General features: G+C 54.2%; 7 protein-coding genes and 2 long non-coding RNA genes across 22 annotated transcripts; 4 read left to right on the forward strand and 5 right to left on the reverse strand.

Annotated features, from left to right (window-relative positions):
- Positions 1 to 33585: 33585 nt before the first annotated feature.
- Positions 33586 to 55047, reverse strand: LOC125752593 (basic proline-rich protein-like). Its single transcript, XM_049094548.1, has 9 exons — positions 54891 to 55047; positions 51390 to 51518; positions 51016 to 51120; positions 44952 to 45021; positions 43647 to 43796; positions 39577 to 39729; positions 35162 to 35310; positions 34436 to 35016; positions 33586 to 34185 (listed from the first exon to the last, which is right to left on the reverse strand). The coding sequence occupies exons 1-9, from the start codon at positions 55045 to 55047 to the stop codon at positions 33586 to 33588; spliced, it is 2094 nt and encodes a 697-aa protein (XP_048950505.1).
- Positions 34782 to 96494, forward strand: DLGAP3 (DLG associated protein 3). 2 transcript variants are annotated; one of them, XM_025419985.3, is made up of 12 exons: positions 34782 to 34915; positions 55879 to 55961; positions 57205 to 58362; positions 62576 to 62781; positions 63079 to 63151; positions 76207 to 76420; positions 77342 to 77655; positions 77968 to 78053; positions 92888 to 93372; positions 94215 to 94306; positions 94513 to 94656; positions 95645 to 96494. In XM_025419985.3, exons 3-12 carry the CDS (start codon positions 57256 to 57258, stop codon positions 95861 to 95863), a joined length of 2940 nt encoding a protein of 979 aa, XP_025275770.1. In that variant the 5' UTR covers positions 34782 to 34915; positions 55879 to 55961; positions 57205 to 57255; the 3' UTR covers positions 95864 to 96494. The 2 variants fall into 2 exon arrangements, with proteins under 2 accessions (XP_025275770.1, XP_025275769.1); XM_025419984.3 differs by lacking the exon at positions 34782 to 34915 and adding an exon at positions 38520 to 38973.
- A 4323-nt stretch (positions 96495 to 100817) lies between these two features.
- On the forward strand, positions 100818 to 105746 carry SMIM12 (small integral membrane protein 12). Of its 4 annotated transcripts, none has more exons than XM_025419988.3 (2): positions 100818 to 100911; positions 104844 to 105746. In XM_025419988.3, the coding sequence occupies exon 2, from the start codon at positions 104849 to 104851 to the stop codon at positions 105125 to 105127; it is 279 nt and encodes a 92-aa protein (XP_025275773.1). In that variant the 5' UTR covers positions 100818 to 100911; positions 104844 to 104848; the 3' UTR covers positions 105128 to 105746. The 4 variants fall into 4 exon arrangements, with proteins under 4 accessions (XP_025275773.1, XP_025275774.1, XP_025275772.1 ...); XM_025419989.3 differs by having other exon boundaries at positions 100910 to 101044; XM_025419987.3 differs by lacking the exon at positions 100818 to 100911 and adding an exon at positions 102917 to 103070.
- Positions 105747 to 123849: 18103 nt separating this feature from the next.
- On the forward strand, positions 123850 to 145439 carry LOC112642427 (uncharacterized). Of its 2 annotated transcripts, XR_004805259.2 has the most exons (3): positions 123918 to 124111; positions 131486 to 131651; positions 144414 to 145439. It is a non-coding gene; the product is annotated as an uncharacterized LOC112642427 (long non-coding RNA). The 2 variants fall into 2 exon arrangements; XR_003125244.1 differs by lacking the exon at positions 144414 to 145439 and having other exon boundaries at positions 123850 to 124111; positions 131486 to 132593.
- Positions 145440 to 146775: 1336 nt separating this feature from the next.
- GJA4 (gap junction protein alpha 4) lies at positions 146776 to 149407 on the reverse strand. The gene is given in 3 exon segments (XM_049094230.1): positions 146776 to 147565; positions 147568 to 148323; positions 149228 to 149407. Coding segments are annotated over 2 exon segments (999 nt in total). The 5' UTR covers positions 148307 to 148323; positions 149228 to 149407; the 3' UTR covers positions 146776 to 147305.
- Positions 149408 to 154121: 4714 nt separating this feature from the next.
- Positions 154122 to 159579, reverse strand: GJB3 (gap junction protein beta 3). Of its 4 annotated transcripts, none has more exons than XM_025419992.3 (2): positions 159318 to 159579; positions 154122 to 155682 (listed from the first exon to the last, which is right to left on the reverse strand). In XM_025419992.3, exon 2 carries the CDS (start codon positions 155646 to 155648, stop codon positions 154836 to 154838), a length of 813 nt encoding a protein of 270 aa, XP_025275777.1. In that variant the 5' UTR covers positions 155649 to 155682; positions 159318 to 159579; the 3' UTR covers positions 154122 to 154835. The 4 variants fall into 4 exon arrangements, with proteins under 4 accessions (XP_025275777.1, XP_035555119.1, XP_025275778.1 ...); XM_035699226.2 differs by lacking the exon at positions 159318 to 159579 and adding an exon at positions 158930 to 159049; XM_025419993.3 differs by lacking the exon at positions 159318 to 159579 and adding an exon at positions 158764 to 158918.
- A 13861-nt stretch (positions 159580 to 173440) lies between these two features.
- On the reverse strand, positions 173441 to 176020 carry GJB4 (gap junction protein beta 4). Of its 3 annotated transcripts, XM_025419996.3 has the most exons (3): positions 175637 to 176020; positions 175173 to 175375; positions 173441 to 174539 (listed from the first exon to the last, which is right to left on the reverse strand). In XM_025419996.3, the coding sequence occupies exon 3, from the start codon at positions 174469 to 174471 to the stop codon at positions 173671 to 173673; it is 801 nt and encodes a 266-aa protein (XP_025275781.1). In that variant the 5' UTR covers positions 174472 to 174539; positions 175173 to 175375; positions 175637 to 176020; the 3' UTR covers positions 173441 to 173670. The 3 variants fall into 3 exon arrangements, with proteins under 3 accessions (XP_025275781.1, XP_025275779.1, XP_048950349.1); XM_025419994.3 differs by lacking the exon at positions 175173 to 175375 and having other exon boundaries at positions 175637 to 176014; XM_049094392.1 differs by lacking the exon at positions 175637 to 176020 and having other exon boundaries at positions 175173 to 175630.
- A 957-nt stretch (positions 176021 to 176977) lies between these two features.
- On the reverse strand, positions 176978 to 179908 carry GJB5 (gap junction protein beta 5). 4 transcript variants are annotated; one of them, XM_025419998.2, is made up of 2 exons: positions 179808 to 179908; positions 176978 to 178066 (listed from the first exon to the last, which is right to left on the reverse strand). In XM_025419998.2, exon 2 carries the CDS (start codon positions 178040 to 178042, stop codon positions 177221 to 177223), a length of 822 nt encoding a protein of 273 aa, XP_025275783.1. In that variant the 5' UTR covers positions 178043 to 178066; positions 179808 to 179908; the 3' UTR covers positions 176978 to 177220. The 4 variants fall into 4 exon arrangements, with proteins under 4 accessions (XP_025275783.1, XP_025275784.1, XP_025275785.1 ...); XM_025419999.2 differs by having other exon boundaries at positions 176978 to 178069; positions 179808 to 179900; XM_025420000.3 differs by lacking the exon at positions 179808 to 179908 and adding an exon at positions 179246 to 179632.
- On the forward strand, positions 179814 to 197220 carry LOC118350759 (uncharacterized). The gene is made up of 3 exons (XR_004805171.2): positions 179814 to 180405; positions 192379 to 192502; positions 196766 to 197220. It is a non-coding gene; the product is annotated as an uncharacterized LOC118350759 (long non-coding RNA).
- Positions 197221 to 279860: the final 82640 nt, after the last annotated feature.

Genomic DNA, 279860 nt, shown 5'->3' on the forward strand with positions numbered 1-279860 from the left:
TCTTTCAGCTTTTTGGATCAATGATTTTATACTGTTCTTCATATTGAGGCAAGTTTTAGTCATTGTTTCTTAAAATAATTATGTGTCTTTTTTCTTTTTTTCTGGGATTCCAATTACAGGTATACTGAATCACTTGAAATTGTGCCATTGAGTCTGTTCATTTTCCCCCATCTCTTTTCTCCCTCTTTGTTCTTTGTTTTGAATAGTTTTTATTGTGTGTCTTCGAGTTCACTGATCTTTTTTCTCCAGTGTTTAACTTGCTACTAATCCCATCCAGTGACTTTTTCACATTGTGTTTTTCATGTCTAGAAATTCCATTTAAGGGGCAGCAGGGTGACTCAGGTCATGATCTCCAGGTCCTGGGATTAAGCCCCACATCAGGCCTCCTGCTCAGTGTGGAGTCTGCTTGTACCTCTCCCTCTGCCCCTCCCCCTGCTTATGTGTGCATGCACTCTCTCTCACTCTCTCAAACGAATAAATAAAATAGTTTTAAAAAATTCCATTTAGTTATTTTTAAATCTTTTAATTCTTTTTTCATTATGTCCATATTTTCCTCCTAACTACTGAGTATATTTAACATAAGTATGATAGCTATTTAAAGTCCTTGCTTGCTAATCCTATCATCTTTCTTATTTCTGACCTTTGTTTCTATTTACTAATTTTTTTCTTTTGATTATAGGTCACATTTTTCTGCATCTTGGTATTTCTGTTATTTTTGGATTGGATGTTGGGGATTGTGATAGTTCTGCTATTGAGTTTTGGTGTCCTCCTCTAAAAACTTTGGATTTGGTTTTATAAGGCAGTCAAGTTACTTTCAGTTTATATTGATCCTTTTGAGTCAAATATTGAAGTTTTATCTGGGCTAGTTTGGAAGCCTTTATTCTAGAGATAATTTAGCCATACTACCAATGCATGATCCGCTTGAGCTCTTAATAATAATATGAGTGTTCAATGAGGACTCTCCATTCTGGTTTGTCAGAGCTCAAATATTCTCTCATTCTTGTGGAGCTCTGATGATATTTCAACTTGCAATTATATGTTTTTTGTGTTCTGTCTTCTGATGTTCACCTTTGTATGCATGGTTGGGTGTCAGCATAAACTGAAGGAGATGCTTAAGCAGATTTCTAGAGCTCTTTTCCTGCAGATTTCCTCTTATTTGTAACTTTGCTCTGCTACTTGCAGTTTTACCTCAAGCTCCATGAATCCCAGTTTCTGTTTTCCTCAACTAAACAGTACTTGCACACTCTACTTGGGATCTTCTACTCTGCTCTATGGTCTGGGGTGTATCTCTAGGCAGATAGCTGATGAATTTGTAGGGCTCACTATGCTTGTTTTCCTCCTTTCAGATTCACAGTTCTGCACAATTTGCTAATGTATGAAAACAATTGTTTTGTGTGTATCGTCATGTTTCTTAGTTATTTTGGTAGAAAGGTAAGCATAGTCCCTATTACTCCATCATTTCCAGAAGCATAAGTCAAGACAGACACTGCTTTGAGACAGTATGTAATTGGTCCAAGAACAGACCAATAGTTTGGTGGGATAGGATAGAGTGGAAGAAACATGTCCAGACATACACAGTTCCTGATTAATACCTAAAATGCTACTGTGATTCAGTAGAGGTAAAGGGAGATCTTCTAAATAGATGATATAGGAGAAAATTAATGTTGAGTCCTACCTCACATCATACCTAAAAATTAATTGGAGACGAAGCACAGATCTATATATGAAAGGCACAATGATAAAGCTTCTAAAAGAAATAGGGTGAGAATATCTTCCTAGTCTTCAGGTAGGCAAAGATTTCTTAAATAGGGTATAATAATAACTATAAAAGAAAGACTGTTAATTCATTTTTTAAAAGATTTATTTATTTCAGGGAGAGGGAGAGTATGAGTGGGCAGAGGGGCAGCAGGAGAGGGAGAGAATCTCAAGGAGACTCCCCAATGAGCATGGAGCCCTATGTGGGACTCAGTCCTAGGACTCTGAGATCATGATCTGAGCCAAAGCCAAGAGTACCATGCTCAGCTGACTGAGCCACACAGGGATCTCAGTAATTTGTGTGTGTGTGTGTTTTATTTTTATTTGAGTTGACATACAACATCACATTAGTTTCAGGTGTACAACATAGTGATTCAACAAGTCTATATGTTATACTCTGCTCACAACAAGTGTCTACCATCTGTTACTGTAGAACCCTATTATAGCATCATTGACTATATTCCCTATGCTGTGCCTCTTTTTCCCATGACCTATCTATTCCAAAACAGGAAGCTTGTATCTTCCTCTCCCCTTCACCCACTTTTCTCATCCCCCAACCCCCTTACCTCTGGTAACCATCAGTTTGTTCTCTGTATTTGTAGGTATGATTGTGCTTTTTATTTGTTTATTCATTTTTTTTAGAACCCACATATGTGTGAAATCATATGGTATTTGTCTTTCTCACTCTGACTTATTTCACTTAGCATAATACCCCAAGGTTCACCCATGTTGTTGCAAATGGCATGATCTCATCCTTTTTCATGGCTGCATGAAAGGATGGTAATTTGACTTCATTATAATTACAAACTTCTCTTCAACAAATGACAAAATTAAGAAAGTGTGAAGACAAACCACAGACTTGTAGAGAATATTTGCAATACATCATTTGGAAAAAGCACTCTTAAAGAACATATAATGAATCCCTTCAAATCAATAATTAAAAAAAAAGACTGACAACTCAAGTTTTAAAAAGACAAAAATCTTGAACAGACTGTTCACAAAAGAGGATATCCAAATGGCTAATAAATATTTGTAAAAGTGTTTGACATCATTTTATTTCAGGTGAAGTCAAATTAAGACTACAATGAGATACCATCTCATACTTGCACAATTTTAGAATGGCTAAAATTTTTTAAAAACTGACAAGTTCAAGTTTTTGAAGATATAGAGAAACTAGAAGTCTTGTACATTGCTCATTGGGAATATAACTTTATATAAACATTTAGAAAACTGGCAGCGTAGACTAAAGCTAAACAAACATGTGCTGCATGACTGTACAACTCAGCTCTAGGTATATGCTGGAGAGAAATGAATGCGTATGTCCACTAAGATATACATGTAGCGTATTCACAGCAGCATCTTCCATTATAGCCCTAAATTGGAAGCAAACCAAGTGTTAATCAACAATAGAATAAATTATGATCTATTCATATCTGGGGTATTAAATAGCAATGAAAAAGATTGAACTACATGCAATAACATGGATGACTCTTAGTTATAAAGTTGAGCAAGGGATCCCTGGGTGGCGCAGCGGTTTAGCGCCTGCCTTTGGCCCAGGGCGCGATCCTGGAGACCCGGGATCGAATCCCATGTCGGGCTCCCGGTGCATGGAGCCTGCTTCTCCCTCTGCCTATGTCTGTGTGTGTGTGTGTGTGTGTGTGTGTGTGTGTGACTATCATAAATAAATAAAAATTTAAAAAAATTACAAAACAATAAAGTTGAGCAAAAGAGTCAGACACAAAAAATTACACTCCGTATGATTCTATTTTTATATAAAGTACAGGAAAAACTACTCCATGGTGATAGAATTTCAAAGCAGTGGTTATCCCTTGGAATATATTAAGTGGCATAGTGCATAAGAGAGTCTTTCTGGGGTGTTAGAAATGTCTGTATCTTCATCTGAATGGGAAGTACATATGGAACAATTCACGGATATGTACACTTAAGATTTGTGCAATTTATTGCATATAAAATATATATCCCAATAAAAAGGGAGAAAAATCTTACACTTCTAAGAAAGGTATAGAACTAATGATGTGATAATTATTTAAATTTTTAAAAAGTTTTATTAAAAACTAAAGTTTTTCACTTTAAACATATTTTTAAAAAATTTTAATTTCAGCGTATTTAACATACAGTGTTATATTAGTTTCAGGTGTATAATATAGTGATTCAACAATTCTGTACATTATTCAGTGCTCGTCATGATAAGTATACTCTTAAGTCCTTCACCTATTTCACCCATCCCCTCAACTATTTCCCTTGTGGTAACCATCACTTTGTTTTCTATTTCTGAGAGTCTGTTTTTTGTTTGCTTCTTTTTTCTTTGTTCACTTGTTTCGTTTCTTAAATTCCACATGTATGTAAAATCATATCCTACTTATCTTTCTCTGACTTGCTTATTACACTTAGCATTATACCCTCTAGATCCATTCATGTTGTTGCAAATGACAGGATTTCATTTTTTGTGTGGCTAAGTAATATTCCATTGTGTGTGTGTGTGTGTGTGTGTGTATACACACACACACACACACACACACACACACCACATTTCCTGTATCCGTTTATCTAACACTTGGGTTGCTTCCAAAACTAGGTATTGTAAATAATGCTACAATAAACATAAGGGTTAATATAGATTTTCAAATTAGGGTTTTCATATTCTTTGGGTAAAGTCTTAGTAGTGGAATTACTGGATCATATCATACCCTTACTGGGTAACAACCCAGTAGTGGAAGCACTGGATCATAGTGGAATTACTGGATCATTACTGGATCAATTTTATTTTTTTGAGAAACCTCCACACTGTTTTCCACAGTGGCTGGCCTGATTTGCATTCCCACCAACAGAGTATAAGGGTTCCTTTTTCCCCACATCCATGCCAACACTTGGTGTTTTTAGTGTTTCTGATTTTAGCCATTCTGACAAATGTGAGGTGATACCTCATTGTGGTTTTGATTCGCTTTTCCCTGATGATGAGGGATGTTGAGCATCCTTCCATGTGTCTGTTGACCATCTGGATGTCTTCTTTGAAAAAGTGTCTATTCATGTCCTCTGCCTATTTTTAAAGAGATTATTTGGGTTTTTTTGGTGTTGAGTTGTGTAAGTTCTTTGTATATTTTGGATACTAACCCCTTATCAGATATGTCATTTGCAAATACCTACTCCCGTTCAGTAGGTTGTCTTTCTGGTTTGTTGATTGTTTCCTTTGTTGTGCAGTAGCTTTTTATTTTGTGATAATTATTTTTGACTTCTATCTTCTGGTAGTTGCAATATATATAATACAAGCTTGAGGATTCTGAGAAGATGGCAGAGGAAGAATCACCAGGAATCTGTCTCCCCTCTGGGAGGACAGTTGCATTGGCGGAATCAGTGTGATGTAACTGTTTTGGAAGTCTGGAGTCTATTGAAGGCTTGCAATTTTCAGGGAAAACTTAGGATGGTAAATTATGGTTAATTTTGGTCACTTTCAGCTCTTAGTATGATAGCACCATCCCCAGCCCTCAGCTGTAGGGCAGACAGCTGTGCACATGTTCCTGGAGCAACCTGCATGCAGTACATGGGAGATAGGGTGGGCAACAATGATCCAGTCACCCAAGTATGTGGGATCCATGCTTTGATCCGTTGCTTCTGATCAAAGAGGTGCAGACAAAGAGATGGACAGCTATTGTTGTTGCACCTCCCCACCCCTTTTGCCCTACACTTGTTGGAACACATCTCCTCTGCTGAAGTGTGATCTGCAGGGGGATTTAAAAGGCCAGAGTCCCTTTTTACTCCTTCATTTTTTGCTTTTCTCCTTTTAGGAGCCAGACATTAAAGATAAGCGCATTCAAAAGTAACTGCATGTACAGAGAAAATTAGAAAGTGACCACACTTTCCCAGAGAAAGGCTCAGAAAAAAACCCTAAGAAGACATTAAGCTTGCACCTCATTCTGATCCTCAGCACAGAGACAGCCTAAAACAAACAAACACAACCCACAGTATACAAAAATAATAATAAAACCCAGAAAACCCTGGGGAAGATGGAGAATCTGGTTTCCTGAATTACTACAATATTAGATTCAAATTTCCTGTGTTCAACAAAAAGTCCCAAAGCATACAAGGAAACAGCAAAGTGTAGCCCATTCAAAGGAAGAAAAATAAGCCACCACAAATTGTCCCTGAAAAAGACCTAATGGCAGATCTACTAGACAAAGACTTTAAAACAACTGTCTTAAAGATGCTCAAAGAACTAAAGAAATACGTGGAGAAAGTAAATGATGTGTGAACAAATGAAATCTCAATAAAGAGATAGAAGACCTAAAAGAAGCCCAAAAGATAGATATTCTGGAGATGAAAAGTACACTAGCTGAAATGAAAAATTCACTAGAGAAATTCAAAGGAAGATCTGAGTAGGCAGAAAAAAAGAATTTAAAAACTTGAAGATAGGACAATGGAAATGATTGAGGCTAAGAACGAGAAAAAAGAGATGAAAGAAAAATGAACAGAATTTCAGGGATCTGTGAGATATAATCATGTGGACCAACATATGCATCTTGGGAGTCCCAGAAGTAGAGAGAGGAAGGGGCAGAGAGAGTATTTGGAGAAATAAGGGCTGAAAAATCCCCAAATTTCCTGAAAGACATGAACCTAAACATCCAGGAAGCTTAATGAATCCAAGTAAGATGAATCCATGTAAAATGACTTCAGGGAGACCCACACCAGCCACCCCCACCAAGGCACATTATAATCAAAATTTGAAAGAGAATCTTGAAAGCAGCAAGAGAGATGTGCACTATTATATACAAAGAATTGTCAATAAGATTATCAGCAGATTTTGCAGAAAATTTGGAGGCTGGAGAGAATAGTCAATATATTCAAAGGGCTAAAAGAAAAACCCTGTCAAGAATCCTATCTTGGCAAAGCTGTCCTTCAATAGTGAGGAAGAAATTAAGAGATTCTCAGATAAACAAAAGCTGAGGCTGTTGGTGGCCGCCAGACCTGTCTTGCATGACAGGTAGGGTCCTGCAAGGTGAAATGAAAAGACACAGCAGACAATAATTTATTTAAAGTTGTATGAAGAAATAAAAATCCCAGTAAATGTAGATACATAGGCAATTATAAGCTCTAGTATTATTATTACAATGGTTTGTAGTTGTACGTTTTATTAGTTTTCCACATGGTTTAAAACACTAATATGTTATTTTTTAAAAGCATTTTTATTTATTTATTTGAGAGAGAGAGGGAGAGAGAGAGCAGAGGGAGGGGCAGAGGGAGAGAGAGAATCTCAAACAGACTCCATCCCGGTGGAGCCCTATGTGGGGCTCAATCCCAAGTCCTTGAGATCATGACCTGAGCCAAAAACGAGAGTCAGATGCTCAACTGACTGAGCCACCTGGGTGCCCCCAAACACTAATACATTTAAAGAAAAGAATTTTTAATGTAAATCTTGTATTACTGTAACTTTAGTTTGTGGTTCCAAACCTTGTTTTTACATAATTTAGGGTACTAATGCATTTATTAGTTTATGTTTTGGGGACATATAATGTATAAAAATGTAATTTTGTGACATCAGCAACCAAGAGGGGTGGGGACAGAGCTGTAAAGGAGCAGTTTTTGTATGTTATTGAAATTAAGCTGGTATAAACACAAATTAGAGTGTTATAACTTTAGGATGTTAAATGTAATCCCCATGGTAACTACAAAGAAAATAGCTCTAGAATATACACAAAAGGAAATGAAAAAGAAATCTAAATGTTTTACTAAAAAAAATCATCTAACGCAAAAGAACATAGCAATGCAGGAAATGAGGGACCAAAAAGCTAAAGGCATGTAGAAAACAAATAGCACAATGACATAAGTAAGTCTCATTAGCTGTCATTACTTTAAATGTAAAGAGATGAGACTCTCCAATCAAAAGACAGAGCTTGGTAGAATGGATAAAAACACATGACTCAATGATACGATGTCTACAAGAGACTCAGTTGAGATCCAAAGGCACAAGCAGTTTGAAAGTGAAAGGATGAGGCATGCCTGAGTGGCTCAGTGGTTGAGTGTTGCCTTTGGCTCAGTTTGTGATCTTGGGGTCCTGGGATCAAGTCCTGTACCTCTCATGAATAAATAAAATCTTTTTAAAAAAGTGAAAGGATGGGAAACAATTCTATGCAATGACAACCAAAATAGAGCAGGAGTGGCTATACTAATATCAGATAACATAGTACTTAAATAAAATAAGTTTGTAGGAGGCAAAGAAGGACGTTATATGTTAGCAAATGATTTAATATGGTAAGAAGATAAAATGATTACATTTTAGTGCACTTTGCTTAATTGTACTTCACAGATACTGTGTTTTTAGAGATTGAAGACTTATGATAACCCTGCATTGAGCAAGTCTATCAGTGATATATTTTTCCAAGGCCAGATGATAGCAGTTTTTTAGTAATAAAGTATTTTTAAAAAGATTTATTTATTTATTTTAGAGAGAGAGTGAGTGAGCATGAGCAGGAGGGAGAGAGGGAGAAGGAGAGGGAGAGAGAATATTAAGCAGATTCCACAGTGAGCACAGAGCCTGATATGGGGCTCAATCTCTTGACCCTGAGATCATGATCTTAGCAGAAATCAAGAGCCCAACACTTAACTGACTGAATCACCCAAATGCCCCTAAATATAACTTTTATATGCGCTGAGAAACCAAAAAATTCATTTGACTCACTTTATTGTGATGTTTGCTGTATTGTGGTGGTCTGGATATCTCTGAGGTGTGCCTGTTAAAACTTTCCACACATAGTGACAGATGATCAAAATATATGAACCAAAAGTGGACAGAATTAAAGGGAGAAATAGTTCTATAATGATAAGTGGAGACTTCAGAACCCCACTCTGAATAATGGATAGAACAACCAGACAGGAGATAAATAAGGAAATAGTCTAAACAGCACAACACAGATCCATCAGATGTATACAGAACATTCTACCCATCAACAGCATACATATTCTTCTCAAGTGCATGTGGAACATTTTCCAAGTAGACCATATGTTAGGAGACACATTGAATCTCAATAGACTTTTTTTTTATTTGAGAGAGAGAGTGAGTGAGAGTGAGAAAGCACAAGTGGGGAGAGGAGCTGGGGGAGAGGGAGAAACAGACTCCCCGCTGAGCAGGGAGCCCGATGCAGGACTTGGTACCAGGACTGTGGGATCATGACTTGAACTAAAGGCAGACACTTAACAGACAGAGCCAAGCAGGCACCCTAGACTTTATTTTTTTTTTTTAATTTTTATTTACTTATGATAGGCACACAGTGAGAGAGAGAGGCAGAGACACAGGCAGAGGGAGAAGCAGGCTCCATGCACTGGGAGCCCGACGTGGGATTCGATCCTGAATCTTCAGGATCGCGCCCTGGGCCAAAGGCAGGCGCCAAACCGCTGCGCCACCCAGGGATCCCCACCCTAGACTTTAAAAGATAGATATCAACAGTCTCTCTTTGACCACCATGAGATAAGGTGAAAATTAAGAAAAAATGAAAACAAAAATTCTCAATATTATGAAAATTAAACAATACATTTTCCAAACAACCAATGACTTGAAGAAATCATAGGGGAAATTAGAAAATACTCAAAGTTGAGTGAAAATAAAAATACAACATATTGAACCTTATGAATCATAGCAAAAGCTGTACTAAGGGGAAATTTATATAATTATAAATGCTTATATTAAAAACAAGAAGGATGGGGCAGCTGGCCCCTCTCTGCCACTTCCCCTGCTTGTGCTCCCTCACTCCCACTCTCTCTCAAATAAATAAATAAATAAAAATTTTTACAAGTTAAAAAACCCAGGAAGGATCTTGGGGTGTCTGAAAGGCTCAGTTGGTTAAGTGTCTGACTCTTGGTTTCAGCTCAGGTCATGATCTCATGGGTTGTGGCATTGAGCCTTGGGTCAGGCTCCTCATTCAGTGAGGAGTCTGTTTGAAAGAGTCTCTCCCCCTGCCCCTCTCCGTGCTCACGCTCTCTTTCTCTCTAAAAATAAATTTTAAAAATCCTTTTAAAAAGATTAAAAAAACCAGGAAGGATCGCAAATCAATAACATAACTTTACAACTTAAGGAACTAGAAAATGAAGAGTGCACTAAATGCAAAGCAAGCAGAAGTAAAGAAAACCATAAAGATTAAAGCAGAGATAAATGAAATAGAGAATAGAAAACAATAGAGAATATCAGTGAAACCAAAAGTTGGTTCTTTGGAAAGATCAACAAAAATCTTTAGCTATATGAACTAAGGAAACAAGAGAAAAACTCAGATTACTTAAATCAGAAATAAAGTGGGGACACCACTACCGATTCTACGGAGATAAAAAAAGATTATAGGAAAGTACTATGAACAATTGCATGTCAAAAAATTGGGTAGCCTAGATGAAATGGACAAATTCCTAAAAACTCAAAACCTACCAAGACTACATCATGAAGAAATAGAAAAATCTGGAGGTATCTATTATAGTAAGGAGATTGAATCAATAATCAAAAATCTTGGGATCTCTGGGTTGCTCAGTGGTTTGGCACTTGCCTTGGGCCCAGGTCATGATCCTGGAGTCCCAGGATCGAGTCCCACATTGGGTTCCTTGCATGGAGCCTGCTTCTCCCTCTGCCTGTGTCTCTGCCTCTCTCTGTGTCTCTCATGAATAAATAAATAAAATCTTAAAAAAAAATCTCCCAATGAAGAAAAGTCCTGGACCTGGTGGGTTCATTGAGGAATTCCACCAGGAATTACAGAATCAACATTATTCCTGCTCACACCCTTCAAAAAATGTAAGAGAGAACACTTCTTGACTCATTTTATGAGGCTAGAGTAACCCTGATACCAACCCAAAGACACTACAAGACAAGAAAACTACAGATCAATATCTCTACTGCAAAAATTTTCTTTTTTTTATTTTTTTAAGATTTATTTTTTATTGGTGTTCAATTTATCAACATACAGAATGACCCCCAGTGCCCGTCACCCATTCACTCCCACCCCCCGCCCTCCTCCCCTTCCACCACCCCTAGTTCGTTTCCCAGAGTTAGGAGTCTTTACGTTCTGTCTCCCTTTCTGATATTTCCCACACATTTCTTCTCCCTTCCCTTTTATTCCCTTTCACTATTATTTATATTCCCCAAATGAATGAGAACATATAATGTTTGTCCTTCTCCGACTGACTTACTTCACTCAGCTACTGCAAAAATTTTCAACAAAATACTAGCAAACAGAATTCAGCACCATATTAAAAGATTATACACCATGACCAAGTGGGATTTATCCCTGAATTGCAAGGATGGTTCAACATGTGAAAATTGATCAATGCAATACTCAACATCAACACAGTGAAGGGAAAAATCCATATAATTATCTCAATTGATGCATTTGACAAAATGCAACACCTTTTCATGATAAAAACACTCACTACACTAGGAATAGAAGGGAACAACTCCAATGTAATAAAAGCCATGTATGAAAAAAAGCCACAGCAAACATCATGCTCAATGATGGAATACTAAAAGCTTTTCCTCTAAGACCAGGAATGAGGCAAGGATGCCTACTTTCACCAGGTCTATTCAATATAGTACTGGAAATCTTAGAGCAATTAGGCAAGAAAAAGATATAAAAAGACAACTCACAGAATGGAAGAAGATATTTGCAAATCATATATCTATTGGATATATTGGATCATATATCTAAGGAATTAATATTCAGAATATAAATAGAACTCCTAAAACACAACAACCACAAAAAACAAGCTGATTCAAAAGTTAGGGAAGGGAGGGTGCCTGGCTGTTTCAGTTGGAAGAGCATGCGACTCTTGATCTCATGATCGAGAGTTCAAGCCCCATGTTGGGTGTAGAGATTATTTCAATAAATAAGTCAAAATTTTCAAAAAAGTTAGGAAAGGCCTTGAATAAACATTTTCCCAGAGAACATATATGAACGCCTAGTAAGGACATGAAAAGATGCTCCATATCACTAATTACTAGAGAAATGCAAATCAAAACGACAATGAGATGCCACCTCACACCCAGTAGGATGGCTAGTGTCAAAAAACAATAACAGCAACAAGAAATAAGTGTTGTCAAGGATGTGGTGAAATAGGAACCCTTGTACATTGTTGATGGGGATATAAGATGATACAGCTGTGAAAGACGGCATGGAGGTTCTCAAAAAATTAAAAGTAGATTACCATATGATCCAGCTGTTCTACTCCTGGGTATATACTCAAAAGAACTGAAAGCAGGGTTTTGAAGAGATAGTTGTACACTCATGTTCATGGCATCATTATTCATAATAGCTAAAATGTGGGAGTGACCCATGTGTCCATCAGCAGATGAAAGGATAAGAAAATGTGATATATACGCATATTATCCATATATAATAATGAAGTATCATGCAACCTTGAAAAGTAAGGAAGTTCTGCAATATGCCGTAACATGAATAAAACTTGAGAATATTATACTAAGTGAAAGAAACCCGTCACAAGAAGGTGACGAGAGAGATTCTACTTCCATGAGGTACAAAGAGGAGTCAAAATCCTAGAGACAGAAAGTGTAATGGTGGTTTCCAGGGGCCTTCCAGAAAGGAGAAGAAGGACTTACTGTTTAATGGGTATAGAGTTTCAATTTTATAAGATGAGAAGAGTTATGGGGATGGATAGTGGTGAAGGCTGCCCAGCAGGGTCGGTGTACTTAATATCCCTGAAATGTACTCTAAAAAATGGTTAAGATTTTAGAATTTATATTATGTGTATTTTCCTGTAAAAAAGGAAAAAAAGTTTGTTGTTCAATTGACTCTTGTAGTTGAACGAAGTAGTATTTACTTTTTGAAATTTTATATGTAATTTCTTCTCTCATGATATTGGCTGTTACATTATTAATCTCACTTTGAACTCTATCTCAGAAGTGATTATTGACTTTGTTCATCACTTTTGTTTATCCATCATACATATTTGTCCATTCTATAATCAAATTTCCAAATCATCTTTACTATACCCAGAAAATATCTATTAACTTCGGCAACTATTGTGCTTTTGTTAGTAGTATATCAAGATGTCATATTATTCTTTTAAGAATACTATGCCAACATTCTTTATCAAAGTTCTTATTTGCTTTTTTAAAATGGTTTTATTTATTTATTTGAGAGACTGAGTGAGAGAGAGAGAGAGAGAGAAGGAGCAAGGGGAGGGGGAGAGGGAGAAGCAGACTCCCCACTGAGCAGGGATCCCGATGCAAGCCTCCATCCCAGGACCCTGGGATCGCGACCTGGGCTGAAGGCAGAACCTTAACCAACTGGGCCACCCAGTTACCCCAAAGTTCATATTTGTTTAGTGCTATCAATTGTTCCTTTTTTTAGCTTTTTCCCTAGACATTTTGTTAGATGTAATTTCAACAGTACTAGGGGCATCCATGTGTTCTTTAATAAATTGTGGTGTGTGTGTGTGTGTGTGTGTGTGTGTGAGATGTGCCTGACTCTCCAAAACACAGGGACCAGAGATGGACCTCTTCCTTCAATTTAAGGAGGATACTGTCTGGACCCATCTGTTTCTTTCCTAACATTTGATCTGTAGTAGGAAATTTTAAGTGTCCCAATGTTCAGAACACTCTTCTTTTCAAATATTTAGACCTATTGTCCCCATAAATGGGGATAGCCAACATTTACTGAGGGTTTCCTACATCTCAGGCACTGTTCCACCCATTTTATACTTATTTTCTAATGAAATTAGTAAAGTCAAGTCTTTCCTCACAGGAGCTCTATAAAGTAGATACCACTATTATCCCTATTTTATAGATGAGGAAACTAAGGCTAGAGAGGCTAAGCAGATTGCCTAAAACATGAAGATATCCCAGAATGTCAATATTTTGGTATCAAAATTTTCTCTCTTGAATCTTGGAGGAGCACAAAAATTCATAGCATGGTTCCCATTTCTTGTTTCAGAAAATAAATCAGAAGGCGCCTGGGTGGCTCAGTGGCTGAGCATCTGCCTTCGGCTTAGGGCGTGATCCCGTGTTTCTGGGGTTGGGTCCCCCATCGGGCTCCCTGCATGGAGCCTGCTTTTCCCTCTGCCTGGGTCTCTGCCTCTCTCTCTGTGTCTCTCATGAATAAATAAATAAAATCTTAAAAAAGAAAAAAGAAAGAAAAAATCAAATATATCTAATCTACCTATCTCCTACCTTTTCCTGGAGTTCTCATGCCGTAGGTCCACCTGAGTACTAGAGATAGTCTCCTGGGAGTCCCACGGGCATTTCCAACTCAGTATGTTTAAAATCATATGAATATCTTTCTCTTCCAGTCCTGCTTTTCCTCCTGTGATTTCTATTTCAGTGAATGGGCACTGCTCAGTCATTGAGCCAGACCCTGGCATGATCTCAGGCTCTTCCTTTCTTTTCCTACCAAGTCCTCCTTATTTGGACATATGCTTTCGTGCTGATAATGTGCTGTTTCTTGATTAGGACTGGCTATAGGAATGTTTACTCTGTGACATATTCATCAAGTGATACCCTTATAATTTATGCAGTATATATGTATGTGTGCATATTATATACAATCCAGTTGCGATCAATAGAATCATTTTATAGATTTAAAAATGTAATCTATTTAACATTTTAATTGATTTTTAAAAAGAAAATTTTACTTCATCTCTTTTTTTTTTTAGAGAGGGAGGGGCAGAGGGAGAGGGAGAAAGAGAGGATCCTAAACAGGTTCCATGCCAAGTGTGGAGCCAGACACAGGTCTCGCCCCCACAACCTTGAGATCATGATCTGAGCTGAAACCAAGAGTCAGGTGCCTAACCGACTGAATCACCCAGATGCCCCAAGAAAAATTTACTTTTAAAAAGTATTTTTATTTTTCAGAAGATTTTATTTATTTGACAGAGAGAGTGTAAGAGCACAAGCAAGGGGAGCAGCAGGCAGAGGCAGAGGGAGGAGCAGCTCCCCCCCGCCGCCCCCCGAGCAGGGAGCCTGATATAGAATCATGACCTGAGCTTGAAGACCAACGCTTAACTGACTGAGCCACTTGGCCACCCCTCAAAAGTATTTTAAAAACTTTTAAAATGATATAAATGTCACAGAATGTCATGGTTGGGTGTGACCTGGGCTCAGGTGTTTCTGAGGAATGTTGGGCAAATCCTCCTCTCTTTGTACCCATTCACATCAAGTGATTTGCACAAGGCCCGAGGAAGCCCCGGAGAGAGACCCTGAACTCTTCAGAATAGACAGATATGGCTGATGGACGGGTGACCCTACCAGAAGCCAGGTATAGGGAAGGAGACTGGAAGTCACCGAGGGAAAACCGCCTCGATAAATGGGAAGAGTTGTCGAGTGCCTCAACCAGCTCTCATGCTAGGTCACAAGTAAGGGAGAAGAGCGGTTCCAGTCCAACTGCTCTAGTGGCAGGTGTGCATCCTGGGAGACGTGGATTAAGACTTTGAATCGGAAGAGTTAGGTCATCGATCTCGAAGACACCACGGGGCTCCATCTGCCTTGCTGGGCTCCTCTCCTTTTCCCCTGAGCGTTTCTCAGCAGAGTCTCTTGCTTGCTTCCAAGGAGCAAAGACATGGGCTTTCTGCCTCGACTGCAGTGCAGTGTCTCAGTTTCACGGCCTTCAGGCCATAGCTGCATTCTAGCTCTGCCAGCACGTGGCCCAGCTGAGCGAGTTGGGGCTTCGCGGGCTCCCAGGGCTGGTGGTGGGGGTAAGGTCCGTAGGAATGGACTGTTAACAGGCGTGTGACTCTTGTGCGGAGACATTAGGTCCTTTGGAAGTTATATACTCTCTTTCTGTTCTTTTATTGATTACTCCACCAATTTTAACATATTTATTTATCAGAATCTGAAGTTAATCTCCTTATCCTCCTTCCCCCAAATACAAGGGCCTTAGACACTTACTTGAACTCTACTTTTTCCTTCCCAAAGATACAGGCTTCTGTCACCTGTTTTAATTCTACCTTTGAGGGCAGCCTGGGTGGCTCAGCGGTTGAGTGTCTGCCTCTGGCCCGGGGCCTGATCCTGGAGACCTGGGATTGAGTCCCGCATCAGGCTCCCTGCATGGAGCCTGCTTCTCCCTCTGCCTGTGTCTCTGCCTCTCTCTGTGTGTCTCTCATGAATAAATAAATAGATAAAAATCTTTTAAAAAAATAATTCTACCTTTGAAAAACTCACCAGAGCTTATTATTACTATTTTATACAGTCATGGTTTATTTATATGTATTCACATGTTCACCATTTTCTTTGTTCTTTATTACTTCTTGCATCCTAGACCTTCCATCTGAGATCACTTCTTACACGAGATCATATTTTGTCTGAAGAACTTCCTTTATAATTTTCTTTAGTGAGGGCGGGCTAATGGCAGGCAGTCTTTCGATTTCTTTCTTTTCCGCAAGGTCTTTATTTCACCATGATTCCCAAGAAGTCTTTTTAACTGTGCGTAAATCTCTAGGTTGACTGTTTTGTTCCCTCAGCACATTGGACAGACCATTCCACTGTCCTCAGGGTGTCTGTGGCTGCTTTGTGAAGTCACTTGTCAGCTTATCTATTGTTTGTTTGAAAGCAAACTTTCTTTTCTCTGGCTGCTTTTAAATTCTTCTTTGTATCCTTGATTTTGCAGTTTTTAAAAAAGATTTTATTTATTTGAGAGAGAGAGAGAGAAAGCACTAGTGGGGTGACGGGCAGAGGGAGAGGGAGAAGCAGACTCCCGGCTGAGCAGGGAGCCCGATGTGGGACTCGACCCCAGGACCCTGGGATCATGACCTGAACCAAAGGTAGAAGCTTGCCCGACTGAGCCACCCAGGTGCCCCTTGATTTTGCAGTTTTAACATGATGTTGTAGATTTATTTCGATTTATTCTATTTGAAATTTGTTGGGCATCTGTAATTTGATATCTTTATCAGTTCTGGAAAATCATCACCCACTCTCTCTCCACGTATTGCCTCTGTCCCATTGTGTCCCTCTTTTTGGGGGGGCTTCTGATTCCGTGTGTGCTTGGTCATCTCACATTACCCTTCATATTTCGTGACCTCTCTCTCAGAGCTTTCTCTCTCTATGATGCCTTCCACATATATTCAGCTCTTTCTGTTCACTGATTCTATTAGGACCTGCATCTAGTTGGCTGTTAAACCCATTTATTGAGTCTCTAATTATAGTTATTATATTTTTCATTTCTGGAAGTTATATATAGTTTCTTTTCTTATCTACTTGATCATTCTTTAAAATTCCAGTTCTTTGCTCATATTTCAAAATTGTCTTTTATTTTTTAATGAATCTGAGACACACAGAATTAGATAAATCTTAATCCTTGGTTCATGGTCACTCACTGTCATCATTGGACAGAGACATCTTATTTTAAAAAAAAATTTTTTTAGACATTTTATTTTGTATATGAATGTATGCATGTATGTGTGTGTGTGTATTTATAAAAGACTATAATGAATACCTGTAATCCCACCATCCAACCCAAGAGCTAGAAAAGCTATCTATTTGCTTCTTGGCATCCTATAATTCTGCTTCCCCCTCCTAAAGTTTGTGATTATCAGACACTTTTTTTTCTTTTTATAGTTAGACCAAATATATTTGTGACCTAAGTATATTCAGTTTGAATAGTTTCTGAAATTTTTAAAAAAATTTTTAAATTTATTTATGATAGTCACAGAGAGAGAGAGAGAGAGAGGCAGAGACACAGGCAGAGGGAGAAGCAGGCTCCATGCACTGGGAGCCCGACGTGGGATTCGATCCCGGGTCTCCAGGATCGCGCCCTGGGCCAAAGGCAGGCGCCAAACCGCTGCGCCACCCAGGGATCCCTAGTTTCTGAATTTTAAGAAAAGAGTATTATGGCATACATAATCTTCTGGGACTTTATTTATTTTTAAAATAGTTTATTTATTCATGAGAGACACACAGAGAGAGAGACAGAGAAGCAGACACACAGGCAGAGGGAGAAGCAGGCTCCCGGGGGGAGTCTGATGTGGGACTCGATCCCAGGATCCCGGGATCACAACCTGAGCCTAAGGTAGACGCTCAACCACTGAGCCACCCAGGGGCCCCTCTTCTAGGACATTAAAAAATATCTACATTATATTAACTAAGACTTTTCCATATTTTTGCACATTCTATATAATTTCCATTGTGTGACTATTCCATGATTATTTCATCCATTCTTCTGTTAATGAACATTTTCTATTGTTTCTATTTTTTGTTACTATTTTTTGCTACTACCAAGAGTCATGCTGTGAATATTCCTGTATCTGTTTCTTGATAAACACGAGACATTTCTACTGGCACATAACTAGACGTGGAATGCTAGGTGGTAGTGTACATAAGGTAAGTAGCCGGTACACACCAGTAGAGCTACTGGCTAGCATCCAATCTGATGGGCCAGGCATCTGTTCTGATTGGTCAGGATCCATGTGGTATTGGTTATTAATACTCTGAATATTATCCTTAAGGGTCAATGAATGGCAAACATAATCTAATGCCAAATTATTTTAAACGATTGGTCTAATTTATGCTTCTACTAGAAATCTATGAGATCCCATTGATCCATATTGTTTCCAACATTTGGAATCATCAGGCATCTTAATTGTTGCCAGTCAGTTGGGTATGAATTGGTATCTCATTTTGGTCTTGACTTGCATTTCCTGTTCAAGCATCTCTTCAAATGTATTGGCCATATGCATTTCCTCTGAGAATTCCCTGCTCATATATCTTGTTCATGTACCATGTGCTTTTATATTTGATTGTCTTTTTCTTATTTATTTGAAGGAGTTTATTTAAAGACATTTAAAAATACTTGATGCCAGTTCTTGGTCAGTTATGTGTTATGGATATCTCTGCCCCGTTTGTACCTTTTCACTTTCATTGTAAGATGATTATGAAATAAAAAAATAATCAAAAAATGAACAAAAGATTATGTATGAATAGAAGTTCTTCACTTTAATATAGTCAAATGTATCAATTTTTTCTTTCCTAGATAGTGCTTTCTGCATGCCTTGTTTAAGAAAGTCTTCCTACAGGTGCTGGGTGACTCAGTTGGTTAGGCAACCAACTCTTGATTACAGCTCAGATAATGATCTCAGGGTTGTGAGATTGAGCCTGCATTGGGCTCCACACTGAGCATGAAGCCTGCTTGGGATTCTCTCTCTCTCTCTCTCTCTCTTCCCCCCCACCTCCCCCCACCTTGTGCATGCTTGCACGCACAGGCACACACTCTTTCTCTCTCTCTCTCTCAAAAAAGAAAATCTGAGTGGCTCAGTGGTCTGCCTTCAGCCCAGGGCGTGATCCTGGAGTCCCAGGGTGTGATCCTGGAGTCCCAGGATCGAGTCCCGCATCAGGCTCCCTGCATGGGGCCTGCTTCTCCCTCTGCCTGTGTCTCTACCTCTCAATCTGTGTCTCTCATGAATAAATAAATAAAATCTTAAAAAAAAAAGACAATCTTCTTAATCCATGTTCAGAAAGATATTTACCTATACTTCTGTGAGGTGTCACATTAATTTTATCTGTCAACATGATTGGGTCATGTGGTACTCAGATATTTGGTTAAATATTAGTTCTGAATGTGTCTGCGAAGATGTTTCTGGATGAGATTAACATTTCAGTAAAGCAGATTGCCTTTCTCCAAGTGAGTGGGCCTCATCCAATACATTGCAGCCTGAACAGAATTAAAAGGCTGAGTAAGAAAGATTTGTCTGTGTCTGCTTGTCTTCAAGCTAGGACATGAGTCTTTTGCCTTCGAACTTGGACTCCAATTGGAACTTATGCCATCTGCTCTCTTGGTTTTCAAGCCTTTGAACTTGGACTAGAACTATACCATTAGTTCTCTTGGGTCTCCAGTTTGTCTACAGCAGATCTTGGGACCTCTCAGCCTCAATAATTGCATGAGCCCATGCCTTATAATAAATATATATGTATATGTTTAATAAATATGTAAATCATGTAATTATATATCCATACCCATATATTTCTATAACTCATAAACAATATATTTATATAAATATATAATATTGAAATATATTTTAACATAGTAAATATGTACTTAAATATTTATTTATTTATTAAAGATTTTATTTATTCATTCATGAGACACAGAGACAGACAGAGAGGCAGAGACATAGGCAGAGGGAGAAGCAGGCTCCATGCAGGGAGCCCGATGTGGGACTCGATCCCAAGTCTCCAGGATCAGGCCCTGGGCTGAAGGTGGTGCTAAACCGCTGGGCCACCCGGGCTGCCCAATATATATTTATTTAGATTTTTTATTTTTAAGTAATCTCTACATCCAGTGTGGGGCTTGAACTCACAACCCCGAGATCAAAGTCTCATGCTCTACTAACTATGCCAGCCAAGTGCCCCATATACTTATATATCTTTAATAAATTGAGTAAATGTATATTTACATGTATGTATATATATTTATCTCCTATTGGTTTTGTTTCTTTTTTTATATAGATTTATTTTTATTGGTGTTCAATTTGCCAACATATAGAATAACACCCAGTGCTCATCCCATCAAGTGCCCCCCTCAGTGCCCGTCACCCAGTCACCCCCACCCCCGCCCACCTCCCTTCCACCACCCCTAGTTCGTTTCCCAGAGTTAGGAGTCTCTCATGTTCTGTGGCTTTGTTTCATTGGAGAACCCTGACTAATACAGTTTCTATTACGGCATTTGAATTAATTTGACATTTAAGTCTTTAACCCAACTGGAGTTGACTTTTGTATGTTATATAAAATAGGGATCCAATTAATTAGTTTTCTCAATAGATCATCAGTTCCCCTCATTTTTCCACTTACCTGCTATGCCACCTCTGTTATACATCTAAGTTCCGTATATAAATCTGTTTTAAACAACTTAGTCTATCGTACTGATTATTTTGTCTCTCTGAGCCAGTACCACTTGGTCTTGATTTTATACCTTCTTAATAAGTCTTGGTATCTATAGAGCAAATCACATCTCTTTATTCTCTTCTGTAGAAGTGTTTAAAGTAATTAATTAGATCTCTTAGTACCCAGTTTGGAGCTTTTAATATGATTTAATTTAAAAATGACCCTGGATTCTTGGAAAAAATGACTATTTTCATATTTGGACAGAAAATGTACAAAATGAGTTGAAACAGTTTCTAATATTAAAAAATGAGGAGATTACAAATATTTCTGGGATTACAAATGACTCAGTAGCCAACCTGAACCCTGTTAAAGATGAGAAAAATAAAACATAAATAGAATAATTTCAATGGATTAAAATATATAAAATACATTTAAATCTATGAGTTTGTAATGATCCTAAAAAACCTTCACTGGTTACCTTTGGAATATGCTAGTGAACCATTACTTTTATTTGATCATCTTAATTTTGTATTGGGTTAAAAAAGACACAGTAAAACGCATCTTAAATATATAGATCTTAATATGTACAACCTAAATGTACAACCTTAATGTGTAAATTGATGAAATTTTACATTTATATATGTCTATGTAACTATCACTTGAAAGAAGGTATAAAGTTCTCAAGTCATTTTTTAAAAGATTTTATTTATTTATTCATGAGAGAAAGAAAGAGAGAGAGAGAGAGAGGCAGAGACACAGGCAGAGGGAGAAGCAGGCTCCATGCTGGAAGCCTGATGTGGGACTCGATTCCCGGACTCCAGGATCATGACCTGAGCCAAAGGCAGACGCTCAACCGCAGAGCCACACAGATGTCCCAAGTTCTCAACTCTTAATGTGCATATGCATCAACTGGTGGTTTTCAAGTTCTGATTCAGTAGAACTGTTGTGAGCCCTCAGGTCCTGCATTTTTAAAAAATTTTATTTTTGTTTATTCATGAGAGACACAGAGACAGAGGCAGAGGAAGAAGCAGGCCCCTGTGGGGAGCCCCATGCGGGACTCGATCCTAGGACCGCAGGATCACAACCTGGGCCGAAGGCAGGTGCTCAACCACTGAGCCACCTGGGCGTCCCAGGTGATGCATTTTTAGCAAGCACCTGGGTGATGCTGCTCCTGCTCGTCTCTGGACCACACTTGAGAAGCAAGGCTATGAATTCTCCTATGTTGTAGTTTATAGTAATAGTTTGTTTGGTGCTGAATGATTTTCATCTGTTAAAGGAATGAATATTCGTACCCATATGGATGACGGACATTTGTGTTTCCAGTTTTAGGCCCTTATGGATTAGATAGCTGTGAACATCCTCGTACATGGCTAGGTGCACTCGGTTGGTGGGGAGGATAGACCTAGGAGTAGAATTGCTGGGTTATAAGGTCTCCATATAGCTATCTCTAGTAGATAGATGCTGTCAAACGGTTTTCCAAAATGGTTGTAACATTTCACTCTTACCAGTAAGGCATCAGGTTCCGGTTGGCCCACATTTCACCAACACTTGGTCTCGTTCTTGTTAAAATATAGCCATCCTGTTGAGTGTACGGCGGTATCCAGTTGAAGTTTTTGGCTAGTGAAAGATCCTCTTTGCAGAAATGCCCACTCGAGTCCCCCCCCCCCCCATTAAAATTTGGGCTTGTTGTTTTTTGTTGTTGTTGTTTCCTTTTGTATTTATTTTTTGTTTGTTTGTTTTTTGTTTCCTATTGATTTGTAGAGATTCTCCATATATTCTGTATTTGAGTTTTTTTTTATTAGATTACAAATATCTTACAAATATCTTTCCCCAGTCTGGTTTAATGATCTTTTAATGAACATAAAGTTAATTTTAACAAAATTCAATTTGTATTTTTTCTTCAATGTTTGAAAGTTGTGGTAAAATACACATCACGTCAAATGTGCCATCTACACCATTTTTAAGGTCACAGTCAGTGGCATTAAGTACATTCATACTGTGGTGCAACCATCACTACCATCCGTTTCCAGGACTCTTTCCCCTTGCAAAACTGAGATCTCATACCCATTAAACAACTACTCCCCATTCTTTTCTCCCCTCAGTCACTGGTGATCACCTTTCTACTTTCTGTCTCTCTGATTTTGACTCCTGTTAGTACTTCATGTAAGTGGAATCAGACACTGACACTTAGGGGACAATAACAGTATTTGTCTTCCTATGACGGGCTTATTCACTTAGCATAATATCTTTCTTTGTCTCTTGTAATGTTTTTTGATTTAATGTTTTTGATATTAGCATGGCCCCTCCTGCTCTTACACCGACTGTCCTCTCTTGTGTTTAGTTGCTTTTTGTAGTGAAATGCTTGCCATTCTTTTCTCATTTCCTGTTGTGTATATTTTAGAGCTCTTTTCTTTTCGGTTATTATGGGGATTTCATTTACAAATTTAAAGGGACAGCACTCTAATTTGAATTTATACCAACTTAACTTTAATGATATACAAAAAGCTCTGTCACCGCTGATTTAGGTTGTTGATATCACAGAATTATATCTTTACATACGGTGTATCCCCAAACAGGAACTAATAATTATTTTAAATGCATTAGTCTCCTAAATTACATGGAAAACAAGATTTGAAGTCACAAACTAAAGTTCTAGTAATACTAGCTTTTACACTAATACTTTTTTCTTTAAATGTATTGGTTTCTGAAATCATGTAGAAACAAACAAAAAATGCAGTTACAAACCGTTGTTACAATAATACCAGCTTTGAGTTCCTTTCATTTCAACCTGCAGGACTCCCTTGAGCATGTTTTTTTGTTTGTTTGTTTGTTTGTTTGTTTGTTTTTTCAGAGAAGGTCTAATGGTGACAAACTTCCTCAGCTTTTGTTTATCTGGGACTGTTGTAATTTCCTCTTCACTTTTATTTTATTTATTTTTTTAAAAAATCTTTTATTTATTTGAGAGAGAGAGAGAGAGGGAGAAAGAGAAAGAGTGAGCACAGGGTGAGGGCCAGGGACAAGCAGAGTCTGTGCTTGAGCGCAGAGCCTGAAGTGGGGCTTAATCTCATGACCCTGAGATCATGACCTGAGCCCAAACCAAGAGTCGGATGCTTAACCAGCTGAGCCACCCGGATGCCCTCACCTCCTCACTTTTTTTTTTTTTTTAAAGATTTTATTTATTCATGATAGACATAGAGAGAGAGAGAGGCAGAGAAACAGGCAGAGGGAGAAGCAGGCTCCATGCAGGGAGCCCGATGTGGGACTCGATCCTGGGTCTCTAGGATCAGGCCCTGGGCTGAAGGTGGTGCTAAACCACTGAGCCACCAGGGCTGCCCCTCCTCACTTTTTAAAGATAGTTTTGCCAAATATAAGATTTTTTTATTGACAGGTTTTTTTTTTTTTTTTTTTCTTTTAACACTTCTGATATATTGACCACTCTATTCTGGTCTCTAGAGTTTCTGATAAGAAATTTGCTTAGGGGACGCGTGGGTGGCTCAACAGTTGAGCACCTGCCTTCGGCTCAGGGCATGATCCCGGGGTCCTGGGATCGAGTCCCGTGTCAGGCTCCCTGCATGGAGCCTGCTTCTCCCTCTGCCTGTGTCTCTGCCTCTCTGTGTCTCTCATGAATAAATAAATAAGACTTTTTTTTTTAAAGAAGAAATTTGCTTAGGAGTATATTGAGGACCCCTTGTAATGTGACAGGTCACCTCTCTCTTGTGCCTTCACAATTCTTAGTCTTTATCTACGGGCAGTGTGACTATAACGTGTCTCAGTATGGGCCTCTTTGAGCTCATTGTAGATTGGTTGAACCTCTCAGATATTTATATGCGTGTCTTTTACCAGATTTGGGGAGTTTTCAGCCAATATTTATTCCAATATTTTCAATATTTCAAACGACTTTCTCTTCTTTCTCTCCTTCTGGACTCCCCCCGCCCCAATATATATGTTGGTTCCTTTGATAGCATCCCACGGGTCCCTCAGGCTCTGTTCGTTTTTCTTCCATCTTTTCCCTTAGCCTCAATCCCTTCCATGTCTTACTTCCAAGCTCACTCTTATTTCTTCTGCTTGCTCAAATTTGTATTTGATTGACTCTAGTGAAATTTTCATTTCAGTTAGTGTATTTTTTATCTCCAGATTATCTTTTTAGGTTTTCTCTCTATTGACATTTCCATTTTGTTCATATATCATTTTCTTCACTTTCTCCACATCTCTCTTTAGTTTTTTGAGCATCTTTAAAACCGTTGTTTTAAAGTCTTTGTTTAGGGGATCCCTGGGTGGCTCAGCAGTTTGGTGCCTGCCTTTGGCACAGGGCGCGATCCTGGAGTCCTGGGATCGAGTCCCGCATCGGGCTCCCGGCATGGAGCCTGCTTCTCTCTCCTCCTGTGTCTCTGCCTCTCTCTCTCTCTCTATGTCTATCATAAATAAATAAATAAATCTTTAAAAGAAAATAAAGTCTTTGTTTAGGGGCGCCCGGGGAGCTCAGGGGGTAAGCATCTGTCTTCAGGCCAGGGCGTGCCCCCGGGGTCCTGGGATCGAGTCCCACATCAGGCTCCCTGCATGGAGCCTGCTTCTCCCTCTGCCTGTGACTCTGCCTCTCTCTCTCTCTCTCTCTCCATGTCTCTCATGAATAAATAAATAAAATCTTTAAAAAAAGTCTTTGTCCAGGTAGATCTACCATTAGATCTTATTCAGGGAGTTTCTGTTGACTTATAATTTTTTTTTACTTATAATTTTTCTTTGAATGGATCATATTTTTCTGTTTCTTTGTATGCTTTGTGATATATTGCTGAAAACTTGACATTTGTGTCTAATAATGTGGTAACTCTGGAAATCAGAGTTTTCCCCTAACCCTAGAGTTTGCTCCTTCTTCCTTCCTTTCTTTCTTTCTTTCTTTCTTTCTTTCTTTCTTTCATTCTTTCATTCTTCCTCCTTTCCTTTCCCCTTTCCTTTCCCCTTTCCTTTCCCCTTTCCTTTCCTTTCCTTTCCTTTCCTTTCCTTCCTTTCCTTTCCTTTCCTTTCCTTTCCTTTCCTTTCCTTTCTTCCTTCCTCTCTCTCTTCCTTCCTTTTTTTCTTTCGAGAGTGCAAATGGGGAGGGGGAGGGGGTGAAGGGGAGAGGAACAGGGAGAGAATCTTAAGCGGACTCCATGCTGAGCACAGACCCCAGCAGAGCTCAGTCTCACTGCCCTGAGATCATGACCTGAGCCAAAATCAAGTCAGATGCCCAACAGACTGAACCACCCAGGCACACGCTCCCCCCTTTATTAAAAAATAAATCCTTATAAGCTGTTTCTGTATCAAGGATCGACCTGAGAAGTAAACTTAAGGTCTTCTCAGCCATTTTCTGAGCCTGTGTCTTTTTTGGAACATGCACAGTGACTATCTAGTTTCTCCTGTATATGTAGTTGCTTTTGAACATCTTAGACTTTAATGTCTGGTTCCCAAAGAGGGAAAAGAGGAAAATGAAGGGGAGAAAGGCCCCTTAAAATCCCTAGAAGTCACTTTCACTAGGGTATGGGGGTACGTGTCTTGCAACAATGGGGGGAGGTCCGACAACAACGGCTACCTCCCCTTTGTCTACATCCTGTTATTAGAAGGAACTTTCAGTGGTCAGAGCACAGATTGCTGATATTTGGAGGAAAGGGTCCTTTTGGCACCCTGGCGCCTTCAGGCTGCTTTAAGAACATATGCACTGCTGCCCATCAGGTCGCTGGAGATAGGAGATAGGCACATGCCACTGGGCTAAAATTGCTGAAATTGATAGCAATTTACTGTCTACATTTTTCCTGGAAGTTGCAAGCCTTTCAATAAACTGCAGAATTCCAAAAATTGTTAAATCAGACAGATTCACCAATGCAATTGTTGCCTGGTTGAGGAGATAGGTTTTTGGTGCTTACTATTCTGTCATCTTCCCAGAATCCTTCTGTCAATATTTTATTATATGGTTATTATCTTTTGCATTCTGCTTAAGAAAGATTTGCCCACTTCAAAGTCATAAAGATATTCACCTATATCTTCACCCAGAAGCTTTAATATTTTACCATTCATATTTAGGTCTGCAATCCCTTTTGAATTTTTTTTTTTGTAGTCAGGTTTTTTGTTTTTTTTCTTTTTCATATTTTTTTAAGGTCAAGGTTCATTTTTAACCAACTCATTGTTTTTCTTTCTTTTTTTTAAATTTATTTATGATAGTCACACAGAGAGAGAGAGGGAGGCAGAGACACAGGCAGAGGGAGAAGCAGGCTCCATGCACCGGGAGCCTGACGTGGGATTCGATCTCGGGTCTCCAGGATCACGCCCTGGGCCAAAGGCAGGCGCCAAACCGCTGCGCCACCCAGGGATCCCTCATTGTTTTTCGACCTTAAAACTAAAGGAAACAAGTCAAGCGTTTTCTTGCTTTTCCTATATGAACTATACATTAGAGTAATAAAATAATTGAGAAGTTTCTCTTCATAGAAGTGTTCAAGCTAATAATTGAGGAGGGAATTAAATAATTGGCATGCCACCATTTTGCAACCTTTAATGCATAAGAGAGCCATCATGAAAGGAAAGATTACCAGACACAATATATCTGCTGATGGAAACAGACAACACTATATAATTTGCCCTCAAATTGAAGTTGCATCTGATCAGACCTCTAGATCTACTTGCCAATTAATAAAAAAAAAGGAGGGATAGAGAAATGTGATAAATAATTTTGTAAGCAGAACCCACAAACTATAGGAAATTCTCAAGACAAACTTCTTTCTGCCACAAATACATTTGCTGAAAAAAAAAAGTGGAGAGAGGGAATCTATATATTAAAAAGACTTAAGTGACATCACTCAATTACAATATATGAGAAAAATCAGAAATTTGACCGCATATTTTAATAGATTTTTGATGATATTTGATGATATCGAGGGATTATTGTTAAATTTTTAGATGTGATTATCACATTGTAATTATATTTAACAAAAATGCTTGTATTTTAGAGATACATACTAAAATGTTTATTAACAAGATATGTCTGGGACTTGCTTCAAAATAATACAAAGAGAGAGGGGAGTGAAAGATATGTATTAAACAAGATTGGCTTGGAATTTCTAATAATTGAATTATTATAAATAATAATTATATTATTCTCTCTTCTACATTTTTGGTGTGTGTATGTGTGTGTGTTTGAAATTTATCATGGTAAAAAGTTTAAAAACTATGCCTTAATCATTCTTGATTGTTTACTTTTCCATATTGATTTTAGAACCAGCTTATCAAATTACATGGTTTTTTAATTGAAATTGCATTGAATCTGAGGATCAATATGAAAAGAATCAATATCATTATAAAGTTATAATTTTTTCATGAATGTGAATTATCTTTCCATTGATTAGGTCTTTTAAAATGACTTTCAGTAACTATCTATACTTTTCTGTATCTTAGATTTATTTCTAAATATATAACATCATTGTAGATATTGTAAATGATGTACATTTGCAAATGACATATTTTGCTAATGTGCTAATGTAAAAACATGCAAATAACTTTTGTGTATTGATCTTCTATTCAGGCACCTTGCTAAATATAGTTTATTTTTTTAAAAAATTTTTATTTATTTATTCATGAGAGACAGAGAGAGAGAGAGACAGACAGACAGACAGAGAGGGGCAGAGACACAAGCAGAGGGAGAAGCAGGCTCCATGCAGGGAGCCCAATGTGGGACTCAATCCCGGGTCTCCAGGATCATGCCCTGGGCCGAAGGCAGCGCTAAACCGCTGAGCCACCTGGGCTGCCCTAAATACAATTTCATCTAACAATTTTTTAGATTCTTTTGTATTTTCCAAGTAAACAATATGTCATCTGAAAATAATGTTGGTTTTATTTTCCCTCTTTAATCCTAACATGCATGTGCCTGATGAAGTGTCTTAAAATACTTAAAGAAAATTTTATTGGGCTACAATAGATATGAAAAAAAACAAATCCACCACCATAGTGGGAGATTGCAATACTTTTCCTTAAATCACTGATAAGTCAAGCAGATAAAAATCCACAAATGATGTTGAAGATGTGAACAACAAAATTGAACAGCAGAGACTTGACGTATACATAATTCTGCTTCCTACAATTAGAGAGTACAAAACATTCTCCAGAACTGTCTTAATTATCTATTGTTGCATGAACTCAGTAGTGTTAAAAAAAAAAAAGGCATTTAAAAAACATCTCAATGTCTATGGGTGAGGAATTCAGGAGAGATTGACTGGATGGTTTTAGGTCAATATTTCTCATGAGATTCACAGAGATGTTGTTAGTGATTACAGTTATCTGATGGCTTGACTGAAGCAAGAATATCTGCTTTCAAACTGATTTATCCACATAATTAGTAAGTTGTTGCTAGTGGTTGGAAAGAAGCCTCAGTTCCTCCTCATGTAGGTCTTTTCACAGGTCTACTGGAATATCTTCATGACATGGCAGCTGGTTTCCCTTAGGGTGAGCAACTTCAGACAGCAAAGTGGAAGCTGCAAGGTGTTTTATGGCTTAGCCTCAGAAGCCACATGCTATCATTTCTGCAACATCCTATTGCTTGTCCATATCAGCCTTATTATTCAATGTGGGAGGGGACTACCCAAGACCATTAATGCCTCGAGATGAGAATAATTGAGGGCCACCTTAAAGACTGATAACCACAAGCACATGTGTTATATTTACAAACACTGATTATATACTAGTCACAGAGCAAGTTTCAATAAATTTCAAAGAATAATGATCATACAGGCAAGGTTCTTTGATCACAGTGCAATTAAATTAGAAGTTAGTAACAAAAATATACACTAAATACTATTTGTAAGTGAAAAACACTTTCAAATAACTCATGTGTCAAAGAAGAAATCATAATGGATATTTTAAAGTACTCAGAACTGAATGATAGTAAAACATGTGAGATACAGTGAAGATAGTTCTTCAAGGGTAATTTATAGCATTACATATTTACATTAAAAAAGAAGAAAAGCTGAAAATTAAGAATCTAAGTTTCCAATTTAAGTGGTAAGTTGAAGAATGAGTAAACCCAAAGAAAGTAAAAGAAAGTAGGTGATAAAAATAAGAGCAGAAATTAAGCAATTAGAAAAGCTATAGTAGAGAAGATCAGCAAAACTAACAAACTGACTCTTTACAACTATTAAAATATGGATGAATCTCTGTCAGTGGGAATCACAAAAATAGAGAATACACATAAATATTACAAGGTGGGCACGATTACAGGGGAAGCAGAGATTCAGATGATAATGAGAGAATTTTGTCAACAACTTTATGGAAACACATTTGAAAACTTAGACAAAACAGACATAGTATTAGAGAACTATAACTTATTAGAACTGACTCACAAAGAAATAGAACACCTGAAATAGTCCTTTAAATAGTCCTGTTAAAGAAACAAGCAATAGTGAAACAAAACAAAAAAACTTCTGTAAACATCAGTTCCAGATGGTTTTACCAATGTGTTTCACCAAACTTAGAAATATCAGATCCTTCCAACCTTAAATAAACATTTTTTCAGAGGAAAAAAAAATAAGATAGTACTCTCCCAACTCATTCTATAAAAGTAGAATCATTTAAATATCAAATTCTAATAACAAAAAATGAAAACATCAGGCTTGTTTTATTCATTAATATAGATGCAACAATCTATATGATATGTGTACAATAAATCATAAAGTTCCTTGATTAAGTTGATTTTACTTCAAGAAAGCAAATTTAAATATCAGGAAAATCTCTAAATGTAATTGATCACAACAGATTACAGGAGAAAAATCATATGTATGGTCCCTTAAAAGATGCAGAAAAAGCTCTTGATAAAATTCAATGTACATTTAGTTAAAATTTTAGTAAATTGGAACCAAAATTGAACTTCCTTTACTTGATCAAGAGAGGTTTCCAAAAACTAGAATAAATACCATCCTAGAGAAGAAATGTCAGAGCATTAAAATTACAAATAAGACAAACATACTCACCATCACCCCCTTCTTTCTAACGTTGTCCTTTAGGACCTGGCCAGAGCAATAAGAAAAGGAAAATATGCCAAAGGCAACAGTTTTATTTTATTTCTCTAAATATATTAAACATAATTATTTTATATTCTGTGTCTCACAGTTTTGAGTTATTTGCAGATGTCTTTCTGCTATTTGTTGTTTTAGCTGGTTCTTGTTCTTGATGCCATGTTTCCTTGTGTGTTTGGTGATATTTGATTGTGTTAGCTTATTTCCTTTGGAACTTTATCTGTGGAATTTACTTGAAGCCTGGGATTTATATTGGCTTCTGCAAGGCACTGAGGGCACTAGCAGTTTGGGGCCATTTTATACTAAATTCTTGGTTTGAGGTTTTCTGGATCTCCTAGATCTGATCACCTATGGTGTGAAGTCTAAGTTGTAGGTTTGGAATCTTAGGAGGTGATCCTTCTTTCCTACATTCATCACTATTGCTATGGTTTAAAACAGTAGTTTTCTGGGGCACCTGGGTGGTTCAGTGGCTTAAATGTAGGACTCTTTATTTCGTCTAAGGTCATGATTTCAGGGTCATGAGATAGAGCCCTGCATCAAGCTCCCTGCTGTGGGGAGTCTGCTTAAGATTCTCTCTCTCCCTCTGCCCCTTCCCCTGCTCTCTCTCATAAATAAATGAACAAACAAACAAATAAATAAAATCTTTAAAAAAAAACCCCAACAAAACCCAATAGTAATTTTCTTGCAATTTCCTGGGTGTAGGTTGGGGCAAGTTTTTTCTAGTTCACCTGTACCTTAGAGTAGAAGGAGCTCTTTGGGAGCGCGCTCTTTGGGATTCTAAGTAAATGCAGGGGAGTGTTTGCCCAACTTGGGCAGACCCTTTGCTTCATCTTCTTTCCCATATGCCCTGAGAGATCATGAGAACTGAAGTTCAATTTCATCTGTTAACAAGTACCCTTATATCAGTTATTTATTGCCACAATATTATGGTATAACATAGCATTAAAAGATTCAGTGGCTTAAATTAATAATGCAAGAGCCATCAAATCCATGGAACGGTTCTTCTTATTCAGCTGATCTCACTTAGATGTCAGTCAGGTATCTACCCCTCTTGCTCCTGGCTGGGCCCTCTTGTGTTTGGGGGTCAGCTGGCTATACCTGACCATGAGATGATTGCTCCGATGGTCTTGGCTTGGAAAGCCTGGCTCTCTTGCACCTTGTCTCTTGTCTCCAGCAGATTATTCTAGGCTTATACTCCTAGCGGAAGCAAGAATTAAAGAGAAAGAGTAGAAGTATGCAAACGCTGAAGCTTAGGCTTAGAACTGGTCCACTAGGATTTCCTCCTTGTTCTGTCGGTCATAGCAAGTCACAAGTCAGACAGGTTGAAGGTGTGGGAAAACAGACTATCTCTTGGTGCAGGGAGTTCCAAAGTCTTATGGCAAAGGACCTGGATTCAGGGAGGGGTGAACTGGTGCCATTTTTACAATCAATGGATCTCAGGCCCCAAGACTAAGGTCGGCTTCAGTGTTCTGCATACTTCTCTGATTATGCCTTCGCTTAGATTTTGGCTGGGGTGTTTATTTTCTTGCCAGCTCATTGATGCATTTAAGAAAATTAAAACAATTTTTTATCTATCATTGTTTAACACTTACCACGTTTTCGGTGGAAGGATCAATAAGCACCAGCCCGTCATATTGCTAGAATGACCGTTTGAGGAGTTCTGGTCCCTGCATGTGTGGGGTTCTCGGCCCTAATTCTCTCTCCGGGCTTGGAAGTCTCCAGTGCCTCCTTTATGTTTCCTTACTTCTCTGCCTGCCCCTCTTCACTGAGGCAGGGCTCACTGTTGCCTCTAGACTCAGAGTATCTTGTGCCCATCTCTGTGGAGGCGTGGAATTCCTAACATAGCAATCATAATTTGTGAAGTGCAGGGCCCCTTGTTAAGAAATCATTAAGAATTTCGAGACGGTGACAGGAGAGCATTAAACCAAGAGTGGGGCCTTTTTAAGTGTGGGGCTCTGTGTGACTGCACAGCTCACACTCGTTCGAAGCTGGCCCTGGAAGTAATTATTGGTTTACATCTCTGTCTCCCTTACACATCACCGGACGGCTGTGAAAGCACACTGCCCAGGGTAAACCTGTCTGATTAATCTTAATCAGTAAATGGTTGTTGAATTAACAGATGAAAACTACATCATGTTCTCAATTCTAAAACACGTCAACCCTTGGATAACAGCCTTCAGAGAAAAGCAGAAAACCGTATTGAAGGTCCCTATCGGTTGCAGGATGCGTTCCAATTTCAGAATAGCTAACAAAACGTTCATCTTAGGACTCAGAAACCACGGTGGTGCCCTGGGTGTCCTAGTGATGGCTGGTCTTATCCTCCACGGAAAGCAAAGTGGTTCTTTCAGTTCTAAGGTGGGTTCCTGGGACCAACTTTCCACTTTCTTTTCTGTTGTATCTGGTTTTGCCTGGTCCCTGGGCTGGAAATGAGCTGCAACCTTAGCTTAGATTGAAAATTCCTGATGGAAACGCTCTCGTGGGCTGCAGCGCAGGGCAAGGTAACCGTCCTGCCCGGCCCCCATCCCAGAGTCTAGATTTCCTTGGGCAAGGGCTTTCCACACTCCTTCTTTTTTTTTTTTTTTAATTTTTATTTATTTATGATAGTCACAGAGAGAGAGAGGGGGGGCAGAGACACAGGCAGAGGGAGAAGCAGGCTCCATGCACCGGGAGCCCGACGTGGGATTCAATCCCGGGTCTCCAGGATCGCGCCCTGGGCCAAAGGCAGGCGCCAAACCGCTGCGCCACCCAGGGATCCCTCCACACTCCTTTTTGTCATTTATGTCATGTGGGATCTTTAAGCAGTTCTCTGCAGGAAGGGGAAAGGGCTTACTCCCAGTTTTAACTTTTCTGGAGCCTGTGACTCCTACTTTCCCCGCCTCAGTTTCTCCCTTTATACAAGGAAGAGAGCCGGCAACCCCAGAGGGGAACCGGGCAAAGGGGGTAGTTGGGTGAACGTGGAGTCACAATAACTTGAATGTGTGTCCCTGGAGAGGAGGACAGCTAGGACAGCTGGTCTCCGAGGCTCCCGAGCCCTGGCTGGGGACCAGAACCGGCGGAGGCAGGCAGGGCGGAGGGGGGCTCCAAGCAGCACAGGCTCCCCCTTCCCGGCGCCCGCCGCACCCCGCGGAATCCGAACCCAGGACCAGCTCCTCCCCCGCCTTCCAGCCCCTCCCCCTGCGGCTTCCCCAGGCCCCCCTCTCCCCGCCTCGCCCAGCGTCTCCCGGGCGCTGGGACCGACTCCAGCCGGGAAGTGCTGCAGTCAGCTCTCCGCCTCCGGGCTGGACTGTCCCCTGCCCTCCCCGCAGCGCCCCGCACGGCCCAGGGCCCCGAGGTGGGCGGGCACAGGGGCTGGGGGGCCGCCGGCCGGCAGGTGGCCTGGGCCGCGCCGGTGTCAGGCTGGGGGGCCCCCGGGCACAGCGCCCCTCCCCGGCCGCGGCTGGGGGGCGGCCCGCGGGGACCCCAAGAGCCTCCCGAGGGGATGCAGGGGGGGGGATACGGGGGACCCGAAGAGCCGCCCGAGGGGATGGGGGGGATGCGGGGGGACCCGAGGAGGCTCCCGAGAGGATGGGGGAGATGCAGGGGGGGATGCAGGGGGCGGACCTGAGGAGCCTCCCGAGGGGATGGGGGGACCCGAAGAGCCTCCCGAGGGTATGGGGGGGGATGGGGGGAGACCCGAGGAGCCTCCCGAGGGGATGAGGGGGGATGCGGGGGGGTGACCCGAGGAGCCTCCCGAGGGGATTGGGGGGATACGGGGGGACCCGAGGGGCCTCCCGAGGGGATGCGGGGGGCGATACGGGGGGGCCAGAGGAGCCGCCCGAGGGGATGCGGGGGGGGATACGGGGGGGGATACGGGGGGGCCCGAGGAGCCTCCCGAGGGGATGCGGGGGGGCTCCCGGGTGACACCCAGGCTGTGACCTGCCTCGGGGGGCGCGAGCCCTGTGCCCGGGGCTGCCCGACCGTGTCCCCGGCTGCGCGTGGTGGCGACGCGGTGGCTGCCCGGGCCCGCGGCGCGGGTGGTCCCGGGGGAGGGGCTGGCGGGGAGCCCGGGCCGCTGCGGGGGCAGGAGCGCGGCCGCCTCGGGCCGGGCAGGCGCGCGGGGGCGGGGGCGGGGGCGGGGGCGGAGCGCGCGGGCGGGATCCCCCCGCCTCCCCGTCCCGGTCCCCGGGAAATCCAGCCTCCGTGGCTTGGCCGCCTCCCGCTCCCGCGCCCGCAGCCGCCCGGCGCTCGCTCGGGGCTCCGCAGCCGGCGCGGCCCCTCCGCCGGGGGCTCCGCAGTGCCGCCCCCCCGCCGCCCGCACCATGGCCCCCGGCCGGAGCCCCAGCCGGGCCAGGTAAGCGCGGGGGGCCGGGGCCGCGCCCTCGGCAGCGCCCCCCAGCCTCGGCCTGGCTGCGGCCCCGGCGCCGCCCACGCCCCGGGCGCCCGCGGCCTCGGCTCCGGGCCCGGGGAGGGGGGAGGGGGCGGGGGGAGGGGAGAGGGGGGAGGGACGGGGTTGGGGTGGAGGGGAGGGGTGGAGGGAAGGAGGGAGCCCTGGGCCGCCCCCCCCCGCCCCCGCCCCTGCAGGCGGCCGCGGCCTGACCCCGAGCAGGGGGGCGGCGGGAGGGCCGCGCGGGGCCGAGGGGGCTGCGGGCCGGCGCGGGGGGCGCGGGGGGCTCGGGCCGCGGGGGGGGCAGCCCGCCGGCCGCGGGGGCAGCGGTGGTGTCGGGGAGACCCGGAGAGAAGTTTCCCCTGCAGGTGCGCGAGTGTGCGTGCGTGTCACGGTGCCCGCGGTGAGTGTGCGAGTGTCCCCGCGTGGGTCTGCGGGCGGCCGTGTGCGCGGCGCGAGCGTGTCCGCGGGTGTGTGCGGTGTGAGCGTGGAGTGTGTCGCTGTGTGTGTCTGTAGACATGTGTGTGAATGAGCGTGTGCGCGGCCGCCACGCGTGCCTGTGTATGTCCCTGCGAACAGGATGTGTGTGTGCCCGTGTGCCTGTGTCTCCGTGAGTGGTCCGGGCATCCGTGGCCTGTGTGTGTGTGTGTGTGTGTGTGTGTGTGTGTGTGTGTCAGGCTGTATGTGAGCGGGGCTCACTCTGAATCACAGCACCCGGGCTTTGTCCCTCCTTCCCCGGGGACGGGGACGGGACGGGGACGGGACGGGGACACCGCGGGCGCTGGGAGGCCTGGCGCTGGGAGATGAGACTTGGCCCAGGTCGGGTCATCCCTCCGCGCCTGCGACTCCTGCCCCTGACTCAGGCAAGGGCTGCGCTGCGTTCCCCACCTTGAGGTTCACCTTCACCTCCCCAGGGGCCACCCCCCACGATGCCACAGGCTGGGTCCTTGCTGCCTGTGGGGCCCCGGTGGTCGGGGGCCCGGGGGGCGCGGGAGTGTGTGTGCTGCTAAGAATCTTGGGGCCTAGGAACTTGTGTCACCCCCGTGACGCTCACCAAGGGCCCCTTAGTGCCAGGAGCTGAGGAGGCCAGGTGGAAGCTGCTGTCCTGTTGTTAGTCATCAGAGCAGGTGGCTGTCTCCCAGACTTCCAAGTCCTAAATTTCCAAGTTCTGGGTCATTTGTTCAGGCCCTTGGCTCCAGGTGGGTCTGTGCTAAAGCTTTTGAAGTAAGAATAGTAAGAAAACAGTGCCTTTGTATCAGTGCAGGGCTTTTGAAAAACTAACCCCCCCTCACCTCCTTCCTCTTATCCCCCCAACAGCCTCAGGAAGCAGGCAGGCCCGGTTAAGGCTCTGAAAGGGCCAGGATTCAGCTGTTTTTGTTTTTTGCCTACAAGAGCAGCAATTTCACGTAGTTTGGCTTAGTATGATGCCAGTTGACAGATGAGGGTGTTGAGGCTTCAGAGGTGAATGGCGGTTCTCCGGATTGCCCCCTGCTAACCAGCGGGGCAGAAGAACTCCAACCCAGGTCTTGGGGTGACTCGCAGAGTTGGGCTGGGCCAAGGCGAAAGAGTGGCGCTTCCCGGCAGTCTTCTCTCAGACCCTGGGCCGCCGTGTCTCCCCCCACCCAGCGTTCCCTGAGTGCCGGGGCTACTTCTGCACCCAGCTGCCAAGGCCTAAAAGAGAGATTGGGGGAGAAGAGAGGAGGGAGGGAAGGGAGAGGCTTCGTGAGTTGGCAGTGAATCAGGGTCTAAAAAGGGAGCTGGGAGGGCTAGGGTGGCAGGTGTTTCTAAAAGGAACATGAGCATAGGATGAACAGCCTCAGACGCAAGCCCTGCAGCCCCCACCCTCAATGCCCCCACTGATCCTGCACGTGGTGCCCACTGCATTTTATGCCAGGGGGCTCCCGTCCAAGGGGTGCGCTTGCATGGAGCTGTGGAACGGCGGCCGGGAGAGGAACCTTGGGACTGACTTGCTCTAACCTCTTGATTCTAAAGTGAGGGCACCGAAGCCCAGAGAAGGGCGCGGACTTGCCCAAGGTCACACAGCAAACTTGCGTGTTCCTGGCGAGTCTCAGCCCGGAAACTTTCCAACCCTGCGCGTTGCTTTCCATTCCTGGACCCCCTGCCCGCCCCAGTCTATGCCCGTCAGAGCCGAGCAGAGGGGGTTTCAAAGACCCAATAAGCCCGAGGCTGTAGATCCTTTAGCCTGGGACCCTTTATAAAAGAGAGGGCCAGGGGTTGGGGGTGGCTTCGCGGCCATGCCCACCGCGGAGTAGGCCACGGGCTTGTCCGGATTCCTGCATGTGAGGGGCCGGATCTGCTGAAGACCAGACTCCTAGACTCTCCGTGGCGGTGCCTGCTTTCAGCTGCCGCCTGGCACCTCACATCATCTCTCTCCAGCTGATGTTGGGGCTCGAGCTGGCCGGGCTCCATCTTCCTTCATCCCACCCAGTTTCTGATGCATTCCGCCTCTAGCTGGCCTGACAGTCCTTATTTCATGGGTTCCTGTTGGGTAGAGAAACTTCTGGGGCTTTTCTGGTTTGGGGAGGGTCTATAGTTACCCTTAAACCCTTTCGAATCACACTTTCCAGAAACCTAGGGTAAACGCTAAGATAATTGTCCCCATTTGCCAGATGGGAAGACTGGAATTCAGAGAGGGGCCTTCTATTTGGTGTTTTTTTTTTTTTTTTTTTTTTTAATTTTTTCTCTTAATCTGCTAAGATCAGTGGAAGAGTTTCTTGGAGTGAGGGGACGAGGCGGCAAATGACAGCCGAATCTTTTGCCTAGAGGGGCTCCTACAGACCCCTTCCAGGGTCTTGCCGTCTCCGCCGTCAGGAAGCCTTCCCAGAGTCTGATTTGATTCCCACTTGGTGGAGTCAACTGTTGTCTCAGTGGGAGTTGGAGGACCAGCTGCGTGCCCTCCGCTGTACAAGCATCGTGTCTTGCTGCCTTCTTTGCCCGCCTGCCCCCCCACCCCAGCCCCAGTCTGAAGACTGCTGGCTCAGCGGGCCTCCTGCCGCCTGGGGAGTCTGGGTTTGAGCTGGGGCGAGGCAGCGGCACCATCGTTATGGTAACGAGCTGCTAGCTCATTGTTGCTAATAACTCGTCAAGTCCCTGGGCTCCGAGGCAGCCTGCCTCCCCACCAGCCCTTGTCCCCAAGTCACAGAAAGGAAAAGTGAGGCTGCGAGGGAAGGGCCGATGAGTAAGGGTGTCTGGGGGGAGAGGATGGCCTTGCCCTTGGGTCACTTGGGGGCCGATTTACGCGTGGGATTACATAAGTTTGTGTAGGATCGCCTGGGCTGTGACATGGGAATCCACCCAGAACATACTTGCACCGACCTGCACATGCTAGCTGATGTGTTCATGTGCTTGCCCAGCAGCCCACATGCAAAACATGCTTCCGAGCATCAGAACATGCTTGCGCCTGAATACTTGCTTCTACCATCTGCACATAAGGCACCCAAGAAATCTGGGTTTGTGGGGGTGTCCAGGTATGTGGGTGGGGATCTGATCCTTTTTTCTGATGCGGCTTCAAAGTGTCTTGTTAACAAAGGGCCAGAATGGTCCCGGGGTCCCTTCTTCCTCCCAGCCAAGAGCTCAGAATGGGAGCGGGCCAGGAAGGAGGCGGGGGGCTCAAGCTCCCAGCTCCTGCAGGCTCCTGCCTCTGTGTCCTTTGAGCTCAGGTACCCCCTGCCCCCCTCACTCTCTGTTCTTTCCCATCCTCTCCTCTTCCTATGTGTAAATATTAAAGAGCTGAGCCTGCAGGGCTGATGTAGACATGGAGAGAGAATGAAATTAAAAAGGATTCCCTTGCCCCCATCCCGACACCCCCACCCTGCAGTCCCCCGCTCTTGCCTCCTCCCCTTTTTCTTCTCCCCTCCCCTCAATCAGTGCTTCCACATGTCTCTCCTCCCCCCAGTCCAGATGGGAGCTGGCTCCTTCAGAAAGGGGGCTCCGATCGGGGTGTGGGGAGCTACCTCTCTCGGCCTCCCCCCACCACATCTGCCTACAGGGCTGGGAGCCCCCACGTGAGTATTTCTCTTATCTTCGGGGTGGTGGTTAAGAAGGAAAAAGTGGTTTTTAGAGCCAGCTGTGAGTGGCGTTGAGAGGCTCTGGGCTGAAAAGGAGGTGGGTGGGGTCCTCTCCCTGGGCTCCCTCAGGGAAGCCTCGTGGCTGGGTTTCCTTTCTCTCTTTGGACACAGAGGCGAGGGAGCGACAGCAGGTGCTCCCGGTGGCCAGGAGCCGAGCGTGGGGTGGGCAGGGGCTCGGGGGCTCGGCGGGCGCGGTGGGGGTGTCAGGTGGGCGCCCCGGGGCGCAGGCTCTCTGGGAGCTGTCCCGAGTGCTGAACGGGCTCAGTGGGGACTGGCTCCTTCCTGGCCTCGGCCTCAGGGCTGAGCCGCGCTGCGCTGGGGCCCGTGTCGGGAAGGGGACCGAAGGGGACCCGGCCGCGCTCGGGGCTCACTAGCAGAATTCTCCTGGATGACCCACTTTCCAAGGACGGAGCCTGTGCATGGGGAGATAGATTTTGGGGTCCTCCCTGGGGCTTTAGGCCTCAGGGTTAGTTATTAGCCGTATTTTGGGGGGGAGGCCTCCTCTCTTCCTGTTCCAGTCCCCTCACCCCTCTCCCAGACCACTTTTCCGTGAGTGTGGGGGTGGCCATGGAGGGGGGTACCGTGGCGGCGAGCTCACTCTTCTTCTGCATAGTTTTTAGTGCCATGAGCTTGGGGTTACGGACACTGGCTTTTTCTCCTCCCGGGCCCCCGAAGTTCAGGCTCAAGGCAGCTCTGGACTGGGAGAGCTTAGGTTTTGCAAGTTAGGCCTGGGGGTACACAGAGCCCAGGAGTTCGGGACAATTTGCTCCACTGCGTGGCACCCCTTTGCCCAGCATACTTGGAATCGAGACAGGGGACAGCGAAATATTCTGCAAGCCTGCCTCCTGTTCTCTGCCCACCCTAACCACAGCTCGGAGCAGCATTTGGGAGAGACTTTTGTTGGGGAGGAAGATTTCCAAGCAGAGGATTCAAGGAGTGGGTGGGGTTGTTCAGTGCCATGGAGCAGAGGAGGAGGCTACTGGAGACAGGGCAATGGGGAAAGAGGAAGATCTAGAGGAAGAAAAACCCCTTCAAATTAGGGGGTAGGGTCCAGGTTTCGATCCTCAGCTTCCTTGGAAATCTTTTCCCCACTAACCTAGCGTCTCAATTTTCTTGTGCTTTGTCTTTGTAACTCTGAAGGGAATAGAGCAAGGAGTTATTTCTCCAGGTCCCTTCCCTTGTCATCCCAGGGGGATGAGAGCCAAATGTCAGGACATGCAGATGAGACTGTGGGGAACAACAGGCAGGAAGGGTTGATGGCAGCTTCACCTCCCAGCCCCAAGAGCACAATCAAATATTCAAATGGGATCCTTCTTGAGGGGAGAGCAGAGAAGGTTTCCAGATGATGCTGGGCAGAAACTGGGTGTGGCAGGGAGTTCAAGGAAAGGGGGGACGTATCCAGGGACCCCAAACCAAGCCAGTTTGTTCTTTCCCAGATGTGACTTGTAGTTAATAAGGAGCCCATCACCCATCATGTTTTTGATGTAACTCATCAGGATGATTCTTCCCTTCTCGCTGCTTGGGAGGAGCCGAGTTTTCCTATGCTGTGGGTGCTGGGAGGTGGTGGGTGTGGGTGTGGGTGCCTGTTTGGGGAGGGGAGGTGTTTGTGCTCCACTCAGCTCCCTCCGTTACATAACAGCTTTGATAAGACTTTACTTTGGAGCTGCTGCTACTGCCTGAAGCAGTCACCCCTCCACCCCCACATGCAATGCTGGATGTCCACCCCCCTCTCCCTGGCCCCTTGGAGAGTCCTGCTATCCATGATCTAATGTTCCAGCAGCCACTTTCCTGCTAGGAGGTGTCTTCAGTTCCCCTCCCTGCTCCCTACCCAGCTCATGGTTTGTTTTATTTTTGTTTTTTGTTTTTGTTTTTTGTTTTTCTAAATACTTGCTTCTTTTGTTATCTTGAGCCAAGGTCACCATCTTTACATTTTTAAGCCTTAAGGTCTGGCCTCTTTTTGGCAGGGTCCTTGGGCTGGGATGGAAGGGGTTCGCTGGACATCATGAAGTTGCCCTCTAGGGAGGAAGAGAGGGATCCCAGGAGGTTTTAGAGCCCAGAGATAATTTTCTGACTGTTCCTTCCTGCGCCCCAATAACTGTTTTGGAGTCTGGGAGTGGTGGGCCATACCCAGAGGTATGGGGAGGAAAAACTCGGGTCTCGATATTTTCTTCTTATGTCCCCCTTTTGCATTAAAGAGTTGTATGTGTATATGGGGGCGAGGTGGGGGTGGCCTCTTAGGTGGAGGAAAAAGTGCACCTTGGGATGGGTGCACCTGCTTCGTTGGTACCGATTCCCGAGGTTGTCTGAGGAAATATTGGTTACTACCGGCATGGGACAAGGGGATAACAGCCCATTTTTAGAATGACTTTTTTTTTTGTTTTGTTTTTCCTGAGCGTGGGTGGGAATGGGGTGTGTCCAGGAGTGGGGCATATCCTATTGATAGTAGGAACAACTTTCCAAATGGAGAAGTGGGAGACTGGCAAGAAAGAGAGCAAGTGCAAACTTGTGATGTCCCTTGGAGAGGATATGGACTCCTGGCTTTGTGCGTGGGATAGAAGCCAGGGGAGGGGCTGGATAGCTCTGCTGTTCCGGCGCACGTGCCTGTGAGGGGGTATGTGACTGTGCATAGGTACACACATACGTGTGAGCATGCCGTATAAATGTGTACAAACACTTATGATTTCGTGTAGAAGCGTGGACACGTGTATACGTAGGTGTATGTGTGCACGACTCTAGTGTGCATCCTTATATATATGTGACTTTGAAGGCAATGACTTAATTAAACCTGCACATGAGAGAGTGTGTGTGTGTGCTGGGGTGCTCACCCAACAATGCATATATGGGAGTGGAAGTTTGCATGTGGGCATACATGTGGGGACACACATGTGCATACGTGAATTAGTAGCACGTGAATTATGTACGTAAGCTGGGTCATGTGAATAAATGTGACACAGAGAGAGAGGGAGGGAGGGAGAGAGAGAGGCTCTGAACACTGGAGCTGCCCAGAAGCTGTTTTCCCACATGCTTAAATTTGATCCACCCTGATGCCTGTGGCTCTTCTCCAGAAAGCAGCCTCCTTGAGGTATCTCCAATTCTCAGGTCACAGGGACCCAACTGTTCCTCACTACCATCCACATGGTGGGGGTTTGCAGAGGAGAAGCCTACACAGGCCTTGGACACAGCTGAGTGGGGGAGCCCAACCCAAGGCTATCGGAGGCTGGGGTGCTCAGAAGCGTGTGTGGGGAAAGAGTATGGGAGCTTAAACCTCGACATGACTCGAGACATTTTGAGAATCGAGGGGAACGAGTGGGGCTTGGTGGGTGAAGGGGGCAAGGATAATAGAGAGGCCCAAGCGTGTGCATGAGCCTCACACTCGCGGGGCAGGTGGCGGTATGTGTGTACGTGTGCATGTGCATACCACCTGTCCGAGCTTTCATACGCCGCTCTTGGCATAATTGCACTAAGGTGTACGCGCATGAACGGATTGGCAGGAATGTGTGCACCAACACGGGGATTTGTCCGCACGTACCCGCCTGCTAACACACGTACACATGACCAGAGCGTGCAGAAGTATGTGGGCATGTGCTAACAGCGGCCTGATTGCAACCCGTGAGCGCATCCGTGTGCACCTACCTCACTCACCCACTCGCACACTAGCAGCGGCCTGCACGTGGTTTCCCTGCCACCCCCCCGGTGCCCCCCACAGTACCTCCATTCATTCAGCCAACGTTTATTCCATGCCCATGATCTGCCACGTTCTGTGCTGAACACCGGGGAGGGTCCTCGACCTCAGGGAACTTATAATCTAGAGAAGGTAAGAGACCCGCACCAAGTAAGGAGAGCGTTAGGGAAGGTTGTGTGACGCAAGTGTTCACGGGGGTGGTGGGGGCGTGGAGACCTAGACAGGGCTCGGTCAGTCCTGGGGCGGGGACAGGAGGGGTTGGTGAAGCGTCCACAGGAGAGGAGGCCTCCGAGCTGCTGCGCAACGTGAGAACGGGTGGTCCCCAGGTGGGCAACGGTAGGAAAAGGGGTTGCAGTAAATGTCCCGACTGGTCTCCCTACTTCCACCGTTGCCAGCCCCTCCTCCGCAGATCCTCCCCTGCAAAAGCAGTGAGATGAGGTCATGCCTCTCCCATGGCTTCTCGGCTCGGGGTGAGGTCCATATGCTCAGTGGGGCCTGGGTGGCACTGACTGCCGTATGTAAAATAGCTCCAGTCACCTCCCCGATCCGAGGTGCCACCCCATGCCAGGGCTTCCTTTCGGTGCCACCAAGACGGTAAGCACAGTCCCACCTCAAGGCCGTCGTGCTAATTTTTCCCTCAGCTTGAGCTGTTCTTCCCCCAGATATCCATGTGATTTGCTCTCAAGTCTTTGCTCAAAAGTCACTTTTTTTGGAGAGGCCTCACCCACCGTTTACCTTAGACGTCCGCTTGCCTTTCTGTCCCCTCCCCGCACTCCGTTATCCAATCTATTTCTTATCATCTCTCTCTCTCTGAGGCAGGGAGCCGAGGCCAGGGCCCGTGCGACGCTGGGGGGCTTGGGCGCCCCGAGGGGACAGGCATCCTCTCCATCTTAATACGCGTCCTGTACCAGAAAGCGAACTTCCTGACAGTGGGAGCTTCCTGAGTCGTGTTCGCGGCCGCCCCTGCGGCGTCCAGAGGAGCATGTGGCCCTGTAGGTCCCCGGCCCGCGGGTCCCCGGCCCGCAGTTGGCAGATCACGCAGGCGGCCAGTGAGGGGAACGGCTGGGGTCGGGCCAGGCTGTGGGGCAGGGGCCCAGCTGGGAGCCCCTGCAGTGGCTTCCGAGAGAACCCAGGGCGAGGGCCGCCCCGATGGAAGTGGAGGAAAGGAGATGGGACGCGTGCGCCCCCGTGCACAGGCGAGCACACGCGAGCACACACAGGCACACGGAGGTATTTTGGGCAGCCCGGTCATTGCCTTGGCCGGAGGAGCCTAAGGGGGGTGAAGAGGTCTGTGCGTCCGCAGAGTGTGGGTCGGGGACAGCCCGCCGCCAGCTGGACTCCCTCCGGTTGACCTTGGCTGACCCTTCTCCCTTCCTCTGGGATCCCGTCACCACCGCACCATGCACCCACCCCTGTGGCCGGTGCGCGGGGGGGCTCAGTGATACGGGGCTCCCGCCTTGGGGAGCAGCATGGGCAACCCTGGGAGAGCCTCAGGGAGTCAGAGCCACGGACGCTTGGACACCCAGGGACCCAGGGCCCACCCTGGAGCGGACCGGAGGCCTGAGAACCTTCAGCTCAGGCCCGGCCCAGGGGCCCAGGCCTGGGTGGGCGGGCCCGGTGTGCCCGGTGGGGCCGTCCTGGGTCCTCCCTGCGCCATCCTGGGTCCTGGGCCCACACCCCTGGTCGCACTGGGCCATGTGTGGGCTCAGGAGCACTGGGCCTCCCCAGGCTGTGACGTGAATTTAGTCGTGTGGGGACACCCTGGGGAAAGGGACGGCGCTCCAGAGGACCAGCCGGGCTAGGGGGCAGGGAGGGGGCTCTGGGGCGGCTCCACTTTGGGCCATCCGGCCTCTCCCCAGAGGCCTGGGGTCGCGCTGGGGTCGCTCGGGAAGGACGGGCTTGGATGTCAGCCGGGTGGGGACCGCGGTGGTGGGAGGACTGGCCCCACAGCCGCAGCCCGTGCCCGCCGGGTGCCCGCCGGGTGCCCACTGGGTGCCCTAGGCCCGGGCGCGGGGCCTTCGGCCAGGCTCGCTGCATCCGGCTGGGGCGGGGGCGCCGCTCCCCCCACCTGGGCTCGGGGCTGGGGGCTGGGCTCAAGCTGCCGCCAGAGCCGCCCACCTGCCCGCGGTGTCATGGCAACGACTCTGCCCACGTGGACGCAGAGGAAGGGAGAAGAGAGGAGGTATCACGACAGCCGGGAGGATGGGAGGAGGCTCCCGGCCTGGGCGCTCACCCGCCGGGCAGGGGGCAGGAGCCGCTGCGGAGCACAGTCCTGGGGCCTGGGGGCTGCTGACGGCCTCGGCCTGTGGAGGGGGGGGAGCGTGCCCTGGGGGAGCTGGGCTGTGGTTGTGCAGGTGTCGCCTCTCCTGCCCTGCAAGTCCTCCCCGCCCTGCAAGTCAGGCCGGCGCCTGGGGCTGAGGGGATGAGAGCCCGACCTACTTCTCCATTTTCTCACTATTTTTCAAAAGGAAAATGACCCACTTTTCAGCCAATGGTACTGGGGCCTGCTCCCAGGCCGATCCCGAGCCCCCCTGCCCAGGCCTCTGCCCCGGCCTCAGCCTGCCGGCCACGTGCTGGACCCGCCCCCAGAGGGAAGCAGGTGCATCTGTGCGGAGGGTCCTTCCCTGCTGACCCCACCTCGGCTCCACCTGGGCGGACCCCAGGGGCAGCCGCAGCCCCAGGCAGCCTGAGCGTCCTGCCTGCCACCCCCAGACCCGCGCGGGACGCATCCGTGGTGGGACAGGAAGGCCCTGGGGAGCTGGGGGAGGCCCGCCCTGTATGAGTGGGTGGTGCTGTGCTTCTTCTTAAGCGTGGAAAGGGACAGCCTGTGGCCCTTGAGGACTGTGTCTGTCTGTCTGTCTGCCTGCCTGCTGGAGCTCCTCCCAGAGAAACTCCTAGAGGGTTCTGTTCTATGCCTCCCCTCCCAAGCCCTTCCCTCTCTCTACGATATTGGTCTGGGCCTCAGAGCCCCCTCCCTCCCTCGGCTATATTGGCCTGGGCCGGCTTGGGGGGTGATTAGGGATTTAATTATTTAGTTTCTCCAGCTCAATAGATTAATTCCATCCATCACAGGCAGGCTGAGCCTTCTTCCCCTTTCAGGGCCTCCTGGCCAACCCCAGAGGGAGGGAGCATCATTGCTCACCTGGGCCTAGTACAGGGTCTGGGAACAATGGACACAGTCTTGTTGGGGAGGATCTGGTGCATGACATTGAGCAGATGTGGGTGCCTGCGTGATGTGGGGCGCACAGGTGTATTTGTTGTGTGGGGTAAGCACGTGAGTGAGCGGGTATGTGAGGTCTGTACCTGTGCAGCCTCCATGTGGACAAGCATCACTGTCCGTTGGGTAAAAGTGCAGAAGTATGTGACCCCTTGTGGGAACAAGTTAGCGTGTATCTGTGCACATTATGTGCTGGTGACTATGTACACGACGAGTGCCATGCGAGTGCCATGTGATCTGCATGGCTTTGTAATCTGACTTTGGATGAGCACATATGTTAAGCTGTGAATAAGCGGCCTCGGCAACATGTGCCTGTGTGCGAGGGAGGGATGGCGGGGATGGAGGCTTTCTCAGGCCGAGTGATGAGTCAGGGCACACTGGGGGTCCCCCTGGGGGCCTTGTCAAACCGCTTCGGTCAGAGAGCCGGGCTCCTTGGGGCCTGCTTGGCCTTGGTCTCTCAGTGGTGGAGAATGTTGGGTGCGGACTCAGACCAGATGCCAGTCCCTCTTCCGCCACCTCTGTGACCTTGGCCGCTTTTCGTCATGTTTCTAAGCCTCACTTCCCCATCTGTAAAACGGAAGTAAAAATGCTAGCTTCCGCAGAGGCCAGTTCGCGAGGGCTGCGTGGAGAAGTGCGTCCGAAGCGCCGGACACGATGGCTTTTTAGTTGCGGGCATTCCGAGCGCCGGACCATGGACTCCAGAGTTGCAGGGCACCAGAGGTGGTGTGTGTGACACGTGTCAAGCGCTTGAATCCACTCTATAGCGTCTCCCAGAGCAGCCCTGCAACCTCCGCCTCCGTGCCTCGCCGGGTCCTCAGGGAACCCCCCACCCTGGAGCAGCTGCGGCTGCTGGGCCCTTCTGGCGCAGCCACCGGCAGGCATTTCCCTCCTGCCTTCTTCTTGTCTCCTCTACAACCTGTGCCCCAGCTGAGGGGTACGAGCTCTCGATGGCTCAGTCACTGATCCTGAGCGTATTGAGCACCTACTGTATGCCGGGTCTGTCCATACTGAGACAGATCAGATGCATCTGGTTTTCCTGGAGCTTACGGCCTGCAAGCAAACGTTCGCTCTACTGTGCTGAAGCGTGGGGCCTAAGAGGAGGTCGCAATGGCTGGGGCTGATGGGGAGGGCGCTCATGGGGAAGTTTTCTTGGGAGGACGGAGGCCTGCACTGCATCAGAGGTGAAGCTGGGAGGATAGGCCTTCCCTCTGGAAGGATCTCCTCTCCCCATGCTGTCTGCCCCTGTGGCCGTGGCTCCTGCTAAGCCCAGAAATCCAGAGAGGAGAGCAGAGGCTGAGGTAACCCAGAGGCTGGGAAGGGTGGGAGGTGTTACCCCCTAAACCTGGCACCCTGCCCACCAGCCAGGCTCCATGGGGCCCCGTGGACTAGCCCTGTGCATGACCTCCCTGCAGGAGAGGCCCAGAGGAGGAGACGGGCCCCAATGTGGACAGCTCCCGTCTACAAGTTCACACAGGTTGCTTACAGGACAGGGTGCTAACCCGGGGGGCCGACCTAAATTCTGGACTCCATCGGACATCTGGGCCACAGGGCCTGGGCTGGCTGAGAAGCTGCTGCCCAGTGGACCCTCGCCACGGGCTTGGGATCCTCCCTGTTGTTCTCTCATGTCTCTAGCAGGATGAAGTCTGGAGGCCAGAGCCCCAGCGGCCCAAATGTCCTCAAACACATACAAGTGAAGGGCGCTGAAGTCAGGAGAAGCCAGTGTATGCAGGGAGACCTGTGTGTCAGTTGCCTTGGATAGATCAACTTCTTTTGTCGTTGCGATGGCCTTAGGAGGTTTATTCTCCCCATTTTACAGATGAGCAAATTGAGAATCAGACAGATGGAGCGGTTTTCCAGGGTCATCGGGTGGGCTGTGATATAATAGTTGGAAGCAGATGCCTGTCTTCTCAATACCCAGCAGTAAGGTCCCCGGGCCTTCCCTTCCAGATCCCGACCGAAGAGAGGCACCATCCCTGGCTGGAGGGACTGGTGGGGCCTGCAAATCAAGGCCTCTGGTTGTCTCAGATGCCACCATCTTTGGCCACCAGGGCTGCTCTGCTAGTTTTAGCAGCTCGAGGTGCAGGAGGCCTCCAGAAGCAGCTCGGGCACACCAAGTCCTGGGTGAAACGTGAAACAAATGAATTTTCAGAGCACCTGTTTCTGATCCCAGTCCAAATGAGGCATGGCTCAGCCTCTGCCCAAGGCCCTTGGAGAGACCCTCTTGGAGGCCCTGCTTCCAGGCCTCACACATTCTAGTGGTCCCTCCACCCATTCTCAGTGGCATTGATGGACCTTTTCCCTGCTTAATTCTTAATCCTTATGACGTCATGATGAGAAAGGAACTATTCTTGAGAAAGGAACTATTTGGAAGTTGAGGAAACTGAACTCAAGAGAGACTACGAAGGGCCTTCCTTCGGCCCCGTGTCCAGTAAATGGTGGGCCTGGGATATGAACCCAAATAGTTTAACTCCAGACCCACAGTCTCTCTTATCAGCGCCCTTGACCAGGGTCCCTGAGAGTCTGGTCTTGGGAATCCTGCCCCGTGGCGAGTGGGCAGGGATGGCTTCCCCATGAGGCTTCTGTGAGGCCTTCGGGAGGGGGGACACGTCGAGGCAGGAGAGCCTGAGAATGGGTTCGCTCGGCAGGCCAGGAAGAGCAGGCCGAAGCCGGCGGCGGCCGCAGTTAAGAGGCGCGGGGGGCGGGGGGTGATGGCTGAGCTGAGCCTCACGGGGCCTTCGGCAGCCCTGGAGGAGGAGGAGGAGGCCTGACTTCTGCTCCCGGGGCCTCTCGGCTGATGGTGCCAGCCGGGGAGAGGAGCTGGGCCCAGGGAGCAGGAGTGAAGAGACCTGCGTGGGGCTGGTGGCGGACTCCGAACCCTGAGAGTCCCTCCTCAGAGCCTCAGTCCTCCCTGCAGTGTGGGGAGGCCATCTCCCCGCTCTTTCTTCTTCTGTTCCCCTGAACACCTTCCTCGAACCGTGCCAAGGGGGCGCATCTGGAGGGACCCACATGCCGCTGGCAAAGAGCCGTCCAGACCTGCCCAGTTGAGACGGGCTAGAGGAGTATGAGAGCAGGGCTGGGCTTGGAGGCTGGATGTCTAATACCAAATCCTTCAAGGGCTCGCTAAAGCCTGTAGAGGGAAAGGACTAGAGGTCCCTTCTATGCCCTGCTGGGCACAAGAGAAGAGTGGGTGAAGGTGGCAAGTGAGGACTTTCATTCTTATAAATAGATACATATTTTTTAAGATTTATTTACATATTTACTTTAAAGAGGGGGGCATGCATAGGGGGGCAGAGGCAGAGGCAGAGGGAGAACATCCCCCAAGCAGACTCCCCACTGAGTGCAGAGCCTGACATGGGCCTCGAGCCCATGACCCTAAGATCATGACCTGAGCTGAAATTGAGAGTCGCCCACTTAACTGGCCGAGCCCCCCAGGGGCCCCCAGATGGGTATCGTTTTGAGCGCCTGTAATACCAGGCGTTGTTTGCGACACTCAGAATCCCGCAGCACCTGAGACAGACACGGTCCGCGTCCTGCTGGGGCTTATGTCCTCCTATGGGGAGACATACTATAAACATGTAATAGAGAAAGAAAATAATTTCAAAGGGCAATAAGTGCGGGGAAGACAATGAAGCAGGGTGATGGAGAGCATGCCTGGGGGGTGGGGCTCAACTCCAGCTGGTGAGTGGTCAGGGAAGGCCTCTCTGAGCCGAGACCTGCAAGATGAGGCAGAGGAAGCCATGGGAATATCTGGGGCAGAGCGTTCCAGCAGAGAGAACATCAAGTGCAAAGCCCCCTGAGGTGGGATTTTCAAAGAGATTATAGGTAGTGTGGGTTATTCACAGACTGAGCACTGTCCAACGGGTCAGGAGATGGATTTAGACTTGGCTCTGTCTAAATGTCTCGAGTATTTTGGAGCAGTAAGCCCATTTTCTGTAAAATTCCTACCCTAACCGTCCCCCCCACCCCCAAGAAGAGCTGATTAAATTAAGTAATAAAGGCTAACGAGAAAGACCCCGCGCCTCCCTCCTTCTATTCTGTTTTCTTGGGGCAGTGAGGGTAGGAGGAGGTTTTTCTCTGGGGTCCTGAGGGGCCGGGGCTGGGCACGAGGCACACGGAGTCGTCCGCGACAGGGCTGGTGGTGAGGTAGAGAGAAGCAAGGGACAAGGACGCCAGCCCAGCCCCTAGGATCCTACAAAGGCAGCATGGCCAAGCCGGTGGGATGGGCCCGGGGCCCGGGTAAGCCCTGGATGCGGGGTCCCTGGGTGCAGGGTCAGGCCGGGGAAGAGCGCCCATCCCTGAGCAGAGCAATGTGGGCTGCAGGCCGTGGGCCCCGGGAAGGCACCCTGCGCTGACCCGTTTACACGAGTGGACACACCCCCCGCCCCCGTGCACAGGCTGCTGTCAGGATGGGGGGCGTGGAGGCCAGGGCGAGACCCCGAGGCAGGGTCTTGGCTCCTCTGGTGGTCCTGGGGAAACAGGCAGGCTGGGTGGGCAACGCCCGAGCTCTGGGGGCCCGGGAGCAGGCCCGGCTCACCCGCAGGACGAGATCCAGGCCTCACTCGCGGCAAGTTGCGCCGTGTTGGACCTGGCGTGGGGGCGATCTCAGAGGTTCCAGGGTGTGGGGCGAGATGGGGCCGATCCCCGGCAAGGGGGCAACCGTACCCCTGGGCTGCCACCTGGACCACTGTGGCCAGCCCGCCGCTCTCCCAGCCAGCTTCATGAGGAAGGCATGACTCGGTTTGTATTTGCTTTTTGAAATCTCTGTCTTTGCTTTGCCCAGGGTCGCTCTGCGCCAGCCTCTGACATGGAGGCCTTTGCTGTCAAGCGCACCTGGCCCCCTGGTGCCCGGGTGTGGACGGTCTAGACGAAGGCCTGCTTTTGTCCGCAGCAGAATAGCTTCTGTCCGCAGCAGAATAGCTTCTGTCCATGGGCTCGGAGAGATTAAGGGACCCAGCCGAGGTCGCGCTGTAAACCATTGGAGGAAGTCAAGAGAAGAGAAAGGAAGAGCGTGCAGATGACGAGGGCTACTTTAAGTGCTCCCAAGTGCCGGCTGTGCCACCGAGGGCTTTGTGGCCTGCACCTTGCGGGCGGCACACGTCGATCCCTTTCTGGCGACCCCGATAGCTCTGCCGTCTCGCAGGCGGGAGCGTGGGCGCGGAGGGCGAGGCAGGGCCCGGGCCACAGCCTGGGCGCGGGCAGGCCCGGGGAGAGCCAAGGAGGCGCGGCTCTGGCCTCCGCAGCCCTGCCCCCTGCCTCCACGGTCCATCCTTTTTCTGGAAGGTAATTGCTTGGGGCAGGGACAGCCTCCCGGCAGAGCGCACAGCTGCACTCCCAGTGAGCTTTGTAGCGACAACCCCGCCAGGCTGGCGGCCCCCGGCAAGTTCCGGTTTAAGGGACTAATTGCCGGATTGTGTAGTTGGTGCTAAATCGGGTAATTTCTTGGTGACGGCATGCGTGCCAGTTCCTCCATCCCCAGGTGGGCTGGAGCCGCATCGGGGGACCTGTCACTGCGGCGCCCCTGGGCCCTCCAGCCCCACGCGTGGGCCAGCACAGGCCGCTGCGAGGGCGGCCACTCTCGGGGCCCTGGGGGCAGACGGGTGACGGGGGTGGTGGTGGGGCGGTGATGGGGTGCAGTGGGCGGGCGGTGGCACCGGTGCCTGGGGTTGCCGCGGGGCTTCCCGGAGCTTCCTCTCTTCTGCACTCCTGTGACCTTGGACCTGGGCGACCGGGGCGCTCGCTGCTGGGAAGGCGCAGCCTCTTGGCTCTGGCGATGGGTGGCTGTGAGCGGGCTGCTGTCTGTCTGTCTTTTCCTCTTTGGCCCACTGCACTTTCATCCCTGTGTTGGCCTCCGCACGGCGTGGGGGGAAAGGCGGCCTCTGTGGGCTGGCGGCGGGGGCCGCAGGGAAGCCAAGGCTGCGGGCTTGACAAGGTCCGGCTTGGCCGCCCGATCTGTGACCTGGCGTGGGTCAATTGGCCTCTCTCAGCCTCAGTTTCTCTTTCTGTGAAATGGAAGCGGGGGCCCACGTCTGTCCCTTGGGATCGTTGAGGGAGGTACGTAAGGTGTGTAAGCGGAAGGCTCCCGTTCACCCCACAAACGCCTGCTGAGCACCGGGCGTCGACCTGGGGCTGCGAAGGTGACCTAGGGCCATGGGAAGGTGACCTGGGGCCGTGGGAAGGCGACCTGGGGCCGCGGGAAGGCAACCTGGGGCTGCGGGAAGGCGACCTGGGGCTGCAGGAAGGTGACCTGGGGCTGCGGGAAGGCGACCTGGGGCTGCAGGAAGGCACCCCCAAGGTGCACGAAACCCCTGCACCTGCCCGGAGCCCAGGTCCCAGTGGGGCCGCGGCCTGTCTCCTGCTCACAACCTGAAAACGGCAGCGGCTGAGGGCGGCGCAGGTCCTGGCGCCTCGAGAGCAAACAGCAGGGAGATCTGACCTAGTCGGGAGGCCAGGGAAGGCCGCCGAGGAAGCAGCAGCGAGGCTGAGATCTGAAGGGTGTGTGGGAGTTGACAAGGCAGAGGAGGACGAGGGAAGGCTTTCTGGACGACCAGGGGGATCGGCCCCGACGGGAGGGATCCCGGGGCTGCGGGAGGACTGGCCTGGTCGGAGCCGAGGGAGTGCGGAGGAGCGTGCATGAGGGGTCGCTTGGAAATGTTGGCGGGCTGGGCCCTGCAGGCCGTGGGGGACATGGGGGCCGCGGGGCCATGGGGGCCGCGGGAGACGTGGGGACGGTCATGGCGTTTCATCTGAACAACGGCAGTAAAACCAGTGAGGAGTTTTAAGCAGAGAGGTGACCCGATCAGATGTCCGTCTCCACTTGACCATTTGGATTGGAAGGGAAGGGGCAGGAGAGGAAGCCGGGGGACTAGTTAGGAGCTGGCAGGACAGGGGTGCTGAGTTAGTTGGACTAGTTCGCAGTGCTCTCTGCCTGCAAATCCGGCCAATCTGGCTGACCATGGTTTCAAGGCAGAGATGTTGATTCCTTACCAACAGTTAGGCCTGGAGGAAGGCAGCCGCTCCTGTTGGTTCCTTGGATTCCAGGACTTGAGTTTCTGGGATTCTCTAGGCCTTTCTGTCATGCTAACAAGACCCCGGCCTTCGCTCTGGGCATCATGACTGCGTTCAGGCCCAGAAGAAAGGGGGGGAAGGATGGTACCAGCAGGCCCCACCCCTTTTATCACAAAGGCAAAGGATTTCCCAGAAACTATCGGATGTTTGGGTATCATTAGCCAGGAGTGAATCGTGTGGCCTCCGGTTGCAGGGGCTGCTGGGACAGGGAAAGGACACGGAGGCCGAGGCTGAGCTGGTCAGCCGGCAATGATTTGGTGGCTGTGGAAGTAAGCGGGCAGGTCTATGCCGAGGAAGCAAAATCCACAGGACCTGGTGATGGATGGAGTTATGAGTCCCCTCCCTGCTTGTGTTGCCTCCCTGTTGATTAGTGATGGGGCAACGGCGGGAGACCGTGATGGTAAAACACACCGTACGGGGCGGGGGGGGGGGGGGGGAGCCTGGATGATCCAATCTACATCAAGGAAGTCTTTTCTTTAGGAAACCCGTAAACTGCGTTGTTGCCTCCCCTCCGTGCTCTGTATTTTAGTTTCACCGTGGTTTAGTATTTGGACGTCGGGGATTTTGGAAATCCAAAATAAGGCTTCATATGAGGGGATTATATTGTGTGATCTTGGAGAGTCTGTGAAATGGCTCCATATGCGTTTTATCATTTGATATTCAGATCCTGGGAGATGGAGGAGCAGCAGGCATCAGGTCACTTGCCTGGTGTCACACACCTTCTGGTCTCAGAAGCTGTGCTTTTCCCACTAGACGATGCTGCCCCATAGGACGCGGGCAAGGGAGGCGAGGATAGCTTGTCTGGAGAGCATCAGTCACAGAGGCCTGGCTCCCCTGAGACTGGCTCTGGGAGAACATGGATTGATGCTAAAGAGACTGAAGTTGGAGGATTCCCCGGGTGGCTCAGCGGTTGAGCATCTGCCTTCAGCTCAGGGCGTGACCCCCGGGTCCCAGGATCGAGTCCCAGGTCGGGCTCCCTGCATGGAGCCTGCTTCTCCCTCTGCCTGGGTCTCTGCCTCTCTCTCTCTCTGTGTCTCTCATGAATAAATAAGTAAAATCTTAAAAGAGACAGAGATTGAAGTTTGATAAGATCTCGATGGAGGCTCAGAGGCTTGGCAGCAGCCCCCGGTGTCAGGCAGGGCTGAGGGTGGGGGGAGCTGGGGAATGAATATCCACCCTTGGGAAGCTCGGCGTGATGGGACCACAAACAAAGCCAATGAGACGGGCTGGGCTTCTGCCGAAGTGGACTGTTGTGCTGCGAGTCCTGATCATGGTCCTGCCTGGGGCGAGGAGACGAGGACTGTGATGAGGATGAAGGCCCGGGCTATCAAAAGTTCTCTCCAGAGCAGTGAGGTGCTTCCAAGAGCTTTTCCAGCAACTGCTTGTGAGGCCATGTGGGTCTGAAGTACCCCCTGGTGCCCCAGAGAAGGGCAGTGGAGGAGAAGACTTGTTGCCCAAAGCCAAGCAGTTGAGATCCATGAGGTCACCCCAGGCTCCCTTCAGGCAAGATAAGCAGCCGCGTCTTCCGTCCGGGCCACCAGGTGGGCCGGGGGCTGGACATGTCTCCGTCTCCTCTATGGAAGGTTTCCAGGAGACTCCACAGCTCTCTTCATCGTCTCGCGTAGCTCAGGGCCAGGAAGTTCTTCCTGAGGTCTGACCGTGTCTCTTGCGCCGCTATCAATCATGCTGGCCAAGCTGGCTCTTCTCTGGACGTCGCTGTGTCCAATAATGGCTTCATCAGTCTCCCAGTCACGGCTGCTGCAAACTTCAGAGTCGTCTTCCTTCCTGACTCTCTCTCCCCCACCTCGTCCCAGAATCGGCCAAGCCCTGCGTGTCTGCCGGAACTTTCACAGCCCCCCTCCCGCCCCCCCGAATTCCTTCCTTGCCCACCTCTTGTGCCTTTATGTTTCCCGTTTCCTGCCCTCTGGGAATTTGGTCTCCCCACCACCTCGTCTCGGGACACGCAGCCCTCGTTCTCTGTCCCCAGCACAGTCTTCCCCGGGAAGTCCTCCTCAGCTCCCTCTATTGGATCCGGTCTGGTCTTCATCCGAACCAGCGTGGCATTGAGTCCAGTCATTTATTCATCTACCTGGTGAAACTTGAAGGAGGACCTGCTCGGCACAAAGCCCCGAGTTAGGTGTTGGGAGATCCAGGGACACGTAGGATACGGTTCCTTCTTGCGCTGTAGCTGGGGAGACACGGACTGAACCTATTTCAGTGCCGCATTATGGTTTCTTTCACCGGGGAACCAAGGCTGCGGGGAAACCCCGATAGGGAGGCATAACCCGGAATAAGAGTCCGGAAAGTCACGGAGGGAAGGTGAGGCTCCATGAGAGTAAGTGGTGGTCGAGGGAAAGAGCTGAGGGCAGTGGATGGAAGGAGATTCTAGGAGGAGGTACAACTTGTGCAAAAATACAGGGACCTGAAATGACCCTGCCACGTAGGATTGTCCCCTTGTTGGACTGGAAGCCTCTCGACGACAGAGGCCATACTCGGATCACTTCTATACACGTCTTGCTCAGTCTGGCTTATGGTAGCTGCTCAACAAATTCTGTGGAGTGGATTCGTATTTGAGGGCGATGGGGCGGGGGAACCCAAACGCGATGGGAGGGGAAAAAACCCAAACACGCAGTGGCTCAGCACCATGGACAGATCACAGAGACACCTGCGCTTGGAGGTAGTCCAACCCGTCAGCTCATTTGCATGTATTTGCATAATGAAGCCAACTTCATTTCCCTGGGCGTCCAAAGGCTGCGCATCATGGGGGACCCAATCAGTCCTGGCGCGGGGGTCGACTGGGAAGGGAAGCTGTCCAGGCCTGAGGCTGGGCCTCCGAGGACTCAGACCACTGCTCACCACGCTTTTCTCTTCCATGTAGGAGCCAGTGATCCTGAGCCTTCTGGAGCTTCCGTTCTGTCTGGTGGTGGGGATCCTGACACCAAGGATGGGAAACCCTGGATGGTGAGTGGTAGGAGTCTGGGACATGGGGCGCGGCTCGAGGTTCTGAAACATCAGCCTGGACGCGGCGTGAAGCAGTGGGTATGGAGAGGTGGTGCTGGGGAGCGAGGGAGGACAGGTGTCCGAGGTGCTGCTGTCTGGAGTCTTCGAGGCTGTCATCCCCTCCTGGTCAGCAGATGGCTCCAGAGCCTGGTCTGGGATGAGGGAGGGCGCCGTCTGCCAGTTCCTCAGTCCCTGTCCCCCCTGCTGACACCCCCTCCTGCTGTAGCTCCTGTCCTGGCAGCTCTGCAGTCCTGATCGGAGGCAGTTCTTGCTGAGAGCTGACCTCTCTGTCCTGTAGCCTTGGCAAGCCTGGGATGGGGGCCAGGGACACCGGTTCCAGCGCTCGCTCTCCATTACCTCCCTGCCCAGCCCGCCCTCTGTCCCTGGGAGGAGGAACTCCTGCATTCCCATCTCAGTTTAGGATTTAGACGCTGCCTTTTGCAGCCAGCGTCCCTCCTCTGCATGGTTTCTCCTCCCTGTGTGACTCCTCAACAGTGGGATGAGGGTGCGGTGGGGATAAAAGGCAAAAGGGGAACACTTGGAAGCCAGAAGAGGAAGTGGCAGTCATCTCGGGTTATTCCTTCCTGTCTCAGCCCTGGAGTGGGTGGGCGGGGGGGATGGTGGGCGGGAGGAGAGTGAGCCTGCTGCCAGATGGAAGGAACTGGGTGCGGAAAGCAGGGGAGGGGGCGGCTATGTCCGTGTGGGTCCAGCGCTCTGTTTGGTTACCGCTCCCGGAGGCCGTGACCCTGAGGCCTGCCCCACACAGCGGTGGATGTGGGTAGGACCGGGGCACAGGTGTGGCCTTGGGTCAGTGCGCCTAAAGCCAGCTTGTTAAAAGGTAGTTCACCGAATGACCGGTTTCTCTGAATATCTATTTTTGTGTCTGCTCGGGTATCCTTTTATTTTCGGTGACCTAAGGATTCTTCCAAATCCGCTCGGCTGAGGGCATTTAGTCTCGTGAACAAGTGTTTATGAAAACGTGCAGCATTTGACGGGCGATGGCATTATCTTGCACCCTTGTGAGTGCCGTCACCTAGTATGACCGTTGTAAGGGATTTCAAGCTCATTCGGGGGAAAGATAGTACAATCAATCACAATAAGTCGATGTGCGTCACCTGCAGGGACACGAGAATGCCTGATAATTGAGAGTTTTGGGTGAAGTGGCCTGTTCCACCTGAATCCTTTTTTCTCCTTCTTTTCCCAGGAGGTTCCTGGGGCCTGGCCCCCAGCACCATGAAGTACCCTTGCTGAGGCCATGAGGGGTTACCATGGCGACCGCGGTAGCCATCCCCGCCCAGCCCGCTTTGCCGACCAGCAGCATATGGACGTGGGCCCAGCTGCCAGGGCCCCGTACCTGCTGGGCTCTGGGGAGGCCTTCTCCACCGAGCCCCGCTTCTGTGCCCCAAGAGCTGGCCTGGGACACCTTTCTCCTGAAGGGCCCCTGAGCCTGAGTGAGGGGCCATCAGTAGGCCCCGAGGGAGGGCCAGGGGGGGCCGGGGTTGGGGGAGGCAGCAGCACCTTCCCCAGGATGTACCCTGGCCAGGGCCCCTTCGACACCTGTGAAGACTGTGTGGGCCACCCCCAGGGCAAGGGTGCCCCCCGCCTGCCGTCCACACTCCTGGACCAGTTCGAAAAGCAGTTGCCGGTTCAACAGGATGGCTTCCACACGCTTCCATACCAGCGAGGTCCGGCGGGGGCCGGGCCAGGGTCAGGGCCCGCGTCTGGCGCCACCCCGGAGGCCCGCAGCGAGAGCCCCAGCCGCATCCGGCACCTGGTTCACTCCGTGCAGAAGCTCTTCGCCAAGTCCCACTCTTTGGAGGCCCCAGGGAAGCGGGACTACAACGGGCCCAAGGCCGAGGGAAGAGGTGGCTCCGCGGGAGACAGCTACCCTGGCCTGGGCTCCGGAGGCCCGCACGCCTCCCACCACCACCATCACCACCACCACCACCACCACCACCAGTCCAGGCACGGCAAGAGGAGCAAGAGCAAGGACCGCAAGGGGGACGGGCGGCACCAGTCCAAGGCCGCTGGCTGGTGGAGCTCCGATGACAACTTGGACAGCGATAGTGGCTTCCTGGCGGGTGGGCGGCCCCCTGGGGAGCCTGGTGGTCCCTTCTGCCTGGAGGCTCCAGACGGGTCCTACCGGGACTTGAGCTTCAAGGGGCGCTCGGGCGGGTCAGAAGGCCGCTGCCTTGCCTGCACTGGCATGTCCATGTCACTGGATGGACAATCGGTCAAGCGAAGTGCCTGGCACACCATGATGGTCAGCCAGGGCCGGGACGGATACCCCGGGGCCGGGCCGGGCAAGGGGCTCCTGGGTCCGGAGGCCAAGGCCAAAGCCAGGACTTATCACTATCTGCAGGTGAGGCTTTGGTGGGCCCGGGGAGCGGGGTCCTTGACCCTCATCGGTGCTGTCGCCCAGGGAGCTCTCAGAAGGGCTGGCTGGGAGTCACTTGTCCCTGCAATGGAGACCTGGAGGCAGGGAGGTCGTGCCCTGCCTCCCTGCCTCCCTGCGAGCCCCTTCGGGGATCTCAGTTTCCCCATTTCTGACATTGGTGTCAGTGCGGAGAAGACTTCCCTTCGACCTGTTTGGACAAGCTGTGCTGAGCCTCTGTCTTAGGGGCTTGGAGGCAGAATGAGGTCGAGGGTGGGCCGCGGGCAGGACGGCGCGGCCCTCGGGATTGGAGGTCACAGTCGGAAAGCAGTTCTCTCGCCCCCAGGCCTTCTCCAGGCCTCTTTTCTGCTCAGATCTGGGTGGTCCAGATACTGAGTAGAAGGTCAGTTATTTCCAGAATGTGCCTCTGCTGGGTCTGTCGTCCCGGGGTGCCTGCGGCAGAGGACTCCACGAGGCCGAGGCCGTGGGAGAGCCCGGGGAGCCTGTCCTGGGGGTTTTCCTGGGTTGGGGACACGCTGACGTCTGAGCCCCAGATACGACCCAAGGGCAGGGTGTCTTGGGAGCGGATGGTGCAGGTGACGGCTGGCATGATGTCCCCGTCCTGTCTTGCCACTTGCATGGTCTCTGCAGCTGAGGCGAAGGGCTCTGATCCATTCTGCTTGTGGGGTCCTTATCCATCCCGCACCGTCCCCTCTCTGTCTTCCTCCCGAGGTGAGGTCAGGGCTCTTCCCATTGTCAACCTTCCTCTTCTCTGTTCAGGCCCCTCTCCTGTACTCCTTGGCTGGCTTCATTTTTTTTTCTTTTTTAAGTTTTATTTATTTAGGTCATGTCTACACCCAATATGGGCTCCAACTCATGACCCTGAGACCAAGAGTCTCACGCTCTTCTGACTGAGCCAGCCAGTTGCCCCCACCACGACCCCCCACCCCATCCCGCTTGCTCTCTTAAGGCCTCGCATAGGTTTAGGAGGAAAAGTCAATACAAGTTCTGGAAGTCCAGCAGACTTGGAGTTTCCCCCCAAACCCACATTCCACATATTTCATCCGTGGTCGTTCACTGGGGGCACATTTCCGGGGGGAGCCCCGGATACAAAGGTAGAGACACAGGTGCGGCTTGCGAAGCGATTAGACTGGGAAGCAAGTAGGATAGAGCGGCGAGGCCGGGCTGGAGAAGGCCAGGCACCTCGGGAGCATGGAAGAGGCACGTCACCCCCTGGGGTGGTGGCTGGGGGCTGCTCAGGGCCAGGCTCAGGGCCGGGGACTCCTGAGCTGAATTCCCTCCCACGGAGCTGGAGTCGGTCGCGTGCAGCAGCCGATTAAGGGTCCCCCAGGAAGAGGCCGCAGCCGTTCGGGGTACAGAGCATTGACCTTGAGCCGTTCGGGGTACAGAGCGTGGTTTGAGGGTCCCTGGCCTTGCCGGTAAGTTCTTCACGCAGCGGGGCTCTCCTGGGTGGAGAACTTGCGAGAGCCCAAGGGAGAAAAAAATCGGGCCGCGTGAGAGCTGGAAGGGGTGGCCGGGGGGCTAGGGAAGGTTGGAGACTCTGGGCTGGCCTCGGGTGTGCCCCCTTGCTGGGGAGGCAGAGGTTCTCGGCGCCGGGAGCTGAGGGTCCCGCAGGAAGGGCCGAGGGGGGATGGCGGACCCCGCTGGGGCCTGGCTGTCCCTGGGGCCTCGCTGCCAGCCGCTGCTCCAGGCCGCCCTGACCTCTCTGGGGGCTCCCTTTTTAACATGCGCCTCACAGTGTCCTGCAGAGGAGCGAGGAGCCGCAGTGGCTGTGGAGGGGGAGCCCTGCAGTGGCGGAGCCGCCTGGCTGTCCCTGTCCCATGTGCGCTCTGCGCCTGGGGCTCCTCTCCTCGGGCGGCGGCAAGGGAGGGAGGATCCCTTGGGGCCTGGGGCTCCGGGTGTCCTAGGACGGCGGAGTGGGAGCCCATGGGGGCAGGGACCAGCACACCGCAGGGACCTTGCACGAACACAGAGGCAGCCGGCCCCTTCAGACCAGGTGCCTCCGTGGGCTCCTTAACCCTTTTGCTGGACCCCAGTGCTCCCTCCACCCTCTTCTGAACCCCTCCTGTCCGCTGGAGTCCTTGTTCCTTTGCAGACTCTAGTCCGTCCCCGTGTTTCCATCCTGTGGCTGAGCTCCGGCTCCCTCCCTGAGCCCTGCCCCTCCCTGCGGGTTCCTTCCGTCCTGGGACCCCATCCCATGCCTGGGACTTTGTTAGGATCCTGACATCCGTCCCCTCTGCTAGCCTCACCCCCAGAGTCCGTGTCCCTCCCTGAACCCTGTGCTCCCCCCGAGTCCCGACCCCTGTCACCGCCGCACCCCATTCCACGTGTTCCTTACGACGGCTGTTTGCAGTCTTCCCTGCCGCCCCGGCCCTCTCCCCCATGCCTCCGTTTATACCTCATGCCTCCTAGTGGAGTCAGCGGCTCCCTCGCCTTCCTGTCAGCCCACCCACAGACTCCTCTGGGTCTCCCCCCCCCCCAACCCCCGGGCCCTCCCTTCTTGGCTCAGAGGAAAGGCCGAGGCCACTCATCCCGGGCTGACTCCTGCAGCAGGGCTTGAGCCAACCTCCCCAGGGCCCCCTCCACCCCGGGACTGACTGTCCCCCATCACCGCCCCCTCCCCATTTAAACACTATCTTTGTCTACTGGCTCTTTCTCTTACCCTGGAAACCTGCCCGGATCTCTCATCCTGAGAAATCCTTCTTTAACTCTACACCCCCTGCCATCCCCTGTCTTCCCTTCACACCCAGGGTCTTCGAGCACCACCTCTGCGTCCTCACCTCCTTTCCCTGCACTATAGGCTGCCTTGACGGACGCCCTCCAGTGCTTATGCCCGGCCCAGCCAACAGTCCGGAGGCCTTGCTTGGGCCCCGCACGCTGTGTCCGCCTGTTTATCCTTCGCCCCCCACCCCTCCCCGGGATGTGGGCCTCCTCGTCCCCACCAGTCCCAGACGAGGAACTGGACAGAGTCGTGGGTTCCACTCAGGTCCTCCTGTAGCCAAGTGATGGGGCGAGAACTTAACACGGATCCGCGTCCCGCGCCCGAATCACTAACCTCGGAGCGCACTGTGGCATTTGACATTATCAACTCCTTTTATTCTGGAAATGTCTCCTGTTTCCATGACACGGCATTCTCCTGACTTCCCTCCCACCCCCTCGGCCCACTCCTTCTCAGGTGACTTCATAGGCTTTTCTTCCTTTCTTTGCAGTCCCCTTTTTAAATGTCACTGGATCCCTCCCCAGCTCTCCTTCTCCCCCCTGGGCTGTTTCGCTCACCCCTGGGGATTCAGCTGCCGCCCATGACTCCCACGTGTCTGCCTGGAGCCCGGATCCCTCCGCCGAACTCTAGCACCCAGCACCCAGCACCCAGCACCCAACCACCTGCTCGGCATTTCCCTGCCAAACTTAAGATACTCAACCCTAACCTATCACCTCTCCCCCAAACCCGTTCCTCTGGGATTCTGCGGCTCTGAGCGACAGCACCCTCCCCCGGGGCCTCAGCCAGCAGCCTCCCAGGCATCTGCGGCTCCTCCCCGCCCCTCGCCCCCTCGCCCCCTACGTCTAATCAGGCTCACTGGTGCTCTTTAACACCTCATTTCCATCTCCCGTCCCCCTCATTGTCACGGTCTTAATTTAGGCTCATCATCTCTTGCCTGGCTAACAGCACCAGCCTCCTAATTGGTCTCCCTCCTGCCCCTCGAGCCCCTGCCCCCTCCCAGCCCCACCCGGTGCATCCCCCACTTTGGACTGTGGGGCGCGCTTTTGGAACCCAATGCTTGGAGTCCTCTGCTCCAAGGCTCCTCAGAGAGGGAAGGATGGGAGGCTTGGAGGGTTTGGGGTGTCAGCAGGTTGAGAGGGGGAAGGAGAAGGAGGGGTGATAGGTGGGGATGGGTGGTACTCCAGTGCAGGGGGTGGGTCATCACAGGTCGCAGGTCACTGGCCTCTGATCCTCATCCTCTTGGCTCCTGACCAGTCACCTCAATTGAGCAGCGACAGGTCCACGGAGGATGATGAAGCCCCCCCCCGCCCCCCCCCCCCCCCCCCGCGTAATGGGGGGACAGCCTGAACGCTTCCCTCGGGCTCTGCCTCTGGTGTCTCCACCCTGGCGGTGGGGACAGGAGCCCTGACTCCCAGGTTTAGCAGGCCTGTGTCCGAGAGACAGAAGCTGCTGTCCCCGCAGGTGCCGCAAGATGACTGGGGGGGTTACCCCACTGGGGGCAAGGACGGGGAGATTCCCTGCCGCAGGATGCGGAGCGGCAGCTACATCAAAGCCATGGGGGATGAGGAGAGCGGAGACTCAGACGGCAGCCCCAAGACGTCTCCCAAAGCCGTGGCCCGGCGCTTCACCTCCCGCCGCTCCTCCAGTGTGGACCAGGCCCGGATCAAGTAAGGACGGGAGGGCTGGGGCTGGGGTGGGAGCTGATTTGGGGTCCCTGCAGGAGACACCTGCGGGCGCGTCGGGGCCGGGGCCTGCTTTGGGTTCAGCTGGGCGTCTTGTCCCACCCCACCTGGAGAAGGGGCCCCTGCTGGTAACTCCCATCTGGGTGCCTCTGGGATCCCTGCGCCCAGGAGCGACCTGTCGGGGGGCTTCTGAGGGGCATCCACCTGCCCGGGAGCCCCAGCGCTGGGAGTCCCGCCTTCTTCAGACCCCCACTCTGAATGTGGCCCTTTGACCCTTACCAGCTGCTGTGTCCCGCCCCGGATCCATCCCCGGAGCTCCATCCCTGGCTACAGCCGTTCCCTCACCACCGGACAGGTAGGGGCAGCAGGTGCCTGTAGGGGGGGAGGGGGGCACTTCCAGGCCCCCCGCGCCTCAGCAGGTCCGGGCCCGGGGGGGGGGTGGGCAGCTGGAGCGCAGCTGGGCGCAGTCTCAGCCCGCCCTTCAGACCTCCAAGGGTCCCCAGGTGCTGACTTTGCAGGGGGACTTCAGTTCTCTGGGGTCCCCCGGCCACCGGGCCTGGTCGCAGCCGGCCCCGAGCAAGGGCGGCAGCACTGTGGCCGAGAAGGGGCTCTCCCCAACCCCGTGGGCCGTTCCACATCCTGGCAGTAGGTGCCTGGGGCTCTGGGGGCGCCCGGTGGGGGGCTCAGTGGGAGAACCTGGGTGCCTGCCCTGACCTGGGGCCAAGAGCGTCTGCTGAGCGGGGGCAGGTGCAATGCCGGCTCAGCGACTTGGGCAACTTACGCGACTTTTTTGAGCCCCACTTTATTTCAAAACTAGGCATCATAGTAGTGTTCTTGGCACAGCAGCTGCGCTCGGGAAAGGTTAGCTATCGTTAGTTTGCTGGGGGTGGGGGGGAGCAACGCAGAAGATGGTCTGATTGGCCCCGACTGTTTGTGGCTGGGGTCTTTGGGATGGTCCCCAAACCAGGGAACGTCCCATGCCGTGTGGCTGAACCCCATGGAGGGTGCTCAGGCCTCGGTTCACCTGCCCCCTCAGCGCCAGCTAACAGGGCCGGCTCTCCCCTTCTGGAAGCCCCGTGCTTGGTTGGCCCTGGAGACCCGCACCTTGCAGCTCTGCTGGATTCCCGCCCTGGCTGCCCGGCTTGCTCGCCCTGCGGAGCGTCTCCAGCTCTCTAGGACCCAGCACTGGGTTTTTCCAGGGCTGTAGTTGCCGGACTTCTCTCCACACTCACTCCTTGGGCCCGTGGCTCGGAGTAGCAGGGACGGCCCGATGGCCCCTATGTGTGTCTCCAGCTCCGATCTTCCAGTAGTTGCCAATGCATGCGTGTCTCACGAGGTATCAGAATCTCCCTTGGATGTTGAGGAGACTCAAACTTAAGAGGTCCACAGTGAGGCTGCTGCACTCTCATCCCCTTCTCCTTCCCCCACAAAACACCCTGCTCCATCCACTGTCCTCTCCGGCTCAGGTAAGGGCAGCTTCTAGGAGCTCGGATCCCAAAGCCTGAAGTCTGCCTCGACTCCTTTCTCTTTGTCTCACTTGCCCACATCCAACCCTTCAGCAAATCCTGTGGGTCCCCCTTGCAGGCATGCCCGGGGTCCAGGCGCTTCCCCCCACGCCCACTGCACTACTCCCATCTGCATCAGCATGGCTTCCCCCCCCCCCAACATTTAGGGAAATTTATTTTATTATTATTTTTATTGGAGTTGGATTTGCCAACATATCGCATATCACCCAGTGCTCATCCCATCAAGTGCCCCCCTCAGTGCCAGTCACCCGGCCACCCCAATCCCCCGCCCACTTCCCTTTCCACTACCCCTTGTTCGTTTCTCAGAGTCAGGAGGCTCTCATGTTCTGTCTTCCTCTCTGATATTTCCCACTCATTTTCTCTCCTTTCCTCTTTATTCCCTTTCACTATTCTTTATATTCCCCGTATGAGTGAAACCATATAATATTTGTCTTTCTCCAATGGACTTACTTCACTCAGTATCATACCCTCCAGTTCCATCCACGTCGAAGCAAATGGTGGGTATTTGTCATTTCTGATGGCTGAGCCATACTCCATTGTACACATAGACCACATCTTCTCTCTCCATCATCTGTCGGTGGACACCGAGGCCCCTTCCACAGGTTGGCTGCTGTGGACATGGCTGCTATGAACATCGGGGTGCAGGTGTCCCTTAGTTTCACTGCATCTGCATCTTTGGTGGGAATGTGAACTGGGACAGCCACTCTGGAAAACTGTGTGGAGGTTCCTCAAAGCATGGCTTTTGTCTGCCCTATCTCATTGCCCCCAAAGGGGTCTCCTGCAGCCCCCCTCCCATTCATTCTCTCTCCGCGTGGCCCCGGGGGGATGGTTTCAAAATAGAATTGGATTCATTCCAAACCCTTGCCTTACTCAGAGGACGTTACTGTGACTTCTAAGGCTCTGCTGCATCTGGCCCTTGTGCGTCCGGTAAGTCCTTCTAACGCTGTCCCCTGCCATCCCCCACCCCAGCCACGCTGGTCCCCTGGCTCCTCCGACACCACGGGCGTGCTCCAGCTTTTTGTCTCCTTACGTGTTACGTGTGTCTTTTGTAAACAGTTTGAGGAGTTTATTTCACATCTATTCTGACAACTGCTTGAGGGTTAGTACATTTATATTTGTTGTGGTTACTGATAGGCCTGGGCGTGTTTTGTGGTTTTATTTTGTGCCCTTATTTCTCACGCCTTTTGAGGGATGCTTTTCTACTCCTTTGCTACCTTCTTTTGGATTAGTTTTCTTCATTTTTCTTTTTTAAAGATTTTATTTATTTGCGAGCGAGAGAGAGCATGAATCGGAGTTGGGGGGGGGGGACAGAGGGAGAAGCAGACTCCCCGCTGAGCAGGGAGCCTGATGTGGGGCTTGATCCCAGGACCCTGGGATCATGACCTGAGCTGAAGGCAGACAGATGCTTGACTGACTGAGCCACCCCAGCGCCCCTGGCTTAGTTTTCTTCATTTTTCTTCCCACCAAATCCCACTCTGGTTTGGCAGTTCTATATTCTTTTATTTTATTTTATTTTATTTATTTATTTATTTATTATGATAGTCACAGAGAGAGAGAGAGAGAGGCAGAGACACAGGCAGAGGGAGAAGCAGGCTCCATGCACCGGGAGCCTGATGTGGGATTCGATCCCGGGTCTCCAGGATCACGCCCTGGGCCAAAGGCAGGCACCAAACCGCTGCGCCACCCAGGGATCCCGGCAGTTCTATATTCTATTTTCATTCTTGTGCTTACTCTTAGGATTTTCATGTGTATATTTGACTTTGCAAAGTCTAAATTCGACAATTTCTTCTAGCCTTAGGACACTTACGTTGTGATCACCTCTTCCCTTCTTACCTGTGCATGTTGCCTGGTATTTTAGTCCCACCTTGTTTTTACCTCTCTGAATGAGTCTTTATTATTGTTGTTACATTTTATGCTTTAGTACTTGATTATATAGACTCACATCTTTACCTCCCCGCCCCCGTACGTCCTTATATTTCGTTTCTTCCTTTTAAATATTCTTTAGTAACTTTCTCAGTCAATGTCTGTTAGTAGCAAACTTTGCCTTTAACGAAAAATGTAGCCTACCCTCATTATTTACCATAAATCAGCTTATTATAGAATTTTAGGTCAGCGTTTGTTTTCTCTCAGTGTTTTGAAGATATTCTTTTGTCATCTGTCTTCTGTTGTTGCCGTTGGGAAGTCTGCAATCAATCTAATCGTCTTTGTGGATGGCGTTCATTTCCTTCTGATTGCTGTTGAGATCTTGTCTGTGATTTTGGTGTTCTGCAGTTTCACTCCATGTGTGTTCTCTCTGAATCCGAAGATTAGTGCTATTCATCAAATCTGGAAATTTCCCTCACGGTTACTGTTTGCTGGCACATCTTTTTTCATCCTTTTTACTTCCAACCTACTTATGGTTTTATTTATTTTTTATTTTTTAAGGATTTTATTTATTTATTCATGAGAGACACAGAGAGAGAGGCAGAGACACAGGCAGAGGGAGAAGCAGGCTCCATGCAGGGAGCCGACGTGGGACTTGATCCCGGGACTCCAAGATCGTGCCCTGGGCCAAAGGCAGGTGCTCAACCACTGAGCCACCCAGGGATCCCCCTACTTATGCTTTATTTTTTTATTTTTTAAAGATTTTATTTATTCATGAGAGATGCACAGAGAGAGAGAGAGAGCAAGAGAGGCAGAGACACAGGCAGAGGGAGAAGCAGCTCCATGCAGGGAGCCCGACATGGGACTCGATCCGGGGACTCCAGGATCACGCCCTGGGCTGAAGGTGGTGCTAAACCTCTGAGCCACCTGGGCTGCCCTACTTATGCTTTATAAAAAAAACTCCAGTCTAACAATTTCTGCCTTTCGAACGAGGCTTTCTCATTCATTCATGGTTAATGTGATTATTGATATGGTTGGATTGTATCGTGTCATTGTCGTTCCTCTGTTCTTTCTTTACTGTCTTCTTTTGTATCAGAAATGTTTTGGTGTAAAATATCGTGCCTTTTAAAGAAGTTTTTTTTTATTTTTTTTTTTATTTTTTTTATTTATGATAGTCATACAGAGAGAGAGAGAGAGAGAGAGAGGCAGAGACACAGGCAGAGGGAGAAGCAGGCTCCATGCACCGGGAGCCCGATGTGGGATTCGATCCTGGGTCTCCAGGATCGCGCCCTGGGCCAAAGGCAGGCGCCAAACCGCTGCGCCACCCAGGGTTCCCCCTTTTAAAGAAGTTGAGAGAAAAAAATCAGGCAACTGTATCTATAGAGTCTTTTATATTTGTCGTTTCTGCTCCCTTTCCTCTTTTCTGGTGGATTTGAGTTACTGTTAAGTGTCACTTCCCTTTAGCCTGAAGAACTACCATTAACGTTTCTTGGGTCTGCGACAAATTCTTCAGTTTATATGTATTTGGAAACATCATTAGTTTTACTTCATTTTTGAAGAATAGTTTTGCTGAATGTGGAATTCCTGGTTGACAGTTTTTTCTTTCAGCATTTCAAATCTACCATTCCCATGCTTATTGCTGTGATGAAAAGCCAGTTGTTAATCATATTGTTGTTTTCTTGTGTGTCGTGAATTGTTTTCCCCTTGCTGCTATTAAGATTTTCTCTTTGTCGAAATGGCTTCCAACATTTTGGCCCTAACATATCTGGCTATGGATCTCTTTGTATTTAACCTGCTTTGCATTTATTGAGTTTCTTTAATCTGTAGATTAATGTTTCATCACATTTGGAAAGTTTTGAACTGTTATTTTTTCAAGTATCTTTTTCTTTCCCTTTCTCTCTTCTTTTGGGATTCCCATTACATGTATACTGCTTTGTTTATTATTGTCCCATAGGTCAGAGACCTATGGGACAATAATGGGTTTCTGTTTATTTTTATTCTTTTTTTTAATCTCTATTCTTCAGATTGCATAATTTATACTGATCTAGTTTACTGATCATTTCTAATGCTGAGCCCTTCTAGTGAATTTTTCACTTCCGTTACTGTATTTTTCAGCTCCAGAATTTCCTTTTGGCTCTTAAAAAAATTCTTTTTTTTAATTCATGAAAGTCATTGCTATGTTTTCTTTTCAGTCTTTAAACATGATTTACTTTAGATATTTTAACATATTTGTAATAGCTGCTTTGCCGCTTTTGTCTGATAAATGAAACATTTGGGGACATTCACATTTTCTTGTTTATTTGCATGTCTCATTTTTTTTTTCTTGTATACTGAACATTTTAAGAAATATATTGTAGCAACTCTGGATTCTTACTTGACCTTTAAAATTTTTTAAAAATTTACATTCTAGTTAGTTAACATACAGTGCAATATTGGTTTCAGGAGTAGAATTCAGCAATTCATCGCTTATATACAACACCTAGTGCTCATCACAAGAGCCCTCCTTAATACCCATCTAGCCCATCTGCCACCCATGTCCTTCCATCAATCCTCAGTTTGTTCTCTATCGTTAAGAGTCTCTAATTTTTTTCCTTCTCTCTCTCTCTTTTTTTCCCTTTCCCCCCTTTCCCATATGTTCACTTGTTTTGTTTCTTAAATTCCACATATGAGTGAAATCATATGGTATTTGTCTTTCTCTGACTGAATTATTTCACTTAGCATAATGCACTCTAGCTCCATCCTCATTGTTGCAAATCGCAAGATTTCATTCTTTTTGATGGCTGAGTAATATTCCATTATATATATATATATATCACCTTCTTTATCCATTTTCATCAGTCATTGGACATTTGGGCTCTCTCCATAGTCTGGCTATTGCTGAGAATGCTGTTATAAACATCAGGGTGCATGTACCCCTTCAAATCTGTATTTTTTAATCATTTGAGTAAATCCCTAGTAATGCAATTGTTGGATTATACAGTAGCTCTATTTTTAACTTTTTGAGGAACCTCCATACTGTTCTTCAGAATGGCTGTACCAGTTTGCATTCCCACCAGCAGTGTAAGAGGGGCTCCCCTTTCTCTGCATCCTTGCCAACACTTAATGTTTCTTGTGTCATTAATTTTAGCCATTCTCACAGGTGTCAGGTGGTGTTTCATCATAGTTTTGATGTGCATTTCCCTGATGATGAGTGATGTTGAGCATCTTTTCATGTGTCTATTAGCCATCTGGATGTCTTGTTTGGAAAAATATCAATTCATGTCTTCTGCCCATTTCTTAACTGGATTGTTTGATTTTTGAGTGTTGAGTTTGATAAGTTCTTTATAGATTTTGGATTTTAACCCTTTATCAGATATGTCATTTGCAAATATCTTTTCCCATTCTGTACACTGCCTTTCAGTTTTGTTGATTGTTTCCTTTGCTGTGCAGAAGCTTTTTATCTTGATGAAGTCCCAATAGTTCATTTTTGGTTTTGTTTCCCTTGCCTCCAGTGACGTGACTGGTAAGAAGTTGCTATGGCCAATGTCAAAGAGGTTGCTGTCTGTGTTCTCCTCTAGGATTTTGATGGTTTCCTGTCTCACATTTAGGTTTTTCATCCATTTTGAATTTATTTTTGTGCATGGTGTAAGAAAGTGGTTCAGTTTCATTCTTCTGCATGTAGCTGTCCAGTTTTCCCAACACCATTTGTTGAAGAGACTGTCTTTTTTCCATTGGATATTCTTTCCTGCTCTATTGAAGATTAGTTAACCATATAGTTGTGGGTTCTTACTTTACCTCTTGAAGATTGTTATTGCTTTGTTTATGTGTTTGTGGATCCCTGGATTAAATCTGTGAAACCTGTCTTCCCTGCTAAATATGGTCTCTGATGTAGTCACTATTTTTTTCCTTGTTTTTATTTTTAAGCCTGGTTTCCTAGGGGTTGTCCTTGCATCTGCATAACTTAGTGTTCAGCCAGAGATTGGTCAGAGATTGTGCCCAAGAACCTTGAGCCAGAAAGGCTTTTCTCGGCTTATGGTTCTATGTGTGGACTAGGGACTGCAGGCTGTTTTTTTTTTTTTTTTTTTTAATTGGAGTTCAATTTGCCAACATATAGCATAACACCCAGTGCTCATCCCATCAAGTGCCCCCCTCAGTGCCCATCACCCAGTCACCCCCACCCCCCGCCCACCTCCCCTTCTACCACCCCTTGTTCGTTTACCAGAGTTAGGTGTCTCTCGTGTTCTGTCTCCCTCTCCAATATTTCCCACTCATTTTCTCTCCTTTCCCCTTTATTCCCTTTCACTATTTTTTTATATTCCCCAAATGAATGAGACCATATAATGTTTGTCCTTCTCTGATTGACTTATTTCACTCAGCATAATACCCTCCAGTTCCATCCACGTCGAAGCAAATGGTGGGTATTTGTTGTTTCTTTTTTTTTTTTTTTAAGTATTTGTTGTTTCTAATGGCTGAGGAATATTCCATCGTATACAGAGACCACATCTTCTTTATCCATCATCTGTTGATAAACACTGAGGCTCCTTCCACAGTGTGGCTATTGTGGACATTGCTGCTGTGAACATTGGGGTGCAGGTGCTGCAGGCTGTTTTTAAGCCTACCTTGGATTTTACTTTTTGCCAGCCTCTCTTATGTTACCATTACAGGTGTGCTCCATTGGCCAGAGAGGTGTGGGTGGCTCGAGGCCTCTCTGGTCGCTGTTGTGCATGCACTCCCCTCTAGTTAACCCAGGATATGTGGAGAGCTCATCAGACCTTCTCTGGCTATCTCATCCCCTGGAACTCCTCTGTTAAATCCTTGCCTAGTGTGCCAGTCCATTGCATGCTTCCAAAAGTGCTGAAATCTCAGCTCAGCAGTACTGCTGGTTATCCTTGTTCCCCCCCTCCCCACCCCAGCTCTCCCCCCAGCCCCATTCTTGATATTATAGGACAATGTTCCAAATTCAGTGAGCCCCTTTTGGCAGTGGCAGTGAAGCAGCTGGTTTTCACAGCCTGCCTCACCCTGGTTGAACTATTGCAACTGATAGAGCCGGGAACTTGAGTAACAGGAGCAGCCCCAGGCAAGGACACCACAGACTCACGCTGTTCAGTAATTTTCACATATATGTTTCTTTGTTGTATACCTTTGATTGATTTTCAGAGTGATGAAGTGGTTGTTTTCGACAGTTTTGTCTAGCTTTATAGCTGTCTTGCCTGTCACCCTGTCATGCATAAAGCCAGAAGTCTGTAAAAATCTCCATCAGTCTAATTAACTCTTCAAATATTGCTGCTTCTACATTTTATTTAGTATGTCACCTGGAGCTCCTATTAGTGGTCTGTGGGACCTTCTTATTCTTCTCTCTGTGCATCTTGACCTCTTGTTCATATTTTCCATCTCTTCCTCTCTATGCTGTCTTCTGGGTGAATTCCTCAGATCTCTCTTCTGATTCACTAACTTTCTCTGCAGGCGTGTCCATCTACTATTGGATTCATTAATCGTGTTATTAATTTGACTTTTTTCTTTCAGTTCTGGAAACCAGGTTTGGTTCCTTTATATCTTTCTCGTCTTTTATTTGAAGCTTATGTCTCCTATGTCTTCAGTTTTTTCTTATAAGGTTTATAAGTTTGAAACACAGTTTAAAAGCTAATCTGAAAAAAAAAGCTAATCTGTTTTAGGTAAGGTAACACCAGCAGCTGTGACAGATCAAGCTTGCCTTCTCAATGGCTTAACTTAACAAAAGCTTAGGTTTTGTCTATATCACAGTTTGCATTATTATTATCTATTGCTGCGTAACCTATTACCCTCAAACACAGTGTCTTAAAACAAGTACTTATTATCTCACCATCTCTGTGGGTCTGGAATCTGAGTGCAGCGTAGGTGCTCTCTGGATCAGGTGACTCATGTGGCTTCAGTTAAGGTGTTGGCCGGGGCTGTAGTCATCTCAAGGCTTGATTGGAGCAATATCTGCTTCCTCACTCACTCACGTGGCTCTTGGCAGGCCTCAGATCCTCACTGGCTATCGGCCAGAGTCATCAGTTTTTTGACATGTGGGACTCACCACAGGGCTACTCCTAACATAATAGCTTGCTTCTCCCAGAACAAAGATCTGAGAGAAAGAGAGTGTCCAAGATGGAAGCCTAGTCTTTTTGCAATCTAATCTCAGAAGTGCCATCCCGTTGTATCTACCGTGTTCTGTTCATTACGATAAGTCCAGTCCACACTCGAGAGGAGGGGACTGCACAGGGCATTAATGCCAGCAGGTACAGATCATCAGGGCCTGTGTCCGAGGTAGGGCACCACATGGTCTGGTGCGACCTCATCTTCAGTGGGGCTTTATCTGTGAGGATCCTGAACAGCCTGGGTTAGGAGCGGGTCCCTCAGAAAATATTTTGCAGTTGCTTCTGTTAGACTGTTCTTGGCTTGTGATCATTTTATGTCAACTTTTAATTTTCAGGGAGGTGTCTGGGCCACACAGGCCCACAGGCCCACAGAACCCAGTGTCTGTATGAGGACCAGCTTGTGGGTACAAAAATTTTATGAGATTAGCCCACTTTTCCCTCTCTTCAGTGCCTAGACTACAGACAAGGTCCCTGTCATCAGCCTGTGCTGATAATTGATTTCTTTTTTCTTTTTTTTTTTTAGTTTACCTTTCATGACAGGTATTTTCCACTTTCCTACCTTTATGGAGGTTCTCATTTCTGATGCTGTGTTTCATGTGGACCCAACGCCTTACTCCTGCGTCCAAGTGGGTGTTGATACCTAAGCCCTTTGGTCCTTCAGGCCAGCAGCCCATGCCCCCACCTCCCACCACCACTGGGCTGTTTGCAGCCCTGACTCACACAGTTAATATTCTGATTTCCCCATCTCTTCTCTGCTTTTGTCCCCTGGGGACATATCTTGCTTTCTTGTGAGCTCAGCTATGCATATAAAACATTTCTTATATTTTATCCAATGTTTTAGAGTGTTTTGAAATGGGAGCATTTTCCAAGGTTAGCTAAACTAAATGACACAGGTAAAGGATACAGGATGTTGCCCAGCCCCCAGATGAACCCAGTGACTCTAGCGCAGACAATTTGCAATTAGACCCAAGCAAAGTATGTTCTTCGAAACATCCCACACCCTTGGAGATGTTTACTGATCCTGAGCCTGGTGTGGACAGAGGCTAACGTTCCATTTTCTTTTTTTGTTTTTAAGGTTATTTATTTAATTATTCATGATAGTCACAGAGAGAGGAGAGAGAGGCAGAGACACAGGCAGAGGGAGAAGCAGGCTCCATGCCGGGAGCCCGACGCAGGACTCGATCCCGGGATCCCGGGATGGCGCCCTGGGCCAAAGGCAGGCGCCAAACTGCTGAGCCACCCAGGGATCCCCAGGTTCCCATTTTCTAAGAGGATTCTTTGACTTTGACTCTACAGAAAGCGGGTGTGGGGGCAGCAGGCTGGAAGGCAGTTCAGCACAGCACGATGTTACAGTTTTATAATCACGATACAGTAAAGATCAGCACAGGTGCAAAATTCCTTTGGGAGTCTCTACAAGTCTGTATTTCCCTTGGGACCTGGTACCCTGTGGGAACTTCCAAAGCTCCTCTTGGCCAGTAGAGACGGAAGGCGTGTGGCCCCAGGGAGTTTCTCACCTTCCCTCTGTCTGCCTTGGGTGGAGTTGGGCACAGGAATTGCATATGGTTGGGACTTCAAGAGCTTCAGAGACCCTGGGAAGGAGCGGCCCCTGAAAGGTATCGTCGCTGTGATTTATGAATCTCTTACTACTAAGAGTAGTCTACTATGTCTACTGGGCACCCGCTATATGCCAGATATTATGGGTAATACTTTACACACAGAAGAGGCTTGGAGATACTGAGATAGCCGCAGAATGAGATTCCTTCCATCTGTGGTATCCAAAGTTGAGACCAGAATGCTCTCTACTGGGGTTAGATCAACTGTCCTGTGCCCCAGGAGGGATCCTCTGAGATGGATTGGTTCTACTTGGGGACTGTCTTGATCCTGGCCTAGAAATAGCAGGAGTTCGATCAACTTCGGAGCTGTGGGAAATACTCTGGCACTGCTGGTCCTTTGTACCCCAGACGTCCCGAGATAGGAAACCGGAAGGTGGGCTTGCAGAGGGTCGTGACGAAAGCCACAGCTGCCACAGGAGTATGGCTTGTGCCAAACATGACACAATTTAACTTCTACAGGATCTCAAATTGATTTTTCCGTGACCTATGATTTCCGTACACTTGTAATGAAGTTCCCATAGTACAAGCTGCAGAAAGAAGTCCAGACACTCCTTTTTGATTTCCTGGGCCCACACTCGAACCACAGAATCTGAGTTTCCAGCCAATTTTGTCCCTGAGCTTCAAAACAGCCAAAGCAAAGAGAAACATATAATTAGAGAGCCCTGGGTTCAGAGCCTGGGGGTGGAGCTTGAGTTAATGTAGTTTTAAAAGGTCCCCAGGAGAGTCTGATCGAGCCTGGCAAAAGAGCCAGGACACCTGGTAGTTAACTTTGGTAAGTCGCTCACAGGCTGGGCGTTGCTGGTCAAGTCATCTGCTCTCTCTGAGCCTTAGTTTGCCCATCAGTAGAACGGGATGGAAACTTCTGTTCAATTTGAGGTAGAATTTAGTGATACCATGTTATGCTTTGGAGGCGGGGTTATGGAAACATTGAGCTGCATGTTACACACGTGGTCAAGCCACCTCTTTATCTGTTGATTGCACATCAATATGATGCTGTGAATCTTCCCTGGGAGGTGTCATAAGATGCGGCCAGGGGACATTTGCTATGACATTTATCCATGATCCGTGACATCCTCCAATGGCCTCTCCATAATCATTCATGGGGGGATTTCTCTTAGGATCAGTAACAGGAATAGCTGTGGTTCTTTTGAGTGGTGGCCTATTTCCAGGTAGGTCCTGAGACCTTCACCTGCCACACTGACCGAGGGCTTGGTATGTACCAGTACCTGCATCAAGTGCCTCCCATGTTTTCCTTTGAGTCCCCTAAATAGCCCCATGAAGATGGTACCCTTATCATTCCCATTGGGCAGGTGATTCAACTGGGGCCCCAAAGTTTTAAGTAGCTTCCCCAGGCCACACTACTAGGAGGTGGCAGGGCCAGCTCTTGAGTCTAGGTGGGTCTCCCCCTGCTAGCCTGTGCAGGCAACCTGCAGGCTGTACTCCTATGATGCTTTGGCTGCTCGGAAGCTCGGGGTCAAATGTGCACCTATCCTGTGCTCTGGGTGAAGAGCTTATCCCTGGGACCACCCACCTTTTTTTTTTCCTTCGTGCAAATTTGCTCAGATAATATGAATAGAAGCTCAATCTCTGTAGTATATTTAGTCTCAGTGCAGTGCAATGGGACACGGTTCCATGAACAGAATTTTTGTTTTGCATTTTTCTTAGTTGCTTTGATTTTTTTTTTTTAAACACCATGGGTTCTGTACCGCAAAATATAGGAACAAAAACAAGAACCTCCGTCAGCAATGGCTGAACTTGCCTTAGAGGATGAAGGCAGGGGAAGCAGCAGGCCAAATCAGAACCCGAGGGAGTGGGCAGAAGGTGGGAGAAGGTTTACAACACTCGAAGGTTAATAATTTTTCCTTGATCACTTACCCATTGATTTCTTCCCAGCCTCACGGTATGGATCTCTATAGGTTGCTGTCAATCCATTTTGTGATGTGATGGGTCATACATAATAAAATGAGAGGTGGCCTTCCCTGCAGTTCCCCACGTCCATGCTGGGCTGGAGGGTGGGTGTCCCTGACACCTTCAGGGGGAGGTGAAAGAAATGGGAGGGGTTGGGGCTTGGTGCAGAGGGAGATAGGGTGGTCCTGGAAGCCTGGGAAGGCAGACACGGGGGGAGGTAACACTAGACCCCGAGGCAGGCCTTGGGGAGCAGCACAGGGCAGAGGCGCCTCCACCTTCCTGCGCCCCGACGGAGGGTCTCTTCCTCCGAAAGCAGGCGGCACACAGCCCGCGCACATCTGGTATGTCGGAGGCACCGCTTTCCTCCCAGAGCCCCAGTAACACCCCCCCCCCGTCCCCCCGCAGCTCAGTGAGGAGCTGAACCAGCAGCTGGAGGCCGTGTGCGGGTCCGTGTTTGGGGAGCTGGAGTCGCAGGCGGTGGACGCCCTGGACCTGCCCGGCTGTTTCCGTATGCGGAGCCACAGCTACCTCCGGGCCATCCAGGCCGGCTGCTCTCAAGACGACGACTGCCTGCCCCTCCTCGCCGCCCCCGCCTCTGTCTCAGGGAGGCCCGGCTCCTGTGAGTGCGCCCTCCTGGGGCCCGGCCCGGCCAGGGCTGCGTGACCTGGGCGGCCGCTCGCCTCTCTGGGCCGGATGAGGCGGAGCTCGAGCCTTGGCGCGGGGTGCGCGGGCGGCCTGGGTCCTCTGGCGCCCCAAGGGTGTGGGTGGGGGCGGCTGACGCCCGCTGGGACACCCCCGGACACCTGCTGGGACACCCACTGGGATGCCCCCTGGGACAACCCCAGACACCCCCTGGGACACCTGCTGGGACACCCCTCCAGACACCCGCTGGGACGTCCCTGGGAAACCCCCGGGACACCTGCTGGGACACCCACTGGGCCACCTCCTGAGACACTCACTGGGCCACCCCCTGAGACACCCCCCGGGACACCCACTGGGACACCCCTTGAGACACCCCAGGGACACCCACTGGGACACCCCCTGGGCCCCCCCCCGGGCCACCCACTGGGACATCTGCTGGGCCACCCCCTGGGCCAGCCTCTGGGCCACCTGCTGGGCCACCTCCTGAGACACCCCCCGGGACACCCACTGGGACACCCCTTGAGACACCCCTAGGGACACTCCCCGGGCCACCCACTGGGACACCCACTGGGCCACCCCCGGGACACCCTCTGGGTCACCCCCTGGGCCACCCACTGGGCCACCCCCTGAGACACCCACTGGGATGCCCCTTGAGACACCCCTAGGGCCACCCCCCGGGCCACCCCTCTGGGCCACCTGCTGGGCCACCCTCTGGGACACCCTCTGGGCCACCCACTGGGCCACCCCCTGAGACACCCCCCAGGACACCCACTGGGACACCCCCTGGACACCCCCCAGGCCACCCCTGGGACACCCCCTGAGCCATCCCCTGGGACACCCCCCGGACGCCCCCGGGACACCCGGGACACCCGGCTCACCCGCCGCCTTCCCGCCGCAGCCTTCAACTTCCGGAAGGCCCCGTCCCCCATCCCGCCGGGCAGCCAGGCCCCGCCGCGCATCTCCATCACCGCCCAGAGCAGCACCGACTCTGCCCACGAGAGCTTCTCGGCCGCCGAGGGCCCTGCGCGGCGCTGCAGCTCTGCCGACGGGCTGGACGGGCCCGCCCTGGGCGCGCGCACCCTGGACCTGGCGCCCGTGCCCCCCCGGGCCGGGCCCAAGCCCCCCACACTCATCATCAAGACCATCCCAGGCAGGGAGGAGCTGCGGAGCCTGGCGCGCCAGCGCAAGTGGCGGCCGTCCATAGGGGTGCAGGTAGGGGAGGGGGGCTGAGAGGGTGGGGGCGGCCTCCCCGGTGCTCAGGGCTTTCCTCCTGCTTCCCGAGCTGCTGAGGGGGTGGGGGCAGGACCGCCAACCCCAGGGCCAGCCCGTGCCCTCGGCACCCTTCCTTTCCGTGAACACCACCTCACCAGGGGTGTGGAGTGGGGGGGCCCTCTTGACCTCCTGGGTCCCTGTACTTGCTTGGGCCCCCTGGCTGGGGGCCTGGCCTCCACTCACACTGCCCCCCCCCCGGGTGCCTGCGTCCCTGGTCTAGCCCTGGCCCTGACTCCCCTGATCCTGCCCCAGGTGGAGACTATCTCAGACTCGGACACTGAGAACCGGAGTCGAAGAGAGTTCCACTCCATCGGTGTCCAGGTGGAGGATGACAAGAGGTAGGTCTGGGTGCGGCCTTCTCAGGTTTGGGGCGGGAGAAGCGGCTGCCCAGCCCTCCCCGCTCGCTCGGCCTGCTCCCCCTCCTTCGGGTCGCCAGGGCAGTCATCAGACCTAAAGGGAGTTCTCTTCCCACCCCTGCCTGCCTCGGGCTCCAGAGGGATGGGAGTGTTGGGGGAAGGGGACGCTGGGGAGAGGTGACTGCTAGGTGCCAAGCAGGGCCTCCTACAATTGTCCTTCCGGGGGATAGCAGCATTTTTCCCGTCCCCTGTTGCTCCCTGTGGTGTCCGAGTATGTGGACTGAGAAATGCGTCAGCCTGAACACTGCCTCCCGGGGTCCCTGGGCCAATGTAATGCTGCTCACCCAGCGTGCAACCCGTCAGGGCCCCTGTTACATGCATGCGCGAGTCTGTGACATACCGAGATGGTCAGATTACAGCAGCCACGGGTGTGGCCTTCGGTGGCCCCAGAAACCCGGTTTCCTTAATTTCCAGCTGCAGACTCAGCACGTGGGGTGCTGGGAGGAGTCCCCCAGTCTTTGGCTTCCTGTGCGAAGACGCTTTCTTTAGCGACCAGGTGGCAGTGCCGCAGTGGCCCGTCTGCCCCCTGGGCTGCAGGGCCCCCAGGCCAGCGGCCTTGAGTGGGGCGGCCATCAGAGTTTCATGTAATCCGTGTTGCCCGGGAGGGATACGACCAGGGTCCTAGTAGCAGCCCCTCATAGCTCTGTTCCCAGTTGCCATCACTGGGCCCTTCCCCTAAGTCCCCCTGTGTGCGTGTGTGTGCACGGTCACATGTGCATGGTCACGTCTCCTTGGGGTTCCTGTGGGCTCCAGCTGTGTTCTCCGTGCATCCTCCAGCCCCCCGCAGGCCCTTATGCTCTTCAGGCTGTAAATGCCTCCATCAAGGGTGACAGCTGTCTTATTGCCCCCATCATTCCTGAAAGCTACTGTCCTACAAACTCTTTTTTTTTTTTTTTAAGATTTATGTATTAGGGTGCCTTGGTGGTTTCGTCGGTTAAGTGTCCAACTCTTGGTTTTGGCTCAGGTCGTGATCTCAGGGTCATGAGATTGCACCCTGCGTGAGGCTCTGTGCTCAGTGGGGAGTTGTCTGTGTGGCACTCCCTCTCTGCTCTTAGGCCTGTCCCCCCTCAAATAAATAAATAAATAAATGAAGATTTTATTTATTTATTTGAGAGACAGAGGAGAGAGCATGTGAGTGAGCGGAGGGGGGCAGAGGGTGAGAGAATTCTTAGCCAGGAGCCTTATGTGGGGCTCCATCCTCTGACCCCTTAGATCACAACCTGAGCCAAAACCACGAGAGCTCAGCCGACTGGGCCACCCAGGCGTCCCTCCTTCCAACTCTTAATATTCCCCAAAGATCCCAGAGAACCAGAACTTTATGGCCAGCCCAGTTTGCAGGTCGATGGCCTGAGTTCTTGAGGGGTGGGTGGCAGATGTGGAGGGATGCAGCTGTGCGTGGAGCACACTTCCCCCAACTCTATTGCTGCCCCCGGCGCCCGAAACCAAGCCCGTTACCCCCACTCACACGCTACGGGATAGTCTGTAATGGGATATTGTCATATATTATGGGGAGGATATGAAAGAAGAAAGCTAAGAGAGAAGGGATCCCGTGTGGGGTGAGCAGATGACATTTAAGCTGGGACTCCAGGATTGAGTAGGACGCTCAGCTGATGACTGGGGGTGGAAGCGTCGCAGGAGGAGGGAGCAGCACACGACAAGGCGCTGGGGCAGGGCAGCGTTTACACACAGCAAGAACCGAAAGAAGGTTCCGGGGCTGGCGTGGGGTGGGACGGGGCAGTGGTGAGGGAGTGGATCGGAGAAGAGGCGGGCGCCGGGTCACGCAGAGCATGGGCGTGATAAGGAACTGGAATTTAATTATAACTGATGAGTAGCCATTAAAGGGTGAAAGGAGCATGACAGGGTCTAATTTATGTTTACAGAAGATCACTAGCTGCTAAGTGGAGAATGAATTCGAGGGAAATAATAGCGAGGACGCGGAGGCGAGTAAGCAGGAGTGTGTCCTGATGCGCAAGAAAGGGGACGGTCTTTTGCCTTGTGGAGGATCTAGGATCTTTTCTCCTATTGTCGTTGGTGACCGGGCACCACCCGCATGGGGAGGATGCAAAGCTTTATACGCTGATCTCTGTGTTTTGCTTCTGTGTCTTACTGGGACGCATAATCTATCTGAAAATCATGATGGGTTTTAGTCAGGCATGTTTTTTGTAAATGAGGATTTTTCTTTCTTCTTTTGAGAGAGAGAGTGAGACAGAGCATGTGTGCAAGTGAGGGGGAGAGAGAATTTTAAGGGGGGCCCCGAGCTGGGCGTGACACGAGGCTCGATCTCGCCACCCTGAGATCACGACCTGAGCCAAATCACGAGTTAGATGCTCCACTGCCTAGCCGTACAGGTGCCCTGTAGGTTTTACTTCTCTTTCTTTTTCAACAGAAAATGAGACCGGAATTTTATCGGATGCTCTTTCAGAATCTACTTAGATGACCATAGATTTTCTCCATTCGTCTATAATGTGATTTATGTTAATAGATTTTCCATGTTGGTCCATTATTTCATTCCTGGGATGAACCCTGCTTGATGCTATTATCAGTTTGGATTAAGTTTGGCTGTAACAGGACCTCAGTAGCATCTTAAGTGTGTGTGTCTCTCTCACTTAGAAAAAGAAGCAGCAGGGCTCCTGGGGCGCTCAGTGGTGGAGCGTCTGCCTTCGGCTCAGGTTGTCATCCTGGGGTCCCGGGATCGAGTCCTGCATCGAGCTCCCTGCATGGAGCCTGCTTCTCCCTTTGCCTCTCTCTCTTTCTCTCTCTCTGGGTCTCTCGTGAATAAACAAATAACATCTTTATTTTTTTTAAAGGTTAAGTTGTAAGTTTTTTTAAGATTTATTTATTTATTTGTTCATGATAGACATAGAGAGAGAGAGGCAGAGACACAGGAGGAGGGAGAAGCAGGCTCCATGCAGGGAGCCTGACGTGGGACTCGATCCCGGGTCTCCGGGGTCACGCCCTGGGCCGAAGGCAGGGGCTAAACTGCTGAGCCACCTGGGCTGCCCTGATGAGACATTTTTAATACAACTCTCTCAGAACTGGCAAATCAAGCATTTGAGATATATAATGTAGAAGTCCGATCATCTATGTAAGAATTGCATATATATGACTGAGGAAGCCTCAACAAATTCTAAGGAATAAAAACATCGTACAGAATGCATAGTGTTACCACATGCAGCAAATTTAGAAATCGGTAGTGCAAAAGGTACCTCCCCAACCCTTCCCCCTGCCAAAATTTGGAAACTAAAAAAAAAAAAAAAAAAAAAAAATCTTCAAAATAATTCATCAATGAGAAAGGAAATTGTGTTAATGGCTACAAGCTATTCAAAACGGAACATTGGAAATACTGCACCTCAAAACTTATGAGGTGCAGCCCTAGTAGGATAGTTAAAGGGAAATTTATAGCCTTAAAAACACATGTTAAAAAATGAGTTTTCTCATTTTCTCATTTTCATTTTCAGAGGCTGTAAAAAAGACAAAGATGGTAGGAGGGAGAAAATAAAGATAAAAGACAAAGAAACAATAGAGATGCTAACTGATGCCAAAAGCTAGTTTTTTAAAAGACTGATAAAATACAACTTTAAAAATATATTAAGAGGTGACTGGGTGGCTCAGTTGGTTCAGTACGTGACTCTTGATTTCGGCTCAGGTCATGATCTCAAGGTCATGAGATCGAGCCCCATGACGGCTCTGTGCCAGGTAAGGAGCATGCTTAAAATTCTCTCTCTCCGTCTCCCTCTGCCCTGCCCTGCCCACTTGTGCACACACTCTCTCCCTATCTCTCTCTAAAAAAAATAAAATAAAATGAAACGAAGTCATTTTTCATTAATTAATAAATAAGAATATGTTAAAATGAGAAGATATACAAACCCCGGACAACACTGATCGAGAAATAGAGGTAAAACATACATATATGGAATTTAGGAATGAAAAGAGGGGACATAAGCCATAGATACAATAAAAACTTATAAAATCATAACACTAAAAAAAAAAACCATAACACTATGACAAAGAATATCTGTGCCAAAAATGTTTGAAAACTGTCAAAATTTGTAAAATGGCCCATTTTCCTGAAAAATATAAAAGACCAAAATTGACTCAAGAAGAAAAAGAAAATCAGATAGGGGGCAGCCTGGGTGGCTCAGCGGTTTAGCGCCTGCTTTCGGCCCAGGGCGTGATCCTGAAGACCCAGGATCGAGTCCCGCGTCCAGCTCCCTGCATGGAGCCTGCTTCTCCCTCTGCCTGCGTCTCTGCCTCTCTCTCTCTCTCTGTCTCTCACGAGTAAATAAATAAAATATTTTTTAAAAAAAGAAAATAGGATAAGTCAATAGCCACAAAAGAAACTAAAGCTGTGTGATTCCCCGTGTTTCTCCTATTCCCAAAAGGCATCGGGCCTAGACAGTTTTATGGGCAACCTCTACCAAACCTTTAAGGAATAGATCATTCTTACCTGACACAAATTGTTCCAAAGAACAGAAACGCAGAGCATGCTACCAAACTCATTTTAGGAGTCCAGCCTAACCTAAATACCCGAACTGAATAACTGCAATAGAGCAAAATCGTCAGCTAATATTACTTATGAACAGAGACTATAAAAATCTTAAAGGAGGGCCACCTGGGTGGCTCAGTCGGGTAAGCGTCTGCCTTTGGCTCAGGTCATGATCCCAGGTCCTGGGATTGAGTCCTGCCTTGGGCTCTCCCTGCTCCGGGGGAAACTGCTTCTCCCTCTGCCTCTGCCTGCCACTTCCCCTGCGTGTGCTCATTCACTCACTCCCTCTCTTTCTCTCTCTGTCAAATAAATAGATATTTTTTTAGAACTCTTAAAGCAATAGCTATTCAAAAATTCAGTAAAATCTATAAAAAATAATACATCAAGATTATACAAAAACTGCTGGAGTTCCATATGTCCATGTTTCTTTGTCTTTAGCCACAAGAACCCTGTATTGAGCTCTGTGCTCTGCTGACTGTGTTGCTCCCCAACTACGACCATAGACCACTGCCTCTCTTGCAGCTAGATGCCGCCCCTCGATGAGGTTTCAGCCAACGCGATGTGGGAGTGCTGTGTGTAACTTTCAAGGCATCTTTTTTTTTATTTTAAGGATTTTATTTATTTATTCATGAAAGACATACAGAGAGAGAGAGGGGCGGAGGCACAGATAGAGGGAGAAGCAGGCTCCATGCAGGGAGCCCAATGTGGGACTCGATCCCAGGACCCGGGGTCACACCCTGAGCCAGAGGGAGATGCTCAACTGCTGAGCCACCCAGTGTCCCCAAAGCATCCAACTCTTGATTCCAGCTCAGGTCATGATCTCAGGGTTGTGGCACCCTCGGACGGGCTCTGCGCTGGGCATGATGGGGTCTGCTTAAGATTCTCTCTCTCTTTGTGCCCCCCCACCCCTTGCCATACTCACTCTCTCTTAAAAAAAAAAAAGTCTCACCATGATTTTGGATGTGTCATTTCCCCTGGTAATTTTATTAATTTTTTTCTTTATTTTTTATTTTATTCTATTTTATTTTATTTTTTTCTTTAGTTTGAGAGTTCTGTTCAGATGTATTCAGGCTTACGATTGTTATAGCTTTTTCATGGGTTGGTTCTTTTGTCATAAATAGGCTGCTTTTCATCCTTCCTATTGGGTTTTTTTTTTAAGATTTTATTTATTTATTCCCGAGAGACACACGGAGAGAGGCAGAGACACAGGCAGAAGGAGAAGCAGGCTCCATGCAGGGAGCCCGATATGGTACTCGATCCCAGGACCCCAGGATCACACCCTGGGCTGAAGGCAGGTGCTAAACCACTGAGCCACCCAGGGATTCCCCCTTCCTACTGGTTTTTGCCTCAAAGTCTGTTTTGCTTGATTTTGCTATTATGGCTACTTTCTTTTGGTAACTTCCCAAAATATCTTTTATCATCCTTTGATTTTCATCCTCCCTTTATCCTTATGTTTCAGATCTGTTACTTGTGCTGAAATTTACTAAATGTATTTAATCAATTTATCTATATCTTTCATTACTGATTTATTTGGACTTATTTTTATTATCTCTTTAAAAATCTTTTATTTGATATGCTCTTTCTTCATTGTTTATTTTCCCCCCCGCAAATAAGCTCTAGGCCCAACACGGGGCTTGAACTCACACCCCCGAGGTCAGGAGCTGCGTGCTCCGCCGACAGCCAGCCGAGTCCTCTATCATGCTTTTTCTTTGCTCTCCTCCTCTTCCTCCTCTACTTTTCTGCCTTCTATTGAACTGATCACATTTACTTTATTTCTCTTTATCCTTCTACTGGACATTTACATTTTGGTAGTGATTTTTCCTCAAATTTTTAGAAAATATGCCTAATTTAATATTTTTCTGATAAAGTCTAAAAATAGTATTTCCATCCTTCGTAGGCAAACACCAAGAACCTTGGAACACTTTAATTTCCTTCTTAGCTCCCTCCTCCCATCTCCCGTGTTGTATTTGTCTAGTATTCTGATTATAGCTCTTAAAAAAAAATTCTGCCAAATCACTTCGGTTTTTTTTTTTTAAATCTTTTATGGTTTAGTAGTTCAGATTTACAACCACGTTTTAACAATTTATGCATGCACCATCACCTGCCACCGCCCACTCCTTCCTCATGGTTCAGTGTTTTTCATGCCGAAATACGGCCCGAGCTTAGGACCAGTTTTAGAGTTCATGTCTCAGCTTGAAGTTTCTGTGTTTCAGTGGCGGTGCTCGTTGGAACCCACACCCACACACCAAAGCAGCCTCAATGCTCTTATTCTCAGCATCCTACTTCCCGGCCACGTTCCCGAAGCGTGACCTGAGTTTTCCAGTCCACGTTTGTAAGTGAAATGGACCCTTTTCTGGCTGCTGGCTTCCTGCACGGGGTCCCCGTCCAGCTCCCCGGGGTGCACAGGTGTGAGGGCTCCCCTCTCGCCCTCCCTGGGCATCACCATCTAGCCTCTAGCATATGTCTGGCCCAATATCCCCGTTGGCTCACTTGGCTTAGAGTCCCTTTCACTTCGGATTTAGGTTTGTCTTTCCTTTTTGGGAATTTCCCAAAGAGGTTTCGAATTTCCTCTTTGTTTCTAGCACCCGAAGCCTTCTCTCTTCCTATTTTCAAGCGTGGCGCACACTATAGCGGGGACCCCTTTGGACCTTATTTTATCCAGCATCTCCACGTGTTTGGGGGTGGGCGGGTGTGTGAGCGGGAGCTTCTCGAGTCCGTTGCGTCTACCGTACTGCCCAGTTGTCCGGATTAGGTTGATGGCAACAGACACAGAGAGAAGTGGACCGATTGGAGGAGCCCTTTGAAGTGAAGTTGCAGGAGGGCAGGGACAGGCAGAGAGTGGGGTCTCCCTTGCTCCCGTGTAGGTGTTCGTGAGGTCCTGTTGAGGGGAGCTGGGGAGGGGGAGATGGTGTTGGATAAGCGTCTGAAGGACTGGATTGCCCGGGACAGGTGATCACACTGGGAACCCACGGGGGTGACAGGTGGGAAGAGAAGAAATCTGGCGCATCTCTCTGGCCAGGCTCCCTTGCTGGTCCGATGCAGGCGTCCCTAGTTATCCACCTGCACTGTCCTTTCTGTCCCTTATGTCCCTGGCATTTTAAGTCTGACGTACCCCACGCCATGCCCCACATGGTACACAAAAGCGAGCCACGACTACCAGCAGCCTTTCTGGGCAAACATCCAGGAGCCCCCACCTGCTGCCGTCCCATTTCCTTGGACTCCCTTGTCCTTGCTCCCGTCTCACTGTCTCTCTCTGCACGCCGGGCGTACAAACTGCCAGGGAGCAAGGGCGTCTCCTTTTCCATCTTTCAGTGTGTCCCCCGTCAACCCGTTGGATGAAGAACTCCGCTTTATTGCCCCTTGTGCCTGTTGCCAGTGGGCTTGTCCCGGTGCCCATCGTCAGTGGCGACCTGGCTTAGGAATAAATAAATAGGGACGGGTGTTGGTGCGTCTTTACCTCTATTTGCACCTAACCCCCACCCAAGATTCATTTGTCCACGGGTATTTATTGGATCCCTATTATTTGTCCAGTACTTTGTCAGGCACTGAAGATACCGAGGTAAGTGGGGCCAGGCCTCCCTTGCCCCGTGGAGCAGGCTGCCGTGTTAATCCAAGACGCTCCTAAATGACGCAGATGTGTAGCCGTGGTGGTGCCATAGAGGAGAGGTCTGTGCCCGGTGAGAGGGGCGTTGGCCTAGTCGGAGGGATTTGGCAGGGCTTCCCCGAGGAAGTGACATTTGGGCAGAGGTCCCAGTGAACGATTAACACAATTTAACCAAGTGAACAAAAATTAACAAGGTGCAAGTGGGAGAGAAGAGTGTTCCAGGCAGAAGGAACAGCATGCGCTAAGGCCTTGTGGTGGGAGGGAGCACGCCAGCACTGTCGCAGGGCATCCCACTGCACCTGTCTACCCAGCCTCTGCATACTCCGGGCCAGGGTAAAGGAAGGCGTCAAACAAATGTCCTTGCCAAGTATTCGAAGACTCTTCCTGGGCCCTTTAACAACATAGAGACTGTAGGATTTTTTTTCCTCAAACTCTAACTGTGGGGAATCCCCTTGTACCTTTTAACCTCTGGATCTTCCCTACCAAGACCTTATCTCAAGTTCCAGGTTTAGCAAAAAAAGAACAAACAAAAGCCACCAGAAGTTTCGGTTAAATTTGGTTGTCAGATAAACCGTGAAAGCATTTCCAGTACGAGTAGTCCCCATATATTGCACGAGACGCACTGAAAAATCTGTTCTTTATTGGAAATTCAAATTTCACGGCGAGTCCTGTATTTTACCTAACAATCCTATTTATAACCAGCTGAGCCCAAATGGGGCCCCCTGGAGAATTCCATGTAGGAAAGCCGCCCCCTCCCCACTGCCCTTCCTTCGCCTCACGGCCGTGTCTGGGGCCTTGGGAATGGCAGGTTCCGAAAGAGTAGAGCCCCTTGGGCCCCGGCGGGGGGAGCATCCGTCGACATGAGCTCCTAGTCCCAGGACAGTCCTGGGAAAGCAGGTGCGCCGCTGGCAGACCTCAAGCCCTGATGTGGGCGCCGCCCTCAGCTCCGGGGCTTCTTTTTTTAAAAAAATATTTTATTTATTTATTCACAAGAGACAGAGAGAGAGGCAGAGACCCAGGCAGAGGGAGAAGCAGGCTCCCTGAGGGGAGCCCGACACGGGACTCGATTCCAGGACCCCGGGGTCACACCCTGAGCTGAAGACAGATGCTCAGTTCAACCACTGAGCCCCCCGCGCCCCCCCCCCCATTATGTTTAAGCCTCTGCTGCTTCCCGAGAGAGGCAGCCATTGGCTGTGCTTTTGCTGGGCGGTCGCTGTCCCCCCCCGCCCAAGTATTCCCAGCGAAACCTCGTGGCAGCTGCTGGCTGTTCCCCGATCCTTGGACTCGTGTCTCTGGGGACCAGCCGGTTCCTTCCCAGAGCACCCTGTGCCATCCCTCGGAGAATCCCAGTAGAGACGTCTCCGTCAAGTCACCACGCCACAACTTCCAGAATCATCGGGAATGTGGCCACTGTCACCCCACCGTCACGAGGAGTGGTGAGGCCTCCTCGACCTTGTTCAAAAGCTTGGGGAGAAAATACCGTGACGGGCACGGTTACGGGTGAGCGATGATTCGCAGCCGCGGCGGCTTCTATCCTGCGGTTACGGCCGTGGCGAGGATGCCAGCGGACACTGCCAGGTCCAGAACGAAATTAGGGACGTAGGCCCCGGACTGCGGCACCCCAAAGCCTCATCTGTTGTCCTTAGGATTAGGTTTGGCTGTGAGTTACGGAGAACCCCCGGTAGGACAGATGTCTACGTCCCTCTGGCCTGGAAGAGGTGCAGAGTCTGGTGGGTGGGAGCCGGTGGGTGCTGGGCGGCGGCGGGACCCAGGCCCCTCCCGTCTTCTCACTGCTCCCTGGTGCTCGGCTGCCACCTCGTGTTCCCGGACGGCTGCTGGAGTCCAGCTGTCGCGTCTGCATTCCGGCCAGCGGGGAGGACATGCTCATGTCCCACGAGCTAGGACTTGGCCGTGTGGGCTACACCCGGGAGGCGGGTGAAAGAATCATTACTCGGCATGGCCGTGTGTGCAACTTAAACCTGTGGGATCCTGTTACCGAGGAGGGACGGATGGGTCCTGGGGGCTGAGCGGTGGTCCCTGCATCCCGCCTTCCAGCCGAGCCACCCCTGCCACCACCCCCCACCCAACCGCTCAGCCAGCACTTGTGTGGGGAACGGCTCTATTTATAGGGGAGACCAATGCAGATTGCCACCCAGAACGCAGTGTGCTGGGGAGGATGAAAGGGGTGTCGATCCAGGTGCCGGGTGACAGCAGGTGCAAGTGATCAGCGGCCATCACAGCCACGCATCACCACGGTGCCCTCGCGGGCTCTCCAGGCGCGTTCCTGCCGTCGTGCTTGTCCAGCTCCCTGTCTTTTCTGGCGAGAGCTCCCCGCCTCCCCACAGGGCCAGTGACAGTCACACAGGGCGGCCGGGCGCCACTCTCAGTCCTTGACGTCCGTTATCTCCTGCCAGTCCTGTGCACTGCTCTCACTGGTGGCTGGGGAAACTGAGGCACAAGCCCCACCCCCCAAGCTGCTCATTCTCGCTTCCTCCCTGACCCCCCACCCCTGCCCCCAAATGTCCATCCACATCTCGGAAGGATTGGGGTCGCCTGGTGGGGACCCCCCCCCCGTTCCCATGTCCAGACCGAGCCCTAACTTCCCCGCCTCCTTTCCCTCACCTCTGCCACCGGTCCTGCCTGAGGCTGAGGCGGTGTCTCCCCAGGTAGGGCCGCCCCCCCACCCCCGGTCCTGGAACGGGCTGCAGGGGTGTAGACGCCGGCCCCCACCACCGCGCTGGACCACGCTTGGAACCGCCTGGCCCGGGAGGGGGACTGAGTACGGTTTGACTGGAACCCTCGGGCTAGCGCGACTGCCTGCATGGACGGGGTGGTGATGCAGCCCCGGAGGGCCGGTCCTCGGACCCCGGCCTCTTTCTCCGCGACCTCGGACCGGTTTCCCTTTACAGGTTGGTGGTTTCCCCTCGAGGCTGTGGGGCCGCCACAGCCCCCCAGCGTGGAACAACACGTGCTTACTGTCCCAGATCCCCAGGGCTCGGGCGCCTGAGTGTGCCTCACAGGGCTAACGCCACTCTGTAGGCAGCGCCGGCGCCCTCGGCACCCCCAGGAGCAATCCTCCCTCCGTCACCTTCCCCTGTGTCCGAGGTTACGCACTGTCCCTGGCTCGTGGGCTGCCTTCGCCTTTGGGGCCGCGGTGGCAGGGTGAGTCCCCACATCCCAGCCTGGGTCCCCCTCTTTCCTTATGGGGACCTTTGTGATTCGGCTGGACGCACCTGGGTAGTGCAGGCTCTTCCCATCGTCTCGGGACCCTTAGCGTCGTCGTATCTGCAAAGGCCCTTTTGTCGTGGAAGGCGACCTGTTCGGAGCTGCCAGGAACTAGGCTGTGGACCTCTTGGAGTGTGACTCTGCGGTCCCCGCAGCTTCCATCCTCTTGAGCAAGGCGCGGGGGAACCATCCTAAATCAAGCATCCCTCTCCTCCCCCTTGGAACAATCCCCCCCCCCCCCAGATGGAGAGCTCACTGACAGATAACCTTCCTGGAAGGTACACTGTCTCCCCTTTTCCTCTTTTCTCAGCTAAGCTCTTTGAATTGTCTTGCTCAGTTGTCCCTCCTGACGACCTTCTGTCCCCTGCGTCCGCCCTCGGACTCTGCCAGACTGACTCCTGCCCTGGCTGCCGGTGGCTTCCATTTGGCCAAATCAGTGGACATCTTCCGTGGGCTATGTTTCCCATGTTGACAGCTCACACCCTTCTTGAGACCCTTGTCCCCTCCCTGCTGGCCTTTAGCTGACTTTGTCCTGGTTTCCATCCTCTTCTCCTTTGGCTTAGACGCCGCTGGGGCTACATCATCTCCACCTGCCCCTGAAATGTCCACGTTCCCCAGGGCTCTGCATCTTTGTTTCATGGCTCTTTTCTTGGGCGATCATGTCCCATGCTGCTGGTTTGATTACTTATTTTTATCTTTAGTTTTTTTTTTTTAAAGATTTTGTCATTCAAGTCATCTCTACACCCAGCGTGGGGCTGGAACCTATGACCCTGACATCAAGAGCTGCACGCTCCACTGACTGAGCCAGCCAGCTGCTTCTCACGGCTGGTTTTGTTATTAATTTACATTTTTTTTAAATTTTATTTTTCTTTCAAGTTTTTATTTAGGTTCAAGTTAGTTGATGTACAGTGTAGTATTGGTCTCAGAGCTATCAGCTCTCAGGTCTCAGAGCTTAGGGATTCATCTTTTACATGTAACGCCTCGCGCCTGTTACATCGGGTGCTCTCCCTGATGCCCGTTACCCCCACCTGCCGCCCCTCCAGAAACCCTCAGTTTGTTCTCTATGGTTAAGAGTCTCTTAATGGGTGATTTTCAAAAGCACTTGCCCAAGCTTGACTGGCTCCTGCTGGACCTGTGCCGATCTCTGGCCCCCGGCTAGGAGTCCTGGTGAAGACTGCGCTCCTCATAATCCCGAGCTTCTCAACTTGTTTTGATCTTCCACGAGATGGACATGGTGAAGGGGCCTCCTTGAGGTAGAGGCTTGAGGACCATGGAGCCTGGGGCGCGTATGCTGCTTCTGTTCTGGACCCCGTGGCCTGCTTCCATCCAGACAGAATGTGATCCCCTCAGGACCCTGGGAGGATGGGTGAAAGGCTGCAAAGGCAGGGGGCTGAAGGACAGGGGCAGTCAGCAGGCTCACAGAGGAAGAGAGGACGGGAGCCGGGAATGGACGGGGAGGGAGGAAGGCCATTTGAGAATGGGGAATAGCACAGGTGAAGGCTTAGAGTCCAGCCCACTAGAATCTACTTGGGGAACAAGGAGGATGCAGGCGGGATGGGGCTGGGGAGGACGACTGCTTCCAGTGTAGATGCTGGTGTTGGGTGAATGCCAGCAGAGGAAGCTTGAACTTTATCTTGTTGGCAGTGGGAGGCTCACGAGAGGGTTTCAGGCAGGGGAGTGAGGTGGGCAGGGGGGTCCGCTTTGGGACGACGGCCCCAGATCTGAGTGGACTGGTGAGTCCCTGATGGGACAATATGCAAGCTGTGATTTTTGAGAGAGGAGGTACCTTGGCGAGTACCGGTCCATTCCCATCGTTTTAGTAGTATACATGTGCGCACGTGTATTTATACCTAATCGTATGTACCGTACGGTATATTTTACAAACGCACGTAGACAGGGTGAGGGACTTCCCAGAGGCATGTAGCAACAAAAGCAGCATCAGAACTCCGATCTGACTCCCCATCTAGTGCTCTTCCTTGGTGCTGAGTGGAGACGGAGGTATGTCGAAAGGAGCCTGATCCCATAGAGGGCAGAGGCTGGTTCCAGTCCTGACCAGGGCAGGACAGGGCGGATGCTGGGGTGAAGACCGGGGTGAAGTCCGTGTGGGAGGCAATGTGGCTATGTTCTCGTGCTCTCTCCCTCCCCGGGTGGGGGTGGAGACACAGGGCTTGTTGGAGGCTGCACATGAGTGCATCTCTCTTTCCTGGGTCCTGCAGCATCCTTCTGGGCCTGGTTTCTATGGCAACAGGCTCCCAGCAGGCAGCCCGCCAGCTGGAGGGAAGCAGGCAGGCAAGGCAGGCGGCCTGGAGAGGAGGCCTGGGCAGCCAGCGCAAGGCTGAAATTGTGGCAGTTGGAGACTCTGGGGAGGCTGGAAGTTGCCCCCCCCCCCCGAAGAGCTGCCCCCTTCCCCGAGTCCTGCTCTCTTTAGGCCATAACGGGGTGCAAGTGGCTTAAGACACATGGGTGCTTTATTTTATGGTCCTGACATTTCCAGACATCAAACTTGCGTCGACCCCTCCCCACCGCCCTCCCGTCTGCTGCCTCCCACTTCTTCAAGGACTGTCTGACCGCAGCCCCGCGCTTCAGGGGCAGCAGGCTCTGCAGAGGCAAGAACGCTGAACTGAGTTGGTTGGGGGTGGGGGGCGGGATGACAAAGAACAAGGCCAGTTGACTTTCTGTGTTGCAGAGGATTTGCATATTAACTCATAGACAAGAAATTTCCAGGCCTCCTGTCATTCCTGCCAACAACTTAATTCAGCAACACTGGCGCTGGCTGACTGTGTCTGGCCAGGCTGGGCTGAGCCACAGGGTCCCCAGGGGGACGTCCTTTCAGCTGCAGGCTCCTCCCTGCTCCGGGGCTCCCCTCCGAGGCCAGGCAGCTCTTCCTGGCGTTGGAGCAGCAAGGGTGTGGGAAGTGCTGGGCTGTGGCGGTGGCAGCCCTGAGTCCAGCTCCTGGCTCAGCTACTTGGTAGCCGGGTGACCACAGGGCCTCCCTGCTGGAGACAGAGCCATGCAGGTGGTGTAAGCTAGCGACACATGCTGTCAGCAAACTCTGCTCTTTTGTTAAAATGCTGAAATACTTTTGTGCTGTGGGTGGAGAGCCGCCTCCCCGGCCCCGTGGCCCTTCGGCTGTGCCCCACTGTCCGGCTTCGGCCCGGCCGTCGCGCTCCCGGGCTCTGGCTGCGTCCAGTCGGGCCGCCGTGTGCAGCATCCTTTCTGCCCGCGGAGGACAGGCTGTTGACTGGAACGTCAGCCCTGTCCAGAGGCGGCACAGCAGGCGTCTGTGCCCACCTGCGAGGACGGCCAGAGCGAGCGGCCGGGGTTAGTGTCCTCACGTTGGAGGTGGCTTTTCCCTTTTCCCATTCCTGCAGGGCCTGGGCTGGGAGGGGAGGGCAGGGCTGGCCAGGCAGGGGTGGAGATGACGGCCCCCTCTGTCACCAGGCGGGCAAGGTTCAAGCGCTCCAACAGCGTGACGGCAGGTGTGCAGGCGGACCTGGAGCTGGAGGGCCTGGCCGGCCTGGCCACGGTGGCCACAGAAGACAAGGCCCTGCAGTTTGGACGCTCCTTCCAGAGGCACGCTTCTGAGCCCCAGCCCGGGCCCCGGGCCCCCACCTACTCAGTCTTCCGCACGGTCCACACGCAGGGCCAGTGGGCCTACCGCGAGGGCTACCCACTGCCGTATGAGCCGCCGGCCACCGATGGGTCGCCCGGCCCTGCCCCCGCCCCCACCCCTGGCCCCGGGGCCAGCCGCCGAGACTCCTGGATGGAGCGCGGCTCACGTAGCCTCCCCGACTCAGGCCGCACGTCCCCTTGCCCACGGGACGGCGAGTGGTTCATCAAGATGCTGCGGGCGGAGGTGGAGAAGCTGGAGCACTGGTGCCAGCAGATGGAGCGCGAGGCGGAGGACTACGAGCTGCCCGAGGAGAGTGAGTGGGGGGCTCCATGGGCTGCGTGGCGAGTGGGGGGCCGGCTGCCCTCCGGGTGGGCTTCACTGGGCCTCCCGTGGCTCGGTTCTTCAGCCTGCATCTCCATGGGTGCCCCTGGCAGCAGGGCGAGCTGGGAGCCCCTGGAAGGAGGCGGGGAGCGGCTGCGGCAGCCAAGGCGGGTCTGGGAAGGGGGCCCAGGAGAAAGGGCCGGGCCTCTTAGGAGATGCTGGACGTCCCGGTCACCCAGGCCACGGGGGTCAGGGGCGCTGCTCCCACTTGGCCCGTGTGGAGTCCAGGGCTGATCCAGGGAGCGGGACACACTGCAGAGTAGGGGGCCAGGCAGGGCACAACGTCACGTCACTGTGCGAGGCCTAGGGGAAGGAGGGTCATTCCCCAGGACACGGCCACGGCCCTTCCCTGCAGGTCCATCCAGGGGCACACAGCCCTGAGCTGATGAGGTAGTGACTAGGAAGACGCATGACATTTTCGGGACTCCTCGATGAGTGACAAGGGTCTGCCCCTGGGTGGTCATTGAGTAGTGCCTGGGCGAGCCTGACGGGCAAGGCTGGGGCTGGTTTCCATGTCATGGGAGGAGAGAAGGACATGGGAGGATGAGTGCTTAAGAGATGGAGCTCGTATGAGGAAACAGTGGCGTCTGAGGATACAGGCTTCTTGATGAGGTGGGGTTTGAGCTGCTTGTGGGGACCCGGAGGATGCGGGGAGGTGCCCGAGGACACAGACGGTGCCAGATAAGGCAAGGTTGAGTCATTCAGGGCAGGCTTCCTGGAGGCTGGGAAAGGCGAGGCATCGGTCCCTCCCCTGAATCCCCTCCCGCTCTCCAGTCCTGGAGAAGATCCGCAGCGCCGTGGGCAGCACACAGCTTCTCCTGTCCCAGAAGGTTCAGCAGTTCTTCCGGCTGTGTCAGCAAAGCATGGTGAGTGCCCGTGGGCCGGAGCTCACCGCAGGTGTGTGCCTGGAGGTGCGGCCGGTGCTTGTGCCCAGGATGCAGAGGCTGGGCTCGCTCTTGCCTCCCTGCCCCCCCCACCCCGCCCGCCCCTTCCCAGGGATAGGGCTTTCTGTGTCCTGGCTGGGGTGCAGATCTTCCTGACCGGCTGTCTTTCCTGTCTCCCCCCACGGAAGGACCCCACTGCGTTCCCTGTGCCCACCTTCCAGGACCTGGCGGGTTTTTGGGACCTCCTGCAGCTCTCTATCGAGGATGTGACCCTCAAGTTCCTGGAGCTACAGCAACTCAAGGCCAACAGCTGGAAACTCCTGGAGCCTAAGGTAGGGGGAGAGCGCCTTCAGGAGAGAGGCCAGACCGGCCTGGGGGGGCGGGGGGAGCAGAGGGCACTCAGGGCAGCAGAGGCAGTCCTGGAGCCGTGATGGTGACTGCACCGCTGCCGTGTGCTGGGGCCTGTGCTCGTCACTGCCTGAGCCCCCAGAACCCGGGGGGGGGGGTGCTGCTGCCCCCTGGCGCGGGCTGTGGTCGGAGGGCGCATCCCTAGAGCTGCAGGAGAGCGGGCTTGGACCCAGGCGCGGAGGGCACCCCGAGGCCTGGGAGCGAGCCCGCTGCCCGCTGCCCTGCCTGAGTCGGGCCGCACCCCCCTCCCCGCCGCGGCCCTGGAGCCAGCCCTTGGGGGACACCGTCGGCGCCGGGGGGCGCCCTGGTTCGTCCTTTGTAGCGAAAAGCCGCTTTGGCCTGGTTCGCGATCCCAGGCTCGGGCGTCGGAGGCGCGCGGTGGGGGCCGGGGCGGGGCCGGGGTGGAGGGGGCGGGGCCCGGGGGCGGCGGGGCGGGGCCGGGGCAATAGGGGCGGGCCCGGGGTGGGGATAGGGCCGGGGCGGGGTGGGGGTGGGGGGGGTGACCCGCGGTCTCCACTGAGCCTGCCCTACCGCAGGAGGAGAATAAGGTCCCTTCGCGGATACCAAAGAAGCCCTCGCGGGGCTGGCGGTGGGGGGGCCCTGTGGATGGGGGAGCGGCAGGGCCAGGGCTGGCGGGGCCGGGGCCGGGGCCGGGGCGGTGGGGGCGGGGCCGGGGCTGGCGGGGCCGGGGCCGGGGCGGTGGGGGCGGGGCCGGGGCTGGCGGGGGCGGGGCCGGGGCGGTGGGGGCGGTGCCGGGGCTGGCGGGGGCGGGGCCGGGGCCGGGCTGGAGAGAGCGGGGCTAGGGCGGTGGGGGCGGGGCGGGGCCCGAGCTGGCGGGGGCGGGGCCGGGGCCGGCGGGGCCGGGCCGGGGGTGACCCGCGGCCTCCCCTGACCCCCCGCCCTCCCCCGCAGGAGGAGAAGAAGGTCCCTCCGCCGATACCAAAGAAGCCCCCGCGGGGCCGGGGCGTGCCGGTGAAGGAGCGCTCCCTGGACTCGGTGGACCGGCAGCGGCAGGAAGCGCGCAAGCGGCTCCTGGCGGCCAAGCGCGCCGCGTCCTTCCGCCACAGCTCGGCCACCGAGAGCGCCGACAGCATCGAGATCTACATCCCCGAGGCCCAGACCAGGCTGTGACCGGGCCGCCCGCCGGGCCCGCGGTTTTCGCCCGTACTGTACACCCAGCGTCGAGGTCACTGTGAACGCGGCCGCCCGAGCGCCCGCCCGCCGGCTCCGCGCGCCCCGCCCGCCCGCCCGCCCGCGCTCGTGGGTTTTTTACCTTCCCGACCCCCGCGGAGGCGCCCGGGCCGGGCTGGGGCCGTGCCTCTCCGCCCTGCGCCCCCACCGGACCCCTCCCTCCTGGTCCGACGCTTCGCCCCCCCGCCCCCCCGCCCCCCCGCCCCGCACCATCTCTGCCATCACGTCCCTCCCCCTCCACGGGCCGGGCCGGGCCGGGTCCCCCATCTGGGCTCTGCGTCCCCCACCCCCCCACCCCGCGGGGCTGGGCTTCGTGGGGATCAAGCTTCGTGGCTTTTTATGAAGAATCCCGAACCCCACCCCGGAGCCTGCCGCCCCCCCGGGGCTGCGCCCTCCGCCCCCAGCCCGCCGGGCCCAGGGACCGCAGTGGCTGGACCAACCCAGGACCAGGGCGCCTGGGCCTCTCCCGTTCCCCGCTGCTGGGGGGGAGATGGGGCTTCCCCCCACCACACCTGTGGCTGTTCCCACATCCCCTTGAGTATCCCAGGAAAAATAAAACGGCAGAACTGCACCCGAGCCGGCTGCTCTCTCCGGAAGGAGCCACCTCTGACCCGCCTGGGAGCCCCGGGGTGGAGGGCGGCGGGGGGAGGGGGGAGGGGAAGGGGCCCCTCGCTGGGTTTGGGGAGAGCGCTGGGCCAGGGGCCCAGGGCGGGAGGACGGAGATGGGTACTGGGTTCCCTCTGCTGCCCTCATTCCTGATCAGCTGCAGAAACGAGGTTCAATGTAGTGGTGGCACATTTTCTGATGCCTCCCCCCACGTGGGCACTTTGGGGCAAGGCGGCGGGAGAACAGGACTCTCCTGGGAAGCCAGGTAGCAGCCCAGAGCTAGTATGATGGCTAATGCTTATGGGATGCTTGCCCTGGGGCATGCAAGGGGACTGGTGCTTTACCTGAATGTAGCTCCTGCGTATGACAGGTGAGAAAGCTAAGCTCAGCGGAGGTTCCGCGGCCTGTCCAGAGTCACAGTCAGGGCTCAGTGGCGGGCCCGGGTCTGTCTAATGCCAAACTGTGAGCTTTTAGCTCTACGGCTCTTCTGAGCCCTGAAGGGATTTGATGGCAGCCCCCCCCCCCCCCCCCGCCTTGTGGTTTGGCAACCCCATGCAGAACTTGGGGTTGATGCATCACCTGGGGGGCAGGAACAAGAGCCCTCCAAGGCTTTGGCTGCCCTTCTGGGCCACACGGGACTGGCCAGGTCACATTCTTTCATTCAGCAGGCGTCTATCAAGAACCTCTATTGGCACTGGCCGGCACCTGGAGATAGCCTTGGACAAGTGTAGTTTCTGCTCTTATGGCACTTACTGTCTTATGGGAAAGGCAGACAAGTAAACAAGCAGTTGCAGAATAAGAGCAAGTGCTGGAAAGAGCCACTGGAGGCCGGCCAGGGCTGGGAAGAATGTTCCAAGATCAGACACCAGCCGTGCAAAGGCCAGGAGGAGAAAGAGCATCAGGAGTGCAGAGGCATGGCCGTGTTGGGCTTTGGGGTGGACGTGAGGAGGGTGGGTCTGGGTTGTGAGAGCCGTGGGGAGCCATGGAAGGCTTTTGAACGGGAGGGTGGCATGAACAGCTCTTTTATGGGCCAGTGTGGGCGACAGCCTGAAAAGCAAGAGGTCGTATGTACACACTTCTATGGGCCCGCTGGAAGGCAGAGAGGAGCCCCATGTGATCCAAATTCCCGAAAGTGAGTCAGCTTGGAGCTGATCCCAACCAGATTCCTGGGCCTGGTCCAAGACTGTGAATAGGCTCTCTGCCCCCAAATGAGTTTGTAACAATTGTGCCAGGCGGTTCTGATGGGCAGCCAGGTTGGAGAATGCTTAGGTTGGATGACCGTCCAAAAGTTTCCACTGGAAATGCCCATCTGTCTGTTTCCCCTAGACTTGCCAAGTCAGTCTTTGGCTGGGTCACTTTTCCTGAGATTGAGTTTTCTCATCTCTAAAACCGGGCCGCGGGCAAGGTTTGATGTAGAAGATCCTCGGAGCCACCCTTGAAGCAGATACTGTTGTTACCATCGTTTACGGGTGAGGAAACAGGCTTGGAGAGTTTAAAAACTTGCCCTAAATCACGAAGCCGAGAAGTGGCTGAGTCTAACTTCCACACTCTACAGCTCTTTAGGGGTCCGTGTCTCTTCCCAGAAACTGGATTAGGTTTCCGAGAACCATGAGGTGTATGGGATGGGCAGAGGGATGCAGGGGCATTCCTGGATGAGTCAAGTGGGCATCTGGCCGCAGATGTCTGAATCTCCCCATGTGGAGCTGGTGTGGTGGGGAGTTTCTGGATGTTAGGGCTGGGGAGTCATGCTGGGCTCCACGGACAAGAGAAGGATTGCATCCAGTCCCTGCGCTTGAGTTGCTCCCAGCTGGCCAGGCGCATAAACAGAATGATACCCGCAAAGGGAGGCCTCTCCCAGAGGGGCTGAGATGCCCAGAGGACGAGGCCTCTGGCAGTCAGTTGAGTGTGGAAAGCTTTCTGCAGGAGGGGCCTTTTGAACTGGGTCTTGCAGGATGAGTTAGAGTTTCGCAGCAGAGGAAGAGAGAGGAAGATCATTTCGGGCAAAGGGACCGTGTGTGTGTGTGTGTGTGTGTGTGTGTGTGTGTGTGTGATCATGGGAAGAACAGGGACTACGGGGAGGTGGCAGGTGCAGATGGGGGTGTAGAGGGCACAGAGGAGATGTGGCCAGAAGGGACCCGAGGGAAGAGAGGAGGTGTAAGCTGGAGATTTCATGTTTTATTCCAGGCTTTGAAAGACCCTTTGGCTAAGAATGGAAATGGACGGTAGGGAGTAATGGGAGGTGGATAGACCATTGAGACAGTAGTTCAGGTGGTCCAGGTAAGAGATGATGATGATGATGATGGTGATGATGATGATGAGTTTGAGAGGCATTCAGGAGGTACAGGTGGTGCTGTAAGCTGGGTTTCGGGGATAATGCAGAGATGGAGAGATTTGGAAGATGTCAGGCTTTTGGCTTAGTGAATAAGTAAAACCATAAGTGGACATAGGACGTTACGGAAGGAGGACTCACTCAGGGGGGACACTAAACATGCCAGCAACCATTTACTGAGCACTTAGGAGGTGCCAAGTACTGTGGCCAAGTATTTTATCCACGTTAGGTGATGGAGGACTCAGAACCACCCTAGGGGATGGGTACTCTTATTGCCTTTGTGTAAACAAAGAGTGTAAACAGCTTTTCTGAGATTGGCCGGCAGCAGGGCCAGGATTTGGACGCACTTTTGATTCCTACGTCTGTGCTCTCAAGCCCCGCTCAGTTCTGTCTGATGGAGCTACTGGCCATCACTTGAGGCCCAGCTCAAGGGGGGGCTCCCCTGCTGAGCCCTTCCTGATTCTTCCTGGGTCCTCCTCTGTGTTTTGATGCATGCTTCTGTTGTCCCATTTCTCACACCCCTTCGACAGTTGGTAGAGTCCTCCGCTTCCCCAGCAGTTGGGCCCCGGACTCCTGAAGGCGGGGGGTGGTCCTGGTCATTTTTGCCTCCCCGGTATCCAGCACATGTCAGATGCTGACTGAACGCGAAGCGTTCTGGGAAATTCTGTTCCCTTCTCCTCTCTACACGTTCACTTAGGAGACACGTTCTGCAAATAATGGTGTCGACATATTTCTCTAAACCGTTCCTTTCCATCTTCGCTGCCAGAGCTTCGCACTGACCCCTTTGAGGTCACAGAGGAGGGGCACGTGAAGGCCTCCTCTGGAGGTGTCCCTTAAGCTCTTAACATGAGCCAGGGCTACTTTGGTAAAGACAGATGGGGAGGGCACTGCAGGTGGACGAAAGCACAGAGATGTGAGGGAGTTCGGTCTGCACGGCGGGGGAATAGGAAGGGTCTAGCCTGTGCCATTAAAGATAAGTAAACAGGCTGGGCCGAGGCCCGTGGAACAAAGGGGCCAAGGCAAGGCTGGTGGGGCCACGACACAGCTCGAGTTTGGTGTTTCATCTCTAGACAGTTGACCCCCGAGCAGTGACGGCCCAGTGCCCCCCTTCACGGTGGAAAATCCACGCATAACTGACTCCTCCCAAACCCAACTACCGAGAGTCTACGGTTGACTGGAAGCCTTACTGGTAATGTGAACAGTTCTATGTGACACGCACGTGTGTGCTCTATGCCTACGCTAGAATAAGCTGGAGAAAAGAAAATGTTAAGCAAATCCCAAGGGAGAGGAAATGCATTGCCAGTTCCAGGATGCATTTTTTGAAAAAAATAAAATAAAATAAAATCCGTGTGTAAGCGGGCCCACCTAGTTTCAGAGCCCGGTTGTTCGGAGCTCAGCTGTCGGTGATCCAGTAGGTGTGTGCCCAGGGCTCAGCGGGGTCACGGGGGGAGCGAGCTGCCCCCCACATGAGGGGTCACGCAGAGCTCGGGCCTCGCTCTCCTTTAGCGCTTTGTACACCGACAGCAGTACCACGTGTTCTCTGCTGCTGCCTGGCACAGCCCTTAACACGCACCGTGTCATCTAGGCTTTGCAACAGCCTGGGAAGCAGGTGCCATCACCTGTGTGCTTAAGAGGTCGCGGAGGGGGCTCGGCCGGGCCAGGATGTTGCCCAGCTCACCCGGCCAGAGCCGGCCCACGTCCGAAGAGCTCTCGGGTTCTACACCATGGCCCGCTAAGGACATCTCCTCCAAGGCAGGGAGCACTGTCATTCATGTCTGTGGGTGTTGGGGACCAGTGATGATGACCTTGCACCGACGGTCTCCGCGCACGTCGCTGGGAAGCCTCCAGGCCGCCAGGGGGCGCGCGGCCCCCGTTCCGCGCGGCGGACCCGCTGCCGACGCTCAGCTTCCTTGGCCGGGGCTCAGCCAATCGGCGCGCTCCGAGGGCGCAGGCGCAGGCGCCGGGGGCGGGGCCCGGGGGTGCCCCGCGGGCTGCTGGGAGCGGCGGCGGCGGCCGGACCGGGAGCGCGGCTGCGGCTGCGGCTGCGGCGCGGGTGAGCCTCGGGTCCGGCGGCCGCCCGTCGTCAGGGAGACGGCTCCGGCCGCGACCTCGGAGGGGCGGGGGCCGCTGCGGGCCCGGCCTGGCCGCTGGCTTCCCGGGGCTCGGAGGCCGAGTCGGGCGCGTGGGTGAGAGCGGCCGCTGCGGGGGGGGGGGGGGTGCGAACGGTCCCGCTGGTTCCGCGGCTCGCGGGGGGCCGAGCTGCGACCGGGCCTCGGGTCCCGCTGGCCTCCGGGCGGCCCGCTGGACGTCGCCGGGCGGGAAGGCGTGAGGGCGCCCCGGGGCGACCTGCAGCCCTCCGAGGCCCGCCCTGCAGCCCGCTGCGCCCCTGCGGCCCGCTCTGGAGCCCGCGGCACCCCTGCAACCCGCCCTGGAGCCCGCCCTGCAGCCCGCTGCGCCTCTGCAACCCGCCCTGCAGCCCTCTGCACCCCCGCAACCTGCCCTGCAGCCCTCCGAGGCCCGCCCTGCAACCCTGTAGCCCTCCCTACAGCCCTCCGAGGCCCGCCCTGCAGCCCTCTGCACCCCTGCAGCCCGCTGTGCCCCTGCAACCCGCCCTGCAGCCCTGCCGGCCGCCCTGCAACCTGCCTTGCACTCCAGTAGCCCGCCCTGTAGCCCACTGCGCCCGTGCAACCCGCCCTGCAGCCCTCTGCACCCCTGCAACCTGCCCTGCATCCCTCTGAGGCCCGCCCTGCACCCCTGCAGGCTGCCCCGCAACCCACCCTACAGCCCGCGCTGCACCCCTACAGCCAGCTGCGCCCCTGCAACCCACCCTGCAGCCCGCCACGCCCCTGCAATCTGCCCTGGAGCCCACCCTGGAGCCCGCCCTGCAGCCCTTTGCGCCTCTGCCACCCTCCCTGTAGCCCACCCTGCCGCACTCCTGCAACCTGCCCTGCAGCTCACTGCAGCCTGTTTCACCCCTGTGGCCTGCCCTGCAACCCACCCTGCAGCCCGCCCTGCAGCGGCTGCACCTGCTGTGCCACCCTCCGAGGCCCACAGCACTGATGATGCCCATGCGCCGTTTGACCGTCCTGCATTCAGGCGGCGAGCTTGCGGTGGGCCCTCGATGGCGGGCAGGGCGCCCTCGGCCTCTTGGAGCTTCAGGGCTGGGCGGAATGCAGCCAAGAGGGGTGGGCCGTGGCACCAGGCCCGGCCCGGAGCAGGTGGTCCTAGGTGTTGGACGAGGGGATGAGTGTGGTTATCTGGGGACCACTAGAAGGGGGTCGGGACAACAGAGATCTTTGCTGAGCGTGGGAGATGTTGTGAGTTGTGGCCTTGTGCTTGGGATGTTTCACAACAAACGAGGGATCCACGTGGAGAATTGCTGTTTAGGGTGCAGGTTAAGGTACAGAGAACCTCCATGAAGGTAGGAGAGGAAGTGGTGTATTAGGTTTGAGGTTCTTCAGGGTGTTCCTTTTATTTTTTATTTTATTTTATTTTATTTTTAAAGATTTTATTTACTTATTCATGTGACACGCAGGCAGAGGGAGAAGCAGGCTCCGTGCAGGGAGCCTGACATGGGACTCGATCCCGGGACTCCAGGATCATGCCCTGGGCTGAAGGCAGGCGCTCAACTGCTGAGCCACCCGGGTGCCCCAGGGCGTTCTTTTTATTGACTTCTGCTGTTTTATAATTTGGCAAATCTCTGCGTAATCTCAGAGTTTGCCTACAGGGAAGCTCTTGCAGATGGTGATGTGCCAAGTTGATGGAAAAACAAACAAACCAAACAACAGTTGCAGGAGGTGCTCCCCAAGTCCAGGATTTGGACAGACACGGCGCACCTGTCTGCAGCGTGTTCTTGCTGCCAGAGCGAGCACAAGCTCTCTGCCGTTTGGAGAGGCCTGGATTCAAAAGCACGTCTGGTGATTCCGGGCAAGTTCACATCAGGTCCCTGAGCCTCTGTGGCCTTAGGCACAAACCTGGGCTGACAGTTCCGACCTCATAGAGGTGCTGTGACAATCAGCTGATGACTGGCGAGTGACCCGGGCGGCGCTGGGCCCGGTGCTAAGACAAGGGACCCAGAGGGGACCCTTGGAGCTGCTGTGGGTTTCCCCCTGATGATGGTCCGTTACAGTCTTGGGTCCACAGAATGCTGGGATTCCTCCAAAGAGAATCGGAACCAAGTTGAGAGAGAGAGAGAAGATCATTTTCTCGTTGGTGAGGTTTCATTTGTACGTGTTGGACTGGAGAAAACTAAGTCGCAGAAATACCTACAGAGGTGCAAATGGAATGAATGATGTTCTAGTGGAGACTTTGGGGCAAACCGTGTAGCCCTCTGATGATGACGTCGGCCTCACAGTGGACATGAGGGCGAAAGGACGTACAGTGTATAAAGTGGCCCGAGCACGTATGTGCTCCGTCAACGGTAGCTACCGTTATTATGATAACGTGGATAATCGTTTTTCTTTAGACACTTTATTTATTTGAGAGAGGGGGAGAGGGGGGGAGGAGAAGAGGGAAGAGAACAAGCAGACTCTGCTGAGGGAGGAGCCTGACTTGGGGCTCGATCCCACGACCTCAGGGTCATGACCTGAGCTAGAACCAAGAATCAGTGCTTCACTGACTGAGCCTGCCGGGTGCCCTGTGAATAGTAACTGGTAATTATTAATGGGGACCGTCATGAGACTAAATGGCCATTAGAGTGAACCAATCCGTATGTTTCTGTATTTTTTTTTTTTTTTTTGATGTTGTCCTAATTCATTTCAGGAAGCTCTGGGACCATTCTACCTTTTTTTTTTTCTTTCTCGGCGACAGGCTTATACAGTGTGTTTTTTTTTTTTTTAATTTTTATTTATTTATGATAGTCACAGAGAGAGAGAGAGAGGCAGAGACATAGGCAGAGGGAGAAGCAGGCTCCATGCACCGGGAGCCTGATGTGGGATTCGATCCTGGGTCTCCAGGATCGCGCCCTGGGCCAAAGGCAGGCGCCAAACCGCTGCGCCACCCAGGGATCCCTATACAGTGTGTTTTTTACAGAAAAAATTCGCTCCCTGTCGTGTTCAGAGTCTGTATAACGTGTTGGTGACACTTTTAGGAGTTTTTTATGCAAATATGAAGGGTTTGGTTGAAGAGAATGTGTTTTATTTTTTATTTTTATTTTTTTAAATTTATTTATGATAGTCACACAGAGAGAGAGAGAGGCAGAGACACAGGCAGAGGGAGAAGCAGGCTCCATGCACCGGGAGCCCGATGTGGGATTCGATCCCGGGTCTCCAGGATCGCGCCCTGGGCCAAAGGCAGGCGCCAAACCGCTGCGCCACCCAGGGATCCCGAGAATGTGTTTTAAAAGAGGTGTGGCCAGCCCCCGTTTTGTAAAGTCCAGGTATGTCTCACTGTTACCAAGATCAAGTTCAGATTGGGGGGAAAAATCATTTCTCTAACATCCAGAATGGTTGAGTAACGAGTTAGGGTTTGGGCCACTTAAAGACGCTTCTTATTCTTTTTTGTGGCAGAGGAACTACTTATGGTGGAGCCAGGAGAGTGGCCGTGGGACCTCACCTGGTGGGAAGAGGGTGGCAGGCTGTGTTCACGGAGAAACTGCGTGGAGCAGAGGGAGGCTCTTTTCTGTTTCTGAAATGTTGGTTTAAAGTGTGGAGGGAGGGCCTGGGGCCAGTAACAGGCTTGAATCTTCGTCGGGAGAGCTCAGAGGCTCCCTCGAGGGGAGCACGGCCACATGTGGTTGCGTAACGGTCAAACAGGATAGTACGGAACCTAGAGATTCTTCCCCTTTCCCTAACGGTTACGTCTTTCAAAATTTTCTAGACTGTTTCAGGGCCCTGACCGCTGCCTGAGCAGGGCACTCTCTTGCCTTACTCTGCGTGGGGTGGATGCTCAGGCTGCCTGGTGACGGGAGCGCCCCGGAGGGTCGTCTGTATTCATGGGACAGGGGCTGCTGGTTCCTCCCTAACGCTGCCTTGTGCTCTTCTGCAGATGTCATGTGGCCTGTGCTTTGGACCGTGGTGCGTACCTATGCTCCCTATGTCACGTTTCCTGTGGCCTTTGTGGTCGGGGCTGTGGGTTACCACTTGGAATGGTTCATCCGGGGAAAGGATCCCCAGCCTGCGGAGGAGGAGAAGAGCATCTCTGAGCGCCGGGAGGACCGCAAGCTGGATGAACTGCTAGGCAAGGACCACACCCAGGTGGTGAGCCTTAAGGACAAGCTGGAATTTGCCCCTAAAGCCGTCCTGAACAGAAACCGCCCGGAAAAGAATTAACGAAAGACACAGAGCCCTGTGGGCCCTTGTGGGCCACCACCGGCCCTGCCACCATGTCTGCGCCGCTCCAGAACCCACATCTGATTTGCTTTATGGCTTATTCTGGCCCCTCGCGTACCACCCGGCCAGGCAGACGTGTGAGCAGCGGAGGGGCCGGTGAAGAGGAAGGCCCTTGAGGGTGCTGCTGGCCTGAAGGCTCATCTGTCAGGCTTCTGCTCGTCGGGCGCACGGCTGGGAGGACTGTCATGAAATGAATGACGGCTGTCTGTTTCTTTGGGGAGGCCCCCCTGGCCTCACGTGGGAGCGGCTGGGGTTGGGGTGCTGCCTTAGGAGGTACACCTGCGTGCCCAGTTCCAGTGCACACTGGGAAGAATGCAACCAGCTGCCTGCCTCCCGTTGCTGGCTTGCCCACCCCCCTCTCACGCTTCCTGAAATCCTGTCCTGTCAGCTCAGGAGTGAGACTCCCTGGGGAGGAAAGCCTTTTACTGTTCTTGGAAGCCCAGGCTGCGTACCTTGGGGCAGGGGGATATGCTTGAAAACAGTCTCATTCTTCGCACACACCCACCCCCCCATCACTGTATGGTACAAAACCTGATTAAAGTGGCATCTGAGAACTGTCTTGATGTGCTCCTATCTTCCAGATGGTGTTGGGGTCTCCTTAGGAGTCAGGCAAGTGTAGGCATTGCGGGGTCGGAAATCACTGACCTCTAACCAAGAGCTCCGAGGCCCAGGCAGGTCCCCGGGAGCCTTTTTATCATGATGAGAAGAGAGTTCGAGGACTTACCAAATATGAATCCAGCGTAGACCAGGTTGCTTAGTAGTTGCTGTCAAATCTTTCAGTCATACGCAGACATACATTCTCCCCTACAAAAGTAATATGCGTGCACCCCAGGACACTTGGTAGAGATTGGGAAGGGTCGCCCCGCTGCCAGGGCTCCGGTACAGCCAGCAGGGTAGCATCTCGTTACCTTTCATCCACTCTTGGCATAACTGTTTAAGATTCCTATCACCTGTGTCCATTTAACTTTATCTTCTTTTTTTTTTTTTTTTACCTAGTGTTTCACGTCGTCATTTTTCTGTCTTATCTCATGGTCTTCATAATCCTAGTTGTTCTTAGCAGCCGCATCACTGCCCATCAAGTGGGAAGGAAACGGACTTTGTTTTTTTGACAGTTTCCCCGTGGCTGGACGCTTGGGTCATTTCTGGTGGTTCCCCAGTGTGGGTGTGGCAGGGACTGTCTCTCGCAGGGCTCCTTCCTGCATTTTGGAGTAAATGGTGTTCTGGGTGAAGGAGGATGAGCAGTTTCAGGCGTCTGGATGCACGATGCCAAATGTCTTTCCTAAGTGGCTGCAGGCGTTTGTACTAGTGCTGCCGTTTGAGATGTTACAGGTGCTGTTGGAAGGGCAGCGAGAGCAGAGGGCAGGAAGGGGCCTGAGAGCCGGGGTCCGCTGGAGTCCGCTGACCTTTGACCCAAGTGAGCAGAAGGAAATGAGGAGCGCGTGATGGGGGACGCGCCGTCCTTTAACGCCGGGGAGGGTGTTTGTCCTCTTGGGAACCAAGGCTCGACAGCGATAACAGGTGAAGTTGGGACCCGAACAGATGGAGATGCCGGCTGTGACGTGGGAGGAGCTGGGGAGCTGGGGAAGGTGGTGGCCGGAGGGCAGGAGGCAGTGAGTCACTGGCGTCTCGTCTCCTCTGCCGTCCCTGAGGCTCCAGGGTGTGCTGAAAGGAGGTGCTGTTGCCATTAGGGACACCGGCGGATTCCTGGATTCCTGGTTCCCGGAGGACGTGCCAGGCTCTGCCAGCTGAGCCGGGGCGGGCGGGCCTCCGTGGCAGCTTGGTGCTGCCGCCCCGCGGCCGTCCTGGGCAGGCAGGCCGGGAACCAGGAGGAGGGTGGGCTGCCCTCGTGGGCGGGCGGCTGTGGCTGCTTCCAGTGTATGCTGCTTCCTCAGTGATGCCCACATTTTTAGGTTTTTTTTTTTTTTTTTCCCTAAAAGATGGTAGGAATTTAGGTATTTGTGTATGGTTCTTTTTTTTTCATTTTGAGACTTGATATTTAAATGTTGGCATTTTTTTAAAAAAAGATTATTTATTAAAAAAAAGATCATTTATTAGAGCGCGCACATACGAGCAGGAGCAAGGGAGGGGGAGATGGAGAAGCAGACCCCACGCTGCAGACCTGGGAGCCTGATGCAGGACTCGATCCCAGGACCCTGAGATCGTGACCCGAGCCCAAGGCAGGGGCGTAACTGACGAGGCCACCCAGGCACCTGGCATTTTATCTTCTAAAAAGAAATTCTAAGCGTGCTTTTGTGCTCGTGGGGTTGATTTGGCCTCCCAGACTACCGCTGTTCTCCCAGTAAGGTCTGAGACGTATACTATCCACCCCCCAACCTGAGCAGTCTAACAACGTGGGGTAAACCTTAGGGCCCCGGAGCGGCGTCTCCGGAAACACTTCTGCGTGTCCTGCACATGTGTCGTTTTATTATCTGTCTAAGCAGAACTCGGGGGGATGGAAAAGCCACGGAAACAATAGCAGCAGAGTTTTCCCACAGCCTGAGATGTTTTGGGACTTGCAGCTAGGTCAGGAAGCCTGTCCCAGCTGCTGCACCCCTCCCAGGGCCCGGCTGCGGGGGCCCCATCTTTGGAGTCCCAAGGTGCTCCCCTCCAGCCCCACCCCCGTTGCCCCCTTTTAAGTGATTCCGTGCCCTTGGGCCTGCCCTCCCTGAATCTCTGTGTGGGGCAAGTGTGTTAGGACGCGCAGCCGGGTCAGTGTCCCTCGGCCGCCACCGTGGGGCGTAGACCTAGAGCGGGCCTTCCTGCCTCTGCTTGGGAGCCTTCTGCAAAGGCGGGGGGTGGGGGGCAGCGGGGATGCGCGGGGCGCTGGTTGCCTTCCGTCCTCGCTGATTCACCTTGCACGCACGTGTCCGTGTTTCGGGGCCGGCAGTCCTGATTCACTGAGACGTGTCAGGGCAGAGGCGCTCGGGGGGGTCGTGCTCGGGCCCCCACCCCGCGGGGCCTTGCGGGGCCAGTGATGGCCGTGGCTTCCGAGCCGGCTGCCCCTGCCCTCCCCTCCGCCGCCCGGCGTCTGGTGCTTTTCCACTCTCGCTGGAGCCTTTCCTGTGCCCGTGGCCGTGTTCTTCGAGTCAGCTGGGCGGCCGCCAGGATAAGCCAGCCCGGGAGCCCTTTGACTCCTGTGGGCCTCTCGGGGCTCGGGGGTGGGGGGCTGCTGGCGAGCGGGCCACTGTGGGGTTGGCTTCCCGGAGCTCCCTGGGAGCAGCTCGAGGGGAAGCGCCCCCGTCTGGCCTCCGTCTTCCTTTCCCACGTTGGCGTGGGCGTCTCTGCGGTGCTGGGGTGGCCGGGCAGCCTGGCCCACTCGAGGTGACCCTTGCCTCAAGCGCTGGCTGCGTGGCCAATGGCGAGTCCCCTAGGCTCTCTGGGTCTCCTGTCCTCAGCTGTCATGGGGCTGGGCATGCCCGTGTGTGCCGGGCTGGAGCAAGGCTGAGGTGACGCGCAGAGCGAGTCCAGGCGAGTCCAGGGCGTCCGGGGACACTAGCTGCACTCATCTGCCCCTACCTGGAGCCCCTGCTTCCTGCGCTAGTCGCTCATACCCTCGTGACCCTGGTGAGGGGTGCCCTGGAGGCGGGAGCAGCCTTGGCTGGGGGAGTGATGACGGGGCGGTTGGGGTCTTCTTAGGGATCCGTCACAGGGCGGACCCGCTTGCCCAGGAACCACGCCGGCCAGACCTGGGTCGCTAAGCGGTAGTTCCCCGAGTGCCGTCCGCAGGGTCAGAGGCGGAGAGTGGGGAGCAGGGGAACAGGGGCTTGCGGGATGCCCTGGAGAGGCAAGGAGAGCAGGGCCTGGGGTGTGACCTTGCCCTCCTCCTGGCCTTGGCTTCTCTGCCTGCAAACTGGGGGTTTGAGTGTGTTCCCCGCGGATGGAGCAGAAGGAGGGAGAGAGCAGCCCCCGGAGTCCACGGAACCGTGGTGGCCTAGAGCCCCGTGGAGCCTCCCTGTTGCCGCGTCAGGCGGCAGCCAGGCTGGATCACGGAATCGCAATAAATAAATGCTCTTTTATGCCTTCCCTGTCCAACGTCTCTCCCAGTGTTTGCTGAAAAGCAGTGTTTGGATTTGAGTTTTTAAAGAAGAGCAGCACACGTGGGTTTCCCTCCCAGGCTATCCCTGGGTTTGCAGGCGGCCCCCGTAGTCCAGGGTGTGACTGGGAAGTCCCTTTGCTTGTCCAGGCGTCCTCCGCGGGTGGGGACGGGCCTGCCTCCCTCCCGAGCTGCGAGGTGCAGGGGATGTTTGTAAAAGTCCCGGCTGGCTCTCCGTTTGGCGTGGAGCCCTTCCCCCGCCCTGTTCCTCGTGGTGTCAGGGCCCCCCTGCCCCGTCCCCTCCCCAGCCCGCGGCCACCGTCCTCTACATCTGCAGTTCGTCCTCTGTTCATCTCTCACGTCCCCCATTAGGGCCTCCTCCTCTTACCTGAACTTTCAGTCTCTTCGTGGAAACCCCTCCAGGTTCTGCCAGTATTTTGTCCGACGAGGTCCCTGCCTGCCCTCCGCGACCTCTGTGGCTCCTTCCCCCGTTGCCCCAGGCTCCCTCCTGTCATCCCCCTGGGCCGGGAGCTAAGGTCTGCTGCCTCCCGAGCACACGATGCTTGTTTGGACCCTGACGCCTCTGTGTGCGCCGTGCACCCGTGCACCGTGCGTCCTTGGCTCCGGGCCGGCTCCTGTTACTCCTGTTACGCCGCGGGCTTTGGCAGCTCTAGGCCCAAGCCCACTCCCCTAAGCAGGGCCTTCCCTTCCTCCTCCAGCCCCGTGGTCACTGTACCGTGGCACTGATTCCGGGGCGCTGTAACGGGTGCGCCGCCCCCCCCCCCCCCGCCCCAGGACGGTGGGTTCCTTGAGGCCTGGGGCCACGTCCTGCTCACCTCTCTGCCCCTTGCAGACGGCCTGGCACACAGTCATTTTCAATAAATGTTGAGTGAATGAAGAGGCCCCTGAGTGATTCGGGGTGGAGCAGGGGCTGGGGCCGGCATCTCTGGAGGACGGCGGGGCCGCTGGGGTACCTGGAGGGGCCTGGCGGCCGAGTTTGGCGACAACTTTGCCTTCCCCGAGGCTGGTATAAGTGAACCCAGAAGAAACCACTGGCTTAGGTTTCCCAGGGGGAGAGGGGCTTGGGCGGAGGGCTGTGCTTCCCCACTGGGTGGGACCTGGACCAGCAGGGCCCATGATGAATTTGACCCCGTGACTCTGTAGTGGGGAACAATGTCCTCAGGAAGGCATTCAGGAAACCCTTCGCGTCGTAGTGATGAGCGCTGTGCAGCCGCCCGGCAGGGCGGATGGGGTCGCCCCAAGGAAGCCGCCAAGGCCCTGGGCCCAGGCCCGGGGATCCCTGGACGCCCTGACCAGGGGCCTCTCCCTCAGCCTCAGCGCCACCGTGGGGATCCCCGGGGCGGGGCCTGGGCGGGCCTGGGGGGCGTCTGTCTCTCTGGGGGGCCGAAGGGCCGGGCCTGGGTTCCGTCCTTTGCCCTGAAGCTGATGCACACCTCCCGTATCCATGCAAAGCCCTTTCATTTGTGCCTCCTCCCCGAGAGCTCAGGCGGGAGGGCGACGGCCCTGCTTGTCCTGCTAGCAAAGGGGAGCCGAGTCCTGGGTGGAGTGGGTCCCCCTTCCCGCCCTGTGACCGCAGCCCGTGCCCCTCCGCCTCCCAGCCCACTGCCGCCACCACTGTCCCTGCTCCGCAGACCGCTCTCCGCCAGGGCAGCACCCTTCGAGGGCCTGCTGGCCCCGCGCCGAGTCAGGCTGTGGCCAGGGCCCCCATGGCGGTGGTGCGGGCGGCTCCGGGACCCGCCTCGCGCTGCTGCCCCCTTGTCCTGTCCCCTCCTGCTCCCACGGCCCCGGGGCGCAGACCAAAGATGAAGCTTTCGGGGTAGCTGTGCCTCTGGTGCTCCCCGGACAGTTTGCCCCGCGTGCGGGGGCAGGTCGGGGTTACTCCCACAGGTGGAGCCCTGTGTGGGGGCAGCTCAGTCAGTTGGTGCCCGGGCGGGTCGTTTACCCGCTGTGGCCCCCAGAGTCCTGTCCTGGCCGGTGTTCACCGGCTGTGAAGCTAGGCCGCGGCGGGCGGGGTCCTGGGCACCCCCCTTCCCGTCGGGGAGCTCAGCCCTGCGGTTAGGGTGCTGGGGTCAAAGCCCGCGCCGCAGTACGGCTCTGTGGGGTCCCATGTGGGGCTCAGCTGTGGGGGTGGGGAGGACATGGGGGCTCCTGGGGCGGGGGCTTGTGCTGAGGCCCGCTGTGTGGACCCTTGCATCGGGACCATGTTCTGAGTCTGGGCTCCAAGAGGGCGTGTGGGGCAACGGGCCCCCTCCTGCACTGCTGCGCCAGAGACAGGAGCTGGAAGTTGCGGGGCGCCCTGACCCCTGCCCCGAGGCCCTGACCCTTGCCCTGAGGCCCTGACCCTCGGGGTGCCATGCAGCAAGGCAGGGTTTCCGCGACAAAGGGCCACAGGCCAGGGCACATCGACAGCAGATGTAGATCCTCCCTTTGCTGTGGGGTGCCTGCAGGGTTGGCGCGCCCTGCGGCCTCTCTCTGGACCCGGGGGTGGCTGCCCCTTGCTGCATGCCCGCGACAAGGCCCCGGGGTCCTGTGCGCACACCTCCTTACAAGGACACAGCCTGGGTCGGGGCCAGTAAAGGCCTCGTCTCCAAATATGGGCACACCATGGGGTCCCCGGAGGTCGCAGCTTTAACATACAAGTTTTGAGGGGACACAGTCGAGCTGTAACAGGAGGGTGGGCAGGGGGAGAGCCTTGGGCATGGGTACCCAGCCCCCTGAGGCCGAGGCCTTAGGGTGGGAGCTGAACGCCTGAGGCCGGAAGACTGTGAGCTGATTATCCTCGGGGTCCCTGGGGTGAGGGAACAGTCAGGGGGCCCCAGGCACGGTCCCTGCTTCCCGGGCCTTATCAGAGCCTGGACGCCCTTCCGCCTCGAGGCAGCGGCAGCTGCTGAAGGCCTGGCCACTGGGCTCCCCGCGGGGGAGGTGGGGGGGTGGAGGGAGGAGGGCACCGAGAATCCAGGATCGCTTCTGTTGTTTTTCCAGATTTACCTGCCCCACTGGGTAGGTTCACGCTGATACCCTCATACGGACGTTCCCCCCTGCCCTCGTGTGTGTTTTTGATAAAAGCTGAGCAGAGTGGGAAGGCGTCTCCGATGTCTGCTGGGGTCCAGATAACAAGCCGGCCCTGCTCTGGCCCGGCCCCCCCCGACCCCCGTGTCTGCTGCCAGCCCCCTCCTGCCCAGCCAGCCCGACAGTCCCAGGGGAAGAGCGAGCGCGCAGCCCCTCCCCGTGTCCCCGGGGACCTCGTTCTCCCCGGCACCCGAGGCAGACGGATCCCCGTGGAGACAAGGGAGCTGGCTTACCCGCTGAGCCCCACCTGGGCCGGGTGCCCACCATCGCCTTCGTCCTGCAGGGCAGGGTTGTGTCCGGGTCAGGGGGTGGAATGGGGGTCCGAGGCTGGGCTGCCCTCCTCGTCGCAGGTGCACGCAGTTCCTTTCCTCCCTGGGCAGCTGGCTGACCCCGGGGCCGGGGGAAGGGGACGGTGGGAAATTGCTGAGGGTTTTCTCCCCTCCTCTCCATCTGCAGAGGCCCGGTTCTCCCCGGGCCCCGGGGTGGGAGTGAATGGGTTGTCACCCCTTGACCTGTGCTGCCTCCCCACTGCTGCCCCCCCACCCCCGCCCCTGCCACCACAATGCCCCGAGGCTGATTCAGTGCCTCCTTTATCAGAAGTGGAAAACAATACAGAGCGGCCTGCTGGCAGGGTGGGTGCACCCCTGCCCTCCCTCGGGTTGCTTCACCACTGCCAGGAAGCCGGGAAGGACTTCCCATGGGGGGATGGGACGTGGGAGGGAAGTCCTGAGAGGCCAAGCGAGAGGAGGGGTACACGGCAGCCCCCATCCCCTCTCACTAGCTGGGGGCCCCTGGGCTGACTGCTGACGCCCGTGTACCCTTGTCCTGAGCACGAGGCTCCACCACCGGTGTCACCGGGTGGGCGCGGGCAGAGCCGTCTGCCCAGTGCCTGAGCCCCCAGAACAGGCTCCGGGTTGCCTGCCCTGGTTGCCCTGAGCCGCCTCGGTGGGGAGTCGGGGTGTGGGGTGGGGGGCGCGGCCCGGGGAAGGCCTTTCTGGGGTCCAGCTGGAGCCCGGACGGACAGGAGGCCTCCCGCCCTGTTTCCGTGACACGCAGGAAGGCCAAGGAGTCGTGGCCATCCACTCTGGGGAGACGAGGTCCAAGGGGTGACCGGAGCAGCTCCGGGGAGCCCCCAAGGCCGCGGCCCCGAGTGTGCTGCGGAGGGAGCCGAATGCGGGGAAGCCTTTCCCAGCAAGAGCCCGGGATCCTGGGGGCGGGGGGCGGGCGTCACTGAGGAAGGCCGCGCCGGGCGTGGGTTGGCCCGGAGTGCGTGGGTTGGCCGGGAGTCACCCCGGAATCAGAACCGGGCAGGGGGCTTGCGGGGAGGCCCAGCCGCCGCCCCCGCCCCCGCCCCCCCGCCTGGCAGGGCTGTATTTTCGGAGACAGCGCAGGAAGTGGGCCTTCACAATGTCAGGATGCAGGAAGCGATCGGACTATTGAAGGCCACTTCCTGTGAGCTGGTCATTCACAGACATTTGTCACCGGCTATCAGGCCCTTAGGGTCCTGCCATTGTGTGGAGGGGCTGCAAGAGCCCGGGGGCTGCCGGCCGAGGCTCCTGGACACAGAATGCACTATTGTGCTCACCGGGCAGCACCCCGTGGGGTGGGGAGGAAGGCGGTGGGTAAGAAGGGGACGCCTGCCTCTCATTGTCCCCCTGCACAATGGGGGTGGGGGCTGGGGTCTGCTCCACGGCCCCAGGGGGCTTTGGGCCGGATCTCAGCCAGGAGGCAGGGTGATGTCCAGCGGTCCTCCAGGCCATGACCACCTGGATGGCTCCGGGCGCATCCGTGGCTCCTGGGAGCTGCAGGCCTGCTCCAACCTGCTGGAGTGCGTCCCGGCGTGGGAGGTCGGCACACGGAGCGGCTCTGCTCAGGCTCCTGGCTGGGTGCTGCAGGTCCCTCGGTTCCGCCTGCGCCCTCCTGTCTTCCCTTCCTGCCCCCTGGCGACCCCACCCTCTGTCGGGTCCAGGCACGTGTGCAGGGGGACGGGCCGGGGGGTGACGCAAGGGCACACCAGCCACAAGGCTCAGCGCCCCTTCCCTAGTATCCGCGCTTAGGGTCGGCCCAGGGCCCAGCATCTGTCCGTGGCCGCGCCTCTGACCTGCTGGGTGAGCCTGGGTGAGCCTGCGTCCCCCGGGGTCACCTGGGGCTGCGTCATGGAGTCCTGACGGGCAGACGAGGCTCGGGAACACATGGTTAGAGACCCACGGGCAGCCCCCGGCCTCGCCCTGCTGGGCTGTGACCCCGCTGTGACCCCCGTGACCCGCAGGGCCAGGTAGGGGCCCTCGTGTGGCTCCGCTGTGTGACCAGGTGGACGAGCAGGGACGTGAGGTCGGTCACACACATGGGGTCTGAACCTCGCCTCTGGCTGTGACTCACTGTGTGGCCCCAGGAGGGTTACGGCTTCCGCCCCTTCCCGACCCCCAGCATGGAGCTGCTTCTCCGCTCAGGGCACAGGACGTGCAGATACTTTGGGATCTCAGGGGGTCGTGCTGCCCCCACCATGTGGAAGGGCCAAGGCCGCGCACTGCCCGCTGTCCTGCCCACTGTCCTGCCCGACACCCTGCCCGCCGTCCTGCCTGCCGTCCTGCCCGCCGTCGTGCCCGCCGTCCTGACCTCTGGCCACGTGCAACTATCAGGTAAAAAGTAATGAACTAGAACCAGAGCTTCAGCTCCTCAGCAGCCGCACTGGACGGAGGAGCCGGAACCGTCCAGCGTCGTGCCGTGCCCTCCTGGATGGCCCTGAAAACGCATCCGAGAAGCACAAGGAAATACATGAGTTGGGAGGAGAGACGGTCTGAGGTGAATACTGGCTCTGCTGGTCCTGGTCGCGTCTGCGGGGTTCAGCGTGTCCGTGTGGCGCTGCTCTTCCTTGGGGGACGTAATCAGGGCACGTGTGGGCCGGGCCCCCAATGCCAGGGGCCGTGGGGCCGGGCTGCAAAAGCTGCCTGACGTGCCCTGTGCCCTGGAGTGGGGTCACCCACCTCCAGGCCGTGTGGACACACACAGTTTGCCCCGTGAGCCTCGGCTGCCATGTGGGTGTGAGTTGTGGCCCCTGTGGCCCCGGGGAGCACAGCTGGACTCCCTTCACAGCCTTGGTGTAGAAAGCTGGCCCGTGTCCTGCCTCGTGGTGACACAGGCCGCCTGGGACGCTCCATCCTTTCTCACCTTGTGCTTCTCTGCTCAGGTCTTGGCTTCCTGTCCTCTCCCTCCACCTGGCCACCAGCAGAGTCCCAGCGTGCCAGGCACCGGAGGCCAGTGGTGTCGGCCCCGTGGGCTTGCCTACCCCGGGCAGGTGCCCCTGGGTAGGTGCCCCAGGCAAGTGCCCCTGGGTAGGTGCCCCTGGGTAGGTACCCCCCAGCAGGTAACCTGGGCAGGTGCTTCTGGATAGGTACCCCGGGTAGGTGCCCCCGGGCAGCTGCCCCCAGCAGGTGCCCCGGGCAGGTACACAGAGTCACAGCAATGAGAGTTGGGGGAGCTTGGCGAGTGCTGAGGTCCCGAGTGGGTCCTGTGGGAGGCCAGGTTGGGAGGGGTCGGGGTTCTCTAGCTCACCATCTATTCCACTCCCATTGCCTATGCCCGGGTGCGGGGGCCCTGAGGGAGGGGGAGAGAACCCACTGCCACGGCCACCCGGAGGCCAGAGTGAGGGCCAAGCGGCCATCGTGGCTTCTGTTGAGAGGCCTCCTGGCCCCTTTCTCCACCCAGGCCTGGGGTCGCTCCCGCCCTCCTGTCCCATTGGACCCCTCCTCCTCTTTCCCTCGCTGTCCTGGTGACGTCGTTGCCGTCAGAGCGGTGATCCCCCGGCGTCCACTTCGAAGGCGCTGGAACTGCCTCTAGCAGCCATCCCATCCGGGCAGGTCCCAGAAGGAACACGGTGCTGCCCGTGCTGGTGTTGGGAGCGCCCAGGGGATCGCCTGGCTGGTGCCCCTCCCACCCGGTGCTGCTGGACGGGGAAGGCCACGCGGGGCTGACGGAGCCTCAGGCGAGGGACCGAAGTCCACCTTAAGGCTTTTCAGGCAAAAAAGGAGACATCCGTTCACCAGGACTGTCCCTGGGCCTCTCGCCTCCGTGTCTCTCTGTGGCTGTGCCACCTGTGCCCACGCACCTGTTTCTTCCACGAGCAGGAACACGGCGGCCAAGAGCTTCCGAGTCTGATCCACGGCAGGTTCTGGCACAGGACTCACTCTGATCCTTGGTCTCCAAACCCGGGAACCCGTCCCTTGACTGGTAGGCAGTGGCCAGGAGAGGGCGGGTGTTAGGTGAGATGCGGCTGAGGCTGCTGCGGCCTGGGGCGCGGGCCGGAGTTCCGGAGACTCGCCAGGTAGTGGCTGAGGGGGCGCGATGGGGGGGGGGGCGATGTGACGGCGCCTCTGGGGCAGGACAGGAGTTGGCTGGGTGGCCCCGGCCTCTGTGCTGCCCTGCTGGCTCTGCTCAGGTGTACTAGTCTTGGGAAGGGCCGTGGGGTGGGACGGTGACTGGGGATTTCTGGGACCTTGGCATTGGAGCAGGCACCGGGGTCGCCAGGTGGACGAGTGTCCTGGAAGGGTCACGGCTGTGGAGCCGCATGCAAGTGACTTGGCCTCTGTGACCTCCACTGACACCCTAAAAGCCCATGCGACGTGGCTTCCCGTCCTTAGCCCCCCCAGGCGTCTGTCTCCCTCCAGAGTCCGGGATATTCACGTGCGCTCCTCGTCTGCTGTTTCCCAAGTGGCCCTGCAGGGGCTGGAGGACCCTGAACCCCAAGCCCAGGCCGCCCCCATCCCCTCAGACCTACACACAGGGTGCCAGGTGACATCACGTGTCCTTGCTCACTTGGAGCCGCGTGGAGCTGCGTGCAGAAGTGGGGAGAAGGGTCCTGTCGCCAAGTCCAGCCCCCAACCATGCGGCATGGGGGACTTCTCTCGCCTGCCCCCCCGCCAAGCTGCCGACCCGGTCCCGGGAGCCGGGCCCCGTTTCTCCAGGAGCCGGGCTCCTCCATACTCCCTGGCGCGGACCTTCCTCTCGCGGGGGCACCGCTAGCAGAGGGCATGGGCATTTCCCAGGCGTGGGACACAACCCGACTCTGAATCCCGACCCAGCCTCCTGTGCAGATCTCTTCTTCGCCAGAACAGGGCTTCCCCGATAGAAGGGGTGCTGTGCGTGGGTGCTCGCCCACCGTGGGTGCCCCGCCCTCAGGCCCTAAGTCTCCTTCTGGGGAGGTGGGGAGGACGGGGTCCCTCATGTGCCTGGGGAACCTGCTGGCCTGGAGACGGAGCTGGTGTGCGTGCAGCCTAGTGGCTCTTCTCTGGTTTTGGGGACGAGCCTCCTGGGCCCTGCACGTGGTGGGTCGAGGTCCTGGCTGTGTGAGCCCCGGGCCCGCAAGGTCGGGGGAGGCAGGAGAGCCCGGGCGGCTCCCCGCGGCCTCCCCCTGCAGTGGGAGTAGCTGCCCCCGCTGCAGGCCCAAGCCCCGCGTCCATCCAGGCAGGAGTGTCCCCTGCGGCCCCCAACGGCTGCTCCTGCTCGAGCCCCCGGGGTGGGGGGCGGAGGGCTCCACGGGGCCGGGTCTGTGCATCCCACCTCCACCCTGCATGCGGGGCCCTGGGACCGGGCTCAGCCCTGCGCATGTGCCGCCCACCCAGCCGGGCACCTGCTCTTGGGGGCTCGGGGGCTTGGGGGCTCGGGCACGACCGCCAACCCTTCCCACCCCCCCGGCTCTCGTCCTGTACGGTTGATCCAGGCCCAGGACCTCCTGTCCCCTCCTCCCCACCCCCCCGCCAGCCCCACCCCTGAGAAAGTCCAGCTCAGGGGTCCCCAGGGCTGCACAGGAAATGCTTTGCACACCACGGGTCAGCCAGGCTATTTTCTGTCCCAGAACCGGAGGGAGGCTGGGCTGCGAGCCGCCAGTCACGACAGGCCGCCCTTCTCGGCCTCGCTCCCGCGGCCTTCTCTCGGTCTCTACGAGTTTTCTAAAAAAGATTTTATTTATTTATTCCTGAGAGACACAGAGACAGAGAGAGGCAGAGACACAGGCAGAGGGAGAAGCAGGCTCCATGCAGGGAGCCCAGTGGGGGACTCCATCCCGGGACCCAGGGACCCCACCCTGCGCCCAAGGCAGGCGCTCATCTGCGGGGCCCCCGGGCGCCCCGCTGCCTCTCCCATCTCTACCTTGTCTCTGTCTTTCCTGCCCTGGAGGCTTTTAGACCCTCTGTCCTTTGCCTCCTCGTGCTTGACGGCCACCTGCACACCCTTCAAAGCTCAGCTCAGCGCCACCTCCTGCAGAAAGCCTCCCTGAGCCCCAGCCTCAGTCCCCGAGCCCCGAGCCCCAGCCCCGTGGGGATGAGCAGCGCTTATGCCCCGGGGCCAACCCCCCCCCCCTCCGGGGCTCAGGCTGCAGGGCGCCAGCCCGTGTCAAGGCTCCAGCCTTCCTAACAGCGGCCACTGAGCACCATCCGTGGGGTGGGGTGAGCCGCACCGGGTGGGATCAGGGCCCAATCCCTTGGGACCGTTGCCCCGCTATAAGGGGCGTGGGCTGCCCGAGGTCGTGGCGGGTCCCCCAACGACCTGCCACCAGGCCAGCAGGCCTAAAGCAACACGGTTTCGCTTTCACAGGCCTGGGGGTCGGTGTGTGAAATGCGCCCCCACCCCGGGTCCAAGGCCGCGTCTCTGCAGCCTCTGGAGGAGAACCCGTGTCCCCGCTTGTTTTCGCCCCCAGAGGCCACCTGGCCCCCTGGCCCGTGGCCCCCGTCCCTTTTCCCCATCGTTACAGCTCCTTGCAGTCCCCATATCCCGTTGCTCCAACGTCCGCCTTCCTCTCCCACTTCTCATGGCCCCATCGGTGATCTAGAACCGTCTCCCCGGCTGCTGTCAGCTGACCGATGACGCTGTGTCCCTCTGCGACCCCAACCCGCCTTTAATCCTCCGTGGAACCTAACACGCTCCGCAGGGGCCGAAGACCGGGATGTGGACATCGGGATGGGGGCCGGCCAGCTCGGTCCGCCAGCATGCTGGGAAGGGGACTGGGAGCACGTCCGGAGGCCTTGGGGGGCCGACCTCGTGAGGGGTGTGCAGGTCCTCTGTGCTCCTTACCCAGCCTCCAGCCCTCGGACGTGGGTACACATGTCGCCACGAGGAAAGACCCGGGGCTTCCCACAACGGGAGGAGCCGGGGACTGGGTCATGAGTCCCTTCCCTCCACCTGGTGCGCCAGGTGCGATCACGTGGGGTGGGGGGGTTGAGGCGTGAGGATCTCCCCCTATGGGGCTCAGAGGGGCCTCTGCTTCGTCTGTGGGGAGAAGAGGCCGGGGAGACCCAAGGAGGTTGCATCTCGTCCTCATCTGAGTTTTGAAGGCTGAATAGGAGTTCACTGGGTGAAGGGGGGAAAGCGTATGACTAGACTGGAGGCACCTCCTTTGGCCGAAGTCCCCCCGGAGTCGCCACAGCCCACCCGGGATGTCTTTGTCAGGGTCTCTCATCAGGGCAAAGAGGGGAGTTGATTTCACACCCGGTCTCTAACCTGAGACGGACTCTTCGTGTGCGAAGGCGTCACACTTGCCTACATCACCTGTAACGTCTCAACTGATTTTTGTGTTTTTTTTTTTTTCTTCCCAGCTAAAGAAACCAAGGCTCAGCGAAGGCATGAACCTTTCCCCCCGCCCCACGATCACGGCCCCACAGCAGGACCTCCACCCTCCTGCTTCCATGCCAGGCCCCGGGCTGCCGCTGACTGTGGGGTCCCCTCCCAGGTGCCAAGGCAGCTGGGACCCAGGCCTGGGCTGCCCAGTGTTCTTCCCCAAAGGGCTTTCCTTTTTTTTTTTTAATTTTTAAAATGTTTTTTTAATTTTTATTGGAGTTCAATTTGCCAACATATAGCATAACAACCAGTGCTCATCCCATCAAGTGCCAAAGGGCTTTCCTGAGGGTGGAAGTGGGTCCCGAGGCCCTGGCGGGTGTGCATTGTTCAGCTGCACCTGGAGAGTGAGCTCATGTCAGCAGACAGCAGGGAAGGCACTGCGGGCGGGGACAGGGGGGACGGGACGGGGGACGGGACGGGAGGCCTGAGCAGCCTGGGGCCTGGCCCTGCCTCCACCTCTGTCTCCTCTTCCCGGGAGCAGGTCCTTTCCCCGAGTCCTGGGCTGACCATCAGGACACCAGGGGACCTGGTGATGCCAGGAAAGTCCCTCCGTTTCCCTGTCTAAAAATGAGGGTTGAGTTAGATCGGGGTTTCCCTGTCTGCTGAAAACCAGTCCTACGGAATATTCTCCAAGAAAAGGGTTGCACAGTCAAACGAGGGAAAAGCCGGAGAGCCCTTCTGCTCCGGGACCTTCACAGTGCACATGACGTATTAAAGGCTCTGAGAAGTCCTGAAACGAGGAAACCCACGTTGGCGAGGGTCTGTCCTCCCCGCCTTTCTGGCAGCTTGGGCGGGGACACGTGATGTAGGCTCAGGACTGGGTCCCCGAACGTGAGGGACGGCAGTGGCTCCGCCGAGAGAGGCTGGGCCTGCAGGCAGGAGGCATGGGCGCCTGGAGCAGGACCCCGTGTGGGTCACCGCAGCTGGAGTGCCCGCCGTTGAGCTTGCCTGGGTTCACGGTGTTCTCTGAGCCGCGTTTTTCAGTCTTCCTGTTACTACCGCGTCTTCCTCCAAGAACATTTCCCACCCATGTGAGCCCACATGGTTACTATCGTGGACGCACCCGGCATCTTGACTGGGCACATGGCAGGTGCTCAATAAATGTTGGCCGAATGAACCTGTATAACCGTTTCCTTTTAGTTTTCTCTTTTTTAAAAAAGATTTTTGTTTTTATTTATTCATGAGAGACACACACAGAGAGAGAGGCAGAGACACAGGCAGAGGGAGAAGCAGGCCCCATGCAGGGAGCCCGATGTGGGACTCGATCCCAGGACCCCAGGTCACGCCCTGGGCTGAAGGCAGCACTAAACCGCTGAGCCATCCAGGGATCCCTACAACCTGTTTCTGACCCCTGATTGAGCCCACTTTCCTATTTTCAGCAATCCAATCCGACTTGATCCAGCTGCACGGCTCCTGAGGACGGACCTTCCGTGGGATGATGCCGCGGAGGGTCCTGTCCCCTGGGACCCCCAAGTCCGCTGCGGGAGATGGACCTGTGCCAGCGCAGAGGACCCGACAGTGTCTTCAGGGACACGGAGCGTCTTGCTAGCTGAGACCTTCCAGGTTGGTGCTCCCGACCCGGGTCTTGAGGAACGGAGAGGTCTGGTCGCACAGGAGAACATTCCAGGCTGAGGAAACAGCACAAGCCTGGGGCGGCAGCCTGGGACAGGCAGGCCTGGTCTGAGCACAGCGACAGGCAAGGCCCAGGGTGCAGGCCACAGAGACCGGCTTTCACTGAGGGTGAGAGTCGCAGAAGGGTGGAGCGGGGCGGGCCGTGGGGTCGGCCTCAAGGGCAGTGTGGTGCCCCCAGGAAGAGCGTGGGTTCTGGGGACCCACAGCCAGGTGTTGACGCTTAGGAGCTATGGCTTGGGCAGGTCGCTTGGACTTCCTGAGCCTCCGTTTCCTCCTCTGTAGGAAGGGACGTGATGACACTTGGTAGCATCACTGCAAAGGTTTGAGACATTTGAGGTTCACGGTACTTAGTGTATCGCAGGCGCCCACCAGGAGATCACGGGCCATCATCAGACCCCCGTGCGAGGAACGTGAGCTCCTTCACTACATGGGCTCCTGGATGGTAGGGCTCGGGCCTCCTATCCTGTCATCCTTCGCACGGCATCTGGCACAGGACAGGTGCGAGGCGACGTTGTTGGATGAGGATAGATGGGCGGAGAGTGGCACTGGCGTGGAGTAGGGGTGGGGGCGGCCTCTCGGTCCCCCCACGGGGGACGGACGTGTGCCGCGTGACCCTGCCACTTTCACTGCAGGGGCTGGGGAAGAGCAAGGCTTCAGAGACCCGAGAGGGTCTTGCCCTGTGCAACACAGAGAAATGAGAAGCTTTGGGTTTGGGACGTGCTGACTTGGGAGCGCCTGATGGGTCCAGGAGAGAGAGAGAGAGAGACCAGGCTGCTCTTGGGTGCTTCTAGGAGTTTGGCAGGGGAGGAGATGCAGGGGAGCAGGTGCAAACACGCAGGGGGGAGCAGATGCAAACACTCCAGGCTGGTACCTGGGCCGTCCTGTGGCATTTTGTTGGTCATAGCAGGCCAGGAGGCTGGCCCAGGGTCAAGGGGAAGGGAAGCAGCCTGCATCTCTTTAGTAAGAAAAGCTACAAAGGCACAGACAAAGGCGGTGGGGCCAGGGAGGGGTGAAGCTGTAGAGTCCCAGTGAGATGCAAAATGGGTGGGAATTAGCCCATTGTTTTAAAATCCGAATTCCCTGTCAACTAAAGGTTTTGAACGTTTTCCCCAGGGATCCTTGTAAGGCTTAGGGGAGGGTGACAGGGTGGAGGTTTTCTCTGGGCTGCTGTAAAAGGCCTCTTACCCTCGTATTAACGGTGTATTAGTCACTTGGCGATAAACACTGGTGAGGACTCTGCACATCTGGTGTGCGTTGGCTCCCGAGTGAATTCCCGTGAGAACCCTGGAGACGGGCATTCTCACTTTCCCCGCCTGGTTGGGGGAAAAGACAGCGGACCTTACAGAGCGTGAACTCATCCTGTCCGATTTCAGGGGGAGAGCCCAGCAGGGCCGGTGCGGAGAGGATGGGGTAGCGGGAGAGCGTGAGGGTCACTGCGGGTGAAGGAGGCTCAGAGGGTGACATCCCGCAGGCAGAGCCGTGCTGAGGCTGCCCTGGGTGTGTCTGGGCCTCAGGGGCCCGGGTGGGGGCCAAGGAGAGCATCTACTCCCTCCCCCTGCTAGAGGCTGGGTGCCTCTCCTATTCCAGGCCCTGCCCTGCGTGCTGGGCACACAGAAGGGAAGAGGGTGGACCAGGTTGCTGCCTTTTGGGAATTGATTCCCAAGGGGAGGGAGACACCAAAGCTGTAAGCAAACCCATCACGGAACTCCAGGTTGTGGGGAGTGCTGGGGCCAGGTCTCCGTGAGGGGCCTTCCCCCCAACCCCCCGAGGGCTCACGACCATGCACAGGTGAGAAGTCACCATCCAGAGTCCCCTCTGGGCCTGTGCCATGTGACTCTTGGGGGAGATCACGGCCCAGAGGTAGACAGGCTGGAGGCCAAGCGTTTGTGGATCCAATTCTAAGGCCAGGGCCCTAGGTGTCCTGGGGTCAGGAAGCAGGTGTGGAGCTGGACAGGAGCAGAGCAAAAATAGAGCCCCGAGGACAGTCAGGGAAGCTCCCTGAGGATTGTGACATCAGAGGGGTAGGCATGGGGTGATGCAGGCCAGGCCCCACCCTCACTTCTTGACCAGGGCTGGGTTGGTTGCTTAGAGCTGTGGGTAGAGGATGGGGTTGGAGGCAGCACCCCCTTCAGTGGAAAAGAGCCCTGATTGAGTCAACGAGCTTGTTGTGGATACAGGGGTGGGGGTGGGGTGGGGGGAGGAGTAGCAGAGCACAGTGGGGTGGGGGGTGGGAGCCTCTACCTGGGCGGGGGGGGGGGGGTGCTATTTTGTTACTAATATTCTTGAGAGTTACCAGTGCTTGGTGATAATGGAAAGCACTCCGAGTTCTAGTCAGTTTTATAATTATTCCCTTTAATTTAGTACAGACGATGCACCCCTTTAGTACCCACATCTGGGGCGGACCATTCCCCCCACACACAACCCCTGGCCCCCCCGGAATCCCTCTGCTCATATGCAAATGGTAGGACGAAAGGAGGAGGCCGCCCCTTTCTAGCATCTGTTATAAGGTCTCCAGCTACTGGATGCACATGCCCCCTTTCCCTGAGATAAGGAATCGGAAGGTAACCTGCTAGAGGGGGCACCTGGTGCCTCAGTTGGTTAAGTGTCCAGCTCCTAGTCCCGCCCCAGGGCTCGATCTAAGGGTCATGGGTTCAGTCCCTGCATTAAGGTCCATACTGGGTGTGAGCCTAGGAAGGAGAAGGAGAAAAAGAGGGGGAGTGGGAGGAGGAGGGGGGGAGGAGGAGGAGGAGGAGGAGGAGGAGGAGGAGGAGGAGGAGGAGGAGAAAAGGAAGGGGAGGGGAGAAGGTGGCTTGCTGTGTTGAAGTTGGACAGATCACTTGAATTTCGAGCTTTTCCTCATCTGTGCGGGGAAGCGCCTGGTGCGGTGTCATTTGTACACCTGCTGCCCTGGGTGCTTGTCACCAAGTGACTAGGCCTCCCGGGGTAGTTTGCACAGAGCTGTGGGCGTAGTGAGGGGGATGGTGAAGGGTATTTTGGGGACTGATTGCTCCTGGACCTTCTCCCCAGGGGCACCTGAGTGGCTCAGACAGTTAAGTGTCTGACTCTTGATCTTTTTTTTTTTTTTTAAAGATTGTATTTATTTATTCATGAGAGACACACAGAGAGAGGCAGAGACACAGGCAGAGGGAGAAGCAGGCTCCCTGCAGGGAGCCCGATGGGGAACTCGATCCCGGGACCCCAGGGTCACGCCCTTGGCTGAAGGTGGACACTCAACCACTGAGCCACCAGGTGCCCTCAGCTCAGGCCGTGATCTCAGGGTTGTGGGTTCAAGCCCCACATCGGGCTCCACACTGGGGATGGAGCCTACTTAAAAAAAAACAAAAACCAAGGGCACCTTCTCCCCCAATAGGAGGCAGTAAATCCTGCCTCTGCCTTTTGGAGGGGGAGGTCGTGCATGGGGTTGGAAGACAGAGGTGGAAGGGAGAGGAATCCAGGGACGGGGTCAGAACGGGTGCGGATGGGGAGGCTCGCGGTGTCTGGGTGGGGTCCCCCGTGGGCCGTGCTGAGAGGTCGGGCGCTGACTTGGGGCTGAGGATGGGCCCAGGGCATCTGAGTCCCCGTGGGCAGGGCATGTGGGGTGGTGTCCTGTGCATCTCCTCTTCCACCTGGGGACGTCCTCGGGTTATGGGGACACGCCCAGCCCCCCACGGCACCGTCTCGGGGGCTCCAGGACTAGGCCTCAAGCTTGCCTGCCCGTCTGGGCGACAGTCCTGCTGTGTGCTGTGCCCCAGGGTCCCCGGTGTGACCGAGTGCTGTCTGCCCACGAGAGGTTCCTGGGGCTCACCGGCGATACAGTGCCTTGCACCATGGCCCACGGATGCGCGTGGGGCTGAGGCGGGAAGCCAGCAGGTGTGCCCGGAGCCTCCAGGTCGGGAACCGGGGGCCTTGGGAGGCGCTCGAGGCCTGCGGGAAGGGAAGGGCCGCAGGCTCCCGGGCGGCCTCGGCCGGGTCCCCGCGCGTCTCCAGCCCGTCGCCTCGGTCCCTCTGCAGCGTGGCTGGCAGTGATGCAGGGACAGGGGAGCGTCTGGACACGGGCCGAGAAGCAGGAGCCCCGCGGCTGTGGTGTTTGTGCTCTCCCTGCCAGTGTCCCCCCCCCAGCGCCTCCCGCGGCCCGAACTCCCTGTCCCCCCCCCCCCCCCCCGTGACCGCGCCTGGGGCCTGGGGCCGCCCGTGGCCGCTTATCAGCACCCGTGTTTGCTCAGGAGGGCACCGGCCGCCTCCTCCCGCCCCGAAAACAAGCAAACATGTTTTGCCCCGGCGTCGGCGTCGGCGGAGCGCTGCCCCCTGGCTCCAGGCCCGGGGCCGCGGCGGGCGGCAGCTGCTGGTGGTGGCCGCGGCCTGCTTCCTCCAGCTGTCCAAGCACGGCCGCCCCGCCGGAGGAAGCCCGCTCGGCCCCGGCCTCTGTCACAACAAGGGACAATGGCCCGGGCGGGCGGCCGCGGGCCTGCTCCCGGGCGAGGGGCGCGGGTGTGGGGACGCGGGCTCCGGCTCCGGCTCCTGCCCGGCCCACCTTGTTTTCCAGCTTGCGGCCGGCGTGTCCCATCCCGGGGCCAAGGCAAACAGCGGTGGCAGGAAGCGGCCCTGGCCTGGTGCTGGGGCTGTGTGGCCCGGGAGGCCGCGGGGGCGGGGGTGGGGGGGCTCACCCAGCCTCTGTCCTGCCCAGTCTGTGTCCCCCAAGCGCCCCGAGCACCGTGTCCCCGCGTCTCCTGTCCAGTGCTCGGCCTGGCGCGGGGTGGAAACGGTTTCCTGCCTGAATCCCTCAAAGACTGAACGTGTGAATAGGTTCGGTTTGTAGCTCTGCTCCGCGGCTGTGGGGCTTCCAGCAGGTCGCTCAGCGCCTCTGAACCCTGCTGACCTTGCCTGCAGAATAAGTACTTCACAGAATTGTTGTAAACATGAAATAGGCTTATGGATTTTTTTATTATTATTATTATTTATTAGAGGGAGAGAGAGAGAGAGAGAGAGAGAGCATGAGTGCAGGGGGAGCGGAGGGACAGCAACAAGCCGACTCCACGCCAAGCAGAGTCCAGCATGGGGCCCGATCCCACGGCCCTGAGGTCACACCCTGAGCCCAAGCCGAGAGGCAGAAGCTCAATGGACTGAGCCCCCCGCCCCACCCCGGGGAACCCCAGTGCTGAGCTTCGGCAGGTGCAGGCAAGGCAGTCAGCTCGGGCGGCCGCCCACAGCACTGACGCCTGCCTCGTCGGAGTCATTGGATCTGAACTTGTACAGCAGCGTGTGCGTCAGGGGGCTCGGGCGGTCTGCGAGCTTCCTGAAACGGCCCGAGCGGAGAAACCCGGCCCCATCCTCTTTGACGAGATTGATGCCACTGGAGGGGCTTGATCTGAGAATGGAGCTGGAGGGGCCATCAGTGCGCAGACTGATGTCGTCGCCGATCAATCAGGGGGACAGCTTTGATCCTCGAGGTGACAGTCAAGAGCTGATGGCCCCTCACGGATCGGACACTTGGGCTCCAGCCCCGGGAGGCCGGGGAGATAGGATGGGAAGCTTGGATTTCGCTCACCTGAGCCACAGAGGGCTGGACTCGCCTTTTTAAGAGTCACACTGGTTCGATGAGCGTTGAAGGAGGCATCAGATTTGAACTGTTAGTGTGACTGTGTCTAAACAGTCTGCCCTCAGAGCCGGGTAAAAAACTGCTACTGAGAAGGATTTCTTGGAGGCTGTAAATAAGGTCATTAAGTCTTTTTTTTTTTTTTTTTTGAGATTTATTTATTTATTTATTTATTTATTTATTTATTTATTTATTTATGATAGACACAGAGAGAGAGGCAGAGACACAGGCAGAGGGAGGAGCAGGGACTCGATCCCAGGACCCCAGGGTCACGACCTGGGCCGAAGGTAGACGCTTACCTGCTGAGCCCCCCGGGCAGGGGTTGGGGGCCCCAGGTCACTAAGTCTTATACCAGATCCAGTACTACCCACCCCCCTTGCTCTATGACTTACAGCTGAGCCCTGAAGACTTCCACGAAAACACTTCTTTCAATGGGGACCTAACCTTATTACAGATGCGGGAATAACCATTGCATAGAGAGAAATCAAAGAATCGCGAAATTGAGTGCTTTCAGATGTCTTTTTCTCGGTAGTGCAATAAGAGAGATATCTAATGTCTCATATCTCGGGGCAGAAAAGCCGATTACAGTGCACACTGGCTGTTTTTCGATCCGCCGTCGTTTACGAGTCCCGTGTCCTAACGTGCTGGCTTCGAACACGCGTGTTCTAGGCACATGCTGGCTGCGGCCTGGTCGTATCCCTGCTGCCTGCCCAGTGAGGCGGACCCAACGCACATGCACAATCTCTCCCACCCAATTCACTCGCAGCAGAGCCGGGATTCAAGTCCGAGTGTGTCCGCTCTGTCGCCTGTGCTCCTCACCCTCCTACTCTCTGGCCTCCCGTCAAAAGAGCCCATCTGGGCACAGGGCCACCTGCGTTTCAACGTTTCGTTTTATTTTGCGTTCCTTCCACATCAAGTACGAAAGCCTCGGTGACTTGTTTTGTTTTGTTTTTTAAAGTGGAAGAAGCATCTGGTCACATTAAGTTTCGCTTTGGTGTTTGAGTTCAAGTTATCAAGAAGAACTAGCGATTGTCACGATGAGCGATGTAGTGAAGCAGACAGAAAACTGTACACGCATAATAATCTAATTTGGGAAATGCAGAGTTAGTTTCATACAGAGGAGTAGTTACTTTCGTCTTATAAGTTAATGGTTTACAATTTGGTGAGGGTCCTACTTCTGGCCCACAGTGAGGCATTTCTAAAAATAAGGTTGTCTTAAGATCCTAAAAAAAGAAAAAAAAAAGATACTGTGCTAAGGTCTCTATAGAGGTCGTCTCCTCGATCCTTGCAACAACTCTGGTTGGTTGGTGCGGAAGGAGCTGGCTTTGCCCTTCACAGTTGAGGAAACCAGCAACCGTTGATCTGCTTTCTCTCACTGAAGTTTTATCTTTTCCAGAATTTCAGAGAAATGGAATCATATAGTCTATCATCTTTTGTGTCTGTTTTTTTTTCCAGTTAGCGTGTTTCTGAGATTCATCGTGTGGTTGGTATGATCAGTTTTTTGGTTGTTGTTTTAGCCATCCTGGTGGGTTTCGTAGGGGCATTTCATTATGGTTTCCATTCATATTTCCTTAATTTCCAAAATGTCATTGAATACCTTTGCACGTACTTCAGTTATTGCTTCTGCTCAAGTCCCGTTTATCACTTTTTTCTTCTGTGATTTGTGCTTTTTACATTCTAGGAAATGTTTACTTAATCCACGAATTTCTCTTCTTCTTACTTGTAGAATTTTTATAATACGAGCGCTCATGGTTAGGCTTTATGACATACTTGCAGTTAATTTTGGTGTATGGTGTGAGCTAAGGGCTCGTGTTCCTTTTTCCCTCTCCCTAGCCAGTTGTCCCAGCATGGGTCGATGAGAAAACTATCCTTTACCCACTTACTTACCTTGGCATCTTTGCAAAAACTCAATGGACCACGTAGGTATGGATCTATTTCTGGACTTTCTGTTCTACTTATTATCTGTATGTCTATCTTTATACCAATACCACACGGGTTGATTATCATACTTTCATAGTAAGGCTTGAAAACAGGTGGTGTATGTATGTCTTCCAACCTAGTTCTTTTTCTAGGTATATTGCGTTTTTGTATACGTTTCGCATGAGCTTGTCAGTTTCTATCCAAAAAGCCGGCTGCAATTTTGATTGAGATTGTATTTAATCTATATTATATTTAACTTATGTTGTATTTAATTTAGAAACCAGTTTTTCAGGAGAATTGCCATCTTAAAAGCAACGAGTCTTGTTATTTGTGAACATGGTACATCTCTCACTTATTGAGACCTTCTTTAACTTCTCTCCACAGTGGGTTGTAGTTTTCAGTTCTTGTACATTTTGTTAAATTAACCCCTAGGTTTCCATATTTTTGATGCTGTTGCTAATAGCACTTTAAAAATCCCAGTTACAGGATCCCTGGGTGGCGCAGCGGTTTGGCGCCTGCCTTTGGCCCATGGCGCGATCCTGGAGACCCTGGATCGAATCCCACATCGGGCTCCCGGTGCATGGAGCCTGCTTCTCCCTCTGCCTGTGTCTCTGCCTCTCTCTCTCTCTCTGTGTGACTATCATAAATAAATAAAAATTAAAAAAAAATCCCAGTTCCAGTTATTTTTTGAGTATATAAAAATGAGGTTGAGTTTTTCATGTTGACCTTATAAGTTGGGATCTTACTAAACTAGGTCTAGTATCTCTTCTTTTATAGATTCCTCAGGATTTTCTAAATAATCATGGCTCCAGAGAATAAAGACAATTTGACTTTTTTCTTTACAAAGCCGCATGCCTTTTATTAATATTTTTTCTTGTCATTGCTTTGATCAGTATAACATGGACTAAAAGTGGCAAAATCAGACATTTTTGCCTGGTTCACCATTAAGTATGATGTCAACTGTAGGTTTTTTGTAGACACTCTATCAGATTGAGGAAATTCTCTTTTATTCCTAGATAATTGAAAGTTTTAAATCAAAAATACATGCTTAATTTTATTAAATGTTTTCCCCCACCCTCATCTATTGAAATGATCATGTGGTTTTGATTTTCTAATATTATATCCAACTTGCATTTCTGGAATAAAGCTCACCTGTAAAGTGACTTCTCTCTTTTCTATATATTCCTAAACTTTTGTTAAGGGCTTGTGTTGTCTATGTTCATGAGGGATATTGGTCCTTCCTTCCTTCCTTTTCCTTCCTTCCTTCCTTCCTTCCTTCCTTCCTTCCTTCCTTCCTTCCTTCCTTCTTTCCTTCCTCCTTCCTTTTTTTTTTTCTTGGAATGTCTTTATCTGTTGCTTTTATTAGAGTAATGCTTGCTTCATAAACTGAGCTGGGATATATTCCTTCCTTTTCTATTTTCTGAAAAAGTTTGTGTGAATTGTTAATATTTTTTCCTTATACATGTTTGGTAGAATTTGCCAATGATGTCATCTAGGTCTGGAGGTTTTTTTTTTTTTGTTTGTTTGTTTTTGTTTTGTTTTGTTTTGTTTTTGGCAGGAAGATTTTAAACTACAAATTCTATTTCTTTAGTAGGTATAGGGTTGTTCCTATTATTTGTTTCTTCTCCTCCTCCTCCTTTTCCTTCTTCTTCTATTTTACTTAGTAAATAATTTCTTATTTAAATGAAAAAAAATTAAAGACCCAACAAAACAGCTAAATGATAAGTTCAAGTTATGTTATTTAGTGAATTGAGGGCCTGTCCAAAAAGATTTTCTGGGAAGAACAAGTAATTAATACAAATGTGAGTGCAAATTTGCTTCTTTTTTGAACTTCACAGCATATTGTTCAGAGTCTTAGCTTGTGTGCATGATATAAATTCTACACATTGTTTTCTCAATGACAATAAAAAGCACGGCTTATAAAAAACTCAAGTCAAAATCAAAATAACTCTTTAAAACCTCAATCATGGTTGTGTCATTGGTATAGGGAGGTGGTTCCAGGGGCCCATCCAAAGCTGCTCATCCTCTGAGTGCGTGTGGTCACTTTGGAATTCCAAAGTCTCCTTGATGTTCTTACTGTCAACCACGACTCCTGTTCACCTGGGCTTGTCCGCCTGTGCCTCAGTGGCTTCCCTGCTGTACCGTCAGTCCCCGCAGGGCAAGGGGCAAGTGTAACCAAAGTTGGTCTCATGTTCATCTTCTCAGTAGAAAATGGGCCCTTCGATTATGTGTTCATGTGTCACTGTCAACTTGTTGAGTTGCTCAAAGGGTCTCCCCAGTCAGACGGAGGAAGTAGCTTTCAAGGTATCCCTGAGGCAGGCGCAGTGGGTTCTCACTACGGAAACATTCTGTGCAGTGTATACATTGCCGTTGATGTTACTTGTGTGTTTGGGTGGTAAAGACAGCTTCTCTGACATTCCAGAGCACCGTGTTCTCCAGTGAAGCTAGTTTCATGATCATGACCGACATCACCTCGACCACTCTATCTCGCCTGCTGCCGAAATAAAGAATGATGAGTCACTGTTAAAGGAATTACGGGGGCAAAGATGACAGTGAAATTCAAGACCTTGGATAAAAAGCTATCAAAGGTGAGGAATTCAAAAGACCTAGAGAGAAGCAACTCTTCACTAACATCACATTTTTCCTGCCAACTGTCCACTGGTTTTAGTGCTTAACTTCTCAACAAAGTATCGCTCAGTTAAGGAGCAGACATTTCAGGAAACACTTGTATATTTGTTTCTTCTTGAGTGTTCTTTGGCTGTTTGTTTCTTTCCGGGAACTTACCCATTTTATCTAAATTGTTGAATTTGTTGGCACGAAGTTGTTCATAATATTTCCTTATGCTTTTAATGTCTGTAGGATCTAGAGTAGTGGCCACTCTTTCATATTTGATATTTGTGATTTCTGTCTCTCTTTGTTCAATCTGGCTCATGATTTATCAATTGTATATTTTTAAAGAACAGCTTGGTTTCATTGACTTTCTCCATTATTCACCTTTTTTTCTTTTCTACTTCATGGACATCTGATCTTATCTTTGTTATTATTATCATTATTTTTTAAAAATTTAGATTCACTTTGATCTTCTTTCTAGCTTCCTAAAGCTTATTGTTTTTAGAACTTTTTCTTTTCTAATAGAAACATTTACATCTATCCATTTCCATGTAAGCACCGTTGAGCTGCATCACAAAATTTTACGTTGTGTTTTCATTTTCATTCAGTCTAACATGTTTTCTAATTTTCCTTGTGACTTCTTTTATTCCTGGCTTATTTATAAGTGTATTTTCCAAATGTTTTTTTCCTCCATCTTTCTATTGTTCATTTCAACTTTAATTCCATTGTGGTCAAAGAACATATTTTGAATGATTTCAATTCTTTAAAATTAATTCAGACCAGTGTTATAGCCCCAAATGTGATCTATCTTAGTGATGTTTCATGTGAACTCAAAAAAGTGTGTATTCTATTCTTGTTAGGCGGAGAGTTGTATAAATGTCAATTGGGTCAAACTGGTAAATAGTATTCTTTAAAAAGAATTTATTTGTTTATTTGAGGGGGGGAGCACATGAGTGGGAAGAGGGGCAGAGGGAGAGGGAGAAGCAGATTCCCTGCTGAGCAGGGAGCCCAATGTGGAGCTTGACCCCAGGACCCTGAGATCATGACCTGAGCTGAAGTCAGATGCTTAACTGACTGAGTCACGCAGGCGCCCCAGTTGATAGGATTGTTAAAGGCTTTTATATACTTATAAGATTTTTGGTCTATTTTTCTATCAGATTTACTGAAAGAAGGGAATTGAAACCTTTAGCTATAATTACAGATATATCTGTTTCTCCCTTCAGTTGTATCAGTTTTGCTTCATGTATTTGAGACTATTACTAGGTGCATGCATACCCCTTTAAGATTGGTACATTTTTTTTTTTTTTTTTTGTAAAGATTTTATTCACTTACTCATGAGAGACACACAGAGGCAGAAACAGGCAGAGGGAGAAGCAGGCCCCCTGGATCTGGGAACCCTGGGATCACGTCCTGAGCGCTCAAGGCAGATGCTCAACCACTGAGCCACCCAGGCATCCCTAATTGGTACATCTTCTTGAATTGGTGCCTCTACATGATAAGATGCCCTCTTATCCCTGGTTATATTCCTTGTTCCAAAGTCTATTGTGTCTGACATTAGTATAGCTACTTAACTATCGGTTAGTATTTGCATGGTATATTTTTTCCATCCTTTTTAACTTACAAAAAAATATTTTTTTAATTATTCATCTTTGTTATTCAGGACTATTCATCCCCTCCTCCTCCCTAATTCCTGGAAACCACTGTTGTTTTTACTATCTTCATAGTTTTACCTTTTCCGGAGTGTCACACAGTTGAAATCATATAGTATGTAGTCTTGTCAGATTGGCTTATTTTACTAAATAGTATGCATTTAAGGTTCCTTCATCTCTTTCCGTGGCTTAAAACTTGTTTCTTTTTAGTGGTGAATGATATATTCTATAATCTGCATGTACCTCAGTTTATTTATTTACCTACTGAAGGACCTCTTAGTTGTCTCCAAGTTTTGGCAATTATAAATAAAGCTATAACCACCTATGTAGAGGTTTTTGTGTAGACATGAAATTTCAAAATGGGTAGATACCAAGGAGCACAATTTCAGGATCATATGGTAAGAGTATATTTAGTTTTATAAGAGACCACCAAAGTGTCTTCCAGAGTGGCTGTACTAGTTTGCATTTCCACTAGCGATGAATGGGAGTCCTTGTTGCTCCATATTCTTTTTTTTTTTTTTTTAATTTTTTTTATTTATTTATGATAGTCACAGAGAGAGGGAGAGAAAGAGAGACAGGCAGAGGGAGAAGCAGGCTCCATGCACCGGGAGCCCGATGTGGGATTCGATCCCGGGTCTCCAGGATCGCGCCCTGGGCCAAAGGCAGGCGCCAAACCGCTGCGCCACCCAGGGATCCCTTGTTGCTCCATATTCTTATTAATAATTGGTGTTCTGGACTTTGGGGGATTCTAATAGGTGTGTAGTGGTATCTTGTTTTAATTTCCCTCAGATAGCTGATGTATATCTTGTCATATGCTTATTTGCCATCTGTATATCTTCTTTGGTGAGATGTCTGGTAAGGTCTTTGGCCAATTTTTTAATTGGGCTGTTGATTTCTTATTGAGTTTTAAGAGTTCTTTGTATATTTTGGATTGACAGTTCTTTATCAGATGTCTTTGCAAATAATTTCTCTCAGTCTGGGGCTCGTCTTTTCATTTTCTTCACAGAGGAGAAATTTTAATAATTAAAAATTTTTAATTTTAATAAAGCGTAGCTTTTCAATTACGTCTTTTATGGATTGTGCCCTTGATGTTTATTTAAAAACTCATTGCCAAACCCAATGGCATTTAGAATTTCTCCTATGTTATCTTCTAGGAGTTTAATAGTTTTGCATCTTATGTTTAGGTCTATGATCCATTTTGAGCTAAATTTTTTTTAAAGATTTTATTTTTATTTATTTATTTATTTATTTATTTATTTATTTATTTATTTATTTATTTATAGAATGTGAGCACAAGCAGGGGAAGTGGTAGAGGGAGAGGCAGAGGGAGAAAGAAAGGGAGAAGCAGACTCTCCACTGAGCAGGGATCCCAATGTGGAGCTCAATCTCAGGCCTCTGGGATCATGACCCAAGCCAAAGGCAGAGGCTTAACTGACTGAACCACCTAGGCTCTCCTTTTTTGAGCTAATTCTTATGGAAAGTTTAATATCTGTGTCTAGATTCTTTTTTTTTTGCATGTGGATGTCCAGTTGTTTCATCATTTGTTGAAAAGACTACGCTTTATCCACTGTATTGCCTCTGTTCCCTTTTCAAAGATTGACCATATTTATATGGGTCTATTTCTGGGATCCCCATTCTGTTTCCCTGTCTATGTTTCTATTCTTTCATCAATACTGCATTGTCTTGATTCCTACAGCTTTATAGTAAAGAAGTTGGGTAGTGTCAATCTTCCAACTTTGTTCTTCTCTTTCAATGTCATGTTGACTATTATGGGTATTTTGCCTCTACCTATAAACTTTATGGCTGGCGTGTTGATATCCACAAAATAACTTGTTAGTTATTCCTTGTTAGGAATTTGATTTGGATTGCCTTTAATCTATAATCTATAGACGGAGTCTTCCAATCCATGAAACATGGAATATCTCTCCATTTATTGAATTCTTTGATTTCTTTCACCAGAGTTTTGTAGTTTTCCTTACATAGATCTTATACATATTTGTTAGATTTATACCTAAATATATAATTTGAGTGAGTGTTAATGTAAATGGTATTATGTTAATTTCAAATTCCAGTTGTTCATTGCTGGTATATACTAAAGTGATTGATTTTTGTGTATTAAACTTGCATTTTGGCAACCTTGCTACATTGCTTGTTAGGTCTGGGAGTTTCTTTGGTTGATTATTTTGGATTTTCTTTTTTTTTTTTTTTTAAAGATTATTTTTTATTTGTAAGAGACACAGAGAGAGAGAGAGAGAGAGAAGCAGAGACACAGGCAGAGGGAGAAGCAGGCTCCATGCAGGGAGCCCAATGTGGGACTCGATCCCAGGACCCTGGGATCACACCTTGAGCTGATGGCAGATGCTCAACCATTGCACCATGCAGGTGCCCCTAAATTTCAATAACTTCTAAAAATTGCTCTATAAGTTTGATTTAGTTCTCTAAAATGCATGGTCCTTAATTTCTTAACAATATCTTTTTTGCTCACTTTTAAATTTCTTTTTCTTGATCATTTTAAACATACTTATTTGTATAATTTACCTAGTTACATAATAATATTGTGTAAGTTACCACCCCAAAACTTAGTGGCCTAAAACAAAAGTCACTTATTCTTATGCATCTCTTGATTGGCTGGAGCAACTCTGCAGAGCGAGACTAGGCTTAACTGGGAGCCTCTGCTTAACACAGCAGCTGGCATGGCTCCACTTTTCACTACAGATCTGTGGTCAGCTGGGGCAGCTCTGCTTCTAGAGTGTTTATTCAGGGCCCTGGCTGAAAGGGCAATAGACACCGAGGGAAGGATCTTCTCATGATGATTGAAGAGGCACAAAAGAACAAACAGAATAAGTGAGGCTTCTGAAGACTTATTCTGGGAACTGATCCATGGTTACTTCCTCCACATGCCACTGGTCAAAAGGAAGGCATCTACTTAAGCTCTAAGTTAAGGGGTCTAAAGGGTGTAAGTTAAGAGTGTAAAAGTACACTCTGCCTTTGATGAGGCCATTTGCCAGGGTGTAGACGCAAGGAGGGACAAAGTATTAGGGCCAGTAACTCAGTCTGTCACAATTCAATCTACTGAACCTATCCAGTGTTTCAGTGATTTGAAGCTTTGGGGGGGGATCAAATTCTTTATGTTGTTTTGCTTGAATTCATAGCACATTATTTTCTTGTGTGTTTTGTAATTTCGGATTGTGTTATCATATATGGTTGGACTCTTTCTATGGGATTTCCATGTGACTTTGCTTGAGGAAACAACCCTCAAGAGTGACTTTCTTTCAGTTTCTTCCAGGGGCCCTAAGGCTCATATTAGCCAAAGACTACTTATTATGTTAATTTCTGAGATTGGGCTATCTGGCTGTTACAAAGAGCAGAAATTGAACTCTATACTTGTGTGAGAATAGGTTTGTGGTTACTAAATCTCAAGGGAGGCACTTTCCCTCCTACTAGCACCAGGGCTGAGAGAGAAAGACACACACACACACTATTGGTTTTATCAGGAGTCTCAGTTCCAACTCTGCCATAAGTGGGCCCAAAGTCTTGTTTCCTGTTCCCATATCATTATTAAAGTGTAGACTGGCACTCTGACCTCTGTCTTCCTGGCCTCCAGAACTGTGAGAAATAAACTGTTGTTGTTTAAGCCACCTAGTTTATGGTATTTTTGTTATAGCAGCCCAAACTGACTAAGACTATCATACCACTGGGCTCATCTCAACCCGTCTTGTGTCTAGGCAGCACTTCCAGGAGGGTCCTAGGCAGAAACATCTGAGTGCCTGAACTTAAATCATGGTCCCTGGTAGCTGTGTTCCAGGGGAAAGATGTTTTCACTTCAGTTTCCATGCTGGGAGGTAGACCCATTTTGTTCTAGAACTCCCTCCCCACTGGGAAGGGTTTGGATACCTGTTCAGAGGCAGCTGAACTTCTCTTACGTGCCTGGGTCTCCGTTTGCCCCATTTCCCCCTACCTTTGCCACATGCTCCAGGGATGTAGCTTTCTTTCCTTTCCTTTTGTGACACTTACCTGCCTTCATGCAATCTCTTGGATTTCTCTCCTAAATTGGTTGCAAATCTCTTGCTTTCCACTTCTTCATATTGTGCAGATAAACTCATAGGCTTTACTCTTTTGAAAATGTTCCTGCTGTGCCCTGTTGGAATCTCTGAGTTCAGTTCAATTAAATTCTATAAACCTTAATGAATCCATTTTTTCTGGTTTAGAAAATGGTTATTTTTTTGTGGGAGTTTCCTGATTGTGGGTTTTGTGGATGCATATTCCAGGCCCTGGGGGATTTCCTGGTCCTGTGGAGGAGACCTAGAAACTCAGATTATTAAAATCGTTAGTCCAGGGGCACCTAGGTGGCTCAGTGGTTGAGTGTCTTGCCTTTGGCTCTGGTCCTGGGATCGGATCCTGCATCAGACTCCCCACAGGGAGCCTGCTTCTCCCTCTGCCTGTGTCTCTGCCTCTCTCTCTCTCTCATGCATAAATAGGTAAAATTAAAAAAAAAAAATCCTGAGTCCAGGTTTCTCTTTTCAAAGCCTGTCAGGTATTGAAAAGCCTGGACTAATTTTACTTCTTAAGGCTCTTGCTATATTAGATAGTAAATAATTGTGTATTAAAATTGTGGTATGTTTTAAAGATATAAATTTTGAATGCTTTTGACAGACTTGCTAAAGCACAATTGTATGTATAACCTCACTTGGAAATAGTGTCAAAACTTCCACTGATGTTACTGCTGGGTTGGTGTTCTCAGTCTTGGCTTGTCCCCTCATTGTCTCTACTCTGGTACGTCTGGCTCAGATACACCCTGCTGTTATCGCTCAGTTCCTAGGGAGGCCTCTCTCAAGCCAAACTCAGGAAGCTAACTGGGATCCCTGCCATACTGTGTTCTGTTCTCCGTAGGGACTGACTACTCTAAGGCTGAGAATGTTTCTTCCTATGGCTAAAGCTTGGCTTGGGCACCTGTAGTCCTAACCTAAGGCCTGGGCATCTGATCTTGAGAAGCTTTATGGGACCTGTGCTGAACTTGACTTTCCAAGTCTGTCTCTCATTCCCCTTGTAAGAATCGATCATCCCCCTACCCTTGAGTTTCGGTTTTTGCTTTCAGAGATCCTTTGGGTCACAGCCAACCTGGGCTGATTGAGATTCTCCAAGTGCAGGGCATGGCCTAGGTAATCAGGTCCCCCACGCCCTCAGGTTCTCTGTGATACATGCTGCCTCCCCTCCTGTGGAGTGGGCTGGAGCAAGGGGTATATAGGCTTTTAGGAATAGTATTTGCACTTGATAAACATACAGACCCAGGAATAAATGTAGACTCCATCAGGGAAAGCCCCTTAATTGTATTAAAGTCTCTGACTTACCAGATGAAGGATAAATCCGATTTATCAAAGCTAAGAGTGGCTAATACTCTGGATGAGAGTCCAGATTTAAGAGGATAGTTCTTGTCAGTTGGCATAATGGGCTGAAGTGGCCATGATGGCATTTTGCTGTTGGAGATGTCAGATGTGTAACTTTTATTGTCTAAATTCCCAATTACATAAGCTCATGCTTAGTAATAGCTTAGTGGCAGCCTACCAAACTAGTATAACTCTGACACAAAATGTCTCCACAGGGCACACAATGAAGCCAAGGAGCAATTTTATTTAGGGTGCCTAGAAGTGTAAGCAAAGCGAGAATAGGTGGTGTGATTACCTAAGGCTGCCCAAGTGCTGAATTTAAAATAGTATTTTGTCTATTAATCGTGGGAAAATATAAAGTTCTAAGATCCATGAAGAAGGAAATCTGAATAGGCAAATAGTTGCTGGAGACAGTAAAAAAAAAACTTTAAAGAACGACATAAAAAAAGACATTGAGAGAAGAGTTACCTATTCTTCTCAAACTATTCCAAAAAATAGAAGAGGAAGGAAAACTTCCAAGTTCCTTTTATGAGGCCACTATCACCATGATACCAAAATGAAATAAAGACATCACACACACACAAAATAACTACAGGCCAATATCTCTGATGAACATAGATCCAAAAATCCTCAACAAAATATTAGCAAACTGAATCCCATAATACATTGTTCTTTTTTTTTTTTTTTTATGATAGTCACATAGAGGAGAGAGAGAGAGAGAGAGAGGCAAAGACATAGGCAGAGGGAGAAGCAGGCTCCATGCACCGGGAGCCTGACGTGGGATTCGATCCCGGGTCTCCAGGATCGCGCCCTGGGCCAAAGGCAGGCGCCAAACCGCTGCGCCACCCAGGGATCCCAATCCCATAATACATTGAAAAAAAATCATTCACCATGACCAAGTGGGATTTATTCCTGGGTCTCAAGGGTGGGTCAATATTTGCAAATCAATCAATGTGATATATCACATCCATAGGAGAAAGGATAAAAATCATATGGTCATTTCAATAGATGCAAAAAAAGCATTTGACAATGTCTAACATCTGTTCATGATAAAATTCCCCAACAAAGTAAGTTTAGAGTAAGTTTATGTTGCCTCAACATAATAAAGGCCATATGTGAAAAACCCACAGCGAGCTTCATACTCACTGGGGGAAAATTGAGAGCTTTTCCTCTAAGGACAGGAACAAGACATGGATATCCACCCTCACCACTTTTATTCAGCATAGTACTGGAAGTCCTAGACACAGCAATCAGACAAGAAAAAAAAAAAAAGGCATTCAAACTGATAAGAAGTAAAACTTTCACTATTTGCGGATGACATGACTATAAATAGAAAACCTGAAAGACCACCAGAAATCTCTTAGAACTGATAAATGAATTCAGTAAAGTCACAGATACAAAACCAATGTTTAGAAATGTATTGCATTTCTATACATTAATAATGAAGCAGCAGGAAATTAAAACACTCCCATTTACAATTGCACCAAAAATAAGATACCTAGGAATAAAGCTAACCAAAGAAATGAAAGACCTGTACTCTGAAAACTATAAAGCAATGATAAGAGAAATTGAAGATGACACAAAGAAATGGAAAGAAATTCCATGCTCATGGATTGGAAGAGCAAATATTGTTAAAGTGTTTATACTACCTGAAGCAATCTACAGATTTAATGCAATCTCTATCAAAATACCAACAGTATTTTCACAGACCTTGAACAATCAAAATTTGTATGGAAAAAAAAAAGACCCCAAATAAGCTGAAGTTATCTTGAAAAAAAAAAAAAAAGCAAAGCTGGAGATATCACAATTCCAGACTTCAAGTAATATAATCAAAACAGTTTTGTACTGGCACAAAAATAGACACATAAATCAATGGAACAGAATAGAAAACCCAGAAATAAACCCACAATTATATATCAATTAATCTTTGACAAAGAAGGGAAGGATATCCAATGGGAAAAAGACATTCTCTTCAACAAATGGTGCTGGGAAAACTGGACAGCTACATGCAAACGAATGAAACCGGACCACTTTTTTATACCAGATGCAAAAATAAATGCAAAATCAGTTAAAGACCTAGATGTGAGATCTGAGACCATCAAAATCCTAGAAGAGAGCACAAGCAGTAATTTCTTTGACATTGGCTCTAGTAGCATTTTTCTGGATTTGTCTTCTGAGGCAAGGGAAATGAAAACAAAAACTGTTGGGACTACATCAAAATGAAAAGCTTCTGCGTAGTGAAAGAAACAGTCAACGATACTAAAAGGCAACCTACTGAATAGGAGAAGCTATTTGCAAATAACATATCTGATAAAGGGTTAGTATCCAAAATACATAAAGAACTTCTACAACTAAGCACCAAAAAAACAAATAATCCAATTAAAAAGTGAGCAGAAGATATGAATGGATGAGTGACAACATCCAGATGGCCAACAGGCACATGAAAAGATGCTCAGCATCACTCAGCATCAGGGACATGCAAATAAGAACTATGAGATACCACCTCACATCTGTCAGAATGAAATTTTGCCATTTGCAATGACATAGATGGATTTAGAAAGCATAATGCTAAGCGAAATATGTCAGTCAGAGAAAGAAAAATACCATATGATCTCACTGATATGTGGAATTTTAGAAAACAGATGAGAGAAAGTGAAAAACAAAAGGAAAGAGAAAAGAGGAGGAGAAACAAATCAAGAAACAAGACTCAACTATCACCAGAGGGGAGGCGGTTTGAGGGGATGAGGATGAAGGAGGAGGAGGGCACTTGTGATGAGCACCAGGTGACCAGAGAAGTGTCGAGTCACTATAGTGTGCACCTGTATGTTAACTGTACTGGAACTAAAATTTAAAAAATATGGGGGTCCCTGGGTGGTTCAGCGGTTAAGCACCTCCCTTCGGCTCAGGGCGTGATCCTGGAGACCCGGGATCGAGTCCCACGTTGGGGGGTCCCTTCATGGAGCCTGCTTCTCCCTCTGCCTGTGCCTCTGCCTCTCTCTCTCTCTCTGAGTCTCTCATGAATAAATAACAAAATAAAATAAAATATTTTAAAAAACGTAAGTGAAGGCAAAAAAAAAAAAGACATCATGTCCAACTGGCTTTTTTTTTTTTTTAATTTATGATAGTCATACAGAGAGAGAGAGGGAGAGGCAGAGACACAGGCAGAGGGAGAAGCAGGCTCCATGCACCGGGAGCCCAACGTTGGATTCGATCCCGGGTCTCCAGGATCGCGCCCTGGGCCAAAGGCAGGCGCCAAACCGCTGCGCCACCCAGGGATCCCCCAACTGGCTTTAAAGGCACATTTGTTCAAACCTTAGAGGAGTCATGCTATTGAAACCATTGCAGAGCGTATAGCCTACCTGCACCCGCCATTGGCCTGGATATAGAATTCCAGGTTGAAAGTCGTTTTCCTCAGAATTTGGAAGGCATTGATCCATTGTCCGGTAGCTTCCAGTATTGTTCCAAAGCGTGCTGGTGTTCTGATTCTTGAGACCGCGTGCGGAACTCTGTTATCTCTCTGCACACTTGTAGGCTCATCACTTGGTCTCCTGCATCCTGAAAATTTTCAGCAGTGTGGACCTATAATGTCCACTGGGCTGGGCACTCCGTGGCTTGTTTCAGACTCTTTCGTATGAGGTGCTTTCCTCAAATGTCTGGCGTTCTGGGTTGGGTGCTCATATTAAGGAAGGGTCACCAAAAAAAAAAAAAAAAAAAAAAAAAAAAGGCTGGGAAGCTCAGAGTGAATGGGTGGGGTCTCATGACTGGTCATCACTGCATGGCCACCAAGTGGTCTGTGACCTCCAGTGACCCTTAGGGCCCACATCTTCAGGGCTTTCCTGATGGACCCATCAGATTCCACTGAGAAGGTCTTCCAGACACCTGCCTAGGGACTATATACATGGCTTTCAGGATTCTGAAAAGAAGTAAAAAAATAGGAGAATATACCCTGCCAGATTTTAGAGTGTGTTCCCAAGCTACACTGGTGCAAGGGGCATTAGTACCATATGCATTAATAAATCAATGGAATGGCATTTTAGATAGTCCAGAAATGGATTATTTTTTTTAATTTTTATTTATTTATGATAGTCACACACAGAGGGAGATTGAGGCAGAGACATAGGCAGAGGGAGAAGCAGGCTCCATGCACCGGGAGCCCGACGTGGGATTCGACCCTGGGTCTCCAGGATCGTGCCCTGGGCTGGATTGTTTAATGTATAAAAATGTAGTGTGTGGTCAAGCCCATATCACAAATTAGTGTAGGAAGGCTCATGCAGTAAGCGCAGCTGGAATCGTTAGTCGGGGGCGGAGGGGGTGGGAAACGTCAGCATCTCACCTTATATGCTAAACTCAATGTATTTGTTCATTATTTTATTCAACAATTATTTATTTGTCTCCTATTATGTCCTAGACGAGTCAAACATTAGAAGCTGAAAAATAATTCTAGAGAGGCAGAAACGATCTGAACATGAGATTATTGTACAGAAAGGAATCCATAAACTTGACCACATAGCGGTGAGGAAGGACAAAATAACACACTAAGGAAATTTTTTATTTTATTTATTTATTTTTTTAAAGATTTATTTATTTATTCAGAGAGAGAGAAAGGAGGCAGAGACACAGGCAGAGGGAGAAGCAGGCTCCATGCAGGGAGCCCGACCGATGTGGGACTCGATCCCAGGCCTCCAGGATCACACCCCGGGCTGCAGGCAGCGTTAAACCGCTGTGCCACCGGAGCTGCCCAGGAAATTTTTTAATAACACGTATGCCCGATAAAGAGTTTTATCTTTAAAACTCAGGGCTGCTGAGAGACAGATACCCTCTGTCTATAAAGAGCTTAAGCAAATTGATTGGAAAACACCAAAACCCAAGAGAAGAATGGGCAAGGAAAATCCACAGAAGAAACATGAAGTGCCGAAGAAGTAGTTTTAAAATGTCCAGCCCCGGCAGTAATCAGGGCATATGTGTTAGAGGGTGATATCATATATATATATTTTTTCCTGACCAGTAATTAACAGAAGAATTGAAAAAAAATTTAATAATGTCACTGTGGGTGCCTTGAAACAGGCAATTTCATACAATGCTATTGAACGCATGAATAATTTTTTTTTTAGTCTCGGCTCCGTCCTCTCGTGAGCACAAGCTTGTGTCCCTGTAAGGGGGCGGGAGGAGGGATCCTTCCTGCCTCGTGCCTTAGGGCCCCTCTCCCCTCTTCCGCTGCACCTCGTCCCCCATGCGCAGAGGTGTCTGGTGCCTTCCCTTCTTAGAATTTGCTGGTGCGTGTCTGCATCTCTGAATCATCCACAGCGAATTACTTCCATAATCGGAAAAAAAAAGCCCCTAACTTTTTAGAATGAAAAATGCCCTACTTTTGACCCAGTAATTTCGCTTCTTGGAATGGCTGTCTTTTAAGGAAATAGGCAGTTTGGAAAACATTCGTGCACAGGCGCCTGCATCACAGCACAATTTATAAGAGAGGATAATTAATTGCAAACAACCTAAAAATCCAGTATCAGGGTCATGGTTAAGGAGATAACGATAAGGCCGTTAAGTCGCGTTTCCCTCTTGATGACGTGGGGAGAAGGCTTATGACTTATGTAAAGTGAAAAAAGAACACAAAACTGTAGGTACACCTTCACACCTTCATTCAGATTTTATTTAAAAATATGCATGGAGGAGCCTGAAAGCAATTATTTCCGAATATTCACAGTGATTATGGCTGGATGTTGGGATCTCATTGTCTACGATGATCTGAGCCTGACCTTTATAGTCTGAAAAAAAAAATGTCTATATATGGAGAAGAGAATAGAAAAGTTCATCTAATCCCACGTCGCACATAGAGGTGGACATTTTGAGTCCATAGAGGTGATAACCTGGATTCTGGCCACCTCGACTATCATGCCCAGTGCCCAGCGGAGTGAGGCTTGTGTTGAGCGGAAAGTAGACAAACATGCCGACTGGCCAGAGACTTCTGGAAATCCGAGGCGGCCGGAAGAATAGAAGGGCAGACTCAGCATCAGCCAGCGGCAGGTGCGTGTGACTCCGGGGCCTGCAGGGGAAGGACAGAGGGTTGAGCCTTGGTGGCTTTGGGGTCAGAGCCAGTGTTGGTGGGGGACGTCGTAAGGGGAGAAAGTACATTCTAAGGATCCCCGATGAGCCTTCGCCCGACAAACGTTGGTGGTCACGCTGAGGTCAGAGCCAGAAGGAAACGAAGGATCATGGGTGGAGGCGCGGGGGGCCGGGGGTGCAGTGGTGAGGTCGGCGCCCCAGCGGCCAGCGATGGGGAACAGGTCTGACATCACCAGCCCACCCGCCCACTCTGGTTACGCGCTGCCTGTGACGTTCACAGGCTCCCGTGGGTTGTAGATAAGGTGACCTTGGGTCACGCAGAATTCCCAGAGCACGCCACATAACCCCGACCCTTTCGTTCCTACTCAGGAAGGCAAGTGAGCTCAAGTGACTGGAACTGATCTTATTATAGGAACAAACCGGAATCTGTGCTGATTGTTGAAAACAGCACGTCACTCAGGAGCTGTAGGCTAGGGATGAGTGACAGGTCACTCCCCGCAACGCTCCTTGTATCTTATTGCTGCATACCTGTTTCTCGTTCAACCCTTTCGTTTCACGGTGGAGAAGCTGAGGCCCAGTGAGGCCAAAGGACCAGAGTCAAGGGAGTGTGAGGAGCTGGAGGCAGGAGTCAAGGCTCTTAGGGCTCTTGCCGTGACTGGGAATTGCCTGTCACCATCTTCGATGGTGGGGGTGGTGGTGAGGAATAGGCGGGTGGGAGGAAGAAGTGGAAGGTGGAAGGTGCCGGGTTCCCTCCAGGCCCACGTCACCAAAGAGACACCCGAGTCCCACACACACTTAACATTCTTCTTGGCCTCACCCCAGTGCTCACCAGTGCTTAGAGGTGAGGTAGGGCTGGTGCGGTGGCAGTGTGGGTGGTGTCCTCCCCCAAAGAGGTCGCCCGAGTCCTAGCCGCCAGGACCTCAGAACGTGACCTTATTTGGAAACAGGGTCTTTGCAGAGGTCATCAAGTTAAAGCCATTAGAATGGCCTTAAAAATCCAATATGGCTGTGGTGTCCTCATGACAAAATGTGGACGCAGAGGACAGATGCACACAGAGGGAGAATGTCACGTGAACATGAAGGCGGAGTTGGGGGTGATGCTTCCATCAGCCAAGACACGTGACAGCTGGCCAGCAACCACCAGAAGCTGGGAGGGAGGCCTGGAGCACACGCTCCTTCACAGCCCCCGAAGGAACCGACCCTACAGACACCTTGATCTAGGACTTCGAGCCTCCAGGGCCGTGAGAGTTTAGGTTTCTGTTGTTGAAGCCACCCCAGTCTGTTGCGCTTTGTTCCGAAAGCCCTAGGAAGGGAGTACTGGTGAGTCGGAGCTTATAGCTCCGTCTCTTCATTCGTAAGTCTTCACCCTCCTGCACGGTTCCCACCGCTTTGCGTGGCCCCGATCTCGCTACAGTGTTCTCATCCCTAGACTGCTGTCCCCACCGCTCTGCATGGCCCTGATCCCGCTACGGTGTTCTCATCCTTAGACCGCTGTCCCCACCACTCTGCGTGGCCCTGATCCCGCTACGGTTCTCATCCCTAGACCACTGCCCATTTGCCTCTGTGTTCGTGTGGCCACCTAGCCTGGTCTTGCCCAAGACCCAAGTCCCTGGTCTAACCTCAGACCCAAGACCCAGCTCACAACGGATGAACGGGCTGGCAGGCACGCTTGGGTAGCAGGGCGGCCAGGGTGTTGGATGGCCACGGGGGCAGGTTGGGGACTGGCATGGCTTTGGCTGCTGTGGGGGCCCAGGTGGTGAGGACGGGAAGGAGGACCGTGAGGGAGGCATTTCAAAAGATAAGTGTTTAAGACGCAGGGCTGCTGAGAGGCAGGATGTAGGGGTGTGAGGGTTCAAGGTGCTGGGTGGAGTTGGGGTCGCCGAGGCCGAAGACAGGTCACACAGGCGGGCCAAGAGGTGGGAGATGGGAGATGGGCGAAGGGCGAAGCAGCTGCCCCCCCCGCCCCTCGGAGGACACCACGACGGCATCAGTACACACCTAGCTTGTGATCAAGTCTTGTTTATTTTAGAAGCATAAACAGTGGAACTAGGGAGGATTGAGGAGAATGAGAACCAGTCCCTGTGGCAGAGCCGGATCCAGCACAGGCTCCGCGTGTGTGTGTGTGTGTGTGTGTGTGTGTGTGTGTGACCAAGGCCGACCCCGCGGCCTCCATCAGCCTCCTGGGGGGACAATGTGGGTGGAGGTGGAGCTGCCGTGAGGCTGGGGTAAAACTGGCTCCAGGTTTGCTCTGAACCAGGTGAAAAAGTCTGGAGGTGCCGCAACACCCTTGGCCCAGAGCACCCCAGGCTGGCTCTGTCCATGCCCAAGGCAAGGTCGTGCCCTGGAGGGGAGACCTTGGTGCCTCCTGCTCACCAGGAAGGCCCCAGGTGTCCAAGAACAAGCTGCAACGAGGCCCCTGGCCAGTGAGCACCTGCTCCCCTCCCCACGTCTTCCCTGCAGTCTTCAAGGACAGGGCATCCCAGGCCGCCAGACTTCTCCGGGCCCCTCGGTCGGGTGACCGAAGCCCCGGGCCCTACACATACTGCTTCTTGGAAGCAGAGCTGCTGGGGCGACTGGGGGATTTCTGGCCACTCTCGGGGGGTGGGTCCAGGAAGAGGGGGGCCCTGGAGGAAGCCAGCCTCTCCTCCGTAGTCAGGTTGGCCCAGTTCTGCTCGCTGGAGGAGAGCCCGTTGTAGGTGGGGCACGGCGGGGACGAGGGTCCCTCTCCCATGGGCAGGTAGAAGAAGACCTGGTCGGCATAGGGCTCCGAGGAGGCGCCCCGGGTGGGGGGGCATCCTGGCCCCGCTGGGCCTTCATCCCCCGGCTGAGGCAGCGGCACAGCAGGTGAGCCAGCTCCAGTAGGTTGAGCACCAGGGAGATGAGTCCAACCACCAGCATGAAGATGATGAAGATAGTCTTCTCCGTGGGGCGCGAGACGAAGCAGTCCACGAGGTAGGGGCAGGGCGCGCGCTGGCACACAAACACGGGCTCCATGGTCCAGCCGTAGAGACGCCACTGGCCGTAGAGGAAGCCGGCCTCCAGCACGCTCTTACAGAGCACGCTGGCCACGTAGGTGCCCATCAGCGCCCCGCGGATCCGCAGGCGGCCGTCCTCCGCCACTGAGATCTTGGCCATCTGACGCTCGACGGCTGCCAGTGCCCGCTCCACGCGCGGGTCCTTGGCCGGCAGGGCCCGCAGCTCCCCCTCCTTCTGCCGCAGCCGCTCCTCGCGCCGAGACAGGTAGATGACGTGGCCCAGGTAGACCAGGGTGGGCGTGCTGACGAAGAGGAACTGCAGCACCCAGTAGCGGATGTGGGAGATGGGGAAGGCCTGGTCATAGCAGACGTTGGTGCAGCCCGGCTGGGCCGTGTTGCACTCGAAATCGGACTGCTCGTCGCCCCACACCGACTCGCCAGCCAGGCCCAGGATGAGGATGCGGAAGATGAAAAGCACCGTCAGCCAGATCTTGCCCACGACAGTCGAGTGCTCCTGGACCTGATCCAGCAGCTTCTCGAGGAAGCCCCAGTCGCCCATGGCTCGCTGGCCTCCGTCTGCGGGAGACAGGACCTGTCAGCACGGCCTCCTCCTTTGTGGTCCCGGCAACCAGCCCCAGGGAGGCGGGCCACGCCCATTTTGCCTACAGGGACACTGAGGCTCAAGGAGGGGGGCGCTGGCCGGGGGGGCTCCCACCCAGCAGGGTGGGCAGGACTAAAAGCCAGTCCTTGGATGATGGCGACTAAGCTCTGGCAGATAGACAGCCAGGGTCCTAGTCCTGTCACCTATCTGTGTCCCTCCTGTTCCCAGCCCGAGTCCCAGGCTGACACAGCCCAAGATCTGGGTCAAGTTGAGGCTCCTGAGCTCATAGGAACAGAGAATTTGAGGAACTTACTTGAGGCCACACAGCTATGCTTCGCCCCTCCTTCCTCCTGCCCCCGACACGCTGTCTGGGGTGCGGGTGGTGGTGGTGCTATCTTCACCTTCTCAGGGGCCCCAAAGCCTCAGGTCCCCACTCTTCTGCCCAGTGTAGCTCACCCAGCTGCCCTCACTCTAACCTTTCAGCTGGTGGTGGGGAGGGGGGCGGAGGGAGGGGCGTTAGGCGCTAAAGGTCATGGTCCCACCTGTCAGCAATAGCGACCACCTGCTGCTGAAGCGTGGCCGCTGCTCCAATCTCCTTCCTCCTTGCGCCCCCCGCCCCCCAAGCTGTTGCTACCAAGTTCTCAACTCTTGAAAGAATTGTCCTAGCGGGATGGCTGCCCCGGGGTTGGGGGTGGGGGCTGCAAAGTTCCCAGAACATCAGAGAGCGGAGGGAAGGGTGCAGGGAGGTGCCTCTTCTTGGAGCCACGCTGTTTAGAGCCAGGCGCTGGTCCTCCCTCCCCCTCGCCGACTCCCCCTGGGTGAGCAGCGACCTCTGCACCTGAGTGTCCTCTCCCCATAAAAGGGACGCAATACTCTTACCTCCTAGGGCTATAGGAACACAGGGACAGGCTGACGGGAAGCCTGGTCACGGGCCGGCTGGGTGAGCGCGGCCGTTGGGGCTCCCCACGACCCCGAGCAACCCCGGCCCCGGCGGTGGCGGACGTGTCCCCTGCTGCCTGGCAGGTGGCGCCCGGGTCCCCCAGCCCCTCTCTCCGCCCCACTCACCGCCTGCCTCCTGCCTGCTGGGCGGCGGGGAAGCTGGACGGCGCCGGGCGGCGGGGCCTTAAATAGCGCCGAGGGGCGGGGTGGGGGCAGGAAGCGGCGCTGTGGGGCGGGGACGGGCCGGGGAGGTGCAGGCGCCCCAGGCAGGCCGAGGACGGGCCTGGGGGGCCTGGGGGTGGGGGGGTCTGCGGCCCCTGCTTTGCCCTTTGCGCCGTGTTCCAGCCCGACCCTCCTGGTTCTGGAACCCGAGCGCCTTAGGACGGCTGGGCGTGAAGGGATCGCTGAGAACTTTCTGGTCCTGCAGCTGACCTGAGGGCTCGAGGGATGGGCAGATGGGGGTAAGGGTGTGGGCGCCTCCCCGGAAGGGCCTTTCTTTAACCCTAGGGGCCTCTTGCCCTTGGTAGAGGAAAGGAGCCAGAAGGCCGCTGATTTGTGGGTGGGCCAGCGGCCCGGGCTGTGCAGGACTCGGCGGCCCCTGGGGACCGGGAAAGCACCCTGGGAGAGGGGTTCTCTGCACCCCCAGAGTGTGGGGGAGCTGGCTCTCCACCCGGCCTGAAGCCTCCCCGGCTTCTCAAACATCCCCACTCGGGGCGGCCGATCAGAGGTCACTGAGCACCCCCCGAGGCCCTGGACGCTGAAGGGGAGGGCCCCCCACCTTGAGTTTGGATCCCACTCTCAGCAATAAGAGGTGGGCGGCACCCGCCTCCTTAACGGGGAGGATGAACCTCCAGGAGGGGTCGCCCTGGTCCGCGGGGTGGGGCTTGGCGGGAAACCTGCCAGGTGTGCCTGCCCCTCCCCCACCGACCCCTCCAGGGGGCAGGAACTGAGCATCCCAACCCTGGGGTAAGCCTGAGGTTGTAAATATGGAAAGTTTTCTTGCCGACTACAGGGTGAGTAAGGGGAGACTTGGTTAGTGAGGCTTTCGAGGAATTAGCCAGTTGAGGGGGCCTCAGAGACCTTGGCCGCTGCCCCTTGGGGGCTGAGATGTTGCTGGGCAGACGCAGAAGGGCCTAGAAGCTGCGACTCTGCTGTTGACCCCGGTGCCTCAGTTTCTTCCTCTGTAGAATGGGGATAGTAGTGGCTGGTAATGAGCAGGGGGCGGGGGGTGGCGGAGGGGATAGGAGATCCAGGCAGCCCACGGCTCGGCCCTGGAACTCAGAAACAAAGCAGTTGCCTTAAAAAGCTCCAGTCCTTGGACTCCCGGTGACCCAGGGATGGGTCCCTGAGAGCCACAGGACTTGTGGGCGGTGAGGGGGGTGGGCTTGGCCCAGACCTTGGCTCAGGCCTCCCTCCCAGGCCCGTCCCTTGGGGCCAGGCCGGGCCCAGCCTCCTGGATTTCCACCGCGGACAACTGCGCCCACTTAGCCCTGACCCCTGAGGGCATGAGAACGGAGGTCCCTGGAGGCCCCCCCCCAGGCCTCTGCTCCCAGAGTTCCTCTCCTGGGCCTGACGTCATCTGCTGGCAGGAGGGGGAGCAGGTGGGGACGGCAAGGCCCTTCACCGTGTCCTCAGCCCTTCCTCGGCGCCCTGGGGTCGCGCTTTCCAAGGAAGCAGGGTGGGGTCAGCCCCCGGGGTGGCCGCTCCGCCTGGGGGTCATCCCGGAGCCCCACCCTCCCTCTGTTCCCACTGCCTCAGTGGCCTCCCAGCCGGTCTCCTGGCCTCCCCCGCCAGGGTCTGGTGCACGCGGCCCCGCTGTGGCTCCCGTTGCCCTCCCGGCCTCATCCCCCTGCCCGCCTTCACTGCGGGGGGCCCCGGGCCTGTGTCCCTGCGTCCCCCCTGCAGCAGCGCCCTCACGTCATTCAGGATTCTGCTGTGTGCCACCCCCCCCCACCCCCGCCCCGTCCCCCAGAAGTCCCTGTGCTGGCCCCGGCCTGCGCCAGGTTGGCTAGGTGAGCCCTGGCGCTGCTGGGGGCTCAGATACCGCCCACGTTGTTTTATCTGCGGACCTGTTGTTGTTTTTAAAATTTTTATCTTTGTTGTTGAAAGACACACAACATAAAATTGACCGTTCTAACCATTTAGAAATGTGCCATTTAGAAATGTGCGTCCTAAGTACGTCCGCGGGGTCGAGGACCAAGCCCCTGAACTTTCTCATCTTGCAAATCTGAAGTTCTGTTCTGGCTAAACACCTGCTGCTTCAGTCCTCCCACCCTAGGGGCATCACGTACTGTCTCCGCCCCCTTGGCCTGGGGCTCCGGAGGGCAGGGGCTGGGTCGCATTTATACCCCCCCCAAGCCCCCCATCGTAGCAGGGTCCATGTAGGCATTTACTAATTCCACAGAGTTTTACTGAGCACCCCGGGTGCTGAGACACTGTCCTAGACACTGGAGATCAAGCCGGGGCCGACCTCAGAGTCCCTGCCCTGGTGGATTTTACGCTGTGGCTGTGGGGACCTGCGAGGTGGTGACAAATGCTTCGTGGGAAGCAGGGGCGGGAGGGTGCAGGGGGCGCAGTTTCCCTGTTGAAGGGAATTGCAACCTGAAGGGAGGGAGGGAGGGAGGGAGGGAGGGAGCCCTGTGGCTCTGGGGGGTGGGGGACAGCGCCTTCCAGGTGGAAGGAACCAAGAGAGAGTGCAAAGGCCCTGAGGCCCAGGGGCCGCTGATGGGGCTGCCCTCGCTCCTGCGCCAGGACCCAGTGCCACACACCGGGGGCTCAGATGGCGGAAATGTGCTTCTCGCAGTTCTGGGGGCCGGAGGCCCGGGATCGGGGTGGGGGGGGTCCAGCGTGGCTGGGCTCCTGGGGACGACCCCTTCCCGCTTTACCCGGGGCTGTCCTCCCAGGGTGAGGAGGCAAAGGTCATCCCTCCCGTGTCTCTTCTTTGAGTGGCACCAATCCCATTCCTGAGGCTCCATCTCGGAAGGCCCCCGTTCCACACGCCGTCACGCGGAGGGTAGGATTTCAACGTATGAATCTTGGGGGGACGCGAATATTCAGTCTGTAATAGCTTTGGACCAGGGTGACGGGTCCGAGACAGTCTCCCGTTCACCCTGGCGGCGTGGTGGCCGTGCTCCTTCCTGCAGGCGGCGTGGCCGCGGGGCTGCGGGTCTGACCCCAACCCAGCCTTTCTGCAATCCCAAGTGCGTCCTCCCGCCACGGGGACTGAGAGCAGACCGGGGGACACGAGAGCCACCTTGTGGCGACAGCCTGGTGCGGGGACTCGGACGGTGAACATGTGCTGCTGGGGACGCGGAGTGGTCCTGCTCAGGCCCAAGGTGGGCGCGGGGCGGGGACATTCCTTCCACCGCGTTCCAACCGCAATCTGCAGAAGCCCAGCTGGGGCTGGAGGAGCAGTCATGCCGGGATGGCGGGGGCGGGGGGGGGGGTGGCAGGTGGGTGAGCTCGGAGACCCCCAGGGCAGGGACGGCCAAGGGCATCCCGAGTGGGTGAGCTCGGGGCCTCTGGGGCAGGGACGGCCGAGGGGACCCTTGGGTGGGTGAGGTTGGGGACCCCTGGGCAGGGACGGCCAAGGGCATCCCCGGTGGCTGAGCTCGAGGTCCCCCGGGGCAGGGACGGCTGAGGGCATCCCGGGTGGGTGAGCTTGGGGTGCCTGGGGCAGGGACACCGGTGACTATGGGAGAAGGGAGACACAGAGCATCCCCAGCAGGCGCCACACCTGGCCTGGAGCCCGATGCTGGGCCGGGTCTCACGCCTCTGGGATCGTGACTTGAGCTGAAATCAGGAGTCAGACGCCTCATCCAGGGACCGGGTGCCCCAGTCGTGCCCATAACTTTTAAAGCAGCCCCTCAAAGAAGCCCTTCTAAGTGCCTGTCTCTGCTTGGGACCCTGACTGATGCACGTCCCCGGCACTGGTGACGGGTCTGAGGTCCTGAAGGTCTGCGCCAGGTGCAGCGCGGTGGCTCAGCTGTGATCCAGACCCGGGGGTGGGGGGGGTGTGTTCGCCCACCCCCGGCGCCCTCGAAGTCGGCTGGCATACCCAGCCTGCCGATGAAGGGGCACAGGTGAGCCACAGCCCGTCCCGTGGGCGCAGAGCCCTGCCCTCTCCTGCCTGCGTGGGCTCCTGGCTCGCGGCCCCTACGTCTCTGGCCACTGGCTCTGGCTGTCACGGTCGCTAAATGTCTTCCTGGATTTCGTCGAGCGCCGCACCCCCTTTGCTCTCCACTCTGGCCTGGCCTGGATGCCGGTGTCCTCTACGTGGCCGGTCCCCACCCCCTCTCCGGGGCGAGCGCATTCCTGTGTCCCCCAGGCCCTGGGCTGGTGAGCTCGGCTCCTCCTCCCGCCGCGGGCTCAGCCTCCAGCCAGGGCCCGGGGTGCTGACGCCGCTTGGGGAGAGGATGGAGCTGAATGACGCTGGAGTGGGGCTGGGAGTTTGGAGACCGGTGGCCTGCTGCGAGCACACGTAGGGAGCGAGAGCGTGAGTCACGGGGATGCTGTGCACGCAGGTGGGGATGCGGTTCCTGGGGAGCCCGGGCTGTCAAGGCGGAGGGGGGTGACTCGTCCACAGAGAGGACGCTGGTTTTGCGCGTGCGCTCCGGCGGCTCTGGAAAGGCCACCAGTGCTGTTGCGGAGGGAGCGCAGTGCCCTCCTGTGACCGCACCTGTAATCACAACGCGGCCGGTCGGTTCCCGGCCCAGCCCCTAACTTCTGCTCCAGCCTTGGCTCGGCCCCACCCTTGCTTCACCCCAACCCCGGGGTGCCATCCCTGCCCTCAGGCTCTTGGGGGGGGAGCGCAGGACACAGGATGGGGCCACTCTATAAAACACAGGCTTTATTGATTTCTAGGAGCATCGGCCTCAGGTCTCAGAGGCGGGTCAGCACATCTGGGGGGCAGATGGGAGCAAAGCTGCCTGAACCTGGGGGCGCAGCAGAGAATGGGATTGCGCAGGCTTCCCCTGAGGGCCGTGGGGTCGGAGAAGGTCACGGCGTCCCTCGGGCAGGAGCCAGTGTCCCCGGAGCCGCCTCCCGCTCCTCTTCACGCGCTCACTGTCCGGCCTCCAGATGTCCCACTGCTGGGACGACTTCCTCCCCAGCCCAGAAAGCTGGGCGCTCGTCCGGACGGAGTGGGGACTCCCTTGGATCCGGTGGGTCCCACCAGGACAGGCATCTCCCTCCTCGTGGCCTCCGAGGCTCTGCACCTGCTGTTCTCTCTGCCAGAGAGCACCACTGCCTCGGGGAAGCCTCGCCCGGCCGGCCGCCGCCTCCCGTGGGCCCCCCCAGGTGTCCCCTTGCAGGCGGCAGGTGACTGGCTTGTTTCAGGGGCTGCGTCCCCCAGGGGCCGGCCGCTCATCCTGGGCTCCGATTTACCCCCAGGCAGACGGCGCAGTGCCCCGTGCTCAAAAAGTCTGCCCCTAAAATGAAACTGGATAGATGAGTGAGTTCAGAGTGGGGGCAGCCAGCACCTGTAGGACCCCCCGCCCCCGTACCTGGCCCCGGGGGTAGCTCCAGGGTCGCTGCCCCGCCGGGGAGGTCATATGGGGGTCATGTGGGGCGCTGATGCGTGCCCCTCGTCGTCACCGCCGTCGCAGCCCAGCTCTCCAGCGTCCACCAGCTTGTGGTGGCAGCGGCAGGTGGAGGCCCGGCTGGTGGAGGATGGGGGGCCGCGGCTCTTGGGGGACCTGTTCCTGGTTACGCGGCGCAGGAGCCTGTGGAAGATGAGATAGCAGATCTCGCAGATGGTGAGCACGATGCAGACGGCGGAGGCGCCCACCATGAAGTAGGTGAAGACCTTCTTCTCGGTGGGCCGCGCGATGTAGCAGTCCACCACGTTGGGGCAGGGGGCCACGTTGGCGCACTGCACCAGGCGCGGCATGGCAAAGCCGCGCCACAGCGTGTGCAGCACGTACAGAAAGAGGAGCTCGATGGCGAGCTTGAAGACGAGGCTGAGCAGGTAGGTCCACCACAGGCCGCCGTGCTTCTTGCCCGCGTCGGCGTACAGCCGGGCGCACTGGTCCCCGTGCTTGAGCCGGTGGCGGCGCTCGCGCTCCTCGCGGTAGGCCACATGCAGCATGACTAGCAGCGACGGGCAGGTGACGAAGATGAGCTGCAGCGCCCAGAGCCGGATGTTGGAGATGGGGAAGAAGTCGTCGTAGCAGACGTTGGTGCAGCCGGGCTGCTTGGTGTTGCAGTCGAAGTCCTTCTGCTCGTCGCCCCACACGCGCTCGGCGGCCACCACGTACACCAGGACCCGGAAGACGAACACCACCGACAGCCAGATGCGCCCGAAGGCCGTGGAGTACTTGTTCACGCCGCTCAGCAGGGCCTGCAGCGTCTTCCAGTCCATGGCGTCCGGCCGGGCAGCCGGGGCCCGAGCCCACCTGCCGGAGTCAGAGGGAAAAGGCCGCGTCAGTGACTCAGGGACGCTGGTGGGGTGTGTGCGTCCGGGGTTCCCCTGGAGGGATCCGCTGGATCAGCCAATGACTTGGGGTCAGGGCTGCTCCTGTCCCCAGGCTCTGCGTCAGGTGGGGCAGGTGTAGGGAGGTCACATGACCATCCCAGCCTCAGGGCCTGAGCGTGGGGAGGAAGGGAACGTGTGCTTGCTGATCCACGGAGCTGGAGCTCCACAATGACCCTCCCCCACCATGAATAATTGGAAACAAACTACCTCTGAAGCTAATGATGTACACGTTGGCAAATTGAGTTTAAATTAAAAAAAAGTGAGCACACCAGGAAGATACTATTACGCTCCTCCTGTGCGGATGGAGGTAACAGCTGTAAAGCACTTAGCTCCGAGTAAGGGCTCAGTACCGCGGGCCACTCGCTGAAATCTAGATGCCACGTCACGCATTTAAAACTAGGGTTGGGGGGCACCTGGGCGGCTCAGGTGTGAAGCATCTGCCTGCAGCCCAGGGCATGATCCTGGAGACCTGGGATCGAGTCCCGCATCACCTCCCTGCATGGAGCCTGCTTCTCCCTTTGTCTTTGTCTCTGCCTCTCTGTCTCTGTCTTTCATGAATAAATACATGAATTCTTTAAAAAACAAAATAAAAGAAAAAATCTACAGTTGGGCTCAAGGCTGTGCTCTGCACCACCTCCCCTCCCCTTCTCTGTCCAATGCTGCCCCAGGCCAGGTTCTGGCCGATTTCACTGAGGCCCTGTGAGGGTGGGGCTGTGGGCCCCGAGGGGCAGAGGGTGGGCCACCCTGGAATAGGTCACTTGGCCATGAAGATCGCTTTGGGTTAAAAACAATCAAAACGGGGCCCCTGGGAAGGCTTGGAGGTTGAGCATCTGCCTTGGGTACAGGGCGTGACGGGGGGAGGGGGGCGGGAAGTGAGTCTCATGAATAAATAAATAAAATCTTAAAAAAAAAAATCAAAACCCATCAGATTCAGAAAAAGCTCTTCACCTGTCCTCCAGCTGCCTAAAGGAATTCAGATAGAGGACCTGCTCCGGGAAGAGAGGTGTCAGCACAGATAACTAGGGAGGAAACTGGCAAGGCCTGTTTGACCAAAGTCCTCTACGTCCCACTGTCTCTGAGTGGCCAAGAAGACATTTATTTCCTAAATGTGTCTACTTTCCTAAATATTTCCTAAATATCCCTTACCTCTGAAGTCCCTGACTCCCTATTCCCTTCTCTTTACTTCAGGATGACACGTCTACCTCATTTTACCTGTATTTGGAGTCTCATACCTGTGTGGGTTCCCCATATATACTCGATTAAACTAGATTTCCTCCTGTTAATTATTCTGAGTCCAGCTAGAAGGACTTTTTTAAAAAAATTTTTAAAGATTGTATTTATTTTTTCATGAGAGACCCACAGAGAGAGGCGGAGACACAGGCAGAGGAAGAAGCAGGCTCCATGCGGGAAGCCCGATGCGGGACTCGATCCCGGGACCCCGGGGTCATGCCCTGGGCCGAAGGCAGGAGCTCCAGCACTGAGCCCCCCGGGCGCCCCCAGCTAGAAGGACCCTGAAGGGCGGAGGAAACTCTCCCTCCCCAGCAACCCCCGTGCTAGAGAGGAAATTCCCGTGGAGAGGAGAAATAACCTCCCCAAGGTCTCACAGTCAGCAGGTGGTGAAGTTGGAAGACCATTCAGGTTGGGGGTGACTGGGGGATGTGATAACGGTCTGGCTCCCGGCGCCCCAGGCCCAGGGGAACTCTAGAGACTGCGTTCCCGCCTCTCGGTGCCAGAGCCTGGGGGGAGCCCCAGCCGGATGCCAGGCCTTTGTGGGAGGGAGCCATACTTTGTTCAGGCCCTTGAATCACACATTTTCTTCCCAGCGCTGGAGTGACTCAGAGGGTGTGGACGGGCGGGTCGGCCGGAGAACTTCTGGGTGCCGGCCTGGGTGTGGGAACACGTGTCTCCCCGTGTGCCTGTGTGGGCCTGTGCACACACGCGGGCGCTCTTGGAGCTGGGTGTGTGAGCGTGCAAGAGGCGTGCAGGTGCAGACCCTGCAAGATCGCCCTCCCCACCCCCCAGCCCCGTGGCGCCTGCGGGTGTCACACACGGTCTCCTCGCTGGCCTTTCAGCTTCCCGTCCTGGGTCCCTAGAGTCCGTTAGACTGGATCGCGTCACTGTTGTTTGAAACTTTCTACTGGCTTCACGTAACGCTCCGAATTATTCCCAGTTCTTGCCCTCCTCTCCTGTAGCCTCGCCCTGATCCTCTCGGCTCTGGCCACACTGGGGGTTTTTGGGGTTTTGCAAATGTCCCTGCGGCCTAGACGGCTCTGTCCCCAGAACCCTGTGTGGCCGGGTCCTTCTCATCACTGAGGGCTCTGCTCACACATCGCCTTGGTGGCCTCCACACATTACTCTGGATCAAGGAGCCCCTGCCCTCCCGTCCCCTTCATTTTCTTCCTTGAGTTTAACCACCACCTGAAGCCAAAACGCTGTTTTGTTTCTGCTTATCACCGTCGCCCTCACTGGGGCGCAGCGCCTCTTGCCTGCTGCTTTATGCCCAGCGCCCGCCTGGGCTGGCACATAGTAGGCCCCGGGATGCTGGGCGGGTAAACTAACCCCCACCCGCGGACTCCCCGGGTGAGGTGCAGGCGCTGCTCCCGAGGAACAGTCTGGACCCGGCAGCCCAGGGGAAGGGCTCCCCCACTCCGGACAGGAGGAGGCACGGTTGCCTCTGGACACCTGGGTCCCCGGGTGCCTGTTCTCTGGGGATGCGTGGCGGGATGGGGGTTCTGAACGAGACCTTCCCCCAGGAGACCATCCTCTTCTCCCGCACCTGCTCCTCCCACACCTGGCCTTGGGGGGCCGCAGCGGAATGGGCGCTGAGCCCTGCGTCCTACCTGGATCCTGGCCTCCGCTCGGCCACTGACTAGCCAGGTGACTTCCAAGAACCCCTTGATATTTTTGGCATCCACTCCTTATCTCTCCAGGGAAGGAATTCCTACTTTGTGGAGCTGCGGGGAGGCTCTTGGGCGCATTCCCTCCCCAGCCGGCCACTCACCTGGTGGGAGCTCCAAACCCCCGGAGTGGTGGTTGCAGCCCTGGCTGCCAGCCCTCCGGGAGGGGACCGTGCCTCGGACACCCACCTGGGTGCAGCCCCCTCCTGCGTGCACCTTCCGGCCCTGTCTGTCCAGCCCCACCTGACACAGCCCGGGGACTCGACTCACCTGCAAAGAATTTCCCTCCGAGCCCAGATCGGGGACTGGTGGAGCCGGTTCTGATTACCCCGGGCTGGCCCCCAACACCACCCGCTTTTTCCTACCCCGGGGTCGAGCCTTGCCCCGCGAGGCCAGGCCCCCCAGTGCCACCGCGGGGACCACCGACCCCCCACATACCGCTCACCCGCCGCCCCCGCCGCCCCCGCCTCTCTCTGTCCCCGGCAGCAGCTCGCGACTCTGCAGACGTGGGGGGGAGAGGGGTCCGCGGAACCGTCCACCCTGGGGCGCGCACCCCGCCCAGGATGCAGGGGCGAGAAGGCGGTGGGTGCCCGGGAGGCCCCTCGGCCCCCGCCCCGCCCGCGCCTCGCCGGGCCCCGGGGTCGCGGGGGGCACTCACCGGGGGGCGGGGGGCAGCCCGGGGCCCCCCCGGCCGGGCGGCCTTCCGCGGGGCGCGGCGCTGCTCCGAGCCTCGGTTTCTCCGTGCGGGAAATGGGGGCATCGGCGGCCGCGGGCAGGGCCGCGGCGAGGGCTCCACTGAGCTCCGGGGCGGGCGGCGCTGGGAAGCCGCGGCCGGGACAGCCCGGGACAGCCCGCAGCCTGCTCGCCCACGCCGCGCCGCGCCCTGCAGCCCGGGGCCGCCCGCGACCGAGGGGAGGGGCTGGGGGCTGGGGGCTGGGGGCCTCCCCCTGGCAGTGGGGCGGGGCTGGGGGCTCCCGGGGCCTCCCCCCGACGGTGGGGCGGGGCTGGGGGGCTCCGGGGCCTCCCCCAGACAGTGGGGCGGGGCTGGGGGGCTCCCGGGCCTCCCCCTGACAGTGGGGCGGGGCTGGGGGGCTCCGGGGCCTCCCCCCAGCAGGGGGGCGGGGCTCTGGGGGCTCCGGGGCCTCCCCCTGACAGTGGGGCGGGGCTGGGGGGCTCCGGGGCCTCCCCCAGACAGTGGGACGGGGCTCTGGGGGCTGGGGGCCTCCCCCTGGCAGTGGGGCGGGGCTGGGGGCTCCCGGGGGCTCCCCCCGACGGTGGGGCGGGGCTGGGGGGCTCCGGGGCCTCCCCCCGGGGTGGGGCGGGGCTGGGGGCTCCCGGGGCCTCCCCCCGACGGTGGGGCGGGGCTGGGGGGCTCCCGGGCCTCCCCCTGACAGTGGGGCGGGGCTGGGGGGCTCCCGGGCCTCCCCCTGACAGTGGGGCGGGGCTGGGGGGCTCCGGGGCCTCCCCCCAGCAGGGGGGCGGGGCTGGGGGGCTCCGGGGCCTCCCCCTGACAGTGGGGCGGGGCTCTGGGGGGCTCCGGGGCCTCCCCCTGACAGTGGGACGGGGCTCTGGGGGGCTCCGGGGCCTCCCCCAGACAGTGGGACTGGGCTCTGGGGGCTCCGGGGCCTCCCCCTGACAGTGGGGCGGGGCTGGGGGGCTCCGGGGCCTCCCCCCAGCAGTGGGGCGGGGCTCTGGAGGCTCCGGGGCCTCCCCCTGACGGTGGGGCGGGGCTGGGGGCTCCGGGGCCTCCCCCCAGGGTGGGCGCAGGACTCTGGGGGCTCCGGGGCCTCCCCCCAACAGTGGGGCGGGCTGGGGGGCTCCGGGGTCTTCCCCCACGGTGTCTGCCCCCCCAGGAGGCACCCTCTGCAGAGCCAGGTGCGGAGCAGACTGCGTCCACACTAATCGGGTGCCTGGGAAGGAGCCTGGGTGGGGGCCCGTGGTGGTTGCCAGTAATTATGAGGAGGGGCAGGCCCTGGGTGGGGGTGCTGGGGCTGGAGCGCCTGCCCCCGGGGTCTGCGGGAGGAGGCGGGCTGCCCGGGTCACAAGGGGCGGTGGGAGTCCTGGGAGCTTAGTCACCTCACTGTCTCCATGGAGATGGTGATGCTGACACCAGGGTTGCAGACAGCATTTTCCCAGGACTGCTTGGGTTGGCGCCTGTGGCCTGGGGTGAGGAACATCACCCCCTGACTCTCAGAAGTGCCCCCACACCTGGGAGATCACTTACGGGGTCACCCTACTTACTTACTCGTGGTTTGGACGGGGCGCCCACCCCGCACAGGGTGTTGGGAACCGTCTTTGCGGCAGGCACGGCCTGGAGACTTTGTCCCCCAGGGCGCCCCACGTGGGGGGCGCGGCTCTTCCCGCTTTTCAGAGTGAGGAGCCCGAGGCCCTGTAAGGCTGGGTGACACCCGGGGTCGCGCAGACAGGAAGCAGCAGAGCCGGCTCAGGGGGTGTCGGCCCGTGGCCGGAGAGCAAAACCAGGGGCAGACACCACCGTTACTCACTGGGCTGTGGCCCCCGACAAGCACTGAGACCCCGTGGTGGTGGCCCGGGTGCTCCTGTGTGTGTGTCGGGGGGCGGGGGGGCGGTGAGTTTGCAGTGTCCTGCGAGGACCCACCTGTTGCTCCCCGGCATTTCGGGGCAAAGCTGCCCCCACTGCCTTCCTAGTCCCTCTTGTACCCATTTGCACAGCGTCCTATCCACGGCGCGGATGGTCACCGCCGGTCACCACGGCGGCCGTGTCAAGGTCACTGCAACAGTCACAGCCGTCCTCACCACTGGGCCTACGGAAGCCCGTGGCACAGCGACCCAGTTCCTCCTCGGGACACTTCCTGCCTCTGGCATCCCAGGCTCCACCGTCTGAGCTTCCGGGTGCCTGGGAGGCTTCACGTGCTGGTGTCCCGCGTGGGCACGTCCCAGGGCTTGGCCTCTGTTCTCCTGGTGAAGGCCTGGGGCCCGGGGGCTCTGCTCCTGATGCCTCCCTGAACCCCAGCTCCCTGGGCGGGCTGCCCACCCCATCACCAGGTTCCACGTGCTTGCTTTTCCTTTCTGTCCCGATGGATGGACAACCCTCCATCTTTGACTGCGTAGATGCTCCTCCTTCGGCATTACCCAAGGGAGGCCAGCCGCGGTTCTGTGCTTTGCTGTATTTTTTTTTTTAAGATTTTATTTATCTATTTATTTGAGACGGGGGCCAGGGAGAGAGAGAGCATGGAGCTCTATGCGGGGCCCGATCCCGTGACCGCAAGATCACAACCAGCTCTGAAACCAAGAGCTGGACACTTAACTGACGGAGCCCCCAGGTGCCCCCTTTGCTGTTTTCATTTGACCAAGCGCAGGACGGTTTCCTCTGTGGGTACAACGATGTCCCACCCCCAGGACAGCGGCCCCCCTCCCGCCGGTGCCGGAGGCCCGTGTCTCTAGAGGGGACCGCACAGCCGGGTGGCGCATCTCCTGTGATACATTTAGCAGCCCCACGTTGATGGAGGGTCACGCCACGCGTGATCACCTGCTTCCCTCTTTCCACTATCAACGCCCCTGCGCCTCCTTGGACAAACTTCACTTAACACATTTTAAAATTCAGTCCGTAGGATTCCTTCTCCCAAGTACAGGTTTGGGGTTGCAGGTGCGCTTATTTGTAATTTTGACGGATAAGGCCAGACCTTCTCTGCGGACCCACGGCTCCGTCCTCCCCATCCTGGCCGATGGAGACCGTCACCCCGCGCGACCTTCGCCAGCGGCCTGTCCTTAGCTTCCGTTGTGTGTGATTTCTCTTATCACAGGGGAGGATGAGGGGCTTTGGGAAGCCTCCGCGTCCGTTTTGTTTTCCCGTGAACCATCCTTTGCCTTTACCGTGTCCTCCCCTGGACTCTTACATAATCGATTTTTCTTTCTTTCATTCCTTTTCTTTCTTTCTTTCTTTCTTTCTTTCCTTTCTTTCTCTCTCTCTCTCTTCTTCTTCTTCCTTCCTTCCTTCCTCCCTCCCTCTCCCTCCCTCCCTCCCTTCCTCCCTTCCTCCCTTCCTTTTTTTCCCCATAATGGAATTGTTAGGAGCCCTTGATAAATTCAACAAAGCAGCCCTCTGCCTACGAGCCCCACCCCCCCGTTGCACACTCAGGGTGTTCTGACATCATATAAGCAGTTCCTGCCACGCAGGATCAGAGCATTTTTCGTGCAGTCACACGTATTAAAATCTGATCTTTCACGACCTGTGGTTTAGTCGCGGTGAGGAGCGCCCCTCCCAGGATGCGGGCTGAGCAGCCTTTCTCCCACCATCCTCCTGGGAGGACTCCTGCAGCCCCAGGTGGGCCCAGGTCGCTGCCCCGTGGGTCGGGCACGCACCTGCCAAAGCCCGCTCTCCCCGCGGCACCCCCAAGTGCCGCCCGAGCCCCGCTTTGCCCTCTGGCCACACATGGTCCCGGGGTCCCTTTTGTCCCTTCGCAGCGGCTCCCACTCTCGGCTGCCATCAGGCCCTGCAGCGCCTCTGGTTTCCAGGACATGCCCAAGAGCCCTAAGGCCACAGGGAGCCCAGACGCTCCCTTACTGTTTGAAGCTGCGTCCAGTGGGGCGCACGGTCGTGCGTGGGACTGTGGCTGTGTGTTGGCGGGGCGGGGGTGCAGGGGCTCTGTGTGTGTGCGCGGTGCACGGTGGTGTGTGGGAACGTGGCCGTGTGTTGACGGGGAGGGGGCGGGGGGGGCTGTGCGAGTGCGTGGCCTGTGGTCGTGCGTGCGTCGGGTTTCACAGGTGGATCGCCAGGGTTCCGTGGCTCGTGCACCTGCGCGGCCCAGGTCTTGGGCTCCGGCGCCCTGGTGACTTCCTGGCGAGGGTGCTGCCGCGGGCCGGGCTTCCCTGGGGGACCCCACGCGGGGAGAGGCTGGAGGCTGCTGCCCCACTTCCCCGCTCTGCTCCGAGCCAGGAGTGTGTGGGAGGCCATGTAGGCCATAGCTGGCCTCGGGCTGGGGCTGGGGCTGCGGCTTAGAGGTGCCCGGCCGCCCACACCCGCCTCGGGGCCTACACCTGCTCTCGGGTGGGAGGCCCGAGTCCTGGCCCCGCGCTCCTCCCGCCCAGGTCTCGGCACCCGCTGGCCGTACTCTCGGGAGGCCCCTGGGGCTGGAACTGTGCCCAGGTGTCAGGCGGGCGCTTTCCTCTGGGGCTGGGGTATCCCGGGTCCACGGGCTGGGGTGTCCTCGGTCCACGGCGGCCAGGCCTGGGTGCCAGGCCCTCTCCTCTCTGGGGCAGCGACCCGCCGGCAGAAGGATGAGGGCTCTGGGCTGTGGGAGGGCCAGAGGGGCTGTCCCGGGATGCGCCTTCCCCCCGGGACACCAAGGCCCCCCCCCCCCCCGGGCGTCTGTACCCACGTCGAGGGGCACAGGGCTGTTCTCAGTGCCGCCAGGCCTCTAGCACCCCACGTGCACCCAAGTCCCACCCTGGCCCAGTCCTCGTCTTTTCCCCCCGCCTTCCCCGTCTGCTCTGTTCTGGGTCTTTCCCTGATTCATGTGCTGCTGCTTCCCTGGCTGCAAAGCCACACAGTCCCCCTCACCCCAATTCTCCTTCGTAGTCAGACTCCTCAGAAGCAGCGCTGGTGCCCTGGGCCCTTGCTCGGCCCCTTCCAACCGAGCCCTCTGTCTCACGCTCCTCACTTCTCTTCCCTCCCGGTTGGTCTTCCTCCACCTCCTGCGTCTCCCCGACTGCCCTGGGGCTCGCCTCCCGGCTCCTTCTCTCCTCTGGACTCAGGGACTCACTCTTCGCCAGCTCATCCAGCTCATCCGGCCTCAGGGTTTAAGAGACCGGCGGGCGTCGGCTGACAAGGCCTGAGTGCTTCCCCTGAGCGGGGCCTGACCCCGACCCCTGGGCTCAGGTGTGCACCTGCCGCTCTCCCTCTCCTGTGGGGGGCCTGTGACCTGTCGCAGGCTTACCGGGTCCCGGACTAAACTCGTTCCTTAGTCGGACTGTCGGATTTAAACTAAAGCAAGCAAACAAAACGCCCCCAAATGGAACAAAACCCCAAAGCACATGCTCAGTGAAATTCAAATTTCAGATACTACGTGGTGGGACTCACTTATGCTAAAAAAAAAAAAAAAAAAAAAAAAAAAAGTACCTAGTCATTATTTGAAATTAAAATCGAACTAGGAGTCTTGATTTTAGCTGACCCCTACCCCCTGGAAGCCTCCACATCCTTCTCCATCCTTGACTCGCCCAGATGACTCAACGGGGATTTGACTCATCTCCTTGGTAAGGGCCCAGGCTGGAGAGTCACTGTTGACTCTTCTCGTGTGTGGCCCACATTCACTGCCACTGAGTCATCTTGGTGCCCCTTTCACAGATGTGTATGTGTTCAAAGTCTGGGGTTGAGCGTCTGCCTTCGGTGCGGGTCACGATCCTGGGGTCCCGGGATGGAGCCCCACATCGGGCTCGCTGCTTCTCCCTCTGCCCGTCCCTCTGCCTGCCACTTCCCCTGCTTGTGCCCTCTTGCTCTCTCTCTGTCATGTAAACACGTAAATTATCTATAAAATAATCTGGCCGCGGCCCAGTGCCCCTGCGTGAGCACAGCCACCGAGAGGCCCCCCCCCCCCCAGGAGCCCTCCTGCTTTCCGCTGGCTCGGACCGACAGCCACAGGCATGGGGGTGGCCCATGGGACCCCGTGTGAGCCGGTCCTTCCCGGGCCTCGTCCGAGCACTGGCCTCTCGGCTCCCCTGTTGCTTGGCCTCGCTGGCGTCTACGCAGTCGCCGGCGTGTGCGGCTCTTCCCCAGTGCTCGCCTTTCCCTCCTGGCACACTTCCCAGCATCCCCGCGCAGCCCACCGCTTCGCCCTCCCTGGCCCCATCCAGCATCGCGGTTTCCCTCCCCCTCCGTCCTGCTTAGCCCTTCTCCTTAGCCGCCAAGACCGCTAAGCCATTTGGCATTTTGCTGTTTCTTCTTGCGCGTCGTCCTTCCCGTCGCCAGGACCTGTGAGGACGGTGGCCGCGTGTCCGGTCTGTGGTGTCCCCTGCTGTCTTCTCAGCCCCCAAACTGGCTGCTGCATTGTGGATGACTGAGTACTTGCCGAGTGAGTGGATAAAGCCGTCATGCACCATAAGCCCCGTCCCTGGCTGACCCGGAGCGGCTGTGGGATCAGTTCCTTGCATTTTTTTTTTTTTTTTAAAGATTTTATTCATGAGAGACACAGAGAGAGGCAGAGACACAGGCCAAGGGAGAAGCAGGCTCCATGCAGGGAGCCCGAGGCGGAACTCGATGCCGGGACCCGTGTAGGAGCCCTGAGCTGAAGGCAGGTGCCAAACCGCTGAGCCCACCCCCGCCCCCCGCCCCGGGATCCCCGGGACCAGTTCCTTCTAGCTTAGCATCCCACCCGCCTGCCCCTCCAGGAAGCCTCCCTGACCCCCTGCCTCCTCCAAGAAGCCTTCGCTGACTGAGCCTCACTCGTCCCTTCCCACCGTCTCCACCTCCTGCCTACAGGCCCAAATCCCTGGTCTGGTGCTTAGGGGGAAGGTGGTTTGTGTGGCTGAGCCTGTGCACGTTCACGCAGCCCCGACCCCCTGGGTGGGAAGAGGCTCCTTGCCTGAGCTGTCCCTCGGGCTGCCAGGGTGTGGGCATCAGGCAGCGGGGGAGGCCAGCCTGGGGTGAGGCGTGTGCCGGATCCTTGAGCCCAGCCTGCCGCTCGCACCGTGGGAGCTTCCGGCGCCTTGATTCTGGGTCATCGAAGACGTGCTGGGCACTGGGCGTCAGCGGGGAGAGGCCGGGCCGGGTCTGGGCTGCAGGGCCCCGGCCCCGGGACTCGCTGCCCCTGCACACTGGGAGGCCCCGACGCGGGCACCTGGGCAGGTGCCATGGCTGAGCTGGGAGGCAGAGGGGAGGAAGCAGACACAAGCCGTAGGGTCATTATGTCGGGCGACGGCTAAGGCGTATGTGCGCTCGCAGACGATATTCCGGTTCTGGCAAGGCCGCCAGGACAGTCTTTTTTTTTTTTTTTTTAAGATTTTACTTATTTATTCATGAGAGACACACAGAGAGAGGCAGAGGCACAGGCAGAGGGAGAAGCAGGCTCCCTGAGGGGACCCCGATGTGGGACTCGATCATCTTCCTCCTCTGTGACATCGTATCCCCTTGGCTTCTAGGATCCCCATCTGCCCTGCGGTCGGTCCCCTTTACTGGCCGCCCCCGTCCAGTCCCGTTTGACCCTTGAGCCTCCTTCCTGGGGCATCTTCTCACCCCTCCCCCACAGCCTCTGTGGTGGTCGCCACCTGCCGCGGGAGCCCAGGTATAACACGACCCCGAAGAGTGACCCCCTGTGTTCCCAGTGAGGAGACCCTCCAAGAGGTTTGGGGGCTGATTTGAACATATAAACTTTCAGCGTGGTTGAAATAATAATTTACTTTATTAACGTTACTTTGCTCCCGACATTTTTTTTCTTTGTAAGTTTTTATTTAAATCCCAATTAATAGTGTAAATTTAGTTTCAGGTGTAGATTTTAGTGATTCAACATTTAAAATACCTAGTTCTCCTCACAGCAAGTGCCCTCCTTAATCCCCATCACCTATTTTATTGATTGACTGACTGATTGATTGATTCCCTATCTGCCCCATCCCCACCCCCTCCCCTCTGGTAACTGTCAGGTTCGTTCTTTCTTTCTTTCTTTCTTTCTTTCTTCTTTCTTCTTTCTTTCTTCTTTCTTTCTTTCTTCTCTCTATTTCTTCTTCCTTCTTTCCTTTCTCTTTTCTTGTTTTTTCTTCTTTCCTTCCTTCTCTTCCTTTCACTTCCTTTCCTTTCTTTCTTCCTTTCCATTTTCTTTCTTCTTTTCTTTCTTTCTTTTCCTTTTTCTTACTTCCTTTTCTTATTCCTTGTTTCTCTTTCTTTTTCTTCCTTCTTTTTTTTCTCTTCCTCTTTCTTTCTTTCTTTCTTTCTTTCTTTCTTTCTTTCTTTCTTTCCTTCTTTCTCTTCCTTCCTTCCTTCCTTCCTTCCTTCCTTCCTTCCTTCCTTCCTTCCTTCCTTCCTTCCTTCCTTCCTTCCTTCCTTCCTTCCTTCCTTCCTTCCTTCCTTCCTTCCTTCCTTCTTTTCTCTTTTCTCCCTCCCTCCCTTTCTTCCTTCCTTCTTTTTCTTTTTTAGATTCTTTTTTTTTTTTGAGAGAAGAGCAAGAGTGAGAGAGCACAGGCAGGGGGAGCAGCAGAGCCACTAGCTGGGCTCCATCCCAGGACCCCGGGATCATGACCTGAACTGAAGGCAGACAACGACCGAGCCACCCAAGCGCCCCGGGTCACTTTGTTTTCCATAGTTAAGAGTCTGTTTCTTGGTTTTTCTCTCTCTCTCTCTCTCTCTCTCTCTCTCTCTCTCTCTCTCTCTCTCCACCCATGTTCGTTTGTTTTGTTTCTCATATCCTATTTATGCGTGAAATCATACGGTGTTTGTCTTTCTTTGCCTGACTTCTTTCACTTAGCATAATATTCTCTAGAGTTTGCTACCTATTTTAAGATCACATATTGCCTAGAACAACGTAGTAAACCTATTATTTTTTTCCTCCCCTGAGTAGTTTATGAAGCGATTTTATTTATTTATTTATTTTTATTTTTTTGCGATTTTGTTTAAACTTTGAACATTTTTCCCTAACACCTGGGTTAAGCTCATTAGAGTTTTGTTTGTTATCATTAACCTTTTACAGAATGTGCAGACTTTATTTTTTTGCCCAACTTATTTGTGACATAGTCCTTTTTAAATCCGTGAATGATACTGGGAACTTTATTTTCTGCCATAAAAGCCTGGTTGCATAATACTAGGTTGCATCACTTAAAAAAAAATCATCTGGTAGGTGTGTATTTGTCATCTTCATGACATAACCACTTCCTTTATTGTTCTTAAATTTTTTTTTAAAAAGATTTGCCTACAAAGACAATACTTGCTATTGTAAGGTCACAGCACCAGGAGTAATGGTTGAATCCGTGAGAAATGTCTTTCTCTCCATTTTTTTCTGATTCTACCCAGTGACCTCCACAAATATCCAAGACTTCATTGACTGGAGTTATTTCAGGCTAATGAGTTTCCCCTAAAGAGCATTCGGTTGTTCAAAATGCAGTAATTGAGAGCATGCCCCACAACGTGGGAGACTGTGAGGACTTGGATGTAAGACAGATCATTCTGACCCGAGGGATAATTTTGGAGCAAAGTCTTATCCCATGTTGAGGCACTTTGCTGACAATTCCCAAGTCAGCATTTCCTGACCAGTCCTTTCCTCCCCGCCATCCCATAGCCTACTAGACATCTCCACCTAGGTGCATTTTTATTGAGTGCCTACTACGTGTCAAGCGCTCTTCTCGGTGCTGGTGGATAAAGGAGTGTACACGACAGGGTCCCTGTTCTCAGGAGCGCATCCTAGTGAGAAGACACTGAGAACAGACAAATGTTAAACAACATTTCATTACTAGTAGATGCTACAAGGAAGATAAAATGGGGTCACGTGGCAGAGAGTGACTGTCTGTGGCATATGGGCATCACTGGGGAGGGCGGGTCAGAGATGGCCTCCTGGAGGAGATGTGGATGACAAGGAGACAAGTCATGGGAAGCTCTGCGGGGGAGGAATATTGCCAACAGGAGCCAGTGCAAAGCCTCTGAGATGGGACAAGACCAGCGTAGGGTGTGCGGAAAGGGGAGAGCCAAGGAAGAGGAGTTTGGGGAGGCAGCCAGGGCCTAACCGTGCAGGTCACGGCAATGGATTTGGCCTATTTTCATTTCTTATGACCATTGTGGGAAGCCACCGGGAGGGTTTTAAGCAAGGGAGTGGCTTGACTGATCTTGGCAGAAGATGTTGCAGGCTGCCGTGGGCAGGAGGGACCACAGGGGAGCAAGACAGGAGGCAGGGAGCCAGCTTCTGCAGCTACGCAGGTGTTCAGTGAGGTGGCTTGGCTGGCCGGGGTGGTGGTGGGGGAAGCACTCGGAGATGGTTGGGAGGGAATGGACTTTGAACTTGGAGTTATACCCAATGTGACTTATACTAATGGAGTGGATGTGGGGAATGAGGAAAGAGACGCCGAGGTTTTTGAACTGAGCAGCCGGGTGGATGGGGACATCACCATCCAAGGCAAGAAGACTGGGAGAGAGCATGTATCTGTTCTGTGTTGGGGGGATTAGGAGTTCTGCTTGGGATGGCCCACAGGAAGTTGGATGCATGAGGCCAACACTCGTGGGGGCGGTTAGGTCTGAAGGTATAAATGTGGGAGCCATCAGTTTTATAGATGGTTTTATAGCTGCTACTGGAGAAGATCACAGAGGGGAAAAGAGGGTAGAGAACTGGGCCCTAGGGCACCCCGCATTTGGAGATCAGTGAGAGGAAGAGGAGGGATCGGTGGAGACCAAGGAGGACCCCTTGCAAGGTGGCAGGGAAGCCAGGAGGGGCTGCTGCCCGGAAGCCCGGGGAAGCCGATGTGCCAGGAGGGAGCCCTCGACAGCCAAACGTCACTGAGGGCGTAGGATGAGGATGAAGAGCCGAGCCCTGGACTTGGCAGCTTGTTGGCCATTGGTGACCTTGGCAAGAACGGTCCTACCTAAGATGGGTAATGCGATAAGGGAGTGGAGACGGCAAGTGTAGACAGCGTTTAGGGGGTCGTGGTTTTTTGTAAAGAGGGTGGTAGCTGGAGGACAACGTGGTGTCAAATGGGAAGTTAAAAAAAGGAGAAAGGGCATTAAAGAGTATTTACGGGCTTGTGGGGCAAGACCTGTGGAGCCCCGTCCAGAGGAGGCAAGAGGCGAGGCTCCAGTGTCCAAGTGAAGGGGGTACGAGGAGCAAGGATGCGCATCCGCGTCCCAGGGGGGAGGCGGAGTAGATGGGAGGCCAATGCTGGCCTCCGTGCTGAGGAGGTTTCTGGGAGTCGAGGCTGGAGCTTTGGGGCAAGAGAAGGTATGATACGGTCATCTTGGAGACGATGGCTACAGTTTTAAGAAATGTAGAATTTGCTGGAGGGCCTGGGTGCCCGCCTGAGGTTCGCGGTCCGAAATCTCCCCCGAAACCCGCCGGTCCCGGTCGCTTTATTGTCCAGGACAATACTGGGGGACGGGGTGTGAGCACGCCCATGGGAGGCTGCGCAGGGCAACGAGGACGGGTGCAAACACGGGAGTCGAAGCCCGGGGAGGTGGGTGTGAGGTGCCAGGTCCCCAGGAATGGTAGGTGGTGTAGCATCGGAGGGAGAGACCCCGGGGACCCGGGGTGGGCGGGAGGGAGGAGATGACCGGGTGCCTTATTTATCTCCCTGATGCCACGTGTCTGCGCTGTGTCATCCGCGTGTCCCGCAAACCTGCTGCTCGGCCTTGTCACCAGGCTTGCTCTCCCTCTGCCTCGCACCCCCTCCTGCTCTGCTTGGCAAAATCCTCTTCTTTCCCCAGGTGTCAGCTTCAGGAGTCTCAGGGAAGGGGTGCCTGGGGGCTCAGTCGGTGAAGCGTCTGCCTGAGGCTCGGGTCTCGGTCCCGGGGGCCTGGGATCGAGCCCCGCGTCGGGCTCCCTGCTCAGCGGAGCGTCTGCGTCTCCGTCTCCTGCACCTGCTTCCCTCACCTGCCCCTGAGTCTGTGCACACATTCTCTCAAATGAGTAAATAAAATCTTTAAAAAAGTAAAGAAGCCCCCGAGCCGCCTGTCCTGCGCCCCGGATGTTGGATCCACCTTCCCCCGCCCCAGCGCCCTGTGCTCCCCAGCGGCCCAGGAACTGTCCTCTGGAGACCAGAGATTGTATCTAACGCCTCCCAGATGAACCCTCGGCGCCCAGCGTGGGGCTTGTCACGTAAACGTGAACAATAAATATTTGTTGACTGGAATCCACTGGGAGATTCTAGGGGTGGAGCAGTTTGGGTGAAGACAAGGCCCAGGTGTGGTCCTGTGAGTGGGCAGCTAAATGGGGCAGAGGAGGAGGCCACGGGAGACGCCGAGCATGGAATGAAGAGGACAGAGTGACCCCCGGGCGGCCCCGCAGCCCTGGGCTGTGAGGGGATCCCCAAGACCCTGACTCGGGTCCTCACATCTTCAGGAAGCGAGAAGCCATGAGGGGCGGCGATGCGGGTGGGGCGGTGGTGGGGGGACGGATGGCAGGGGCCGGGCGTGAGGGTGGGGCTGGGGGTGGGGGCGACCTGAGAGCATGGGGGGCGGTTACTGGGGATGGAAGCGCCAGAGCCCAACTCCTGGGGGAATCCTCGGGGTCCCCTGCGGCCTCCAGCTGCCCGGATGGTGCTCGGGATCAGGACCTGGGCCTCTGGGAACAGCACCCACAAAGAGGGCTCCTCGGATGGTCGGGTTCTGGGCTCCCCCCCACCCCGCCCCGTGGAGCGCTGGGGACCGGAGTGGGGACTCTGGACTCTTGGCTGGCCTGAGTCATGTGGGGCCCTCAGGGTCCGAACTGGTTCTGGGGCTGGGCGGTCACGGCTCTGGTCTGCATTGGAGGGGGCCTCCCTTATTTACTGTGGTCAGTGGATGCCCTTTAAATGGACATGCCTTCCCCAGCTGCTGTGAATATAGGGTGCTCCTGGCTTGAGGCTGCCCTCCCCCCAAGACTGACCCCGGTTGACTAGGAGTCACCAACCTGCCCCCGGGGCGGCCGGGAGCCAACGACGGGCTGGTACGGGAGCTCGTTCCGAAGCCTGATGCCCCCTCTTCCTCCAGCGGGGACAGCTCAGTGCTGGGATGGGTGGTCCCACGGCCCGGCAGCCCGCCGGGGTCAAGGCGAGGTTCCCTGAGCCGTACCCAGCTCAGCTCGGCCCCTCCCTCACGCTCCCCTCGCCCTCTGCTCCTCACACACCCTGATTCCCGCCCCCGGCTCTGCTTCCAGGGAGTCTGACCTAAGACCAGGTGGGTCCTGATGTCGTCCCACACCTGGGGTTGGGGAGGCTCAGGGGCTCCCTCCAGACCCCAGGAGACACGGCCCTGTGGACTCAGCCCACCAGGATGCACTTGGGCGGGGGCCTCCGTGCTCTGGGCCACTTCCTCAGCTATAAATGCAGCGTCAAGGCTACCCTCACTCAGAGCAACGGTGATGGGACTTGGGAACCAAGGAGGGGCCGCGCGGGGTGGGAAGGGTTCAGCTGAGCATGAGGACCCTTCCGCCGCGTGGCTTGTAGCTCGCTGACCCACGACCAAACAGTTTCTGAGGTGGATGGGGAGCGGGGTGGTCAGCGTCGTGCTGGGGACGGGCTCACAGATGGATGGCAAGCGGCCTCCGGGTCCTGCATGGGCGGCTGGGCGGCTGTAGGTGCCCCGGGGGCTGCTCCCTGGGGGGTCGGCGGGGGGCTCTAGGGCTCAGAGGCAGGGCCAGGCTGTGGGGGGGGTGGCTCTGGGGGCGCCAGGGGCTGGGGTGTGGCTGGGAGGGTGAGGGGATGTGTGCCTGGGGCGCAGGAGGGGGGTTCCTCCGACCTGGGGCTCTGCGCGGGTGTTCTTGGGAGGCCCCGCCTGTGGGCCAAACCCGCACCCTGGGCCCGGCCCCGCCCTGGAGGGGGGCTCGCCTCCCCGACTCCTGTGCTGCGGGAAGCAGAAGCCTCCTGCAGCCACGCGTGCCTGGAGGGTCTCCCCCTGAGAACCGGCCTGCATTGGGCCTGCGGTCCCCCAGCTCCCAGCCTCCTGCCAAGTCCAGGGACCCCTGGGGCAGCGTCTCGGCACTCCCCTGGCGTCCCGGGGCGCACCCTACATGCGTGTGAGCTGCGTGCTGCGGGGTGTGTGTGTGTTTATGACACGTGAGCTGGGCCCCGAGGTTCTGGGGTCAGGTGCCCACCGAGTGGTTGGGGCCTCCGTTCTGAGGTCCACTGTGAAGCCCCCGACCCTCAAAATACCAGGAAAATCATGTTTATTAATGGCTGTAACATACCCCATTGCCAGGTACAAAATTCCCACCAGCCGCCAACCTCCCTCCTCCGGGGCCCCGGACACCCGGCCGCGCCCCAGCCCTGGCCCCTGGCCGGGCTTCCTGAGCCCTGCCACCGTCTTCCTCACCTGTCCTGCCGCCAAAGAGATGCCACTGCCCGGCCGTGGCCTTAGGTCCTCGCTACCCACCTCCAGGCTATGGGAACCCACCTGCGTCCATCGAGGCTGACCCTGCCTTCATGAGGACAGAGTTCCCGTCCTGGGGGGGCTCTCCCTGGGAGAGGGCATAGGGGGGGCACGTATCGGGCAGGCGGTCCCGGTGGTGGGGCCGCCTGCGCCGCGGATGGAAGGTCTCCAGGCACCTCTTGCCCACCAGGTAGGTGACCTCGCTGAGGTTGAGCAGGATGCAGATGACGGCCGTGGCCACCATGAAGTAGGTGAAGACCTTCTTCTCGGTGGGCCGGGAGATGTAGCAGTCGACCGTGTGCGGGCACGGGGCCTCGGAGCAGGCCACCACGCGGGGCATGTCGTAGTCCTGGTACAGGCGGTGGAAGATGTACAGGAAGCCCGAGTCGACGGCCGCCTTGAAGATGAGGCTCAGCAGGTAGGTCCACCACAGGCCGCCACGCTTCTTGCTCGGGTTGTCGTACAGCGACGGCGCGCCGGGCCCGTGCTTCAGCCGGTGCTTGCGTTCGCGCTCCTGGCGGTAGGCCACGTGCATGACCACGAGCAGCGACGGGCAGGTGACCAGGATGAGCTGCAGCGCCCAGAGGCGCACGTGCGACACGGGGAAGAACTCGTCGTAGCAGACGTTGGGGCAGCCCGGCTGCCTGGTGTTGCACACGAAGTCCTTCTGCTCGTCGTCCCACACCTCCTCGGCCGCCACCACGTACACCAGCACGCGGAACAGGAACACCACCGACAGCCAGATGCGGCCCAGCGCCGTGGAGTACTTGTTCACGCCGCTCAGGAGCCCCTGCAGGGACGCCCAGTTCATGCCGGGGGAGTCCGTGGGCCCTCTGGGGGACCGTCGGCCGTCGGGAGCACCCACTCGGGGTGTGGAGCCTGCAGAGGGGGGCCCGGGGTCAAAGAAGGGGCCTGTGACCACGTCCTCATGGCGACGGTGTCGGGGGGTCGGGATGGCCATCCGCAGGAAGTGGCCGAGCTGCCCTTGACCCCCGTCTTCTAGCTCCAAAACTGGGGCCTTGTTTATGCTACAAAGTCATGGATACAGCTGCTCCCGCCCACTTCTTTGACCCCGACTCTTGGCCCTGCGGGTCACACGACCGCTGCTCCGGAACCGGGCAGAAGGTCTGGGTCGGATGACTGCCCCCCTTTGAGCTGCCAAGGGCAGCAGGGGTGGGAGTGGGGGGCTGTGTCAGCGGAGCCGGGCGTGCGGCACGCGTTCCCATTAGCCCCTCTCTCTGGCCAACCCAGATGACATGAGGACATCCCTCAACGTGAGCAGGCTGTTTGGAACCGTGGGGGGCTTGGCACCCCCCCACCCCTCCCTGCAGGGGTGCAGACTGTCCTGACCGCGTGGCTTCCTCTGGAATTCCAACCATTTGGGCTTTAGGGAGGGACTGGGGAGGGGACAGATGGGGCAGGCTCCGGCTGGCAGCTGGCTCCTGACCTTCCTCTGCCCTCCTTCTCTGTCTCCCCTTGTTCCGCTGGGCTCCATCCCCCACGCCCCCTTACCTGGAGCACCAGCAGGTCCAGCTCTGGCCCCGGCTCAGACCTCGGCCTCCACGGACCTGGTGATCCTGGGACGTTTCCTGAGTGCCCTCCTTTGTCCTTCCCAGCAGGACGGGGACAGGACTCTGTGGCCTGTGCACCTGGCTCGGGCTGTCAGCGCGGGGATTGTGGCTCTGCAGCCCACCCGGCGGCTCCCGGCCCCTGGCCTGCCCCGGGAGCACGATAGGCCTTGGCTGGACGGCAACTCCCCCTTCCTGGGGCCTCCTCTTTCTCGTCTCATCTCCGGTCCTCTGTCCTCCCTTTGGTCCCACAGGGCATCCCTTCCCTGCTCGTGGCTCCCTTGGGGTTTCTCCGGGGATCCTCCTCCCCGGACCCCAGCCTGCAGCCCGAGGTGCTGGGGATCCTCAGCCCGTCAGGTCCCTGCCCCCCAGCCCGATCCCCTGCAGGCTGCCCACATGGCTCCTCACCTTTCCTGGGTCTAGCAGCACCTCACCTCTCCGTCCCGGGCTTGTCTGTCTGCCTGAGGGCCTCCCGGGGGCAGCTTTTGTTCCTCGCTCCTGTGCAGGGTGGAGCTTTCTGGGCCAATGAGCCAAGGGAGAGTGAGCGGGTGGGCAGGCGGGCGGACTTCCCCGGGCACATGTTCAGAGCAAACACCTGGGGCCCTTCTCCCCCGGCCCACGCCCTCCCTGCAGCCCTATGGGCATGGCTGGTCTGCTGGGCTGGCAGGCTTGTGGGTGAGGGGGCAGGCTGTGCGCCGGTGGGGGCCGGGGGGGCAGCGCGGAGCCCAGAACCTGCTGCTCCGATGCCCGGGCCCAGGTCGGCCCAGCACCCCTGGGTGTGGCCCCCAGCCCTTGCCGTTGCCCTATTGCCCCCGGTCCCTCTGGCCCCAGGCCACTCCCTTGCCCTCTTCTCCAGAAGCACGGCTCCGAGGTCCTCTGCATCGATGGGACGGGGCCACCGGGATGTACTGGGGATCACGTCCCACCCCGCTGGGGATGTATCTGGGGTCAGAGCTTGGGCCGCTGGTGGGCTGCATAGGGGATGGGGGGGCCGGTTATGGTTCTTTCAGGGCAGGAGACCCATGGCCCCCCGGGGGGGGGGAAAGGGGGAGATGAAGAGTGTGGGGCGGCAGCCAGAAGCGCCCCAGTTGGCAGGACCTCGCCGCGGGGCCTGTTGGGCCGAGCCGTCCGGGAAGCCCTGTAGGGAAGTCGGGGTACTTCCCAGTGGGGGCGGCGTCCCGGCCGTGCTGGTGGCTGCGGCGTGGAGGTTAATGTGCAGCCAGGGAGGGGCTCCCCTGCTTCGTTTCCCACAAGCATTTATTGAGCACTTCCTAATACCAATGATTAACATTTATGTGGCCTTTTACAGCTGGCTTCCCCTGTCCACCCCGTGAGCTCATCCGGGGCCTCCCACCCCCGCCCCCAGGCTCTGTATTATTAACCCATTTTGGAGAGGAGCTGAAGTCCCTTTCCCAGCCTCCCCAGTGCAACCCGGGTGCGTGCGGATGCAAGTGTTCGGACTCAAAAGTTCATGAACTTTCCGTTGCAGCCCCCAGCTCCCCCCTACCCCACCCCGTGCAAAGCCCTGTCACGTTTGCAGGAAGCCCTCAGACCTCAGTTTGCAACCGCAGATGAAGGGTTGCCCTGAGCATGAGCAGGGGCAGGACCCCCACGAGGCCTGGGGGCCCTTTTCTGGGGGGGGAGGCCCCTCCTCTGGGTGGGTCAGGTGCAGCCTTTGCAGGGGCGGAGAGGTTGACCCAGTGACCTGAGAAGGGTCACAGGGGCCGAAGGACCGAAGGGCACCTTGAATCAGGTGGATGAGTCGACTTTTATTAAGCCTTGACTGTGTCCCCCCGTCCCTGCCGCCCCCCAGAGGTCCCGGCACATCCTCACGGCCACCTCCCTGTGATGCGGGCGTCGCTCCATCTTACACAGAAGGAAGCTGAGGTTCAGCAAGGAGGGGGTCACCTGCCGAGGCCCCACAGCTGCAGCAGGTGCAGGCCCCCCACCCGGGGCGGCCCCTGCGGGAGAGGTGGGCTCCACGGGCGGCTCTCACAGGATGGTCTTCTTCACGTGGTCCCGGGGGTGGTCGGGGGAGAGGGGAGGCTGAGGGTCGGAGCCCAGCAGGAGGAGGTCCCCCGAGAGGAGGTCGCGCCCCGCACGGGAGGAAGCGGTGCAGTCCGGGCAGCGGCACGCGCCCTCGGCCCGGGCTGTCCTCGGCGCCAAGCCCTCGCGGCACCTCTTGCCCACCAGGTAGGCCAGCTCGACGAGGTTGAGCAGGATGCAGACGACGGCCGTGGTCACCATGAAGAGCGTGAAGATGTTCTTCTCAGAGGGCTTGGAGATGAAGCAGTCCACCGTGTTGGGACACGGAGCAATGTGGCACTTGACCACGCGAGGGAGCGTGTACTTGGGGTAGAAGGAGTGGAACACGCACAGGAAGGCAGCGTCCACGCCCGCCTTGCACACCAGGCTGCAGACGTACGTCCACCAGAGCCCGCCCCGCTTCTTGCCGGGGTCCAGGTAGAGGCGGCCGCCGCCCTCCCCGGCCGCCTGGCGATGCTTCTTCTCCTGAGCCTCGCGGTAGGCCACGTGCATGAGCACGAGCAGCGACGGACAGGTGACCAGGATGAGCTGCAGCGCCCAGAGGCGCACGTGCGACACGGGGAAGAACTGGTCGAAGCAGACGTTGGTGCAGCCGGGCTGCCGGGTGTTGCAGTCGAAGTCCTTGTGGTCATCGCTCCACACGCGCTCGGCCGTCACCAGGTACACCAGCACGCGGAAGATGAAGACCAGGGACAGCCAGATGCGCCCGAAGGCCGTGGAGTACTTGTTCACGCCGCTCAGGAGCCCCTCGAACACCCCCCAGTTCATCGTGGCCCCGGGCGCGGGCCGCTCCTGCTGGGAGAGAATCACGGTTTCCCCGCGTGGGTAGCACTTGGGCCCTGAGCGCCTCGCGCGGGCGGGTCACCCGCGTTCCAGGCCCGCAGCGCAGCGGGGTGGCTTCTCTTACTGTTCCCGGGTTACAGGTGGAGGAGACGGCGGGCGGGGGGTGTCTACGGCTGCACAACGACCCGGGCTCACCCGGGCCACGTGGTGCACATCCCCTAACAGGGGCCCGGGGAGCCCCCCTTTCCTCCGGGGGCCCGGGGCTGGTCTCCCTCCGCTCCCCCGTGCTCAGGGGGGTTGGAGCCTCGGGAAGACTCCTCTCCTCCCGGCCCCTCCTCAGGGGAACCCGCTCCTGCCCTTTATTTGGCCGAGGGGACTGGGCTGCGGAAGCTGCTGGAACTTTGTCCCCGGACTCCCATGTGGTCTAACACTCAGGAGGCATCCAGGTGGCGTGACGGGAGCCCGGGGGCAATGCAGGGTAAGGGCAGGGCGGGCGGGGCGGCGGGGAGATGTTGTCCTCCTCCTACAGCCCTCCTGCCGGAGCCTGCTGTTCCGGGGACTCCCAAACTGCTGTTCCAGGGAACCCCGCCCCGTCGCTTGGCACCAGGAGCCGTGAGAGCGGGGAAAGGGCTCTGCGTCCCAGAGAGGGAGGTGCCCGCGGGTCCGCGACGCTCAGTACTCCCTGGACATGGCCGGGCTAAGGCGTCTACCCCAGGGAGCCCCCCAGGGGAACGTGTAGCAGAGCATGAACTTTGGGCACAGAACCCATTTTTTTAAAAAAAATCATTATGTGGAGCAGTCGTGTCAAAACAGCAAAGTGAAACCCACGGCTTCAGGGGGGGAGCCGGCCACGAAGGATTTACCTCCGTTTGCTCGGAGCCGGCCCCACGTGCTGTCTGGGGATGCTTTGGCCTGGTTCCCGGGTCGGAGGGGGCACAGGGGTGTCCCCGGAGGCCCCGGCGTGCCGGTCACACCCGCTGGGCTCCCCCCGGAGTCCCCGCCACCCCTCATGGGGTGGGTGTAACGGGCTCGTGGAGCCGTCCTGACTGCCAGCTCCAGCCGAGCAGCGAGGGGTTAGGGCCGACGTCCACGGGGGTGTGTGTGGCGCCCGGGCACCGTTCTGAGCACTTTGCGGGCACCCATGCAGCCCGTGCGTGACGGGGGTGATGTTTTCTGTCCCCAACTTACCGGGGAGCGACGTGAGCGCGGGGAGCAGCGGAGCGTCTGGGGTCCCCGAAGGGGCAGGAGGCCGCTTGCCCGGCTGCTCCCGGCCACCCCTCCCGAGTGTGGACGCCGGGCAAGGAGGCTGGGGGCGTCTCTGCTCCCACCCGGTCACCACCTACCACTTGGTCATGAGTCATCGGCTTGTCTGCTCCATCCCACCCAACGTGGGCGGGACCCCTGGCGGCCTGACAGGAGGCTCCAGCCCCTGGTCCCCGGAGGCTCTGGCACAGCCGCCCGGGTGTGGTGGGGCGAGGCCCGGCAAGCCCAGGCGGCGAGAGCTGCTGGAGTGCCGGCCTCCCGGCACCCCTGCGAGCCCCTCTCCCACTCGGTCTCTGGCTCCCGCACCTGCTCGGCCGGGTGGGGGGGGGGGCGGGGGGGTTGGGAGAGGCCGGGCAGGGGGCAGGACCTTCCGTCCCTCCAGCATCAGAGCCCGGGGGCTCGGCAGTGTCCAGGCCCCCCCGCCCTCCCCACTGGGGAAGTCCCCCCCTGCCATGTGCCCCGGGTCCTCGCACGCAGGGGACCTTACCGAGCGCGGCTCCTCAGGGCCCTCCACGCGGGCCGGCCCCGTCGGACCCAGCAGGGGCTGCGACTCACGGGAGCCGGAGGGACGGTGTGTCCCGCGGGCCGCCTGGGTGTGTCCGGCCTCGGAGGAGGAGCTGCCCCTGACACCGCCATTGGCTGGGCCGCGGCTCCCGCACTGCCTCCGAGGAGGCCCAGGAGCCTTGGGGTTTGAGGCTCGGTCTCCCCGGGGTGCGGAGTCCGGAGTCCGCACCCTGTGGGGGGAGAACCGCAGGGCCACTCGGAGCCCCTGCTCGTCCTCTCGTCCCCGGCCGTGTGCGGGGGCAGCGGGGGCCCGACCTGCCTTCTCCTTCCCTAGCCCCTGGGAGTCCAGGGGCTGCGCCCGGGCCTCCCACCCCTGTCTCCAGCACGTGCGGCGGCGGCATTCACGGCCCGTCCCGCGTGCCTTCCCCTCGCTGTTCTCATCACCTGCTACTCCTCCAAGAAGCCTTCCCTGACTGCCGCTCCAGGGGACTTAGGGGCCTCCCCTCTGGGCCCCGTGGCCTTGACCTCCCACATCGTCCTGGCTGTCCTGGAGCACTTGACCTCAGCGGAGCTCGTTCCAGGTAGGACCCACCTGTTGGATGAACAGGTCAACCCACAGGGATAGGGAGTGTGAGCAGGACGCAGAGGCCAGCCCGGACCCCCAGGAGCACACCCATGGCCTCCGGGGCCAGCTGAGAAGCCTAGACCAGCTGACAGGGCCTCACGGCCGCCGAGGGGCCTCGGGGACTCCCCGCCCCCGCCCCCCACGGCTGCTGGAACCCAGTCCAGGCTTCGTGCCCCTGCGGGGGGGAAGTGTGGGGTTGTGCAGAGAGCCTCCCCCCCCCAAACAGGCATGTGCACGGAACCCCCACCCCAGCACGCACAACGGCCCACAACGGCCTCTCCACCAACCGTGGTTTAAATTCAAGAATCGTTGCTGAGACCCTGCTGCGCGCCAGGTGCTGTGTTAGGTGTCTGGCTCCCACACAACGGCGGCATCCGAGAGCCCCGGCGGGCGTGCAGGGGGGCGGAGACACAGCAGGGTCCGAATGGGCTCAACGGGGAGCCTCAGTGGGACGAGACAGGCCCTGTCCAGAGCAGGTGCCTCCCTGTCCGATGGCGGAGGCATTTCAGGGAACTGCCTTAAGGCAGGGGACTCTTGCATTTGGGCCCTCACTCCTGCATCTGGACACTCACCCCTGCATCTGGGTCTCACACTCCTGCATCTGGACCCCATATATTCCTGCATCTGGACCCTCACCCCTGCATCTGGGGCCTCACCCCTGCATCTAGGCCCCGTACACCCCTGCAATCTGGACCCTTATCCCTGTATCTGGACCCTCACCCCTGCATCTGGGTCTCACACTCCTGCAATCTGGACCCTTACCCCTGTATCTGGACCCACACCCCTATATCTGACTCACACCCCTGCATCTGGACCCCATACACCCCTGTATGTAGACCCTCACCCCTCCATCTGGACCCTCCCTCCTGCACCTGAACCCACACCCCTGCATCTGAGCCCCATATACCCTGCATCTGGAAACTTACTTTTGCATCTGGACCCTCACCCCTGCATCTGGACCCTCACCCCTCATCTGGACCCTCACCCCTCATTTGGGCCATCACCCCTGCATTTGGGCCCTCACCCCTGCCTCTGGGTCTCACACTCCTGCATCTGGGTCTCATACTCCTGCATCTGGACCCCATATATTTCTGTATCTGGACAGATGTTGGTGTCATCCGCGTATCCCGCAAACCTGCTGCAGCCGGATGGATGGGGACATCACCATCCAACATCTGGGGCCTCACTCCTGCATCTAGTCCCCATACACCCCTGCATCTGGACCCTCACCCCTGCATCTGGGTATCACATCCCGGCAATCAGGACCCTTACCCCTGTATCTGGACCCTCACCCCTTCAACTGGGCCTTCACCCCTGCCTCTAGGCCCCATACACCCCTGCATCTGGACCCACACCCCTGCATCTGGACTCACATCCTTGCAAGTGGACCTTCACCCCTGCGTCTGGGCCCCATATACCCTTGCATCTGGACCCTTACTTCTGCGTCTGGACCCTCACTCCTGCATCTGGGCCCCATACACCCCTGTATCTGGACCCTCACCCCTGTATCTGGACCTTCACCCCTGCATCTGGGCCCTCACCCCTGCATCTGGAGACCCTCATCCCCGCGTCTGAACCTCACCTCTGGTGGCCTGCGTGGCCCCAATGCCACCTCTGTCTCTCCCTGTCCGTGTGACGCCCCAGTTTCTTACCCGCGTGGCAGGACAGTGACAGCACCGGCCTGGCAGGGCTGGGGTGCCGACAGGGCAGCTAGTGGAGGTACAGGGCTCGGACGGGGCCGGGCACAGGGAAGCCATCCCTAGGATGACCTGTGACGTCGGGGAGCGGCACTGCCCCGGTCACGGCCAGCACCTGGGGGGCCCCCCCAAGAAGTGGCTTCCTGCCCTTGTGCTTGCTCTGTGCCTCTGCGCCCGAGACATAGGGGAAGGGGGCCGGTGTGCCCACTGGCGGTCTCACGTGGATGAACGTTGACTTTGGGGCAGAAAGGCAAAGCCCAGGCCAGGCAGGGATTGCCAGCGAGGGGGGGTGGGGAGCACCCCAGACCTTGTCGTCAGTGCACAGACACAGCCTGTCATCCTACCGGCCGTCCCAGGTGCCCTTTATCAGCAGGCACCTTGTCCCTTTCTACGTCCTTCCCCCAACATGAGTCCCAAGTACAGGACAGAGGACACGCTGGGGAGGCTGCGGAGCAGCACCGGGAGGGGCCGGAGGGATGACGACAGGTCAGGCCTCTGAGGCAGAGGCATGGAGTGTGCAGAGCCGCTCGCACACAGCAGACGCGGGGTGCCTGGTCCGCTCCGCCCGCCAAGGGTCCGACTCCTAGCTTCGGCTCAGGTCACCATCTGGGGTCCTGGGACCGAGCCCCACGCCCGTGGCTCTGGGCTCAGCAGAGAGTCTGCTTGCAGATTCTCTCTCTCTCTCTCTGCCCCACCCCCCGCCAAAGAAATAGATAAATCTTAGAAAAAAAAAGCCCAGGGAAGAGCTTTAGGGAGAGGGCTGGGCGGGGGCACCACAAGGTGCCAGAAAGGTGGCGAGAACAGCCCGGATGGCCAAGGACCTAGGCCAGGGCGCTAAGGAGTGTGGGGGACCCCGAGGGCGGAGGGAGATGGGAGGGACGGAAGGGACTACGCGGTCGGGCGGGCACCCCGGGGTCCCCTCCCTTGCTCGTGGTCCAAAGGCTCCGCGAGGTCACCACGGACACCGAGGCCCAAGCGCTGGAACTTCGCCAGCGGGGGACACGCCCGGTTGGGGTCTGCGGGGTTTGGGGTGCAACACGTCCGGCAACCGGTCCGCAGGCGGCCTCGGGTTACGGGTGTTTCTGCGCAAACACAGCGTGTCTAAGGTATGGTGTGGAATCGCAGCCCACGGCCAGGAGTCTCCCCGGAACCGCCTCATCCAGCAGGTGCGTTTCCTCCCTGGGGTCACCGTCACCCCCGTGCTTAGGAGCCGGACGGCCCGTGCTGCTCCCGGGGGGCCCATTCAAGCGGCAAAATCGCCAACCGAAAGCCCCCAAAGGGGAACGCGCGGCGATCCGTCGCCCTCAAATGGCTTCGTTCAAGTCCCGGAGGCGAGATGGGGCCGCAGGGTGATCCTCGTGGGCCTCGGCTGGGGTCGTGCGTGTCGGGGGGCGGGCGGGGGCCCAGACTGGGTGCGGCGCTGTGCACCTGTGTGCGTCCCACCTGGGCTGCGGAGGCGAAGGTGCTGCGTGTATCCATTTGGGGGTGACACAAATACATTTTAGCGAGTGGATGGACTGCTGAATAGGGACTCCGTGGACGGTTCTAGGGAGCTCGCCCTGTCCGACAGAGGGGCCCATGAGATGCAAGGGAAGAGTTAGCCCCGTTGATTTGGGCGGAGGGGGGACGTAGTTGGTCAGTAGGGCCCGTGATGGGGCCTGAGTGGACCTGAGTGGACGCAGGGCCGGGCGTGAGGAAGGCCCCGCAGGTTCCCGGGTCGCTCGCTAGTTTGGGTGACTGGGCAGGTGGTGGGTCCAGGGCGCAGGTTAGGGGTCTAGAGGGAGAGCTCGCGGGTGTTTGGGGGAAGGGAGGGTGGGGCACGGGTTCCTTCCGGATGTTCGGGAGTGAGCGCAGCCCGCGGTGGGGGCGAGGGGGTGGGGGGCGAGGACGCTGGGGCTGGGACGTGCGGTGGGGGCGACGGAAGCCCCAGGATGTGGGGTGCGCGCCGGGTGGCGAGGGAACGGGGTCCAGGCAGAGGTCGGGGAGCACTGACGTTTCAGGAAGCGGGCCACGGAAAGGGACGAAGCAGGGCGGGCAGGGAGGGGTGGGGGCCCCCACAGAGGCCAGTTGGCCCCGGTGACTTTTGGCAGAAGAGCTCAGCAGAGCCGTGAGGCAGAGGTCAGAGGGCCGGGCTCCAGGACGCGCGGGGCACAGCTCCCCAGGAAGGCGGGGGCGTCGGGGGGCCGGAGGGTTAGGGTTTCCTCCTCTGCAGGGAGGTGGGAACACATGGAGGGGGAGGCCGGGGCCATGTGACCGCAGGCAGCTCAGGCCCGGCCCCTCTGCCCTCCGTGTTCTCTCCCGGGTTCCCCAGGCCCCTGTCCCTGTCCTGTGCCATCCCATCGCCGTTCCATCCCTGTCCCCAACTGGTCCCATTCCATTCCCGTCCCCACCCATCTCTGTCCCGTCCCCATCCCATTCCCATCCCATTGCCATCCCTGACCCCATACCATCCCTGTCCCCTCTCCGTCCCTGTCCTGTCCTGTCCCCATCCCCATCCCCGTCCTGGTCCTGTCCCATCCCTGTCCTGTCCTTATTCTTCCCCATCCCCAGTCCATCCTGTCCCTGTCCCTGTCCCTGTCCCCATCCCCACCCCCACCGTATCTCTGTCTCGTTCCCATCCCATTCCTATCCCATTCCCATCCCTGTTCTGTCCCTGTCCCCATCCCGTACCCATCCCGTCCCTGTCCCATCCCCGTCCTGTCCCCATCCCCATCCCATCCTGTCCTCATCCCATTCCCATCCGTTCCCATCCCTGTCCCATCCCTGTCCCTGTCCCATCCCGTCCCATCCCCGTCCTGTCCCCATCCCCACCCCGTCCTGTCCCCGTCCCATCCCTGTCCCATTCCCATCCTGTTCCCATCCCCGTCCTGTCCCCGTCCTGTTCCCATTCCCATTCTGTCCCATTCCCATCTCGTTCCCATCCCTGTCCCCGTCCTGTTCCCATCCCCATTCTGTCCCCGTTCCCATCCTGTCCCTGTCCTGTCCCCATCTGTCCCCGCCTGGGCATTCCTGCCTCTCCTTGTTGGCCCCACAAGCCCAGCTCGGGCCCCCCTCCCTCAGCCCTCACTTGGGGACACAGTCCTGGCCTCCTGTGGGGTCAGCGCTGCCATTTCCTGCCCGTCCTCCCCGGTCACAGGCGTCGGGTGGGTGGGGGTGCTGACTTCTGGAGACCAGCCCCCCGACCCCGGGCTCCTTTCTAGGTGCAGCCGGCAAAGGGCAGTGTGGGCACTGTGCCTGCGACCCCCCTGCTGACCAGTGACACCACGGTGTCCAGAGCACACTCAAGTTTTGGTCCGTGGGGCAAGAGATGTCGGCCCGTGGGGCCCGGGTGGTGCCTGTTCCCTCCCGCGGGAGAGGTGGAAAAGCGACCACGGCCCGTGAAGTCCTAGCACGCGGGCCTCTGCCCCCTGCGCTCTTGGCCCGCTCCCACCTGAGGTTCGTGTTCCAGCTGCACTGGCCTCTCCCTTCCCACAACATTGGGATCTCTTCCCCACCTCAGGGCCTTTGCACGTGCCATGACGCTCTTGCCTCACGTGCCCTGAGCTGGCATCAAGGCAGAGCCACACCTCATGGGAAGGCCCCTCCCGGAAGAGCCTCCCTGGACCTCCGACACCACCGGGTCCTCTGCCAGCCGGCCTTTCCGCACGCGGCTGCCCTCGGTGGCCGTATCCCAGCTGCACCTGTGGTTACGGGGTGCTCGGGTGTCCCGGAGGACGGGCCCAGGGGCTGGCCACGGGAGTCGTGCTCACTCATGTCTGCTCCACGTGGCACGGCACCTGGCCCGAGGTAGCTGCGTGGTGACTGAGGATAAACGAACGAATGAGTGAATGAATGATTCTATTTATCAAGAGGAGAGAGCCTGTATCGGGGGGAGCCTGTATCTGGGGAGCCCGTGTCCGGAGGGGCCCGTGTCCGGGGGGGCCCATGTTTGGGGAGCCCTAGGTCTGTCCCATTGGCCTGACAGCAACCCCGTTTCCTGGGGGAACGTACTCCCCCCCTCCGCCCAGCCGCCACCGCCTGACCCATGGGGCTTGCCTGGGGCTGGGACACCAGTCACCTCTCGCCCCACAGATCAGCTCACTGTGACAACAGAACCCCCACGGACCTCCTAGGGGTCCCTCCCGGGGATCTTGAACACGGGACGGGGGCAGCGTCCCCGGTATAACCCGGAGAGGTTGCGGCTGTGCTGGCAGGATGAGCCTCCGAGGACGCAGGGGGCGGCGGTGGCGGGAGGAGCCAGGGCACGCTCACAGCACCTGTACCCCGTCCAGGGGTCTGCAGAGCCTCAAGCTTTCCCTCCCCGCAGCACCGAGCCGCGAGCTTGTCCCCCTGCCGGAGCCCCGCTGGCCTGGGTTTCTGTCCCCTGCAGCCAAGGACACTCCGCGTGGCCCCGGGGTTGCCACTTAACGGAGCCCGGTGCACAGTACGTGTTTACCACGGTTTCGTCTGCTGCCTCACGCCCCTCGGGCCCCACTTCCCTCGTGTGTGTGTGTGACGAGGCGACGGTCCCTCCTCCGTGGGTCGCAGGTCGCCAATAACTGCGAACGCACCCTGCACCCCGATGAGCTGTTGGAAAGGGAAGTGGGAAAACCAAAGGGAGAGGATTTGCCAGCGGCGAGGTGTCCCCGGAGGAGGAGCCGGGGAGGGCGAGGCGCCTTGGGTGGGGGCGCTCGGGGCCCTGGGGGCATGTGGATGGACGGACAGACAGACGGCCGGGCCCGGGCTGCTGTCTCTGGAGCCGCATGAAGATGGTGAGGATGAGGGGAGCGCAGGAGGGGTGGCTTGGGGACACTTTGTTGTTTCGAGAACCAATAGAAGGGCAGAGAAGGGAATCTGTGTTTATCGCGGGTTAAGAGAGGGCCCGGGGGCGGGGGGGGGGCTGCTGCTGTCCAGGGGTCCAGGCTGGCGGCCCAGGGGGCGCCTTGTTCCGCCCTCTGCTGCGGAAGAAACGCTTCAGTTCACTGCCGGCATATACAGCTGTGGAGGTTCCATGTCGACACTGGCTGGGACACGGGAGGTTCCGGCAACAGGAGGCCCAGGGACCCTGACGGGGCACCTGCCCTCTCCCCTCAGGCGGGTCACCTGCTCGGCACCAGGGTCACCTGAGATCGTAAACTCTGGACTCCCGCCTGCAGCCCTGCAAGGCGGGCATCAGACCCACTTCCCAGGCGGTGACACTGAGGCCCAGAGTTCACGCCACCTCTCCGGGCCGCAGTCAGGGAATGATGGGTGCGGATCCCCGAGTCCATCCCCCTGCCCCGGCTTGGGTGCTGCGGGGATGCGTGTAGGGGGAGCGGGTGGAGAGGTTTGGGATCAGTGACTGGGGAGGCGGCGCCGTGGACAGAGGTGGGGAGGCTGGAGGTCGGACGTGGGGCCTCGTCAGTTGGATGTGGCTGCGGGCGGTCCAGGTGCAGAGGGGCCACCGCCCAGGTAGCTGAGGCGCGGAAGCGGTCCTGTGTCTCCATCTCTCACATCCCAGTCTGTCCTGGGGGGGCGGGGGCTCTGGGGAGCAGGCCGGGCCAGGCTAGGTTGGCCGTCGCACAAGGTGCCTGGTCCCTTTAGAAGTGGAGCAGGATGGCCGGTGGGGGCTGCCCTCTGCGGAGCTGGGTGCCCGCTCGTTTCCCCCCGTTTTGACCCCGGGCCGTGCAGGGCCGCCCAGCAGCAGCTGCCAGCATCTCAGGATGGTTCCTTAAGGGACAACCCCGAAGGCGAGTTCTGGGCCCAGCTGGGAGCTGGGCTGTGGGGCCCCCACGCGGCAGTGCCACCAGGCGCGGCCCATGAGGGCCCGTGGCACAGGGGGTAAGCGTATAGACTGTGCTCACCCAGGATTTTGTCCCCTGGGAGGACAGGGTGGGGGCACCCGGGCACCCCGGTGGCCTCTGCGACTGTGTCTGTCACATGCTGGCAGCCCCCCCCGCCCCGCCCCGCCGAATTCAGCATCCGTTTGAATCCTTACCAAGCGGCATTCGCAGAGTCGTCGGAGGCACAGAGAGGGTTGTAGGTCGCCCGAGGTTGAACAGTATGTTCCGGCCAGAGCTTCCTGACAGCGGGGCTGGGGCACTTGGTCAGAGCTGTGCCCCCCAGAGGGACCCGTGGCAGCAGCAGGGCCCCCAGATCTCTGGGGCGGGATCGGCCCGACGGTGGCCCAGAGCTGGGGAGCCAGCACCCTGACCTCGGCTCCAGGCCCCTGTTCTGGTGGCTTCTCGGGCGTTTCATCTTCGCGGTTCTGTACATCACTGCTGCGTCCTGTCTGACGTCCTGAAGGTCTGGGAGGCTGTGCTGTCCCTTTACTTTGTAGGGACGCTCTGTCTCCTTCGGCCTCCATGCCCGCTGCTCCCCGTTTGCGAAGGGAGTGGCCGATTGGCCCAGCTCCCCATCTCCGGGCCGGGCCACCCTTGCATCCGGGCAGGCGAGGCCAGGTGGGGGTGGAGGGGGCGTGGGGGGATGCGCACAGGCCTGAATGGCTCCGTCTACACTGCTGCGGCGGCTGCGGCTGCTTGGCTCCAAGTCCCCACCTCTCCTGAGTGACCTCGGGCAAGTTACTTTACCTTCCTGGGCTGTCGGTTCATCCTCGGAGGTGCTAAGGGTATGCGCCTCGCCTCGCGTGGCTGCGGTGAACGTCTCAGGGGGGAGCCTGGTGCCCAGGAGGCACTGTCCTCCTCCTCCTCCTGATGGCCGTCATCATTATCACGACCCTTCTAGAAGGGAGCCGTGGGCCTGAGGAGTGGCGAGGGACCCATGGGCGACACCCAGCCCATCTGCAGACTAGTGACTCCGACGACACGCTCACTTGTAACCTGTTTGTGATTCCACGTGAAGGACTTGACCTAAGGACAGGGAGAGGCTTCAGGGGACAGGCGTGCGTGTGCGTGCACGCGCGTACACGTGTGTGCATGTAATTCTCAGGTCCCCACAGCGCGGCGGCAGCAGGGCTTCTCCCCGGCCCAGCACAGCGCAGGGGGTGGGCAGGCCGGGCGAGGGCTGCGCTGGAAGGAGGGGCTGTGTGTGGGAATCAGGGCGCTCCCAGGGCTCACGGGAGCCCAGGGAGGTGAGCACGGGGCTGGCAGGAAAAGAGGGCAGGAGTTCGGGGGAGAGGCTGCAAGACGGGAGCTCTCCTCATGCCACCTGTGGAGCTTCTCTCTGTCCCAGCTCAGTGCCTCTTCTGGAAGCCTCTCCGGACCCCCAGCTGCTGGACGCGTTGGTGGAGGTTGGGGGCGGAGGACCAGGGCGCCGGCAAGAGGCTCCGAACTCCAGGCTCCAGGTCCCGGCAGGACGCAGGAGGAGAAAGAGGCTGAGCAGCAAACTGAGCGCTTACCTCGTGGCACCTGCTGTGAATTAACCCCAGTAACAGCCCAGGTGAGGGGGGTGGTGATCATTATGCCTATTTTACAGATGAGAAAGCAGGTGTAAAGAGGTTGCGTAACTCCCCCCCCTCCCCCGCCCCGTTCACTCTGAATCTGCCAGGGTTACCTCTCCCCCAGGGCCTTTGCCTTGCCCTCCCCTGTCTGCAGCGCTCTGCCCTCAAGTCTTGGCAAGGCCAGCATCATTAGTGCTCTCTCGCCACGTGACGAGTCGCCCCAAAACTTAGTAGCTTAAAATAACAAATATGTACGATCTCAAAGTTTCTGTGAGTCAGGAATTCAAAGCAGCCTCAGGACCACATTAGGACTTTAATGGGCCTTCGGTACTTTTGCCCTTGCTGGCCCCTCCATTCTTAAAAGAGTATTAAAAACTATATTTTACGATTGTGCTACTGTAAAGATGGAGATAGTAATATATGGGAAAACACTGTCTTGGTTATAAAATTTCTTTTTTTTTATGGCAATACGCACAGCAAATTAAGTTTGGGAAAAGAGGTCCCTTTAATTTGATCGCAGGCTCCTACACCTTCCCTTTCTTTCTTTCTTTCTTTCTTTCCTTTCTTTCCTTTCTTTCCTTTCTCTTTCTTTCTTTTCTTTTCCCCCAAATTAAAAGAAGTTCCACTCATTTCTCCGAGCCTCTGGCAACCACCAATCTGTTTTCTGTATCTATGAGCTTGTGGGTTTTTTTTTTTTTTTTGTTGTTGTTGTTCTTTTTAAAAGATTTATTCATTTATTTTGGAGAGAGAAAGTGTGAGTGGGGGATGGGAGGGGGTGGGCAGAGGGAGAGGGAGAGAATCCCAAGCAGACTCCCTGCTGAGCACGGAGCTCGATGTCACGACCCTGAGATCCGGGGCCTGCCCGAGCGGAAATCAAGAGTCGGAGGCCTAACCGAGTCACCCAGGTGCCCCTGCTTTTCTGTTTTTGTTTTTATTTTATTTTAAAAAAATTCCATGTATAAGAGAGATCCACATATTTGTCTTTCTCTAATTTATTTCACTTAAGCATAATGCCTTTGAGGTGCATTTGTGTTGTGGCAAATGGCAAGATCTCACTCCTCTTTCAAGGCTAAATAATATTTCACTGCGTGTGTGTATATGTGCGTGCGCGCATGTTGGTCTAGCTCTGTCTCCCATTCTCTCTATTCGTTCACCCACCAGTGGGCACTTGCGTATCTTAGCTGCTGTAAGTAATGCTGTAGGGAATGTGGGGGTGCGTGTATCTTTTCAAGTTAGTGTTTCACTTTTCTTTGGAATAAACACTCAGAAATGGACCGGCTTGCTCCCATGCTGGTTCTATTTTTAATTTTTCGAGGAAGCTCAACACTGTTTCCCACCGTGGCTGCACTAATTTACATTCCCACCAACAGTGCACAAGGGTTCCTTTTCTCCACCTCCTGGCCAGCACTTGTTTATTTTATTTTATTTATTTTATTTTATTTTATTTTATTTTATTTTATTTTATTTTATTTTATTTTATTTATTTTATTTTATTTCATTTCATTTTATTATTTTATTTTATTATTTTATTTTAGTCTTTTTGATAATGGTCATTTGAACAGGTGTGAGGTGATAGCTCACTGGTTTGGATTCACATTTCCCCGGTGGTTAATGGTGTTCAGCACTTTTCCATGTTTGTGTTGGCCATCTGTACGTCTTCTCTGGAAAAATGTCTATCCAGATCTTTTGTTCATTTTTAAACCAGATTATCTTTTTTTTTTACAGATGACTTGTATAAGTTCTTTTTTGTAAAAAAAAAATATTTTATTTATTTATTCATGAGAGACACAGAGAGAGTCAGAGACATAGGCAGAGGGAGAAGCAGGCTCCATGCAGGGAGCCCGATGTGGGACTCGATCCCTGGATGCCAGGGTCACCACCTGAGCCAAAGGCAGATGCTCAACTGCTGAGCCATCCAGGCATCCCAGTTCTTTATTTATTTTTTTATTAAGATTTTATGTATTTATTTGAGAGAGAGAAATAGAGGAAAAGAATGAGGAGAGGGGCAGAGGGAGAAGCAGACTCCCCTCAGAGGAGGGAGCCTGATATGGGACTCGACTCCTGGACCCTGGATCATGACCTGAGCCAAAGGCAGACACTCAACCGCCTAGAGCTACTGGGTGCCTCATAGGGGTTTTTAATATATTTTGAATATTAGCCCCTTATCAGATATGGACACACCTCATTTTATTGTGCTTCACTTTACTGCATGTTGCAGATACTGCATTTTTTCTTTACAAATTAATGGCTTGTGGCAACCTTCCATCGAGCACGTGTGTTGGCCTCCTTTTTCCAACGGCATTTGTCTACCTCCTGTCTCCACGTTACGTTTTGGTAATTCTCACAGTATCTCAGTTTTTCATTACTATTTTGTTTGTCGTGGCCGTCCACGACGGGCCGATCTTCGATGTTACTATCGGAGCTCGTAGAAGTGGCCGAATGGCTGCAATTTCACAATAAAACCCGAACGGATGAGGAGTTGCTTCCTCTGGGTGAGCAAGGCAAGTGCTTCCTTGAGATGGGATCTCCTAGTGAAGATGCTCTGAAGATGGTCGAAACAACAACACAGGCTTTAGACGAGTACATAAACTGACTTGATGAAGCGGTGGCAGGGTTTGAGAGGATTGACTCCAATCCTGAAAGAGGCTTTATTGTGGGTAAAATGCTGTCAAACATCACTGCATGCTGCAGGGAAGTCATTCCTGAAAGGAAGAGCCAAACGATGCAGCAACCTTCATTCTTTTTTTTTTAAATTAATTAATTAATTAATCAAAAAATTTTTAAAGAATAAATTTATTTTTTATTGGTGTTCAATTTGTCAACATACAGAATAACACCCAGTGCTCATGCAACCTTCATTCTTGTCTTATTTTAGGAAATTGCCCCAGCCGCCCCAGCCTTCAGCACGGACTGCCCCGACGAGTGAGCAAGACCCTCCACCAGCAAAAAGATTCCAACTCGCCGAAAGCTCGGATGACAGTTAGCATTTTTAAGCTAAGGTATGTGCATTTTTTTTAGACATATAATACCCTTAATAATAGACTACTTTATGGTATAAATATAACTTTTATATATACCTGGAAAACCAAAAAGTTCACTTGACTCACTTTATTGCAAACCTAGCTTTGAGGCCGTGGCCTGGGACTGAACCTGCCATATTTTCTCTCTCTTGGTAGGTTGCCTTTTCATTTGTTGATAGTCCCTTTGCTGTGCAGCAACTTTTTAGTTTGATGTACCCCCATCTGTTTGTTTGTACTTTTGTTGTTTGTGGTATCAGATTCAAAAAAATCATCACCAGGACCCAAGGAGCCTACCAACTCTGTTTTCTTCTAGGAGTTCCATGCGTCCAGGTCTTATGTTCAAGTCTTTCATTCATTTTGAGTTAATTTTTGTGTTTGGTGTAAGATAGCGGTCCAGTTTCATTCTTCTGCATGTGGCTGCCCAGCTTGCCCAACACCACTTGTGGAAGAGACTGTCCTTTCTTCATTGTATATCCTTGGCTCCTTTGTGATAAATTTACGGGACATACATGCATGGGTTTATTTCTGGGCTCTCTATTCTGTTTCCTTGATCCACGTGTCTGTTTTGATGCCAATAGCATACTGTTTTAATTACTATCACTTTGCAATATAGTTTGAAATCAGGGATCGTGATATCCTTCAGGTTTCCTCTTTTTTTTTCAAGATTATTTTGGATATTGAGGGTCTCCTGTGGTTCCATACAGATTTTAGGATTGTTTGTTCAAGTTCTATGAAAAATGCCATTGGAATTTAATAGGGATTGTGTTGACTATGGTTATCGTTTTGGGTAGTATGGACATTTTAATAACATTGATTCTTCTAATCCATGAGCATGGAATACCTTTCCATTCGTTTATGTCTTTCAATGTCTTTTTTTTAAGATTTTATTTATTTATTCATAGAGACACAGAAAGAGAGAGAGAGAGAGGCAGAGACACAGGCAGAGGGAGAAGCAGGCTTCATGCAGAGAGCCTGACGTGGGACTCGATCCCGGGTCTCCAGGATCACGCCCTGGGCTGCAGGCGGCACTAAACCACTGAGCCACCAGGGCTGCCCCTTTCAATGTCTTTTATTAAAGTCCTGAGTGGTTTTCAATATTGAGTCTTTTACCTCTTTAGTTAAATTTATTCTCAGATTTCTTTTTGGATGCAACTGTAAATAAAAATTTTTTAAAAGATTTTACTTATTATTCATGAGACACACACACACACACACACACACACACAGAGGCAGAGACAGAGGCAGAGGCAGAGGGAGAAGCAGGCTCCATCCAGGGAGCCTGATGTGGGACTCAATCCTGGGTCTCCAGGATCACGCCCTGGGCCGAAGGCAGGTGCTAAACCACTGAGCCACTCAGGGATCCCCTAACTAAACATTTTTAAATTTCTCTTTTTTACAGTTCATTATCACTATGTAGCAAAGCAACAGATTTTTGTGTGTTGCGTTTGTATCCTGAGAATTTATTAGTTAGTTTTAATGTTTTTTTTTTTTTGATAGAGCTTTTAGGATTTTTCATGTATAATATCATGTCGTCTGCAAATAGTGACAGTTTTACTTCTTTTTTTTTTTTTTTCAATTTGGATACCTTTAACTTTCTTTCTCTTGCCTGATTGCTTTGGCTAGTACTTTCAATACTATTTTGAATAAAAGTGGCACAAATGGGCATCCTCATCTTCTTCCTAATTTTAGAAGAAAAGCTTTCAGGTTTCCATTGAGTCTGACGTTAGCTGTAAACTTGTCCTATATGGCAATATAAGTTGCCATTATTATGTTGAGGTACGCTCTATACCGACACTGTTGAGAGTTTTTATCATAAACGGATGCTGAATTTTGTTAAGTGCTTTTCTACATCTGTTGAGATGGTCATAGGATTTTCATCCTTCATTTTGTTAACATGGTATATCACATTGACTAATTTGCCATTGAACCATCCTTGCATTCCTGAAATAAACCCCCACTTGATTATGGTGTGTGGTTCTTTTTTAATGCATTGTTGGATTTAGTTTGCTAATATTTTATGCGAGGATGTTACATCTCTGTTCATCAGGGATATTGGCCTGTAATGTTCTTGTGGTGTCCTTGTCTGGTTTTTACTTATCAGGGTAAGTAATTCTGGCTTCATTAGATGAGTTTGGAAGAGTTTCCTCCTCTTCTATTTTCTTGATAGAGTTCAAGAATTATTAGTGTTAATTCTTCTTTGAATGTTTGGTAGAATTCACCAGTGAAACTGTCTGGTCCTATTTGTTTGTTTGTTAGGAGGTTTTTGATGGATTCAATCTCCATACTAGTTATTGGTTTGTTCAGATTTTCTATTTTATCATGAATCAATCTTGGTGGGTTGTATGTTTCTAGGAATTTACCCATTTCTGCCAGATTGTCCAATTAGTTGGTGTGTAATTGTTCATAAGAGGCTCTTATGATCCTTTGTGGTTCTGTAGTACCAGTTGTAGTATCTCCTCTTATATTTCTGATTTTTTTAGAGGGAGGAGGGGCCAAAGGAGAGGGAGAGAGAGAATCTTAAAGAGGCTCCACACCCAGCATGGAGCCGAGAATAAGGCTCCATCTCACAACCCTGAGATCATGACCTGAGCTGAAAGCAAGAGTTAGAGCTGAATAGACTGAGCCACCCAGCCACCCCTCAATTCTGATTTTATTTGAGTCCTCTCTCTTTTTTTTCTTGGTGAATCTGCTAAAGGCTTGCCAGTTTTGTTTACCTTTTCAAAGAACTAACTCTTAGTTTCATTGGTATTCTCTATTGTCTTTTTAATTTCGATTTCATTTATTTCTGCTTTAGTCTTTGTTATTTTGTTCCTTCTACTAACATTAGGCTTTGCTTGTTCTTTTTTTAGTTCTTTGTGGTATAAAGTCAAGTTGTTTATTTGAGACTTCCTGTTTCTTGGGACTCCTGGGTGGCTCAGCAGTTGAGCGTCTGCCTTTGGCTCAGGGCATGATCCTGAAGTCCCGGGATCGAGTCCCACATCGGGCTCCCTGCATGGAGCCTGCTTCTCCCTCTGCCTGTGTCTCTGCCTCTCTCTCTGTGTGTGTCTCTCATGAATAAATAAATAAAATCTAAAAAAAAAATAAAATAAAATAAATAAAATCTTAAAAAAAAGAGACTTCCTGTTTCTTAAGATGGTCATTTATCTCTATAAGCTTCCCTCTTAGAGCTGCTTTTGCTGCATGCCACAGATTTTGGTATATTATATTTCCCTTCTCATTTGTCTTTAGGTGTTTTTGATTTTTTTCTCTGTGACACATTGGTTATTCGGTAGTGTGTTGTTTAATCTGTATATATTTGTGATAAAATTCCTTTCTCTGAATTTTAATAGAAAATAAAGCATTTCTGTGGGTCCTCAAAGTATTGTGGGACCTGGGCAGTGTCCTTACTGCATCCAGTGAGGAAACAGCCCTGAGTGGCTTAGGCAGGGAGTTTTGGCTCATGGCCTCATGTGGCTGCAGTCAGGATGTTGGCACAGGCTGCAGACATTTAAAGGCTTGACTGAGACAGGATGATCCACTTCCAAGATGGTGCACTCACACAGCTTTTAGCAGGAGGCCTCAGTTCCCTACCATGTGGGCCTCTCCATGGGGCTACTTGAGCATCTTTGTGACATGGCAGCTGGTGTCCTCTAGACTGAGCGATCCAAGAGTGATGGAGCGTCAGGAGGCATCCACGGGGCCTTCTTTTTTTTTTTTAAAAGATTTTATGTATTTATTCATGAGAGACACACACACACACACAGAGGCAGAGACACAGGCAGAGGGAGAAGCAGGCTCCACACAGGGAGCCCGACGTGGGACTCGATCCCAGGTCTCTAGGGTCACGCCCTGGGCTGACGGCGGCACTAAACCGCTGAGTCACCGGGCTGCCTGGGGCCTTCTTCATCCTCTCTTGGAAGTCATATGTCGTCAACATGCCATTATTTATGCCACGTTCTTCTCGTTAGAAACGAATCACTTAGCACAGCCTGGGCTATGGGGCACTTACGGGGCTTATGCAGAGGGGAAGCAGATTCTACTTTTTGGAGGCACTGGACATACTTGAAAGCCTGGCTTCACGCCTGGCTTCAGAGAGGCCTTCCCTGACCGATTTCTTTCCCACTGCCCCCCTCCAGGTACGATTCAACGCATCGCTCCATGTATGGCTACCTGAAATTACCTTGTTCATTTATCAGATCATCTGCCCCTGCTAACATCAGCTGTGTGACGGGGGGATCTTGTCTCTCTGCTTGTTGAGCACAGGGCCAGGCCCGTTCGAGGCCCTCGGCGAGTATGTGCCAAAGGAACAAACGAGTGAGTGAACAGATGCATGTTGGGGTGAGAAGCAGGAGGCGCATGAGGCAAGTGGTGCAGAGGGCGTCCTGGGAGAGGCCGTGGCTGTGCTGGAGTCGGTGTCCTGGGATGGTTCCTCAGGGCCCAGGGGCTTGGGAAGAGGAGGGGAGAGTCGACAGGGGAGGAGGGCTGCTGAGGCTGGCTGCCCGGGGGACTAGGATGGCTCTGTGACCGGGGGCCCAGATCACAGGGTGTCGCTGGGGAGCCGGACAGAGGAACAGGGAAATCATGAAGCGTCATGACAGCTGCGTAATGGAGCCTGTTTGGGCCCCACGAGGCTGGATTCCAGTGCTGTCGCTGCCGGCTGAGGCCCCTGCATGGCCCTGGGAGGAGGTGGCTCCCTCGGGTGGCGCCGGGCCTGGGTGTCCTGCCCGCGCTGCTCCGCTCAGCCTCTGGGTGGCAGCAGAGGCCCAGGCTGCAGCGGTGGCCCAGCCCTGGTGAGGGTGGGGAGTCTTAGGGGCTCCCCGCTGTGCTGGGGGGGACGGGGCGCTGGGCCTAAGGCTTGGGCTCCCCCCCCCACATGTGCTTCTGGGTTCTTCCTCCCACTCCCCTTCCCAGGCTCTTCCTGTGTCCCTTCCTCCTCTTTCTGGAAGATGACAGCAGAGAGGGGGGCTGGGGGGCTGGGGGGGGTGCGGGCCGACCTCGTGCGGCCTCCGTGAAGGAGCTTGCACTTTACCCGAAGGCCACGGAAAGAAGGCCACGGAAAGTTCGGGAAATGATCGAAGCAGGGAAGCAATGGCAGCAAATCTGAGTCTTTAGAAAGGTCACTGGCTTCGGGAGGAGGGAGGCGGGAGGCTGCAGCCACGGGCACCGCTGTCGGGGCAGGACAGGCCGGGGCTGCCGGACCAGCGAGGCCTCTCTGCCGCGGGGGAGGCCTTCTGGCAACGGGCGCTGAGCGCGGTGGGGGCTGCTGGGCCCCAGGATGAGCAGGCAGCTGCCCCGGCGGCTGCCCGGGGGCGGAGGGCTCGGGACAAGGGCCCAGCCACACGGAGGCGCGTGTCCCACGCCTACAGAGGCTGCAGCTCCAGGGACCGGTCAGGGTTGCAGGTCGGGGCCAGTCGGGAAGCTCAATGTGCGGCGGCGATGTTGGCAGTAGGTGGCGTGGTGCTGGGCCCGGGGGTGCTGGCCCGAGACGCCCAGAGGTGCTGTTTCCACAGATCAGAGAGGGCCCAGAGGATTCCTTGGGGCTCGGCCGTGACCTGAGCTTGACCACAGTCCTACGCTGTCCTGCTCAGGGCTGCGTGTGGGTCCCAGCAGCCCTCACCGCCCCCTGGGGCCGGGTCCTACTTCAGGGCCGCTGTTGAGTTGGGCCCTGGTGCTGCGATCCTGGGTGCCCTTGTGCCCCGATGCTGCAGCTGGGCTGCCCCTTGGGGCTTGGGAAGTAGGGGGGGCAGCTGCTGTTCCTGCCTCTGGCCTGTGAGCTCAGCGACAGGTGACGAAGAACTCCTCTTGGAGCTCCTAGAAAACTTTGGGTTCGTCTCCTTTCCCCCTTCACCCGGGCTGTTACCTGTGTCTGGAACATTCTCCTACTGCTCCTTTTTACCTGACCAATTCCTATTCGTCTTTTACGTCTCGTAAAAGGAGGTTTAAACGTCACATCCTTGGAAACAATTTTAGTTCCCCCATTATTCCTGTTCGGTACATCCTTTGCTTTTTCTACAGGGCGCTTATTGTAAGTTATTGTATTTTTATGCGCGCGTGTGTGTGTGCGTGTGTGTGTTGCCGTCTTGATCCCCTGAACAGACAGGAAGCTCCCTGGAGGCGAGGAGCATCCCTCTGTTTCTCCTCAGCACACCCCATGCCCAGGATGCTGCAGGCCTTCCACAAGTATTTGTTGAATGAGTAAGGGAAAGAAAGAATGGACGCATCATGGGTGCCCCTGGGGACACCCTAGGTGGGTTGGGAATTCATCAGGCCACACAGTGAAGCTGGCATCTCCCTGGACCACCCATTTTACCTGCTAGTGAGGCCTGAGAAACATTATATTTACCCGTTAATTGAATATTTAATTTAATTTAATTTAATTTTATTATTTTTTTAATAGAATATTTTACACAACAAAAGTAATACATGCTCCGTGTCAAAATTCAACCAATAGGCATTATTTTTTTGAACTGAAACAAACCTTGACACATTATGGAGTAGCATGCAAAGTTCACCTGATGTGTGTGTGTGTGTGTGTGTTTTTAAGATTTTATGTATTTGTTTGAGAAAGCATGAGGTGGGGAGAGGGCAGAGGGAGCAGCTGACTCCACGCTCCCAGTGCAGGGCTTGATCCCAGGACCCGTGACCTGAGCTGAAGGCAGAGGCTTCACCGACTGAGCCGTCCAGGGGCCCCTCAGCTGGCTTTTGGAGAGAAGGCACAGTCTTCAAAGCAATTTTGGGCTTGGGAGGGGCCTGCAGCCTGGGCGTCTGCGGGTCTGGGGTCACTCCTGTGAGCTGGGGCACCTCCGCGGTCGGGCCTGGGGAGCTATCGTCAGGCGGCGGTACTGCTCTGGGTGCTGTGGTTGCAGAGCCCGGGACCCTGAGTCCTCCAATGAGGCTGTAGCTGTTGGGGCTGCAGGGACGGCACACGGTGGCCGTACAGCACGCAGAGCCCGGTGGCCTGTATGGTTCTGAGCTGCGCACAACCGGGGCCGTCAGAGCCGCAGGGAGCGGGTGTGGCCAGGACAGGAGGCACCCGGCCTCGGACCCCATCCGGCAGGGGCAGTGGTGTGGGTCCCCGGGGAATCCCAGCAGTCTTCCTGGGCTCTGGGGCCGGGCGGCCTCCTGGGACCGTCTGGGAGCAGCCTGTAGGGGCGGGGGCAGCGGGCCGTGCGCCCAGGAGCTCGGCTGCCTCCTGGCCTGTCCGATGGCCTTGGGGGCGACCGACGAGCAAAGGAGAGTGAGGCAGGGCCAGGCCCCGGGAGCGAGGGGCCCCCTTCCCACCCCCTATTGGAGCTGGAAGGCGAGGCTGCCTTGATGCTGCTGTTCGGCCTGCAGCCGGAGCCCCTGGCCCCCTGGAGGGCCTTCTAGAAACCCAGATTGCTGGGCCCCATTCCCAGACTTCCGGGCACAGCCTGTCTGGGTGTTAAGTGGCGCAGGTCGCGGTGTCGCAGGGAGCCTCTCCGGGAGCAGGAGGCTGCTGGCAGGTGTCACACCCCTGCGGGGGGTTCTGCGGTGACACTGAAGGCAGCCCGGGCAGGGGGGCCTCACGGCCGAGGAGCCATGGAGAAGCTGGGGGCACGGGGCTCTGGGACTCCTGTTGGGGGCAGAGGCCGGGGTGACCACGGCTGGGGGGTGGTGGGGACCCCTGATCACGTGGGGATGCACCAGCTGCTCTGCTTAGATGGACCGAGCGGGGTCCCCGGTTAACAGCGGCTGACGCCCAGGGGGCCCTGGGGACGCTGGGCTCTGGGAGTGGCTGGGAGAGCCGCCGGCTGCAAGAGCAGGCGAGACAGGTGGATGGATGGACAGACAGACGGAATGGGAGATCGAGAAGCCCAGGGGGCACCACCCCATTCACGCACATTCTCAGCCAGACGGAGACGTGGAGAGCCGGTCGGGCCCACGTAGGGGATGGATGGATGGGCCCAGGGAGGTGATGGACGGATGGACGGGCCTGGGGAGGTGACCGACAGACGGGCCCACAGAGATGACAGACAGATGATGGGCCCAGGGAGGTGACAGATGGAGGACAGGCCCAGGGAGGTGATGGACGGAGGGACGGGCCCAGGGAGGTGATGGGCAGACAGACAAGCCCAAGGATGTGACGGATGGACGGATGGGCCCACGGAGGGGACGGATGGATGGACGGGCCCAGGGAGGTGACGGACAGACAGACAGGCCCACAGGCGCGCTCTGGGACAGAGGTACCCAGGAGGCTGCGAGGCCCAGATGTGTGGAGGCAGAGCTGGGAGACAGAGGCCCTGCCCTGGGATGGCACCCCAGGTCAGAGGATGGCCAGAGACGGAGGGTGGAGGGGGGAGGAGGAGGGAGGGACGGGGCGCAGAGAAGGCAGGCGGACGGCAGCGTGAGCCGAGTGAAGCTCCTGCACAGCTTCCCAGGCTTCCCGGGGCCTCGGGCTGTGGCCCTTGTTTCGGGCGTGACGTGACTCGGGTTAAGTGCAACCACTGGCCGGCACCGCTGCGCGTCCCCAGGTGTGTAGTGGGGTGGGGGTGGGTCCCATGACCCCTGGGGCCCCTTTTCATGAAAACCGTCCATTGTGCTGCCTCGGCGCTACCCTTTCCTGCAGCATGTCCCCCCGCTCCCCCGTCCTGGGAAACGTCGTGCACAAGGGCCCCGGGGCACATCTATTTACGAGACACACACGTCGTAGGACATACATTAAATATACATCAAAGGACGAGATAAAAACACGACTGAGGAGTTGCAGTCCGTGTATTTTGCTGTCCCGGGGAGACCCGAGCCGCAGGCCCCGCTCCCGAGCGGCCGTCGACCGCCCCCACACAGGCCTTGCCGGGCCTCGGGGAGCCGCTCCGTGGTTCTTCCCAGGATCGTGTCCTGGGAGGTTTAGCGGCGCTCCCTCGTGGGAGGCAGGTGCCACGCGCAGCGCTTTCCGTGGGGTCCCTCCGTGGGGTCCCTCCGGGGGCCCCGTCACCGCCCCGCGAGGCGGCTACCACGGGCGTCTCTGCTTCTGAGGAGGGGAGACTGAGGCACAGCCTTCCTTGCCGCGGTGCGGCTGTGAACCCTGGTGGGGCCGCCTGGCTGAGCCGGGAAGCACTCGTGGAGCGCTCCCGGGGCTGCGGCCACCCTGGGGTGGGGGGGTGGCTGGCCAGCGGGGCCGAGGCGCCCTAACCGCGCTCCAGTTGCCCTAGAAACTAGACTCCAGCCAAGCGCCTGCGGGTAATTATAAACTCCGGAATATCCTGCAGCCGAGCAGGTGGCTGGGAAATCAGGAATCTATTTTGGAGGCACCTTCTGCTTTCCACAGAGGCCGACGCTCCGCTTGGGGCCGGCGAGCGCCCGTGGCTGTGGCGGAGTGCGCGTGTGCCCGCGTGTGCCCGCTCCCACGTGCTGGTGCCCGTGTGCCCTGTGTCCGTGTGCCCTGGGCCGTGTGCGCGTGTGCATGCATGTGTGTGCTGTGTGCTCATGTGCACGTGTGTGCCCGTCTGCCCGTGTCCACGTGTGGATGTTTGTCCATGTGTGTGTGTGTGCATGTGTGCCCGTGTGTGCACATGTACTATGTCCCTGCGAGGCCACCGTGGAGCAGCCTGGCCCGGGTTCCTTGTGGTGCTGAGGCAGCAGCGCCTCCTTCCAGTATCACCCTTCCTCCTGGTGTCACCCCTCCTACCATCCCGGTGTCAGTCTTCCCCCCGGTGTCAGTCCTCCTGGTGTCAGTCCCCCCCCCCAGTGTCAGTCCTCCTCCTGGTGTCAGTCCTCCTCCCGGTGTCAATCCTCCCTCCAGTGTCAGTCCTCCCCCCAGTGTCACCCCTCCTTCCCGTGTCAGTCTTCCTTCTGGTGTCACCCCTCCTACCATCCCGTTGTCAGTCCTCCTCCCGGTGTCACCCCTCCTCCCGGTGTCAGTCCTCCTCCTGGTGTCACCCCTCCTACCATCCCGGTGTCAGTCCTCCTCCTGGTGTCACCCCTCCTACCATCCCGGTGTCAGTCCTCCTCCTGGTGTCACCCCTCCTACCATCCCGGTGTCAGTCCTCCTCCTGGTGTCACCCTTCCCCCTGGTGTCACCCCTCCTCCTGGTGTCAGTCCTCCTCCCAGTGTCACCCCTCCTCCTGGTGTTACCCCTGAGAGCCGGGTTGCTAGGACACCAGAGCTGAGGAGATGCCAGCTGATTTGCCAAACAATTTTTCTTCCAATTAGGAATAATTAGACAAAGGGAGAAAGTGTGCGCTGCGATGGTGGCAAACAGGCTGGGAGCTCGGGGACCCGGAGGAGCCCTGAGGGCCTCGTGCCTGGAGGCAGCTGGGGCGGTTCAGGCCCCGAGGAGCGGCCGCTTTCTGGATGCAGAGCACCCGGCGAGGGGAGAGGTGGGGAGTCCCGTTCACTGTGTCCCACCCATCAGGCGTCCACCACCTGCCATCATGTCCACCACCTGCCAGACTCCACCCTCTTTCCTGCTCAGGACAAGCCAACCAGGGTGGAGGGGCATCTTTTTCTTTTTTTCTTTTTTTTAAAGATTTTATTTATTTATTCATGAGAGACACAGGGAGAGAGGCAGAGACCCAGGCAGAGGGAGAAGCAGGCTCCATGCAGGGGGCCTGATATGGGACTCGATCCCAGGACCCTGGGGTCACGCCCTGAGCCCAAGGCAGATGCTCCACCGCCGAGCCCCCCGGGCGCCCCGAGTGGAGGGCGTCTTGGGCTGCGATCCGTCCCCTGAGCACCAGGCCTGCTGGGCCTCTGTGGTTCGCGGGCTCCCGGGGCCCGTGCCTCGCTCGTCCTCTGCCCGGTGCTCCTACCTGCCCCCCCCCCCAGCTGTGGCTCCCCCTTCCCCGCCAGTGGCCACTCTTACCCAAAGCAGGTGCCCTGGCCCTCCCGCGCCCAGCCCTCGCTGGCATCCTCCACGGCGCTCTCTGGCTCTGGGGAATATTTGTTCCCTTGTTTTGTCATCCGTCTTCCTGGCTTGGATGTCAGATGTGCGAGGATGAGGGGACAGCGGGTCTCACTCGCGCCACAGGTCCTGGTGTGTAGAAGCCCCAGTGATTATTTGTGAAATGAATGAATGAACAGACGACGATGTCGGTGTTCCTGAAGGGAAGCTGAGGGTAGTGCGGCCCGTCCCCGGGGTCTGTGGTCGGGACGTGGTAGCACCAGGCCTGTCACTGGTGGGTCTGACGTCCCCGCAGCACCACGCCGCCTTGGTCCGTGGCCCCCTCCCCAAGCGGCTGCCGCGACGCCCGTGCGTCCCCTTGCGAGGACGAGGGCTGCGGGGTGTCCCGCCATCCTGTGGTGTGAGGATTCCTGATGCTGGCTGTTGGATAGCGGCCCTGGGTTCCAGGTACAGCTCTGGGCCTCTGCGTCCCCACCCGTGACACGGCCACGGCAGCAGAACCTACTTCATAAGCCCCGCCTGAGGACACAGTGAGGTGATACACGTACAAAGTTTAGAGCAGGTGCCTGGCTCGCCGGTCGCGCCTCCTACAGCCTGATTCTAGAGGAACCGGGGTGACACACTGGCCCCCTTGTGCATCTGTGACACATCAGGGGCCACATCACACGGCCCTCGGGGGCCTCGTGTGGATCAGCCAGCCACGCAGCTGGGCCCCCAGTTCCTAACAGCTCTGGGACGGTGAGAGGGGACCGCAGGGGAAGGGGAGCCTAGCACCGTGTCCGGCACGTAGTAGGTGTTCAGTAAACGGCCGCGGAGCAGCTGAGAGCGATGGCCATGCTGAAGAGGCGGCGGGTGGCTCGGAACTCCGCCCAGGGGTGCCACAGGCCCCTCGGAACAGCGATTGAGCAGTCGTGTGCCTGCAAGGACTTATTTATCCACCTCGTCCCTCTGCGTGGGATCATAAGCCCCACGGAGGTGGGGTCTCCGTGGTCTGTCCCCCGTGCGGTGTCGGCCTTAGGCATAGGCTTGTTGGGTGACCTAATACCTCATTTAATCTTCCCGATAACTTTATAGGGTAGATGATATTATTCCCATTCGGTGGAAACTAAGCTTGAGAAAGGGAAGGGTATCCCCTCAAGGTCACGCTGCCCCCGTTACCCCCCAGAGGCAGCTCGTCTAAAATGGGCTCTTCTCCCATCTGCCCCCGTCACCGTCCAAGAAAATGGGAAGGTGGGTGGTGAAGGTGGGAGGGTGCCCCCTCCCAGTTCTCCACCCCTTGTTGGGCCCATTGCAACAACGGCTTCCCCCCTCAGCCCCTCTACTCAGCAGGAAAGGCCACAAGGGAAATGGATGAATAAACAAAACCCACAGCAACACAAAAGCCAACCGCAAACCAAACACAAATGGCAAAACCAGGAAATCAAGCAGCCTCTACCGGGTGATAAAATTCAAGCTCCTGAGGGTCAAGCCGCCCAGCGGCCGCCTGCATCCCACCCCCCGCCCCCCACCCCCACTCCCTGCCCTCATCCTCCACCCCTCTGCTGGCGCATGTCTCCTGGCCACACGGCTGTCCTTGAGGTCGCCCAGGTGAGCCCCGGGCTCCTGTGAGTCCAGCACCTCTGGTGGACATGGTGGTGGAGGGTGAGCCCGGCAGGTCGGTCCTTGCCCGACAGAGGGAGCCTGTCCCTCCTCCCCCTTGAGTCGGGGCGGCCCTGCGACGGCTTTGGCCAATGAGGTGGGCAGAGACAACGCTGCGCCAGTTCTGGTCCCTGGACCAGCAGCTTCTGCTTCCTTCCTTTTGGAACCTGAGTCCCATCCCGTGAGGAAGCCCCGGCAGCCAGGAGGAGGGGACTGTCACCCGGTGGGCTCCCTGCCAACAGCTGGGCCCCCAGGTGGGTGGACCGTATTGGAAGCAGAGCCTCCAGCTAGGGCCATTGCAGTGGACGCCGCACGATGCAGACGTGAGCTGTTTCCCATGAGCTGCACCCAAATGGAAAATCGGGAGCAAATACTTGTTGTCTTACACCGTTAGGTTTTGGGGTGATGGGTGGCAGAGTGAGGGTGAAGGTACTCACCCGGCCACCTCCTTGGGGACGTGTTCCTGGGCCTTTCCGTGGGGGGAGCCCCTCCCTGCCACAGGTCACCACCCGTCGCGGCCGCCTTTCTCGTTTTCCTCACGCTCTCCTGGCGACTGGCATGACGCCGCGTGTGCTCGCGGACCGTGCCCAGGCAGTGGCGGGCACGCAGGCCGGGCCTCCCACTCACCGTGGTTGAACCAATTAGTCCGCTACGGGGTCCGTGTGGGTTTCCTACCGTCGCTGTGACAAATCGCCGCGGACCTGGTGGCTTTGACACGACAGCAGGTGCGTGATCTTACAGGCTTAGAGGTCAGAGGGCGGGCTGCCTCCGCGGGCTGCTCTCCACCTGGGCGCTCTGCGGGGAGGCTGTTGCCGAACCTTGTCTGGCTTCCCCAGGCCTCTGGCTCTGGCTCTCCGTCACTCTGACCTCCGCTTCCGTCCTCAGACCCTCCCGATGTCTGACCCTGACCCCTGCCTCCCTCCTGCGAGGATCCTGCCGTTACATTGAGCCCACTGGGAAGTCCAAGAAGCTGTCCCCTCCTGCAGGTCCTTGGGAGGTGACGACAAATCCCAGGGATGAAAACATGCACATCTTGGGGGGGGGAGGGGTCCTCTGCTGCTTGAGGCCCACCTGCCTTTTTCCAGTGATTTATTCCCTCTCGACTCCCTCCTTCCTCCCTGCCTCCCCCCAGGCTTCATGGCCTTGTGGCGTCGAGGAGTGGCCTCAAACAACCCTTGACCATGGAGTCTGGGAGTAATAAAGGGATTCTAAGACTTCTAAAGATTTAATATTCTGGTGTTCTGGAAACCACCTTTTTGTTGTGCTTTTTTTTTTAATAAAGATTTTATTTTATTTTATATTTTTTAAGATTTTATTTATTAAAAAAAGATTTTATTTATTTACTTGACACAGAGAGAGAGAGAGAGAGAGAGAGAGAGAGCATGTGCACAAGCAGGGGGAGCAAGAGAGGGAGCCTGATGCAGGGCTCCATCCTGGGACCCCAAGGTCGACGCTTCTCTGACTGAGCCTCCCAGGGGCTCCTGAGGTTTTATTTTATTTATTTTTATTTTTATTTTTATTTTTTTAATTAAAATTTTATTTATTTTATTTCATTAAAAATTTTTTTGAAAAAATAAATGTTTGGTAGAATTCGCCAGTAAAAATAAAAAATTATCGAAGTTCAATTTGCCAACATATAGCATAACACCCAGTGAGGTTTTATTTTTAAGTAACCTCTGCACCCCAGCCTGGGGCTCGAACATACGACCCTGAGATCAAGAGTCGCATGCTCTACGGACGGAGCCGGCCGGGCGCCCCTGCGTTCTCGTTAGGTACTGACCTGCGGCCCGTTCGGGCCTGTGTGCCAGTGTTATTTCAGTATTCAAACAACCTGAGCCGTGGATTTGCAAAGTCCGCCCTGAGAATTACATGCTGCATTAAGGTTTCCGACTGAATAGAGGTGCACTCGTTCAGGGGGCGCTGTGAGCGGGCCTCGCCCTCCCTCTCTGGCGTCTCCGCGCAGTCTGCACTCCCCTCCCTGGGTGACGATGGGACGCATGGCTGAGCATCTGCCCCAGGTTTTGATCCCCTCTCTTTCCTTCAGGGCCGCTTTGGGACTAGAATCGGGGCAGGTGTGGGGTGACGGTTGGGTGTGGGGGACTTTAAAGAAGGAGGAGGTTTGGTAATGAGACTAGGGGAGGCGAGGGGGCAAAGGTCAGGGAGGCTCCCCAAATCTCAACCCTCCTCTCCTCTCTCCACCAACTTAACAGGCCCGGGGGTAGAGCTTACCTCAGCCACGTTCCATGTTAAGCACTTTCTTGCTTTTTAAAAAAGATTTATTTATTTTGAGCAAGTGAGGGAGGGAGGGGGGGAGGGAGTTGCTTGTGAGGGGGGGCAGGGGCAGAGGAGAGAGCGGATGCTCACGCAGGCTCCCCACCACGCGGAACCCTGGACCCTGAGGTCGCACCTGAGCAACATGGGGAGCTGGCCACCCGGTACCCCCGTGCCAAGCACTTTCTGAATAATAACTAACCTAGGGGATCCCTGGATGGTGCAGCGGTTTAGTGCCTGCCTTTGGCCCAGGGGCGATCCTGGAGACCCGGGATCGAATCCCACGTCAGGCTCCCGGTGCATGGAGCCTGCTTCTCCCTCTGCCTGTGTCTCTGCCTTTCTCTCTCTCTCTCTCTCTCTGTGTGACTATTGTAAATAAGTAAAAATTAAAAAAAAATAACCTACTCCCCCAAACACCCCATTGAAGACGGGGCTGTTGTCACCGTGCTCCACAGCCAGGGGTGTAGAGGGGACAGGTCGCTCGGTTCCCCGCGGTCACCGCTGCACGAGCTGTGTTCCGTCCCTGGCCGAATGCCCGCCCCCCGCAGCTCCCCGCTTCCCCATGGGGTGTGCTCCTCCCCGGTGCCGCCATTTATTTTGCCCAGGACCTTCCCTTTACCCAAACACCGGTGGGAACACCAGCCTTTAACTGTCACGCAAGCAGATCGAGGTGCGACTGTGGATTGTGTTGCTACAGAACAGTGCCCTGGGCCGGTCCAGCCTGGTTGCCCATCGGCGTCAGGGCCATGACCTGCACCTCATCGCCCGGTGGGCCGGCGGAGTGTGCATGGTCCTGGCTCCGCCGAGGTGGGCCGCACCTCCCCGGACACGGCGACACGCCCACGGCGGGCTCTCCCACTGCTCGGGCGGAAGGCATCTCAGTGCGGGTGGCATTTCCACGGCCGAGGGGCCTGGAAGGGAGAGCAGCGCGGGTGCGGGCGCGGGAGGCCACGATCGGAGGGCTCGCACAGCCCCGCGGGCGTGGGGAAGGAGTCTGCGCTTTATTCCAGGTGACAGAGGAGCCACCGGAAGGTCGCGTCTTTAGGCTGCCACATGGAGGATGGACTGGAGGCTGCGGGGGACACACGGGGCCTTGGAGGGGGACGGTGGCTTCAGAGGTGACGGAGGTGGCTGCCTTGACAAATGGCCTGGATGTGCACGGCCGGGAAGACCGTAGACTCCAGGCTGATGGGCCGTTTGCGTGGCTCGGTCGGTCGGGCGCCCGACTCCCGGTTTCTGCTCAGGCTGTGGCCTCCGGGTCGTAGGCCTGAGCCCTGGGTTGGGACTCTCCCTCTCCCTCTTCCTCTGCCCCCTGCCCTGCTCATGCTCTCTTTCTCTTGCAAAAATAAATAAGTCAATCTTAAAAAAAAAAAAGATTCCAGGGTGCCATTCAGGCTTTTGGTTGAGCCACTGGGCAAACGGTGGCATTTTTCAGAGACGAGAAGCTTCAGACAATCCAGAGTCCAGGCTGTTGGATGGTCACCCAGATGGCTGTTGGAGTTGGTAGGAATGCGAAATGTTTATTTGATTATGCATCTCCGTGGGCTGCATATGTATACACACTCCCCGCGGGTGGGTGTGCATTCATGTTTGTGCACATCTTTGCTTTGGGTAAAGTAGATGCATACATTGGGTGTGGGATGAGTGTGTATGCGTATGAATGTCTATATTTTGGATGAGCGTATATGAATGTGCCCACACATCCATGTAGATGTGGGTGGAGTCAGTGTGTGAGTGTGTACATCTGTGTGCGTCTGTCTGTGCAGTGAGAATGTCTGTCTCCCATCCAGGGTGAGCCTGGGCCTGGGTTTATCTTTGAGAGGTGTGTATAACCGAGGAGGGGTGTGCATGTGTGTGCATGTGTGTGCACGCCTGTGGAGCGTGTGTGTGTGAATCTGTGTGCAGGTGTGCGTGCAGCAGGTGTGCCTGTCCATGTACAAGGGTAGGACTGAACGTAGTCACGCATCTCCTCCTGCATGAGGGGTGGGTGCGCGTCCCGGGCTCTTTTTTGTGGACGCCCGTTTGGGGGACTGTGTGCACAGCTGTGCGTGTGTGTATCTGTGGGGAGAGCGCATGCACACGCATGCGCAGATGTGGAGGGGTGTGTTCCAGGGATGGGTACGCAGGGATGCGTGTGCCCATCTCCGTGCGGCGAACGTGCCTGCTTGCGCCCTCTGGGGCCCCCGTGCCCGCTAGTCACAGAGGCAGCAGCTTGCGGAGCGTGTTATGACATGTTTATAGGTCTCTCAACCTTAATGCATTTTAGATTTCCAACCCAAGGCGATCCCGGTGGATTGCAGAGCCATTTGTTTCTTGCTCTGCTTTAAAAGGGAAGCTTCCAGAGTAAGATCTCTTCTGCCTCCAGCTTGGCAGCTCCGTCCGACTCTTTGGGGTCCCCCCCGATGGAAGGACGGCACAGGCCAGGGCTCCAGGACTTTGGGGGGTGGGCATTGAAAGTGAGCTGGGGAGAGGGGTTAAGTGTGGAGAAAGAGGGTGGTAAGGGGACAACGAGGTGGGGGCATCCTGAGCCCCCTCCTCAGTGGGGCAGGCCCGGGACACGATGGCGGTGCATCCTCGTTGCATCCCCACTTTCTCTCCTGCGCCATATGGAAGACTTGCACCAGGCCCTCTGCTCCTCGTGTTACACACTCTCCCTGAGGCAGCTTAATCCCTCCCTGCTCTGTGGCGGCTCCCACAGCACAGACCCCTTCCCAGGTGGTTTGGGCATCCTGAGGATGGCAACCCGGAGCATCCACCATCGTCCTCTGGTTCCCCGGGGAAGCCCAACGCGTCAGCTGCGTGCCCCGGGCTGAAGGGGCCAAACTCCGTGCCCCGGGGCACACTGAGGTCGCTGAGGGGTGGCTGCTGGCTCAGAGGGTGTAGGAGACAAGCAGCTCCTCAGGCTTCCACTAGTGGTGATGGGCACCACCCAGACCAGGTCTTGGGCACCAGGCCGTTGGGGTTGCTCTGGGGCCCTCACCCGGCAGGGCTGTGCTCAGAATCGTCTCCACCCTCATCTTCAGACCAAGCCCGGGGCCTCAATTCTCCCTTCCCTTGGGATGAGCTTTCCCTAGAGACCCCTTTCATCCTTCATGCCGCAGCTTCTGCTCGCGCTGCCTCGGCCTCCTGCGGGCAGGCCTGGGTCCAAGGCTGTGAAGAGCTCCACCGACTGGTGACCTCACTCTCTAGCCAGTGAAGACTCCTTTGAAGTAGATATCTATCATAATACGTTTTTCTGGCCTTGCAGGAGCTATGGGTTGGGTCTGCAGCCTCTAGGGGTCTCTTTCTTGATCTTTAGGCTCCCACAGACTCGAAGGACTCCGTGTTTCCACCCAAGAGGAGGAACCTCCCATTGGGTCTCCTTAACATCCCGTTTGCTCCACGGGGGCTTCCTGGGGCAAACCTGGTTATGACCCTTGGACCTCTCCCAATTCTGCTATATACTCAACTGGGTGGAAGGACAAGAGAATCCCTCCGTAAGGACCCATGGCTGCACCTTCTGGAAACATAAAGCTTCTCAAGGCCAATTTGATGACTTCAAAAAAGGGCTTTATTGTTTTGGTAAAAATGCTCTATCAAGTCACTGCAGAGTGGTAGGATAGCTCGATGGGTAAGAGCCCGGACCCTGGAGGCTGACCGCCTGGGTTTGGCTCCCATCTTCGCCATTTACTGGCTGTGTGATGGTGGGAAAACTGTTTGACCTCCATGTGCCTCAGTATTCCTGTCCCCTAAAATGGAGACAATAACAGTATCCACTTACCAGGGTGGTTGGGGGGCTAAAGCGGGTTAATGCATGAAAGAGATTTGCAACAATCCATAGCACACAGTAGGTGTAAGATAAGCCTCCTTCTCATTAGTAAATATTTTAACAAGATTCATACCAAATGCTACCACCGAGGGGCCCTTCTTCTAGACATCTCTCTTTGGGCTGAAGCACACAGAGAGTTTTATATAAATGTGATTTATGATAGGTACCTTTCCAATACTTCCCCCCCCCCCCACTTAACCATATGTTTTGAAGATTTTTCCGTATAAGCCTGTACAGATCTACATCTTTCTTTGAAGATTAGTATTAATGAACCACAATTTATCTGCCTAATCTATCACTAGCTTGTGGGTGGGAAGGTTGTTTGCAATTTTTCGCATTATGAACAACACTGTGCGTACCTGCTTACGCACGTGCCCTCTTGCATTTGGGCCACTATCTCCTTGGGCTAAATTCTAAGAAGGGGGAAATGCTGGGTCAAAGAGTATGCGCAGATTACATTTTGATACGTTTGGCCGAGCCGCCCTTTGATAAAGGTGTTACCGATTTACACTCTCTGTCCATGACATCGTGTTGAGCCTTCCTCACTTTGATTCTGAGTCTCCCGTTAGACTTAATCCTCTGCCCCAGGTGAGGCCACCTGAATGCAGAAGAAAGCTGGGTGAACACCGCGACCGTGAGCTGCTGGGAAGGCCCTGTCACCGAGGGCTCTTCTCGTGGGTGGGTGGCCATCGAGGTGTGTGCTACAGCTGCGGCGGCTCTTCTGGAAGCAGAAAGGGTGAACCATGAAGTATGAGAAAGCCTGTCGAAAAAGTGACTTTGATGGATGTTAAGCATTGTTCTCTGCAGGCTGCTCCTTGAAGCGGTCTGGTTGATCTGATCCGATTTTGCAGGTGAGCAGAGGGTTCGAGTGGCAGATTGCCCTTTTCAAAGATGGCCGCGACACGGCTCCCATTGCATGTGCTGTGTACAATGGGACCTTGTCATGCCCATCAACACACAGAGTCTAATTCCTTTCCTCTTGAACGTGGGTCAGCTTGGGACCAATGGAGTCTGGTGGAGGTGATGTCCTTCCCGAATTCCTGAGCCACAGATAGGGGAGCAAGAAAAGATGAAAGATGGCGGTTGCTTTATGTCATTAAGTTTTGGGGTAATTCGTTAGAGAGCAATGATAACTGAACACTCGGCCACCACTTTTCAGGGAAGACAGTCTAGTGGAGCGTGGCAGGTTTCAGGCTTGGGGTATCTGTGAGAATCAACTGGGGGTCTTGTTAACAATGCAGAACATCCCGAGGTTCTGATTCATTAGACTTGATGTGGGGTTGGGAATCTGCATTTTTAAGTTTTGGCATCAAAACCTCGGGTGAATTGTTTAAGAGCAGGAGCTGTGGAATCAGAAAGACTTGGGTTTGAACTCTGATTCTGTGGCTACCATCCACAGAAGGATGGGATCTCTGTGCCTTCATTCTTCATCTGTGGAGTTGGGGTCCTTCATGGAGGTTTTGAGGGTATTAAACGAGGTAATGCCTGTAGTGCTTAGGACAGCCCTGACACGTAATAAACGCAGAAGAAAGATGACCACCTACCGTCATAGCATCATGGGGCATGGTTCTTAAGCTGAGGTCTCTTCTCCCTGACCTTTGATATTAAATGAAAAATGTGTTTGGTGTATTTAACTAGGAACGGGGTCCATAGTTTTAATCAGATTTTCAAAAGGTCCTTTATCTAAAGGATGTCGGGAATGATCAAGAGAAAGTTTCTGCCCGTTTGACCTGGCTCCAGTCCCAGGAACCCTTTTTCTTTTCAGCTGGGGCCTGTTGGTCACACTCCATGGGTCCGCTTTATCCCACAGCACGGAAGGAAGACTTTAAAGTATCCCTGTTCCACTCTCAACGAGTAGGACTCAATGAAAGGACAAGGTGGATGGAACAGCCTGGACACAGATCTGGAGGTGAGAGTAAGCTGGAGTTCATGGGGGCAGTGAGCTGATACTAACAGAGAGAGTCAGTGTGGGGTCTCAACATGAACTGTTTAGAGTTCCAGCCTGAAGGGTTGGGACCGAGGGTATAGGAAGCCATGGTGAATTTCTGAGTGGAGAAATAGCAGGATCACTGCTGTGATTCAGCAAGACCTCTCCGTGATGGTGGTTAGGGAAGAAAGCAGCCTGGTGGTTCAGGAAAGTGAAAAAGTCTGGGTTTAGGAGCAGGCCTGATGCAAGGGTGAGGTGTGATATTCCTACCTGGGAATCTTTGCAGGGCTTGTCACAGCTGACTGTTTCTGCAGCCTTCTCTGCCCAGGTGAACAGGATGGTGGAAGAGTAGGGGGCTCCATCCTTTAGGCTGGAATGCAAAGGCCGGGCGGCGGTGTAGCAGAGGGAAAATGAAACTCCCGTGTGTCCTTGGGAAAGCCACTCCTTCTGCGTCAATCTCAGTTTTCCCATTAGTGACATGAGGGTTGGGTGACCTTGGTGGGTTTGTGACGGCTTTGACCTATTTCTTCCAGACCCGCTATCATCGGATGAGGATGGCAAGCATATTTCAGCTCTTGTGTCAGTGCTGCCCAGAGCGCTGCATTGAGTTGGATTCTGAGCTGCAGTCTAGGTTCAGTGACAAAGATCTATGGTAGGTTAGCAAGGTCTGGCCTGGTTGTGCCATGTGCAGTGACAGCACGCCCCATCACTTGGAAATCTTTCCTATGCCGTGACTTCAGTCATTCTCGTTAATGCTGTCACGGTTTTTTTGCTGTATCCATGGACTGTCTTGGTTATTAATTTAAAATGGATTAGTGTTTCTTAAAAATAATTTACTTAAAAATTGTATTATTTGCATGATTGCGAAGTGAGATTGTTTAAAAAATAAAAAGATAGGGACACCTGGGTGGCTCAGCGGTTTAGCACCTGCCTTCGGCTCAGGGCGTGATCCTGGAGACCCGGGATCGAGTCGCATGTTGGGCTCCCCGCATGGAGCCTGCTTCTCCTTCTGCCTGTGTCTCTGCCTCTCTCTCTGTGTCTCTCTTGAATAAATAAATAAAATCTTAAAAAAAAGATAGATGCAGAGAAGTCTAATTTTTATTCCCAGTCCCTCCTCCCTATTCTCACTCTTCCCCTTGAAGGGAATCTTTTAAATTTATTTTTGGTCTATCTTTCTGTTGTTTCTTTTCCAAAGTTATGCAATGCATTATTATGTTTCTAAACTGTCTTTGGGCCAACAAAACCACAAAATGCTATTTATTTTTTTTCATCCAAATTTCTTTTTCAAAATAGTCTTTGTTGAGGTATAGTGTAGGTGCAGAAAAGTATACAGATCTTGAGCGTAGAGCTCCATGAATTGAAAATGTAAGAGTGAATGGACCCATCTGATGACCTCTGAGAGAACATAGCCGGTTCTCTTCTGTCATATGTTTGTGAGGTAATTGGGCTTCTTCATACGTGAAGTGCCTGTTTAAGCCTTTGGCTCATTTTTCAATTGTGTGGTCTATCTTTTTGTGATTGGTTTGTAGAGCTTTATATATACCGGAAGCGAATGTTGCTGATTATAAGTATTGCAACCATCTTCTACTCTTTTTCTTTTTTAAACTATCCTTTCAGTGGTGTCCTTTGAAAACAGAAGTTCCTAATTTTATTTTATTTTATTTTTATTTTTATTTTTTGAAGTTCCTAATTTTAAAGTAATCTGGTTTTTCAATCAATCATTTTTTTTTTTTTAGATGATCAGTAATGTTTTGTTTTGCTTGAGAAATCTTTGCGCCTCAAAGTCATGAAGAGATCCCGCTGGGTTTGCCATCTAGAAGCTTTGCTGCTTTGTCTTTAATGCTTAGGATACCTGGAACCAATCCAGGTATCCAGTGAGTAGGGGTCTAAATGACATTTCCTGCCTATAGATATTCTGCAGACCCAGAACCATTTACTGAAAAGATAATCCCTTCCCCTGCACGGCAGGCATCCCATTTTAAGAAATTTGAATATCCATTGAATGGATTTGATGTGTTAACTTATTTTTCTCCTACCTTATCATCTAGGAGTTTTATAGTTTTGTATTTCATATGTAGGTCTGTGATCCATTTTCAGTTAATTTTGGAGAAGGACGTAGGTCTGCATCCAGATTTATTTATTTAGTACATCAATGTCCAGTTGTTTCAGCATCATTTGTTGAAAGTAATCTGTTTTTGTGATATATGCTAAGATCAACATCCTGATGAATATAAGAAATGCTTAATCTACATGAAGCCACCTAAAATCCCTTGCATTCCATGCTTTGGGAAACCCCACAGTGGCATGTTGAGATCACGGCAGTGGGCGACGGAGCGTTTTCTGTTGGAGTCCATTTTAGAAAAATTGTTAAGAATTTCTTGTAAGAGAAGTTCGCATTTGTTTAGAAACTATAGGAAATATGATAAATATGAAGAAGCAAATGAAAGGCATTTATCATCCTCTTACCCTGAGCAGTAGTGCCATTTTGGTGTATTCTTTTCCAGTCCTTTCCCCCCTTCGCACATATATATTGTATCTTATAAAAAGGAGGTGATGAGAGACTACTCTTTGTACACTTAGTTTTCACTTTATATGTTTTTAGTAGCTATTTAAGTCAACAAATCATATTTTTATAAAATTGTTTTAATGGATATTGATGGCTGGTATGTCTATTGGCCCCACTTCCTCCCCACTCCTAGATGCAGATGATCACCCTCTTTAAGCCTCTGTCTTCCACAATCCCCTTTTTTTTATTTTTTAAAAGATTTTATTTATTTATTCATGAGACACACACAGAGAGAGGCAGAGACACAGGCAGAGGGAGAAGCAGGCTCCCTGTAAGGAGCCTGATGTAGGACTCAATCCTGGGACCTGGGGATCATGATCTGAGACAAAGGCAGGTGCTCAACCGCTGAGCCACCCAGGCGTCCCCACAACCCCCTTTTAATAGTACTCATTACCAAAGCTTAAGAAATAAACCCCAAAAGCCCTGTGTTCCTTTTCCTGATTCCATTTCCTTTCCTGCCCTCTTCAATAACCTATATTCTAGCATTAATAGATCTCCATTACTATATCCAAACATACCCATTAACCATGCATAGTACTGCATTGCAGGCTTTAAAATTTTATGAATATATATATATATACGCACACACACATCCTTTAAAATTTTATGTATATATATGTATGTATATATATGATGATATCCTACTGTACACATCCCTTTGTTGGTTGCTTTCTTCACCCAAAATGATACTTCTACATTTTATCCAAATTGCTGTATGTAGCTTTCATTTATTCCTTTTTAACTGCTGTCTAGGATTCCATTATTTGAATATACCACCATTGACTCACCCATGTCCTGCTGGTAGTACAAATAAGGAATGATGCCGTCTTCATGCGTCATCTGCAAGAATGTCTTTAGAGGTCATACCCAGCACCGAATAGCAGGGCTGGAGGGTGTATGTATCTTTAGCTTTACTAGATAGTGCCTGCTGACTTGCTCTCAGACATGGTCATACAGTAATCTCCCTTCTCTACTGGGATGTGTTCCGAGACCCCCAGCGGATGCCTGAAACCACAGCTAGTACCAAAACCTACATGTACTATGTGTTCTCCTGCACATACATACCCATGAGAAACTTTAATTTATAAATTAGACATAGCAAGGGATGAACAATAACTAATATCAATAGAACAATTATGACAACCTACTGAAATAAAAGTTATGTGAATGTGGTATCTCTTGCTCTTTCTCAGAATATCATATTGTACTGTATTTACCCTTCTTCCCGTGTTGAGAGGAGACCATAAAATGCCTACATGATGAGATTAAGTGAGGGGAATGACGTAGGCATGCTGACACAGCGTTAGGATATATCTGCTTCCAGGCAGGTGCCAGTTGGCTGTGGGCAACTGAAGCCGTGGAAAGAGAAGCCAGGGATAAGGGGCAGACCACTGTATAAAGTTACAGCCCATCAGCAGTGTATACACATTCCTGTCCTTCATATCCTAAATAACCCTTGGTATTGTCACATTTATAAATTCATTTTCCATTTGACGGGGGGTGAAGTGGCACCTACATCAGTCAGGACCCAGTTAGGAAATCAGACACCACACAAAGTATTTCACCCGGAGGGAATTTAATAGAGGCGATTGGCTACGTACTCGTTGGGAAGCAGATAGAGCAAGAAGGGGACACAGAGGTAACTCAGAGATAATAACCGCAGGAAGCAGGTGTCCCCTGTAGGGCTAGAGGAATGGAGGAAAAGATGGGGGGAAATCAGAACCTGGGAGTCCAGGGCAGGGTCCTTGGTGCTCAGACCGCGGAGGAGGACACCATCAGATGTTGATGTCTTGGAGGAATCTGCGGAGCCTGGTCTGGGAGCACAGAAACAGCGGGACGCTGGAGCTAGCTGCGGTCGGGGTGAGGCTGGCAGGAACAGAAGGAACAGGAGCTCAGTCCCTTCTCCTCTTGCCCGGCTTTCCAGTCTTCTCAAGTGCCTCCCCCACCCTGGAACTTAATGGGAGGCCAGCCAGTGCGGGGCCTGGGAGGTGAAGTACGTGCACTCCCCAGACCAGCAACGGAACAGAACACGGAAGGGGGTTCGGCCCGAGAGACATTAGTAGCTCCCTTAGCATCTCCCTGTGTGTGTATCACATCTAGGTTCTTTCCATTTTTATGTGTAGCTATTTTAAACAGCTCTCCACAAACGCCCTTGCACATACGTCTTCCTTAGAATAAGTTTCTGGAAGTAGAATTACAGCGTCAAAGAAAATGTATATTTTTAAGGCTTTTTGATCCGGGTTGACAATCACCGGAGGAGTCAGTTTTGGAGGAAAGGGAGTCCCCCCCCCCCCCATGGTGTATTCCTGGAAACTGCATCATAGAGCAGATGGCAACTGGGAAGACCGTCTTTTTACACCGGGGTGCTACGTTCCCAAGGGGTTGCTTTCTGCCCGGGGAGTGAATGCCAGGAGAGTGTAGCTCTAGCTATTGTGTGTCGGAAAAAGAGATAGGCCTTCAGCTTCTGTGTGTCATTTACACTAGTTATATTAGTCTCTGAATTCCATAAAAAAGATATAAATATCCATTACTCAATGACCACAGAAAAGCTACAGTGAATTATGAGTCGTACTTACACAATTAGAGCGTACAAAAATATGATTCCATAGTATCATTCATGCAGTGTACCTCCGAGTGATCTATCTCGATGCAAAGTGCTCAGTATTTAATGAACTGTGGAGTTGTGTGTGTGTGTGTGTGTGTCTTAATTGGGCTTACAGGGACCAGGGGGGTGCATGGGGAGTCTAGGGGGAGCAGGAGTAGAGAGGGAAATAAGAGTCTTAGTTTGGGATGGTGGAGGAAGTGGAGGCCCGTTGGCCCATTAGGGATGCTGGAAGAATACAGGGACCTGAATGTGCTGTGGGAGGGAGGACTGTGGGGGTGAACGTGGGGCAGCGCTGAGGTGGGGGGTCCCGCCTCGTCACACGGTAGTGGCCCTCCAGCGTCCTGCCCAGGTTGGTTGGCACGGCCTCTGCTCAGCTCACGGAGGGGGAATTGCTAGTCGGGTGGCTGGGGTCACGGGACCCCTCGGCCTCCAGTCATTAGGAGCCCGGCACCCTGCCTGTTGGGCCCACACGCCTCCAAGGGGGCCGCCTCTGCTGCACTTACCTTGCAAAGGACCCTGCCGGGCCTTGAAGGAGGCTCCAGTGACTTCTCCGGCTCTTGCTGCCACATGTCCGGGGCAGCTGGGAGGAGGACACAAGACCTCTTCAAGCCCTCACAGCTCTCCGGATTGGCCCCGGACGTCTCTAGCTGGAGGTCCCGTAGGCACCTCGGCGTCACCCTGTCGCCAGGCCATGCCTCCCACGCGGGCGGGAGCTGTGCGGCTCGAATTCTGACTCTGAAGGGGTGGGGTTCTGAGACAGAAGCTATCACTTTCCACTTGGGATGATTCCGCATCTGCACACCACCCGGTCGGTCACGGACGTCCCCAGTGTCGTCGTCACACCGATTGTCCGGCTTCTTCCCGCTGCAGCCAGTTGGTAGCGAGGCCTGGGCCGTGTCTCCCCGCAGTATCTCTTGAGCCGCTGGTAACAGTCCCCGCCCCTTACTAGGCACCTCCCTTGGCTGCACTGCATGCCTCCTCTCCAGTCCCCCGTGGCCCCGCATCACGGTGTTCAACAGGGTTCCATGCCAGCTGTGCGTCCTGCTGGCCCGAGCAAGTGGGGGGATGTGGCTCAGCGGGTAGAGGGAGTTACAACTGGGGAGGACACCAGACGTCACTCCGTGGCTGCTGGGCTCCTGGAGAAGGCGAGAGGGGGGGAAAAGGTGGGTGCAGGGGGATTCTCCCCACCCATTAGTGTCAAATTATTTCTCTCCTCAAGGAAGATGAGATAAAATTTGGAGGTTCGCCTGGTGTTGTGGTTCTGTCTCTACATAGGAAACACTTGAGTTGCTTTTTATTTTTATTAATTATTAATTTTTTATTTATTATTTTATCGATTTTATTTATTCATGAGAGACACACAGAGAGAGGCAGAGACCCAGGCAGAGGGAGAAGCAGGCTCCATGCAGGGAGTCACGGCCTGAGCCGAGGGCAGACGCTCCACCCCTGAGCCACCCTGGGGCCCCCACTTGAGTCGTGTTTTAAAGGTATCAGTGCAGGTTCTGATTCAGCCCACCTAGGACCCTGCATGTCTACCCAGCATCCTCGAGCGAGGGAAGGGCCCGCACCAGCATCCTGTTCCACAGCCCTCCTGCCTCTGGGGTGAGCGCTGTTATTTCCACTTTGCAGATGTAGGAGCCGAGCCGCGGAGAGACGATGACTGGCTCAAGGGCGTGCAGCTGGTAAGGGCCAGAGCCTGAACTTGAACCCAGATCTGCCGACCTGGCGCTAGGGCCACCATGGGGTTGGGGTGGGGGCCTGCGGTCCTTGGGCTTGTTGGTCGCTGGGGCAGCTCGGGAGGGGCTTGTGGTGCAGGGGGGGGCGTGCGGGGTTACAAACTTGGTGACAGGGCTGTTCTTGGACAGCAGGGGGGGTGGAGGACGCATGGGACTGAAGATGCATGGTAAGCCGTCCTGTGGGACGTCCGTCCGTCCAGGAGGGAATCGGGGTCGCCGCAGGCCCACGGGGCGGTGGGGCCTCACTGAAGGTCGAATGCGGTGGTCTGTCCTCGGCCGGGGGGCAGGGGAACCAGCCTGCCTCCGACACGGTTTGGGGGCCCGGGGCCCTGAGATAAACCAGGCCCAGGCTCCGATGCTGCTCAGCCGAGCAGAGCAGGCCCCTAGGTGTGCAAGGACGCAGCCCCGAGGAGACCCGCTGAGCGGCCCCTCCCCAGCCCGGCGGCTGCAGGTGCACTTCGCATGATCCCCGCCTCCTGGGTTCCAGCGGCCTCCCTGGAGAGGGGCCTAGGGGGAGCGTCCAGCACCCTGGGAAGATGGGCTGACCGCTGCCCCGACGGCCTTTCAAGTCTCCCCGCTTGGCTGCCGGGGGCTTAGGATGTCTCCCGTTCAAAGGCTGGTGGGCTGAGCCAGCCGCCGGGGGAGCTTCAGGCACCTTGGCGGGAAGCCTGTCAAGACGTGGCGGGTGTCTGGGTCTGGCTTGTGGGGAGACGGGAGAGGGATCACAGGGAGTCCTTTGGACCCCGTGGGCTGCGGGGTGTGGGAGTTGTTCCCCTGACGTCAGGCCCGCTGGTGGGTCCGACTTCCACGCGAGGTTCGGCCACGGGGCTCGGCCTGGAGGGAGGGAAGGGCAGTGGCCTGAGCTCTGGGAGCCAGGGGTGACTCTGTGAGGCCCCATTTCCAGGTCCAGATGGAGAAACAGGGCCCAGAGCGACCACGTGACCCGTCCAGGGCCTGGCAGCCGCTTCCCAGCAGGACCGGACTCCCAGCAGGGGCAGGGCCGAGGCTCAGGCTCTTGGGGCCACTGACTCATGTATTTGTTTTTCCCACAGAGATTTATTGAGCCTCTGAAATAGGTGCCAGGCACATTCTAGAAAAGGGGCTGCTGTCCTCGGAGACGTGTGCCAGGAACCGCTTAGCAGAACATCCCAGCTCTGCCCCAGCTTGGCCCCTGCCTTTGTTTCCAGGTCCCCTCCACGCGCTGTGGTCCAAGTCACGGAGCTGCCCTTTGTCCTTTGGATTCGCCGGCCGTTTAACCGGATGTTCCTTCTGCTGGAAATGCCCTCGCCTCCCGTCTTGGCCCCAACGAGCCCTCTCACCTGTCGGGTGCGGCGGTGTCCCCTGAGAGAGGAGCGCTCCTGCTTCCCCTCCAGCAAGGTTCCTGTTGTATCATCTGCGCGCGTGTCAGTGTCTGAGTCGCGGAGTCGCCAGCAGATCTCAGAGCCGCGCAGTGTTTTAGGGCCTCCCCCGAGGGCACACAGCTCCTTACGGTTTGAGTCGGGATCTGAACTTGGGGCCTTCTAACCCCCAAGCCAACAAAGCTGGGTAACCCCCGGAAGCCGTGGCGGCTACAGTAGGCGGTATCTTCTCTGCAGTGGGCACCTGGGCTCCCCGCGTTCACTCGCTGGGGAAGATTTCCCGGGGGGAGGGTGGTGGGCAGCGGGGGCGCCGTCGGGACTTCCAGCGAAGAACAGATGGATGGATCGTGTGGATGCGCGTGGGACGATCCCCAAGGCAGTGAGCGGGCCCAGGAGTGGGCTGCCCTCCCCATTCTCAGGGCAGCTTGTGCTGCTCCGCTTACTCCTCCTGTTTCACACCGGCGCCCACTGAAACCCGGACCCCCGGACACCCGACAGGACTCGCCTGAGCCCGAGTCCAAGACGCAGGGGTGGGACGCAGACTCGGGTCGGGTTTATGCCCGAGCTTGGTGTCTCCACTGCTGCGTGTCTCTGCTCGTCCCGCACCTGTTGCAGCAGAGCCCGGGGTGGTCCGGCCCCTTCCCTCTGGGAGCCCACAGCCATGGGGGGCCGGGGGGTGGGATGGAAACCCCCACAGGCATCGCTGGGGCCCGGAGGACAGAAGGAGTCGTGCCAGGCCCGGGAAAGATTGCGCAGGACAGGGGAGACCTGAACGGGGCTTTGAAGGTCAAATAAGAGTTTTCTAGGAGGCAGGGAGGTGGAGGGATGTGCTGAGCCCATATGGAGGCAGAGAGAGAGTCAGGGTGAAGGGAGACGCTGAGGTTCCGAAGCTCCGCCTGCCCGTCTCCTCCTCACGGCAGACTGTGCCAGAAGCTGCGGAGTCCCAGCTGCAGACAGCTGGCGGCACCCGCCCCCCCGGAATTCTCACGTCTTTTCTCACACCTGCCTGTTTGGAAAGGAGCAGCAGGTGGGCTGTGAAGCTCTGTGGGATTCTTCTCAGTGCTGGGTCTGGGGGAGGAACGAGGGGGGAGACATCCACCCCGGGCACCGAGTCCGACACCTGCTGCCCATCCCTCTCAGGTGTGCGGCTCGCAGCCCGAAGAGGGAGCAGGAAGCGTCCGTGAGCCTCGGAGCTGCGGCGGCAGGGCCCTGCAGGCAGCTTGTGGGGGAGGGCGAGTCATCTCGACCTGGTTCTGAGTGCGGAGCCCAACCTGAAGGGCCTGGTTCCCTCTCTGCCCCCCTGGATACAGAATCTGGGAGCCGGGGGGGGGGGGGCCCTGGGCGCCTGGACTCCTGGGCTCCAGTTCTCCCCTCACTGCAGGGCCCTCAGCCCTGTGGCTGGTGCTCTGGTTTCACCTGTTCTTCTCTGAGATGAGGCCCTAATATCCAGCTTCACCTTTGGTAGTGAGGCCTTCCCTGGGTGGCGGGAAGCGGTTCCTGGTCCTGCAGTTCTCTCGGAAGTCGGGGACCCTGTTTTGCCCAGGAAGGCTCCCCCACACCTGGCTCCCCCTTGCCCCAACCCCAGTTTGCCACAGCTCCTTGGGGCCACCTGGAAACCTGGGCCAGCAGGGTCTAGCTCCTGGCCCGGCTTTCCCCTCCTCAGCCTCATGTGCATCCGACTACACGTGTCAGACACGGAGCACACGTACAGGCCGGCGGGACCTGTACGTGTCGGTGTGCACGTGTGCACCAAGGCCGCCTGGGCGGCTGTGCACGCACGGCAGCCTGACCCTGTGTTAGACGTGGACGTGAACACGCCGGTTCGGGGGTCAGATGCCCGACATCGAGGTGCAGGGCTGTGTGTCTCTGTACACGCGTGTAGCTCTCAAGATGCACGTGTGCCTACATGTGCGCGTGGGGCCGGGTGTGTGCGAGTGTTGGCCCGTGTTTCAGGACCATTCAGGAAGGAAAGGGGACAGGGGTTCGCTCTTGCTTTCTGTGGTCCTGCTGGGGGCTGGGCTGGCTTGTGACCAAGGGAGTAGAGGTGGGTGGACTCCGAAGCTCCTAGAGTCTCTGACCCTGTGGCACCACCCCAGCTGTCCCCTGGTCCTGTGGCCTTGGCTCTGAGTCCTTTATGATTATCTGGTGCCCTGGCCCAGGCTCTATCCCTTTCCTCCCAAAAGTCTGTGCCTACGAAAGGTGAATCAGCACCCCTAAAATCCACCTGGATGAGGGGGCCCGTCATTCTGGAGTCTCCCGTGGTGGCCCACGCATGCCCGGCTTCACCACTAATGTCCGGGCTGTTTCTCTGTGAGCCAGAGGGGTCCGAGGACAAGAGTCCTGGCCTGGGTGCATGCCTACGGCTCCCCCTTCCCGGCTAACCTTGAGAATCCCGGGATGGGCAGGGAGAGTGCTTGTGGGGAAATTACCAATTTAAATAGGGAACGCAAGTAATTTGGATGGAACCCCAGGACGGCAGTTTGAGAGCTCATTCTCCGCCTCGTGGGGGTTTGATTACAACCAACTTGGCTGATAACGTGCAGAGAGGGCCAGAGAAATGGTTTCCAAGGAAACTCAGATCTTTCCAAAGCCCTCGGGCTCAGGCGGGAGCCAGGGCTGGCGGGAAAATGAGAGGTCGAGCCCAGTGCCCGGATCTCTGCGCCCCTGCACGCCCTGCCCAGCCCGGCTGCTCCACTCCTCCGTGTCCAGAAGAGCCCTCTCCTCTTCTGTCTGTGCGCTCCCTCCGTCTCAGCCTTTGCACAGACTTTAAACACTGGGGAAAGTTGGCAAACGGGTAAAAAAAAAAAAGGCTACAAAAGGCTACTCTTCTCTTCTATAACATCGACTGTGTTCCAGAAAGGTCACAGGATTCACTTCTGTGGTTTCCATCTTCACAGCCACCCACCGAGAGATGGATCCCGTGTGTTCATCACATCCCCTTTCTTCCCCCCTTGGAACTACATTTCCCAGCATCCCTTGCTAACAGGTGAAGTCATGTGACTGAGTTCTGACCAATGGAATGTGAGTAGGAGAAATCGATGCCACCTGTGTGTCCCCTAAAAATATCATGCACAATCTGATGCAGGCATCTCCCTTAATCTTTTAAAAAATTAAAAAAAAAACATTTTATTTATTTATAGAGACACATATATAGAGAGAGATGCAGAGACACAGGCAGAGGGAGAAGCAGGCTGCATGCAGGGAGCCTGATGTGGGACTCGATCCCGGGTCTCCAGGGTCACAACCTGGGCTGAAGGTGGTGCTAAATCCACTGAGCCACCAGGGCTGCCCAATCATTTCTGTCTTTCTTTTTTTTTTCCTTGTGGTCTGCTGAGACCCGGTGGAGGACCCCAAGCCCTAGGGGACAGTAGGGCCCCTGGACCCCGTCCCTGTGTAATCTTCTAGGAGCCCCTAGCCTCCGCTCGTTCACTGGGCTGTAACGCTGGTTCCTAAGCCTCTGAAGTTTGCAGGTTGCTTATTAAGCAGGTGCCTTCCCTGATAATAGCAAGCCTGAGAGTGGGGCATTTGCGAGGAAAGGGACTCACAGGTGCTAAGTAGTTGGTGGAGGTCACACAGCAAACAAGGGGCCAGTCGGAGGCTGGAGCCCAGGTGGTATCTCAGTCGCTGCTGCAAGATGACCGCCCCCCACAGAGGTTACACCAGCCTCCGTCTGCCTTCCAAGGAGTCTCAGAACGAAAGACCCAGGGCAAGGCTAGGAGCTGATGAGGAAGGGCAGGCGCGTGGGGTGGCACATCACGGCAGCCGGGACAGGTAGCGCTTGGAGGACAGGATGGCCATTTGTGTCTAAGGAGACCCCGCTGGGTGGAGGAGGAAGAGGGCCAAGGAAAGAGCCATTACATTTAATGACAGAGGTAACCGTGTCAGCTGAGTGGTGGGGCAGCTGCCAGGTTGCAGGGGCTTTGGGAATAAGTTGGTGGGTGTAGTGGTGAAGGGAAGAGGGGCAGAAATGAAGGGTTTGCTTTAAGCAGCAGCCAGCCCAGGGGAAGGAGTTTCGAGGAGAGCGTCAGTGGCTAGGAGGAGATTAAAAGCAAAAAAGGGAATCATGACCTGTGTAGTGCAAAGCACCTGACCGGGCTGATTTCCCCTTTCTGCCTGGCTCTGCTGTGCATCCCCGAGCGAAGCTGACGGGCTGAGAGGCAGGGAGGGGAGGGTTTGGACACCGCCAGTGGGTCACGAAGCTTTAACCCGGCTGCAAGGCCATCTCCGGGGTGGGCAAAAGGAGGCGGCAGCTGAAATGTGCTTGGAGAACCTGGACTTCCTCAGGGTTTCCTAAGATTGTCCCTGTTCTTCTATGTGTGAAAGTTCTTAGATTTTTTTCCTTCTTGTCCCTTCCAAGTTCTCCCCCCCACCCCCAGCTTTGTTGACATATAATTGACAAAATGGTCAAATATTTGCAGTGTACCATGTGATGATTTGATACACATACACGTCGTGAAAGGGTTCCCACAGTCAAGTTCATTAACACATCCATCACAGAGTTGTATCCCCTCCCTCCCCACCCCCGCCTTTTTTTTTTTTTTTTTTTTTTTTTTTGGTGAGAAGGTTTAAGATCTACTGTCGGCCAATTTCAGTCCTACAACACGGTGTCATCAGCTCTAGTGACCACGCTGTACATTGGCTCCTCGAGCCTTACTCGTAAGGCCTTACCGGTAAGATTGGGTTAAGGTACCGATGCAGATAAGCCGAGATGATAAGCTTGAGGAGTAGAGGGGGTCGTTGCCTAAACAGCACCTACCACAGCTTTCTAGAACCCAGTGCCAGAGCTTGCTAAGTGTCCCCACATGTCCATTGTCTCCCAACCTCCTTTGTGGTAGGGTGTGGCCATGGACTCCGTTCTTGCTGAAAGGATGTGTGCAGCTCCCTTCCAGACTGCGTCCCTATGTGGGAGCTGTTTGCATGGAGCATGGAAAGGGAAACCTTTGCTCATGGGCTGGAATTTGGAAAGTACCAGTGAGGAAGCATCTGTGGCTCTGTGGACAAAGGCAAGACGCCATGCATGGCCCAGTGACCAGTCAGAGGAACCTGGGCCCCTTGAGACTTGGTGGAGAAGAACTGATTACTGCTCGGGACTCTCTCTCCCTCTGGACTGTCATGTGGGGGAGAAAGGAGCTTCCATTTTATTTAAGCCACTGTGTTTATGAGTCTCGTTGTTACAGCAGCTTGGCCTGCCCCTCAATTAGAGTCCCCTTCTGTCCGTGTCTGTCTCTCTGTCCACACTGTTCTTCACCATTCAGTAGGTATCCCATCCCTCCCGTCCCACTTCTTTTTATTTTTCTCCTCTTCCCACTTCTGGGGTCATAGTCCTTCAGGCTCCTCCCCACATTGAGAACTTCTTCACTTCCTTCTACTCCTTTGTTTTCTTCAGAGCCGCCCCTCCTCATGCTAGCATTTCTTTATTTATTTTTATTTATTTAGCATTTCTTTATTTTTAAATTTTTTTTTTATTTTTTCAAGCATTTCTTTAGAGCCCCCCACCCAATGCTAGCATTTCCCAGGATTCCGCCCTTGACCCTGCTCTTCTCTCTCCATTCTATACGCTTTCCTTGGTCCATCTTGGCTACTTTCTCTCAGTTTACATCCCAGCTGATGACACCACAAACGTACCTTCAGCTTGACTCCTTCCCTGAGCATCAGATTGAAGCGCCATCTAGCCGCCTGATGGGCACCACTTCCTTTGTGTCCTACAGGTCACCCTGGGCATGCTGTGTTGCCCAACTCCAGGGGACTCCATGGACTGGGCTCCTGATTCAACATATCCACATCGGGTTGGAAGCTTGAGACTGTACGGGGCAGAAATCCCACCTCAGAGTAGCTAAAGCAATAAAGAAAAGTATTGGCTCACATAGGAGGATAGTTTGAGCTTTGGGGTGGCTCGATCCATTGGTTTAATGAATTATCCAGGGTCCAGGGTTTTCTCTCTCTCCATTATATTCTTCTCCCAGAATTACCTTATCCCAAGCGTCCTGAGCTGGAGTGCTGTCAGGAGCAATCAGGACTACTTGTTTTCTTATTCTCATCAGGAGGGAGCTCCTCTCCCGAGACTGTTGAAGAAAGATGCTTTCCTATGGTCCAAATGGGTCACTTTATGGCGTCTACACCAGTGAAGTCTCAAAGGAAAGGCTATGTGCTCGTTGGTTTATACCCATGCGCTGTACCAGTCATGGCATGGGCATTATTATGGGAATGGCTTATTGTGATTGGGTGAGTGAGGGTCCGTCCTGGATCGCAGTGAATTCCTCCTCAGACTGCACTTTTGTGATGGACGGCAGAGGGGCTGAAGGGATGCTGGACAGTCGATCTCAATGTCAACCCTGATATTGAAATCTGAACCCATCGTGTCTACTCATTCCCTTCAATCCAGATCTTCCTCCTGTATTTCCCGTTTTGGTTAGTGGCCTCACTACTTAAACCAGGAACCAGGATCATCCTCCACTTTCTCTGTGTTGCCCCCACCCAACGATTCCTCCATCACTGAGGCCCACTTCTTCCATCCACTATGGTTCACCCTCGTATCTACTGTCACCACTCAGAGAGGTTCCCATTGGTTTCCTTTCTCCAGCACCTAGCTCCTTCCAATCTACCCTCACTGCAGCCAGCAGAAGGAGCTTTCTAAAAACGACATCTGGTCTTTGTTGTCACCCCCTTTGCTTAAATCCTTCCCTGGCTTCGTATCATTTGCAGGATCGGATCCAACCTCTTCCCAGATGACTGGGAGCGAAGCAGGATATAGAAGCTTTATCTTGGCTATGGAGGGACCGCAGCGAACACCAACACAGTGAGGCGCCAATAAGCGTTGGCTCAACTAGAGAGAGTGCTGGGTGGTGTGTGTGCCTGTGGGGAAGGGCTGCACAGGAGGGAGCTGACCTAGCCCAGGTGTAAAGAAGTCAACATGAGGCCGCTGAAGTTTCGACTGGCATGGCGGGTGGTTCTGGTTTTAGTTGGAATCTAGTGTTTACGGAGCTTTGGTTTAGAAGTTAGACCCCCCCCCCCAAGGGCTGGGTTCGAATCCTGACATTGCTGTTCGCCCGCCACCTTGGGCAGGTCGTTGAACCCCCAGTCTCAGCACCTTCCTCTGCAAGTGAAGAGAAGGACCCGACCCACTTCAGAGATTTATTGTGAGGATTTGATGAGGACGTCCACGAAGCACATGCTCAAATCTGTGATAAGTGTTGGTCGTTCAGTTACCACTGAACCGAAATCTGATGTAAATCACTGATGTGTAAAACAGATTGAGATGTTTTATGGTACCAACTTCTTGTGTAAGAGGACGACTTAACATTGCCTCTCAGATACAAACATATTTTTCTGTTGATTGTCTTCAATGTGTTAAAATCTGGGGACGGGGCATCTATCTGTGTGGATTCTTAAATATTGCCAAGTCAAACAGTTTAAATCCACTAAAAATGAGAATAAGACTGAGCATTTTGGGAATCCCTGTAATACTCCTGTGGGGTGCTAGATTCCACGGAACATAATTTAAAAATCATGACTCCACTGCCCAGTACGGTAGCTACTAGCTACATGTGGCTGTTGAGCCCCTGAAATCAGCCCTTCCGACCTGAGATGGGCTGTAGTGTGTAAAATACACATGGGACTTCAAAGACTTAGTTCAAGAAATGGAAAGTCTCATTAACACGTTTTTTATATTGATTATATGTTGAAATAACATTTGAGATATACTGGATTAGACATGGTATCAATATTAATTTCACCTGTTCCTTTTTTTTTTAAAGATTTATTTATTTATGATAGACAGAGAGAGAGAGAGAGAGAGAGAGAGAGAGGCAGAGACACAGGAGGAGGGAGAAACAGGCTCCATGCAGGGAGCCCGACGTGGGACTCGATCCTGGGTGTCCAGGATCATGCCCTTGGCCAAAGGCAGGCGCCAAACCGCTGCGCCACCCAGGGATCCCCTTCCTTTTTCCTTTTTAAAGATTTTATTTATTCATGAGAGACACAGAGAGAAGAGAGAGAGGCAGAGACACAGGCAGAGGGAGAAGCAGGCTCCACGCAGGGAGCCCGACATGGGACTAGATCCCGGGACCCCAGGGTCACACCCTGGGCCGAAGGCGGCGCTAAACCACTGAGCTACCGGGGTGTCCCTTCCATTTTACTTTTCAAAATGTGGCCTAAAATTTGACATTAGTTATGTAGTTCACGTTGTATTTCTACTGACCAGGGCTGGCCTGGACTTTTTCTCGCATCGCCCCTTCTCCGTCCTGGAATTCACTGCCTCTCTCCGCTTTCAGGGGCCTCCAGCGCCCGCTCTGGGGCTGCGCCTCTCGCAGGTGACCTGCGGCCGGAGGGCTGCGGTCTGGTCCTGCCGTGGGGACCTGTGAATCCTCAATTAGAACTTCCCTGGCCGGGTCTACCGCCTCCCGTGGGTGGAGCCGAGCCTCCGGAGCACATCCTGTGTCCCTGGAGACTTCATTAGGGCCAGTCCCCGGGGGTAGAGCTCAGCAGAGCGGGGACAGCGGGTGCAGGGCGCAGCACGTTTCTGTGTCCCCGGGGGACGCTGCTCTCCGGAACACGGGCGCTGCAGTTTCTGCACCGTCGTGGTTCTCGGCGTAATGGAGCGAAATGCTGAGAACACGAGCTTCGGACTCAGAGGCCTCATCCAGTTCCACCTCGCCAGCCGTGTGACAGTGGGCTTGTTTCTTGACCTCTTTGTCCCTCAGTTTCCCATTCTGTGAAACGGGGGCGATCCCAGTCTCTGGGAATTAGGCCCTCCCTGGGTCTTAGTGTTTGTCCTGCGCCCTGGGCTCCGTGCTGGGTGGAGGGGGAGTCCTGGGAAGGGAAAAGGGGCGAGCCAGCAGACAGCAAGGGCTCGCAAGGGGAAGGCCGAGGGCACCAAGGGCAACTTCCCAGCGGCCTGTTTCTTGCCCAGGGTCCCGAGGGAGGAGCTCGGGCTGTGGCTGCCGGGGCTCTGGGGCAGTGACGAGCCCGAGCCCACTCCGCTGCTGTCACCATTGATTTTTCGTTCCAGGCAGCTTGCGAGCTGCCCCAGGAATCGATGTCGGAAGGTGAAAGCAAATTTCTAAAATTAGCCTGGAATCTACTGCGAGAAAAAGCGTTGTGCGACAAATCGTGATGGAGCAAAGGCCCGGGGAGGGTGTCCTCGTGGAGGAGGCAGGGAACAGCGGACAGGGAGCACCCCGGGCTTGCCCTCTCAGCGTCGGGGGCCGGCCGTCCCCACACGTGACGGTTCCACGGGCTGGGAATGGAGGCGATCCGTCAGCCCGCGTGCCAGCACCTCGTGGGGCCTGTTCTGTGGCCGCTGAACTAGCATGGGCGGGGGGGCCGAGCCAGGAGCTGACTTTGGGGTGCAGGGAGCGTGTGCACCTGCGCCCTGCTGCTGGTCCTGGGACCCGGCCTGAGCTGCTGGGGGCTCCCAGGGGCCGCGGGCTCTGCTGGGCAGCGTGGGCTGTGAGTGTGGGCACTGGGCTGGGAACCCTGGACGCGACCACGGCGAGTCCGAGGCCTACAGATCCCGTGTCCGACGGGAGCACCGTCATGGGAGGTGAGGTGCCTGCGTGTCGAGCTCTGGGGTCTGCTGCCTCCCGCCCACAGCCCGAAGAGGAAAGGGAGCAGAGTGAGTTTCAGGAGATCCATTTGGTCCTCGCAGGACCCGTCTCCAGGAGCTGTTCCGTGTTGGCGGAGCTTCAGGGGAGGCTGCATGAAGTGGGGGGACATCCACCCTGGCTTTGGTGACCCGGGGGTGACCTGGGGGTGACCGGGATACACTGAGGCACGGTCCTCTGGCTCTGACATCCTCAGCTGCCTGGGATGTTCCAGAACAACCAAGCGTCTGGGTGACACGTCTCTTGCTCGTCTCATGTCCTTGCTGGGGGACTGGGAGGTCTCTACAATGCAGAAGCTGCTGGAAGAACTCAGGCTTGATGCTCCGGGAAGGCCGGTCACCAACTGGGTTGAAAACATCCAACAATTCCCTTTTGCAAAGTGGAATCCCAGGAAATTACTGAGAAGGAAAACAGACAAGCATTTGTTTGCAGCCCGGTGCTCGGGGCGGCCTACGTCATCCGTGCGAGGCCCCGGAGGTCTGCGTGCAGCCCCTGGGCCTCGGCAGGTGGCCTTGCAGAGCCTCGGGGTGCGGGCCATGTGCACGGCCTGCAGGAGGGGCGGGGCAAGGTGCCCCCAGGTAAGTGAGGGCGCGGAGGCGGGAGGGATGAGTCAGGGCGACCATCGGGAGAACTTCACAGCACGGGTCCTAAATCCCACGGGGTCACAGGCTCAGAGTTCCAGAAGGGCCCTGGGTGGTAACTGCTCTGGCTCCTCCTCACGCTGTGTGTTCTTTCCTCAACTCAACAGGTCTGCTTTTTTTTTGAGCATCTGCCGTCATTCAGACCTGGGGACATAACGCTGAATATCCCAGAGTCCTGACCCTCATGACCTCCGAAGTCTAGGGCGCAGGTCCCTCCTACAGGTGTCCCTTCTGACCACCAGGGCCCGCCCAGCGCCCGCGGAGTCGAGGCTGCCGGCAGGTGCCTCTCTTGTGTCCGCACGTTAAGCGGGTCTCGCTGCACAGGCCCTTCCTCCTTCAGGCGAACCTGCGGGTTTTCAGGACGGGAGACCTAGCCCTGGTCCCAGCTGGCACGTCCCGGGAGGAAAGGTTGGCTCAGAGCTGCCCCCGCTCCCCCTTGCTCTGCTCCTTTCCTCTCGGGACCCACCTGCCACGGGTTTTCTTCCCTCAAAGGAAATTTTCCTGAGGGACGAGGGTCCCCTCCTTCGGCTGTCCTCTTAGGGGCGGGCACCCAAGGAGTTACAGACCTCGGTTCTTCAGTTCTTGGGAGAAGGCGCTGAGGCCGAGGCCCCAGGGCCAGGCTGGGCTGAGGGGGGAGGAGGTCACTGATTTTTTGACACGGTCCTGTGCTAACTTTCCTAGTTTTCTCCCCAACCTGATTTTCGTCTTTAATTTCTCCAAACCCAATGATTGGACTTTCTTCACCTTCCGTGAGACGGTGTCTTAACTAGAGTCCAGGGTTCCGACGTTCTGTCCCGGTGGCCCCGGCATCCGGCCTCCGTGCCACCTTCCCGGTGTTTCCCAGAACGATGGACCCTGAGTCGTCTGGAGCCCCTGGTGGCCGGTCCCCACACAAGGCCTGATGCTCGGAAGCACCTGCGGTGCTCGCAGGGCAGCGGGCCGTCCCGAGGCCGTTTCTGTTCCTAAATGCAAATCCTGGCTCTGCTGTTCGTTAGATGTCGGGCGCGGTCCTGGCCTCCCTGAGCCTTGCCCATGAGATGCGAGGAGCCCTGGTGACAAGAGCTCAGCCCACGTGCAGCTGCCCTGCCCGCGCCGAGCCCGCTGACCAACGTGTCCTGCGGTAAAGGGACGCGCCTGAGACTCTACCGCGACCCTGGGTTCGGCTGCACCCAAGGACGGCTGCACCTCGCTCTCCAGCTTAACCGACGCCAGGCTCCTACCTGTGGGCGGATTGCGTTCACGCCCTGAAAACTTCAAAAAACATTACACACTTAGTAAAAATCTAACCCGCCCCCCCCAGTGCCCAAACCACCCCAAATACCATCTAGTAATTTCTTTTTCAATGAAAAAAAAAAAAAACGGGGGCTCAAACGGCACATATTGCTTCATAACCTTTTAACGTTTTTTCATTTCATGCTATTTTTTTTGTTTTGCTTTATTTTATTTATTTTTAACTTCTTATTTTTTTCACAGTATTTTTATAATAAGTCATTAAGGTATTCTCACGCCACGCATTTTGACGGGTACAGAGGTGTCAGCTGTGCCGATGAATCAGGAGCGTCAGACGCCGAGACCGTTCCCAGGGTCCCGCTGCTGTAAACCGCGCTGTGCCGAACACCCCGGATGGATGGTGGTCTTCGCCTGGCTGTGCTGTGTGGACGAGAGCTCAGCCTTCATTCAAGCCTGCTGCCGCTAAATCCCGGCCGCCTCGACCCTGTCCTTGAGCAGGGGTGGTTTGGAAGCCGCGTTCAGGACCTGACATTTATCCCTGGTTTATTTTATCTTCTTAGATGCAGCCCATCGGTCCAGCCTGTGTAGAGCCCCCTGGATCCCATCGATGTTTCTGCAATCTGCTCATTCTTTTTTAATTTAATTTAATTTTATTTTATTAATTTTTATTTTATTATATTTATTTTATTTTATTTATTTTATTTTTTAAAGATTTTATTTATTTATTCATGAGAGACACAGAGAGAGAGAAAGAGGCAGAGACACAGGCAGAGGGAGAAGCAGGCTCCATGCAGGGAGCCCGACATGGGACTTGATCTGGGGTCTCCAGGATGGCGCCCTGGGCCAAAGGCAGGTGCTAAACCACTGTGCCACCCGGGGATCCCCTCATTCTTTTTTTAATTGACTACAAATTTGGTAAACAGAACTTTTTTAAAAAAATGTTTTCGACGAAGTCATTAATAAAAATGTTGAGGTCAAAGCTGAGGCCAGACCCCCGTGGGTGGCCATGGTGCAGCACTCACGGGGCTCGGCAAGCTACCGAGTCCCCGAGTCGAGGCAACAATCTGCCTGCGTCCTCCTGTACAATGACGTTCCATCCCTGCCATAAAGTCCGTAAAACAAAGTTGGGCCAGATGGTGTCAACATCCAGACTCCGTCAAGGGGAACCATCCTCAGTAGCAGATGCTCGGGTTCTGGATGGAGAGTTGGACTCCCGCTGTTTCTGTTTCAACTGGGGTGCTTGGCCACCTGGTCTACTCGGTGTGGCCCCGGGCCGAGGGCTTTTTTTGGGATTGCCGTGTCCCCTCGTCCGCCAGGGATGGCCCTGGGGAAACGGCTGACAACCCCAGCCGAGCCCAGGCAGGAGTGAAATCTGACCCTGAAGGGACCCAGCAGGAGAGTGGACCTCTGGGAGCTGCACCAGAGCGTCAGCCCTCACCCCACGGGCGGCCCTGAGTGACAGACACCACGGCCAGGGGGACCCCCCGCCCCGGCTCTCACTGTCTGGGGAGACGCCTGGCGTGGTGAGTGCGGCTCACGGCCCAGCAGAAAGCACACACTCCAGTGTGGGTGCCATCAGCTGTGCGACCGTGGGCTGGGCCGCTCCCTGCGTGTCCGTGTCCTTATTTATCAGAGGGGGTGGATGGTGCTTGCTTGGCGGGGCCCAGCCCATGCGCGTGACGGGCTGCAGGGGAAGTGATGGGGCAGGCCGGTGACTAATGGGCTGGGCTTGGCCCGCCCACGTGTCTTGCTTGGCCTCATAGTTGTTTCCAAAAGTTTGGGTCAGTTTCCAAAAACTCGGGAGATGTTTCACTCAAAACTCTGGATCCTGTTTCTCTTGAAAAGTCAGAAAACCAGGCCAAGAGAGGAGGCCCCCGCTCCCAGCTTCCTGCACGTGGCAGCGAGGTGGTGGCTGTGTCCTGGACGGACCCCTTCCCCTCGCCCAGCCAGCGGGTAGTTGAAGTCCCCACCCTTGGGTCATAGGCTGGCCCCGAGGCCCAGGTGGCTGGCTCTCCTGTGACCTCTCGCTCCCCTCGCCCCTCTCGCACCCCGGGCAGCACTAGGGTCCATATGGAGGCCGCGTCTGTTGCACCTGTTGGTGGCCACCCCCAGGGCGCCCGCTGAGGGCCCACCAAGGAGCTGGGGTGGCAGGGGGAGCTCCCGAGTGCAGAGAAGCAGTCCGCCCAGCACCTGCCCCGTAGCTGCGTCTTCAGTCACGGGGGCACGGAAACCCCTCCGAGGGACGGGGTGCCCGCGGGCGGCGGTCACCCGACATGGTGCAGGTACTAAGAGAAGATGCCACCTGCCGCAGGGGTGACAGCCGGTCTCTGCACTCCTGGAGCCTCAACCTCCTCAGTCCACGTCTCTCCAAGGTCCCCGTGGATCGTGTCTCCCCGTCCCCGGTCTGTCTCCCCCTCTCTTCAGTGCATTAGGGGCTCTTGGAGACGAGTTTTTGGGAAACCAGGACCCCCCCACCCCGACCTTGGACGTGCCACGTGTCACTTCTGTCGTCCAGTGACTGGGAAGTGTCGGGCGGTGAGCAGCTGGCCGCTGCCTGTTGGCCCAGTCTCCGGCCTGCTGGGCCAGTTTGTAGGTGTCAGGGCCTCCCAGCCCTGTATTGGGGTCTCTCCCCGGGTGGGGGAGTGAGGGTGGGCCTTGGTGGATCCCAGCGAGCACAGCTACGGAACCCGCTGGAACCGGACCCCAGCCTGCTCTGCTAGCCTTCCCCACTTTTGTGAAGCCACTGACTCCCACGACCTGGTTCATTGTCTTTACCTCTCTTAGAGGGTGAAGACCGTCAGGCTGGACTCCCTGTCTCAACACGTCCCCGCGAATCTACCCAGGGCTTTCTTCCTCCCGCGGCAGAGTCCGGGAGCTCGCGTCAGCGCTCGGGGTGCACCTGTCCCGTGCTGCCCCGCCCCCCCGCCCCCCGCAGTGTATTCCCCAGGCTGCTTCGCCCAAGCACCAGCTGCACCCTGTACTCTGGATCAGCTGTTGGCAGACTTGGGCCCAGGGCCACGTCTCACCTGCCGTCTGTTTGTGTAAATAAAGTTTTATTGGAACACTGTAAACAGAACACACCGTGGAGCACACACGTGCGGTCTTTGCACCTCGGGGGCGTCTGGGAAGGTGCCACAGAGACCTTGTGGCCCGCAGAGCTGAAAATATTTACTCTCTGAACCTTTTGCAGGAAAAGTCTGCGGCCCCGGGTCTAGAGCCCATGGCCTCCCGCCTCTCCTCGCCCTCGGGAACGCGAGCCGGGCCGGGCAGCTGCGTCTCTCCGTCCGTCGCTCTCCGTGTCCTGCGCTATTCACCTCCGTGGACTTGCTTCCCTCTGGGCCGGGCTGCTTGCCCGGATCCTACACGACGTCCTCTCTTCCTGCCACGCGAAGGGCTCTCCCGAGGGACTTGCCCCCATCATCTCCGCTGTGTCCCGTGTTGCCACCCGGGGGGGTGAGGGCACCTGTCCTCCCAGGCACCGAAGGCCACTGTCTGGATAGAGACTGTGGGTGCAGAGGGGGCGTGCGGGTGCTGCCGAGACCCCCTCCCCGGTGGAGCTCCCAGCCCCCACCTCTCCACGTTCACTGATGATGTGGGGAGCTGGGAGGGCAGCAGGACCACAAAGATGAAGGAACATGAACTAGGATGTCAGGGCGTGGGAGGGACTCCGCCTCTGGCTAAATGTGACCTTGCTTTGGTCCCTTCACCTTGTAAGACCCCCCATTGGTGGAACGCGAGGCCCTCCCTCCGGATCGCTGTGAGCGTGCAGGTGCCCGGCGTCCGGCAGGTAGGAGGCTCCCACCCCAACATCTGCCTCCCTGGGGGCCCGAGTCACTACTCGGTTCTACCACGAGCACAGTCCTGGACAGACCGACAGCCCTTCCGTCCTCACACATTTCACGGGGCCGCCTCAGTTTGGACGGAGCCCGAAGCTTCCTTCTGTTCCACTCTGGCTCTGCCCCCGGGGCGGGCGTGTTGAGCCCCAACCACTCTGGATGCCAGATGGGGCCAGAGGGGACAGCGTGGCCCTCGTCCAGTGGGAGACCCTTGCAGGATGCGGGAGTCCTTGCACAGGAGGAGGGACTCCCCTTCCCACGTGGGGCGGGGGAGGCAAAGGACGTGGAAGTGACGGGAGCTGCAGGGATCCCACGCCTGCCCTGACCCCCCCGCCCCGCCCTGTGTCCGTCTGTTGGCCGTCGGGGTGCCGGGGCGCTCTTGGTGGCAAGCGACTGAATTGCAGTGCCAACCGGCTTCGAGCGAGAGATGACTGGGGCCCGAATTACAGGCCAGGCTGTGTGACCGGGCGGCCTGGTGGGAAGGGCCCGGCTGCGCCCGGCAGCACCGTCTGTCCCTCGGGGGGGACATCTGCCCTTCTCCTGGCTGTGGCTTAGACTCTGCTGGGCCCTGAGCGAGGCGCGCTCGACTCCCCATCCGTCACCGTGGCCAGCGTGGGAGGAGCCGCATCTGGGAGCAGGGGATGTGTTGGTGGCACACAAAGGTCGCTCGACAGCCACCCGGGATTTTTTTCTGTTATTCACTCAACAAAATTTGATGACCAGCAGCCGCATGCCAGGCATTGCTCTGCGGCCGTGAGCGGCTGTGACCGAAGCAGTCCCTGTCCTCCAGAGCCCAGTGAGCCGGCGGGCCAGGAGCCGCCGTTGGGAGAGTGTTAGGCCCCTCGCGGAACCAAGAAAAATAGAGATTAGGAAAGGTGCAGGTGGGAGCCGGTTTAGATGGGAGGCCTTGCTGAGAACTGCCCCAGGGGGCGGGAGTCAAGCCGAGAGCCTTCGGGGGAACAGCCTGTGCAAAGGCCCTGAGGTGGGGACCAGCCTGGGTCCCGGAACAGGGTCCGAGTGAATGGGGCCAGGTCACAGCAGGCCACCCCGGCTGCCGCCCTGAGGGCTTCCGGTCTCCCGTGATGTGGGGCGGCGGGTCGCCCTCTGGAAGCGCTGACCTCTGTCCCGCATGTAAAGGAACTGAGCTGCAGGGAGGGGAGTTAGCTCGTGGAGAAGAGGGGTCCTGCGTGGGAGGCCGTGTGTCAGGGTGCGTCCTGAGAGTGTGGGAGGGGGTGAGCCAAGTGGACGGGTGGGATGGGAAGGGGCTGCACAGCTGGGGGGGGTGGGGAGGGGGATGGTGGGATTGGAAGGGGTGGCACAGTGGCCAGGGGTGGAGGGAGGCAGGGGGAGGCAGGGGGAGGTGGCCAGGGTGAGGGGAGGCAGGGCGGGGTGGGAAGGGGACACAGGCCTTGGAGCCCCCCCTGCCGGCTCCTGGAACTCGCAGCCCCGCCCCCAGAACTGTGGGAGAGTAAGCTGTGCCCCGCAGCCCTTGTGCGCCCTGGGGCGGCAGCCGTGGCTGGCAGGTTCCTTCCTACTGACCCTAACCTGCGGGCTGGGGGCCCCCCCGCAGCTGGGCCCCCACCTACACCCCCCTCCAGCCCGTGTGATGGGTGCATCAGGGTTGAAAGACCTTGAGGGAAGGCCCTGCGGCCGGGAAGCCTCATCATCCCAGGAGAAACGGGGGCGGCGAGAGGGGGTGTCAGTCCATTTGCAGCCGCCGCGTGCTGGGCCCTTGTCCCTTTAGCCCCGGGACCCAGGACTGTGGTGGCCCCGATGGCCTGACGAGGGGTCGGGTGTCTGAGAGGCCCGAGCGCTGGCAGCCGGGACGCCCCCGAGCCCGCAGCAGCTCCGAGGCTCGTCGCAGGTGGAGTCGGGCCGGCCCGTGGCTCCTCGGGCCCCTGCGCCCCGGGGGTCACTCCTTCGCTCCCACAGCCTCTCGCCAGCTGGTGCAGCCAGCCGGGTTCCTGCTGACCCATGGCGTGGCCCGGCCGCCTCACCCCCTGTGGCCGTACCTGGGCCACCGCGATGGGCATTGGGGTGTCCCGGGCTCTCCGGGCACATGGTCAGGCCACATCCTGGTTCATGCCGACCGGTGGCACCCCTTGCCCTTTGGAGGGGCTTCGCGGCCTGACTCGACGCTGCCGACGGGGGTTCGGCCACTTTGCCGAAGCTCAGAGAGGTGGAGTCTCTAGCCTCTGGCCTTCAGTCACTGGAACCCGGATTTCGGCCGGGCCTCTTGGCTCCGTTGGGTGGTCAAGTCCAGGCTGCGCTCCCCCGGGGGGCTCCGGGGAGAGGCTGTCTGTGGGTCTGCTCGCAGGGTCCCCCAGGACTTGGAGGGGCCCGGGTGGCTGGTTTGGCTACCAGCCGCCAGGTGGCATCTGCTCCCAGGCCTGTGGGAGCCCGGCCCGCCCGCGCGGCTGCCTGCAGGTGGGGTGAATGGAGGCTGGAGCGGAGGAGCCTCCTTGTTGGCCTCCTTGTTGCTCGCTGAGCTGTGCGCCTTGGTTTGCGGCACCTTAGTCTGGAGGAAGGAGCCCCTTCTCCCTACCATCGGGGGGTTTGCGAGCACCCCTGGGGGAGACTCCTCTCCGACTCTGGCTGAAGCCTCCCCGTGGGCCGTGACTGCTCCTCGCTCCCTTCCGCACGCCCGCGCCCTCCTGCAGGTGAGCGCGCATCCACGCACTTGACCGCAGCCCTGCAGGGCCCAACGGGGCAGCCTGGGCACCCACTGGCCAGGCCGGAGCTCCTCGGGCCCTGCCGCCGCCCCTTGCCTTCTGGAAAGCCCTCCGGGCGGCCAGCACAAGGTCAGACACTTCTGCACAGCGAGTCCCTGCAAGGGGATTCGTTCCGGGAAGGGAATTACATTTCAATTTGATTTAATTCAATGAGAATGACACCAAATTGATCAGCTGGTAAAATGCCATTTGATGGGCAGATCTTCTCTTTCCAAGTCGATAGGAACCACCAGAAAAATTAGTCTTGCTCTTTCAGACAGAGCTGAAGGTTTTACCCGTTGCCTTTGCCTTTTAGAAAGGGCTCCCGTTCCCGGAAGGCCGAGAGCATTTCCTCACAGCGCTGCTGACCTGGGCAAAGTCATCAGCCAGTAGGTACCGGGGGTACGAGCTCTGGATCTGATTAACCATCTTGTACCAGATGTCTGTGTGATTTTTAAAAAAAATTTTATTTATTTATTCATGAGAGACACAGAGAGACAGAGACACAGGCAGAGGGAGAAGCGGGGAGCCGGATGTGGGACTTGATCCCGGGATTCCAGGATCACGCCCTGGGCGGAAGGCAGGCGCTAAACCGCTGAGCCACCGGGGCTGCCCCATCTATGTGATCTTGAGGATGTCTCAGATTCTTTGGGCCTCAGTTCTGCAGTCTGTAAAGTGGGCGTGTGGCCTCCGTTGGTCCACGTCTGGGTGAGTCTCTGTAGTGCCAGCCTGAGCAATACCCATGGTGTCCCGATGACCACTGCCATTGTCCTCACGGCCACAACCATGGTACTTTAGAGCAGTCACTGAACGTCGGGCACTATGGAAAGCTTCCTACACATTGGATCACACATCATAATAAATCCCATCAGCTACGTACGATCATTCCTCCCACTGTGCTGGCTTTGAACAGCAGACGTGCTGTGATGCCACAGATGTGTTACAGGACGACCTGAGCATGACATTGACTTTGCACTTGCTCATGTGTGATTTTGTGCATCAAACACTAGCGAGCCCACCCCGGATGCCCATGGCTGAGTCGAGCCATGCAGGAATACGCGACATGCACACATGCCTACGTGTCCAACGTCTCGAGCTTGCTCAGTTCCCCGAGTGGTGTGTGAGCCATGAGCCACACGTCTGGTGTAGGAGCATTTTCTGATCTCGGATAGCTCTCCTTACACCATGTCCTAGAAACTCAAGCTGTGCCCCCTCCCATGTCCACTTCCATAAGCAAATGAAAGACTTAAAATTTTTTTTAATTTTTAATTTTTAACTTATTTAATTTTTAAAATGTATTTTTATTCTATTTTAATTTTTATTTATTTATTTTTATTTATTTCTATTTCATTTATTTTTATTTTATCTTAAATTTATTTTTATTTTATTTATTTTATTTTTAATTTATTTTTATTTATTTCTATTTTTAATTTATTTTTATTTTATATCATTTATTTATTTTTATTTTTATTAATTAATTAATTAATTTTATTTATTTATTATTTATTTTTATTTTTATTTTTTATTTTAATTTTATTAATTAATTAATTTAATTTTTATTTTTTATTTTATTTTTATTTATTTTTATTTTATTTACTTATTTACTTATTTTTATTTTATTTTTATTTATTTTTATTTTATTATTTATTTTATTTTTTATTTATTTTTATTTTTTATTTATTTTTATTCCATTTTTATTTATTTTTATTTTATTTTATTTTTAAATTTTAAAATTTTATTTTATTATTTATTTATTTTATTTTTAATTTATTTTATTTAATTTTTATTCATTTTTATTTATTTATTTTCATTTTATTTTTTATTTATCTATTTTTTTTTGAAAGACGTTTCTGAAGGTGAAGTGTCACACATCTTGTAGTATCTACACCCGTCCCAACCACTGCCCATGTGTAAAACTGTGCTGCTGTTTTCATTCGGTTGCTTTTTCTTTTCCAATAGGTCGCTGATGAAGTTCTTGAGCGCCGTGCCTTAACGCCACTGTTCCGTTGGCTCTGTGGGTTTTGGCAAGTGATGATTTCTCTTATATTTAATTTTAAAAAATTAGGATAAAACACACATGATATAAAACTCATCACCTTCATCCTTGGTCACCGTCCAGGTGTCTGTTATTAAGTATATTTGCACTATCACGTCACTGAGGTCAGCTGGCTGGGGCTGGGGCCGCGGAGGGGTTGGTCCTATGGGACCAGCCTAGAGGGCCCTTGGCGTCGTGCAGGATAGAGAGCAAACGTGAGCAGGGAGGAGGTGAGAGCAGAGTTTATTGGAAAGAGAGAGAGCGAGGGAGCGGGAGAGCGCGCAGACACAGAGCCCCCGGGAGACTCTACGAGGAAGCGGAGCCGGTAGTCGCCCGGGGCCTGGGGTGTTCCCCGAGGACTGTGGTCGGGCGCACCTGTCTCCTGGGGCTTCCAGGGACTGGTTACAGCCGAGGGCGCAGCTGTCCTTGCAAGTCACTGTGCCCTGGGGGGGGGGGGGGTCGTGCTGGGTCAGGGGTCTTGGAGAACAAGCTGACGCCCTCCTGGTCCCTCCTTAGTGTCACCCATCACACTGGAAGATCATCACCTCCTTGGCCCTCAGGAAGCGGACCTGCGGTGTCTGCACCATAGGTGTCTGGGGCTGGGCGGGGGGGTTGGTGTCTCAGCAAGAACAGAAGGACAAGGAGCGCGGAAAGCTGACTTGGACTGTGCATGTCTCACGCCGTGGCCCCTCCGTCCGTGGACTCGTGCGGTCTTCCACGCACACACTGTGCCCCGTGGACGGCGATGCCTGGGGCCTCGGGCCGCCCGTCGCTGGCAGCCATGGTTCTCCGGTCCCTGGCAGCACGGCCGCGGGTGCAGCCACGCAGTGGCCTCCTGGAGTGGCTCATGTCCCTCAGCTCGCCGTGCTCCAGGCTCGCCCGCGGGCATCAGCACCTCCTTCCTGCCCGAGGCCGAAGGCTGCCCGCGGGTGCACCCCTTGATCGCCCGGCCTGCAGGGGCTTCCAGGCCACCAGCCGGTCCTCGCCTCCGGCCGAAATCAGCTCGGAGCCCAGGGCTCAGGGCGGCGAGCCTGCAGGGGCCAGTTGCGAAGTGGGGGCCCCTGGTACTTCTGGTTGACTCGGCTCTGAACTGGAGGTGCCCGTGACCCCCTTCTAAGGTTGGGTGATTTGCTCGAATGGCTCACAGAGGCCAGGAAGGGGCTCTACTCACCCTGACCTCTTTACCGTGAAGGCTGCAGCCAAGTGGAGGAGGGGCCCAGGGCAGGTGCAGGGGTGGGTGCGGGGGGCCTGGAGCTATGCCGCCCTCCGGGAGCGCCACCCTGCTGCCACTTGCGGGTGTTCACTGGCCCCCGAATGTCGTCGTTCAAGAATTTTCCTGACGCTTCGTCTCCAGCTCCCTTCCCTGCACCCGAGGGCCCGGCGAGGGCTCCTCGAGTCACTTGGCCTCCCTTATGACCACCCCCTTCCAGGGAGGATCTGGGGACTCCATCCTAAGTCACCTGTTTCGCCTGAGCCTGGGTGTGATTTGCAAAAGGCCCGAAAAATGAATAATGAAACATAAAAGATGCTCCTCTGACTGAGGGCGTTCGGGTGCTTCCAGGAGCTCCGTGCCGGGAACCCGGGGCCCAGAACACACCTGCTCTGCGTCTCGTCACCCAGCGCCCTGGAGGTGGCTTCCAGCAGAGCACACGTGGTGCAGCTCACTGTACCTTTAGGGCTCCGTTGCGCACACGAGGACATGGAGGCACAGGGGTGTTGGGGGACACCCCTCCCCGTTTCTCAGGCAGTAAACGGGCGATTCGGGGTGCACACCCAGGCCTTCCAGCTCCACAACCTGCGCCGCACGCTGTGTGGCCCCACTCCCTCTTTCTCACGTATCGTCCCCTATCCAGATGACCATGACCGCAAGTCAATTTGGTTATTAATTTCCTGTTGTTAACAGAAGCTGTACTGTCTGAAATCTCTGCTGTGCCATCTGGAATTTTTAATAGAAACCTGAGGAATTTCCAGGGGTTTCTGTGCATTGCTTCCGTGTAACAGCCAGGGGAAAAAAATCGCTATTTAAAACCAGAGATGCCTACAGCCACCCTTACACTCCAGGTGGGGGGTGAGGGGCTGCCCAACAGAAGGCAGGCTGCATTTTTTATTTAAGAAAACACTATAAATAGTTTTTTTTTTTTGATTATTCAAAGGAAGGCTCCCTCCTTCCCTGCCCCCAACCTCGCATAGTCTGGAAGGAGGGGGCTCCGCTGAGCCTGAGGTTGCTCAACAAAGCAAACCAGTGGGAAGCAGACACGGTGCACGGGTGGCAGCTTGTTGAGGCAGGGAGTTTGCAGCATCTTGCAGGGCCCGAGGACGAGAGAGGGTTGGGGAAAACTCCTGGTGGGGCAGTTAGTGCCCTCAAAGGTGGCAGCGGGCTCTGGCCCCAGAAGAAGACACTGATGGAGTCCCGCGTTGGGCTGCTTGGGGGACTCTGAGGTCGGGGCTCCGTCTGGAAGGTCTGCAGTTGTCCGCGGTTCTGTAAGGTCCCCGTGGCTCAGTTAGAGCTGCCTTTTAGGGCGGCAGGTGGGGGCACTGGCTTCCTGAGTGGGGGTGGGAGCCAGGCAGCAGGGGTGCGGAGAGGGAGGTGGGAGGAGCCTTGAGATAGGGGACAGGGAGCCGAACCCCAAGAGACCCTTCACCTTAGGAAACAAGCTGCGCGTGGCAGGTGGGGAGGGGGTCGGGGTGACGGGCACGGAGGAGGGCGTGAGATGGGGGAGCCCCGGGAGTTATACGGAAGGATCCCTGGCCTCGGCCTCTGCAACTCATAATGCATGCTATGTTCATCGGTTGAATTTACATAAAAATAATAAAAAAAAATAAAGAGGCCGCAGTTGTTACCTCCATTCTGGCCTCGCGCTGTACTTTCTGATTCAGATGTGTCAGCTTAGTTCTTCACGCAGGCAGGAGGCCTGGTGGCAAAGCATCCCGATGGCCCCGGTGCCAGCGGGACCCCGTGAGCCTGACCCCCACCGTCAGGCCCGAGCTGCCCGCCGGCCTCTGTCACGTGTGTTCTCCGTGTGACCTGGGAAGCAGGAGACAGGCTGTGCGACGCGAGCCTGCTGTCGTTGGGGCTCCTCTGGTTTCACGGCCCCCTCTCCCTCGGCCTCAGGGTTGGAGGCGAGTGGCCTAGCCGGCTGTTTGCAGACCCCCCAGGGCCTGAAGCTCAGGGGCTCCGGTTCGAGCCCTAGGACTGAGTGGAGAGCAGGGGAGCGAGAGGGGACCAGGAGAGCAAAAGCACCTCTGACAAGGGTAGGACTTGCTGGAGAGAAGCCTATTCTCCCCGCAGATGGCTGGGTTGGAGGTGGAGGTGATTTCTGCAGCCAAGAGAGGAAAGAATGTTCCGGAAGACACTCCACTGGGTGGAGAAGTAGCTCCAGTGGGGGCGGGGGGGGGGGGTGCCCAGGGCCGTGTACCCCACGTCTGCACTTCAGAGCGCGTCCTTCGTAATGACGAACACAACCAGGGCCACTTGGGGTCCTCTCTGGCACATCTCCGGGGCTGGCGTGACTCAGAGAGGTGCCCTCCTGCAGCTCCTTGCTTTCTGGGTAGTACGATGTGTCGTGGAGATGCACGAGGAGGGTGCCGCTTGGTCTCACGTACCCAGAGCCACCACCCACGCTCGAGGCGGGTCTACACGGCTGCTGGGGGTTGAGTCCTTACTACGTGTCCCGCCCTCCGTGCAGAGTGCCTATAGGGTCAGCTTTGTCCGGTCCTGACGGAGAGGACAGCAAGGCTTAGGGGGCTCAGGGCTGCGCAGCTGGACGTGCCAGAGCTGGAACATGAGCCAGGACCCCTCCATCTCTAACCCTGGCGTGGCTCATAGCCCCAGCAGCTCTATCCTTTGTCCTTTGAAAGGACCGACCAGTTCTTACGTCCATACTTTGGCCCAGAACTTCCCTCTGCAAGGCCGGAGGAATCTGACCCTTGCCGGGCCTCACCCCCCCAGGGCCTCCAGGTGGAGCCTGGAGTTTGCATTTTTGACGGGTGATTAGGTGACCAGGGGAGCTGCCCTGAGGACCACAGCCAAGAGGCGCTGTGCGAGGCTCATAGAAGTTGCTAGATAAACTGGCCGGCGTGCTCTGCTGCGTGATCCTTCTGCAGCCAGACATCCAGGCTGTAGAGGGCCTGATGAGTCATCCTCTGGGACTGAGCTCCAGGCAGCTTGGGGTGTCATCCTGGCCAGCTCCCCAGCCCTGCCTGGGCCGGGCTTGTCTGGTCTGGGCGTTCTTCCCTCCTCCTTGTAGGAATAATCGCACTGTCTGTGGCTCCGGCTACATCAGTGCCGCGGACCTGGTGGGCTGGAGGGACAGGGAAGCAGGGCCCTGCAGCCAAAGTGGATGGAGGTCGCTGGCTTCATCTCTTCCCTCCTTCTAGATGCTGGGGTGGCGCTTGGGGGCTTGGGGTGCATCTGCTTGGGGATCCAGATGGCCTCTGCAACAGCTCAGTGGCTCCTCTGCTCCCCCCGCCTTGCATAGACAGCCTCAACCTGGGAGACAGACAGGTTGGAATTCTAAGCAGAGAGAAAAACATCTCAATACATCAAGTGTCTTTGGGTGGTGGTTTAAAGGGCCCAAGAGACAGCCTGTCAAATGCAGTCCTTGGATACCCAGACCAATATGCCTCTGCTCCCGATGCCTGTCTCTCGTCTCTACAGCTGGAAGGGGAGCAGCAGCGTGTGATGTGGCCACGATGAGCTAGCCCTGCGTTCCTGCCAGGACGGCTGACATGAAGCGAGCTGGCCAGGCCAGGGCTGCCGGGGACACGGAGGGGCCGGAACTCTCCTACTCTGCTGCTGGGAATGTAAAGTGATGCCGCCGCTCTGCAAGTCAATTTGGGCAGGGTTTTTTTTTTTTTTTTTTTAAGGTAAACGTTTGGGATCTCTGGGTTGCGCAGTGGTTTAGCGCCTGCCTTTGGCCCAGGGCGCGATCCTGGAGACCCGGGATCAAATCCCACATCGGGCTCCCGGTGCATGGAGCCTGCTTCTCCCTCCTCCTGTGTCTCTGCCTCTCTCTCTCTCTCTCTCTCTGTGACTATCATAAATAAAAAAAAAATTAAATTAAAAAAAAAAGGTAAACGTCCACCTGTCATGGGAATTGCCGTTCCACTCCTAGGTGTTTACCCAGGAGAAAAGAAAGCATAGATCCGCCCAGAGATGCGGATGTGTATGCTCCTAGTTGGAAATAACCTAAACGTCAATCAACAGGTGAACTGATAACAAACAGTGACAAACCCATACGACGGAATAATACAAAGCAACAGAAGGAAACGAACCGTCAATATGTGCAGCCACACAGATGCACCTCAAAGCAGTCACGCCGAGTGAAAGAAGCCGGATACAAGAGGATGTGCACTGTGTGATTCCATTTATATAAAATTTGGGAAAATACACGCTAATCTGCAGTGACAGGAATCAGATGGGGGGCCGCCTGAAGACGGGGTGGGGGAGGCGGTGATGGGGAATGGGGAGGGCCTGGCGGGGGCTTACAAGGGACACAGGGACATGTCGTGGGGGCGGAGATGTTCATTATCTTGCTTGTGGTGCCAGGTTCAAAGATGTATACGGGTGTTCGTATTTATCAAATGTGCATGGCAAAGGTGCAGATTTTTATAGGTCAGTCACAGCTCAATGAAGCTGTGAGTAGTAATAATAATAATAATAGTAATAATAATAATAATAATAATACCCAGCCAGTAGTTTGCATCTAGAGCTGGCACTTGCGTATCCACGACTGTGTGTGCTCCTTCCCCCCCGGAGCAGGGCTGGCTGCAGGTCCGTCCCGGGCGAATGACAACAGCAGGTGCTCTGTGCTGGGTCCTCCCACCTGCCGGTCGTCTTCAAGCAGGTCCTGTTCTTTTTTTTTTTTTCCTTTTTTAATTTTAATTTTATTTTTTATAAATTTATTTTTAATTGGTGTTCAATTAAGCAGGTCCTGTTCACTGTGCCCGCTGAGCATATGTGGTTAGAAGTCGAGACCTTCTTGGGAAGACTCAAGGTCATGCGGGTGGGACCTGGAGGAGAGTGAAACCTTCACAACCGCTGCTCGGGGAGGGAGACAGAGAAGAGCCTCTGGCCGGGGTCTACGAGCAGGTGGGCCAGGGCTGCGGACTCCTCTTCCCGCACAGGCCTTGGGCAGACTGCTGAGTCCCTCCAGTCTCATGTCCCCCCTGAGTCTCTAAAAGGAAAACGCTTCCGTTCCTTAAGGGGCCGGCCACCTGCAGAGGCTCCTTGGCCTGTGTTTTATTAATTTTTTAAAAAATATTTTATTTATTTATTCATGAGAGACATAGATTGAGAGAAAGAGAGAGGCAGAGACACAGGCAGAGGGAGAAGCAGGCTCCATGCAGGGAGCCCGACGTGGGACTTGATCTCAGGACCCCGGGGTCACGACCTGAACTGAATGCAGATGCTCAACCATGAAGCCACCCAGGTGTCTCTGTTTCTGGGACTTTTTTTTATTTCGTGCCCATGGAACACAAGCTCCCCATTCCAGATCCCCCCACCCCAGCCCCTCCACTGGGGAAATGACTCCCCTCCTCTGTGTCTCCCAGAACTTGCCTGTTCTAGGTCCCTCGGGTAAGGGGAGCCATACGATACCCTACTCGTCAACCCCACTTTTGGTTTTGGTAGCAGGGATAAGAGGAGATGGGACCATGGTGACTGCTTTGTAGATAAGGGAGCCTGCTGTCCCCAGAGCAGAAGATGGGGTGCTGGGGTGTTCTAGCTGAGACGGGCCCAGGGCTCTCCCGAGACTGGACTTGGCACCTGCTCCTGCCCAGCGGCTGTGTGGTTCGCAGATGTTTCCGTGTGTCCTACTAGATCCGGGCTGCGGCTCCCAAGCCGTTCAGCAGGTGCCTCAGGAGTTCTGCAAATGCCTGATCCGGATTTCATTTCATCCCTTAAAAAAGGCCTGTAAACACACCCTCTCACGCGTACCTCACATGAACACGCTGGTGGTGCGGATTGGGCAGGTGCTAGGACGGGACGGGCCCTGACATTCCCGGTTAATTAAAGAGAATCCTGAGATTGCAGGAACTTCTACCATGTGCATCGACCTCTGCGCACGATTAGAGATTGCCGGGAGGTGTGGCGATTCACTGTCCGTGGAGGCGGCCGCCGGTGGCGTGCAGCATTGTCCTAAGATGGTGACACTATCTCCCACCGTCTCCTTTTAACGTGACTGGTATGGTTTTACTTGTGTCCCCAAATTGCTGTGTTGAAGCCATGGCCCCTGGTTCCCGAGAAGGTGACCTTATTTGGATATAGCATCGTTGCAGATGTAATTAGTTGAGCTGAGGCCAAACTGGAGCCGGGTGGTCCCCACGCCGATAGGACCGGCGTCCTTACTAAAGGGGAGGTTTGCACACAGGAAAGAACACCCCGTAAAGAGAAGATAGAGACCGGGCGGTGTGGCCATGAGCGCCAGGGCGCTAGAGACTGCAGGTGAAGCCCCGGGAGCTCGGAGACGCCCGGGACAGACTCTCCCCGCGCCCCCGGGAAGACCCGACCCTGTGACCCCTCGACCTTGGGCTTCAGGTCCTAAGTGGGGACGCACAGTCCTGTGCTCGGAGCCGCCTGGCCTGTGCTATTCCGTTGCAGCCCCTGGGAGACCAGTGCAGTTTAGCTTTCCCAGCGCAGGCGCTTACGGGTGTGCTCTGTGGGCCCTCCCCAGGGACCGGGGGGCTTTTGTGACCAACAGGTTGGATCTTTTGTGACCAACAGGTTGGACCAATTGGTTGGACAAACAAGGGACAGCGGAAAGACGTCGTGTGGCTTCTGAGGCCAAGCTGGGCGTGGGGGGATGCCGACTGGGGGGGATGCTGGCGGCATGGCTGGTGAGAGTCCATCCAAGGCTGCACAGCAGAGATAGAAGCTTCTTGAACTCACTGCAAGGGAGTAGCCGGGAGGACCGCGAAGGAGAGATGGGCTGCGGGAGGCCGTGGTGGGCGGCGGGGAGACCCGGAGAAGTGCCCCTTCTAGGCACCCGTGCCGGCCGTCAGCGGCCGTTGGGCAGCCGGGCTCAGTGGACTGGAGGTGGGCCTGGGGTGCTGGGGCGCCCTGCCTCCCATGGCCGCTGCTCGGGCTGGTGCCTCTAGGCATCCTGGCCACCACGGCAGGTGCTGAAGGCTTGCTGTGACACCTGCTCTGGACGCCTTCGGCCACCGTGCAAGAGTATGAGAGCCCAGGCTCCTGCCGTTTTGGGGTGTGTGAGGCAATGGGATCTCTAAGGTAGGGGTAGGGGGCGGGGAAACTGCCTCTGGGTGGGCGGCAGCACCGGGCCCCTCTCTGAAAGCCCAGCTGACCCCCCCTAACAGCTCAGATGCCACACCACGTCTAGTTGAGAGTTCTAGAAAGCCATCTGCACTCAGGCGACTGGTTCTTTCTCCCCGCTGGGGGAGCGGATCATTGTCCACAGTCCAAACCCCGAATGGAGAGGGGTCAGCGGATCGGAGGCTCTTTCCAGCAGGGAGGCCGCCCCAGGCGGGGGCCCAGACGCACCCTCTGCTCCCCTACGTCTTCCCCTATATTGGCCGTGCCTTCAAGGAGCCATGGTCACTCACCCTCAGAACAACTTCTTTGTTTGGCGGGCGGAGGGGAGGTCCCTGCCCCTGCCAGACGCTTGACCTGCGTGACCTCGTTCAGTCCCGGCAACAACTCTGGCAAACGGGTTTGTGGTCTTTCTGCTGCGCCAGCCACATCTCAGTAGGGATCACGTAACCAGGCTCATCCTCTAAGCGAATCTCAGTAGCACCAGGAACGTTCCAGATGAAGGAACGGGCTGTACCTACCGTGGAGGGAGGCCGGCCCCTTGAGGGAGAAGTCACCGCCACCAAGAGCCTAAGCAGGTTGCATACTGTTGAAATCTGCTGAACTCCCAATGGAAATTTCTTTCAATGCAGATTAGGCCTTGGCTGGGGGGGGGGGGGGGCCCAGGACCCCCGGTTCCCGGGGCAACCGCCTTCCTGTCGGAAGGAGTCCGGAGCTCAGAGAAGGAGCCACTGGGAAGGCGTGTGGGACTCGCCCACAGGTGGGCAGGAAAGTGAAAAGCAGCTGCAGGTGCAGCTATGGAGGAGCGGGCTTCTCCCTCCTTTTTATCAACCTGCTGAGGTCTTGGGGGTGGGGGATCCCAGGTCCCGAGGAAGGGGCCGGGCCTGCCTGCCCCCTGGTCAGAGAGAAAGTTGTCCTGTCTCCCCCGAGAGCTCGGAAGTCTTCCTCTGCTCCGTCCTCTGAGCATAGAGACAGAGGAGGTCAGACAAGGTGCCCCCGGAATGTGCAGGCAGCTGCTGGAACCTTCCGGGCAGAAGCGCGGCCCCGGGCAGGGGCACAAGCACCTTCAGTAGCAGCCAGGAGGCAGGACAGGGAGCTCCGGAAATGCCAGTGGCGGCTTCCTCCCAGAGCCCAGCCTCTGATCAGAGTTGGTGGAGAGGGGCGCCCGGGGGGCTCAGCGGGTGAGCTCTGCCCTCGGCCCAGGGCGTGACCTGGGGCTCCCGGGATCGAGTCCCACATTGGGCTCCCTGAATGGAGCCTGCTTCTCCCTCTGCTTGGGTCTCTGCCTCTCTCTGTGTCTCTCATGAATAAATAAATAAAATCTTACAAAAGGAACCCGCAGATCTGATGATGGCACCCCCTCCGCGGAAGCATCCTCACATGTGAAATACCGACTCCCTGGCCGGTCACAGGGGGCCTCCCTATCCGACCCACCCCACTGCATTCCTGCTGCTCCAAAGCCCCCAGGACACTTGCTCGAGTGTCCCTCTTCCCGTGGCAGGGCTGGCGTGTGCGCCCCCTTCCCCGATGCCCGCTCTCACTAGATGAAGCCACTTCTGAGAAGCGGCCTCCTTCGTGGGACCGTTGGGTAATCACAGACACAACCAACACCGGAGCACAAAGATGCAATAACCATAAACCTCAACAATAATTTTAGAACAAGAAAACAAGTGTTGAGTTCTAGGAAATGAGCACACGAACATTAATTGTACAACAGACCCTCATGTGCCATAAGGTGTGAGTGAAGAAAAACCCCCTCAAATATACCATAAACTGGATATAATGTGGATGTGCTGGGAGGCAGAGTCGAATGCTACCCATGCCACCACTGGCTGCACCCCTTGGGGCCAATAAACCTCTCCAAGCCTCAGTTTCCTAGACAGTAAAGAGGAATAATAGTAACCTTCAGGACGTGATGGTGTCAGGAGCATTAAATGAGATGATATGTGCAAGGCTCTGAGCAGGGTCCTTGGTCTTGTGCTTCCTGACCCGCAGGAGACATTAAACAACAACCAACAGCGACTCTCTTTGCTCTCAGGGTGATGTTCCCTAGGGAGAGCCATGTTTTGCCGTGTGACATTTAAACTCCTTCCATATACTTGGAACCACTTGGAGACACTTGGAATCTTTCCCCGGGAGCGTTTTTCAGGGTGGCCCTAGGCCCACGCAGTGCCCCCTGATGGGTTGTGGAGGGCTCTCAAAATCAGACATCTTGTTTTCTTTGGTTTTGTTTTGCCTTTTTTTTTTTTTTTAAATAAGGCTAATCCTGTGCAAAAGCCCCCATAGTTTCGTTTTTGTGTAGGATTCAGCTTTACCTACTGAGTGAGTTAATAAAGGGTTGCCAACATCATTATTTAAAACAATTATTTACTAATTTGTTAAGTGATGGAGCCCTGTAACCTTTTTAGGTCTTTTTTTTTTAAACGCTTTATTGAGATATGATCCACAGACCACACAACTAACCCACTGAAAGTGTGCTGTGCAATGGTTTTTAGTATATTCACACATTTAGTATATTTAGTATATATTTAGTATATTCACATAGTATATTTTGTTTTAGTAAAGCAAAAAAGCTTTGTTTTTCTCCATTTTTTTTTTCTATCATAGGGCTTTTCCGACTCCCTCCCCCCCTCTAGAAAGTTTTAACAGGTGGGGAGGTTAGTGGTGGGTCTCCTGCCTCAGCTACGAGGGTGCACGTTATTTGGAGGCCCTGCCCGGGCACGGCTGTATGCCTGGCCTGGCACCGAGGCTCTGCAGACAAACGCGAACAAAAGAAAGGGGGTAAAAATCAGACCTCATGGAATGATTAGAGCTTTAAAATTTCCTGTGTTTTACTTGGCCCGGGCTTGGAAAACTGCTTTACATTTGCTTAGGCATTTGGCAAAAAAAATTAGAATCCTTTCCTCCCCCTCCTGCCTCCCAGACTTATTCCTTCATTTCAACATGTCAGGAACCGTACGTGTCGTTTGCCTACCCCAGACACTCCCTGGCTGTTTATGTACATTATCACATTCAATCTTCCAACAGCCCCTGCAAGGAGGGATCTATTAGATCCGTTTTTCAGATGAGGAACCTGATGTACCGAAAGATACAACAGCCTCCCCAAGATCTGAGAATATAATTAAATCGTACGAGCCGGTGGTGCAGTCGGATGAAGACTCAGGCAGCGTGACTCTGAAGCCAGAATTTGAGCCAGGTCTGATCCACTCAAGGGCTCAGGTACTTAGCCACCGGGCAGGATGCTTCAGACCTTCCCCTAGAGCGCCTTGGCTCTGGAGACCACCAGGACGACATTTGATCCTCATCTAAACCATGTGAGGTAGGAAGGAGCAAGTGTTTATACTGTCATTTTACAGCAAAGAACATTGCAGATCAAGGGGAGAAAGGTTTTTCTTTGATCATCTGTGCAAACAAAACAAAACAACTCTGATCCATATCTCACACCATATAAAAATTTTCTTCAGGCGTTGATCGTCGAAGTAAATGTAGAATCCCCCCAAGCTATAAGATTTCCAGAAGAAAACAAGGGAAGGTTTTTGTGCCCTTGGGTTAGGCAAAGATATCTAGAGAAGACACCAAAAAAGCACATCTATAAGAGAACAAGTTGATAAATTTGGACTCATCAAAATTAAAAACTTTTCTGCTCTTCAAGAGACTCTGTTAAGTGAATGAAAAGACAACTCACAAACTGGGAGAAAACGTTTGCACAGAATATATCAGATGGAGGGCTTGTGTCCAGAAAATATGAAGAACTCTCAAAACCCAATAACACAAAAACAAATAACCCAATTAAAAATTAGCTTAAGATTTAAACAGACAGTTCACTAAAGAAGATATATGGACTGCAAATAAGTGCATGAAAGGAACACAGCATCATTAATCACCAGGAAAGTATAAATTAAAAGCTATATACTGTATGATTCTATTTATATGACATTCTGGAAAACTACACTTATAGAGGGTGGGTAAGTGGTTGCTGATGGTAGGAGGAGAACTAGACTATGAAGGGGCCGTGGGCGGGCATTTTCTGGGGTGAAGAAACTGTCTCGTTTCCTGATTGTGGGAGTCGTTACATGAATCTGTACACATGTTGAAGCTCATCGAGCTGTACCCTGAAAAGAAGTCAATTTCACCATATTTAAATTAAAAAAATATTAATGTGACACAGCTAATGATGTGCCTAAGCAGGAAATTTTTATCATTGTGTGCTCTTATCAGATAGGATGAAAACCTGAAGATTAATGGGCTAGAACAGGTTTTCTCAACCTCATCCATATTGACATTTGGAAATTTGTTGCAGTGGGAGGCTGTGGGGTGCATTTAAGACCCTGGATGCTCCCTTCCAGGTCAATACCAGCCTCCCCCAAGTTGTGACAACCAAAGGAAGTCTCTGGATATTGCTAAATGTTCCCTATGGGGCAACATTGCCCCTGGTTGAGAAGCCCCAAACTAAATACCCAACCTAGGAATTCAGAAGTGAATAACAGGGGTGCTTGAGTGGCTCAGTTGGTTGAGGGTCTGACTCCTGATTCTGGCTCAGGTCATGGTCTCAGAGTCATGAGATTGAGGCCCTCATTGGGCTTTGCCCTCAGTGTGGAGTCTGCTTGAGATTCTTTCTCTCCCTCTCCCCTCACTCATGCTCTCTCTCTGAAATAAAAAAAAGTGAATAATATGAAAATTATCCACAAAAGTAGGATATAGGAAATACTAATAACAAGAGCAAACATTTATGAAATGGAAATGAAATGTACAGTAGAAAAACTCAACTCAGCCAAGAGTTGTTTCTTTGAGAAAACCAATAAAATTGAAAAATCTCTGGTGAGATCGACTAAAGGAAAATGAAAGAAGACAGACAAAGCCATAGAACGTGTGATAAAGGGAACATATTTCCAGATGCAGCAGAGATGTAAAAATGAGAAGGTGTAGTGGGCAACTTTATGTTAATATTTTGGAAAATTTAAATGAAATGACAAAAATTCTAGAGAAATATAAGAACTAACTCAAGAAAAAATATAAAACTTGAACAGTATGATAGTCATTAAATAAACTGAATTATTAGTTTAAAAATATACCCCAAAAGCAGGCAGCCAGGGTGGCTCAGCGATTTAGCGCCGCCTTCAGCCCAGAGCATGATCCTGGAGACCCGGGATTCGCGTCCCGCGTCGGGCTCCCTGCATGGAGCCTGCTTCTCCCTCTGCCTGTGTCTCTGCCTCTCTCTCTCTGTGTCTCTCATGAATAAATAAAATCTTTTAAAAAAATAAAAATATACCCTAAGGGAAACACCAGAACCTCCCAAATGGTTTAACTGTTGAGTTCTACCAAACATTCAAGAAACGGATATTTCTGATCTTATACAAACTGTTCCATAATGTAGAAAAAGAGGAAATATGACCCAACCCACTTTATAAGGTTAGCATAAACTTGATACAACACTAAATCCTGACAATGGCAGTATGAGAAAAAAAAAATTATAGGGTAATCTCACTCAAGAACACAGATACCTAAACCAAATATTGGCAAGTAAATCTTGCAATGTAGAAAAATGATAATATGCCATGACCTAGTTTATTCAAGGTATATAAGATTGGGTAAATATTGAAGCATAAAAAATTAATGTGATTCCCTACATTAACAAAATAAAGAAGAAAAGTAGGATAATCATTTTAATGGATGTGAAAATTTAATAAAATTCAACATCCATTCATGATTTTAAAAAACAGTCGTCGCAAACCAGAAATAGAACGAAATGTCCTCACTTGATAAAAGGAAACGATGAAAAACCTACACCAAATACCATATTTAAAGTGAAACATTGATGAGGTACCCGGGTGGCTCAGTGTGTTAAGGGTCCCACTCTTGATTTAGGCTCCAGTCATGATCTCAGGGTCGGGAGGTGAAGCCCTGCATTGGGCTCCATGCTCAGCACAGAATCTGCTTAAGATTCTCTGCCTCCCCAATATTTGCTCTTTATTGTTGATGCAGAAAACACAATTAACTATTTGTACTACTCTTATACCCAGTGACCTTGAGAAACTCTTTTGTTTATTCTAATAATGCATCTGTGTATTCTCTGGGGGTTTCTAGATTTATAATTATATCATCTCAAAATAACAGCAGCTTGATTTTTCTTCCCAATCTTTAGGTCTTGTTTTCTAAAAAAGATTTTATTTACTTATTTGACAGACACAGAGAAAGAGAGAGCCAGAGCACAGAAACAGAGAAAATAGCAGGAGAGGGAGAAGCAGGCTCCCCATTGAGCAGAGAGCCTGATGTGGAGCTTGACCCCAGGGCCCTGGGATCATGACCTGAACTGAAGGGAGACACTTAACCGACTCAGCCACCCAAGTGCCCCTCTCATTGTTATTATTTTAAATCTTTTTTCTTTTTTTTTCTTTTTGGTCTTGTTTCATTGACTAGGGTCTTTGGTATGTTGTTGAAGAGATGTGGCAATGGCAGTCACCCTTGTCTTGTTTCTTATCTTAAGGGCAATGAGTTCTATATTTCACCATTTTTTTTTTTCTGAGAGCAAATGAGAGTGTGAGTTCATGGATTGGGAGACAGGTAAAAAATATCAGTCCTCTCAAAATGATTTATAGATTCAATGCAATTTCAATAAAAATCCAATAGGTTTCTTTTCCAAGGACCCTAATGAACTGATTCTAAAGTGTATATGGAAGGCTCAAAAATAGCCAAAATACTGCCAAAGAAGAATGAGGTGGAGGAGTAGACTTGTCAAATATCATTATAACACTGTGGTAATTAAGACAGAGTGGCACTGGGTTAGGAACAGATAGACCAACAGAAGAGAACAGAAATCTCAGAACAGATCCCACACACAAATGGGAACTTGATTTATGGCAACATAGATATTACAGTTCAGTAAGGAAACAGTCAATTAGAAATTTTTGCTGGGTAAATTGATTATTAATATAAAAGAAATTGGGCTGATACCTCACTATATATATATATATATATATATAAATTTCAGGTTGATTATAGATTTAAATGTTAGAGACAGTATTATAAAATTTTTTGTGATGACGATGGTGATGGTGGGAATGGTGATAGTGATGGTGATAGTGGTGATGGTGGTGATGGTGGGGGTGGTGATGGTGACGGTGGTGGTGATGGTAGGGATGGTGATGGTGATGGTGATGGTGGGGATGGTGATAGTGATGATGGTGGTGATGATGGTGACGACAATGAAGGTGATGATGGAGATGACAACAGTGACAATAATGATGATGGTGATAATAGCTGGCACATACTACTCACCATAGGACAGACAGTGTTCTAGCTGCTTAGTTAATCCACAGAAAGACGATGTGATGTAGGTACCAAGATCATTTCCATTTTTCAGATGAATATACTGAGGCACAAAAAGGGTGAGGAGTTTGCTCAGGGTTTCATCACTAGGATTTAAATCAAGGAAGTTTGGCTTGAGAGTCCATGTACTTAACTACTGTACCTACAGAGGAGTATAGAAAATAACTTCAGCATAGGGAAAGATTTCTTACAACCCTAAGTTTTAATAAAAAAAAAACCATAACAAAGAGATTGAAAAACCTGAAGACATTTAAATTAAGCACTCTTGCTTATCAAAAGGCACCCTAACAGAAGTAAAAAGATAAACTGCAAGCTAGAAGAAATGATCTGCAACACCCACGTGGCAAAAGATTAGTATTGAAAATATGCGAAAAATACTCCAACAAATCAATCAGAAAATGACAAACAACCCAACAGAAAAATGGGCAAAAGAAATGGAATAGGCATTTAGTCAAAAATTAAACCTGAATGTCTGGACTCAATGCTCAGTCTCACTGGTGATCAAAGAAGTGCAAATAAAACAAGATACACCTATCAGATTGCCAAAAATGAAAAAAAGAAAAGAAAAAGAAAAATCTGATAACATCAAGTGTCGGCAAAGGCACCGAGGAGCGGGGAGTTGTGACCCGGTCCCTGTGGGATACATTCAGCGTTGTCTAGTCTAGTTAATAATGCACATCTCCAATGACGCAGACATCCTACATCGAGGTCTACAGCTGGGAAACGCTTAGGCGCACCAGGGCTCACCTCAGGAAAGGCCTCGAGCAACGCTGCTTGTGGAAGCAAAACAGTGAACCATGTGCATCCACGGCAGAACGGATGAAGACATTTGAGGCAACTGATCCAATGAAACACTATACAGCAACGAAAGGAAAGATCCATGGGCAGGGATGAAGCTGAGGACGGTAATTCTGAGTAAGAAAGCAGGCCAATAAGCTAGTGACAGGGCGGGAGGAAATACTTTCAAACTGTAAATCTCTAACAAAGAACTAGTATCAGAATGTCTCAAAACAGTGATAAAAACCCAGACAACCCGTAACGACGTGAACAGATATTTCACCGAAGAGGCTATTCGGATGGCACATCGGCACGTTGAAAATGTGCTCAACACCATTAGCCGTCAGAGAAATGCAGATTTATTTTTTTATTTTTATTTTTTAAAAAATATTTAATTTATTTATTCATGAGAGACACAGAGAGAGAGGCAGAGACACAGGCAGAGGGAGAAGCAGGCTCCCTGCAGGGACCCCGACGTGGGACTCGATCCCAGGACCCTGGGATCATGACCTGAGCCAAAGGCAGACGCTCAACCGCTGAGCCACCCAGGTGTCCTGAGAAATGCAGATTTAAATCATGATGATGTATCACTGCATTGATCTGAATCACTAAAATTAAAAAAAAAAAAGTGGCAATCGTCCAGGATGCAGAGAAACTGGCTCACTCCTGAATTTGCTGATGGGATGTAAAGCATTGGAGCCCATCTAGAAGTTTCTCATCACGCCAAGCCCGCACATGACTCTGCAAGTACGCTCTCAGGCACACATCCCAGAGAAATGAAAACGTATGTGGGAAGCAGAACACACCCAGCAACAGAAAGGAAGAAGCTACTGAGACACAGCATCATTGATTGTCCGCGAATCATCACGAGTGAAGGAAGTCAATAGGTCACGTACTCTGTGGTGCCACGTATGTGAGATTTCTGAAATAAGGGAAGTGTCATCCACGGAGAGCCATTTAGTGGTTATTGGGGGTTAGGGATGGGGTAGGATGGGAGGGAGACTGGTGTGGTCACAAAAGGGCAGCAAGGGGTCCTCGTGGTAATGAATCGTCCAGTGTCCTGACACGGGGGTTGTGCTCACCAGCCCGCACGTGTGATCCGGTCATAAAAGTCGGTATCAACAGGCCCGTGAACTCAGTTTGACTATAGGGAAGTGTGAATAAGGTTGGTGAATCCTACTGCATCAGGGACTCTGCGCGGGGCACTGCACTACGGCTTTGGAAGTGTCACCACCAGGGGAGGCAGGGCAAAGCCCGGGTAATGGACTCTGTGTCCCTTCTTACAACTGTATGTGAATTTATGGTTGTTTCAATAAAAAGATTTTCAATTACAAAACGTAATGAATACCTCCAAATAAAAAAAAAAATAAAAACACCTTATGATAGTTTTGACTTGGGCTATCCAGGAAAAGGAAGCCATAGATTCGTAAGTAATGGCACGATGCTGGTTTTGAGTATCAAACACGCATATTAAAACAAACAAACAAACACGCATATTTGTACGTCGGAATATTTGTACGAGTGAACTCATAAACAAAAGAACGTGAGAGTAATAAACGCAGAACTCAGATTGAGCTTCCTCTGGGTCAGTGGAAAGGGAATGCGTCCAGAGAGGAACTCCGAGGGATTTCAGACGCAAAGGTCATGTTTCCTTTCTTTTTATTTATGTATTTATTTTATTATTTCTCTTTAAATTTTTTTCATTAAATTGGGTAGTGGGGTATGTGGGTGATCCTTTCATTGTCATTCTTTACGTGGTAGGTGTATTTTATGCACGTCTCAGGTATCAATTCAGTTTATTTTATTATTATTTTTATTTATTTATTTATTTATTTATTTATTTATTTATTTATTTTTTCAATTCAGTTTAATAAAACATTTTAGAGAGTCTTTGCTGTGTGTGCTGTGCGTGTGCTTCCTTCTGGCAGTGCATTTCTAGCTCCTGAGCCTGGCAAGCCCTTCCCAGCCACAGGGCCTTTGCACTTGCTCCAATCTCTGCCAGGAGCTACACTTCCCTGACTCTCCATGGATTTGCTCCCACCTTAGCCCAGGCAAGAGAAGTGAAGAGCTTACGCATCCTGCAGTGATCTAGCTTGGTCATTCAGTTACCTGTCCCTCCTGGCTAGGGGGTCAGCTCCCCGAGGTCTCAGGGACTTTTCCCGACTCACTCACCCCAGCACCTCAACGTCAACTGACAGACCAAATGGATATTCATGCCTATGACTTTAGTTTTTTTTTTTTTAAAGTCAGGGGAAAGTTAAATTCCTGAGCTTAATTAGCTCATGTCACTGACTTGTCCTTTCGTGGAGCTGTGGTGACCCGGGGAGTAAATTGCTTTTGAAAATCGTCAGAGACACCTGGAGCCGCCTGGCTGGCTCTGTCTGGAGAGCACGTGACTCGTGATCTCGGGGTCATGAGTTTGAAGCCCACGTCGGGTGTCAAGATTCTTAAAAAAAAAAAAAAAAATCAAATAAATAAATAAAATGAAAAGAGCCATTGCAGACATCTGATTGAAGGGGTTACGGGGCATGACCAAGGGCTCGTGTCTTTGAAGGACATGGGGGACAGAGCAGGATGAGTTCGAAGGAGCTAAACAAATTAGGCTAACGAAAGAATATGTTTAAATTGGGAGATTATTGGGATACCCAGGTGGCTCAGCAGGTGGGCCCCTGCCTTCGGCTCAGGGTGTGACCCCGGGGTCCCAGGATCGAGTCCCACATCGGGCTCCCTGCAAAGAGCCTGCTTCTCCCTCTGCCTGTGGTTTTACGCCTCTATGATTGAATTTTGAGATCCAGTCGTTCTGAGTTCTTTACTAAAAGTGTAATTCTGTTACCCGTGGAACGGTTTGCATTTAAGTTTCCTGGAAGTGAGTTCACACGCGGTTTGGGTCTTTACAATTAATTTTGATTGGTACAATTGCCATGGAATACAAAACCGGGAGGACAAAGTAGAGAATTTAGTTCATGTCTCTCAGTATAATTGATTTGAATACGTTGAGCCAGAATGTGTGCTTATGGGGAATTAAAGGATCAGCCATTTACAAACGTTGCCACTATAATCGGATCTGAGAAAGGAGTAGTAGGACCCACTGAGCGATGTGAGGCTATGGGGAATGGATCTTTTGACAGGAACCCACACACCAAGGGTTTTCTGTAACATGAAATGGAGTGGGTGCACCAGGCTGGGCGGGAAGCCACCAGTTCCCAGATGAAAATCATAAGAATGATTATAATAATCGCAACTTATTGTGCATTAGCCATGTGCCAAGCCCTTTACTAAGAACTTGTCTGCATTATTTCATTTGATCTCATAAGAACGTCCGAGGGTGGAGCATGTGGGGCTGTGTGTTGTCCACCTGGCATCACTGCTGCCTGTCGTCGGGTGTCTTTGTTGGGCAGAGGACACACTGGGACCTGCATTCCTCACAAAGTCCTTCCCCATGGGGATGCTGGTCTGAGTAGCCCAGACAGACATTCAGGGGGGATTTGGAAAGCGGAGAAGGTGGTGAGGTCATTACCCTCCAGAAGTAGCCGTGGACAGATACATGCATGTGGGACTTGAAGCATCTTCCATCCCAACGGGCTACCTGGGATCCACCTGCCCTGTTCCTGGGCTCCAAGGGGGTCGGTGGGAACTGCGCAGGGATGCAGCCTTTGGAGGCGTGTGGCTTCTGTCCTCAACGTGGCTTCCTGGGCTGTTGTCACCAGGCCCTTCCAGCAGCCGTGGAAAATTCTAGTTCCCTTCATCAAGGCTCTTTCTCCTTGGAATACACAGAGCGGTGTCCGTGTTTTTTTTTTAATTTTTATTTATTTATTCATGAGAGACAGAGAGAGAGAGAGAGAGAGAGAGAGGCAGAGACACAGGCAGAGGGAGAAGCAGGCTCCATGCAGGGAGCCAGATGTGGGACTCGATCCCGGGTCTCCAGGATCATGCCCTGGGCTGAAGGCAGACGCTCAACCACTGAGCGACCCAGGGATCCTGCATCCATGGTTTTGATTGGACCCTGACTTAATGCAGAGGAGTTGTTCTTATTTCTGTTTTTTTTTCGGGTGAGTACACTGAGGTTCTCGAGGTGAACTGCCCGAGTGCACATAGAAAGTGGCGGAGTAGGACTGAGCCCCAGCCCTGCCTGATGCATGATCTTCATCACCAGGCACCACCATGGGACACAACCTGGACTTCCAGGTACCGGGTACATCTGCTCACAACCTCACGGTGCAAAGCGTGCTCCATCCCACTACTGTAGCCCCACACTGACTCAGGAGCAGGGTCTGGTCCGCATAAGACGCCTGGCACTGGCCGGCTTGGGTGCGCTTCCTCGTTGGAGAGCCAGGCATCGTGTGGAGATGCATTGACTTGCGGGTGAAAGCAAGGAGCTTATTTTCGTACGTGGCCTTGCTTGTGCCGACTGCCATTACAGAGGGCAGATTTTTTGCATCAGTGATCCCAGGGACACCTGAGGTCGTTCATAATAAACATCTGCTTGAAGGTTACATTATAGGCTGTTGACATTGGTCCCGTCGGAGGAACGGCTGTGACGTGGGGACCGGGAAAGCCATAACTTATAACCTCTCCTTGGTGTGTTCCAACGGTTCTATTGTTCAGAGTATTACTATTGTAATTTGAAAGACATTTTGTAAGAAACCCGAAAATAAAAGGAAAGGGTAGGTCCCCTTGGATACAACTGCGTGTGGCGTGACGTATGTGGGGGTGACACCAAGTTGACAACGGATGTCTATAATGCCACATGGTGCATTTTAAGGAGACGGCGCAGGACCTGCTGTATTCGGAAGCAAGACCGAGAGCAGGTGTTCTCGGATTTTTGTTTAGTTACCTAGTGGGTGGACGTTATGTCTGATATGCCTGTTAGACGCCCAAGTGGAGGCTGGAATATGCCATCGGGTACCCTGGTCTGAAGCTCAGAGAAGTGGGCCTGCCTGGTGACGTGCACGCAAAAGCCACCGCCGTACGGATAGCATCTCAAGCCGTGGGACTACAGGAGAGGTTTCCCTCAACCCTTTTATTTTATTTATTTATCTTTTTAGGTTGTGCTGCAGTAACAAGCAACCCCTAAACTCCAGTGGTTCATAAACGACACGGATTTACGTTCCGCTCCCTTTACCTAACATCTGCAGGCCTCATGCCGTGTCTCTGCTCCGCCTGCATTCTTCGTTCTGGCAGCAGGGCTGGAGGGGCAGCAGCCCCTGTGCAGGGCTTGTGGTTCCCAGGGCGGAGGCACAGAGCAAAGACAGAGCAACGTGACAGCACCGGGGGCTTTTGTGTAGCACGTGTCACATGGTTTCATCAGAACAAAGGACTGGGGACGCCTGGGTGGCTCGTGCTTGAGCGTCTTCCTTGGGCTCAGGGCATGACCCTGCGGTCCTGGGATCAAGTCCCACGTCGGGCCCCCTGCACGGAGCCTGCTTCTCCCTCTGCCTGTGTCTCTGCCTCTCTCTCTCTGGGTGTGTCTCTCATGAATAAATAAATAAAATCTTTAAAAAAATAAATAAAATCTTAAAAAAAAGAACAAAGGACCTTATTCTGTGCACGCGCCCCCATCCCCCCGACATGCACATCTACATCCTTAAGCACGTCTCCTCAACAGATACGGCCCCTGTGTACTCCCTGCACAGGCTGGGCCCGCTGAGCCTCACCCAGCCGGCCTGGACACATGAGCACGAACGGTCCACGATGACTTGGAGCCTGACGGCGTGTCTCCTCCTTGAGCATGTCTTCTTGTGCGTGCGGCACCTGTGCCCACACCCTTCCCTCCCCACCTGTGCTACCTGGGGAACACTCAGGCTGCTTCTGACATTTCTAGATGATGCCTCTGCTGGGGGGGCGTGTTCTGAGGCAAGAGAGAGTGGGAGGGATGGGGAGAGCGGGCGACCCAGGTGGAGCAGATAAAAGAAGCCATCTGGATCTAATCCCCGAAGAACAGAGAAGAAACCATGGTCTGTCGCCAGGAGGACAATGAAGACGTAACGATCGGCGTGCATCTGCGCCACTGAGTGCCGTGTCCTTGAGTGTGCACGGTGAGCGCCATCAGCTTGGGGGGCAGGGGCCGAGGGGGGACGTGGAGGGGATGATGGGGGACAGGCCACGGGCCTTGGTAGGAAGGGCCAGCGGATGGCGCCGTCTGCACAGTCGCGTCAGTAGGGGTCGGTACGACAATGTTGGGCGGTGGTTCCATGACACGGTTGGGGAAACGACATGACCGACCACGTGGGGGGGGGGGTTCCAGGTGCCGCACTGGGCGCTGGGCAGGTGGCTCAGGGTGCAGGACCTCACTGGGCAGGTGGACACGCCACTGGGAATAAAATGCTGCCATTTAGTGTCTGCTGGGGACACCCTGAGCCTCACGACTCAGCATGGATCACCACCGGGGGCAGGTAGCTGTACCTCTCCATGAAGAAACTGAGGCGCAGGCCGGGTACGTGGGTAACCCCACACAGAGCCGGGTTTGCAGGAGGTCCCCTGGATTTTCAAAGGGGCTGCCCTGGCTCTTGGTGCTTTGCCACATCCCAGATCAGCCCCACAGGACTGAGCAGTGACAGGTGGGGAGCCCAGCAGGTCTGTCTGAGGATCACCGTCGCTGGGCGGGTGGGGGTGGGGGGGACAACCGGGAAAAGGGAACAACCAGGGAAAAGACGCGGTGTTCCAGACTCAGCTCATGCTTCCCTTGCCCAGTCCTGGGAGGGCCCTTGAAAAAAATAACTTTGGTCTCTTCTGGTGGAGAACGGCGTTTAGGGACGGCAGTCTAGGCACTTGGGGTGCTGTGGCTGCGGGCGGTTCTCTGCTTCCAGGCTCCCCTAGGGCACAGGGCCGGGGACGAGGATCGTGCGAGGCAGACACTCGCACGTGCAGCCATCCGTCCCCTTCTGTGCTCATGTTCCCGTCTGTCTCTGTATTGCAAACTCTGGGGCCACCCTGAGGCCTCCCCCTTTTTGTGTCTCCAACACGTCAGGCGCTGTAATATGAACGGGCCGCGGGGTCGGATGGGCCACAGGGAAGGATGGGCCACGGAGACAGATGGGCCATGGGGACAGATGGGCCATGGGGATGGATGGGCCGTAGGGTTGGATGGGCCGTGGGGTTGGATGGGCTGTGGGGAGGAATGGGCTGTGGGGTCGGATGGGCTGTGGGGATGGATGGGCTGCGGGGTCAGATGGGCCGTGGGGTCGGAAGGGCCAGGGGGACGGATGGGCCATGGGGATGGATGGGCCATGGGGACAGATGGGCTATAGGGACGGATGGGCTATGGGGACAGATGGGCTATGGGGACGGATGGGCTATGGGGACAGATGGGCTATGGGGATGGATGGGCTGTGGGGTCAGATGGGCCGTGGGGATGGATGGGCTGTGGGGTCATTTGGGCCATGGGGTTGGATGGGCCACAGGGACGGCATATGCCAAGGCAGGAGGCCGCCATCCATCCTGCTGGGATAGGGACACTCGGGGAACGCAGCTGGAGGCGCTGTGAACGGCATGGGGAACCTTCCGCCCGCCTCGGGCGTCTGTAAGAACGCAGGTGACTCCTGCGAGCGGGTCCTGGGGTCCTGCTCCAGGGCCTAACGCTTTCTTTGCCTTTGAGTCAGGGGAAGTGGTCAGGGAGCAGGCCTGCCGCCGCTGCGGGCGCTCGGGGTGCATGGCCACCTCTCACCCATCGGGGTGGACAAACGGGGGATTGTTTAAGGCTCGTCAGTAGGAGCAGGTCAGAGGAAGCACTCAAGCTCTGTCCTGCACAGCGCTAACCACTGGCTGGCTCTCCCCCGACGCTTCCCACGGTGGCCTCATGGCTGCATCGTGGCTGCCGCTCCCGGAGGGCATGCTCCTGCACAGGAAACCCCCAAAGATGTGGGTGGTGGGGACGAGCCACGCAGACCTCATTTCGATGGCTCTGGCTCTGAGTCCCATCTGCTTTCTTGGGGCTTTTACAACAAGTCCTTGGCCCTCTCCACTGCTCGGATTCAGAAGGGCCTGCTGCACTGGGCTCGGGTCACTCAGGTCACTCCCCAGGCGGACGGGGATGACCATGGGCGAGGGCAGCCTGGAAGGAGGGAGAGCTCATGGGGCTCCAGCTGGGGAGGCCTGGGCCGGTCAGCATGTGGACCCAGGTGCAGCAACCTGGAATGAGGTAGAGTTCATCTCTGGGGTAAGACCGAGGCCCTTGGTGGGGGGCGGGGGGCGGCAGGAGTTGGGACAGGCCGGCAGTTTGGGGTCCAGGCCCGGCCGGCGGGCAGAGGTGGCCACGTGACCTCAGCTCTGGGCTCCAAGGCTCTTTCGGGAGTGATTAGCTCTTCCCCAGGTGTGGCGGGCTTGCTCCGCGATCCCACCAGGGGCTGGGCGCCTCCTCCTGGGGACAAGGGACGCACCGTGGTTGCCCGTCTCAGCCTGAAAGGGAAAGTGGGAAATAATCCAGAAGGACTTCGTTTCATCCAACAGGATCACTTTCCAAGGATCCTTTGTCTCCCAGATGGCGGTTTGGTGGTCAAGGCCCGTCCTCGGCACTTTATCGGCCGGTGCCAGGCGGTGCCGCGTGTGGTGTAGAGGTCGCCGGGCACAGGACAGGGAGCGCGGCCCCCAGCCTCCTGAATTGGAATCTGCGTTTTGAAAAGCGTCTCCGGGGGATTCCTTCGAGCCACGGGCTGCAGTCTGCTTGCCGTGGGCTGGGAGGAGGGAGGTGGGCGCGCACCTGCCACGCGGCCCTGCAGATCGTCAGTGCACGTCCCCGGCGGAGGGGACAGGCGGGGGCCGAGAGTCAGCCTGGGCTGCAAGGGCCGGGCAGGTCAGCCCCGACCGGGGGGGGGGGGGGGCTGCCTTCTAAAACCCTCACACCACGGCTGCCGGGGGGATGGGGCTGCAGGCGGGGACGGGGAAGGGTGGCCATTTCCCACGAGTCCCGTGGTCACAGCTTCAGCCTTTGTTGCTTCCTAATCTGAAAAAAGCCCCCCAAAACAAAAAACAACCCCATGCATATTTTGTGTTCCAGCCTCCGTGTGGCCTTTGGGTCCTGCGATTCCTCAAACGTGTTGTGTTTCTTCACTGTTCAGGCCCTTCCCTCTGCCACTGTCTACCCCCGTCATGAAGCCCCGGTTCCATCCCCGCAGTCTCGTTGTAAAGGTCACTTCGTCAGGGAAGCGCCCTCTCCCCCAGGTGACATCACATCCCCGGGTTGCTGGTGGTACCTCTTCGTGGCACGCATCTCCGTCTATAATTAAATAACTAATTGCATAACGAGCTGTTCCACGCTCGTCTCCGCCCTCCCCTTGAGGTCAATGCCTCAGAGCCTGTAGCCCTGGATTCTACTTTATACTAATTTGCTCCAAGTGCTCAAAAAAAGAATTTGTTCAGTACACGAGTAAGATGTGGAGCAGCCCCTGCCCGGGACTACGCAGGGCAAGCTGTCTTCTTTCCCGTCGTGAGGCTTCCTACGGCTCCGCCTGGAGCCAGAGTCCTGGCCACACTGCTCTTTACCCCAAGCTGGAGCTTTTCTGATGCCTCCTGCAGCTGCATGTCTTCAAAGGGAATAGAGATTGGTCCCAATCTGCTCTGGGTAGACATCGGAGTTTCCCTCTCCACCTCCCTGTGGCGCAGCCTGTGTCTGCACCGCTTAGGTCGACCAGAGAGCCGACAGAGTCGTGTTCCCACGTCCCTGCCTTGTGTTAGTAGGTGTTAGGTTATGCGTGTAGGTAGTACCGATGCAGGCTGGCTGGGGGCCGGGACCCCCAGAGGGTCCTACAGGACCAGCCAGGAAGGTCCTTGGCTTCGTGCAGGATAGAAATTCAACCTAAGTGGAGAGGAGGTGAGAGCGAGCGAGCCGACACAGAGCATCCAGCGGGACTTGGAAAGGAAAGGAGACTAAGCCTCACCTTTGTTTGGGGTCTAGGGCTTTTACTGGAGACTGTGGTCTCGGATACTTGTCTTCTCAGGCATCCAGAAAATGGTTAAAACAAAGACCGGTGTTTAGGGGTCCCCTATAAGTCACTTATGCCCTGGAGCCAGGGGTCCTGGTGAGTCAGCGTCTGGAAACCACACATGATGACCCCCGCTGGCCACTCCCTAGATGTCAACTATGGTTCTGGAAGCCTCCAGAGAAATCATTAACTCCTTGACCTTTTTAAGGAGGACATACACCATCTCTAAGGGGTGTCGGCAGGGGTGAGGGCCCAGCAAGAACGGAAGCAGAAGGAGCAAACGGTCGTCCTTCGTGGGGTCCCCTCAGGTTTCCTCTTCCAGCGCTGTGCAGAGAAGAGCCCAGAATTCGACACAGACTTGACGCTAACCTCTAACTATGTGCCTTTGGGGAAGTTTCTCTTTCTTTCCACCTATAAGACGTTGGGCAAAGTTCGAGGTGGCACACGGGCGCTGACCCCCCTCCCCGCGCCCCTGGCAGGCGCCATGCAGTGATCAGTGAGGTCCTTCTTGCTGATTCAGAGCCTTTGAGTTCTTCCTAAGGCCGTGCTCTCAACAGCCCCCAGCCGTCGATCCGCGTTGGCACTTACGTTGGACGCCGTCCACCAGCTGAGGACCGCGTGTCCCCTAAGGTTCCCTCTTGCTCAGGCCTTGGAGATTGTGTCTCCTCAGCTGTTCCCAGCAGCCCTTCCCAGGAAAACCCTGTCGGTGCTCAGCCCTCTGCAAAGCCCCCCGCCTGGTCCACCCTCATTACAAGGTGGGAAATAGTCTTGGCTGAGCATCTTGGATGTTCCTCTTCTCTCCCACGTGTCACGGAAGAGAGCTGCCCCACAAGCACGCAGGCCTGTCCCCAGGTCCCCAGGCTGGCCAGGGTTTCAATTCACTGGAGCGTGCATCGAGCAGGACACCTTTAGTCTAAAGAAAATGGCAAAGCCTTCTTCCAAAGCCTTCTCCAAGCTTTCTGCAAACTCCCGAGGTGGTTTTGCTCTCGAGCTTACCTCTGAATTCTGACCTTGGGCCTCCCCTGACCCCCGAGTCACACACTCGCCAGTTCCCCTCTGCAGCTGCCCCTCTGTGTGTGGACTCTCCCCAGGGTGGGCTCTCTGCTCTCAAAGCATCATCACCGCATCAACCATCGAACTTTCCCTGAAGGTTTGGAGTAATGGGGGGTAGGAGTGACAGCACCGGGCCGCACAGTGTCAGAAAGACTTTAAACCTTGGGTGCCCGGGGTTAAGCATCTGCCTTCGGCTCAGGTCATGATCCCGGGATCCTGGGATGGAGCCCCTCTCTGCTGAACAGGGAGCCTGCTTCCCCGTCTCCTCCCAGCTTGTGCTCTCTGCCGCTATCTCTGTCTCTCTCTCTCTCAAATATATAAATAAATAAAAATCTTAAGAAAAAAAAAGGAAAATACCGTAAACCTCAGTAGTCCACATCCCGTGTCTCCGATGTCTCAGCCCACAGGGCCTGAGAGATGGCCACTGTCCAGCTCTCCCTTGAGCCTCAGCCTACTTGCTGGGGCCTGCAGGGGCCGCTTTTGGGTAACGGGCTTGAGCCGTGCAAACGTGTGCAACTTCCGGGCTGACCGCACACTGGCTCATGAAGCGACCCACCTCGAAATAACCGTGGGCCCTAACTGATGCACGACAACCAGAAACAGTTGCTCAGATCACCGAACAGGGGGAAATTCTACGTGGTGCCTGGGTGGTGCAGTCGGTTAAGCATCGGACTCTTGGTTTCAGCTCAGGGCGGTGAGCTCGAGCCCCATGTGAGGCTCTGCGCTCAATGCGGAGTCTGCTTGACCTTCCCTCTCCCTCTGCCTCTCCTGCTTGTGCTCTCTCTCTCTCTGGAATAAATGAATAAATCTTAAAAAAAAAAAAGGAGATTCCCTGTGTCCCCGGTAACTCTGCCCTGGAGCTATGTTCCCCCCCACCCCCCAACCCGACTGTCTTGTGACCAGGCGTCTCCTCTGCCGCCCTGCCCGCTGCTCCCTTGTGGTGTGTTCAGTAAACCCCTAGGTCCTTGTTCTGCCTTGGTGAACTCCATCACCGCCTGGGCTGCCTCCCCCCCACATTTGGTGCTCCCCCCCATCTGATTGAGGTGCCCCACGGGGCTCCCATCCTCTGTGTCCCTTTTCACTCACTCCTCACATCCCTCTGTTTTCCCAAAAGCCACATGCCTTCTCTCCTGGATGGTCCCCGGAACTCGACTGTTTCTTTACTTTGTCATGCAATTCACCTCTCGCTTTGATGTGCTCGCTCTTTCTGGACCATGCCTTGCAGGGCGATCACGTTTAACTCCAAAGAGGTGCTTCTGTGTATTTTCTTAAGTAAAAAGCCATCTCCTCTGATCAGAGTTTTGCCGTTCCTCTAGGACGGAAAAGCAGCTGGAGTCGGTTCTTGTGAAGAGCAATCGTTCTTTCCTCTTGGTCCCACAGAGGCATAGGGTGCGTCTTGGCCCTCCAGGTGCTCGCAGCTGTGTGGCAGGCACTGGCAAGTAAGCCATCACTTGCCTTGGGGGGAGAGCAGTGCCGGAGAGGGGGCCAAGTGAGACGAGTGAGGGCTCATGGTGCAAACAGGGGAGGGGGTTGGGCGTGTGCAGGGAGGGGGTCTCAAAGGCGATGTAGGGGTTAGAAGCTGGACTGGCAAAGGGTAGGGCGGGAGATACGGCACGCCACCTGAAGGCAGCTGCTGGCACAAGGGCGTGGGGTCTTGAAGGAGCATCTCGAGGTCAACAGGTCAACAGCCCTCCGGTGCAAGTGGGAAGGTAAGAGACGGGGGCGGGTCCCAGGGGTCCTGGGTGGGAGCTCCTACTAACCTGAGGAGTGTCAGGGCTCTTTGAGGAAGACCGCTGGGCAGCCCACTGTTGTGGAAGCTAGACCAGGGTGGAGAGAGGGTGCTAACAGGGGGTCCAGAGAATTGTTTTTCTGGTCTCTCTGGTAGAAGGATTAAGGATCCCTCTAATCAGGAGCAGAGGCAGGTGTGATGGAGACAAGACAACATCTGAAGGACATTAAGGGAGTGTGTGTGGGTGGGACTGGGCTGATGGGGGGTGAGGCCGGAGTGACAGGATTAATGTGTCGATCAAATATTTACTGAACGACAAGTGTGAGGGCCTGATCAGGAATCTGGGTCCCCTGCTTAGGTGCAGACCCCCACCCCATGACCTCTGACCTGCCCCCACAAATAACTCTAAGTACCTCCCCGCCCACCACCACATCCGCCCCTTGGTGTGCACACCTGGGCAGCAGGTGACCCAGTGGTCCCACTGCCTTCTCACTAGAAGCACCTGGATTGCCAGCGGGTTGGACGTCAAATTCAGTCAAGGAAACGGTGAATTTCTCTTTTTCTGGGACATTAATGAGAAGGTTTTCGGATCCAGTCGTGCAGGCAAGTGAGAGCGCTGGACTCTCGGAATCGTGTCTCTGGTGGTAAAACTCAAACAGAGCTAGTTAGAAGAAAATCCCCCAGGAGAGCTGAGAATCACCATTTTCCCTGGGGGAGAGCCACCATAATAGGAGCCCCAGGATGGGGATCGTCCCCCTCCCCATGGTGGGGATTCCAGATTCTAATAGGTCTGGGACACGGGGAGTAGGCTTCGAGTCCGCATACCTCCTCATGGGCTGTGCTTTCAGACTTTGTTCCTCCTTCTTGGGGAAGGGCCCGGGTCCCTCCAGAACCTTCCCGGCTGCCAGCCGAGACAGGGCATGTGGAGTTAGAGAGGTTTGGTATGTTCTCTAGGCTCAATGGCATGACTCTCGACCATTCGGAGAACTTTAATTAAGATTCATTAATTTGCAAGTATCAGAGACCAGCTTGCCTTAAACAAAAATAGAGAATTTTTTTTTTTTTTTTTTTTTTTTTTTTGCAGTAACACAGAAGTCACTGACTGGGAAGCCACCAAGAGCCACAGCCGTCACCTTGTATACATGTGTTGCTCCTTCTGGAGCCAGAGGATGTTTCATCTTTGTATTTCCCTGAGATTGTGCTTCTCTGTTCAACCTTTCTCTCTCTCTCTCTTTTAGTTTTATCTATGCTTTTTGACACATGGCATCAGACACCCCACAGCTTCCAACTTCCTTAGCAGTGAGAATTATGAATTCCACCCACTACAGGAAGGATCTGATTGGCTCAGATCGAATCACATGCTCACTGCTGTCTAATCAGTCTGAACCAGGAGGGTGAAGTCCTGTCCTACAGTTAATGCTGCCGGGGTCAACCATGAACGATCTCCATGTACACGGGGTGGCTGGGCCTGTCACGGCTCTGCCTGCATATGTGTGAGCTTTGTCTCTGCCCTAGAAGCTCTAGGAGAGGACAGCAGAGCCCGCGGTGAGGGTGTGATGGCAGGAAGATCAGAAAGCCAAATCCCACGGTGATGCCGGGCACTGGAGTCACAGAAAAGTCTGCATTCTGGGAATAAGGGACTAAGGATTAAGCTCGGGGCGATGTAGGCAACTTCCTTTGGACGATTTGTGTGCTACCAAAGCCGGGTTTTATTGGGGCCTTCATCCAAGAGATTAAGATTCTTTCCACAAATCACATAACATATGAGTGAGGGACAGGTAGATGCAAATTCATCCTGTTGGACTCCAGAGCCATTGCTTCTCATCGTCTCCTATGGGTATTGGGAAAAGCTTCCCTGTCCCCAACTCTAGAAGGTTCTTCCTTGGAAAGGGAGCTCAATTCATGGAGCTCCAGGTGCCTTTCCACTCCATTTAATCTTGCTGCCCTGGGAAGATGGAATGATGCCTCTGCAATCAGTAGACTTAGGAAGAATGATGGGGGTACTTCCTCCCTCCTGGGAGGGATCGGGCCCAGAAGAGAACCCGAGGGCTCTGCTCTGCTGTGTGGCTCCATGGGGCCGCCTCCTGCACAGAAGTCTGCCTTGGTCAGCCGCCGCGGCCCGCAAGCAGGATTGATGCCCGGTGCAGCCCCTCTGCCCCCACGTTAAGCTGCATTGTCAAGTCAGCCTCTGCCCGTATGAATGTCGATATTTTGATCTCTATCTACTTGTTTTATACAAAAATGATCTTCAGGACTGGGCCAAGAGGACTGCTGCCAGCTGGGCAGCCCGTGGAAAGCACACGATGTGATGGCTACTAAGGACATAAATAGCCCCATAACAACAATGAGGATAATAACACGAGTGGTTCCGCCTCTGGGGATTGCCCTTCGCGCTGACATCTTTGCGCGGGTCACCTAGAAACCCTGGCAACCCTGAGGGGGTGGGAGCTACTGGCGACCCCACGAGACAGGTAAGGAACCGGAGGCTGAGGGTGATGCGGATGTGAGCCACGAGCCAAGTCCTACAGCCCAGAGCGGCCGCACGGCCTTGTGGGGAGGGATGGTTCCAGGCCATGGCCTGGTGGGGGACTGCATGGAAGCCTTGAGCGCGACCTCGACGGATCCACAGAGGAGTCCTTGGCGCGCCGGCTTAGCCATTCTGCTTGGCCGTGTTGGTTGGCAAGTCCCAGGGGTGTGCGCTCCACAACCTTCGGGCGCCTCTCCTTCGAATTTAGAGATCATATCATTTGTTTAACTTGCTGAATAAAGTAATTAGTACCTGGGCGCCCGCCTGCCCGGCAGCATGTGTCGGCGGTGTTTACCCAGTGGCTGCCTCAGGCCGCGCCGTGGAAGTGGATGTAATCTGTCCCAAGATTAGGGAGGACGAGGGGCGGCTGGGGTCTCGTCCGTCTCCGTTGTGGGGCCGTCTGGGCAGGGATGGGACTCCAGGAACCTCCCCGCGGGGGCCCGACGTGCCTTCTGGGTACAAGCCATGCAGCCAAGAGCCCCCCTTCCTGGGGAGAGCCTAGGCCTCTGGGAGGCCTTCGAGAGCCCATCCTATTGCCCCAGCCTCCGCTTACGAGGCCGTGCCCCTGCTTCCCATCCCTCTGTTCTCTGTGACAGGAAGGCCCCAGGTCCTCCACAGCCTCTGCTTCGGCCAGTGTCATCCTGTGTGCCTGCTGCTTGCGCCAGGCCCGTCCCTCTGCCATCCCCCTGCCGTTCTCCTGCACAACAGCCTTTCTGTGTCTCTAAATTTGTGAATTCCCCGCACCCTTCCGGTCTCCCTTCTAACCTCCCTTCCTCTGTTTCGCTCTTCCCCAGACTGCTCCACACGCACAGTTGGGAAGGCGGCGTCGTTCAGAGGCTAACAGAGCCTGCGTGCAAACGCCAGCCGTGCGGCCTCTGTGCCGTGTGGCCCAGGCCGAGTTCCCTAACCTCTCTCTGGGCTGGTTTGCTCCTGTGTCAGCTGGGAGACCTCTGAGATTACCCTCCCAAGGATAACGAGCTCATGGACACATAAGCACGCAGAGCGGTGCTGGTCTGGGCATCCCGACGCCCATCACTCTGTCCGGGCCTCCCGGGGGCTCCTCGCCTTCGGGAAGCTGCTGGGACTGCGTTTTGTCCCACCGCCACCCTCCCTGGGCCCTTGCCCGTGGCTCCGGGTCCCGCAGGCAGGCTGCACCTTCCTTTGGGCCCTTGACCTTGGTTAGTGGATCCCAGGCCGCGCACAGGAGGCCGGGCCGGCGTCCCTCCTCCGGCTCTCAGTTCTGCTCAGCTGCCCGTCCCCGTCCTGACCATCTCGGTGGGTCGGGGTGGCTCACGGGGTGCTTGTGTTCCTTCAGCTTCCATGAGTGGAGGGCTCTGCGGCCGAGGCCAGTCTTTCCAGATGGAGAAACCACGGGTCTTGCCCAAGAGAGGGGGTGGGAGGAAGGCTTGGAGGTCCTAACCTGATGGCCAAGGGCCTTGCCATCCAAGCTCAATGTACTGAGGGTGCAGGTGGTCGAGGGAAGGTGAGCGACTCAGGAATGCCATCTCGGTCTGTGGTCTCTGAGCTGCAAGAAGAGAAGGGCAGAGTCTCGAAAGAAGGGCAGACTCTGCTTTCAGAGCAGAGTCGAGACGCCGGGGAGGGGGGGACAAGTTTCTGGCTCCTAGCAGGTAACTGTTCCAATACCTAGAGCTTCCTGAAAGCATCAAGGGTCTGGTAAGATAGTGAGCTCCCCGTCCCCAGAGGGGGTCCATACGGCCTTGTATGGGGCCTGTTATGCTGATAACACTTCTTAAGAGCTTAGGATGTGCGAAGCCCTGCATTAAGTTCTTCATTGCCTCATTTAATCCTCATGTCAACTTTACAAAGGTAGATGCAATGGTCATTTCCCTCATATTATAAATAAGGAAATTAAAGCCCTGAGGGCTTATGCGGCGAACCCAAGTCAGGAAGGCCAAGGTCCAATCCTGGCTTCACCACTTGCATATGTATATGTGCATACATAGCTCACTGCCCAAATGGCGTTCATTGCTCGGCGCCTCGACTTCTGCACCCAGAAGCCCATGAGCTCCAAGTCAGTGTCCAGCAAATGTGAGCTACTCACGTGAACACCGCGGGCTCCAGCCGCTCCTCTCTGGTCAGGTCCCAGGGGCCCGGGGTTGAATCAGGCTCCATTCCTTCTCTCTCACCCATGGTCAGAGGTCTTAACCGTGCCAAGAAACATGTTCTTGAAGACGGTTCTGCAGGATGTTCCCAGGTATCCGTGAACAAGGTCCCTTAATCAAAGCGACTTGGGAAACAGCGGGTTAAAAGAGCAGACCAGGTTATTTCCTGCAGGACGCCTCAGAGCCCTTAAGATGCTAACGTACTGTGACTTTCCGAGGGAAGCTGACCCGTATGCCGTGTTTCCCCAACTTATTTAATCACTTACATCTCTCCAGCCTTTTATTTTTGGCATCGTTGCCCAGGACTGCTGCTGACTCTCGAGTTGATCACTTCTGGAGAAGCTCGTGTCTCGCTGGCTATTGATAAGGGGCCGGGATAAGTCCTCAAGACAGGAGGCGTCATGAGCTGGCCAGAGGCTGCCGGGAGGATGGCCTTGCCAGCTCTTGGCCAGTGGGAGGCAGGCGGGGGCATGGCGGGGATCTCCGCGGTTCCTGACGCACGTGGCACTGTGGTGGTGGGAGACGTGCCAGCAGGGACCGGGCCCCGACCTTCCGGAGTGTTTGGGTTTCATGCATGTCTCGTCCCGCCCAAGCCTGGCCCCATGTGTGTCCTTCTCTGTCCTGGGCACAGGTGGCTCCCAGGTGCCGTTCTGCGATTTCCGTCTCAGGCTCCAGGAACGTCGGGAGCGTTCAGTCTTCTCCTCACTGTCCTCCCCGGGCGGCCGAGGCATGTACTGACCACAGTGTTGACTATTCCCCCAACTCGATCCGTTCCGTGTCTCCCAAGAAAGCACAACAGGTAAGCTCTTCCCAAGCGCGCGTTACCCACGCCGTACCCTTCTCCTCCTCATTATCCAGCCGAATTATTCCTCCCTATTATAATACAGCACACTTTCCTCCTACTCGTTGGTCCATTTGGGAGTCGCGCCTTGGAGACATCTAGGGAAAGAGGGCGAGGGGCTTTGCGGGGTGGCTGGTCGGGCCGTCTCCGGGCTGCAGGTCTGGAGGTGCCAAGGAGCGCAGGCGGGGGCATCGTCCAACCCCAGGAAAGGACAAGCCAGCAGGTCTGACCCCGTGGCCTCTAGGCCCTTGTGACAAAGAAAAATGAGTCAGCTTCAGCTCCAACGTTGTTTGCTTCCCTCCTAATCGGTGCCAGAGCCCCAGACACCAGGGCTGTAATTACTTATGCTGTCGAGAGAAGGGAGTTCTTAAAGTGATTTATCATGCAGGCGACAGAAAATGACAATTGCTCATCACTTAAAACAATGAGGCTGCCAGACGCTGACCACGCAGGTGCAGGATGCGGAGGGGGCAGCGTTCCGCCTCCACGGGAGGTCAGTGGCGGAGTTAATAAGCAACGAGCCCCCTGGAGGATCCCTCAGGAGAGGGGCACCCCATGGCATCCGTAAGGCCCTGGTCACGGCTGTGCCATAAGTTCAGGCCCTTCCAAAATGTTTTAAAACATTTAGCAAATGTTTACAGTGTCAGGTGCTGTGCTGTTTTGTGTGTGTCATGTCCTGACAACCAGTACGAGGCAGGGGTTGTCCCTCAGGTGTGCCAAGACCCGCAGGGAGGCAGAGGTACCCACAGTGAGCCACCCTGAGGGGCCAAGAGAGCCAGCTGCCATGGCGCACTCATCGCTCCTGCACCTGCTTCCAGGGTGGAAGCTGGTGGCTGGGCTTAAGGTTCCAGAGGCAAAGACCAGCTCTGGGGCTCTCTGTGCACCCACGTTACACCCCCCCACCCCCCCGCTCAGGCCCCCAGGGTGGAGATGGGGATGTCCTTTTCTGATTTTTCTCCCAGTTTTTGTTTCCTTCCGGCTGGTCTCTGCACCAGTGCCCTCCACCTCTCCAGTCCTTCCTGGGATGCTTCACATCCCTTCCACTGTGAATACCTGCTGCTGAGCCGCCTGCCTGCCGTCTGATCCCAGCTCCGCTGTCCACTGGGTGACCTTGAGCAAGGTTTCTGACCTTTCTGTGCCTTGGCTTTCCCGCTCGTAGAGCAGAAAAGTACGGAAAGTATCCCCCTCAGGGTTCTTACAGACTTACAAGAGCTAACGTGTGTAAGGTACTTAAAATGACTTTGTGAGTTAACTCTTATTACTTCTTTCATTAATATTTTAAGCACCCACAGGTTGTAACACAGTGTAGCTGCCACGGGAAATGGTGTGGAAATTCCTTAGAGAATGAAAAATGGAACTATCATATGGTCTGGCCATCCCACTTCAAGGTGTGTATCCACAAGAATTGGAATCAGGATCTCAGAGAGGTTCCCATATTCCCACAGCCCGTGCAGCATTATTCACAACAGCCAAAATAATGGAAACAACTGAAATATTGATGGAGGAATGGATCAAGAAAATGTGTATACTCACAATGGAGTATTAGCCCTAAAAAAGAGGAAATCCTGCCATATGCTACAACCGTGACGAACCTGGACGTCTTTATCCAAAACGAAGTAAGCCAGTCACAGAAGAGCAAACACTGCGTGATTCCACTCACGTGAGCTGTCCAAATAGTCAAATTCGCAGAAGCAGAGTAGAGGGGTGGTCGCGGGGGCTGGAGAGTGAGGATTGAGGCCTTGCTGTTCAATGGGCATGGGGTTTCAGTTAGCAAGCTGAAAAAATTGCATAGATTTGCTCTACAGCATAGCACGTATCATTAACAAGACTCTAGTGTGCGCTCAGAACACTTAAGAGTATAGATTTCATGTTACGTGTGCTTTGCACAAAAACAAAAGCAAAAAAAAAAAAAAAAAAAACCAAGGGGACATGAGGAAAGTTTTGGAGGTGATGGATGATGTCTACTGTGTTGATTGTGGTGTATGAATTCATCAAATTGTATTCCTTAATTATGTGAATTTTTGTATATTGTTCCCTCAATAAAGTTGTTAAAAAAGAAATGAAATTCAAACAATATGAATCTTTATCAAAATGAATAAATGGAAAAAAAGTATTTTGAGCACCTGGCAGGTGCTAGTGCTGGAGCTGTCATCGGAGATACAGTAGACACCCTCACAAACGTAGCCTCTGCCCTCAGTGTGCATAGCCTTGTTGAGCAAGCAGGCATTAGTCGGTTAATCATATAAATAATCATGTACTTAAAATCATGACAAATGCTGCAAAGAGGGAGTACAGAAACCAGATCATACAACAGGGCTGTGTGACCTTCTGTGGGCAATCAGGAAGTTTCCTGGGAAGTGATGTTTAAGCTAAAACCTAAATGATAAATAAGGGGCCACCAGGCAAGGGGAGAAAAGGAGATAGTGTTCCAAGTATACCTCAGCGCCAAAAGCAAGCATATGCAAAGGTCCTGGGGTGGAAAGAAGATGGCGTTTCTGCTGAGGCAAAAGGAAGACCAGTGTAGTCAGGGCACAGAATGGCTTTAACGATGTGAGGGGCATGTGCTTATTTTCCGCTCCTGGTGTTTCTTGACTTCTCTCTACCCCTTTCCTCCCTCCTCTTGGAGAAGACAAGTGATTATTCTCACTTGAGAGTTTGGGAAAAGGGGCCGAGTATACTGGGCTCAGCTACCCCTTCTGTCTCCTGTAGGGATCTCTGGGGGGAAGCCCGCTGGTCTGCTACTCCATGTGGCTGGCTGTGTGAGGTTGCTCGGCGCTGAGGTATAATTAGGGAACTCAGTGTGGCCACCTGAGCATGGTCCCTAACAGCACACTCTCTGGACTCCCTATGGTTATAAATCCAGGCAGGAAGAGGGAGAGGGGTCACTTCCTGAGCCCTAGCGGAGGGGACCAGATTGTACAGGCCTCATCAACCATCCTCCTTTTCTCTACTTGCCAGACCAGAGCTGAGTGATTATCACTTCGGAGGGTTGGTCAAGGGCTAAGTAGCCGCCATTTATGTGCAGCCTCGTTTTCCTTCACGGTTGGAGCGGTAGGCATGGGGGAAAAGGAATCAGGGAACCTATTTAATACTGAGTGGCCCGGGGATCCAATTATACGTCCCTTCACCAGAAAGTTAGTCCATTTTAATGGAATACATCAACAATTTAACAACAATTTAAATGGTGTTCTCTCCCTGATGAGAAATTTGAGCTCTCTGGTTTTGCCTCTGAGCCCACTGAGGTTTTGCAGCTGGATTCTGGCCTGGAGCATGAGAGACCCCTCACTCTTTTACCCCAACTCAGACTGCAGATTGTGGGAGCCCATCAGTCCCCGTGCAGCTCATTATAGAAGGAACATGCCTTCCACCTCATCTCATCCTTAAGAGAACCCTGCAAAGGGAACAATATTGCCCCGTTTTATGGCTAAGGGGACCAAAGCTCCCAGAGGAGGCAACTGGCCAAAGATACAATGCAGAGTGGAGGCTCTGGGAGTCGAGCCCAAGTCTCTGCGATCTCAAAGGCCCCTCCAACAGCTGTTGGGAAGCCTCATCATTTTATTGGTCAGGGTTTGCTCATTACTAGCCTATGAAGGAAAGATGGCGTGCCTCTGAAAATGAGAGGCAGAAGCTTCAGGAGCTTCAGACCATGAGCCGGGGCACCATGACCTTTAGGATCCTCTTTATCTCTCACCTACTTGTTTCCTTTACTCTCACAGTGGGCAGGCTTTTCCCATGTGCTGCAGAACGGGGCCACTCATGAGCCCAGCCTCCTATCCCCCCGCCAGTTCCTGGATGACTACGCACCTCTCAGCTTAAAGATCCCTTCTTTAGGGAAGCCCTCCCAGATGGCAAGGCTTGATCTCTGTGTCATTCACCTCCATGGCACTGATCTCAGTTTTAAATTATATATTTGTGTGGTTATTTAATTAATCTGATATCCTCCATGAGACAGACTCTGAACCTCATGAGGA

Source organism: Canis lupus, chromosome 15, assembly GCF_003254725.2.
Source record: "Canis lupus dingo isolate Sandy chromosome 15, ASM325472v2, whole genome shotgun sequence".
Classification (NCBI taxonomy): Eukaryota; Metazoa; Chordata; class Mammalia; order Carnivora; family Canidae; genus Canis; species Canis lupus.

Bases quoted from the DNA above. Each gene is read 5' to 3' on its own strand.
- LOC125752593 (XM_049094548.1), bottom strand. From the start codon at position 55,047: ATGAAGACCAGACCGGATCCAATAGAGGGAGCTGAGGAGGACTTCCCG. The intron at 35,311-39,576 runs GTCTGGGAGAGG...GCGCACCTGCAG, and splicing joins CCCACACTCACGGAAAAGTG to GGGAAACTTCTCTCCGGGTC. The intron at 35,017-35,161 runs GTCAGGCCGCGG...CCGGGCCCGGAG, and splicing joins CCGCCGCCCCCCTGCTCGGG to CCGAGGCCGCGGGCGCCCGG.
- DLGAP3 (XM_025419985.3), top strand. From the start codon at position 57,256: ATGAGGGGTTACCATGGCGACCGCGGTAGCCATCCCCGCCCAGCCCGC. The intron at 76,421-77,341 runs GTGAGTGCGCCC...TTCCCGCCGCAG, and splicing joins CTCAGGGAGGCCCGGCTCCT to CCTTCAACTTCCGGAAGGCC. The intron at 93,373-94,214 runs GTGAGTGGGGGG...CCCGCTCTCCAG, and splicing joins CTACGAGCTGCCCGAGGAGA to TCCTGGAGAAGATCCGCAGC.
- SMIM12 (XM_025419987.3), top strand. From the start codon at position 102,971: ATGATGGTCCGTTACAGTCTTGGGTCCACAGAATGCTGGGATTCCTCC. The intron at 103,071-104,843 runs GTGAGGTTTCAT...GCTCTTCTGCAG, and splicing joins AGAAGATCATTTTCTCGTTG to ATGTCATGTGGCCTGTGCTT.
- GJB3 (XM_025419992.3), bottom strand. From the start codon at position 155,648: ATGGACTGGAAGACGCTGCAGGCCCTGCTGAGCGGCGTGAACAAGTAC.
- GJB4 (XM_025419996.3), bottom strand. From the start codon at position 174,471: ATGAACTGGGCGTCCCTGCAGGGGCTCCTGAGCGGCGTGAACAAGTAC.
- GJB5 (XM_025419998.2), bottom strand. From the start codon at position 178,042: ATGAACTGGGGGGTGTTCGAGGGGCTCCTGAGCGGCGTGAACAAGTAC.